The 204,319-nt window shown below is 33.1% G+C and overlaps 4 protein-coding genes across 17 annotated transcripts; 2 read left to right on the top strand and 2 right to left on the bottom strand.

The window, feature by feature from the left end:
- Nucleotides 1-8,741: 8,741 nt before the first annotated feature.
- On the bottom strand, nucleotides 8,742-65,406 carry LOC124360637 (parafibromin). Its single transcript, XM_046814421.1, has 10 exons — nucleotides 65,133-65,406; nucleotides 51,918-52,023; nucleotides 51,026-51,288; nucleotides 49,569-49,782; nucleotides 45,403-45,583; nucleotides 39,216-39,352; nucleotides 36,535-36,659; nucleotides 18,341-18,570; nucleotides 12,203-12,344; nucleotides 8,742-8,870 (listed from the first exon to the last, which is right to left on the bottom strand). Exons 1-10 carry the CDS (start codon nucleotides 65,261-65,263, stop codon nucleotides 8,834-8,836), a joined length of 1,566 nt encoding a protein of 521 aa, XP_046670377.1. The 5' UTR covers nucleotides 65,264-65,406; the 3' UTR covers nucleotides 8,742-8,833.
- A 1,384-nt stretch (nucleotides 65,407-66,790) lies between these two features.
- On the top strand, nucleotides 66,791-124,340 carry LOC124360635. 5 transcript variants are annotated; one of them, XM_046814416.1, is made up of 11 exons: nucleotides 66,791-66,807; nucleotides 81,609-81,706; nucleotides 90,076-90,220; nucleotides 96,476-96,598; nucleotides 100,668-100,784; nucleotides 101,825-102,107; nucleotides 108,641-109,063; nucleotides 115,231-115,419; nucleotides 118,797-118,912; nucleotides 122,595-122,790; nucleotides 124,083-124,340. In XM_046814416.1, exons 2-11 carry the CDS (start codon nucleotides 81,654-81,656, stop codon nucleotides 124,271-124,273), a joined length of 1,836 nt encoding a protein of 611 aa, XP_046670372.1. In that variant the 5' UTR covers nucleotides 66,791-66,807; nucleotides 81,609-81,653; the 3' UTR covers nucleotides 124,274-124,340. The 5 variants fall into 5 exon arrangements, with proteins under 5 accessions (XP_046670372.1, XP_046670374.1, XP_046670373.1 ...); XM_046814417.1 differs by lacking the exon at nucleotides 66,791-66,807 and adding an exon at nucleotides 69,489-69,632 and having other exon boundaries at nucleotides 118,800-118,912; XM_046814415.1 differs by lacking the exon at nucleotides 66,791-66,807 and adding an exon at nucleotides 69,489-69,632.
- Nucleotides 124,341-133,436: 9,096 nt separating this feature from the next.
- On the bottom strand, nucleotides 133,437-149,594 carry LOC124360634 (nuclear speckle splicing regulatory protein 1). The gene is made up of 5 exons (XM_046814414.1): nucleotides 149,382-149,594; nucleotides 143,762-143,891; nucleotides 140,771-140,926; nucleotides 137,500-137,707; nucleotides 133,437-134,164 (listed from the first exon to the last, which is right to left on the bottom strand). Exons 1-5 carry the CDS (start codon nucleotides 149,402-149,404, stop codon nucleotides 133,509-133,511), a joined length of 1,173 nt encoding a protein of 390 aa, XP_046670370.1. The 5' UTR covers nucleotides 149,405-149,594; the 3' UTR covers nucleotides 133,437-133,508.
- A 5,738-nt stretch (nucleotides 149,595-155,332) lies between these two features.
- LOC124360633 (protein CutA homolog) lies at nucleotides 155,333-188,601 on the top strand. Of its 10 annotated transcripts, none has more exons than XM_046814411.1 (8): nucleotides 155,342-155,467; nucleotides 156,438-156,496; nucleotides 164,832-164,986; nucleotides 168,022-168,081; nucleotides 169,582-169,627; nucleotides 178,650-178,699; nucleotides 180,156-180,198; nucleotides 183,701-183,921. In XM_046814411.1, exons 3-8 carry the CDS (start codon nucleotides 164,901-164,903, stop codon nucleotides 183,761-183,763), a joined length of 348 nt encoding a protein of 115 aa, XP_046670367.1. In that variant the 5' UTR covers nucleotides 155,342-155,467; nucleotides 156,438-156,496; nucleotides 164,832-164,900; the 3' UTR covers nucleotides 183,764-183,921. The 10 variants fall into 10 exon arrangements, 9 of the variants coding, with proteins under 9 accessions (XP_046670364.1, XP_046670367.1, XP_046670363.1 ...); XR_006922257.1 differs by lacking the exon at nucleotides 156,438-156,496 and adding an exon at nucleotides 188,473-188,601 and having other exon boundaries at nucleotides 155,343-155,561; nucleotides 183,701-183,816; XM_046814407.1 differs by lacking the exon at nucleotides 156,438-156,496 and adding an exon at nucleotides 188,473-188,601 and having other exon boundaries at nucleotides 155,343-155,561; nucleotides 183,701-183,812.
- Nucleotides 188,602-204,319: the final 15,718 nt, after the last annotated feature.

Below are 204,319 nucleotides of genomic sequence, written 5' to 3'. Positions count from 1 at the left end.
TTTTCTACACGCAAGTCTAAGGGCAGCTTGTTGAACAGATTAGCTCCAACCTCAGATGGTAGAGCTTCGTAAGCCTGGAGCCTGAGCTGCGCAAATCTAAACGCATTCCTCCCTCTGGTATTGTACTCATGAACCTGCCCCGCGTTACCTCACATTTGTAACGACAGTACAAGACGGTCTCGTATAGGTAGAGGGCTGGGAAGGTTAACAAATCAAGTTCTCTAAAAGAATCCCTACAGGATTCTCTAACTCTTATTTTTGCCATAATTCATACTGCTTTCTTCTGAAGAACGAAACACCTCTGGAAATGGACATTTGCACACCCTCTCCACAATGTTATGCCGTATGACATATGTGGGTACACTAGGCCATTTTCAGTAGGTTTATTCCACAAAATTCTGCCAATTTCCTCAAAGCATAGATGCCTGAAGGTATTCTAGTACAGACAACGTCCAAATATTTGTCCCAGAACAAACCTTTATCAATGTGAATTCATAGAAACTTGGTGCTTAAAACTTTATCAATGACCATCTGATGGCCGGGATCATGGGGCGCTCTGCGCCCTGAAAAATAGATGAAGTTTGATTTTCAATCATTTGTTGGTAGATTCATATTTGATAAAAATTGAAGACATGAATTAGAATTTACAAAGCAATCAATTTCCAAAGACTCTTCGCATTTGCCCTGGAAACAGAGGATAGTATCGTCTGAATACTGACCCATTTGACCAGTTGATATAGATGACCTAAGATCATTTATATAAACTAAAAAAAAGCACAAGGCCGAGAATAGATCCCTGTGGGACGCAATATTTTACGAGAGCGTGTTTTGATGAGACGCCATTTAAATAACCTTGTTGGTAACGGTTGCTGGGGTACGACTCAAGCCACATGAGTGGTATGCCTCATATGCTACATTTGTGTAATTTGGAAATAAGGATCTGGTGATCTAAGCAGTCAAATGCCTTAGATAGGTCAAGAAAGACGCATTCGCCTGTCAAGGCCCTCCACCACAATGTCAATCAATTGGGTGACTGCATCAATTGTTGATATTCCTTTTAGGAAACCAAACTGTTCCTTACAGAGAATACCATGCTCATCCAGGAAAGAAAACATCCGAGTGAGAAACAACGCCTCAAACACCTTGCTAAAATTGCAAACCTATGGTAAAATTGCAATGGGTAAAAGTTACCTGGAGAGCTAGAGTCACATTTTTTAGAGCATGGGATAATTTTAACGTTTTTCAGACCATTTAGAAATTGCCCAGTTTCAAATGAAAAGTTAATTATTCTGTCCAATGATTTGACAATCGTGAGAAAACACTGTTTAAGAAGCCACCCAGACATTCCATACACGTCTCTGGGACGTTTAGGCTTTAGGTCACGAATAGCCACCATCACCTCTCTTTCTGTAACAGCAGTTAACACCATTGACGCCACTGGGCTACTTGACCCTCCACAGCTAGAAGCTGACGGAGGCGCACCGCCACTCATAACTGCTACATCAACAAAGAAGTCATTCAATAAATTTGCAACTAAAATGGGATCCTTGATGGTATTTCCCTCTAGAGTCAGTTCTATAGGAAACACCGCCTTTGTATTTTTACTTTCTTTGTTATTAATACTCCAAGCAGTTTTGGATATATAATTAGACGATTTTAATTTGTTATTCACTTCATAAGCTATAGCCGCCTTAATAACGTTTTAGTAATTATTTTTGTTGTTTTTGTGTTTGGAAATTTTCATTGGTAGATGTTTTTGAAATCTGATAATAGGTTTTTAATTTAGACCTCGAAACTAATATTCCTGGTGTAATCCAACTATTCCGTTTGATATTTCCTTTTTGAGATATTTTTCTAAAAGGATATGCAATATCCAGGTAGTACAGTAATAATTTATTAATGTTCCAAACATTTCATTGGCTCCGAAACAATTGTTGAGATAGTCCCAAGTCTCGTCCTTCAATAATGTGCATAACGCGAAAATATTCTCGGGTCGGGTAACTCGGCTAATAACAGTTTGAACACACCTCATTCAGTCAGAGTAACCAGCTGTGTGTCATGGTCGGAGACAGCCGTGACCATCAATGATACATCCACGGATGGAATGTTAGTGACAACGTTGTCAATCGCGGTGGCAGTGGTAGCTGTTACTCTTGTTGGCAAGTTCAAGGACCAGTGCAGGTTGTAGGTTTTCAACAGATCCCCTGATCTCCTTGTTTTAATGTCTGTGACATTAAGTATATCTATGTTCAAATCACCCATGATAACGAAAGATATGTTGTTTTGAAAAATAATTTGCAAAAGAAGGTTCATTTGGTCCATAAAAGTATCAAAGTTTCCATTAGGAGATCTATAGAGGCCGATCAGAAATATTTTTTTGTTTTCTGTTGTTATTGATATGGAAGCAAATTCAAAATCTTTTTCATGAGATGGAATATTACACCTCCTTTCATATTTAATTCCCTCTTTCACAAACAAAGCAAAACCCCCACCCTTAAATTGGCTTCGTGCAAAATAGTTGCTCAAGAAATAATTTTCTAATCGAAATTGTTGAATGGTGTCGTTATTAAAGTGATGTTCAGTAATAACCATCACTTGTGGCGTTACTTCATCAGCTAACAAATTAAAATATCAGTTTTATTTTAAGCGGCCTGAGAGTTTTGGTGCAGAATTTTGAATGTTGTATTGTATAGAATGTATTGTGTTTTACGAATTTTTTTGGAAGGGGGTACCGGCATCTCACACTTGCGTCCTATTTTACATTTGTTGGAATTGTTTGTCCTACTTCTAAAAAATTTATTTGGTTGGTTGGAACTTCGTCATCACGCTCCCATGTTGACAATCGCCTGCCGCCGATCGTTTGGTGTGGTTCTCCGCTCTCCACGCCATCAGTAACTTGATGTGAAGGTTCTAACAACTGCTTCTCACCGCTCGACGACCGTCTCACTGCTACTTCTCACAACGTCCGCATAACTGTCAAACTGGAGCGTTACAGATGTCGGTTCCGGAGTGGCGTTCAGCAATGAATGATCTTCTCCGGCGTCGTTCAACACTCGGCTCAGATGCGTCTGCTGTTGGTCCGCAGCCACTGCGTCGTCTAAGGTTTCATCTTGCTCTCGACCCCAAGCTCTTGATCTTCAACAGGATCTTAGCACACAGAGCAGCTTTACCACACCCATTGAGGTGCTGTCCGTGTCTAGTGAACGATCTTCGGGCCAAACTGGAGACATCAACAATCCACACAACTTCTTTCTGAAGTCTTTGAAGCTGACTATTCGTTTGTTTGATTTCTTTATTGATAGGGCAGATCATGTCGATGAAACAGATTGACTACGACATAGGATTTGTTTTGTTGTGACTTAACATGTTTTTGAATCAGTTCTACGAGACCAACATGGTTTAAACTGTTATTTTCTTTAGCTCCCATATCATTGTTTCCACCTATGATAATGACAGGATCTTTTTTCCATAATGTTTGGTCATGTCCGTACTATTCTTTAGTACGTACTACAATCGTGCTCCTGAATTCGCACAAACAAACATTATTAATTAGTTATTTGATTTTGCATAAATACGCACAGGCCTTTGGCATGGTTGTCACCGAAAATACTAATGTTGAATCTTGTTTTGCTTAATGTGGTGGACGACGACAGACAATTGCCAAACTGTAGATTCTTTTTGTCAGTTTTCTTAGTACTATTTCTTCGTTTGCGCCTTCTTTTAACAGTTTTAAACTTCGCAGTGTCAATATTTCTTTCCCAGATCTCGTCCATCATTACACAGTCTTCTTTTTCAAGAGCAGAGAAACTATTTCTAACGTTGAGATGATCAGGATAAACGGAGTAATCATGACTTCTCTTTTGATCCTCTTCCATCATACGTATTGTGCCAATCAAATGTTTCATTTCATCTCGCAATATTTCACATTTTTACCATGTAGATTGTTGGAAATACACGCATTCTGTTTGTGTTGAAATTATTTCTGTTTCTTCCCTATTTGTTTGAGTTCCAACACATTCATTTTGTGTTGAAAACTTTTGTTCTTCTTTAGCTTCCTCCAGTTCTCTCGTAAGATCTTGTATCTTGTCCACTAAATTAGATTGAAGGAAAGTTAATTCCTTTACTCAAGCGACTAGCTCGTCCTTGCTTTTTAAATGGGCGAATTCGGTCTGACATGCCGTATCGTACGTTTTTTTAATTAAAAAGTCTCTGTGACAGAAGAGGCGAGACCCCGAGTGAGAATAGAGCGGGTGAGGCGCAGGTGACGGGGGTGTTGTAGTCGCAGGAGATGCGCGGCCGATCGTGGATGGTGAAGGCGAACTTGCTGCTTTACTCAGAGCACGCATTGTGACTGGGTGATCTCTGGTATGTTTCTCATTTGGAACCATAATAATTTTTGTTTTGCCAGCGTCAGTTCTAATTGACGCATTACATGAACGGCCTAGACAGTGTCAGTTAACATCTCCATTGGCATACGTTCTTTGCTCTCTGTATTTACAGAATCAGAAAGTCTTTATTTGTCAATCAATCACACATTACAATATGAATAAAGAACCACATGGGACGAATCCTGTGGCGTGGCTCTGAGTTCCATTAAAATACTGTGGCGCTTACTACATAATATATAAAAAGACAGAAAGGAAGATAAAAAAAGAAACACATTACACTAAAGAACAAAATAAATTTAGAAAATGTACAGTATACGTTAATAAAAATAAGTGCATACTAAGACTGCTACAGAATAGTTGTAACTACACTTAATACATCAACCACCGTATTTGACTAGCACTACAGAAATACTTTTCTTCCTCATGTAGGTTCAAAGATGTTTTTGACCATTTACTTTATGAAAAATATTTACGAAAAAAAGTAATAATTAAAAACAATTAATGAATTAAAACATAAAAACAAAGTATGAAATAATAATAAAACCCCAGATTTAAATTAATTTAAAATAGGATAAAAAGTTCAATTTAAAATAAATTTAATTAAAAATTGTGGGCTTTGCATGTATTTTAATACTTTAATATTTCAATACTCGCATGGACGAGGGAAAACCAGCTCAGACACAGTGCTTGTGTAGATGGTGTCAGTCAGCAATTTGACATATTCATGCATACTCAGGGCAGATTAGCAGCTCCGCGTAATCAGCCCTCACCTCCACCAGCCAGGCGGTGATCAGTTTTTTGTATAAACTAAGTGAAACCTACAGATCCCCTTACATGGGCAGGTATTGTTCTGTAGAGAAAATTTGCGAAATAGAAAGAATTTGTGCAATTAGCAGCTGTCACTACTCTGGGGACCTGCATACCAACATGTTGTGCATGTCTGGTGAAATGTTGGTGTGTAACCTCAGTTATCACTGAGTCACGATGCGTGAAGGTGTAGACCAAAAACCGATTTTATATATACAGTTGCCTTACTGTAAGTATTTTTGTCTCCTGAAAAAGCTGAATTGAGGGGTAGCGTTTCGGTTTTTTAAACCCGGCTTTTATTACTGATTTTTGTAAAATGTAAAGAGGGTAAATTAGGTTTTTACGAACGCCTCCCCAAGCAACTATTCCATACAACAGGATAGATTGCGCATAAGCAAAATATACACGCTGGATTTCATCACAATTTAGTATCCGACTCAGCTGATAAAAAAAACATATATTAATTTTCTAAGGTTGTTCTTAATTTTCTCGATGTGGTTGTCAAATTTCAATTTTCGAATCCAAAATTACTCCCAAATACTTATACTGGGTCTACCCTTTCAATGATGTTGAAGGAACAGCACCGATTTACTGCGTTACCACAAGAGTGGAGCATCAATCTGAGATCAGCGGGGCGGCCCACCCGCGGCACGAAGTGCAATTGGCAAACATTTAGTTTTTGCCTACGTTCATGGTTAGCACATTATCATTAAACCATTTATGAATTAATGTTATTTCTCTTGATGCAATTTGATACATTTCATTCCAGTTTCTACCTTTTAATTTTATTGCCATGTCATCTGCAAATAGAAAAAAGTCTTCCTGTTAAATTCAGTTTGTTTAATATTATTTATATATATTAAGAATAGTAAAGGTCCGAGTGTACTGCCTTGAACTACACCATACTCTACACTGAGGACATCACTAGTTTGATTATTAATTGATACTACTTGTTTCCTATCACTCAAATAACTCTTAAACCAGTTCAAGGCCACACCCCTCACTCCAACACATTCTAATTTTGAAAATAGGATTTGTCTATCAATTGAGTCAAATGCTTTCGCCAAGTCAATAAAAATAACTAACACTTTTTCATTAGCATTGATTGACTCCATGATCACTTTGTTTAGCAAGAAAAGAGCGTCTGTCGTATTTTTTCCATTTCTAAATCCAAATTGGTTTTCTGATAAAATATTATTAAGTTCCAAATACGATTGCAATTGATATTTAACACACTTCTCCAATACTTTAGATAGTAAACTAAGTAAAAAAAAAACCCATTTCTATATTTTTTATTTCTATATTTGAGGATTATTACAGCAATCCATAATAATGCAATCTTTGCCATTTTTGCTGTTTTCAAGCGTAAAGGACATTGTATTAATTAATTTAGAGTGTTAAAGCAAAATAGTATACACTTAAGTTTTGTTGGTATTTTAGTAACAAAATAATAATTATAAAAGATGAAATAGAGGTTGTTTCTAAATCTTGCGTAGGTAAAGCCATCGCCCGTATAATCAGAATGCAGTAACAAACACGAAGGGTTAATGTTGCATATGTGACATTGAAGGCGTATCACTATTTCAGATATCGGCAAGTTGAGTGTCACCGGTTATCAGTCTGCACAATCCTGTACTGTGGAACAGGTCAATCTTAGAGTGGTCTGTTGGTATAATTGGGGCAGAGTGGGCATGTGCCAACGAGTGAATCTGTGACGTAGTCTCCTTCTTCTTGGATATCGAAGTCTAATTCTACGAATTGATAACGTTATCCAAGTAAATTCCAAACTGATAACTCACAGTGTATCGAGTTGATCGATCCGTCTATTACTGATCACGATAGTCGTGCTCAGCCGTCTACCCCCATGCTGTGACACAACCTATTTAGTATTGTACATCTATTAAATTGTTATGAAACTAGCCAGCTGTCTTCTGCAGTGAATTTTTTCTCACTTACATTATTTGTAAATTTTATTTAAAATAAAATCTGAATTGTAACTGTAATAGATTACTTAGATGAAATACCCATACCTTAACAAACATATTGAAGAAGAAATAATGTTACATTGAAATTTGTTTTGTCTGTACATGATTTAAATAGTTAATGGAAACAAAATATGTACATAATTTACAAATTGTTCAATTGTTGTTTGCATATCTTTTCAAAAATACAGCAGATGTGCTATTACTTTTTCTAATGAGCTACACATGTTGAAGTGTACAAATATTAGTGTACTGTAATAATTTACAGCTGTTAAATAGTGTGGAGTGATGTTCAATAGTGGATGACTCATGCACTTCCTCCCCAGTCCTCATTATGATACCTATCTGTCCTGGTTTTACTTGCTGCTCACTTATCCTTAGTCTATTTCTTTGTTTGGGCTGTGATCCAACTACATTAGGTGTAACATTCTAATGTGAAATTATTATGACCGTATATATGCAACAAGCCAATATTCTATATTGTTTTTTCTACCCATGATCCCTATTACAACTACCAAGGACACTGATCCAAGGTTCCTGTTTACCTGATTGTAATAGGATGCATGGAGCCTCCAGTTGCAAATAAGGATGATTACAGTGATCTGCTAGCTTTGTGTTGATTGTCTATAAAAATTCACTTAAGAAGACAATCAAAGATATCAGAGAAGACAATACTGATGCAGAGTACAACATATGCATATTCGATGAAGATCAACGGCTATTAGCACTGAGGTCAAGCTAGAGCTATGTAATGTACGATGCAGTCATTTACATTACTATTTACTATATATGTAGTAGTGATAGTACAATGTAGACAATACTGATAAGAAGTGCTAGGCACACACACGATATGGCATACTGAAGAGCACTCTATTTTGCTCATTTAGCTAGTTATGATTTTGTAATTTAAGTTTTTAAATTGTTTCTAATCTTGAAAGTCTAGTTTTAGTGTGAAACCTTCAATTTAAAAATAATGGATAGGTGAAAATAAAAGTGAATGTTCAGCATTCATGTTAAATTCTTAGCTTGACCAATTGGTGTGACAGACTATATTGTCCCCTGAAGAGGCTATGATTATTTATTGTTATAAGAAATCACCTAAGTGTACAAAACGGTATTACAAATACTGGTATTGAGACTGACCTCTGATCTCTAATATATTGCACTATGGTAACAACAAGTTACCAGTGACCTACTGCTTTGAGTGCTACCTATAGTTGTATATTTTTTCACTCTGCACAATTATTCAATGGGAATTATTGTTTTAGTTTCTCAGTACTAGTTAAATTACGTTGTAAATACATTTATAATAAATTTAATTTTAATCTTCACTCAGTATGTTATGATTTATGAAACAATTTCATACTTCTTTTCAATTGAAAAACAATATAATAATTTTAAAATATGTAACTAAGGATTTTCATATTTTATAATTAAGTAATTGAATCACAGTGATTTTAAGGCACTGTTTAAATCTGATAACTGATACTGTGCGTGACAAACAATTAAAAATAAAATAACCAAGAGTTTCATGTGGTTGAAAAAGGCAAAGAAAACAAACAAGTTAGTGATTCTTTATAAACAAAGTTTATCTACAATAACTGGAATATGTCATAGAGAATTAAATATATACATGGGAGGCACATAACTAGACTTTCAGAATCGAAGATGAGGTTTGTTTTTCATCAAGTGCCTGAAACAGAATGCAACATAAAATTAATTTTACAGGTAAACTATTATCCATTAATACTTTTCAAGTTCTTAATGTTATTTTAAACATTGTTATTTCTAAATTGAACATGTTTGATCCTTCTTGCTTTCAATAACCTTAATTCTTAATACAAAATATTTACTATCAGGTATACACTAAATAAAGACTTAGAAGAATGCTAATATACCAAAGATAATAAGTTATTGAAACGTAAGTAACTGCATATTATATGTATATGTTATTACATGTATTATTTTGTTATTGTTTTACCAAACATATTCTGGCTTAAGATATGAGTTGCAGCGGAAATATGCTGCTTCTACACATGAAATCCTTGACTGAAGACACAAATCCAAACCGAAACATAGGATAGGATGTGGTTGGTACACAACCACAACCAAAGAAAATATATATATATATATATATATATATTACCTTATATATACCTTATATATATATTACCGGTTTATATTACCTTTGCCAAAGTACCGCATTTTGCCAATCTCAGACTTTGTAATGATTCACACAGAGATCAGTTAACCTTTCGGAATGGGATGTCCTGTATACCGTCGAGTCTGGCAGGATAACATATCCATCACCAATGACATTATCAATGTTGTGTCATACGATGAAGTATGTAATTGGATTGTGTACTATAGGTAATAAAATTAATAGTAGCAGTAAACTGCCATCTGGTCTTTACCATATAACTGTTCTAGACAAGTATATTAACTATCAGTTGGTATTATGTGTTTTATGTAATAAATAGAGAGAATTATCTGCAAGAGTCAGCACTTCATTGCTATTTTAATTTTCTTGCAGTATAAATGGTAGGTTGGCCTTGATTTCTTCAGGCAATGTACTACACAATCTCCTTCCAGAATATGATGGCGTTTTCAAAAGCATCTAGCTACTCTGTGGAGCGACAATAGTATTAACCATGTCTATAATTGTAATGGTCATGGATTTCTTTATTTCCCAATAGATTTTTGAGCAATACTTTAAAGTTTCGTACACTGTATTTTGGAAAAAAAGTTTGAAGGACCAACACATGTTATATTTTTAACTTATGACTGTCTTTTGGAGTATTTCTATATTAATCTCAAAAATTGTTTTGTATAGTCAGTTCCTACTCATTAATTAATTTGTATGACATCAGCAGCTGCTAGGTAAATAATTATTTGTTGTTGTGTTAATTTTTAATATAATTAATTAAATTTTCTTTCAGTGTTTAAGAACATATGGCCAGTGCTTGAACATCATCAAAATTATCTAGTTCACACGTTGAAACATTGCTAATGTGATTTAAATTTTAAATTAAGAATATTTTATTGTTGTCCCACAAATAATGTATTTAAACTTTTCATTACTAATAATCCTAACAATTGGTAACGTGTTGAACAATTTTATATTAATATACAGATACATATGTTGGGTTTTGGTTAGCAAATTGCAAATCGAAAAGATCCCGGTACCTTGTGTCATATTCATGAGCAGAGCTTCTCAAATGAAACTCATCTAAATTTTCCTTGACAAAAATTAAGTACTCTAAGATACAAGGAAGTGTAAGTATACCATTTTCTATAAAGAAAGGTTTACATGAATCCCCAAAACTAATATTAAAAACTGTACGTAAAGCTTTCTTTTGACATATGAAGACATCCTTAGCACCATTGGAATTTCTCCAGAGCAAGGTGCCATACAAAAAAATGGGAGTGAAACGAAGCAAAATAAGCCTTAACTACATTAGTGTTAGTACAGAATTTATGTTTTTTAACAGAAAAGTTACTCTTGATAAACAAGTACAAAGGACATCTGTATAAGTTTTCCACGTAAGTTTAACACCTAGTTTGATTCCTCTCATTCACACGTAAGCAGTTAGCAGCAAACCAGAGGTTAGATCTTTCCCTCATACAACTCATCATCGCAGAATTAATTTCAGGAAGTCTATGTGAACACATTAACATGGTATCGTCAACATAGAGAATACTCTTTTTAGGCATGAAATTTGGAAAATCATTAATAAAAACAATGAACAAGAAGGGACCCAGGACAGAGCCCTGAGGAACCCCGCTTGCCACCCATCTAAGATCAGGTTAGATCTGTTCACCGACTTTGACCAACTCACACCTATCTGATAGATAAGACTTTAACAGTGACAGCTCATTGCTTTCTATTCCATAATAATTTAACTTATCAATTAAACCATGATGAGCTACATTGCTAAGATCAAGAAGTAAAATACTGATTTCTTCTCTATTTACAAAACCCTTTGTAATAAAACACACAACAGTTTCAAGAGCCTTGACATTAGACAAATTATTTCTAAAACCAAATTGTGTAGACAATAATAGATGATTTTGTTCAAATTAATATTCAATTTGAGACTTTATTACACTCTCTATTATCTTAGAAGCAACAGGAACTAAAACTATAGGCTGATAATTATTAGCATTAGATGTATCCCCTTTTTTGTACACAGGCACAGTTACAGTGGTTTTTAAACATTGAGGGTAGACACCTACACTAAACATCTACAAAGGTTAAGGTACAAGTACAAAGTATTTATCTTATTACACTCTTAAAAACAAAGTTCGAAAGTTCAAATATATCCTCAGATTTGGAGTTGCTTAGTCTAAGAACAGTTTTGTATACGTCAGTGGGATTTACATTATATCATTTAAAAGGCAGTAGTTGAGGATTTGTTATGCTAGAAGATCTTAGCATATCCATGGCACTAGCTGAATTTGAATTGACATTAACATTATTTAAATTTTTAAATTACCAGCAATATTTACAAAATAATCATTTAAATCACCAGTAGATATTGGAAGCTCAGTCTGTAATCTTTCCTTAAGCATACGCCAAGTTTCAGAACTGATGACATTCCAGGCTGCTTTACATAGGTTATGTGGTTCTAGAATGTATTTATCATTGGCATTCCTCTTTGCTAAATTGATTTGTTCTCTATAGAATCTTTTAACCTTCCTATGAATCTCTAACAGATCAGGATTTGTCTTACATTTCTTATGGCTTACATCTAGAAATAGCCTAATTTTCTTTAAGAAAGGAGTGTACCAATATTTAGGTTTGTGATTCTTATAATTTCTATTGACATTTTTAACAGATCTAGTTTTTAAACTACAACAATCATAAAGTTATGAGAAAGAACCTTCATGAAAGAATTAAAAGCCGTATCTAGGTTATCAGCAACAATCTCTGTATATCCATCAGTGTTCGCTAACCTATGCTTAAATCTACTTATACTAGGATCATTCAGCACTCTATAACTAAACTTGAGATACGCTACTAACTTGTCTAGTCTTTCCCAGAAGACCATAAGTGCCGCTCGATCCAAATGGCGTTTAGTTCTAGATAACTGGATAACAGACACAGCCCAGCCCTCCACATTCTTGTCCAGTCTCATCTCATCATACTTTAGATGAAAGCCGCATACTATAACAAAATATATCAACAGCTTAAAAGGCATTATCGAATAGTCACACCAATACACAAACATTTAATTATTTTAGACTGAATTTATTCTACTTCTCTATTTATTAATACGTGACTATTTAATTTTCAATCTTCAAGAATCTATAGCAATTTACTATTATATTTAAAATGTGAAAATAACGTCTGACTGCCCTTGGCTAGCATTGCACGATGAACATTCTCGCCAAAACTTGTATAATCTTTTGTTTCATTTTTTTTTTTTTGTGAACTAAACTAAGTTTGAGTAAACAACTTCATTGTATGTAATATAGAGAAGTGAATGATGACCACATTCAAAGACTTTTGGAGTGTCCTATGTTAAATAAACCAGATCCTGAGCACGACATTGAAAGTGAGGGAAAACTAAGTGGTTTGTCTTAGTGGTTCAAGTGATGAAAACCTAGATGAAGATCCAGACTTTTTGCCAAAGTGATGATGATGATGGTGAGTCTCTCATGTAAATGGATACCAATAATTTGAACAGTGGCGGTTCAGGTGAAAATGACGGTGAAGTGATGCATGGACTTGAATTTAAGGGTAGGCAACAAAATTTTCCTTTCACTACTACTTCTGAGTACCAAATGAATATGGCTCATGATGCTGTTACATTATTAATCACCTTATTTTACTGACCTCATAATAAAAATGATAGTCATTGAGATTAACAGAAATACCAGTAAATTATTATATGAGAAACAACAATGAACCGAAGTAGTAGTCTTATTAAATGAACTCTTACAGATGTTGTAGAAACGAAATTTTGGTATCCCCATATAGATGGGTTTTCATTGAGATTAACAGAAATACCAGTAAATTATTATATGAGAAACAACATTGAACCGAAGTAGTAGTCTTAATAAATGGGCTCTTACAGATTTTGTAGAAACGGAAAAAGATTTTGATATCCCCATATAGATGGGTTTCACCAATCTTCACAGCATTTAACAAACTATTGGTCAGTCAAAACAATTTGTATAGAGTTCTGTTGCTAGTCAAGTTATGAGCAGAAACCGTTTCCAGATGATGCTGTACTTTTCGCATTTTAACGACCATGCTGCTGAACAACGTGAGGAGACTTTACTCCTAGTACTAAATTTGAACAAGATTTTTTTTTTAAACTAAAATTCTGCTACCAAGATCCTTCAATAGATGAGAGCACGATTCCCTTCAGATTAAGACTGTCATATCGACACTAAATACCAAATAAAGCCCACAAATGTGGCCTAAAGATTTTTTAAAACTTGTGACCAGCTGGAGTATACCAATTGCATAAAAGTTTAAATTGGTAAAGAAACCATTTGGATTGAAAATAATGCACTAATTCCAACCTCAGTGGTCACGGAGCACATACAAAATTACTTGGGTAAGAGACACATCTTATATGTTAACAACTACTACACATCAGTGCAACTTGTGAAAAATATTTTAGCAAGAAGAACCCACCTTGTTGGTAATTGAAAACACTTTAAAATAAAGATGGAATTGTAGTAATCAAATGGAAGGACAAGAAAGAAGTATGAAGTTGTCCACAAAACATGAAGTCATGTATGTTCTCACAGGAAAATAAGATAGGAAAAGCAATAAGATCTTCAAGCATTTAGATAGTTGAATAAAAAAAAAAGAAAAAATGGCTAACAATGTATCAGGCTAACTCTCATCGTACAGCGGTGTTGTACGAAAGTCAAGAAAATGGCACCACAAAACAGCCAAAGAACTAATCCTCGGAACCACTGTTCTAGAATTTTCACTGGCCTACACTGATGCTGTAAAGGCATGACCTACAGCTGGCAGACATCAGAATAAACACGTCAATCACAAATTTTAAAGAAAATCTTTCACGTTCTTTCACAAATTTTCTAGACAATAATTCGATTACTTCTGTAATAAGTATAGGTCACAATAATCTGACTGTACATCAAAACTTTACTGAATAAGGAAAGAGTAAACACAGGGTCAGAAGGTACTGCAGATTGTGCTACAAGCAAGCTGTACAACTAAGAGGATGTAATGCGGCTAAGAAATTGGGTTAAGTGAACACATTTTGTGAACAGTGTCCTGAGAAGCCATACTTGTGTAAACACTGTTTTCAGGCAATTCAAGTATTTCAGGACAAAAAATTGTGTAATTATTATCAATATTTACCAATTTCTTATGTACCTAATTTTAATTAGTTGTGTTTATTTTACAACAAATTGTTTTACAATGAAATGCAAACTTTGCTTTATGGTAAAATTAGGTTAGAGTTAGTTTACCAAGTCCAATTTGTGTAAAAATTAAACTAATTATGTATAGAACAATGATTGTACCTTTTTTAATTAACAACAATTACTGTAATACATACAATATAATTTAAATGAGAACATTAATTCATTCTGTAAGTAACAAATTATTTGTCCAAAATACTACTGGTCATAGCCAACACAATACCATGACAGTAAAATCAATCGATGTCAAAATGTTAATTTAGTGTCAAAGTAAGTGGACAGCAGCACATTTCAAACAAACATAGCATAAAATAAGATGTGAAAAGTACATAGCATTTTGAAAATAAGTTTACAGCATTAAACTTATATTGTTGTTTTTCCATGATACTATAGGATCATTTATTTTGTCATCACATGTACTTTAATGCATATAAAACATTAGACACCGCACTGTGCCGCCGATCGACAAACTGTCTGGTTAGAAGACGCTCGCCTACTCTTGGATGAAAAAGTATAGATACCAGAGTTTCAACGTTAACCACAAACTAACTAATAGAGCTAAAATTGCGGGAGTTACATTAGAATTTGGCTTGTTGAGTTCTGTGTCTAGACGTATAAACAAAATTATTTACAAACAAAAATCAAGTTTTGTGTCTGAAAGAATGAAAAAAAGGTATTGGGTTTTAAACTGCAATTTTGAACATTAATTATTCATTGCTAAACCTGTTGGAGGTCCAAAGCCCAAATGAAAAAAGCTGATGGGAAATGGCCAAATATATTAAAACAATATTTAATTTATTACAACTTCCTCTTTCAATTAAAGGTGAGAGTGGGGCGCACATGATAAACATAACAACAATCTTTGACAGTTCGTGCGTTCCAACGAGCAGGTGCTGGTCACGATGAATTTAAAAAATCTGTTTAAGTACAGTAATGTTAAAAACTAGTTTTAAATTGGGTTTTATAAAAATAAATGACCTTTAAAATTATAATAATGACTAAAAGCTCAATAACGTGACCATTGCGAGTTTCTAACCAGACCCAGTTAAAAATAAAAGTTAAAATGGTTATTTGACAACTTTTATCCATAAAATTCAAACATTCTAAAATTACATATTCTAATTTTACACACTTCTTGTATAAAAAAATTTGGTCTCAACAGGATTACAAGTTTTCCTGGTTACGTTGTTCAAAATTGCAATTTTGTTGAAATTGCCGAAAACCACTCAATTTTTTGTTCTTACTGACATAAAAATTTAAATTTAATGTATGTAACAATTTGCTCTATATGTCTAGACGCATAAATAAACAAGCTAAATTTTAATCTAACTCCCGTAATTTTTGCTCAACAGTTAGTTTGTGGTTAACATTTAAAACTAGTTACCTAGACTTTTTTACACGAAAGTAGTATCCAACGGCCATGCTTGTTGCTATGACAGCGCTGTTAGCTGATGCACCGTAGCTGATACACTAAAGAACAAAAACGAAACTGAGTACGCTTCTAAACATCTTGTCTTGGCGTCTGTTACAAGTACTGGAGATTTTTTTAGGTTATGTTAGATTTTATTTTGAAATTTAAAAACCTTTTAAAATAAAAACGTTTAACCAATAAGACATTTTTTAATGATCTCTATTGAAGGTACTAATAGAAAGGAATCCATTTCAATTAGGTTTAAACATTGGTATCTACAGAACAAAAAAGGCTACAAATTTAATAATTTTTAAGGGCCTAATTAGTTTTTTAAAGATAAACTGATGTTAACCCATTGCGGATCACTGACGAGCTCAGGTCGCAAAAGCGGTCTGCTTTTAAGTTTCCCTCCAAATAGGTCTATTAATGTCTGATAGATCGGGTGATCGTCTTCACTTGTCAACTAAGAGTATTTTACAACGGTCTACGTTTAGAGTTTTCAAAAGTTTTATAAATATCCTACAGATCGCAGTTGTATGTCGAAGTTGAAAAATCATTCATGTGACTTTACTCTCTGCTTTTTAGTGCTTCTGATTGGATGTTTTCCTCAATTGTTATTATAATAATTTGAGGTTAGTGACACAGAACTAAACGACGCAGACGTACATGTTAGCGGGTTTAGTCTAGACAATGGCCCGGATGTTGTAATCGCTTCGCCCGAGCCGCTTTATTCAGACATCATCCCTGCCACCCCCGGAAACTTGCTCGCGTGTTATCGTTCCTACATCACGAATACCCCAGCAGGCCCATGTTCAATCTGAACGAATACCTTCACAGCTGAATTTTCCAATATACAATAGCGAGCGATACAATGTGGCGCTCCATTGCTGTTCGTTTGGCCGCTGCCGTAAATTAATTCGTGCCCGCTGGTGTCCGCGCGCCAAAACTATACAGTCCACAATGGGTTAAAAAGTTTTATCTTGTTTTGTAAAAGGTAAAAAATTACCACACTAAAATATTTTGGGGAGAGTACGATAAGCGGACCCGGTTTTTTACATCGACATTAACAAATAATATTACGTAATTATAAATATTGATATAATGAACTGATACTGGCTAATAAACGTATTGTCTTTTATAGACAATAACACAATCAAAAGCTCGTGGAGGACTGACAAATGAAGTTTAAAAAGTGGCATATCAGCCGACCTGCTTGCAGATCATCTATGTGACTATATGTACAGAAAACAAGTATGGTTTAACAGACACGATGCTTTCAACAACATCTTACTACCCAGGAAAAAACATAAATAGTTACGTATATTTCGTATTTTCTGTTGTGTTGTTATTATTCTGTGATTATTTATGACTTTTTCTTATTTCCAGTTCTAATTGTTTGTTTGATTGTAATAGCAACATATCTCATATTATTTATGAGATTATCACTGTGTGTATTATATTACGTATTTTAATTTCAAATATGATTCTGACTATAGATATGTTGATATGATTGATAGGCTCCTATTCTACATATAAATATTAATTATCAATGTTTATACTAATCAATATAAAAACCGGGTTCGCTTACTGTACTCTACCCAAATTTTATTGAGAGAAAACTTAATTTTTAATTTTATTTTCTAATTAAACTGTTTTTAATCAAACCTCTTCACAATAATCTTTTAATTATTGAGGTCCTAAATATTTTAACAGCAGTATATTTATTAATATAAATATTGATTCTGGAATCTGAAGTATTAGAGAACTTCAGACTGTTTTTCAATAAGTATTATTGAAATCTCTGCTGAACATCAATGTTATTAATTAATTCTACAGGACATATATTTTTGCTAAATAGTCTGAAGAGCTTGTAACATTTTTGTTATGAAATTTTTCATCTCAGCTTAAATCCTGAAACGGCTACGTACTTAAGTTTGACTTATCCGATAATTCTGTGTTTAGAAATAAACTGTGTTAAAAACAGCTAGGTTAAAAAAAGGCATGAACAGTTAAGTATATTGAATTTCCAAATAAATAAGACTAACGTTACCAGTGGCTTCATATGCAATGGTCTGCTAAATAACAGGGATGTCATAGACATAACCATTTTTGAGGGCATATCACACATTATTATTAAGTGATTGTAACTGAAAAATACTAAAAATGTAGGCCCTATGACCATAAATGTCCTAAAGTTATATAAAATACACATTCCATATAACATAAAAACAACGATTGAGTTTAATTGATTGAGTTTATTTGTAATATACTTCAAAATGTATTTAAGTAAAATGTATATACTTTCATAAGTACAGTTTTAAAATATAATGCTGCTAACTTACTTTTAGAAAATATTTCCACAGGATTTCCATCCCAGGGCCACCCTTTAAACTGCCAAGCAGGGCCCATTACGAACACAGCCACTACTCGGTCCCAGTCTCCTAATGTGAGTTTCTGAGGGTTATCAATAACTCGGTATGGAACTGTCAAGCCTCCATCCTTCCGCCGTTGTAGCAAAATGTCATTGTCTCGTTTAGCACCTTGCATCTTCTTTTCTTCGGTAGTAACAAATCTGTAAGAGAAATCCTGTTAATAAAGATTGATTTAACATGTATTAGTTTATAATTTAACGTGGTTTAACTCGTTCACAATGACATGAACCCCATGAGGTACACGTGATCTTTCACAACTGCTGAGTGTACCCGATAAGGTACACACCGGTATATTGTAAAATGTAACGTGTCCACGATCGGGTACACGTTTTCTTATTGCTTTTCATTGTTTGCCTGTCCTGGTGGTTTGAAGGAATGCCTCAGACTATCGTGAACCCCGTAGGACACATGATTGCTTAACCCTTTGATGGCCACGGGCCGATATACTGGCTCTCGATTTTTTTTTCCGAAACGGCCGTGAGCCGAGATATCGGCATAGAAAAATCAGTTCGAAAAAGGCATCGCGCCGAGAAATCGGCACCCTTCATTTGATTAAATTATTTCCTTACCTCTTTATTTTTAGTTTGTAATACAATATCAAACGAAACGTAAAAATATATCCTTTCAAATTATTATAAAATGTTTTCACTTTTTTTTTGTTCAGTAGAAAGATGCAATTCAGAAGGCAGTGACGTATCAAACAAAATGTTCGGTTCTCTTTGGTAGCAGCTGTTTGTTTGTTGTGGCTTGGAATGGATAAGATTCCTGAAAAGAAAGAAAAGAATTGCTGTGTCTGCAGTACAAAAAAATCAAAGAAGGAGAACAAGACTGCATTGTTTAAAATGTACCAAAGGAGTACATGCAGAGTGTTTCCATAAACACAAATGTGCATAAAGAAGCACAAAAGACCGTGTAAATAGTGTATATAGATTTGTTAACTATAATTATTATTACTATACATTTTTAAATGTTCATGTATAAAGTGTTTGAAGACAATTGTGTAAACAAGAGAAAACTATAAGGTGACCATTGTACAGTAATACCAAACTTTCATGTTGATTCGCATGGTGTGCTGTGTTGTAGTTTTCTAGAAAAATATTTCCAAAAACTTTATTTCTGAAGATATTCATATGATTTTTTCTATATTTGTTTGAAAATATGTATACTTTCTTATAATAATAATGGTTTCCTTGAAATAATTTTTTTTATCATAGTTGTTACCAATCAATCATAAAAAATTTAAAAAAAAATCCTAATACTTTGAAACAAACAAACAAAAAAAAAAATAAAAAAAAAATAATTATTACAAAAATATATTTTGATGCTTTTATATATACTACTAAATAAAACAAAACAAACATCACTAAGATACTACTATTTATAGATGAGTTACACCAGTGTTTGTAGGAGTGTGTCAAAAGTGCCATTTTGAGGCTGGCCTTTTTGGCAAGTAATCTGGATATAATGGCTGGGGTGTTTAGAAGTACAAATGAATTTATGGATTGGCCTTCAAAGGGTTAATTATTTACATAAATTAATTTTTTAGCTACTCCTTAGGGTACATGGTAAAACATTGAAAGTACATATTGAAATAATATTTTGTGCTAAACTGCGAAGCCTACATACTTTTCTCGTTATACTTGAAAATTTAATTAAAGAAAATGTCCGGTTTATTGCCATTATTATTAAAAAAATAAGACGCATATAAAAAGTCTGGAAATTAGCCATTGTTGGGAGCATGTTAATATAATCATTACCCTCTCCAGTTCATAAGAAATACCTTTAAAATGTTCAATGTAGATAAAAGTACTAATCAATAATTAATAATAATTCTGTACTAAAAATGTTGTAAACTATAAAAAAAGTCTTAAAAAAGCAAATTCCCCAAATTAAAGGTGTCGTTTTTCCTAAACAAATCACTTATTTGCAGTAGTACCCATAACCCTCTGGCGTCTAATAACAATACTACTAACTCCAGTACTTACAGCAACACTGATGCTACATCTATAAGAACCGAGGAAATGCTCCTTGTATTTTTATTACTGCTCGTTATATTTTATTTTGCTATAGAAGTATAATTATTAAATATAACAACAAAATCCTTGAAGCACCTTAGCTACATTTGGATTTATTTTTCATTTGAATAGAATTGAAGACGCTACTAGGGGATGATCAAAAAGTTCCAGGACTGAATTTTTATACATTTATTCATACAATGTACAAGTTATTCGAATTTGTCTTCTTCAAAGTAATCTCCTTGGGAAGCTACACACTTTTCCCACCGGTGTTTCCACTAATCAAAAGATCCAGAAAACTCTTTTTTTATAATGGTGTTTAGCAGATCCATAGTTTTTTTCTTTAATTTTGGCAACTGTTTGAAGTCTTTCTCCTTCCAGGGGTCTCTTGATTCGGGAAAAGAACAAAGTTAGTCGGAGTCAGGTCAGGTGAGTAGGGGGTCTGAGGGTACACACCAGTATATTGTAAAGAGCATCATGCCTCCGATGGGGTACACGTTGCTATGCATTTCGGAAATAGATTCCGAAGTTCCTCAGAAATCTGAATTTGGTGTTGTTTGTGGTGTTGTGTTTTTTGCACTAAACTCACGTATGACTAATACAAAGTGAACAGGGGTGCTGCCATGATAAAGAACATAATCACCACTTTGCCTCAGGTCTCTTTCTTCTCACAGCATTATACAATTGTATTAGGGTGTCAAGATAAACAAAATAATTAATTGTCTAGCCTTGTGGAAGGAATTCATAGTATTCAACACCTTTACAGTAAAGAAAAAACCCATAAACATGACCTTCATATTTGATTTAATGAGCTTTCTTGGGTCTTGGAGAGCCTTTTGTTGTCCATTGTGATGATTTGATTCTTGTTTTCATGTCATAACTAAACACCCATGTGTTTGTGTGGTGTGGAGCAGGTCCAGCTGAGGGCGCGGGGTGGGGCGGTTGGTTGATCATGGGGATCAAGGTTCTTCAGATCAACCTGCAGCACAATAAGGCTGCCTCGGCTGTATTCTGCAGACGCTTCCTGTCGAAAGATTTCCACATGGCTCTGATACAGGAACCTTGGATCAGCAAGGGAAAAAATATCAGGGCTTTCAATGACAGGGGTGAAAATAGTTAGTGCCCAAGTTGAAAAATGCCAGGACATGTATTGTTGTAAGCAACAAGGTGGACAGCATTCCTGTTCTGGAATTTTGTTGCAGGGATCTCGCCACAGTCAGGCTGATGGTGGCTGGCACTGGACGAGCCTGCTAGTTGCATCATCATATCTACCGTATGATGATGCGGAGTCCACGCCCTCCAGGGAATGGCTGCCTTGGTGGACCATGTTGGGAGGAGTGGAGCGGAACTGGTGGTGGATGCGACGCCAAACTCGCACAACGAGGCGTGGGGGCAGCACCAACACCAATAACAGAGGTAAGTTACTTCTAGAATACATAATGTCCGTAGTCTAATGATTGCAAATGTTGGAAATGTGCCCACGTTTCGCACGAGGACAAGAAGGGAGGTGCTAGATGTGACCATGATGTCGGAGGGTATGGCTGGTCGGATGCATGGCTGGCATGTGTCTGACGAGCCTTCCCTCTCTGATCATGCTCACATCTGTTTCAAGATCGCGTGAACAGATGCTGGAAAAAGTTCAGTATAGGAATCCGAGAGGAACACAAAACTGGGTATCATACAAGGAAAACCTCAGGGCACGGCTGGATTCTGATTCCACTAATGGGAAACGGATTCACAGCGCGGCGCAGCTTGACGAATCTGCTGACGGTCTAACTTCTGCGATTGTCGGCTCCTTCGATCTCAGCTGCCCGATTTATTAATAAAAACAGATCAAAGGTAAGCCTGGTGGAGCTCTGAACTGGCCTCTTTGAGGAAGAGGGTCAGGGCTCTATTCAGGAGAGCCAAAAACTTGGGGCACTTGGGACACCTACCATGAGGCTCTTGCACTGTACAACCGCAAGGTTCGTACGGCTAAGAGGTTAGCCTGGAAGAAGCTCTGCACCGATATTGACAGTGTGCAGGGCCAGTGCAAGGCTGCAAAAGCTGTTGGCCAAAGAATCCCATCTCGCCGCTTGGTAGTCTCCAAGGACGATCAAGGTGTTTACATTACTGAGCCGGAAGGAGTTCTGAAAGTTATGATGGGAACACACTTCCCGGACTGTATTGTTCATGAGGGTGAACAACCACCCGAAAGTGAGGGGAGACATGCGGGTCGCGCCACCCATTCACAGTGGAGTCTGGCGCACCGTATTGTTACCTTCAGTAGGATTGAGTGGGCTATTAACTCATTCAGTCCTTATAGGCTCCTGGGGGCGACGGGGTGGTGAGATCGGTTTGCTTGCAGCGGGGACTGGACATTCTCCTTCCACAGCTGTGCAGACTGTTCAGAGCCTCCGTGGCTCTCAGGTACATCCCACTACCCTGGAGAGTGTCCCAGAGTGGTGTTTATACCGAAGCAGGGGAGGGCGGGCATGGATCGGCCGAAGTCTTTCAGGCCGATATGCCTGTCCTCCTTCCTTTCTCAAAACCATGGAGAAGATGGTTGCCAGGTTTGTATGGGAGGGAGCTCTTCTGGAGCGACCTTTGCATCCTAACCAGCATGCCTACACTCCAGGAAAATCTTGCGACTCGGCCCTGCATCAATTGGTATGCAGGATTGAGAAGACGCTAGCGGAAAAAAGAGGTAGCTATAGGAGTCTTTTTAGACATTGAAGGTGCCTTTGATAATACAGCCACTCAGGCGATTATCAATGCGGTCTCGGGACGTGGCGTTGATGGTCAGGTGTGTGACTGGATAGGGGCCTTGCTCACGGACAGGGTTGTTGTTTCAACCCTCATGGGAGCAAGTGTTAGTGCGAAGGCTACGAGGGGCTTGTCCGCAGGGCGGCGTCCTCTCTCCTCTTCTGGTGGAACCTGGTTGTGGACGACCTGCTGAATTCTTTGAATAGCAGCGGTGTCTTTGCACAAGGGTACGCAGATGATTATTGTGGATTCTTGTGAGTGCAAGTTCAACACAACAATCACGGAACTGACCAATGCTGCTCTGAACATGGTGTGGAAACTGGTGTGATAAGGTTGGCCTCACCGTCAACCCCACCAAGGCTGCTGTGGTTGCCTTTACCAGGAGGGACAGATGGAGGGCATTGGTCCCTTTCTATTTAAAGGCTCACCGTTGAGCTGAAGCCTGAGGTCAAGTACCTGGGCGTGATCCTAGATAGGGTTCTAAACTGGGGACCTCATCTAGAAAGGGTCATTGCCAGGGGTATTAAGTGGTCTCTAATGCAATGCAGACGTGTGATTAGGTGGGCCCTGGGGACTGAAGCCGAGGCTCTTGTACTGGCTTTATGTTTCCGTTTGTCAGACCTTGCACTAATGTACGGAGCTGTCGTATGGTGGCCAAAAACGGAAACCAAGACTGTGGTAGCACGTCTGGCAGGTATCCAAAGGATGGCCAGCCTTGCTATCACGGGGGCCTTTCCTAGTGCGCCAGGCGCGGCTCTGGACTGTTGTCTTAATCTTGCCCCCCTGGACATTGTCATTCGAGCTATGGCCAGGAAGAGTGCCTACTGTCTTCACAGCAGACGGGATTCTGGTCGGGCTGCAGAGGTGGGCACTGCAGAATTGGCATTCTGATACAGGAGGATGTTTTGCACATGATCTCTGATCAGATGCCACAAAAGTTTTCCTTTGACAAACCCTTTAGGAATAATTTTGCCCTCAAGGGATGATTGGTCAGAGGGGGAAGCAACCTCTTCCACCAGCGGAGCTCGAATGGTACACAGACGGCTCTAAAAAACAAAAAGCGGCACGGGGAGCGCTGGAATTCTGGGAGTGAGACCATGTAGGGAGCTGGTGGTTCCTATGGGTCCGTATCCGACAGTCTTTCAAAGCGAGGTCGCAGCAGCCATTATGGAATGTGCTCGTGAGAATCTTCGTGCGTCTGCGATATAGGGGCAAGACGATTAACATTTTCACAGACAGTCAGGCAGCACTGAAGGCGCTGGATTCCTGTGCAATCAAATCCAAACTGGTTTGGGATTGCTATCAGACCGTTTCCTCCCTTGCCAGAATCAACAATGTAAACCGTCTGTTGGGTTCCTGGTCATGAGGGGATTCTTGGGAACGAAAGAGCTGATGCCCTGGCCAACCAGGGCTCAGCAACAATTATGACGGGCCCTCAACCATTCTGCGGTGTTCCAAGGTGTGAATCCTCTAGGGTTGTCTCGAAATGGATTCGCGCGGAGCATGGTAGAAGGTGGAGGTTGCATCCGGGTTTGAGAGAGTGAGTAGAATGGTATTACAGTCACCTTCCTCCAAGGTGGCTCGGACCTTCTCTCATTAAACAGATCAATGTCTTCTAAGGTCAATTGGTCTCATTACGGGGCATGGTCACCTGAAGAAGCATCTACACAGAGTTGGCATCCTTCAGGAGGATCCGCTCTGTGGAAGAAGGTGTAATGAGCAGGAGGAGACTGCTGAGCACCTTCTCTTTGATTGCCCAGCAATAGCAAGAGAGCGGTTATGCCATCTTTGGTAGCTTGAACAGGGGGGTGGCGAGTTTTCCCAGGAGGACTTGATAGGTTGTTTTCGGCGGTTTGTTGAACTGCTGAAGTTGTAGACTGGAAGTCCTCATGGTGTTTCCGGGGTGCGCAAAAGGCCCTTGAGGCTTAAGTGCATGGCAGTAGGCCGCCCCAGGGAGAGAAAAAAAAAAAAAAAAAAAAAAAAAAAAAAAAAAAAAAAAAAAAAAACACCCATGTCTCGTTTCCTGTAATGACATGTTTAAAGAAGCTCTCATCGTTATTTGCCATTTCAAGAAGTACCTCGGAAATCTGAATTCGGTGTTGTTTGTGGTATTGGATCAACAGTTTTGACACAAATCTTGCCACAACACAACGCATTTGAAGTTTTTCAGTTAAAATGTCTTGACATGAATCAAACTAAATGGCACATTCTTTTGTCATTTCACGGATTGTTAGTAGATGGTCTGATCGTATGAGAGCGCTCATTTTAGCAACATTGTCATCGTTAATTGATGTTGAAGGACGTCTGGAACGAGACATCATCCTCTGTGGATGTTTGACCAGTTTTAAACCTCTTGTACAACTAATGACAACATGATCGGCTTCTTGACCACATTCTTCACCAAAAGCATCTTGTAACACAAAAAAGGTTTCAGAAAAATTTTTGTTAAGTTTCACACAAAAACGTTGCTCTTCTTTCACATTAATTTTTATTAAACAAAAAATAGCCAAAATCCATAAAACTAACCCCAAACAAACTTTGCTCATTTTTGTTTCAGTGACGTTATGACTAATCTGAAACAACATTTGTACTACTGTTGAGTCAGGGAATACACTGCTGCCAACCTCATCACTATGAGACATTTCATTCTATTGCTATATATCCTGGAACTTTTTGATCATACCTCGTAAAAAAATGTAAAACTGTTATTAAATCCATTGGTAGAATTGTACACAGGTAGGCTTAAATTTATTTAATTTGATTCCTCACAAAAGGGTATGGTTATAAACAATTAATTTACAGGAAGATTATAAATTAATTTACAGGAAGATTGTAACTTTTATGAAAGGGAAGAGTTGACTTCTGAATAATCAGGTATATTAGCTGATTACCCTGCACTGCTTTCCCTTAGCTTATCTACTTTGATAATATTATAGTCTATAATAAGATATGTCATCAAATGTTAAAATCTGCGATCACCTGAAAACATCATATGACTGGTAACTAAAGAAACAGGAATGACAATTATATTACAGAATGTATAGTGTCTCAACCACATATTTAAAATATTGTACTATTATTCATTTATGTTGGCTCAATGTAAACAAACAAACACGTTACAAAAAATATCAAAAACAATTATTATTAACTTTATCCATCACTGATAAACACAATAAATTCCAAGTTATGTAATGTTTTCCTAATAATTTTTAAACGAACCAGTTATGTAAAATGAACTTATCTCTTAAATTCAATACATACTCAAGTACACCACTAATGACAGAAAATATACAAATTTTATATATATATATATATATATATATATATATATATATATACATATATATAACTCTGATAATAATAAAAATACACAATACTTAAATGAATCGTTTATTTCAGAAACCCCCTAACTAACAAAAAGTAAATTTTAGGAAAACAATAAAAAACTCTCCTCTACAAACACATTTTTTTTTTCTTTATCTTAGGTTTTTTACGTTGGTTCCACCTACATTTAGAAATTGCTTAGTTGTGTTTTTATCTCTCTACATATTACATTTTTGTAGAAAAAAAATTATTAAAAAAATCAGTTGAAGGGTTTCTGCACCAAATGGTTGTTCCATATACACTTTTCATTGTCTTTATATTATTTATGGTATTTTTGGTGTAGTTAAAATAAATTACACACTGAACAAGTGTCAAAAATGATTATTTATTACAGAGAAAACATCTATTTGCAAATAAAAAGACAGAAGTGCAACTTATTCACACCCTTGATCCACTTCCTCAGGGTTTTCAGAGTCAGTTGTAGGCCACAGTAGGATTGCATTATAAAAATGTTCATAACCTCTCGTGTACTCAGTTAATTTTCTCAAATCCTGTATCTTTTTTCTTGTTTAATGGGTACCTGAAACCATTCCACTTTTTATAAAAAATGCAGTTTTACTGATGAGAAATAAAATAACAAAAACTTGTTTGCTAATTTTATCATTCCTTTACATTATTCTCATGGAGTTAGTCTAAATTTTAGTGGAACAAATTTTAAGAAATAAGTTTAGGCTTACCTTTCTTGGGGATAGGCCGGCTGATTTGGTAGTTTCTGGAGGCTTATCACATTTACAGGAAGGTGAATGTAGATGAAAATCATACCATCAATAAACGGTTTCACTACTACTTTTCCCTTTGTTCTTGAGCTGAAACAAAACTGCTTATATGTTGAAAGTTTGAAGGGCTCCTTGTCTTTTTTCGGAACATTTCCTTCCTGAAGTTTTCATCAGAAGCAGAAGTGGACTTTTTATAAGAAAGTGGCCACCAGTCCTTGAAAATTCAAGATTTCATCTGTTTTAACCATGTGAACTGAAAAGCGGCCCTGTATTACTAGCCCTCAAAATAAGTTCTCTATATTCTTCAGGGGTGTAGATCCTGTCTACCTTTCTTATGAGACGCTTTATACAACCAAAATCCCTATCACAAGGAGAGTACGAGTGCCCTCGTACTGGGAAGTTGTAAGTGATTGTCTCTAGGTTGCAGTTGTCACACAAATTCATTAAAAACCTAATTACAGTGTTGTTCTTGTTTTGGCCGAAAGGTCCATCACTGAATAAGATCAAATGTTTTACAGAATCTGGGATCTCCGTTTTTATATAGTCAAAAATAAAAGAACACACCTCATTGGAGATTTGTTTCCTTCCCCTTCGTGATAGACGTACATCTTGGCCTTATTTGATTTCAAATCATGAATACAAAAATTGTTTACCCATAATTGCCTCATGTAAAATACCTCCTGTACGGGTATGTGGGGCAGGGAGAGGTTCTGCATAAAATCAAAACATATAGCAACAGTGTCATAATTTGTATCTTCACTTGCTAACTGTAAGGAATGATAAAATTTTTTTGCTCTCCTTTTTGTGAAGAATTAGCTCAGCAGCAACATTACGTTTAGCATTGTTCACACATAAGGGGATCCTTTAATTTACTGGAAAAACTTTCGCACTGACAGCATACGTCAACTTGAGGACGACCAAATGAAAAATTAAAAATTTTCCTTAAAGTAGCCGTAATAAAAGTTGTATTTTACAAACTTTTTCTAGATCAGGATGTTTTATCTCTATAAAACATTTCATGCATTTTTCTTGACAGTAAGCCGAGCATCTAAGTATTTTCTTTGGCTTACCACCATAATGAGTTTCCTTTATTTCATATGACTTTATATGTTGATCAATAAGTTTACAGATATTTCCTGGTATGGCGTTTCCACTTCGGGTTTTGCCCCTCAAAGTCACGTGGACTTTTCTCCTGGAGCAAAAGCTGACAAATCCTTTTCATACGATCAGCTGAAATTCCATGGACTTTTAAAAACACACTTTTGCAAACAGGTATAAGACAACCGTTAATTTTTAAATGATAAACATAAGTATGATTTTCTCTTGAAACTTCTAGTGTCCTGTTCCATTAGCTCATTTGGTTCTTCACTCATTGATTCAATATTTTGTCCACATTTGGAACGCCTACCAATTTCTTTGGCCTCAACAAGTGTTTGAAGGTAGACATCTTGAGCATTTTTTGTTTCCAGGGAGTAAAAAAAGTTCCAAATGTTTTTCTTGGACTCATTGTTTATCTTACGATGACATTTGATTGGACACTTACAAACTATATCCTCGGTAAAACACTTTACTTGACACCTGCTTACCTTTGTAGGAAACATAACCTGCCCCCTTTACTCTGGCATCACGTATGATATAACGTTTATAACTTTCTGGTCGTGTTGTTCCTCTTTTCTTCCTTGGTGGTTGTTGCTCCTCATCAGAACTTTCACTCATTGTGACAAACACGTATAGTTAATAAACAAAACTGGTGATCACTATTCACTAACTCAGATTTTCTGACAAGTTTAGGTTTAGGTTAGTTAAATAAGCAGTATTAACAAACAAACAACAGCTGAACCAGAACTGAATGAGTGGGAAAAATGCTACTGGCTCAGTGTTACCAACTGTCATTTCTCATAAATTTAAATTATCCCCTATTTGTTTCAGAAACCCCTCAAGTGTTGTCACTTGAGGGGTTTCTGCACTAAACAGAATATTCACTTGCATTTTAGTGTTGGTTATAGAGGTTACAGATAAGGGGTTTCTACACCAAAACTGTGTGTTTATACTAATAACTATAGTTTTCTAACAAAAAGTCAAATAAAAAAAAAAATGTCGGTTAGGGGGTTTCTGAAATAAAACTATTCAAATGTAATTTATGAAATGAGATCATTACTAGACGATTCAAATAGATTACAACTTTCAGTAAAATAATATTTAATATGGTAGCACGATCTCCAAATCTACCTAGAGCTGATTACCTCACAAACTCTCTATCCCTTTATGCATGCATGGTCAACTTCTCTAAAGCTACATAAGATGTCATTGTGCCATTATACGTAAACAGTGCATTATTGCTGCCATTCATGTGATTTTATTCAAAAGAAATTTATTTCGGTAGTACCAAAATGTTATATGAAATAAGTCAATATTAAAATACGAATGATCAAATAAGGTTACTAAAGGTTGCTTAATGTAATTTATATATTGGTACAATCTGACAGGAACTTACTCTTGTACAAAATATATAGACATCTCTGTATCAAATTTTTTTTAGTTATTTTAGGAAATGTTTTGAGCAGGATAGGTTTTTTAGGAGCCGAGGAAGCTTGTTATGGAGTCGCAGAGTTAAATAGTGCATGCCCTTTTCAAGAAGTGTCAATCTATGGTTTGGGTAGACCATGTTACTCTAGTAGTAGGTATTGTAATAATGATTAAAGGTATTTTCTGAAAAAATATAAGGGTTATTTTTAAAGACAGTTAAAAACTTCAACTTGAATTTGTTATACTGGGTACTAATTGTATTGTTTTATTTGTTAATTGTTTTAACGAATGACTGTTATTAAATCATGGCGTTCTACACTTTTAACGTCGTGTGACTAAACAATCTTTTACCAATGTTTTACATACAGAATTTTAATACTGTTGCTTAGTTTATAGTTGATTTATTTAAATTTTAATATTGCTTTTAATTTTAGAGTTTATTTATTTGTTGACTAATCATTTTGGTTGAAATTTTGTTATTGTTGATTTGATAATAATATTTATTACTGCTAATGATAGGAGACCAAGGAAAAGGAATTGTTTGACGAATATGTTTTTATTTATTTGACTATATTATTAATGATACCAAGGTTTGACAACTTTCAGTGTCCGACATCTTTGTGCAGCTTTTATGTACATTTTAACCCTTTGAACCCCGGACAAAAATATTGATGGTGGAAAAAACGTACCCAAAATCATTTGACCTAAAGAACTACCGAGAATCCCCGGAGCAGAAACAGCTGTTTTGCATACTGTTTGTAAAAAATTAATACTTTTGCTATTTTTTATGCTATTGTCTTGTATTACACACCAAAATGTCCAGAATGAAATTGTATACACAGAAAAAGATTAGTCTGAAGTATAAAAAAAATGTTTAACAGCATTAAAATAATTTTAAAAATATATGTATATAGATTTTTAGGCAAAAAAAATTGATTTTAAGATTTTTTAATTAAAAAATAAGAAATATTTTTACCATGGGCACCCCACATTTTATTTTTCTAAATTTAGTTTTGTGTATGTACAAAAAAAATTATATTGATATCTCTAAAAATAAACTTTTTTTGAATTTTTATATAAAAAGTATGCAACTTGTAAAAACCTCTAGGCGTACAACACAAAAATCACTGATATTACCTAAATAAATAAATTAGTAAATAAATAAATAAAAAAATTAGTATTTTATAAAATACATATAAATATGTATCAATACTCATAAAATAAGTATTTTACGATTTCAAATAAATATGTATTAAACGCATATACCATGGCGACGATATCGTGACCAAATTGGTAAAGTAGCGAATGTGCAAAATTTTCGAATCTGGGCTAATTTTGCTAAACAGAAAGTGCTGAGAGAGATCTACACTCCAGTAAAACAACGAATGTGCAGACCCAATAATAACAACAGTAATCACAATGTTTATTTTAACGAATCTTGCCCTTGCCTCACTATTCACAACGCTAAACAGTCGTATATGAACTACTCACAGGTAAACAAACGAATATGCCACATTCGCCTTTTTACCAAAGTATATTATTTATATTGCAAAATGCTAAACAGGCGAAAGTGGCACATTCGCTGCTTTACCTAAGTGAATATTTCTAGTGCTGAAGTGATTTAATTAACGAATTATTTAATTGCATCTAAAGAAAATTAAATATCCCTTCTGTATTAAGTCTTCCATCAAAATCATCATACTGCATAAGATATTAGAATAACTAACTACCCCAGCTTTCCCTTATTTAACAGCTGTTACACTTACTTTGGCTTCTGTGGAATCAGCTGATTAAAAAAAACAACACACCAGTGAGTGAGTTTATAGTTTTGTTTTGTTGACATTCGTTGTCGTTGATGTTAAGGCTCATTTATCTTTTTTATCTTTTTGAGACCAACAGGCCAGCTGGGCACTCAAGAAAACTGTCATTTTCTGCAGCTGTCATATCAGATGTACACAACTCTATAGGCCTCCAAAGAGAGAAGGCATCTGAAAATAATAACGTCGGACCTGGAGAACTAGTTAGAAGTAGTGAGCTCAATGATACAAATATAATTCATAGTAACAACTCAGCACTTCAGAAGATACCCAACATCGTTTATCACCAAAAAAAGCGAAAAAATATCAAAAATTGGAGTTTATAAAAGACAAGAACAAAAGGCAAAAAGACTAAGAGGGCTTGAATATTGTACTGTAAAAGGAAAAATTAGTTAATTCAAGGCCTCTAAAAACAAGCAAGATGCTCGGCCGTGCCAAACACAAATGCTTAAATAATTGTACCAGAAGAGAACAACGAGGAAAAAATCTACAACGATTTTCATCAATTGCCTTCCTTATCGGAACAACGGCAGTTTCTTGTCAAACATGTCACTGTGCGACCAACTTCAAGGAAAGATACAAAAGCAGTGGAATCAAAGCAGAGCTTTCACCAAGAAATACACATTTTACACTGAAAATGGCACATTTGAAGTTTTGTCGAGAATTTTTTCTCGATACCCTGAATATTTCAGAGTCACTTATAAGAGGGGGCACGTGAAAAGGTTAACTCGTCGGGTGTTCTCCTCCCCGATCTAAGAGGAAAGAAAGATTCACCAAACAGTCCTGCCACTGACAAGTTTATCAGAGAACATATTTTGTCTTTCCCAAGAATGGAATCCCATTATGCAAGAAATAAATCTGAATATCAATATCTAGAGAGTGCACTAAGTGTAAAAAATTATGCACAAACCTTGTATAAAGAAAAATGCAATGAAGAAAACAAAAATCCAGTATCTTTTGAGAAGTATCGACGGATCTTTCATGAATACAAACTGAAATTTCACAGACCTAAAAAGGATCAGTGCAAGAAATGTATAGCTCACGAAGAACAAAAACACGATGCTGATTATGATGATAGTCTGTAATATTGAGCACTGTGAGCGGTAAAGAGGCAGCACGAAAAAATCAGAGACAAAAACAAGGAAGGTTGCAAAAGAGCAACAAAATGTTTTGGCAATCCAATCGGACCTTCAGGCTGTTCTCAAAACACCAAAGGGAGCCTGTGGACCATTCTTCTACGTAAGAAAGTTAGCTGTGTACAACCTAACCATCTACAATCTTAAGGACGTAAGTGTCACCTGCTGTGTCTGGGACGAGACAGAAGGAAAAACGGGGCAGTACAGAGGTTTCTACCTGCATCTATACATTTTTAATGAGCCAGACCAATGTTGAATTTGTTACAATGTTGTCGGATAGCTGTGGAGGACAAAAAAAAAAATGTTTTTAATTCATTTTAATGTGTATGAATGTTATCAAGGAGCATCCCTCAATTTCGCAAATCGATCACAGATTTTTTGAACCTGGTCATAGTCCAAAATGGAGTGTGAGTCCATACATGCAAAAATAGAACAACATAGAAAAAAATGTTCCAATTTTTACTCCAGAGGGGTGGTGCCAAGTAATACGACCAGCAAGGACCAAGCCAAAACCATTTGAAGTGATGCCTTTATGCCATGACGATTTCATAGATTTTTCTGTTGGCCAAAAACAAGATTGTTTTTGTAGACCAGAAAAATAATAAAAACCATCTGCCTTTCAAAAAAGCTATTTGGTTCCAATACAGAAAAAACTGACCCAGATGAATTATTTGTAAAAACAGATTACGCAGAAAATGCGCCTTTTTTAGGTACGTTATAAAGGTAAACAAAAACAAAAGGGGGCAGGCCTTCAAATAACTCTTTAGTTAAGCCGTACAAGACTAGATTCCCAGTAACGACAAAAAGCTGAAAGATCTTCAAAAACTCTGAAAAGATCTGCAGATACCATGTATCTATCACGGCTTTTACAACAATCTCCCCTCCGAAGATAGTGTACGAGATGGCCTCCCAGAACCAGATGAATCTGGTACTGGACTAATAAAAGTTTTTAACCACGTTTAACTTTTGAAAATAATATTAAAAAATTTCATTTGTTAATTTGATTGTAGTTGTTCAATTTTAAATTAATTATAATATAAATTGATTGTGCTGATTCATACTTGTGTTGTTTTTTTCTCAGTTCCCTCATCTCAGAAACCTATTTTAACAGGTGAAAATAGGGATTATGCTTAAACAATAATGCAGATTCGCTACTTCATCGTAGCCTAACAAAATTGGTACGTATATGATAGTCACTTTGGTAAACTAACGAATCTGATTTTTTTGGTAAATGTAACCATTTGGCAAATTTTAATAATACACATTTTTTACAGTGTTTTCCAAGGTTTAAGGATCAGTAGTTAGTTAATTATAAATAACAAGAATACCGGATTTTTTGTTGCACCTTAAACTGTTTTTCAGCTCTCCTGTAAAGTAGCCGATTTGCACATTCGCTACTTTACCAATTTGGTCACGATATTACGTCGCCCGGGGATTCTCGCAACTTCATTGGCGACGATACATCGTCGCCGCGGGGATCTTCGCATATCTTCTCGGCGACGATATTTCGTCGCCTGGGGTTCAAAGGGTTAATAATGTTTAATCTTTAATATCATATCTATTAAGTTATACTGTATTACGTAGCAGTAACATTATTTATTTAATATTTATTATTGTTCTATTTCTGAGACTATGTCATCTGTCTTATGAACACAGCTAAATCTTGTAATATGACAATAAACCTTCATTCATTCATTCAAGAATAAATTCATACAGGAAGAGTGAAGATATATAGTTGTTGAAAAAAAGGCTTACAGTGAGCACAATGACCAGATACTGACATTACTGAAAATAAATAATTTGTTATATCCCATTCATTTAAACCGACAGGTGACATAAACCATACACTATGAAATTATCATAGAGATTTTTGCATAAATTTATAAAAATTTCAAATTCGGTGTGGCTCAAATCCAATAGGATTTTTTCATATTATATAAAAATAGGATACCTACAACTAATAGTTTATTTATTTTTAGGGATGGTTGTAATTTTTGGGTAAAAACTTTATATTAATTAGAAAATACTAAATACATTGACAAAATATCTAACTCAAAATAAAATATGTTTTAACAGGATACTTATTCAAGAACTATTGAATTTCCACAGAAGAAAAATTGTCCTTGTGATATTTGCTTGAATGATACAATTAGTACTATATTGCAATAATAATAAAAATTGAAATAATATTTTATGAGAATATATATTTTATAATGAGACAGCACTAAAACAAAACCATAATGCAAATGGATACCAACAGATGACAAAAGCCCCCACAAACATCACACACCAATCTAAACTTAATTCTCACTACCACTGCAGAAGTAAAACATACCATACGCTCTGTCAAATCAAAGAGTTCCAATGGTAATGATGAACTCTACTCCAGGTAAAACACAGTTAATATGATTGAATCCTGGTCAGTATAATCAATAAATCATTCTGGGCTGGAAAATTTCCATCTGTGTTGAAGATCAGTAAAATTTACCTTAAATATAAAAAAAAACTCAATTACAGAAATAGAGAACTATAATAAACCAATCTCAACAATTTAAAAATAATAAAGAAAAGTAGCACTGACTAGACTGATAAGCCATCTTCACACTACACAATCTAATCAAACCAAGTCAACATGGTTTCTTGAAGGGAAAATCAATAACAACATCCATCACCAATCTAATTCAAATCATTATCAAACAAATAGAAAATTATCAATTTGTCTCTGCTGTTTTCTTTCACTTCAGAAAGGCGTTCTAATGCCTAGGTCATCAACTGCTGATCAAGAAGTTGGAACATCTTGGAATAAGAAGCCTTTCAAATTATTGGTTCTTAAGTTATCTAATTGGACAATGTCAAATAGTGAAACTTCAGTGAACAAAATACAACCAGCAGAAAATATATTGATCCACCCTACAGCCCATATCTCGGTAAGTACCTCAGGGTTCTGTCCTGGAAGGTCTGTTCTATTTATTTTGCTAACAAATGCTTTTCCCAAATACATCCAAGACTACAAAAAAAGCCACCAAAATAATGTTTACAGATGACATGACCTTGTTAATAAAAAACAGTTCAGCACTTGGAGGAATTTTATAAATAATTAATTCAAAATAAGATTGTTTTAATTTATTCCTTCCTGAGAAAACTTTACAAATACAAGAGTGTTGTGAGCTATTTGATGAATGATCATAAGAAGTTTTCGAGTTAAATAGTTTGATTGTAACTGGACCTGAACTAATCAATTAAAATAGATCTGTGTTTTAAAAATTGTTTAATAAACCACAAGTTCAAGTTCTATATGATTATCAAGTTGAATTATCTCCTGTGCCTTATTTGTGAATTTACACTTCATTGATAGAAGCTACAATTCTCATAGCTAAAAATACAAAATAAATTATGGAGTGACAGGGAAAGATTAAATTGCTTTGTATGAAATTATTATAGGCCTAATCAGTTTTACACAAACACTTGGTGAAAAAATTGTATAACCCAGTGATTTTGTAGTTCAACCAGGCAGGAAGATTACACATAATAACAATAATCAATCCTTGGCTGATTAAATTTATACTCCTAAATTAGGTGGATGTTAAATATTGCACAACTTTGTTTATTTGACATTATTTCATAGCATGTATTTATTTTATAAAGCAGATAAACATTTTTATTTACCTTATAAAGCAGATAAAATTTTAAGTCATAATTAGTTTTAAATTTATTCAACATTGTTTATACCATAACAATGGTATTCTATTAGTACAAGTTGCTTACTTGAGGTCCTGAAGAATGTCCTTGGCATTGTACATGGTGATGAGAGAAGTGTTTGCTGCAGGGATGATGATGATGGGAGTACGAGAGATTCTTTTATTAGCTTGGGAAGACAACCCGAGACGAGCCTGTAACAACAGTTATAGTTAAGTATAATGTTCCTCAAGGTTATGTTTTGGGTCCTTTTATTTTTTTAATACCTATTAATGACCTTTTTATTAATTTGCAATGCGATTCACTTTTGTATGCTGATAATACAACTTTTCTGTGTCATAGAAAAGACCTTAAGATTCTTGAAACTTTGTTCTAATTTAGATACCGCAGAAGAATGGTTTAGTACTTACTAAATATAGCAAAAACAACTAAGAATACTATTATCAGTCTAATAAATATATGTGGTGTAGATGATGAACATCTTTTTCACAATTTAAATTTTTAGGACTAATGCTGGATCACTTTCTTAGCCCTAGTAGTGGCAGTCGTTTTACGAGGATCATTTAGAAAGAAAGTTGCTTTAATATATACAAAATTACTTGTAACTTTTACAGTTTTTGAAGTGACTACTTCTTTTAGCGAGATATGGATGTATGTTTTGCAAGGGGGGAAAAACTCTCGTTTCACATCACGGAACGTAACGTCACGCTTGTTTGCTCTGTAGACGGTAGGGGAGGGACTATCGTAGCCATTTTGATGTCAGGGAGGACTTTTCTCCGTTCAGTGGCTATCCAGGTGTGTTATTGAAAGGTTAATGTCGCTTCTTGTTGAAGTGACTACTTCTTTTAGCAGGCTATATTTTGCACATAGAAAAACTTTAGTTTTGCATCATGCATGTTTATATTTTACATATGCTTTTAGAGTAAAATTACAGCTTTACCGAAACTTAAACAATCTGTTATATAAACATCTGATTTGAACTAACAAAAGTTGACATTAATGAAAAATCTGTTAGGAGAGATCAAAAGGGAAATATGAAACATAATAACATACAACATTATATGTGATAAGGAAAGTAATGAAATGCTTCTCTGATCTAGTTCTGTTTTACAATGATTTGTTTTCTAACTGTTCAATCAGTTTACTCATATTATTATTGACATAAATGTCCGAAGTATCAAATTATTAAGATCTATCTCTGCTTTTTCAGATTTTCCTTGGTTATGGAATTTTCAGGTAAGGTTACTTGCTACAACTTAAAAGCTGTCAAAATTTACAAAATCAATTCATACTCTGCTATTAGTAGTTATGTTAACTTTAACACACTAAAAACTTTCAACACCAAACAAATCGTTGTAAAGAGACTAAAATATATATATATAGTAAAATATTGGTTTGAATAAATCTACAAACTGCTCATTTATTTATTTATGAATACAACATCAAATTGATTAACTTACTGCATCATTTTAATAACAGTATTTAAAGCTCACCGGATTCTAAATTGAATTTCAGCAATATTCAGTTAATATTAATTCCTATTCCAGTTCACTACTAGTTTCGTCCTGACAAGATTTAAAAAAGGGTTAAAAATAAATTAATTAGATCTTTTCTAGCTAACACAGCCTTAGTGTAATTTAATCCTGGAAGAAACTTAAGTCTTTCTGTTGATTACAATTACAACTTGTACTCAATTACATTGGGCCTCAGCTTTTTTGGTCTCTTAGGACAAGATGCTTAGAAAACTGCACCTAGTCCTATAAGGACCTTTGTGCGGCTTCTCAACATTGTGCCCCAGAATCTCGAGATTTGTGTGTCTCTTTGAATTTTCTACTATAGGCTCATTTTACTTCCATATATTGGTATAAACTTATATATTTTCAAAAACTACATATAGTAATCAGTTACTTTTATTAAAATTTTATTAGATTTTCCCTTAACATATAAGAGCCTACAATAATATTATTTGTATCGTTACAAATACATGTTGCACACATACACCTGACACAGATTAAGTCACTTACAACACTAATTAACTATCAATTATTATGAAAAAGCATATATAAGTAGTGAACATTAAAGTGTAGCAGCAATATCAACTGTATTGGACTAGACATGCAACGTCCAAAATAAATGTGACTTTGTCATAAATAAGCTGATTATAGAGTAGATAATTATACATTTTGCATATTGCAAAAATGATGTCAGTATCCAACAACATTTGGAAACTGACATTTCCAACTGTGCCTGAGTCACGTTGTTAAAAGACAACTGTTTTTATTGTCTAACAGTTTGTTCAGTTTGTTAACATTGTGAGTAATGATAAAATATCAAAAACTCGATTATGAAGTTAATTTGGTTTTTTATAGAGATTTTAAAATATAATTCAAGTAATAGTGACGTGTTGGAAGCATTGAAGATACCTGCCTCTCCAATTTGAAGATTGTTTATCATCTTTAAAATAACAGGTTCGAACTAGCAATTAACAACTTCTTTATAATTTCATTCAACCTACCTCACTATACAACTGCTCACTATTCAAAATTAGTATTCATGCTGTTCATTCTCTTGCATACAACGACTTTCAAAACTTAATTTCTTACTGTACGTTTAACACGTTCAGTTTCCTACAATATAAACTTTAATCTGCTCCTAATTGGGTAGTAATTTCTTTGTTGTAATTAATATAACTCAACAAAATTGACTTACAATTAATACTTAGTCAATTTTGAAATACAACTAAACTTTACCTGTGCTGTTGGAATAGGCTGAGGAGGATGTGGTGTCTGAGGAGCAGGCATTTTTTTAGGTTGATTGCCTTCAGTTACTGACTTCAAAGTCATTCCGTGATATGTTCCCATTGTATCGATTTTAAATCCTTCCGTCTCTGTAACAATTTTAGTGAAATATAAAAGATAAATCTGCTCACATTGTTACCTGGTAAACAATAATTTATACAAAGGTAAGAAATAAGTTTCTGAGTTTTTTGTTATTTTTATTAATATTAAGGCTGATTCTTATCATAATATATATAGCAGATCTATCTGACATGTTAACTGTGTGGCTACTGCTAGCATATCATGTATATTAATAATACTGTCTTTCTCCTACAGAACCAAAACAAAGGACATTGAAGTTAGAACCTTACATAACATGGCTCAAGAGTATTGTAGTGCAGACTACATGTTTCTTAACAAGAGCATGACTCAACAGATATATAATTGTAAAATAATTAATAATCTCTTTTCAGGCGAAATTATAGTATACACCAACAAACATAAGAAGAAAACTGTGTACAAGTGGCTGATAAACCACCTTCCATTTATTAAAATAACAAAATATTATTGAACTTATAGTTAACCCTTTTAGTGCCAAGCACTTTTGAGGGGGTGGCACTGTCAGTGTCAAGCATTTATGATAGGTCACCTCTCTCAGTGCCAAGCACTCTTTTGGTCTTTGTGTAGTAATCATCCAAATAATTCATAACTTTGTAAACAAAAATTTTATTATTATTATTTTCAAGTTTGAAATGAAACAATTGCAGTTTTGTGATTTTCATTTATTTGTATGCATCTCTCCATTGTTCCTTATATACATAACATACCAAATTTCAAAAATGTAACTATCTGTAAAACTGAGTTATGATTTGTTTATAAATGAGTTTTGATTTTTGGTATTATGTGTAGTGTTTCACAAAATAATTCACAACTTTTTACAAAAATTAACATAGTGGGATAATTTTTATAAATTGTGTGGGGGGAGAAAGCATAATAATTTATAATATTTATTTGGATGATAAAATCTGTTGAAATCTTTAACCCTTTGAGTGCCACAGCGTCGCTAATTTTGACGGTACGAAAAGTGCATAAAGTGCCAGTCTCGCTAATTTTGATGTTTCGTATTTAGATAATATTTTACATAGTGCAAGATAATTTTGGCCAAATAATCAGACAGCTGTATTCAATAAATTCCTAACTATCGTAGTAGCTTCTCTACTATTTTATCTGTAAAATCTATGTTGTTTGGGTACTTATCAAGAGGCCACTATTTTTGGACGAGTTTCCCTTATCGAGGACAAAATAAATTACAATATTAAAAAGAACAGACTTTCTTTAACCTATTTTGGAATTTACAAGTTATTACGACAATCAATGAAAACAAAAACTAAAAGAACAACGTTATCGTAACAACATATTCTAAAATGTCAGGTCATTCGTGCGTCTATTTGGAGACGATTTGGCGATAGGAAGTATGCCTCATAGAGTATTTTTCGATTCATTATGGAAGAAGGAACGTATAATGAAGTTTTTTTATCCCTGAAAAGGAAAACTCGTCCAAAAATAGTGGGCTGCGATATTACCGAAGTACCTAGGCGATGATTTTGTCTTCCAGGAATGCGACGTAGCGGACGAGTACTGTGTTGCGTAACGGCCTTTCTTGTTGTTTATGTGCCGATAACCAAGCTTTTGAGTAAATAAAAACTAAAATAGTAACTTATACAGTATTTTACCGTATTTATTTACAAAAGTAATGTAGTGATTTGAGCTGTGTCCAAGCGATAAACGTGAATTTTCAGTGTAAATATATTAGCGTTATTATTTAGTAAATGTAAGCTTTTATGTAAATACGTTAGCAAGTAATTTGTCTCTACATTTACTAATCATATTTATTTGTGTTATCTTCATGTTTTATATTTTTTGTGAAAACTACACTCAGGGTGGCCACTCAAAATTTCTTTTCAAATTCCCGGTTTTTTCACGGTTTTCCCGGTCGAAAATTTGCGATTATCTAGTCTATTTATAAAACAAATAGACAACTGTAGTACTGTATTTAACCCTTCCGCCAAGTGCAACGATGATGTTTTATCATCACTAGCAGTATTTGCAAGAAATGCCAAAAAGCTGCAGTGCTCTAGTATTTTGTCGCTAGTGATATGCAAGAAATTCAGTAACGATTTATCGCTATCACCTAGTTTAAGCTCCTTAGTTATTATCTCTGCGTCTTTCGATGTGTCGACATAACATTGTGTATACCTAATAACTTTCCTTTCTGTGATGTAGAATATACATAATATTCAATTAAGAAAAACAAAGATAACAAATAAATACCAACACAGCGCTACCTCGGGCAGACTGCAGTTCAGTATTGCGGGTCAGAGGTCTAGCTGTGGACGAACTTTCGGTACGAGACAACGATTTCGCCGGTACACAGGGTCGGTTCAGTACAATCAACAAATAAACCAAATGCTTTCAAATGAACTCTAGTTAATTAATTTATCTTTTGTGGGTGAGGGGGAAGCCTAAGAATACCACGTTACTTCAAAGGAATTTGCAGAGATTCAGGAAAATGAATATATTTAAAATTCCAAGTCATTTTTCCTTTTTAAGTAATAGAAATGGTAGGTTATAAATTGAGCTTCCAGAATATATTACATTTACGTAAAAATGTATGGAAGTATATGTATAGAGAATATATTTATTTACAACTACGCAAAGTACGACATACGGATGAAATACGAATTAGCGACCGTCTGTTTACTATCGAGGAGCTAAAGTATGTGCAGAGAACCAGCAGACAAGCTAGCGTTCAAAAATATAGACACAGAAAAAACAAACTTCATTTATAATATTTATAAATTACGTTATTCTGTTGCTATATATTTCTAAATAGTTTTATACACAAAGAACTACAAAAACATGTTTTACTAATCGATAATTTGAGTACTGCCGGTCGTTTTTGTCCACGAATAGACAGTGCAGACTCAGTTAGTGAGTCAGTTAGATTACAGTCAAGAACTACGAAACAATAAGACATAAAGATCCTCATGCACGTTGGACTATTTGGGTTTGAACAGTTCGAATCGTCTGAACGATCGTCACGTGTGCGTAGAAGTCCTTCCGGTAAATAGTTGACCAGAGAACTGACGGAATTCTCTGGCCATATCGTTACAGGCGATGAAACGTGGGTAGCCTACGTTACACCAGAATCAAAACAACAGTCAATGGAATGGTGGCATTCAACATCCCCTAGGAAAGTCAAATTCAAGCAAACAATTTCTGCCCATAAAATCATGTGCACTGCCTTTTGGGACAGACAGGGTGTGTTGTTGGTCAATTTTCTGCCTCGCAGTGACACGATTAATGCAGCCGCGTTCTGTGAAACTTTAAAAAAACTGCGCCGCATAATTCAAACAAAAGGCGTGGCATGCTAAGTGCAGGCGTCGTTTTGCTCCACGATAATGCTCGTCCACATTCAGCAAATCGAACGCAAGAGCTCATCACTTCATGTGGCCGGGAACAATTGGACCATCCTCCATACAGTCCCGATCTAGCGCCTAGCGACTGCCATTTGTTTCTGCACTTGAAGACGCATTTGGCGCGGAAGCATCATTCCAAAGATGAAGAAGTAAATACGTCTGTGCAACAGTGGTTGTCCAGTCTGGTGGCAAGCTTCTTTGACGACGGCATACAAAATCTGATCCCAAGATACGACAAGTGCCTTAATAATAATGGAAATTATGTAGAGAAGTAGAGGAAAGAATGCTCTTTCAGGTAAATCAAGTTTTAATGTTGTAGATGGAGCTTATATTGGTACTGATAACTTACTTACATTAAAACATAAAACCAATATTTAATACTTTTATTATTTTGTGAGGCCTTTCGATATCAAGGATATCTTCTTCAGACACATCACAAAAGTAAATACAAAAAGTAAATTTTATTTTAATAATAGTTAAACATATGTGATTTAATATTAATTCGTCCTGTGTGGCGTGTAAATACAATTAAATTATTTCTGGTATTATACTATATAAATTTTGAATGTTATTTTTGTAATCTTCGTTTTAGTAATATTGAATTTTGTATTGGTCCATCTTCTTGATTTAATAAATTTTCTGTGTTTGTTTGATTAATGTAATATGACTCCCATGCATTTAAATCAAGAAGATGGACCAATACAAAATTCAATAATACTAAAACGAAGATTACAAAAATAACATTCAAAATTTATATTGTATAATACCAGTAATAATTTAATTGTATTTTCACACTACATCACACAGGACAAATTAATATTAAATCACATATGTTTAACTATTATTAAAATAAAATTTACTTTTTGTATTTACTTTTGTGATGTGTCTGAAGAAGATATCCTTGATATCGAAAGGCCTCACAAAATAATAAAAGTATTAAATATTGGTTTTATGTTTTAATTTAAGTAAAAAAAATAAAGTTTTGTTTGAAAAATGTACTTGTTGATTTTTTTATATCAAAACGGTACTTACTTTAAAAACATGCCTCGTACTTTGAAAATCCTAACTTAACCATCAAAATGTTCTTTGAAATTTTCCAAAAATAATACCCTAAAAGTACAGAAAAAGCCCTACATCTTTCTTACATGAAATGTTTACGAAAGCATTTCCATTACGGATTTACTAAACCAAAAACTGACATTTGCGACTTTTGCATAAAATGCAAAGAAAAACTTAAACAAAACCCAAATGATCTATGCAAAGTGCATCTTTAAGTACACAAAAGAAAATTTCAATGGCATAAACAGCTAAAAGATTAGTATATCTCAAAGGCAAAGTTAAGCTAGCATGAAAACCCTGATCGTCTTGTTTTGGAATTTGACTATGGACAGAACTATTTGATTTCTCGCCTTAATGCAAATTTTCAGTTTTATACAAATTTCAAATGAATATAGTACTCTGGCTGTATGTTTTTAACACCCATGTTTACAATGATGTCTCATCTTACTTTTACCGTCATATGGAAACTCATTCCAGTAAGAATGGAAATTCTGTAGTTTCTTTCTTGTATGATTGCTTGAAGAAAAACTAAAACAATCGCATTACTTAGTGATGCCACTGGTGGACAAAAACGAAACACAACAATGACTAAGTTCTGCGACTGGTTCGCCAAGATTCGTACATTTTTAATCCTAGCTATGTACCCAGTTCATGGTCACTCTTGAGTTCTACTCTTGAAAATGAAATCAAAAGAGTAGAAAGAATTGGCTAAGCTAAACCTTGGTTGGATGGGATATTAAAGCTTAAACACAGATCTTCAGCCAATCACCTTTGCAGGTGTCAGTGGAGCAAAGGAAAAGGACATCAGATCTCTGCATAAGTTTCCTACTACGGAAGATGCGGAGTGGATAGAATTCATTTTGGAAGAAGGTAGGCCTATACCCTAAATGTTAGTTAATGTAAACAGAGTCAGTAAAAATGTGTTTTACATTATTTTGAGTATTTATTACTTTCCTTTTGATAATATTTTCAAAAACAAAGAAACAACACATTTTCTTTATCACAAAAACATTAAATGAAAGACAAAATATTTTAAATTAAAAATAGTAAATAATAAAAGCTGAACTGTGACACAATTACATATAACTTTTAGGTATTTTTAAAAAGGAATGTTGAGTATTCAATAATATTGCAAAAACTTTAAGCCTTATGTTCGCAAAACTGAATTCTGACCCATGTGCGCTTTTTCTGGAATAGGCCTCAACTATTGTAATTTTTTGATCTTAATAGATTTGTGCAACTTTTGTCATTGTTCTCTATATAAGTAAGAATAAGTATAGGTTACCAAGTTTCAAAAAGTAAGTATCTGTAATACTGAGTATGATTTTTCTTATATATTAGTGCTAAATATTGAAAATCTGCACTTGCAAAATATTTGTCCCTCATATTTGGCAAATAGCTTTTACCAGCTGTAAAAAATCAAAATAACATAGATAATCTATGTTTACTTGACTTATTATGTATAAAATGAGAATAAATACAATGCTTATGTCAACACTTAGTAACAAAATAATAAACATTGAAAAACCCTGATCTAGTCGGCCCTCTACACATTTCGGAAATACCCATGGGCTGATCACATCGTCTCTTGGCACTCAAAGGGTTAATATGGTACTTTTTACCTTCTTTCTGTCTAATAAACCGTTCCTGATCGTAACGGTTGTAAACTGCAGGCTGAGGGATAACAGGCTTGATGGGAGTGGCTCTAGGTGTCATAATCGGTGTTGCAGCAGGAGGCCTGTGTCTGCCCTCCTCTCGTGCCTTTATTGACTGCAGAATGGCAAAAACATTTTTTGCAAACATCTGAAAAAATTATAAGCACTTTGAAATAAAATGTTAAACATATAGATGTGGATTTAGTAAAGTATTAGTCTGTTATTCTTAACTATTAATAGAATGTCTACTACCACTTCATGGACTGTTTTTGTTCTGAATAAGATATTTTCTTGTGTGTATATACATACATACATACATATATATATATATATATAAAATAAAAATTAATTATAAAATGTGTTGCTAAGCGCTAATCTCTATATTTTGGTGAACACCACAATTGCTTCTACAACAGAAGTAGTTAGTTCTTTTTCTGATGTCAGTTTTCAAACAAACTAAGCAAGTGCGGTTATTTTTTTCTAGAAGTGTTGAAAGTTCATCATTAGATCCCAAAACATATCCACCTGTTCCTAGCACAATTCTACTGGCTCCTCTTCCTTTGGGAACATTTGTTCAAAAGGTCAAATATAACTTTTTGGCCCAGTGGGTTATTTCCATCAGATAAGAAAGATTTTCCACTATACACGTCTTTGTGCATAATATAGCTTGTCTCACTATCACACAGTTAAAATTATTTTATTTCGCACCGGCAGTGTCTCTTGTTTGGTAGGTACTGTATGAATGAGCACCTAATTTTTCATATCAATAAGGCTTTCATCAATAAAATATTTTGCTGTAGGTAAAAGTGTCACTTGAAAGACGTGTACATTTAATCCAAAAAGGGCCTGACTTTATGCCAAGGTTTATGACCGGGCTAGCCTTTTCCTGGATTGGGTCCTGAATTTAAGTGGTGTAACATTGAACTAATCAAATGGAAACGCTTCATAGATATTGTTTCAATAAAACAGGGTTCCTCTGGGGCAGCTAGTGTCCCAATAAAACACTATATTTTTTCATTATCGGTCCCATATTGATAACAAACACAATTTGTTAAGTTTTGAAAATATAATAATTGTCTGTGCCTTGAGCCTACTCCTCCTTTACATCCCCTTGTTTGTGGCAGCTTTAATTTATTTATCTGCTAGATTCTCTCATAGTCATAAGCCAAATAGTTAGAGTAAAAATAAAAAGAGGTTCTCAATAGCTTTAGAATTTCTAGGTGGGCAATGTTTTATTCTAGTGCTGGTATCTTTTATCAGAAACTCCAGTGTCTTTTCCTGCTAAGGAGGATGTATACAACCATAATGGTCCTGAAGGAATAGTTGTATTCAAAATGGTGTTTAAAAAGGATGATTATACCCAGTAAGCAGGTTCACGAGTAAAGGGAATCAGGCAAATTAGGTGCAGCCTATTTGAAGGTCCCGCTACATTTATGTTTAGGTTTTGATCAATCATTGCTTCATCATGATGTTCATCCCTCCACTCATCTAATTCATCAGCATTTGGTTCATAATTGTTATCATTTCCTGAAAAAAATCAGCAAGTGATTCCTCATCACTTTCCAACCAGCAAAGTCACCAACATCATTAGTAAGTTCGTCTTCACTAGGCACTGGTTCTTGTTCCACTAACAGTTCTATCAAATCACTTCCTTTGTCCCTAAAATTTAATGTGTCTGCATTAGCCATATTACTAATAATCAAAAGAAAACATAAACTCAAAATAAATCAATTAGGCAGATATCAAAACACAATGTCAGCAAATGTAACTACTACAAAAGATTCAAGATTCAAACATTCTTTATTCATATTATGTACAAAGGTACAATAAATAGCGTCAAATTACAAATGGTCAAGACTTAATACTAGATAGGACTTTAATATAGATTTTATTATATTAAAATATATTATGTTATACCAAACATAGAATGGCCCCTCCTACATTCCTTACAACAGTTAGGTCAGAATTGCTTAGTTCTAGCTGAGAAAATATTCATCTAGCGAATAAAGAGATAAATTTATTAAATAATCTTTCGCTTTAGATTTGAATTTAGATAAATTATTTTCCAGTAAAATATGCCTTGGTAGCATATACAAAAACTTTGTTCCCATATATTTAGTTTTTTTTCTTAAAAAAATCGAAATGATGTGTTTCAACCTGTCTATTTAATCGAGTGTTGTGAATATGATTATTTACAGATAAAATTCGGGTCAAAGTTCTGTTTTATACGTAAGTCAATGAGTTTCTAAAATAATAGAGCCCATATACAGTTAATATTTTTAGATTAGCAAAAAGATGTTTAACTGAGTCTTCTCTTTTTAATTTGCACATAATTCTTAATGATTTCTTTTGTTGTATTAAAATTCTATCTAAATTTTCCCTTTTTTGTTGCTCCATATATGCTTATCCCATAAGCAAGATGTGAGTGAACTAAAGAAAAAATATATTATTTTTAATGTTTCCAAGCTACAGTACTTTGCCAATTGTCTCAGAGCAAATAAGCCTGTTGACATTTTGCCTACCACATGATCAGTGTGCTTATCCCAACTTAGGTTTTCGTTCAATTAAAAGGCCTAAAAATTTTGTTACTTCAACTTGTTCTATTATTTCGTTATTTATAGCTACTTGTGGGTTTATTTTATTCCTTGTTTGTTTTGTACAAAATTATATAAAATTAGATTTACTTGAGTTTAGTAGGAGATTTTTTATGATCCAAAAATTCTTTGACAATTGACAAAGTAATAAATGATGAAACTTCAACATTTTCTTTAGTGTCTCCTGATATTGTTATATTCGAATCGTCAGCAAACAAACAAATAGTACTACCAACAGGGATCGCTCCAGGTAAACCCTTCAAGTAGCAAAGAAAGAAGAGAGGTCCCAGGACAGACCCCTGCGGCACACCATGTTTAATTATTCGTCTCTGGGAATTGAACTTGCGGATGTAATTGTATTTTTCTCAAATTCTGATATTAAATGTTCAATCCCAACATACTGCTGTCTATTTTTGAGATAAGATTCAAACCATTCCAATTGTTTTCCACAGTAATCCCTAGTTTTTCTAATGACTTTAAAAGTTTTTTATGAGACACACTGTCAAAGGCTCTAGTCATATCTAAAAATACACCTAAAACTTTTTCCCCTTTATCAACTGATTCGATTATTGTTTGGATGAACTCACAATTCCTGCAGTAATTGTTGATCGACCTGACTGAAAAACCGTGTTGTTCTTTATCTAGGAGTTGGTGTTCTACTAAATAATCTACTAACTGAAAGTGAACAACTCTTTCAAGTATTTTTGAAAAGATGGGTAGCAATGACACAGGACGATAGTATGACACATCATTAGGATTTCCTTTTTTAAAAATGGGAACTACTCTAGCAATTTTTAATGATTCAGGGAATATTCCAGAGATAATAGAAGAGTTTATCACATGCAATAAGGGTTTCAATATAACAGGAGGACTTTTTTACAATACCAATGGAAATATCATCATTGCCAGCAGAAAATTTATTTTCAAAGGAGTTAACTATTTTTTTTAAGATTTTCTTCTGTTATGGTTTTTAAAACTTAAACCTAGATTGGGTTGAAAAATTGTCTTCTAACAGTAAGTTACTATTACCCTGAGGAATCTTTGGTTTTATAACAGATTTTTCAAACTACTGATACAAAGAAATCATTGAATAAATTTGCTATCTGAATAGGGTTCTTTACTAAAATTCCATCTTGTTCAATGTTAATATTATGCTTTGCAGTTGATTCTTTATTTATCTCAGTTTTAATCAGATTCCAAGTCATTTTAGATTTGTTTTTAGAATTACTTAATTTATTATAAAAAAAAATGTTTCTTATTCCTAGTCGCCTCAGTCGCCTCGGTCAGCTGGTGACTGTCAAAACAGTTGTTCGCACAAGACTTTTTTTACTTACTATACAAAAAGGAATAAAGTTTGATTTATTGAGTAATAATATACATCAATCTATAGGTTGATTATTATTTCATTGATTGATACTCAGCTTTGTACCAAAACATCAAAAATACGCATATAACAAACCAATTTCCCAAACACCTGTTTCCTGACATATATACAGCTGTTGCCAATTAGAGGGTTAAACCTAAAAATTAATAACTCACTTTTCCGGTACTTTGTAATATTGTAGTTCTAGTCCTCCATTGTCTTTCTCTGGAGATTATGTCTTTTGTAATATCAACATCAAAGTCCAACATAACTCTGAGATCTGAACCAATCCCAATATCATCATGTCCTTTGATCGTAGTCCTCTTCTTGGCCAAGCGCTTTGCCTTAATGGCAGCAATCTTTTCTACTGACATGGCTTCGGACAGAGATCTGAAAGGAGGATAATCATTACATCATTAATTAGTGCTAAGTGGAAAACTTTATTGTTTTCTGTTTCTACCGTTTGACAAAGATAATAATAAACCCAATATGAAAAATTATTTTATTGATAGTATTGTAGAATGTATCCTGGCCAGTTAAGGGGCTTGCGGAGAAATGTTGCCAGCCCAATGTATGCGACACTAACCCTTACACAATAAAATACAAGATAGAACACCACACCATGTGTCATGTAATAGGCTTTGTTGAAGTTGGAGACACATGACATCCAAAGAGCATGGGTTTAGAGATGCATCAGTCTTCTTGCTGATTGACAACAGAAGAACTTTTACTTCCTTTAGGTGGAAATTAGGTGAACACAGCTTTTTCTGACAATGAAATGAACCATATCTACCAGAATCCTATCAAAAAAATGTTCATGGTCTGAAAACTTAGCAAAGACTGACAATATAATACGTGGGCTGACATAACATTATATTATTGCCAAATTAATTACAACAAAAAGGGTAAAGAAACTTCGGTACAAGCAAATTATATTTAGACTTTAGTTATGAACTTTATCTTAATTTAAAGTTGTTTATATCTCTTATTTTAGCTATCAAGTTCTTATAATTATTTTTATAATTATTATTTAATAATAATATTATTAAAAAATTATAATTATAATTATAAAATCTTATAATTATAATTATTTTTATGGGTAGCTATAATTCTTCGAAGTATAAGTACTAATTTAATTAACAGATTTTTAAAACTTCAATTTAATTTGTTTTAAACATTTTACATTTATAAGTTGATGGATGATAATAACTATTAAACTGTTACGTTAAAAATTAAGAGTTTTGTAATGTTGAAAAATATTATTTGATACAAAAAAATCTCTTTGGAATAAATACAGTATGCAATAAAAAAGCAACATCTTATTTATAAAATTTATGTCTAGCACACTTAAACATAGTAGTAAATGTTACTAAAACAATACTTTTCCAATACAGTTTATTTTTTGGACGAGGCCTTTCGAAACCAAAGGATTCATCTTCAGGCGACTTCATAAATAAAATATACTATACAATTAAAAAGAATATATAAAAATAATAAATAAAAAATATATATCTATACTGGAAAAGTATTTTTTTAATAACATTTACTACTATTTAAAAATTTGTTCTAATTGCTCCAAGAGTCTTCAACACTTAAACATGTTTACAAAAGTTTAATGAATAAATTAACTTACTTAATATTGTCAACTGTTACCGATGCTTCTTTGGGTGCATCCAACCTTGCAGCAAGTTGTTGTTTTACCCTCTGCACTTGCATATCTTCTAGCCTGGGTTTCTTTGCCACACTCTCTATGGATTCGTCTGGTGCACGTTTTACTTGTGTTGGAATTTCTAAAGGTGCGCTTTTATCAATATTTGCAGAAGTAGCAGTTTCTCCATTTAAATAAGCCAAAAGGTCTTTGCGGTCAGGTCTACGCATAACTGGTATATTTTCAGCCTACAACAAAATCATGAGTTATAAATACTTATTTTAAATAAAAAAATCACACAAAATAGAGAAAACATAATAGTATAAAATCTAATAGGATAAAAAATCTGAGTTTGATTAAACAAATTGCAATTTCATATTTCTTACAATATTCTGTGAATAATTTATTTTGTTTACAAATATATTTAATTTGATTAAAATATATTATATTATTAATAATTAACTGATAAACGTTTTCATTAATTTAAATTAAGCTACAGCAGTTAAAGATCTCAAGAATCTTACTCGGGCATTATATCAAAGTAGGAGAGAGGTGATGTGTGTAATACAAGATGTCATTATAAAATGTGGTGGGGGAGATATGGATCGATAAATAGGTGAAGCAGCTGATGCTTCAGAGCATTTAGCAAGAAACTAAATTTTGCACAAGCCGAAATGCATTTCTAGCAAACCTGTTACGATGGAACCTTCTTATAGTTACAGAAGTCAATTCTATTATTACTACTTAACATTTTTCTGTGTATTTTAAAGAGTTTTAATCTAATTTTATACGTTAATTGTCTTAAAACTAAGGATTCATTTTTTGTATAGAATGTAGTTTGTAAAAAAACATTAAGTTAAATTACTAAGATACTTACAGCAGCTTGTCGGACATATACAGGATGTGACAGTGTAACATTCTTGAGTAGAAATAGCAAACACTCCAATGTATAATACTCCTTTGCTGCCCCATCTTTACCAGACCTGCAAAAACATTTTCACTGTAGAGACAATAAATAACGCAATGTGTACTTCAAACTGTTAAATTTTTTAGCCATGGTTTAATATTAAGTTATATTTAATCTTTATTGGCAGATTGACTAATTCTTATGAAAGGTAGTCAATCAATTTAACTTAAAAAAGGTCACAACTTTCTAGATGCGAGAGGTTGTGCGAAATCAATTTGCGCACACTTACTGTTTATTATTTTTTTATTTTCCATTCAATATGAATATTTGTGAAAAAAATTCTATGACTAGTTCAATGAACTGTCTCTCAGAGTACTTTAAATAATCTGCATATGAGGTCGCATGTAAGCAAATTGCTGCATGAACTTTTGCATATAAGTAGCCCTACAAATTTTGTTTGTTTTAAAAAATCTAATAAAATTAAAACATGCAAAATGGAACTTGAATTTATTATAAGAGAGTGACAGTATTCATAAATTTAAGTGTTTGTTTCAGCAATTGGTCTTGAATAGGGTGCTAGGAACTTTAAAATCTTACTTATTTTGAAAACAAAGTGGGCAAAAGACTAGTATATGTAATGACGTGTGAAGAAATGAACATCAGTTCCCAAGCTGCAAATTTTGTTAATAATAATAATACAAGGGTTATCCAGAAAGCAGATAACATTTTAATATAGACAAAAAAGTTATTTGAAAGTGACACTAAAATACTATTTTTCAACAGTCACCATACAAGTTTAGGCACTTATCGTAGTAGTAAACTAGTTTTGAAAATCTAACGTTAAAAAATTCTGCCACCTGAGACTTCGACCAGATAGTCACACCATCCCACAGTTCCATGTCATCAATAGCGCTGCATTGCAAGTCAGGTCTTCATTGCTGGAAACAGGTGGTAATCACTGGGTGCAAGGTCCGGACAGTGAGGCGGATGTGGAAACACCTCCCACTTAAAAAGTACCCAGGACTTCTCGAGTCTGATTTGCCATGTGTGGTCGAGCGTTGTCATGTAAAAACAACATTTTCAAACTTAACTTTCCTCTTCGCTTGTTTTGTATTGCTCTTCTTAACTTTTACGATGTTTCACAAAATCTCACAGAATTTATGGTTGTGGAAAGTTCAAAGAAATCAACAAGAATATCTCCTCTCCTGTCCCAAAAAACAGTTGGTATTATCTTCCATGCCGACAATGTTTACATGCATTTCCTTGGTTTTTCTTGGGGGGAATGTGTATGACTTCATTCCATAGACTGTAATTTGGTTTTGCAATTTGCGTGTTTTACCCAAGTCCCGTCTCCTGTAATGATTTGATTGAACAGCAAGACACCATCTTCTTCGTAAGTCTTGCACAAAATTTATAATAACCTAACTTCTGTGAAACAATTTCGTGTAACAAACTCCACGAAATTTGAGGGAAACTAAGTGAGAGTTCTATTATTATGAATCAGCAGTCTTCTTTAATCTTTTCATCGACTTTAAGAGACAATTTCATTGATAACAATGCTTGGCCGTCCACTTCATTCTCATCGTACACATTAGTTCGGCCATTTTTAAATCCAATACGTCACTGGCGCACTCCACCTTCAGAAATCACATAATTCTCATAAACTTCACAGAGTTGGCGATAAATCTCAATTGGTTTATTGTGCTTAGCCAACAAAAACCGTACTACCAACCGCACTTCACAACGCGCAGAATTTTCAATTGCATCGCACATTTTAAACTGCTCTTGTAAAACAACAAGGAGAAACAGTAACCTCTCACTAGCACGGATGGATAGGTAATGAACTGAGAAACGCCTTGACATCAAAATGGCTGCGATAGTCCCGCCCCTAGTGGCTACAGAGTGAAACTTAATCTACTTTATGGAGAGCACTTGTAAAACAGAATTTCGAAAAATGTGGCAAAGTGAGACGGGTGCAATCTCTAGCGTGTTGATACAATTTCCACATACGTATCTAAGCAATCAACAAAAATACAATTTAATAAAAAATATTCTTCAAAACATGCTTTTAAAACTGTTTTAAAAGATTAACCCTCGAAGTGGCATGGACTTTATATCAGGTATGTAAGGTTGTCATGTAAGTAGGTGCACCTGATATCACACCCAAATATACATGATTGCTTATGTGACTTGTGAAAGAGTAAATATTTTTAGATCACCATTTAGATCATTTCTAGATTGTGTGTGTGTGTGTGTGTGTGTGTGTGTGTGTGTGTGTGTGTGTGTGTGTGTGTGTGTGTGTGTTTGAGTGTGTCTGTGTGTATGTGGTTGATCATATTCCTGTCTGGATTAACATGTATTAGGGTTTACACTGTTTTATTTCTTTTTGTTGGTATAATAATATTTAATTATCAACGCTGATAGGAGAATGGGTTAAGTTAGGTGTATGGTCGCTTCACAGCCTTATCATCATGCATGAGTTACCATAGGGGTTAGCATAGTCCTGTAAGATATAACACATCACTCACTTTCCATGGAGTGTGTTTGGAACCAGATAACTCTTGCTTAGTAAGTAAAGGGATGCACACATTCACATTTCCATTACCTCCAGTCTCCTGCCAATTATCTTAAGAAACAAATGATTGAGGTTTGGCCTAGGTGGAGGCCGATAATCTAGACTGACAAGCATGTCTTTTTCTGACAAGGACAAATCATCAGTTGTTATATTAGGTGTTGTGTGTCTAGAGAGTAAATGATCTAAATTATTACTAGTAGAAGGCAATTCTGGGTCATAATCAGGGTCATAATTAGTATCATTAAGCACACCATTACTACTAGATGAATCCACTCTACATTAAAAAAAAAAAACTGTCACATACGTCCTCCTCTACTTACACTGTACGAACAGTGTTCCACTTATTGGTGATCTATTTTGCTTCATTATACTTTATTTATTCAAAAGAATTCAATGAACACTATTTGGTAAATAAAACAGTAACCGCTCAATAACCCCACAACACAGACAGGCAACAGATGACAGTAAAATGCCGAAGAGTGCCCCAAGCCTCTTGTATTTTCTTTTTGCCTATTGCTCGAGAACAACACTCGCAGAAATGGGTTGTCAACTAGATTTTTTTTTTAAGGATAAAAGCTCCATATTGTTTGTCCTTGCTATTGGTTGGAAATTTTTTGACAATTGCTTTTTACAAAAATCAGCTTTATTGTTTACAAAATTTTCAAACGTTATATATGCACATAGTACTATTAAATTACGCTAGATTGTACATTTACTGCCCTTGATGCTCTCCACACATTGCATATACTGCCCTAAATACTCTCCACACATTGCTCGAGAACAACACTCGCAGAAATAGGTTGTCATCTAGAGATTTTGTTAAGGATAAAAGCTGCATATTTTTTATCCTTGCTATTGGTTGGAAATTGGATGAGCTGCTGGTTCTTCTACTTGTTTCTTACTACACTTGGTGCAGTGAGTCAACTCCTACTTTGGTACAGTTGTAACGCTCAATTATTTCTGGCTTGTTGCTTCTCTGGCTGATGCTGGATTCTTAATTCATCGTGGATAAAAGTAGAACCAAAAACAAATAATACACAAGTAGAAACATGTAATTAAAAAAAAAAAAACTGTATCGTTTCATAACTTTTGACGACGTAATTGAAACATGCAAAGTATTTTGTCACTAAAACGTTGAATGAAACAAGTAAGGATTGGTCAATAGTACTACGCTATATAAATGTAAAACTTACGTACATGGTGAGGATACGTCGGAGCATACTGAACCGTAGAACGTTGTACTGCACCATAGAACGTACTAAACAATAGTGGTAGCGCCTATTCCCTCCACTCACGCATCCAGATCAGGGTCAACTAAGTTGGCACTGACAGACTTGTATATAAAAAGAACCGTTACCACGGTTCAAAAAAAATGCTGTTTTGTATCTCCATTAATACAATACTTTTTTTTCCTTCCTGAGGGAAAAAGACAGTTTGTCTCCGCGCTTAGTCCTAAAAGGACCTTTGCACCTCCCTTACTTTAATTTTGTGTCCTCAAAGTCCGAGGCTTTTGCAAAAACTAATTTGAACCAAAAAAGATTTGAGGGCTCCTGTTCTCTGATATCTTTGGGGCTGAGAAGATATGCCCCCAGGTATCTTTTCAGAGTTTCTAACATGGCAGGACAATCTAACCAAATGTGCTCTGCTGATTCCTCCTCTTCTCCACAGAGTCTACGTTCGTTAGTCTGGCTAAGGCCTACCTTCATAAGATGTTTCCTTAGGGAGCCATGTCCTGTCAACATTCTTAATATTAGTCTTATATCCTCCTTATTCTGATCAAAGAGAGCTGTCCACCCTTTAACGTAAGGAGAGAAACATTTTGGATAATCTTAATCCTGAGGCTCTACTCCAATTAATATTCCTTATCCTCTTTTCCCAATCTTTGACCAGAGCTTTAATGTTGGAGAAGGCTATTCCGCAACCTGGCTCAGGCCCCACCATTGTGATTTCCGCTCCCTTTTTGGCGTGGATGTCTGCTTTTTCATTTCCATGAATGCCTTCATGACCCGGTACCCAACCGAGTGTTACTCTGTTATTCATTGCCAGCTCTGCTAGAGCATTCTTACATTCTCAGACCGCTTTCGAATCAAACGAACAGGTATCAAGTGCCTTCAGTGCAGCCTGACTATCAGAAAGTATTAGGTATTTTAATCCTTTTGTCCTCATTTGTATGAGTCTTCTTACTTACTTATTTACTTGATACTTGTAGTTCCGCAGGAGTTGGCCCAGTAGTGGGCTTCTGTAGGTCAAACTGCCCCAGGGAAGAGTTAGGATTGGTTTAATTTGGTTGGGAGCTTGAACAATGCGTAAAAAAATTCTCCAAATTGTAAAAGCAGTTTAGAACCAAAAAGTTCTTGAGCTCAGTCTTGAATTTTTTTACACAGTTTGAATTTTTTAAACGAACAGGCAGAGCTTTGAAAAATTTTTCTGTCAGCAAAATTTGGTTTTACCTCAAAAAGAGTAAGCCTATGATATACAGCAAAAGTGTTTCTGTGCCTAGTATTGTATGAGTGTACATCATTACAATATTCAAGATTTTGTGATTTGATGTACACTGCACACTCATAAATGTACACACATGGAACAGTTAAAATGCTTAAAGCAATAAATAAATTTCTGCAGTGAGTTTGGGGCTGTACACCCAACATTGATTGCCTTTTTTTGCAAAGTGAAAATTTGTTTGATTTTTTTTTGTTTTCCCTCCCCAGAGGATGGTTGACCTAACAGTGAACAGGAAGGAGACCTTAGAACTACTTCTGGAGACACACTTCCCGGGGGGTCACCTAACTCAAAATGAGGATACATATTCTCTAATCAGGAGGGGATCTTGTCGGGAGGTTGCTAAAGCCAGACAGCAGTCTAACAGACTATTTACACATGAAAGAATTAAGACTACTATGTTATGCGGACGACCTAGTGCTTATGATCAAAGGAAAAAACAAAAGCACGCTGGAACGCCTAATTCAAAAAGAATTAAACCTCATAAGCAACTAGTGTCATGGGGAAGGTCTACGGATCAACCCATCTTGATTACCTTTACCAGGAAGAGAAAGTTCCAGCTTACAGAACCTGTTCAATCAGCATAAACCAAACAAAAGAAGTGAAATACCTGGGTTTAGTCCTGGATGAGAAGCTCACTTGGAACTCCCATATTGAAAACAGAATATCCAAAGTGACAATGGCCCTTGGGGTCTGTAAGAGACTTTTTGGATTTAAATGGGGACTTAAACCCAAAATGATATATTGGATTTACGAAACCATAATAAAACCAATAGTCACATATGCTGCCTTAGAGTGGTGGCCGAAAGTGGAACAAACAACAGCTGCTAAAAGACAATACCTTACCAATCAAGGATTAATATTTACTTTTGGCAATTGTGTTTCCATAACCAATAATGGTTCTAATTTACTTTGGCCACCCATGTAAACTATAATGATCTCAAGCTACTTTTATAAATTTTGTAATAGTATGTTTTCATTTACAGAAAGAATTTTATTAGAATACAATTTTTCAATTATGCACCTTTCATCCTTCACCAATATAGCCCACTTTAAACAGCGGAATTAGTTGTGTAATTGGGCGGTCTCCCAGTTAAATGCTAAAAACTGCATTATAAAATGCTTGTGACACCAAAAGGTGATTAAGGCGCATTTTAAATGCCTTGGGCGTTAGGGAATTTTTTTATTGAATTCAGCAGTCTGTTAATAAAATTAACACCTGCCTGCGAGGGCAGATGTTCAAAATCCACTGTTCTGTGTCTCGCAGTTCTTAGTAGTTCTCTATCTCGTGTCTCATGCATATGTATAGACACGGGAGAGTTAACAGCTGCGGTTCCTTAAAAGCTTGCCTGCACAACTCTCTGAATTTTAATTTTTCGATTATTCGAATAGCTTTTTTTTGGAGTTTGAATACTCTCTGAAACTGAGAGCTTGGGCACGCTTCCCACAGGACCACTCCATAGGACAAATGGGGTCATAAAACGCCGTTATCAGTACCTGACTTGGGCAGTATTTTGCCAAGGATCTCAAGACATAAATGCCTGAGGAAATTTTTGCGCAAACATGATTGATGTGCTCATTCCAAGTTAACCTTCGATCAAGGTGTATTCCTAGGAATTTTGTTAGCTGTCTTCCAGTGTGGAATCAGCTAACAAGACAGCAGGTCCACAATGGTTGACTACATTGCACAAAGCAAAATTTAAAACATTGGATTTTGAGGTGTTAGTTGTGAGATTAAGGCTTTGGAAGTATTGTACACAGTTATTGATGTCAACAAAGGCCTGTTGTACAAACACTTCACTTGATATTGCACTAAAACAGAGTGGTATCATCAGCATACTGCACTAGTCCTCCATGCAGAAGTGATGATCCTATGTCGTTGACATAAAGCAGGAAAAGCACAGGACTGAGAATGGATCCCTGGGGAACACTGTAACTCAGTTCTATTGGTTTTGACGATTGATTTGATATTTAGACAACTTGGGATCTATGACTTAGAAATGAGCTAAACCATTTAACACATTCAGTGCTAAGCGGGACCGTTCGGTCCCGCCCGAGCGGCTCGGCACCATTCACGGGTGCGCGCGGGACCTATCGGTCCCGCTGGGCATTGTTGTTTTGTTCTCGGCATTTTTAGGCAGCACTGCAAAGAGGCCCTTTCTGATAGCGTGAGCGTGTTTGGCCGGTTTCGTTCTTTGTTCTAGTGTGCATAGTTTCTTGGTTCAGCTAACTATAGTTGTTTTCATCTAGTGCTGTGTTTGCTATTATTTCGTGATTGTTGTTAGCGAAATAAACAATGGCTGGGACATCTAGAGACCCCGAGGTGGTTTGTAATACATTACCAATGATTCATGATGATATAACAAGTGCCATGACAATAAGATGCACAATAACAAAAAGTGTTTGGTATAATGTACATATTGTAAATAAGACGTGTTAAAAACTACTAAGAAGGGTGGGGATGGTTGTAAATAATAAAATGATGTACTATTAGTGCCTTTCAGTGAAAATTATCTTGTTTTTGAGTGTGAACTCATGTATAAATCAACGAAGACCTGCAGCCAGGACAACGGGACCCATCGGTCCCGCAACATATTACATAATTTTAGGAGTCTTGGGAACATAATGCCTAATTTCTTGTCTTAACTACCATCAACAGTTATAAGGTTACGTGTACACTTCCTAAATAATACAATACTTCTTGTAATAAATGTCATTTTCAGGTTCAATGGGCATTGGTCCATGCTGACGGGACCCATCGGTCCTGCAGTATATGATGTTAAAAAAAATTGTAATATAGGTCAAACATAATCTTTTATACTTTTATGTCACTTCTGCAAGTTATATCTTCTAATTAAACAAATTTAAAAAATTAGCACCGGGGTTTCGCTTATACTCAAATGCTTAGCAGTGAATGTGTTAAGGGGCACGCCTCTGATGCCATGGGACCCAAGTCTGTCGAGCAGTATGCTGTGGTCAACGCAGTCGAATGCTTTGGACAAGCCTAAGAACACACTCATTGTGTGGTTCCGACTTTCTATTCCCTCTACAATCATATCGGCAAGACTCACTACTGCGTCTGTCGTCGATTTGCCAATCCAAATTGTTCATTTGAGAGCTGACTGTATTTGTCCAAAAAGTGAATCATTCTTATGAGAAAAAGCTTTTAAAAATTTTGCTCAATACTGGCAAAATTGAGAAAGGCCGGTAGTTATTGATTGAAAATTGATCGCCTTTTTTTAAAATCAGAACATCTTTTGCAATTTTCATGAGGGAGAGGAAAACTCCTGTTTGGAATGAAGAATTTACCTATTTATTTAAGGTTCTTACCAAATGCTTGCAGCATTGTTTTATGAGCCATGTGGACATTAGATTAAGATCGTTTGACTTTTTGGCTGGGAGCTGCTGAATAATTCGGTGAAGCTTATCCTCAGTGACAGGCGTCAGCAACATTGAGGCTGCTGGCCTCTGTCTTCGCGAGGGACATATTTGCGATTAAGATGGCTGAGGACCTTGCCCAACAGCAATGGATACGAACAATTTGTTAAACTGATTAGAAACCTCAGTTCCATCCTCCACAAGTATGTTCCCATTTTTAATTTTGATTTGTTTTTTAGTTTTAGTTTTTTTTATTGTTAATGATGTCCCAAGTTGTTTTTGAAATATTTTTAGAAGAAAGAATAGATTTGGAGACATTGTATGCTTTCGCAGCTTGGATCACTTTCCTATAAATATTTTTTTATTTTTTGAAGAATGTTTTGAAATTTTTATTACAAGTACGTTTGTTCATTTCTGAGAAAAATTTCACTTTCTCTCTCGAAACCAAAATACCTTTTGTGATTCATTTGTTTTTTTCATGTTTTCTTGCAAATATTAATCGTTTTTGTAGGGCAGCATGTGTTAATTTTGAAATTTAGGACGTCGTTGAATGTTTTGAACTGTTGCACTACGGATTGAGAAGAGTGAAGGAAATTCCACTTTTCTGTTGACAGGGAAGTATTAAGGTGAGCGATGTTTTCTGGCCTTGTGTCTCTTACTGTTTGATTAATTTTGGGTTTCCATATTATTATTTAAACATATGAATATTTTTTTCTAGTTTCTATATGAGGTTAAATGTAATAAGAAAGGACCATGAGGCCTTGATTTCACCTCAAATAAAGAAATATTTCATTTCATTCATGCAACAGGTTCTACCTCTATGGTCTTCACCATAGCAGATTGATTACTGCTTTTTTATCAGATTCTACAGTTTACCATTTAATCAGAATTGTAACATTTTTAATTCGACATGAAGTTTTAAACACATTTTCCTTGTGTATAAAATGTGGGGACCATTATCTACTAGCTGAGGATACACTAATGATTTATTGTTTAAAACGGGTCTCTGAATCAAAGAATAAGAAACTAAATATTCTGTTTATTTCTATTACTTTATTTTTTTTTTTTTATTGTATTTCATGTTTTTGTTTTAATTCGGTATCCGTGAGGGTAAAGGCCGACCAAGCAAATCACGAATTTGACGTTATCAACGTATTCTGCTCATCCTCCTAAACAAAAATATATATGGTTTTAGGGGGTGCAAATGACAAATAAAATGGTTTTAGGGGGTATATTCATAAATAGTTAAGTTTTGTTAATGTGCTGTTTGTGTGTTGTGTCTGGATATCTGTTTACTTCAATGTTATCTGTGGCCAGGACTGATAGCGTATCTGTTATCTGAGTGATCCGGGGCTATAGTCAGTGCTTCACTGGATATCATGTATTGTACTTGGGATCGAGTGAAAGCGTGTCAATCATCGATCAACCAACCACTAGTTCGAAGAATCGTATGTGTTGCGAGTGTTTTGTCGGGAATGTGAGGAGCTTACATTTTGCCCAAAATGAGATTATTTCCTTTATAATAGAACAAGGTTATTTTTTTTAATGAGTGTATTTATTCGTCGTGCAGTCGCGTATTGTTTTTAAACCGGGAGACTTTGATGTTTCCCATTGGAAGGAGAAAATACAATCGCAGCAGAAGAATTCAAGGACAGTGGGTTTTTAGGGGAATCGAAAGGCAGAGCAGAGATTCCTTCCTTGTTCCTGTTGAACAACGTGACAGGGACACCCTCCTTGACAGAATTAAAGAATGGGTTCTGCCAGGTATGACAATTGTTAGCGACTGTTGGAAAGCCTACTGCCTTGGTAACGAGGGATTCCGGCACTTCTCCGTCAATCATTCCATTAATTTTGTTGAGCCCGATACCGGTACACATACAAACACCATTGAAAGGCACTGGTGAGAAGTCAAATCCCTTATGATGTCCGAGGTGACATTTTGTCGGCTACCTGACAGAATTCCTTTTCAAGGCCAAATACCCCTACCCACATACCAGGCTCCACCACTATTTTGTTGCTGCCACTCAGCTCTATCCGCCAACACACTAATGGTAAGTGTTCTCTATTAATGTCCATTTGTTATGGTTTTACATGATTTATTAAGTTTTTACGCTGTACATAATTTCATTTGCATTACATTTCAATTTATATTTCTGATCAGCCCCTCTAGAATTTGATATTTTACTGATAGGTTCTATCTCGAGGGATGTTTTTCTTTCGTTGACACCAGCACGTGTAGCACCGGAGCCGCAGCCTGTGGTGGTGGCCAAAGACAATCATCTCAACCCGATAATAACTTATTAATTTGTTGCTTGAAATTAAGAAAAACATAGTTTATTTTGGTCAAAATTTTGCTCATTTCAGTATTATTTTTCATTTACGTTTCCAAAGATGGTGCCCCATCCGACGTCGTCCTGTAGGACGATTCCAATAAGTTAAAAACGCGAAACTCATATTTTGCAGCTCCTACCGTTACTTTTACAATTAAAGGGTGATTTTTTGGTACTTTGGGATTATACCGACCACACCCGTATGAAGAACACAAAAATATAAATTTATAGAAACAAACATGATAGAACGAAAAAACAACTCTTTAATTACAAAATTACAAGCATTTCCAGGTATTGTGATCGGTATTGTTGTCGCTGTTATCTTATCTTTCTCGAGAATCCCGATTACGGCAGGCCGCGCGGCATCACATGATTATTTAACCTTTTTGCACGGTACATAATTGCCTTTCCATTACAATTTAATTTATATTTCTGATCAGCCCTTCTAGAATTTGATATTTTACTGATAGGTACTATCTCGAGGGATGTTTTTCTTTCATCGACATCAGCGCGGGGCAGCCGTGCCGAAGCCCGCGCTGATGGCCGGAGGCACTCGCATTTTGGGTGGCGGAGTGTGATCAAGAACGAAAACAAGCTTTGAGTGTTTTTTTTTTTTTTTTTCAATAAAGAGTTTAGTTTTTGTTTGGTAATGTTTGTTTTTGTTGAATTTTTGTATTTGGAGAAATGTAGGCCTACGGGTAAAACACGGAAGTACAAAGCGACGCACCAGCTGAACGGGCGGCGAGATTCTGCAATCACGTTATCTACTAGACCGCTCGACTTTGACCTCTGTCTGAGGATGGGGAGGGGTTTGCGATAAGACAATTCCTGTTTTATATTGACGAAATATTGTTCTACGCTAATCTAGTAATCAGTAGAAGCAAAATGTCAAATAACGATTCATGTCTGGGTGTGGTCTGTATAATCCCAAAGTACCGATTTTTTTATTGGTGCGGTTTTTAAAACTAAATAAAAAAATGAAAAACAACCTGCATTGACATAAAAATGCATTTATTTGAACTACAGTGTCATGACATTAACGTTTAAAAATGATTTCTGGCATATGGACTCCATTTCGTTCGCGTAGAAAGCCCAATCGAGAAGTCCAATTTTCGAATACTCTTTCCAGCAGCTGTGGTTGAATTCCGCCAATAACTCGACGAATGTTAGCTTCCAAGTCATTTAAAGTTTGTGGCTTGTCAGCGTATACTTGAGACTTAACATATCCCCACAGAAAGTAGTCTGTTGGCGTGATATCACACGACCGTGGGGGCCAGTTGACACTACCTCTAAATGAGATGATACGTTCACCAAATGTTTCTGCCAAGAGGCCAATTGTGTCGTTTGCCGTGTGGCACGTCGCGCCGTCTTGTTGGAACCAGACATTTTCTAAATCCACTTCAAGTTCGTTTAGCTGAGGAAAGAAAAAGTCCCGTAACATTGCCCGATAGCGTTGACCATTTACCATTTACTTGGATCCTCTTCAACACTATGAGCAACAGCATCAACAGCCTCTTCGGACCTTACTGTGCGGCGTCTCTGCCAATGCTTGTCAACAAGAGTGTGGGTATTACGAAAACGATTAACCAAAGCTCGAATACCTGACTCTGATGGCCGATTATGAGGTCCGTAAATCGGACGAAGAGCTCGGTAAGTTGCCCGAACTGAACTGCGGTTTTCAAAATAAATTTGCACTATTCGCAAACGCTCTTCTTTTGTAAGTCTGTTCATGGTTACTATACAATAATACGCACTAGACAATACAAATATCGAAATGACATAAGATAATAAACAAAGATCAGCTGTTTTATTCAAATTTAATTGTTATGTTTAATAGTGGTGCCAACTTAAAAACCACACCAATAAAAAAAAATCACCCTTTACCTTTAATTCTTGTTTTGGCTGGTTTGCCTCCGGGTAGGCCCATTTTCTAAGTTAGATCACTTTGAATGAACTATGGGTTGAGGGGAAACAAGTACTCATGTGATCTGATCTAGAATTTAGGTACTAAATACCTCAAGGATGTTCTTTTATTTATCCAGAAATGCAGAGTAGCACCCACCAAAGCCCGCACTAATGGCCAGAGACATTTCCAGCGAAATTTATTATTATTTAGAATTTCCTCCCTTTTATGTCTATTGTACAAATTCTCTTATGCATTTATTTTGTAATTTAAAATTTATATTTTGACAAACAATGTGAAGTAGCTAAAGTAAATATTTACCTCTTTTTAGTTTTAAAGGCCATGCAATTCTAGATTCAAAAACATCAAAGTTCAATGAGTAGGTTAGATTAGTAACTATAAATGTGGACCTTAGGGACAAAGCCAACAGTAGGTTAAAAAAAAACAAAGTAAATTAAAGTATAAAATGTATGTAAAATAAGATATGTATGTACACTTACCCCCACATAAGGTAGTTGGTCTTGACATTTTTTGGCCAAGAAAACTCCCCAAAAATGATCTGGTTATCCCTTTCAATAATTTCCTTTTTATTCACATTGTACTGACGAAGTAAACTTAGAGGATCTGCCATGATTCTGCCCAAAACCAAAACAAATTAGCACTTAAAGCTTTAATTTCACTTCACTCACGTTCACAACCACCTTCTTACTAAATACCAAACCACTGTACATACACAACGAAAGAACAGCCATAGACGACCAACTTACCAAGTGCCAGTGCCAATATTGTTTATAGAAATCGATGGTGCCAATGTTAATTGACGAGCGATTGCGAGAGATTACAATCGAAACATTTCAATTTTCAGAACCGTTCAAATGTAGTTCGAATGGTCAATCAATATTGACAATGTTAAAATGAATATACGATATTTTATTTAGTTCCTATCTACCTAGTTAGTAAAATGCCATGATTGAATTGGTGTATTTTATTTAGGTATACATTAAACGCATTAACACGATTATAAAAGAAATAAACATTTTATGAATACTTTTACACAATTTAAAGGCACAGTTGAGTGGTAGAGAGGGCTAAATAGCCCTAACTCCGCCTCTTGAATAAAGGCATATTTCATTTCATTTCATTTCATTCATTTCATTTCAGTTTAGTTCTTAAAGAATATCCATCAATGGTTAGTGCAGATAAAAAATTAAGAAATTTATAAAACGTTTAAACCTGAATTAAAATGTGTTAGTTTTAAAAACGTGCATTGTTCTTCTAAAATTATGAAACATATTTAATAAACTTTAAACTTGTATATTTTTAACTCAAATTATTATTGTTCAAAAAAAAACTATATTATCCACGTAATTCTTTATATTCTAATTTATTTTATCTGTCCTTTGTAGTAAGACAGGTCAATTTGCTTCACTGGAACGAAAGTATAATAGCTTGAATTGTGAGATTATTTATAACGCAATTATTACAAATCTATAATTATTTATATTATTGCCTGGGGAAAATTACCCTTACACACGCCAAATCTTGCATACACACGCATACATTCTCATGCATCACTCACTATAATATTAATGTATCTATTGTTATATTATTGAAGTGATTACTTCTTTTGGCGGGCTATGGATGTATGTTTTGCACGGATAAAAACAATCGCTCCCGTGAAGAAACGTCACACGTGTTTAAATTTTGCATTGAAGTGTGTACGTTAGTTCAGTCTCAATTGTGAACATTCCTTAGTTTGATATATTACGTTTAATTATTTAGGTCAAAGACTTGTTTATTTCTTTATCTTTTTTCCATTATGGACCAGAACGCTTATGAACATGATCATGATCACACTTCCTTATTTAGGAAGAACTCTAACGTATTGGACATAATCAGTAAAAATCTTTAGATGGTTACATTTCATATTAAGCCAATTACATGATTGGCAAACAGTTAAGTTAAGAAACACTGAAAGAAATATTACATCTTCACCAAACCATGGACTAAAGCGCCATTATTTAAGTAAAGTTACTGAACAAGGAAATGATGACTCTATTCAACTCAGTAATTAATTACTATTATCTAATAAAGGAAATTCGATGAACGAAGATATCGTCGCTAACAACCTAATTCAAAGCCACCCCCCCCATATTTTTATATCTAGATTCAATGGTAAGTAAAACAGAATACTCGTACAGGTGTCTTAATCAATACGGAATTAAACTTTTATTATCTTCTCTTGACGCATCACATAAGAGAGACAGCATCTAAATTTAAAAACAAATAAATTATTTGGCTATTTGGATCTAAATAAAAACTCAGTTTGAAGACAAGATACTTTTCTACAAAACTATCCTAAAACCTGTATGGACATATGGTGTGCAGTTAAGGGGCACAGAAAGCAACTCAAATATTGAGATACTTCAACTGTAACAATCAAAATTGTTTTTAAAAAATTGCAAAAGCGTTTTGGTATGTTTCCAATAAAACGTTATATCAAGAGTTGAACACCCCAACTTACAGTCAAGGAAGAAATAATCAAATTCATACTCCACCTGGATGGGGTGATCACACACCACGGTGAGAAAGAGTGGGGGCAGAGCTGAGCAGTACTTATGAATCCCGAAAATGCGACTGGTTAGAGTCAAGCAGTTCCGACAAACCCTGAACATGCAGCTGATAGCGACCTCAGTTAGGAACGGTTCTGATTTCTATTATCTATTACGAATTAATTAGTCGTTTTATATCCGAACATATCTGCACAACATAGAAATCATATAGAACGTATACTACATTAATGTTTATCAAATGAATTATATTAATATTGAACTTTCTTTATAACTCCAAAGACACTTAACAAAATGTGAGGTTGTGCACAACGAATAGTGTCATAATTTCATCATATTTTGCATATAGGCTTAAACGACGGTAAATATACTTTTTTGTTTTATTGAAAAGCTATTCAAATTAATAAGGCAAAAGCAACATATTATAATGCGGAGTCCTTAATTGGTAGTAAATAAATTAGTAATTACGCAACAAAAGCTGCAATAAAGAGTTATGACAGTAGATGTGTTAAGAACTAGAAACCAAGTTGATTAAAAAAGAAACTTGTGAGTAAATGTTCAACCAAAAACATAATTATAGAAATATGACAACATCAATGACAACTACCTGACTTAAATACCTAACACAGCACTTGATATCATTAATAAATACAAATTTTTCCTAATTATATTATAGTAATGTAATTAACAAATTCAGTTTAAGATCACATATGAGTATATGTTTGGTTTACAATTATTTTAAACACCACTTTTATGGTTGCGTAGAAATATTTATGTAGTACATAATTATGATGAAAATTATTTAGCTCTACTAATCTCTAATGCTAGGAATATACAGATTTATGATACAATTACATTTACACTAATTTATACAATTTATTGAAGTCTCCCATTGTCACCGGTTGAACCAAATATAATGTTACAAAACAATTTTATTGGTTTCCATTTTAATACAAAAGACTCGATTAAAAACTAAACTTAATGGTTGGTTTTGTATTGAATACTACCTACATTATTTAACTACTATGCTAAGAACACAAGACTTGAATATTTTTAAAAGTTTTAATGTTTGCATGCATGCAACACTGAAACAAGTGATTTTCTTTAAAACATGTTTAATGACTATAATATTTTTTTTTTTGGTTCCTCTGGTCCGAGAATAATGTTTGCCACTGTTATATTTTTTAATATTATATATTCACCTCCTTTTTGGAATTTTTAAGTTTTTTTTAGGAAAAATATATGGGATTTTGAATGTCATAACTTTGTAACTAATGAAAACAATATTACTGTTTATTATCTCATTTTTAAGAACATGATAAGTATTAAGTTTGTGTACATGCTCAAGTTTATTTCTCAAACTTGTTTCTCAGTTTTAAGTTATGGCTTTACAAAAACATTTTAATAAATATTATTTTTGTTTATTTTTTATATAAACTTTTGTTTAACATATAATAATATAAATGCATTAAAAGTTTTACAACATTATAAATAATATGTAGTAAAAGTTTCACTTCTTTAGCTTTAATAGTTAAAAAGTTATAACTTTTGTGCGAAAAATATAAAAATTTAAAATCTGCGGGAATCAGCGTTTGAAGTTTACACAAGCTATTTAGTAGCTATAGATTAAAGTAACTTATCGTACTGGTACTTGTAGTCGGTGAATGGCATTTATATATTGAAGACATATGTGGGCCTAATGCCTAATAAACCACTAACAGGAAAGAGAAAATGCTATATTTTCTATATTATCCCTAAAAAAATGTATAGTAAATGATCACGAAGACATAATTAGGTTGTAAAATCAGGGTGCATGCTCCTCTTCAAACATTTTTTCACATTGACGAAAAGTTATATTACAGTAAATGTTATGTTTTATGGTTTCTTATAAGCCATAGAATTTAAAAAAAATATAAAAGTTAATTTCAATTTTTTTGTCAAAATTCGTAATTTTTCAGTAGGGAATCCCCTTAATTGCCTGTTATTAATTACGTTGTAAAATCAAGGTTTAATGTAATCAATTTAATTGTGCTGCATCCTGCAACATCCAGCTTTGAAAATGTAATATAAATATATGTATGCTGTACCAAACTACTGAAAGGGGTTTAACTCAGAGTATAAGCTGAAAATACAGTGATACATTTTAATAAGGTTTAATAGGTTTGCCAGGTACTGAACTAAATTAAATCCAGAGAAGTACGGAGCGAGAACGCGCGGACTGCTCATTCCATTATTCCAATACACTGGCTATGTGTTATGTGTAGTTGGAAGGAGGGGCCCCTCCATCCCTAACTCTTTCTCTCCGCGGAGCATGATCCAGGTGGCCCATGAGGAGCTCGTCAACGACGTCAAGGTTTAGGAGGTCTGAGGGTCTGACGTCTGTCGTCTGTGTAGTGTTTGTTATGGTAGCGGAGGGATGTGGTTGAGTAGGTAATAAACATTTATGAATAATTAATTAAAAAAAATAAATTGTATTATGTTTGCATAGTATATTGATTACTCTGATAGAGATTTCTCTTTAACTGAGAAACCATGTTTAATATTAAGCAAAGATTATAGAGAGAGAAGAGATTGTTTATAGTCAATAAGTAAATTATATTGTATCAATGTGTAAGGCTAATCTTTTCTTAAGTACTAAACAATACTAAGCTTTCGGATCCCATAATTTTTGTTAACACATCTACCTAAAATTCTAGTGATGTACTGCATGGTATCTGCTTACAATGCAGAAGACTTTTAGCTTTGAGAATAGGCATGAAATAGAACATTTTAGTACACAGTTTGTTCAAATGTAGTCTAATATAAACTTTAAATTTTAGCTACAAATAACCTTTGTGTTTTTTAGTTCTATAGTTAATAGTTGAATGATTCCTCCACAAACTTTGTAAATAATAACATAATTTGCCAACAGTAAAATTTTGATATTTTATAGGAGACAGAAATATCTACATCTTTTGTCTAAAATACCTTCTCTTCTATTTAAGGCTGCAGTATAATAAGTGGCCATCATGACAATTGAATCATCTAAATTCATGATTATCAAATCAGCGAGACTTTAATAAGCAGCCTACACATTTGTTATTCAAACATCATTATCGAACGATTTGGTATATTACCCAACTTCGATATTATATAATAATAATCGCACATCAAGAATTATTATACGTTCGGAAAAAAAAAGTTAACAGTAAGCATTAAAAATAACAAAATCAACTTTAACCTGGACCACATTTTAGGGATAATTTACTATACGTACAGCTTGCCTGGATAGCTCTGAGCAACCGCTTTTGTGAAATGGAGGAAAGGATTCTTACCCAACAGGCGCACTTCTCTGCGGTACAAACAATTACAAAGATAGTCTGCTAGACAGTCTGCCGGTATTACAATTCTCAAACTCTATGACTGCTTGCCAATAATTTTAATCTCATATTCATCATCATTTTCAAAATCTCTAAAAATATTGATATTACTCGTTTACTGTTTACATTATAAATTATTTATCAATACGTTGAAGTCATTGTTGAAAAATTTAACATTTTGAATATAATCCACTGAACAGCTTCAATGTGTACATTGTTAGCAAACTGTAGCACAATGTAAGTAGATGGAAAATAATCATCCTGTTTCAATATGCTACTATTATTCAGTCTCTTTCTCAGTCCGTCAAATGCCATCCTTGAGCTGTTAAAACAAAGTTAACAAGAAATCTAATAGTGATAACAAAACTAAACCATTGAACAAGCCTGATAAGGATGCTGGTTCCAATTCAGCTAATAGTTCTTTCAAATCACTAGATTTGTTCCTAAAATTAAGTGTGAATTCATCAGCAATGTTGCTAATAACCAGAACGAAATATAAACTAACAAGAAATCAATTAGATAGACACCAAAAGTCAACGACAGCAGACATAACTAATAATACAGTCAGTCAGCTGGTCACAATCAAAACAGTTGCTTGCACAAGACGTGTCTTGTAACCATACAAAGAGGAATAACTTTTGATTTATTGATTAATAATATACCTCAATCAATAGCTTGATTATTCTGCCATTGATTGGTATTTGGTTTTAGACCAAATCGTCGGAAATACTCAAATAATAACCGATTTCTGACATGTCTGCTTACTGCTATATATACGGCAGTGCCAGTACAGGAGCGGCTTAACTGCCGTACTCATGGCAGTTGCCAGTTAGAGGGTTAAAGTAGTGAAAAATCCCATTTTGGTCTCTCAAGCTGTGAATTATTAATAAAATAACATGACTAATGTAATCAACTGTTTTGTGTAAACATTGTTTATTATTTTCAGTTTGTTTATTTTTACAGTCAGTAGCCTACATTCTAATATAAGTTATTTCTAATAATGGTAGGAATAACCATTATTTGTAAAGCTGTTTTAGATTTCAGCGATTAGGTAAGTACTCGTCTACCTTAGAAAATATTTTAAAACATAAGATACTCAGAATTTGACTCCAAAGACTCCCTTTGAAGCAGTTGGCAAGAGTTATGTTAGATGATAGTTCGCTGGATTGTGCTTTTGAATGAATGTACCATTGCCAGCTCTAATTTTACTAAAATATTAACAGTATTTTTCAGTTTATAAAGAAACAAAACACGTAGTGTCATCATTAATGTAGATTTAACTGTACATTTTTATCAAATTCTAAGTATTATGTCTAAAAGACAATGTTACTATCTAACTTTTGGTACTAAAGTAAAGTAATGATTTATTATTTTACCACTCAAAATTAGGGCTAAGAAACCCTCTCTAAAACTTAACCCGAGGACCAACGGCTTTTGACTTCCGAACCACCACCAACAGCCGGGCAGGCGGGCTGTTTGCAAGGACAGGATCGCTCAGTGGTCACACATCCAAGCAGCAGCCACGCTCGATGTTGCTTGATCTGGTTATCTTGTGATTACCGTTGTACACGTTACACTGCGTCATTGGTAATAGTGTAGCATATAATTAATAAACCCGCTATATTATACTTTGAATATTATCTAACTATAAATTTAAAGACTGATATAAAACCCATCTTAATTCACTTTTGACAGAAATTGGCTACTCTGATCTGTGATATATATTTTCTTGACCGGGAAATAAGTATGGAACAAATCATACTAAGAACAAATAAATTACAATGGCCACAACTATATACCTTTTGACGTATTTTCTTGATTGTGGCAACAATGCAAACTCAACATTGGCGCCAGAAATATAATTCACTCGAACCAGCAGTGGTCATATACTCGTGCAAACCTGTCAAATTGCGTGCGAAGCCGCGGGTAACTGCTTGTATATCATAAACATGTGCTATCTCAAACAACACAATGTCATCCTATCCAGGAGCAATTAACCTGGATTATTTATATTGTTAGTAGCAGTAAAAACATAGATTTGAAAAAAATATCAAATCCAACTTTCCCTGAGGCCTATGAGACACCACCTCACCAGTTAAATTATAAGGACCCAACAGCCTTTTTAAACCTGCCATTTTTGCAAAATATATCCTGACGATTTATTACAATGCATCTGCTTTAAATTCTAGCACTCTTTAGTCCGGTTTGCAGATCTCTATTAAAAAAAAATGTTATTACATTATTTTCAAACAATTTTCATGATAGATTTCTTATTATTTAGTATAAAATATACTAAATTATACAATAATAACCATAGGAAATATTTATTCTTACAGTTACCATACTGAAAATAAATTGCTAAATTATCTCTTCTGAGATGTCTTTGACTTAAGAGTACAGGGCTAGATTTATATGTGGGCTGAAAGGGTTGTAGCCCAAGTTTGCAGATATGGTTGGGAGACGACAAATTGTGGAGGAGAAAGGTTAGAAATATATGTAAACTAATTAAAAAGTATCAAAATCAAGAGATACTATATATATATATATATATATATATATATATATATATATATATATATATATATATATATATATATATAGTACAGAAGCACGATGACCAATGCCTACCCAACATCAACCCCAGGAGCCAGATAAACCTGCCGACAAAAACTGAACAATAGCACAATGTCTAGTTGGAAGACTTATGCCCATCTAAAATCAACCCCAGGAGCCAGACAAACCTGCCGTCAAAAACTGAGTGAGTTGAAAAAACCTTCTACTGACAATAAAAGAAACGTTTTCAGTGTTTCCTTACAGGTAGCAAGATTTACAGTTAATAAGGACAGGCAAGGGGGTGTGAACCCAAAAATAAAAGTGCTGGCAAAGAAACCGCCAATAACTGCAAAAGTCCGCAGTCACAATGAAGCTCCAGAAGAATTCTTCGTAAAGCACATAGAATTCTACAAAAAAATCAATGAGAGCTATAAAAGTAGTGCTATTGAATTAGAATTGTTGCCAGAGCACTCTGAACCTAACCTTTCAAATGAACCTTGCACACAGATGGCAACCTCCTCAACAGGTCCTTTTTTAGAGGACAGCCACCTGAAAAAGGCCAAAGAATAACAATTAACACTCAAGGGCCTGGTTCATATTGAGAAAACATTTTGTTGATTTTCCAATCAAAATGTCGACCGGATCAGTAACAAGGTGGAGAGATTAAGCCATTTATAATCCTCTCTCAAGCCAGATTTGGTAGTTGTTACAGAACATGGACAACATGCAAATAACATCATAAATACACAATTAAATGGTTATACTCTGGTCTCCGCGTTTGGAAGAGTGCATAACATTAAAGGAGGGGTAGCAATATACAAAAGTAACAATATAGAGAAATGAAACTACAAGTTTGGAAATGGAACACCTCAGTATACCCCTAGTCTGTGAAGCAACAGTTGCCTCTATAGCCTAAAACTTTCTGGAAAAGAACAACTTTATCTAAAGTTTCAACTGGAAGAGAAACTTGTCCTCAACCTTATTCAATTCAAAATAAAAGCTCACCTCAACGTTCACCAGCACGGCTTCACATCTGGCAGATCTCCTGTGACAAACCTTGTCCTCTTTCAGGATTACATAATTGACGCACTAATGCTCAGGCAACAAGTTGATACTATAGAACTGGATTTCACCAAGGTTGAGAAAAATCTACAAAGATCGAGTGTCCCACACCATTTTGATAAGGAAGTTGGAAGCATATGGGTTCAAAGGAACCTTTCTCCGTTGGCTTGAGAGTTACCTCCAACACAGAATCCTTCAAGTGCGATACAGATCATACATCTCAAAAGAATTTGTTGCTACGTCTGGTGTACCTCAGGGTTCTCACCTAGGCCCTTCATTATTTAACCTGTACATAAATAATGTCACATCTCGTCTTCGCTGCAAACATCTTCTCTTTGCAGACGATTTAAAGCTTTACATGAAGATTTGCACCGCTGAAGATGCTGCACTCCTTCAGAACGATCTCACACAAGTAGATGTATGGTCTCAAGCTAACTCAATGACTCACAACCTTGACAAGTCCAGCTGCATCACTTTCCACCGCAATAAGTCTCCAGTCTTCCACACCTACTCAATCAGAGGTCATGCACTTCATAGAAGCTTATCTGTCAAGGATCTTGGTATGACTTTATCATCTAATCTATCTTGGGAACTTCACATCAGGAATATATGCAATAAGGCTGCTCGCAACTTGGGCTTGGTACTGAGACTCACCAAGCCCTTTAACGACATTCACTCATTGAAGATTTTGTACTATGCACATGTCAGACCCCATCTCGAGTACTGCAGCGTCGTTTGGTCACCGCACCAGCACTACCTTGTGGATGATATTGAGAAGATACAGAGACGTTTCTTGCGACTTGTTAGGCTTCGTCTTGGTTATAGATACATAGGTCCCCATACAAGATATTGCTACTCTCCTGAACATACCATCACTCAGTTCTAGATGCTGTATTCAGGATGTGATATTTCTCTACCGTTTGATCAACACTGAGTTGGACTGCTCTGACCTTCAAGAAAAAATCAACTTCAAAGCATCGTTTGGAACCAGAGCCATGAATTCTTTCACTAAGGTCGCAGCTTCCTCCTCTTATGCAGCAAATAGCCCAATGCTGAGGATTCAGCGGCTAGGGAACAACATTCCATCCACCCTTGACATCTTTATCGCATCCACATCTGCAATCAAAAGTCGACTTGCATCACTGTAGCTGTTATTATTATTGGCTCGTCTCTACACCTACCCTGCCTGTGTTGTGTCTCAGTGTTTCATTGTGGCGCCTTTAAAGGGCCACAGAAAGTTTTTGAGTGGTGCTTCCTGTCACGTGATTTGATGGATCCTAAATTTTACCTAGTTGCTTGTTTTTCTTGTTGTCATTTAACTAATCTTGCCATGTAATATTAGTGTAATTTATCTCACATAAGGATGTTGATATAATTAGTTTTTTATAGCTTTTTTAGTTATTTATTTTACCAACAGTTTTTCCTTATTTTATGCATTGTTTTTTGTCTTGTTAAGCAGTATTAATTATTAGTTACTTTTTCACAGTTGCCCTTTATATTAGTTAAATTGATACTTCATAGTTTATCTCTTGTTATGCATTGATCTTGGTGTCATTATTTCTTGTTGAGTCTTTTATTTTATTATCACACTTAACTTGTTTGTCAAAACTGTTACCTACGTCATAGTTCATTTCTTGTTTTGCATTGTTCTTGTTAAGCATCTTTCTTTGTTATTGTTATATATTTATCTATTTATTGTTACACATGACTTGTTATCTATTTATACTTTCTTGTTATGCATCTTACAATAATTCATATCTATTTGTTTCATTATGTATCTATTGTTTTGTTTACTGGTTGCATATTCTATTTTTTTTGTTTTAGTCTACTAATTAGTTTCTTTAGTCACTTGTTATGCATGTAGATAAAATTGAAACTTACTTGTTGAAATGGTGATGCCGTTGAAATAATAAAAAATAAAAAATTTGTATGATAGGTATATATTGGCCTCCTAATAATCTGATTAACATCACAGCAGAAGCTATCGAGGTCCTTCATAAAGTTCTGGATAACATTCCGACTCACAGCAGAGTTATTTTGATTGGGGATATAAATATTGACATTTTAAGACCTACTAGGAAACTATTATGTTTGATGAATTTCTTTTGTCCCATAACATGACACGACTCCAACTTTCAGCGACCAGAGTATATCAAGGTCATCAGTCTTCCATAGACGCTATCTGCACAAATGCTAAAATTGATGAATCTCAAGTGAAAATTCTCCATACTGGTATAAGTGACCATTTCGGACAACTTTGTTATCTGCCTCTGTCTGTTGAATAAAAAAAAAACTACTACCTCCTTTCATCAACATGTAAGTCCAGAGAACTTAACAAATCTCAAACGATATTTGGCTGAGGAATCTTTGACTAATGTACTTCAACAAGATAGTGTGGAAGAGGCCTACAGACAATATTAGGAGACAATAACATACTTTTTAGATCTCACTTGTCCAATCAAAAAATTCAGAGTTGTGGCAAAACCAAAAGCTCGACCGTGCTATGACTAAGAAGCTCTCCGCTTAAAGAAAGATTTTCTTAAAGCAAATGAGAGATATTGTCTTTCTGGCAGCCAAGAGAGTAAACAAACTTCTACGCAGCTAAAGAAGGCTTACGACTTAAAACTAAGGACCTTAAGACAAGAGGCTAGTGCTGCTCATATTGACAATGCTGCTAACAAAAATAAGGCTGTTTGGGACATCATAAACAGCGAGAGAAATCATCAGCACAAGGACACAATTTCTGGATTTGACTTCATAGTTAAAAACGGAGACAAAATTGACGACCCTATAGATATAGCCAACCATTTTAACAACTATTTCTTAACTATTGCTGATGAAACTCTCAAACAGAACCTGTGCATCAACCCAACAATGCAATTTTTTCAGAACCCACCTGTTGAAATGCTACTGACCTCTATGGAACCTACGTCAATTGAAGAAATAAGTAAAGTAATAGACTCACTGAAAACAAAATCCTCTTTTGGCTTAAATGAAATATCCTCAAAAATTCAAAAATTTTGTAAAAATGAAGTAGGTACCGCTTTTTCATATCACACAACTGTCTCTTCTGCATGTTACTTTCCCCTCAAGCATGAAAATTTCCAAAGTTATCCCTCTTCACAAAAAATCCAGTAAACACCTCATAGAAAATTTTAGGCCAATATCTTTGATTCCAACTGAATCCAAAATCATTGAGAAAATTGTACTCTCTAGACTTTTCAAGCTTCTTCAACTAAACAACCTTTTGACAGAGAAACAGCATGGTTTTATTAAGGGACGATCCACCATGACTGCAATAGTTGTTCTGTTTGAGCACATTGTTGACAATATCGAGGCTGGAAATACTGTAGTGGGAGTGCAGCTTGACTTGAGTAAGGCATTTGATTGTCTAAGCCATGACTTGATTATAAGAAACATTTTTCATCTAGGAATCCAAGGAACAGCACTTTCATGGTTCTCAGCATACCTTGAAGGAAGACACCAGGTTGTAGAAGTGACTCAGACCATAAAAAGAGTTACTACAATTTCAAGATCTGAGGTCCTGTCAATGGACCGTGGTGTACCGCAAGGATCTGTTTTGGGGCCTGTACTTTTTATATTATTTACTAATGATTTTCCATAGGTTTTACATTCATATAGTAATTTAGTCATGTATACTGACGATTCTATGCTATTAACTGCCAATAGCTCAGTGGAAAATCTAGAAATAAATTCATACATTGCTGTTAACATTGCTATGGACTACTGTAGAAACAATGACTTGGTTTTCAATGAATCAAAGACAAAACAAATTTCATTTGGGAACAAGAAGGATGACATTTCAGATCTACCAAATTTTCAATCTGTCAGCTCAACCAATTATCTTGGAATCATTGTTGACGACAAACTCTCTTGGCTAAATCATATTCATAACTTATGCCTTAAGCTTAGCTCGGCAATTTATGCCATAAAAAAGACAAAAGCTAAAAGCACGACAAAAGCCACAATAACAGCCTATCATGCTCTGTTTGAAAGCCATATGAGATATGGCTTAGCGGTTTGGGGTGGTTCAACTGAAATAAATCTCCAACGAATCCTCATTCTTCAAAAAAAGGCTCTAAGAATCATGGTCGGCTTGGGATTTAGAGAGAGCTGTAGAGGGGTATTCAAAGAGTGGAGGTTATCAACAGTAGTCAGCCTTTATATTGTAGAGTGTATTGTGATAGCTACAACTCATAATGTCCAACAGCACCAAGACATTCACTCTTACAATACTAGGCATGCCAATAACTTTATTTCGCCGATCCACAAGTTAACTCTCTCTGAAACAAAACCAACCTATGCTGGAGCAAAATTCTTCAATAATCTCCCTGATGAGCTGAAGAAAACGGAAGGAAGGAAGTTGAAGAAAAGCCTGCACTCCTGGTTCCAAGAGAGATCCTTTTACTCAGTAAAAGAATTCTTGAATTGGAGAGCCGACTCGCAGAGAATGTGAAGACCTAGGCAGCTAATGATAACAAACCTGGGAAAAATTTTAAGATACTATGTATTTGATGCCATTTCCTTCTTGATGAATGTGAAAATAAAGACATTCTTGTTTTGTCTTGACTTATATTATGGACTTAAATAAGGCAAATTCAACTATTGTAAAAAAAAAAATACTAATACTGGAATAAATTACAATGGCCATAGACATTTTTTGACATATTTTTTTTGATTGTGACAAGGTAAACTCAACAATGGCCTTGGAAATATAATTAACTAGAACCAGATGTGCTCTTACACATGCAAGGGCTATGTAATTGTGTGCGAAGCCGCAGTTAACTACCAGTATTTATATAATTAACACAGAAGATACCAACATACTATGCCGTAGTAAAACTAATAAAACACACGATACACATTGTATTATTTATATTCATCTAAAGTTTCTTTTATCTTTAATATATACATATGAAAATAGATCTTTCAGATTATAAAAACACTTGTTTCCATAGTATGTTTTAAAAATTAGTTACTTATTACTTTTAAAACTAAATAATTTCATATTGTTGTGCAAGCTCTGAGGCAGCTTGTTATACAGGGATTACAAACATAGTAAGAGCCTTTCTCAAAACTTTTGGTGGAATGCTGATACACCGGCAACATGGCCCTTGGGCCTTTGATGTTGTCGAGTACTGATTGCAGTGAAAGTGTTAATTTACTTGATAAAGCCTTCTGGTTAATCAATGACTTCCACCTGAGAGATAAGCTAATGATAATGCAGTTGCATCAAAACATATTCTATGCACATTTTGAATTATTATAGTTTGAAAAAAGGTTTAATGAAAAATGAGCTAAATAACAAGCAGTTTTTATAAGTTTAAATGTTACATATTTCTATAATTTTCTTTACCTCTATTTTCTTTACCTCGGTTGGTGCTTACCAAGGATTCCAGTCCAAAGCAGCATCAGCCACATTCCACTTTGGTACAGAGACCAGCAGCTTCCATGGCTCTGGCTCTTACTACAGAAGAGGGAATTGCCAGAGTGATGAGAGATCTTCCTTCAAAAAAATCAAACGATTTGAATCATGTTTCGACGTGGCTTCTTACACAATATGCTCAGCACCTGTTGAGGCCTCTTGAACATTTGATAAATCTCTCTCTTCGCTCAGGAATATTTCCATCTTCTCTGAAAAAAGCCAAAATTACCCCGATATTCAAAAAAGGTGACCCCAAATTAGTTCAAAATTATCGTCACATCTGAATTTTACCAGTTTTCAGTAAAGTTTTTGAAAAGATCTTTCTCAGTCGACTCTTGAATTTTTTGGAAAAACACAACTTACTATCATCAAACCAGTTCGGTTTCCGAAGTGAGAAGTCGACAATAGACGCAGTCGTTGGGCTGGTCGAGATGATAGTAGAAGGAATTGAAAGTCACAGAGACACACTTAGTGTGTTTCTTGACTTATCTAAAGCATTTGACTGTGTTGATCACAACACCCTAATTCACAGACTGGAGTATTACGGGATACGAGGAGTGCCACTCTTGTGGCTTGAATCGTATCTCAGTAATAGAACACAATTCGTAAAAATTTCTGACATACGGTCGGAAGGTGGTGAGCTGGGTTGTGGGGTTCCTCAGGACTATATTCTCAGTCCGCTACTCTTTCTATTGTATGTCAACGATGCTGGCTCATCTTTGCACCAAGGACAAATAGTCCAGTATGCCGATGACACGACTCTCTGTTTCAAAGGAAAATCAAACACACAACTTGAAATGACAACATTCACTGAGCTCAACAACTTAATTCAATTTTAATGAGCTCAATCTTAAAACAAACCCGTCAAAATCGGTGTTTGTTCAATTTTGTTTGCGGCTGACCGTCTCTGATCAAAGTCCTATAGTGATGTTGGGGAAGACTGAGATCGAAGAAGTCTACTCAACTAAATTCCTTGGAATACACCTTGATCGAGGGTTGACATGGGATAGTCATGTAGACAACGTTTGTTCAAAATTGTCCTCAGGCATTTATGTTTTGAGGCAGCTATCCAAATACTGTCCAACTCAGGTACTGATGACGGTGTATTATGGATTGATATACCCCCACCTGTCATACGGAGTGGTCTTGTGGGGAGGCTGTGCAAATATACATTTCTCTAGAGTGTTTACACTCCAAAGAAAAGCTGTTCGAACAATTGCAAAACTACAATGGAGAGTGTCATGCAGACCAGCATTCAGAAATCTGAAACTGTTGACATTACCCTGCCTCTACATTTTAGAGACGTCTGTTTTTCAAGTCAAAATGCAATCACATCAGAGGTAGTGATATGTGTATATGAGTGTTCATATGAGACTAGAGGCAGGGACAACTACCGAACTGGGAGACACAGGACGGTAGTACATGAGCGTTTGCCTTCTCAGGCAGGAGCTCAGTTTGTCAACAAACTGCCGAATTTATAAAAAGTGCCGCAATGCCTAAGGCTTAAAGGTTATTTTTGACGATGGAAGGATTGTGAAGGAAACAGGATTTTTTCCGGACATTTGCCATCGTTCAGTGAAACAAGAAAACAGTAACACCCAGTGTTACTGTTTTCTTGTTTCACTGAACGATGGCAAATGTCCGGAAAAATCCTGTTTCCTTCACATGCCTAAGGCATTTAAAACTCGTCTGAAAACTGCATTGCTCTCAGAAGCTTTTTACAGTACAGACGAGTTCATGGCACATGTTTGGGTGACCACATAATTGGCTGACAGACGCTGGTGCTAGAGTGGGAAATTCGAATGAATGAGCATGTAGGATGGATGGAATAAATTGTATGTATGAAAGTAACCTAGATGTCATGTATGAATCCAAAATTTTAGCCTATTTTCTTCCTTGACAATTGCTATAACATGTACATGTTCTAAAGCAATAAAATTATTATTATTATTCATGCTGTATTAATTTTAATTTGTGGCATTACAGGGTGATTGAAGCAATTAATTTTTGTAAGTATTCAAAGGAAAAGAAATGATGCCATTTTTTGGAATTTACACTCCAAGAAAGCCAAATCCAAATATAAGGTGAGTTCCAATAGATGTTTTAAACTTCTATTAAAATCATTATCGGTTGATATCATGCAGAACATCATATAAAATTAGTCAGTTATAGGTATAAAATTATGAAGATACCATCTTGATAATTAAATTCTGAGGCCAAGTTGTATAATGAATGGAAGAAAAAAATCTTCCAGTAGAAGAAGTAGATGGCAGCACAATGTAAGCCTGGAGCAGTTATTGTAGATAATCAAGTGAAGCAAAAAAGTGTGCTATTCCTTGGATAGGTTATTTGCTGAGGGATTCTGCCATCACCACACACTATCACCTAATCTTATAGCATATACTCTTTATCCTGCCGAGCAGTAATTCAAAATAGGCCCCGAAAAGTCAGTTTAAAAATTTGTGAAATATATTTTTTTTATTTTTATATTGATACTTCATATTGTGTTGTTACAAAAACATTTTGTGACAAAATCGTCATTTAACCACTTTTTTATATATAAAAACAAATTTTTTACAAAAAAAACCCCAATTTTGGTTGTTACCAGTTGGAAGCTTCCTAAACACGTTCTTCCGATCATTATATAAGTCTTGTCCTAAAATATAAATTTATTATTCATGAAGGGCATAACACTAATCAAGGTACATTTTTGGTTGCCATAAAACAGTTGAACTGATATGAGCTTAGCGTTTGGTGGGAGCTAGCTGGCCCTTTCCATTAGCGCTACACATTATTCTCAAAATATGCTTTTGACACCTAGTGGGTGTGATTAGGACTAAATCAGTTTGCTTCTAAAAATTACCAAAAAATTGTTGGGTAGATTAAAAATAAGTAAATTAACATGTACGTTCATACTGCTTTAAGATAAAGACAAAAACTCAACATTGATCTTGTTAGGTGTGTCTGTTAGTGCAGTAACTGTTGCGATTACTGTTCAGAGGGTTAATACCCAAGATCACAACACTACACCAAGAAGTACACTTCGTTTTATGTTGTTGCCAGTAATGTTTTACGAGCATTTGAGGTGAGGTAGAACATGTATATTTTTTCCATGATGTTAGATACTGTAGTATAAACAAATATTCACATTCAGGTACCAGAAAAATGTTAAGGTATAAAATTAAAATTTGATTTTTGCGATAAAACAACAATTCATTTTAGGAACAAAAACTCAATTCTCAGTGAAACCCGAGGAATTTTGACACAAGGTTTGTATTTATTTATATATTTTTATTTATAGAGATGAAATATGTGTGTCATCAAAGAGACTTATTTATCAACTCATGAATCTCAACCCTCTGGTATACATGTACTTGGCAATAACTCAAGTGATTGGGTGCCCCCACCTTCATCACCTGATCATCCCGTTGAATAGTTAATCAATCTGTCCAAGTTTATGTTTTCAAAATTCATCAAAAATTAAAAATATAAAATAAAAGCTATTAAATTGCTCAGATAAGGGTAGTAAAAGTGTAAAACTAATACTAATAAATGACTACTGTTATGAATTAGAGAAACAATTACAATGAAACTTACCAATTACTACACACAGACTCAACCAAAGGATTTAACAAAAATCATAAAAACATTTTTGTCGATCATACAAAATAAATTTAGCAGGTAGAGAAAATCTAATGATAACAAATCATTTCCTCAAAAATAAACCATTTCCAAATTCTACCCTTAATATAACAAAATAAATCCTATAATAAAAATGATTTTCATGTTCTACAATGAACAGGCGGAAACCAAAGATATTTTTTCAAAACCACCTTGAGTCATAAAACAACATAATTTTCAATTTTGATTTTTTACTCTTTGGCATTTTGGATGAAACATCAGCTGTGAAGTATTTGTTTGTTATTTATTTTTCAGTGAGAGTGATGTTTTCTTGTTTATGTAAATAACTTGTATTTATACACTTTTATGTCTGAATAAGTAGCCTAGACTGAAAATGTACAAAAATGTACAGAAAGTTTAACTTCATTCTTTTCATTTTGGTTTTATATATTTGAAGGGGATTTATTTATATATATACAAGATGTTCTCAAAAGGGTTGTCACAAACTTCTGTGGCTATTAGTACTCATTATTCCAGAAAAATAATGTCCTATTATTAACATTGGTCAAAAAAATGTGTCATTTAGCCACTAGCCGCTATTTTGTATTTTTTCTAAAACAATTATTATATCTAGAACTAGTAAAGCTACAGATACCAAACTTTGCACATCAATTATGACAAAATAAGAGGAAAAATTCAAAAACATAATTGTGATTTGCTTTGTTTACAAAATGGCACCTCATGAAAAATTAAAAAATAAAATAAAAACACCAATATAGTTATGCAAAATTTTCAAGATGGCAACTATTTTGCTATTTTTATTACAATTCTAACAAACAGCTTATGCCTCTCATCTGTGAAATTTTTGTTGCTCCCAGCTTGTGAACATGTACCTTTAAGTAATCATGCGTACTTGTGTTTTGACGGATTTTGTTGAAAAGACACTGTTGAAATTATAAGCAAAATTCCAAAATGGTATCTTTCGACAGTTGAAATGAGGCAATCCTCAAATGTAAAATTCCAGCTCTAACACAGAAGTCCTTAAAGGTAAGTTATGTTCCATTATGTAGTTTTCATCATGGACATTGTACCAGCTTTTTATTTACATTGTAATAAGAGAAAACATATTATATAATTAATATTTGTGTATTATCATTGTCTGACACAAGCGTGTCTGGTGGACCTTCAAACAAGAATACTTGACAAAGGGAATTGATTGTTAATTCAGTTATAGTATTATTCATCTTAACAACAAAAGAAAATTTGAAAAACCATCAGTATCAAATCGACCACATACTATTCCAGAATAATCCAGCAAAATCTATATGAATTCTTTCCCCATGGATTTTTTTAGAGAAAGCCAATCCTTGAATTCTTGTTTTGGTCTTGGTTGGACTTACTGACACTGAGTAAAAGACTTTTTGAGGCTCATCTATGTCTTGATCCATTTGAAACCACCAACAATGCTGTCTTGCCATTTGCTTCATATGAACAATACCCTAGTCAGTGGTATGGAAGTAATTAAAGAACAGATGTTTTTAAGCTTTGATGAAACTACAATATGAGGATACTCACATTGAATTATGAGTACGTCATAATGTACAGTAAGACCATATCTACGGTTGAAATACAGTTTAACATCATTGTTTGGAAGAGAATATGGTCAACCATGTGCCATATAGAAAAGTACATTTTGAAAAATGTGATCCTTGTTTGTTTCTTCAGGTACATGCTTTAACCTATCAGAAAGTTAAAAACATTATCAATTAGTTCTTCTGTAATCCAATTACACCATTTCTAAGTTGTCAAATATAAAGTCAGGACCACAGGGTAAAGCATTACATTCTGATGTTTGTCACTTGATCTGTAATGAATGGAAAAATGTTAGCTCATTAGGTGATTGCCCTTCTTTCAAGTCTGGTTAGCATAAATGGGTAATTGCTTTATCAGGTTGAAAAAGTTACTAGTGGATTAGTAAATGGACTGTTTTTTTCTCTGATGAGTAGAGAAACAAGAGGGATGATGATTTGTAAAAATTAGGAACATCTATCTCTCTAAATCTGGCACTGTCTTTTACAAAATCATTAGGTGTGTGAAGGACTGTAATGTCTCTAATATAATCATTAACTAATGATTGGTGACAACCAGGTCTCATACATTTAAAATTTCAAGAACTAGCAATTCCTTGTAGATTTGTTATCCAATTCTATGATTGTTTCTGATTTCATTGGTAGTTCTGAGAAATTTGTATCGAGCAAATGTGTTTTGATACAAAGTACAGTTCTCTGAAGTTTGTTTGTAATGTTCTTGTAAAATTGATTTTGTATGTCAGTACAACCCTTGATTATGAAACTTTCTAAGAAAAATGAACTGTCTACCCAATGCTGAAAGCTGTTTCTGTTTGAAACCCTCGACGAATGTGCTATCTAGTGGCATGAACAACAAACGCGCAATCAGTGACTGGTGAGCAGTGTGCTAAGACAAGTGTCATGGAACTAGTGCAGCACACGCAACTTGAAGCTGTTGCAACAGTGAAGCGATTTAACACACCCACAGTGCACACTTTCCATAGCTGTCCGACAGCCCTGCTCGTACCCAGATTAAAAAAATTATAATCAGGATTATCCCTTATCTATATGGATATAAATACCAAAAAGAGCTATTTAATAAAGTGACCCATTATTATAAACACTTTGTTATTTATATTTAATGCAAATAAAAACAGCAGTAAGATCTCAAAATAAAACAAAATATTTCATAATCCATGTGTTTATTGATTTTTGTATTTTTTAAATTTATTCTTTGAAATAACAATTACAAATCATTTTATTCATAAATCCAAAAACCCTAGTGGGTTTTGTCTGCATTTTCACTAAATACACTAATTACTAATTCTATGCTTTGAATTAATTTGTGGTCAAGTCCAAGCAGTTTTATTACACCTCACCAATAATGCAGTTACAATATAAAAAATAATAAATACAAATTTCAAATTAACATACAAACATTTCTCGAAAAAAAACAATAGCAATAGCTAACAATTACAAAAAAAAAAACACTTAATCCCTAACAACAATAAATAAATACTCAAGGATAACAATAAACAACAAACAGAACAAAACAAATATAAAATATGCATAATTTAACTTAGTAAAAATATACCCAAAAACATGTTTAAATTACAGATAAAATTATTCAAAGAACGACAAAATAAATGTGTGTGTGTGTCACAAAAACTATCAAAAATTAATAACATCAATTAATATAAATATGTACAATGGATGGATACATTTAGTATAATATGATCCCTGGGGAAAAAAACTGATTAATACAGCTACAAAGAAACATAACAACAACCAGTAATATTTAATTTAATTTTTTCCATAACAACTCTTGTAATGCAATTTTTAAATAATTTACAACTCTTAGCATTTTTAACATTGTTTGGAAGCATGTTAAAAACTATAGGCACATAAACTTCCAGAGTTCTACTTCCATATGTGTTGCTGAATAAAAGGTATAAACAAGATAGTTTTTTTCTGACTGAGTAAATATGTGTTTTTTATTTTATAAGTGTCAACTCTTAAATAATCATTAATTATTAAAAATTTAAACAATTTTTCTATTTGTAATCGATTTAAGTTTTCAAAAACATCAGCATATTCTGGTAAAACTTTCAAATTATTTGGCATAATACATTTAAGTGTCCGTTTTTGTAGGTTTTCTATATTTTTTAAATGATAGTTGGGTGCATTTCCCCAAGCTCTGAGCCCATATATTTTAACAGATTCACACAGTGCATCATATATTGTTAACAGTGTTTTTCAGGGTAGATATTGCTTTAAGTAGTATAGTTTACAAGAGTAGACTCTGACCTTTTTACATACTTTCTATGTGCCTATCCCACTTGAAATTGTGATCAACCAGTACCCCTAAATATTTAAAAACTAACATTTTATAAAATACTATACTGACAATTAATTAATAAAATTACATGTTTTAGCATGTAAACAATTATAATCATGATGTTTAATATCAACAATTTTACATTTAAATGATGGTGAGTGTATATGCATTAATTTTGATTTAGCGGCATTTATAATTAACCCATTGTCATGGCACCAACCATATAAGACTGTTAAAATCGATTTGCATATTTTTCCTTAGCCTCTGTTAAAAATCTCCAATTGTCATACTTATACCTGTTTTACATGCTTACAATTGTATTACTCAATTCCTCTAAAAAACCCTTAATATTAGTTTTAGAGTGGTCTGTACATAGCTAAGATACATACAGACATGCTATGTATTATTCTTAAAATTTTTAGTCAATATAATTCCTTCAAAAGTAGTGTTTTTAAGATTTATGCTTTGGCTAACCATATGAATATTTCTTACGAAAAATACAAATCCCTCCCCCTTCCCTTTTTCTCTTATATTAAAAAAAAAGTTTTCAAAAACATTGAGGTTAAACAATTCTTTCAATTTTCCTTTAAATTTATCTTTGTAAAACACAATTACATCCAGAAATTTAATGTATTCTTGAAAAATTATTAAAAATTCATTCCAGTGCTTTTTCAGGAATGCGATATTTAAATGTAAAATAGATATACTCTCAGTAAAAATTATTTAATTTACTATATCTTATTAGTGTTTCTACATTCATTAAAACTACTACTAGCTATACTATCACCATTTAGTACAAAATCAACCATTCACAAACAATTTCCCTTTGCCCTAAGCTTTGCTACTTTAAGTTTTTACTTAATTAGTTCCAAGTCATCCTCTTTTACAATCAGTATAACTCTGCTATCCGGGCCTTCTTTACTCGCACAAATCCATTTCTATACCAGACAAACTGATAGTCAAGTCCTCTGGCTTTAAGTTTGGCTATCTTCAACAAATTCTGATAAAAGGAATGATTCTCACCAACAAAGATTCTTCCTCCCTTGATTCTTCCTCCCTTGAGTCCTGTAGTTTCAGCATTAGTCACAACAGTTTTTCTAGCTTCCAATAGTCTATCACGGATCTCCATCTGGGGGAACTGAACAATTATGGTTGCTGGTCGGTTTTTCTTTTCTTGTTTTGGCAAACGATGTGCAATTTCGATGTCATCCTCTTTCAAAGACGCACCCATTTTATAGGCTGTGCATCGTTACTACTCCTTCCACATCTTCACCTTGACCTTCAGTAACTTCATTAAACTGTAGATTTTTTATTACGACCGTACTGTTCCAGCTGGTTTACTCTAGAGGTCAACAATGTTATCTGACAGCCTTTAGCATCAACAATTGCTCCTAAGCTGCTTAATTTTTTTTCCATTTCTGGTAAGCATTTTAGACTGTCCTCAATTTGATCTGACAAAAATTGCTGACTAATCTTTATCGCCTCATTTACTTTTTTCAATGAAATTATGTCAGCTTTTATTCCCTGTATCAATTCAAGTTTTTTATCAATACTTGACATAATTTCTGAAAAATCAAATCCCTGAAAACCCATTGATTCATTAAGGTTGGGGGAACCTTTTGCTTCATCTGCTTTGTTAAGCTTATGAGAACCATATTATTTTGTGACTCTTACATTTTAAACAAAACCAACTCAATTTTGCCTCCTCTGTAATTTTGGAAAAAACTGTCCCTTATTCCTGCACAGTGGTAGTAATATTTTCTACTACAGTCATCCTTAGAGCATTTTATTAAATTTTAGGATTCCAATATAGGATCCTGACATTGCTCACAATTCCTGTTTGAACAAAATTAAAACTAACCTATTGTGGAGCTAACAAGAACAGGTTCACTGATAAGAGCACTGCACTGAAGACATCCACTCTCCACAACTGCTGGACTAAGACTGAAAATTAATGAAAATTGAAGTTTTCTCATTATAAAAATAAAGCGTTAGCTATTACAAATTTTCTTAGAATATGTCAGCATAAGTTTTATATATTACACGGTTCATAGGATCCATATGCTGAGGACACTAGGATAGTAATTTATTATGTGTGTGTTTAGTTTAGTATTAATCTTAAATGTTATGTTATTTTGTATAATATAAATCAAATGATACAAAAACTATGAAATTTTAGTTTTTGTTTGACATTTCTGTGTGATTCAAAAATATTCTAGATCACTAGCATCACTCAATACCAGACAAAAGTAAACTAAATTTGTATTGTTTTATAATCTTCAAGATCGCAAATATCTTAAAAGTGGCATCTCTAGATTCATCAAATAATTTTCCTTTTAGGGCAGATGGGGGAAGCGGTGGTTGCAACTTTGGTGGCAAGTACGTGACCACATATAATCGTATATAAACTGGCTGTTCACACTCGTCCTATAAGGATAAAGGTTTCATATTCAACTTACCAAACTTAACACAATCACATTGTGATTCTTCAGCATTTTCAACCAAGTTTGTATCAAAAGTATGCATGATTGGTTTCCAGGAAGCAAAAATCAAAGGGAATGCCTTCTTCCCATATCAAATAATTGGTATTAAATTCAAAATTGAAGTACAAATTGGTTTATAGTATGATTTTAGGAAGTAATTTTCTCAACATGTCCTACAGGTGGGCTCCCTACCCACTGTTTGACGGGGGATATTTTTAATACCAGACTTTCAGTACCTTAAGGTATCTTCCTTTTATTTTTACTGACAATGAAGCCAATTATTTATCAAGCAACATTGCTGCTCCAACTAATATATTACCTACCATGCCATTGTTAAACACTGTCTTGCTTTGGAATCAAAGTGTCTGATTCTTTTTTATAAAAATAGGTAGGATGTTTAATAATTCATTGTATGTTAATGTTTAAAAACATGGCTGTTTCAGTGAACGGATTACTATGGCTTGTGTAGAGTTGGAGAGCTTGTTGAATAAACTGGAGCCATTCATTGTCTTGAAACGACACTTAACTAATCTTAAACAAGCTTTGTTCCATTCTCACACCAAGGTGGTGCAGGTTGCGGTTAAACAGGTAAAATTATTGTTTACTATTTAGGTATACTGTTTTGCTGATAAGACTAAAAAAGCTCAAAAACTTAATTTAAAAACTATCAATAACTATTTTCCAAGTCTCACCTAAGATCCTTGTTATAGTAGACGTAAACTAAAGTATAAATGCCATAAAGATTACAGTTTATTATGAATAATTGAGTACAAAAATCCAGAATAGTACTGCTGGGGTGGAGCTTGTCTACCATGTAATTCTTCGATTGTAGCACAGCTCATGTCATTGCTAGTTCAGAGCAACCCTTGCCATAAATCTGACTTGTCCTGTTTGTCTGTTGTGTCTGAACTATTTTGTGTTTCCTCTTTGTTTGTTATGGTAGTGAGTTTAAGTTTACAACATGCAATTGTACAATTTTGCTTCCTGCTTAGTAAACGACCAACTGCCCAAACAAATGAAAATGTTGAGAAGTATCAAGAACTTGTGCCCAAAAACATCTGACAGACTATTGAACAATAATTGTCTGAGGTATATGGAATAACTGAGAGATAGATCAGCAAATTTTAGCTGAAGATTTTGGGGTGAAAATGGTTGCTGCAAAATGTTTAGTCTTGAGTTCTGATTTGACAGACTAAAAGAACATTGAGTTTAAACTTGTGCTTTGGAAGGACAGCTTGAAACTGATCCAGATTTCTTCTTAAGTATCGTTACTGGTGATGTGCTATGGTTAATACCCTGAAACAAAGCAACAGCCTAGTTAACAGGAGGCTGTCACTGGGTCGATCAGCGTAAAAGCTATTATCACTCGGCTTTTGGCTGAGGAACAAGACCAGCTGTAACCAGTCCGGACTAATTTTTACCAACATAAACAGATATGTAGAGGTCCTTTGCTCGTCATGCATACTCTCCCGACTCTTGTGATGAGATTGGTATCTGTGAGGCCTAATGATTGATGGTTAAAATATTATTGATCAATATTAACAAATTAATTATGATAGTTAACCCTCTTAGTGATAGAAGCCGCTCTAGCGACATTCATTCGTTTAATATGAATGATAGATGTCGATGCGTCGACGTTCAAACATGCCTTCGAACTCGTCATCGCTGCTCGGCTATCTTCGGTTAAATTCGACCGTTATTTACTGCATTGTGTACAGAAATGTCTTCTCTTTCCTCTAGATCTGTCTCCAGATGAATTGTTAAAAGAATAAACAAATAGCTGGTATTTGTTACGACGTTGTTTGTGTTTTACTCGCAGTCACTAACCTATGACTTGTGTCGGCGTGTTTACCGGTGTTATTTCATTTATTCTGATCGTAATACGTTCGAAATGGCGGATGATTTACGTTGAGAAGATATTAGAAATGTTTTAGAAGAACAAATGAGTGAAGTGAGTGACAGTGATATCAGTGCAGACAATTTTCCCGATGATTATAATTCAAATCCTGGTGCAGGCCATTCCCTCCAACGCTTACCAGGAAGACAAGAGCGGCTATGTATTGTATGTGGCCACACAAAAAAAGGGGAAGATCGCGATTCTAGTGTCCAGGAAGCAATTCTGGTATTCATAGAGAGTGTTTCCATAAATTGGATCATTTTTGGAGACCAAAGTATCAAGGGAGGAAGAGAAAGCATGATAGTAGTAGTGCCTCGGAGTGAATGCAACGGTTTCTTCCATGTACATAGTGTATAATATTTCCATCATACACAGTTTTTTCAAGTAAAATATTGTGCGAAAACTGTATATATTATTTATCTTCATGAAATTTAGAAAAAATTTGCTATCTTCAAATCTTTGTTTAGTGAGTTTTATACTATGTGGTTTTTGTGGTAAAAAAATGCAGTTTTTTTTATTTTTGAGCAAGTTTTAAGGGATATGTACAAAGGAAAGTAGTTTTATTTACTTTAAAATCGTTCTTTATGTTTTTTATGAATATTTTGGTATATATTATATTGTATTTCCAATAAAATTAATAATTTTTATTAATTTTTAAGAAACTCCCAGCGAAACACTCCAAATGCACCTATCATTCATAATAAACATATTCATCACTAGGAGGGTTAGGTGAATTAGATGTGGGAGGTTATGTGGTAACTGGGCAACGGGAATTCATTATTATTGGCTGCATACATTTTAAAAAGCACAATTATTTAAAAAGTGTGTAATATAAAGTTATAAATTTCTTCATCAAAGCACATTTGCAAAAAATGTTAAAATAAGTTTCACCAAGTGAAAGGTATCACTACATTTGAATAATATTTAGGCTTTGCATATAATCTTTCTAATAAAAATATTTTGTAGACTGGTTATTTATTGAGTTTATGGATTTTAATTGTATTTGTATCTATCTCTGTGTACAGAATACCAGGAATTTATGTAGATAAGATTTTCATTGATAACGTTTAAAATTGCTAGACAAATTGAAAAACCACTCATTAAAAGCTAATTTTTAAAGCATCTGATATTAATAATGATGTTTTAAATCCAAACCTGCCTCAACAAAACCAATTAAAGTGTGTAGTTGCCTTGGTTTATGGCAAATTTTAAAGAGCCCACTAGAGTTATATATTTATCTACTACTTGTATTGTTGTATTGATAATGTTTTTTCTGACTTTAAATCAACCGTCAGGTGCTAGAGGTGGTAGCCTCAGACCATAATGCGTTGTTGTTAGCATTAAAAAAATTTGAAGTGCTGTCCTCTGAATTATTTCTGAGTAAACAAATAAATTTATATATTAAAAAATTTAATGTTTTCTGTGTCAATAAAAATGACAATTGAATCTGAAAGATGCCAATCAAACAATATTTATAAAATTACAGGAAGGTATTTAGAAACGTAATTACATTAGCAAAATTAAAGTATAATGACAAATTTATTCAAAAGTCTGAGAATAAATCAAAAGCAGAATGGATTATTATGAAAAAAGAATTAGGAATGAATAAAGATAGTGAAATACGCGTTGAAATTACAGTAATAAAGAAAATGTAAGCCAGACTATGGGAAAATATTAGTGATATCAATGACTATTTTATTGGTGTTCAGGGATCTAATAAAACCTCAAACAAAAACAGTTACAATGAGTTACACTGTAATATCAAACAGTCCTTTCAACAATTTTCAAAAATAAATTCAAAATAAACATTAAGTGTGGACTCCTAAACCTTTTTTTTAATTATTAACAAATATTTAGAACTTAATGTACAAATAGATGTGCAATACGTTCAACAAGTATGCATTGTACTGACTTTGAATTACTATCTTCAATTTCTTAGAGTCTTCTTGACAGTCCCATGATTGCTGCAGAGCTGCCTTCAGGTTCTTTTATAGTTAAAAGAACATCATCATTTTGTAGTGCAGGTCGTATTTAATACAGAAAAACTAAAACTTTTTACATTTTAATCATTTACTCAGAGTAGACTTTTGGAAGTCTCTAAACAAATAAGTCACCTGTTAATTACTTTTTCATAATAATTTGGTTAAACTTGCTATTTTTTGCAATTAATTCAATATCAGGATATGTGTTTATACATATACATAAATTTAATGACTGTCAATAAAACGTATAAACTATCTACTTAAATTTCACATTCAGGAAAGAAGGTAATCTTGAATATATGCACAGTTACCTTCATTTACTCACAAAGTTTTGGTTCATTATCTTCTTCTGCCATGTCTAGAATTGGTATGTTTCAGGAGCTCTCACAGTTGAGACAGATGCTGGAGCAGCTGGGTCCTTCCTGCTTTTATATAGCAATGTCTAATCATCTGCCACGTTTACTTGTATTTGCAAGTAATATGTTTCAAGACTGCATCTGATGCTGGTGGCAAACGTGTTGGTATAGGGACCAAACCCTTTTTAGTTTTCTTCCAGCCCAATTGTTAAGGATCTTTTTGATTTCCAAGCCAATCTTGAACCTGAAAGTACAAGATATGTTGCTGTGCTTCAGCTTTTGTTGGAAGCAGAGATGCCAAATACAGATGATTTGTTAGCAGTCCTAAGATAGCACTTGTATCTTAAGTTATCTAACGATGCTGGTTCTTTGACTACAGTTCTTATAGTAAACTCAATTTGGACATTACATTACTACACAAACAATGACATTGCACTATAAAATTAATACGGTGACGGGAATGAGTGAGTACTGACTGCAGTAGCAGAGAGTCATGTGTATTTAAATTATATGTAATAATATAAAAGAACATTTGTTTAAACAATGTTTTAAATTTCATTGCTGTATCATAAACAAAAAGAGGTTATAATAGTATAATCAAACTTACATTTTTACCTAATTAAATTGCTGCCACCAGGACTGCAGAGGCTTATTTGACTATTACCTCAATGGGTTAATGATCATTTTATTTATTAATATTAAATTCTAGATATAGTAAATTGTAGAGAGATCTGCAAGTTTCACAAAAACCCTTTACATATTTTTTTAAATTATTTTAACTGCATTTAATTATCCAGTTTAAAATCTAATTAATTATATTTATTAGAGTAGATAGACAGGAGAATACTTTCTAAAATCAATTTAAAAATTGTTTATTAATTAGCAGTTCATTAAAGTGGACTTAAAAAAAATCCTTGTACTTGCTGAATAATTTAGATTTTATTCTCAAAAGCTTATACAACCACTTTTTTAACTTTTTTAAAACTCAAATAAAATAGAGTTTATAATTTAACTCAAAATAAAATATAATTTTCTCTATTATAAACAAGGCTAAATAAAACTGAAGTAAAAACTTCATAAAAATTTCTTTGTACCAGTTATGTTACAACCTGTTACTGTTATTACAGACCCGAAGTTCAAAATGTAATTTAACTATGTTTCACGCAAAAATATTTACTCAAAACCATATCTTGATGTATAAAAATTATTCTGACTGTTGAAAACTAAATGGTTATAACAAGAAACTTTTAAATGATGTTAAAATTGAAGACTATTATGAACAATACGTGCAACGACATTTACTTTCTTGAAAACTTGTGTTAATTATAAAGTGAATTAAAATCTCCTTGTTTCTCTTTTGTATCAAAATTATACAATATCCCTGTAAAGGAAAGCTAACATTAGTTGACAACAAAACTCCCATTTGAAAATCTTCATTCGACTATATAAAAGCTACTTATGCAATATCCTGCACAGAAGTTAGTTAAAAAACAGTTAATTATGTGTACGTATTGGAAATGACACGATCGCTGTAAAATTCAAACAAGAATTATAAGTTTTATCATTAATTACAATTACAAAATTTCAAGAATACTTTTTATATGAGATTTTATTTTTTAACTGCTAAAAACCAATAATTGTTATATTTGATATTTAGCAAAAAAATAAGAACATTTAAAAATAAAATATTATTTACACAAATTAATACAATTTAACAGATATAAATCAAAACAAAATTTATATGATTATCAAATAATAATAACATAATCTGTAATAGTCATATTGACCATGTGATCAGCAGAATTAATTCACACAGGGCTCTATCTCAGAAACAAATTTATTTTCTATGTAGTGATTCAGTTACAAAAATGATATTTTATGCATATGTAAAATGACAAATATGTTTATGGAGGTACACCTGTACCCAAAATCTAAACAGAATTCTTATTTTACAGAAAAAACAATAAGAATTATCTTTAATTGGAGCTAATGAGTCTGTTAATGATAATTTTATTTTTCTTCAAATATTACTTGTGTATCGGCTATCAGAATGCATCACACATTTTATAAACCATTGTTGCGACATCAGAATATAAAGTTCATAAGATACATGGAAGCTAAATTAATAAATTCTTGTCCAAAATACATAAAAAAGAAAGCAACAATTTTAAATTAAAAAAAAAAGCTCAGACTATCCAGTAAGCAAAGCTTTATATTCTTCAAACGATTTATACTGTGTTGTCATTAACAAAACTAAGGTATTTTTTATTAAGTTAGTTTAAAATTTGACACTATTAAATTTGTACTGTGTTTATATAAAGAGATTTGACTTGACTAAGAATGAATACTTTGTCGGAGTAAATATCAATACAATAGGGATGGCATTTATCATTTCCACTTACCGTGTTTGGTAGAGAGCAAGTGGGTTACTTTGGAAAAAGCAGAAAAATGTAACACTGTAAAACATTGAAAAGACTTTAATATAGTCATTACAATACAATCTGAATACAACAATATTGAGATAAAAATGAAATTACTAGTTAAATTAAATAGATACAAATCTGACTACTATAAAAACGAACTATTGATCTCTGTTTTATTCTTGCAGTTGATTCGAATTGCCAAAGATAAGCAATTAGCAGAACAGTTGAGTGAAGATTTGGAGTTAGTTTTGGGAATGATTGAAAACCTGGCCCACAAAGAACAGAGAGTAGCACGAGACTGCGTTATGGTATGTTGTTAATCTCTTACTAAATAATTAATATTTCTTAGCTCAAGAAGAGCAGTGAATAGTGCAATATTGTATTGTGGTATGTTGTTAATCTCTTACTAAATAATTAATATTTCTTAGCTCAAGAAGAGCAGTGAATAGTGCAATATTGTATTGTGGTATGTTGTTAATCTCTTACTAAATAATTAATATTTCTTAGCTCAAGAAGAGCAGTGAATAGTGCAATATTGTATTGTGGTATGTTGTTAATCTCTTACTAAATAATTAATATTTCTTAGCTCAAGAAGAGCAGTGAATAGTGCAATATTGTATTGTGGTATGTTGTTAATCTCTTACTAAATAATTAATATTTCTTAGCTCAAGAAGAGCAGTGAATAGTGCAATATTGTATTGTGGTATGTTGTTAATCTCTTACTAAATAATTAATATTTCTTAGCTCAAGAAGAGCAGTGAATAGTGCAATATTGTATTGTGGTATGTTGTTAATCTCTTACTAAATATAAATAATTAATATTTCTTAGCTCAAGAAGAGCAGTGAATAGTGCAATATTGTATTGTGGTATGTTGTTAATCTCTTACTAAATATAAATAATTAATATTTCTTAGCTCAAGAAGATCAGTGAATAGTGCAATATTGTATTGTGGTATGTTGTTAATCTCCTATTAAATAATATTTATTATTTAATATTTATTACTTGGTTTAAAAAAAGCAGAGAGTAGCACAAGGCTGTATTATGGTATGTTGTCAATCTCCTTCTGAACAATAATGTTACTTGGCTCAAAAAGTGCAGAGAGTAGCACAAGGCTGTATTATGGTATGTTGTCAATCTCCTTCTGAACAATAATGTTACTTGGCTCAAAAAGAGCAGAGAGTAGCACAAGGCTGTATTATGGTATGTTGTCAATCTCCTTCTGAACAATAATGTTACTTGGCTCAAAAAGAGCAGAGAGTAGCACAAGGCTGTATTATGGTATGTTGTCAATCTCCTTCTGAACAATAATGTTACTTGGCTCAAAAAGAGCAGAGAGTAGCACAAGGCTGTATTATGGTATGTTGTCAATCTCCTTCTGAACAATAATGTTACTTGGCTCAAAAAGAGCAGAGAGTAGCCAAGGCTGTATGATGTTCTTATTGTATAATTAAACTATTGCTAGGATCGTTCATAAAGCTATTCATAAGAGCTATTTTAATTTTACAAAAAAAATCTTTTTCCAAATCTGAAAAGTTTTTTATGGAGATCGCTTGGATAGTGACAAGAAGCTCATGAGAACAATCAGCAGGTAGTTAAGTGGCATTGTGTCAAAGTTTTGTGGCAATGCAGTTAACAAGTTTATTGAAAGCTACAAAGCATTAAAAAAACTATAACTGAGTAAATAATATATTAAATTTGTCATTATATAATAATTATTATATTTCTACAAAAATTATAATTTATGAGCTATTTTGCTATATAAGTTTTATACAAATAGGCTGTTTTGTACCTTTTAACAAACTTTGTTAACTGTAAGTTGTTATAACATTTTGCCATAATGCCTTTCAACTACATGCAGTCTGTTGTCATGAGCTCCTTGTCTTCATCCAAGTGATCTCCTTCTAAAATATTTTCACCTATGGAAAAAGGTGAAATCACTGAGCTGAAATCATCCCATCTCAAAGTATCAACCAGCTTTGTGATGAATGTTAGTCCTATCTAAATTAAACACGCTAATACTACTTCTATACTTTTCCTTTACTCATAATAGCCAGGGGTTGAGAGCCAATTTCCATTGTATAAGTACATAACCTGGATTTTATTGAAATCAATGGAGACATTTATCCTAAGAAAGAAATGGGTCATTGGTTGTGCTAGAGGTCAAAATGGGAGGGAATCAAAAGGGGTAAAAATATAAAACGATAATATTTTTCTTAACTTGACAAATTTAAAATCAATCATTAGATATATAAATAAATATTAAATCGACCTCAGCTAAATATACAGTCCTTAAAATGGTGATTTTCAATTTCTTTACCTGGTTGCATGACATTGATTATTTATGTGTCTGACAGTGTTTTTAATGTATCAAGCTAGAAAAAATAATCAGAGAAAAAAGTTTTTTTTCATTTTTTTGACCCTTTGATATCCTCATTATTTATTCTACCAAAACAAGCATGGCTGACAATAAATCTCGTTTTTAGGGAATTTCTCTATCGATTGCAATAAAAACCACAATGTATGCTTATACAATGGAAATAATGGTAGTTCAGGCTATTCAGCATACAATATTTTCTTCAAATTAATTAAGCTCCGATTCATATTTGTTTTATGCTTGTATTGTATTCTTTAAATTAAAAACAATATTGGAGTTTAATGTTAGACTATTTCGGTTTTAATACCTACTTAGTTCTTAATTTCTACTTACAGACAAAAAAAATACACAAACAATAAAACTATAGAAACAGTAATACTATGAGACGTGTTTAGAAAGTAAGTACCATTTCATTCTACTGCTGCTGAAGTGCTGTAATCAGTGTTCCGCGCACATGCACTAGAAATCCATGTTCACTGGCTATCGACTCGCGCCATTTTAGTTGTTCTACGTTGTGTTTTCAGTTTTCTCTGAACATTTAAGATATTTAAGACAATTAGTGATCCCGCTGATTGTGAGATTCGTTCTGTAATAAAATTTTTGAACGAAAAGAATGTGAAACCGGCTAAAATTTATCTCAAAATGTACGAGGTGTTACGGGGAAGACGTGATGAGTGAAGGAATGGTGAGAAAGTGGGTTAGAATGTTCAATGGCAGTTGAATAAATGTGCATGATGAGAATCAGAGCGAACGGCCTTCTCTCGTCACCGATGATCTGGTAAGAGAAGTTGATGAAAAAATCCAAGAGAACAGACGTTTTACTTTGACAACACTATCTGACGATTTCCAACAAATTTCACACACTCTTTTGTACGAAATGATTACGGACCGCTTACGTTATCGCAAGCTGTGTTCCCAATGTGTTTCAAAAATGCTCACTGACATGTACAAAATCAAGAGACTCGGAAGTGCTTTGACTTTTCTCACACGGTACAGTGATGATGGTGAGGATTTTTTAAACAAAATTGTGACAGGTGATGAAATTTGGGTCCGTCATGTCACACTAGAATCGAAACAGTAGTCAATGGAGTGGCGACACACGCATTCCCCGAAGAAACAAAAATTCAAGACGACAATGTCTGCACAAAAAATCATATGCACTGATCAGAAAGGTGTTTGCTGATTGATTTTATCCTAAGAGGTGAAACCATTAATGCGGCAAGGTATTGCGAAACCTTAAAAAACTAAGGTGGGCAATTAAAAACAAATGGAGAGGAATGTTTATTAACGGAATGGTGTTGCTCCATGACAATGCTCAGCTCCATACCACTGGTGACACTCAAATATTGGTTCGACAATTTAGTTGTGAGCAGTTCGATCATCCGCCCTACAGCCTGGACTTGGCACCGTCTGACTACCACTTGTTCCTTCACATGAAGCGTGAACTAGGCGGCCAACGCTTTGAAACCGACGATGAAGTGAAAACTGCCGTCAAGTCGTGGCTCAATTCGTTGGCGGGAACCTTCTATGAAGAGGGTATAGACAAATTGATCACTCGCTATGACAAGTGTTTGAACATCAGTGGAAACTATGTCGAAAAATAGTTTTAAGGTTAGGTTACCTTTCATGCAGAAATAAAATTGTGTTAAAAAAATTGTATTACTTGTTTTTTTTATTGGTACTTCTGAACTCGCGTTGTATATATATATTATCAAAGTGATTTTCCAGTAAAGAGGCAATTTCATGTAACTTATTTTCCTTTAACATTTGAATAAAGTAAGTTTCATTTTTAATTGGTCTTACAAAGTATCCTATTTGATTATCTGAATACTATGTATTTTTACATATAATTACAGGTGATAGTGAAAGAAAAACTTATGACCTTTAAAGTTAGTGTTGTGTCATACTTATGTTATGCTCAATTTTATTCCTATCCTGTCAGAAAACCATTTTAACTTCCTGTATAATATCTTATAACAGTGTGTCTTTCTTTTATTTACAGATGTTGTTGTTGTTATCAAGCAGCCCTAAAGCTCTCCAAAATTTGCTTTGTCCAGATATTACAGATGTTCTCAAGACTATCATGACTTATGTTGCTGTTAGAATCCTTGTTTATGAGGTAATTGCCTTCAGTTTATTTACAAACCGTTTATTGTTACACTATTCAAAAAAGTTGCTGTGCACTTTTTCAAGTGTTAATTGTAAATTAATTGTTTCTTTATACTAATTATACATTTAGTAATGTTACCATAATTGAAAAAAAATCAGTTTCTCCATTAACAAATCTCAAATAAACTATTGAAAAGATGTATTTAAAATTATTGAAATGTATTTGTATTAATTGCTTCCACGACTTGGCTTAAAATTCAGCTTTATGTCTAGTTAGTACACACCCTACTTTTTAAAGCCAATTTTCAAATTGGCTACTGTATCCTTTGGTTGTTACAAACACTTGTGTTTTTCTAATATAATATACTTTAGAACAAAAGATTGTTGTCAAGAAAGAATTCTGTACATTATGTGAGATACAGTCAAGCTCTCTATAACTCATACCTCCATAACTTAAAAACTCATTAACTCAAATAATATTCTGTTTCCTTTAGAAAACCTTAAAATAAAATTAGAGAACAACTCAAATATAAGGTTATGTTAATGCGAAGAACTTCGGGTTAGTAAATATATGGACACTAAAATTATAACATTACTGCATTATGTTATAGCATGTATAGAACAAGAAATATTTTATAGAACTTTTACAATCAAGTTAAAATTAACGTATTTGTACTGGACAAAATCAGAAATCTTTCAGATTTCTTCGAAAGCTGAAATTGATAATAAGATTCATAAATATTATGATCCATGTCAAAATTTAATGGCTGGATTCTTTCAACAAATGTAAAATCCCACTTCAGAGGTGCATTGTTGCTGGAGGGGATTACTTTAATCACACCTAACTTTTGGTAAGTCTAGTACAAAAACTCTTTATAAATCTTAAAATGTTTGTAGTGACACTCGTACCAACATATCAAGTTTTACTTTTATAACAATTGATTTTCTATGAATTAGAAATTGAATAATATACACATAGTTTTGTCTAATAGTGCCTTATAAAAATGTAGTTGCGAATAACTGACAAAAATATCAAATAATCTGTTCCAGCTGATCTTGCAGTTAAGCATAAATTCACTGTTAGGGTTGGAGAAAAGCCATTCCTGTGGCATACTGGAAGATGTAATTAATGACTTTAAGAAAAAGGAAAGTTACCTAACATCAGTGCACTATAACCAACTGCATAGTCTTGCAGCAACTAGTCATGGCCGCAACTACCTAGTCAAGTATGATGCTTTGGAGAGTGTTTCAAAGAAATGTCCAGATATTTCTAGAGAATGTACAAACCACCTTATCACAGTAGTTCCTCAAGATTTAGTTTCTACACACTCAGGTTTGTAACTTTCATTTATCAGCATAATTTGATTGAATACTTTTCTTATGCTTGTATACGTTTCTCCAAATGCACACTATTTAGAAATTTTATAATCAACTCTAAATTTTAAGTAATAATATGATATTTGAGAGATAGAGTGAACAATTGGGTTTATTGAAAAATGTTAACTGTTCACTTGATGTAGCTATGGTGGGAAAGATTGATTCAATGTGAATATTAAGTTTAGCTCCAGTTCACCTTCGTCTTAGTGCAGCACTTGGAATCTGACGGTCACTAACTTGACTACTGGAATTTGAAGTCATGTTCATTTAAAGAGACAAAAAGAAATTATGCACCTCATTAGATAATGGTATCTATTCACCTAGAGTACCCTATATTTTGTACTCTAAGGTGTCTCAGATGTCAAAACGATGTAGAGTTAGTTTTCAACTTCTTTGTCACCGTCTTTTTTTGGACCTCTACAGACGAACATGACTTCAGATCCCAGGTGTTAAGTTTGTGACAACAATAGACAATATTCTTTATTAACAATATCATTAAGATATGTTACAGTGTTGTTAACAAAATTCTTTAGTCAGTCAGGTTCATCATTCCATGAGAAGAACTCGCCCAGCGTGTAGAAAGCCTTGTCTTGTAGCCAACTCTGAAGGGTCTTCTTCATAGCTCTTGGGATTGTGGTCCTTCAGATATTCTTTCATATGTTGTGGTAGTTTGTTGAAGAGTTTCAATCCGGCATATGATGGTCTTTTTTCAAATAAGACTGTTCTGTGGACTGGTAGTGAATAATCTTCTGCTTGCCTGGTGTAATGGTTGTGCAGATGGCTTTGTTTCGGAGGGTCTTTTGTTATGGAGTACAGGATGGTTTCCAGTATGTAAATTGAAGCTACTGTAAGTAGTTTCCAGTCTTTGTAAATGTTTCTGCAGCTCTCTCTAGGTCCTAGTCCTGCCATTATTCTAACTGCTTTTTTCTGCAAAATAAGAGCTCTGTGAAGATTACCTTCAGAAGAACTTCCCCAAACAGTTATTCCGTAGCGTAGGTGGCTTTCAAATAATGTATGGTATGCAATTCTAGTGGCCTCATGAGTACTGATAGCCTTTATTCTCTTTATTGCAAACAGTGCTGAGCTAAGGTTTAGGCAAAGACTGTTTATGTTATTTGCTCTAAGTGTTTCTTCTGCTATGTCTGAGAAGTGTTTATTGAAACAATTAGCTATTTTTTCAGTATCTGTAAGCAATCCTGTGTCATGGTGTATTTCTAATTTAGTGGTTTCAGGCTCAGTTTTCCTTTGTCTTTCATTGTTTATGGTGTTCCATATTGCTTTTGATTTATTGTCTGCTTGGTGAACATATCTTGCGTTGGCTTCTTGTCTTGACTACTTAAGTTTTTGGTCATATGTTTTCTTCAGTGCTGATGCAGTCTGTTTGTCAATTTCACTCCCAGTTAAAAGGTATTTGTCTTGTGCTTTTAAAAATTCTTTTTTAAGAGTTGCAGTTTCCCTGCTGTAGCTTATTAGTTTGCCCTTTTTTCGTTTCTCTTGTGTTTTTGTCTTAGGGCATGTCCAGTCAAGTGCAAATTGGAGTGACGTGTCAAAGTGAGAGTAGGCCTCATCCATCCCTGTTGAGTTGATGACAGGGTCCCAATTTTCTTTAGACAGTAGATGTTTTAAGCTCAGAAGATTGTTATGGGTAATATGTCTTTTCACAGTGTATGTATTTCCCCCTGTCTGTTTTGGCACATCCAGTGTGCAAAATTGTCCTGTATGATCTGATAATCCTGTATTAATTACTTCAACTGTTATTCTATCTTGGTCTAGGTTTGTGCATACCATGTCTATTGAGGATACAGATGTTAATGTTATTCTGGTGGGTGGAAGGTCTAATCTGTGGATGTTATATTGCTTTAGTAATTCATTTAGTGCTGTCCTTTCTTTTGAAGTCTCGTCTAGATTGTCAATGTTTATGTCTCCCATAATGAGTTTGTCAGCAGCTGGAGTAAGTACTTTGTCAAAAGTTTCAGACAATACTTGAAGTAAAGAGTCAAGATTTGAACCTGGTGATTGGTACACCCCATCAGGCATATGCACTTTTTATTTGCAACTTTTAATTTAATAGCTGTTACTTCACATGTCATCTCAATGCTGTGTTCTTCTACTCCCAAGCTTACAGTTTTGCACATAGTTTGGTTGTGCTTATATATGGCAACTCCTCCTTTAGTATGATCTTCTCTGCCATATGAGCTGATTAGGGCGTAGTTGGCCAGTCTAGCGTGCTCTATTATACCTTTTTTAAGTCCATGTTCTGTGAGTACTACTAGATCTGGATTTGTAGTGTGTAACAGGTGTTCTAGTCAGTCAATTTTGTTTGCCATTCTATCCATGTTTTGGTGGAAGAAAATTAGCTTTCCAGATCTAGTGTTGAGTTGTGTTATAGACAATGATTTACTGTGTTCACATGGTCTAAAAAAGAGTTGGGCTGAATGAGTTGGTTGTCTGGGAGTGTAAGGGAAGCTACTGGAGTTTCCTGTGAAGTAGAGGAGGGATTCAGGGTAATCAGTCCCTTGTAAAAGTTTATATTTTTTATAAAAAAGGCTTCAAGACATTGTTGTCTCTTATTCTTGCGTTCATGGATGGTCTTCTCATTGCTCTTAGGCTTGACAATGTTGACTGATTTAACTGCAATGGTGGAATGTCAGACAAGGGGTTAAGATTGTGAATTTAGGAGTTTTGGAATTCGGTGATTACCATGGTTGTGTTAACTGGTTCAAGAATTGTATGGTGTTCTCTTTTAGCTTTACGGACTTGTAGGGAAACACTCAATTTATTGTTTTGCTTGTGTCTGTGAAGTGTCTTATTTGCACAGGTGAGATGGGGAAGAGAGGATCGGTTACCTTCTTTGTAGTTTACCTTTGCTTGAGTTTCTCTTGTCAGAATTATTGGTGTAGTCTCGTTTTGTTGGTTATGGTCATGTTTAGGCTCAGATTCTGGACAACGTCAGATTCTGGAGCTAAACTCAAAATTCACATTGTTCACTTGCGTATGTATGTAACAAGCACCATGTAACATTTAATGTTTGATACTTTTATAGTTATTAAAAACTGTTCAACACTGTTACACTGTACAAAACCATTAAACTCAAACAAAGTAGGAGATAAAGAATAGTTATGTCTCAGTTATAGCTTTGATAGAAACCATTATAGGTAAGAGCTTAATACCTTCACTGCAGCTCTCTACTGAGTGCTTTTACTATAATCCTGCACCATACGGTATCTTCCATAGCCAGTATGTTAATATCTTTAAAATAATTGTTGTATATTTTTTGCTTTGTGTTAATAATAATGTTTATTATAATGCAAGACATTTTTAATTCAATGGGAATAAAATCATAAGTATGTAGTTCAAATATGTAAGAGGTCGGAAAGATTTAAGTAACATTTCACTCAAAAGTTTATGAATTAATAAGTAATTTTATTCAGTTAAATGTATTGCACACTTACATGTTTGTACATAAACATGGATTTTAAAATTATTAATTTTGATTTTAATTGAAATAAAGATTTACTAGCCTATATCAATTTTATGGAACCTTCCCAGAAACAAATAAAAAGTTACAAAGTGGCCACTTAAATCGTTTGTCAAATTCCCAGTTTCTTCTTTAGTTTTCAGATTTCAAATTTACAATTGCCTAGTCTATTTTAAAACAAATTATAGGTTACTGTAATACTGTATATAAATGTATTATGGCAACAGCAACACAATTTTGAGTGTCATGGTGATGAAATTCCGTCACCAGCTGGTGGGAGAAGTGCCATAGTGACCAAATTTATGACAATACACAACATGCCAAACTCCATTGTGAGTGATCTGCCTCACAGGTCTCCCTCTACAGCTGAGTAGTTGATCCTTATCATAAATGATGCAGTCCAGAAAGTATGTTCCCATGTTGACTTTTAACCCTTTAAGCGTCATGAAAAATCAGACCTGATCTTTGATAAAGTTACAATTTTTTTAAATTTCCAATGTTTAAAGTTAAATTTATTTTCGTTTCTGTATGTCAAAATAGAGTTATTTAACGGTAAATAAATTTTTTTTAGCCCTTTTTGGATTTCCTAGGCTAATTTTTAACTTTTGAGAATATTGTAGAATAGCAGTGTAATTGTCACTAATATTTTTATCATTTATTCAGTAAGTATAGGAATGAAACACAGTTTTATAGATAAACATATACTATATTACAAACCAATAAAATTATAAAAATACAAAAGTAGACAAAGAGTGTTTATTTAGTGGCGGGCTGTCACAACTGACATTCCGCGCGGCTCCCGCAAGCCACTGTTATCGCGTGGACTTTGAACCTTCTTATCGCTCGGCAACCTGTAGGACAGCCTTGCGGGGCTTGAATTATTTTCTTGCTTTCTAATAACATCCTTATGACCGTAGTAAAATATGAAAAAGTTTGGGTTTGACCAAGTAATTGCTTAGAATTACCAAATCTTCAAATTCCGAATCGTCTGGATTCGCCATTCACACGAATAATGGTAAAAAACACTAAATAAATACTGGAAACTGCTGTATATAATATGAATAATTTACTTTAAAAAGAATAGGCCACAACAGAAAATTAGCGATAACCGAAATACAAATGCGTGTACCGGACGTTTCTCACTAACTAACTGGCTAGATGCCTTGACGGGAGCTCCCGTCAATGACTTTGTGAAAGGCGCGGGGCCACGCCCGCTAGACAGTGTTTGGCCAATTAGAAGCAACTGCAACTCCCATTGTAACAGAATTCAAGGCAGGGCAAGCCGTCTGTATGTCGCATGACTACTAGAACCATCTAGCAGCAAAACACTCAACTAACATAGCAGTAAGAAAATAAAGAATGCAAAAACGTGGATCCACGGCAATAACGTTTTGAGCTTGTAGTGGCCCTCCGCGGATCCGCGTCAATAACGCTGGAAAGGTTAAAACTCCTTCCGGTTCAGTAATATGTATACTTTGGTTTTCCCTGGGACCACCAAGCGGCGAGATGGGATTTTTTGCTAATAGTTTCTGAAGCCTTGCACAACATTCAGTGCAGAGTTTCTTCCAGGCTAATCTCTTAGCCATATGGACCTTGCAGTTGTACAGTGCAAGAGCCTCATGGTCTCCCCAGTACCCCATGTTTTTGCTCTCTAGAGCCCTGACTCTCTTCTTCAAAGAATCCACATCATCATACGGGAGATATGATGATGTAATCAACAGGGTTCTTCCAGTACCAGCCCCAATCAGCCTGACTGTGAAAAGATCCCTGGAACAAAATTCCAGAACAGGAATGCTGTTCACCTTGTTACTTACAATAATAAAAGCTCTGGCATTATTAACATGGGCACTAACAATTTTGACCCGTGCCATGGAAAGCCCTGTTATTTTACCCTTACAAATTCAGGGTTCCTGTATCAGAGCTATATGAAATTCTTCTGCCAAAAAGCGTCTACAGAACACAGCTTTACTGTGCTGCAGATTGACCTGAAGGACCTTGATTCCCATGATCAGTTGTAACACCTGGCGTTCGTTCTCAGCTGGTCTGCTTGACCTCTACATCAAGACCACCAACTGCTGAATCTTCGTTGGTGGTAGTTCAGCGTGATGAACAGGCAGAGACACCCAAAGCCAAACCAACTGCCGCGCAGAGTGCACAATCAGGGCACTAACCTAGATCCTGAGGTTCAGTCAAAAGCAGGGCCACCTCTTGCCGAATGCTTAACTAGTATTTATTTGAGCTCAACCATTGGTTGGATTTGGATATTGTCTTGTGTGACAACTGAGTGTCACCCCTGGAGAGGTACTTTCCCAGTTCATTGGGGATCACCAAGTGTCAGTCCATTCCCTAGACCCCCGTGCTACTTACGGTTTTAGCTGGGAATAGCTGGTTCGGAATTTTTTCATGACTTGAACATTAAGGGATCAGGCAAGATATTTTACACTATGACAAAGCCTCTTCTCACACTACTGCGAAAAGTTTGGAATTGAAAAATTGGGTTGCTTGAAAACGCTATTGAAAATAACCTGAAAATTCTATATAACACTTTTTGGTTTTGCTCTATGATTCATAGTAACTGAGGTGTAACTATTCTTTTTTCAAAAATTGGTCAACTACCATATAGAAACCTTAAGAGGTATTTATAATTTTCAAGAAGACAAATTGTTTAAAATTAAGTAGTATTTAAAAAATATTTGTCATTTTGATTCTATATTTAAAAATAGCCTAGTTACAAATTTTTCAAAAATTGTAAACATGACTTGTGTATTTAGTAATCCCACTTATAACATCAACGTAATACTCAACCATATGTTTGATCAACAATCAGTAACAGCTGTTTTATAATGCAACAAAGAGTTCATAGAGAATACTTATCAAATAAATTTAGTGAATTAAATTAGTATAGGAAATCATCTAATGCTTGTTAACTTGTTACTGTATATTATTACTGTAATCATTCCTTAGCAATGTTTGCAGGGAATAATCTGTTCCTACTGTTTTGATTTTTACAGGTATTCTCAGTAATGAGGAAATTCAGACATATAAAGAAGATTGTAAGGAAAAGAGTGTTCTCCAAGTAAAGTCTGCCCCTCCTTCTATTAGATTACAACATATGTTTACCTTACCACAACAACCACAGGGGATGTCTCCATTATACTTAGATCAGCTGCAACAAACCCTCAATTCTCCTAACTCCATAAATGATTCATGTTATACACATGTGGAAAAATATTCCTCTCTGAGAGAATTAACATCTTCTTCATCTTCTCTTTCATCTCCATGTGATTCTTTGGATTCTTCTTCAATTGGCAGAAAGCAGGATGACATCAGAGATTTAGTATCTGACAGTAGCAGCCAGCCAGACCGTTCCTTCACTCCTCCCTTACACAGTCCAAAAGCAGTCTCAGAGACTGAACACCAACTCTTTGTTTTAGGTAAGTAATCAGCTAATTGTAATAAAATACAATGTACAAACCTAGAAAACTAAATTGTTTTAGCGTTGAGCTTAAGAGTCACCAGCTTATCTCACATAAAATTACCTGTTTCGTAGTTGAGGAAATATATCTTGGTTATGATACTTTTAAAATTAATATAGAAAGATAATGTTAAACAGGGTGGCTACCCGACCGGGAAAACTCTGAAACCAGGAATAAGCTGAGAATTTTCCTGATAACTGGGAAAATTTCTAAAACAATTTTTCCGTCTCCAAGAACTTATAAAATCAAGACATAACTTGACAGCTTTTTAAATCAAGAACTGATTAATCTCAAAACATCGTATTTATGCGACGTAGTTCGTGAAATTGTGAATGAAGATCGACATATGCTCGTGAACTCCATCTGACGCCAGTTGATCTAAGGTTACCTCCACTAGTGTAGTGGATTTTATCTTGGTTAGTTCTACTCCTGTGCCGCGGCAAGGCTCCTTCCCCCCCTCCTCCCAAAAAAAATCGTAACAATGCATTGGACAATTAAAATTGACCGACTGATCGTTTTGGACTTTGGCACTAGATGGGTATACGCTTTAAGCTGTAAAGCGGCAGAGCAGTAGTGACCGCAATACAATAAGGGTTTTTGTATGTAAGTATTACTCGGTTGGTCTATGAACAATTGCTCCTCACACACACGTTCCGTTCAGATTGTCATCAAATTACATAGGTTAAAACAAAAAAGTGATGTTATGTTTTGATATCATGGTCACATCATTTAAGAACCAGTAATTGATAACATTAATTGTGGTCGTTATCTGAGTGCAAATATAGAAGGTATTGTTCTGTACTGGTGTCTAGATACTTATTCTACAGATCACGAACTAAACACACCTCGGTAACTTCCGTAGCAGATAACATTCTGATGCATTCTTCATGTATTTGCTGTCAGTGGGATATATATTGAAAGCCACAATACTTTCATGGGACTCTAACCAGGGCTACCACCAACGATGACAATCTGGAAAAGCGTGAATTATGCATGAATTTCTGACTCCGGGAAACATACGTGGATATGCTTGAAGTTTTATAATGTCCCTGGAAATTTTACTAGGGATGGATTGTTTTCAATACTTGATACTGCGGCTCTTATCACTCGATTCCGATATCAACAAAAGTTTTAAATACTCTTGAAAAATCACGATTTCACAACATTACTGATACGGAGAATCTAAATCTCGAATCCAAAAATAAGTCTTGTTATAACATTTTTGTACTTTTCATATCAAAAAATATAGAAAGATAACAAAAGTAACAAACTACTGTAAGTTAACAAATAATATTAGCTATAATAATAAGTTAGCTATAATTAGTATTTTTTATATTTATTTTGGCGCATTGTTGATAGAGTCTGCACTGTCTATTCGTGCATAAAAACAATCGGCAGTACACAAATTACCGATTGGTGAAATATGTTTTTTAGTGTTTATCAAAAGTATTTAGAAATATATGTAACAGAATAACGTGATGATAAATAATATTTGAATTGAAGTTCGTTTTTATGTGTCTATATTTTTCAACGCTAGCGTGTCTGCTGGTTCTATGTGCGGACTTTAGCTCCTCGATATTAAACAGATGATCGCTAATTTATCCGTACGTCGTACTTTGTGTCGTTGTAAATAAATATATTCTCTGTAAATAAACATCCATACATTTTTACTTAAATGTAATATATTCTGGAACCTACTATTTCTATTACTTAAAAGTAGAAATGATTTGTAATTTTAAATATATTCATTTTCCTGCATTTCTGCAAATTCCTTTGAAGTATCGTGATATCCTTGGGCTTCCCCCTCCCCACCAAAAAAAATTAATTAATTAAGTAGAGTTGAGATGAAAGTATTGGTTTATTTGTTGATTGTACTGAACCGACCTTGTGTACCAGCGATATCATTGTCTTGTACTGAAAGTTCATCTCTACCGCTAGACCTCAGACCTGATATACTGGACTGCAGTCTGCCCCACAATAGCTGTGTTGGTACTTATTTGTTATCTTTGTATTTCCCAATTGGATACATGTATTTTATAAACATCACAGGAAGGAGATTTATTAGGTATACACGATGTTATATCGACACATCGAAGACACAGAGATAAAAACTAAGGAGCTTAAAATAGGTGTTAGCGATAAATCATCACCGAATTTCTCGCATATCGCTAGCGACGAAATGCTAGAGTACCACAGCTTTGTGCCATTTCTTGCAAATACTGCTAGTGATAAACTGTTATCGCTGCACTTGGCGTAAGGGTTAAATACAGTATTACAGTTATCTATTTGGTTTGATAAACCTGAGAATTTGAAATTTTCTACTAGAAAAACGGAAAAAACCGGGAATATGAAAAGAGGTTTTGAGTGGCCACCCTGTTAAAACAATTGTTACAATTTTTAAAAGATGATTCTTTTTTATTAAGATTTCTTTTAGTTATTTAGGATCATTTCAGAGATTATTGTTGGTATTAATACAAGAATACAAAGAAAATTTAATTTTTGGTTTAAAAGCTGTACATTTTTGTCTTTTATTTTTTTATATTTTGTTTTGCATTCATTATTTATGTTTTTGTGCATGTTTCTGATTTTAGTGAGATCATGTGGCTTGTTGCTCATCCATGGAATTTGTTTTGGTGTGAGTACCTATTAATTTTATTTTTATGAATAAAAATATGTGTACCTATTTCTTTATTTGTTAAATTTAAAAAATGTATTTATAATCATTTTCAAAGTTAAACTTTAACACATTAAGTGCAGCTCCCATAGTTTTACGTAATCCACATTTTCAACTGGATTAATGTGTAATCCTTATTTTTATGAGTCCTGCTTACTCTGTGTTATCTATCGGGATGTTAATAATAAATTCAACATAGCATGAATCTGATGTATTGAATCAGGTTGTCTTAGTAGAAGCTGTTGCCTTTTTTACATAATTCCAATACGAAAAATAAACTGTAACACTTGTACATAATCATTAATGGACAGTTGCTATGTTCAAATGACACATAAAATAAAATATCTGTAAACTAATACTTTTCCTTAAAAAAACATGCTATAATTTTTATAATAGTTTTATTTTTAACAGAATTTTAAAGTTCTTTAAAAAAAGAAGAAAACAAGGGACATGCAGGTAATAAATTAATATTATTTATATTTTTATAGCTTTTGACTTATGATTTTATAAAAATCACAAAAAAAAAACTGCTAGCATTCTATAAAGAAATACGAGGGCTATTCAGAAAGTAACAGACGTTTTGAAATAAAAAATTAACCAACAGAAATAGGAATATTTCATTATATACATTTAAAAGCTACACTCTTAGGCTATTTTTCAACGCAACCCCGTTCAAATTGAGACATTTATCATAATTTGACACAAGTTTTTCGATTCCAGCTTTGTAGAAATCTGCCACCTGAGATCTTAACCACAACGTGAAGTTCAGCATCACTATTGAAGTGCTGCGTTGCAAGCCAGGGCTTAATTGCTGGAAAGAGGTGGTAGTCGCTTGGAGCCAGATCTGGACTATAAGACGGATAATCAAACACTTTTCAAGAACTTGTCGTGTGCAAATGGCTGTATGGGGACATGTATTGTCGTGGAAAAACAAATTTTTTAGCTCAATTTTCCCCTACACTTGTTTTGTATTGCTAGCCATAGCTTCTACAAAACAGTACCTCTCTACGTTGATTATTGATCCTCATTCAAGAAAATCAATCAGAATCACACCTTTAGCATCCCAAAAAATGGTTACCATAATCTTTCTCACTGACAGAGTTTGGAGACTTTTTTTTTTTTTGGAGAATATGTGTGCCCCCATTCCATAGACTGCATTTTTGTTTCACAATTGACATGCTTCACCCATGTTTCATCACCAGTAATGATACAATCGAGAAGTTTGTTACCATGTTTGTCTAATTCATCAAGGAATGTTAACGATGCAGCAAGTCTTTGTTATCTTCCATTTACTTCAAATTTCGTGAAGTAAACTTCATGAAATTTGTAGGAAATATTCTGAGAGTTAAGTTATTGTAAAACAGCGATTTTCATGAACTTTGTCATTGGATTTTGAAAGCGGGATAGGCCGACGGATACAACTATCGTCATGAACATTGATGTGACCATTTTTGAAATCAATACACCACTGCCTTACTCAGCTTTCACTCATTATTCCATTTCCATAATCTACACACAGTTGGCAATAGATTTCAATTGGTTTATAGAGTTTTGCCAATAAAACGCTTATCACTGAACGCACTTCACAAGTGGCAGGATTTTCAATTGCAGCACGCATTTGAATTAATCACAGTGAGAAAAGCAAAAGAGAAAAGACTGCGTTTGATTAAAGCTCGATGCATACCAGAGCCAGAGTGCCAGAGTGTTTTTACAAAAGATGGCAGCTGTAACCCCACCCACTACCGCACCATACAAAAATGTCTGTTACTTTCTGGGTAGTCTTTGTATGTACAAGGGTCGTTTTTTTTTTTCATCCTCCAATCTCACACCATGAGGGCCAGACACTTGTCAGTGGCAGGTCCGTGGTGTGCATAGTAGTCGATCGCGCGTCTTCCCCGCTATAACATTTGTCACTGTCAAGTTCAAGTAGTCAGTTTGTGCTGAGCTGCAGTCACATAAACATAGCAACCTCTATTGTTACTCCTGTTAAAAGTAAATTGAGGAGTGTTATTCATTTCCAGCAAAACAAGGGAATAGTGCTGCAGAAATCCATTGGAGAGTGTGCCGTGTTTACGGAGAAAACATTATAAGTTGTGGTGTTGTGCGTGAATCGCATCAACAACAAACAATGCAAATTTGGCAATTTTTGTGGGTGTCAGATAACATCTTTGGCTTCCTACACCACTCACGTAGAACACCATTACTCATAATGTATCTCCTTAAACACGGCACATTCTAAAATGGATTTCTGCTTTACTACTCCCTTCCGCTTGCAGGAACCGAATAAAACTTATTAATTCACATTTAAAGGATGAATTAATAGAGAATGCCCTGTTTATATGACTGCAGCTCATTGCAAACTAGCTACTTGAACTTGGCAGTGACGAATGTAGAAGGGAAGATAGCGATCAACCACTGCAGACTTACCATGTGTCTTGCTATCATGGCATGAGATCAGAGGTTGAAAAATAAACGACCCTCGTAATTCAGGGCAAGTGTTCAAAGTGTTTAATGCACTGATTTGTTCAAAATCAGTTGTAAACACTTAACTAACACTTTGAATGACAAAGATTTGATAGTTTTCTATTCTTTAACCCTCAGAGTGCCACATACCACTTCCCTAGTGCCACAGCTCTTTTGGCATTTTTACAGTTCTATTTTAAAAAAACCGTATAAAATACAATTTTGTAATTAAATTGTTCATGTTATATATAAATGTATTCAAAAAAACAATAAGGAATAAACGAAGTATAACAGTATTGTACTTACCCTCTGCCTGTTCAGGTTTGTAGCCCTCCGAAGTAAAAAAAGTTTCAAAATTTTGTCATATCCTAACATCCACTACTCAAGGTTTCACTATGTACACAAAAACACAGTTTTAAATAGTCATATTATTCCAAATGCAATAAGCTTCACAAATATATACACTTTGCTTATATTTAAACTAAAAACCAAACTATAAAATTGAAAAAATCACAACTACTGTATATACACAATTTTTTCCCCGTGTTTACTCGAAGTCACTGCTTTGAGATGCTTTTCTTTTTCTCCCAGGCCTAAGGGGTCTCCAGAAATGTTTTAATAAGTGAGAAAACATTCCTTTACCACACCTGTATTACAGCCAGGGCACTGAAATCTGCTTCGGCCTTTTGTTTTTGCTTTCGCAAACTGTGCACTGGCATAATTTGCCCCTAGCTTGAAAGTTCATTTTGGTCCGGTTCGTACTCTTCACCACTGCCACTTGAAAAATCATGAAGTGAAATGTCTGAAGGTATATCAGGAGTTTCAATGTCACTTGAATCATTTTCACTAGATACATATTCATCTAAAACCGTCATAATAGGCATTAATTAGTCATAGTCGCTATGAAAAGCGCTCAGAGGGTTAAGTTTTTAACTATATTTTAAACAAAATAATTTAGGGTATTAATGTGTAATTTGTGTTTGTTTAGCACTGGAAAAGTTAGAAAGCAGTGTTAAAAGTGTTGCTCCACACGAGGTGTTCTCTCAACAACCAGACACTCTTGGCATAGTATTGAGAGGGATTGAGTCGTCAGACAGGCACTCAGTCATGTTGGCTCTGCAGATACTTGGGTTTATCAGTTCTACAATGGAAGGAAAACGCCAATTATACAAGCAGAGTGAGTCAACAACCTGTAACAATTGTTCAGAAAATACTGTATTTCTTGTTTTTTTTTTTTTCTAAAATACTGTCCATCTGTAATTTGGTCATCATTGGACATGCTGTCTTGTTTTAAATATACAGGGTGTTTCACGAGAGGTTGGCACAATTTCAGGATATGATAGTAGACACAAAAACAAGCAAAAATATTCATGTCCTATCTCACTTTGTTTAGTGTCTTCTGTCCATATGTGTTTTTATTTTTAAAATTGTATCTCAGAAGCCGCAGGAGCAAATAACATGAAACTTGGCAGTTATGTTAATTTAATTAAAGGGAAAATTAAAAAAAATTAAGTACTTATTATCACTTTCCAATTCAAAAAGGCAGCATAAAAAACTTTCAAAACTTTGATATCCCAAAAACTGTTAACCAATCCCAAATAAAAATTGCAAGAACAATTATATATCGCTAATTTAAGGACAAAACTATCAATAACAAATTTGCTAAAATCGGTTTAGAAATAAAATAATTACATCAATTTTATTTGGTAGTTTATGCTTTCTTAGATGTAGAACATGTATTCTTAAGTACAACTCCTAATTGTTTGTTATTTATTGGTCTTTGCATGACAACAGTTGTTTTTAAATCAAATGAAAGATGTATATGGATAAGAAATTGTATTTTTACATAAGATTTAAAGTTAAAATGCTGCTCAATGTGATACCCTCTCCCAACAATGCATGCTTCAGTTCGGCGGTTTAAGAAATCTCTTGCTCTTAAAGATCCCAGGAGTAGCCCTGATGCTGTTACACCCTCCTTGCACCCTAATTAAATTTGTTATAGTTTTATTCAATTATGTGTACCTAATTTTAAAATATTAAGATATGTATTTAAATATATTTTAAAGCAATAACATTCAATATTTTTATACATTTTTGATTAATTTTGAACATCAAAGTTGCAGTAAGATAATAGATATACAAATTATGATTTTATTGACACTATTTATTTCATGTGGTTTGAAAAAAATATTAAATACATAAATTTGCATGAAAATATTTTTTAAATAATATCAAATAATGAAGAGTATACTTCAAAGAGCAATGACTCATGTATTTGTCAAATATCCCCAAGATTTGAATGCTACGTAAGTAACTAGAAATACAATCGGGAATTTCTGTTCGATTGAGGGTCTAAAACAATCAACAATCCAGAGTGTGAGTAGTTAAGAATAAAAATTAATGGATGTCCCAAAATTGACATCAGTGACTATTATACTCCAGGTGAGAATAGAATACAAAATTTCAATCCTAAGCAACATTGTAGCCTATTTTTGTAATATCTTGAAAATTATGGAAAAGGGAAAGAACTAGACTGTGGTGTTTTGAAACTACATTTTGAGTAGTAACATTAATTTCTTACTGTGACATTTACATGTTTGCAATGTTTGTATTATGTTCCATGAAATAAAGTAATAAATGAATAATTTTTATATTTAAGCATATATTTGGAAGATCTTAAAGGATTATAATGGTGTATTTTGTAAGAACCCTACACTATTAGCACAACCAGCGAGAAGGGAAATTCTTGCTTCAAAACTAATAGCCAAAAGTTTTAGAAAACAAAATTAGCCTTCTGGTGGTTTCTAGCAAAGTTTGCTTTCTTGACTTAAATTCAGAGGTAATAAACCAATAGAGTCTAGAAGGACAAATAAGTAGCTTGTGTACATCATAGTGCTGGAAGGCTGTTGAATTCACTATTATTTTATTACTTCTTGTATACCACATATATGGAACTGTATAATAAAATGTTTTACAGCATTCGTGAAGAGGACCATGAAGGTACCCATCGAGGGGGAGGAGGGGGCAGCTGTCCCCCTCTACAAGCAAAAAATAAATAATTATAATAGTTAAATATAATGAGAGTGCCGATGGCTGAGCGGTCTAAGGTCTAAGACGTTGGACTTGGAATCTGAGTTAGAGATAACGCAGGTTCGAATCCTGTCTGTGACCCTTACACTTTTTATCAGTACTTGTACTGTATTGGCTCTCCCCATTATTCTGTTTGATAAGATCCTCGCACAGGCCCTATGAGGACGGGCAGAATAAGGCTTAAAAGGGGATCTGCTTCCCCTCTAAAAAAAAATTTATACAACAGAGTATCGAAGGATCTGACAACATACAAAAAGAGTTACTGCACATACATTCAGACTGACTGGACTTTGACTTTTTAATCTCAAAATCAATAAGGTTCTTACTTGGATCAAGAGGAACTTATGTATTAAGTTTTAAGTATATAGAACTGTCTATCAAGAGTTATTGCACATACACTCAGACTAACTGGACTTTGACTTTTTAATCACAAATTCAATAAGGTTCTTACTTGGATCAAGGGGAACTTATGTACTAAGTTTTAAAATATAGAACTGTCTATCAAGAGTTATTGCACATACAGGCAGACTAACTGGACTTTGACTTTTTAATCACAAATTCAATAAGGTTCTTACTTGGATCAAGGGGAACTTATGTACTAAGTTTTAAGTATATAGAACTGTCTATCAAGAGTTATTGCACATACCTGTACAGGCAGACTAACTGGACTTTGACTTTTTAATCACAAATTCAATAAGGTTCTTACTTGGATCAAGGGGAACTTATGTACTAAGTTTTAAGTATATAGAACTGTCTATCAAGAGTTATTGCACATACCTGTACAGGCAGACTAACTGGACTTTGACTTTTTAATCACAAATTCAATAAGGTTCTTACTTGGATCAAGGGGAACTTATGTACTAAGTTTGAAGTATATAGAACTGTCTATCAAGAGTTATTGCACATACCTGTACAGGCAGACTGACTGGACTTTGACTTTTTAATCACAAATTCAATAAGGTTCTTACTTGGATCAAGGGGAACTTATGTACCAAGTTTGAAGTATGTAGAACTTTCTATCAAGAGTGATCGAACAGAGAGACAGATGGACTAAACTGAGACCTTAAAATCAATTAGGTTCTTCTGTGGACCATAAAGAACCTATTTATCAAGTTTCAATTCTATTGAGGTATTGCACAGACAGACAGAAGACACAATTTCAAGAAGGCCCTTAATAACATGTAAGAGGTAACAAGATATTAATTCTGTTGGTTGTTATCAGAATTATTTGTAATATGATAATGATTAATAAAATAATCTTCAATAACCTCTAAGAACCTTCCTCGTATCATCTACAATGTCAAATTTTCACTTTTTCTACTAAGATGTGTGAAGAAGTAATCTGTTTGTAAGGGAATTATTTTGTAATGGTAAAAACAAAATGTGATAAAAGACTTAGTTTAAATTAAAAAAAATAATTGTATTTTATCCTATTGATTTTTGACTTTAACAAAGTTGCTTCAGCAGGTAAAAGGGAAAAATTTATGAGATTGGTGATGAAGAAATTGATGGATGCTGTCACACAATATTCAGCAGAACACAGAGCCAATGCTGTTAATATCTGGTATAATTTTATTAATGTAAGTAATTCTTTAATTACAGATTTAACTTTCAGAATATTAACTCTATTGTTACTTACTGTCTAATCTTTTATGTTAGAGATAGCTAAAATGTAAGATTAAAATGTGAATTCACTACTTTTTTAAAAATTGGAAGATAGAGTAAAAGTTAATAAATAAGGCATTGCCCCATGAGCATCGTAGTGGTCAAAAATTGTCTAAATAAAGTTCACCTGACCCATGTTGTAAGTCACATGTAAGAAATGCCAGGCAATCATAAAAGTGGCTATGCTACAGGTAAGTAAAGAGTCAGAGTAAAGATTTAAACTTTATTATTGACAATACAACAAGAAAATAACATAACATAGGGAGTCCAGTTTGCGTGAAGTGTAATTAAATGTACTATGTATGGAAATAATGCGGGATATGTACAGTAATTTGAAGCAAAGAACGTAACATGATAAAAAACTAAGCAAGTCTAATGTTGATTTTTGTGATCAAGTTCAAGGATATTGGACAGTGCCATCTTTGTGAGTGATGGTGTATGGCAGTCAGTGGTTATTATAGACAATAGACAATAATAAATCTTTATGTGTACATTCTTTGAGAATTACAATGGCGTCAAAATGTTATGGAAAAAAAGTACAGGTCAAATTCATCAAGATGTTCAAGCCTCCAATCCCATTGAGTTCTCCAGTTTGTGAATTCATCAATGGAGTAAAATGGGTGCTTCACCGACCACCTCTTCAGCTCCCTCTTGAAAGCGATTTTCTCTTCCAGTAGTTTGATTTCTTCAGGCAGGATGTCGAATAGCTTAGCTCCCATGTAAGATGGCTTTTTCGAGTTCAGTACCATTCTGTGTGCTGGTAAATTGAAGTTTGCAACCCGGTGTGTGTTATTTGTATGCAGGACTCTGCCTCTTGTCAAGTTGTTACAATGTGCATATTATCACTTCTAGTATTTATAAAGAGACACTACAGTGATGATGTTGAGCTCAATAAAGGCTCTTCGACAAGTATCTTTGGGCTGTAAGTCTGCCAGAATTTGAATACTCTTTTTCTGAAGAATACGAGTGGTCTCTGTATATTTGCCATGCTTGAACTGCCACATACTGAAAGACAGTAGCTAAGAAGAGAGTCAAAAACAGCATAGTAAGCAGTTGTTGCTTTATTTTAATCAGTTATCGCCTTAATTCTTTTGACAACAGAATCCTGTGGCAAGCTTCTTACAGAGGCTGTCAACATGAGATTTGTCATCCATTTGAGGTTTTTGTCAATTGTAACACTCGGTTACTTAGCTTCATCCACAGTTTCAAGGTATGGTAGCAATCCCATCTCTTCTATTTTGCACATGACAAGCTGCTTGGATTTGGCCTCGCTTACCACGAGATAGTTGCTGTGGCATTACTGAACAGCCATCTCTGTTGCAATGTGACCTAAAACTTGCAAGGATTAGGTGTGCTGTCACTGAGAATTAGAGCTGTATTGTCTGCATACATGATGGTCATTGTATATTCAATAATAACACAATAATAAGACATTTTATTTATCCTTCAGCATGTTACATACATTGCAAGATATTATCATTTTGTTTAAACAGTCATTCTCAGTTTTTATCCTTAGATATATTCAAGTATTAGAAATACAAGTACCAACTACTCAGATTAAATGTTGTACAACTTCTTAGGCTACAACTTCATATCACATCTTCGATAACTGTATAATATTGCCAATTGACATGCCAGCAACTTCTTTATTCGTAATACAGTGATTGTTCATAACCATTTCTTCCACTTTTGAGCTTGAAATATAAACCTTATTGATGAACAATTTACGTACATCTAAGTAAAACAAAAAGAAGTTACATACATATTGGCATAACGTTTTTTTTAATTACCTCTAAATGTAAAGTCTTTGTAAATAGTTTTAAATTAGTTCTTAAGAAATGGTTTAAAAAAAGCTTTTTATAATTTAGACAAATTCTACAATGTTTCATTAGATGACATATTTTAGGTGTAATATTTATATTTCATAAATTATTCTAATATTTTGTTATTTTTTATTATTTGCAATATTTGTTGATTGTTAATTTTATTAATTGTTATATTTAGATTAAACCACATTTGATAAACAACCAAGTGATTATAATAATTTTTTCAGTATAAATTATCTTACAACATCAAATTTAGACTGAATTAAATGTCTACTATTTTATTTATGTCATTGTGCTACCATTTAATTGACTTATGTGACAAAACCTTTTGTATCTTATATGTTATTTAATGGTAATAAACTAATTTAATTGAATTGAATATGCACACTATATTGTACTCTCTATAGCATTTACTTAATATCTTTACTTCAGTTTTAATGCATAGGGTTTCATTTTTATTATGTACGTTGAGTATGTTTTGTGTGATATCAGATTGCAGGTCTTGAAACGTAGTGTTACTGATTTCTTGTACTCCTAAACAATAGCAAATATCCGTAAAAATCCTATTTCCTTCACAATCCCTCCAATATCAGAAACAAAGTTTAAAAAAAGAATTACATAATTTCAATACACTCTTTCTTGTATAAAAATGGATAAATAATTTTTGACTTTGACTTTATGTTCCAGTCTCTTCCAACAAAAATCTTGCCAATCACTTTGTGATTGCTTAACTGACAGCAAATTTCTAGCCACTATTCATACAAATGTTGGTTGTCCTTAAATTTCACTTCTTAGTATGCTTTTTTTTCTTCTATTACCTTAACTCATGAACAAGTTGTGTTTGTATTGGGGACATTCTTGTTACGTGAAAGGTCAACCTTCAGTGTAAAATGTAATGCACCATAATCACAGAGTGAATGTTTATTAAATTTACTCATATAGGGAAGCATAGTTTCTTTCTGGTCCAAACCTTAATGGTCACAAGTGGTCAACAAAGGAACACATGGATCTACGGATTATAGTTTATATGTCATCAGTTAGATTTTGAAGTAGATAACATCATAATATTTTGCCACACTGTCATATCCTACCACAGCTTGATTAATCCTCCTTCCCTTTATATTGCCTTTTTTACCTGCTCGCAGGGGGTTGGAAAATCCTCAGAACCACTTTAAGTATTACTTCAGCCTAGAAGTGTCTAGCCTCTGTAAGCTTACTTAGACAGGCATCTTGTCACACCTTTCACAGGCCTCCCGTCAGCCTCTCATCCTGTATCTTTTTCTGGAGAATGTCATGTACAAATCTCCTGGTTGCATTCCATATGCCTTCATTTTTCAACATATGGAGCACAATACTGTCTGGGGCTAGTTGATGATTTTAAATAAAGTTTTTCAAGAGCTCCCTTTCTTCCTCTCATCATTGGCATAGAACGAAGGTGTGGTATGTTGAATCCACCTCTCCACAGTACCAGCAACCATCCTCATCCGTCAGGTAAAATCTCTTCAGATAGCTGCCAAAGCTACCATGGCCAGTTAAAAACTGAGTCATGTAGAAGTCGATATTGCTTAATCATTTTAATTGCTCTCAATCTAAATAGCAGTGAAGATTTAGTCACTATTTTAGTTATATATTATGCATAAATTAACTGTAATAAAGTATACATTTACCACATCTGTAGTTAAAAATGCTACAATAATGTATAGCTAGAACATTAGAATATTGTTTTGAATGAATTTATGACAGAAAGTACTACAACTCCTTAATCTCACAGGTTCATGAATCAAACACAAAATATGAAAAGATTACTCGTAAATGGTTTCGTTTAATGGGGAAACCACAGGAAATAATGAAAATCATTGTAATGCTCTGCCAGAAGCCCCCAGAACAGACTCAGATCACAGCATATCGCATAATACAGTGCCTTGCTCTTCAGGAATGGGGTCTACATTATATTCGAGGGAGGAAAGGTAAGTATTTTAATTCTGCAATTTTAATTTATTACTGTCTCATAGTTTATATAGTAATCTCATAGCAATTTTATTTACATTACCACATATTGTCAACTTAGACAATATTCACATATTGTATTGTTGTGTATTGTATTGTGTATTGTATTCACATATTGTCATATTGTACTTATGTTCATTAGCATCAATCATTACAAAAATGCCCAGAGCAGTATTAGATACCTTTCATATCAAATAATACAAATAACACGTACCTCAAATATGCATAGCCTACTTTATTTAAAATTATCAGAGGACTCCAAATTAATCTAAATGATTATAACCAACCCATTGTCAACAGAATCATAACTGCACGGTAAATCCAATTAATTTGGTAAAATCCAAATAATAGGAGGCATGCGCTTGAAATTCTATTACTTTTGAGATTTTAATGAAACAAGTTTTAATTATACCATCATAACATATCGTTAGGACAGAGTGGAACTATGTAAACTATTATAACAAGATAATGTAAATGAATCGCCTCATGACAGATTAAGATTGTTTATCAGCACACAAACGACCCAGCAGCCAACTAAAGAGGCACATATTGGCTTATTTCGTGCTATATGAGACCATCTGTTGAGACAGAGAGGGAGGGAGCATCATCTTTATTCCATCAATATGCAATACATTAAGTTTATATAAATGGCATCAATACTGCTACTAAAATACGAGTTCCTAAATTAACCTAAAAGTAATATTTACATTTTCAATACTTTGTTAGCATTTAAAACTATTGCCTCAATTATTTTCTGACTTCATCAACCAATTCAGTAATAGAGTAAAGTGCTTAGTTTGTAACATACTCCTTAATTTTTATTTCAAATTTGTTATAATTAGTTTAACTTTTTATTTCCTCAAGTAAATAGTTTAAAAATCGTTTCCCCATATAATCAGATTTCTTTTCATAAAATGACAAATTGTGGTTGTCCGTGATAATTTTGTTATATGTATTATAGTCATGCCGGGCTGTTGGAGATTGAGCAATAAATAACACAGCTATTTCATTACTAGTAAGTTCTATGGTTATTGCATTTAATGCGTTGTCGATTCTGCGTATTAAAAGTTTGTATTGCAGACACTGAGCTACTTGGTAACCAAGGTGTTAAGATGTGTCATTGGGAAAACAAGTAGTCAGTAGTCATTTGCTAGACAACAAGTTAAATATTATAAAATTACATGTATGTAAAAACAATAATTGAACATTTATGTATATTTGTAATTTAATTTTAAGACTGTTTTTTTTCCAGGTTTGCTCGACATGTTACTAAGTGTATCTCAAGCTGAATCTCGAGTTATTCGAGAATCAAAAAACTCTGTTCTGGAAGTATTATTGGAGTCACCAACTGCTAGTAAAATATTAAAACCACAAAATCTTGAAAGTATACAAAGTTATATTTCTAAGTGTAGAGAGATTTCCCAAAAAGATGTCAACGTCTAATGTATATAAAAATGATACTTTAAGTCTTTTATACATAATAAATAAATAAATAAAAAATGGAATTGTATGTTGTGATTTTGCATTATTTTATTTAGTATCATTAAGGATAATAGAATTAGACTATATATATAAACCAAGGGGTCCAAGAAAGAGAATATTTTTAGGCTGGAAAAAATCTAAATTTGAACTAGCAAAAAAATTGTAGTGAAAGGTTTTCTGTATTATACTTGAAATTAAATGTATTTATTAACCCTTTGCGCTCGAAAGGCCAGCAGCACTGGCCACACCAAGGTTGCAGACAGCTCGCATTTGTTTTGCCGCAGTTTGTCCTCGCAACTCATATGGCCAGTACAGATAGCCTAAGCTACTTTCATTGCCAGCTTGGCGGCCATATTTGTTGTTTGCCTCCCCAGATCCTAATTAGTTTTTAATATCCTCAGTGTTGTTTACATAGTAATTTAAATGTTTAAAGAAGAAATGAAAAATAATTTAACATTTATTTTTAACGAATCTTTCTAATGCAAAGATAAACATACATTAGGAAATGTAACTCTTATACGTACTATATTGTCAACAAAGATATGTAATAAAATTATATAAAATAGACGTACAGTATTTTATACCGAGACGTAAACTATTTAACATTTTCTCAGTCTTTACATTTTTTACTAAATAAAACTTGAAAATACATAATTGTGTAGTCAAGAGTAGTTAGCACACGTCTTTTAGTAAAATGTTCTAGGTATCTATCACTTCAGTGTATAGGCCCACTATGCCATTCGTCTTATTAGCACAGTCAATGTTTATAGAAGAATAATAATAGGCTAATTTAAAATTTACTGCTTTACTTAAAAATAAAACTGCTCGATAGATTTCAGAACTCACCATTCATTATGAAACAAAGAGAATATTAGAAAATAACTGCTATGTTTAATGGACTGTGGTGCTGGCCTTACCAGCTATAGACTTTATATCTTGGCCAGTACAGCTGAACATCAAGCTGAGATAACATTACGGCTAAAATTAATCCGCGCTTCCGACAAAATGGCAGCGGACAGTAGAGCTTGCCATATGAGCTCCAAGGTCAAATAAATACTGCCTTCAATTGCACAGGCTTAAACTAAGCAACTTTTACATTTAAAGTTTTATTATATCTCTTACCATTTAAAATGATGACTAAAAACTTTTCTCTTAGAAATTAAAGTACAGATTAAATTGAAAGGGATTGTAATTTGGAAATAACTACCAAATAATATAAAAAAGTCAACATTGATTTTTATTGTAGATTGACAAATTTACCATTATAGCCGACCTTGTAATTATTCAGAAATTTCGCTAAATAATGTATAAAGTACTTATATACATTTGAGTTTAGCCTTTAAACTCTCCTCTGACTCAAACTAAACCATACTGAACAGAGAAAATCTAAAAGTATTACCCAAATATACATACATCCTTGTTTATCTGGACTTCAATTATTATCCAGTGCGGTTACGATCAATTATACCATTACAGAGTGGAAAAATTCTAATTTTTAAAGAACAAACAATTTTTATTGAATTTCCAGCATAATTTTGTTGTTTTACTGTTGTTGTTTCAACACATTTTTGAAGTGATTACTTCTTTTAGCGGAATATATGGATGTATGTTTTGCACGGGGAACAACTTACGTTTCGCGTCATGTCACGATTGTTTGATTTCAGTGGCTATGCAGACGTGCTAGAGAGAGGTTATTTAGACAAAACTCACTGTTTCAAACACAAGTTGTTCTTTAGTGTTTTTGGAAAAATTTATATTTATTGAGATACAGGGTTGCGGAATACTATATTCATCTGATAACCTCAAATATTCTAAATCGTGTAATAATAAAAATGTTATGGTGGTATGTGTGAAGAACTATTGTTTTATAGTTTGGTTAATCTAATTATATACCATGAAGATGTAGAAATTTGTTATAAAATAATTTTGAAATATTTTAATTTCTCTAGGTCAAACTTCTGAGGTATGTAAAAGGTTGAAAATGTAGGACTAGAATATTTTTCTAGATAATACATATAATTTTAACCAGAAATTGTTCTTGGGATTTTTTTGAAAACATTGAGATACAAAGATTCTTTAGAAATGAAAATGAGGATATATACTGTCTATAGCCTACATGTCTTTGCCAAAGAAAAGTGCAATTAATCTTACTTCATAATGAAAAAACAACTAAAATAAAGTTGTTTTGCTTATTTGGTTTTACAAAATTAATAATATTGTTAAATTTATGACATTTGATTGATTTCAGTAGTTTATAAAATTACATTTAGTAAAAATGTTGAGAGTTATAGGACAACAGTATTTATTTAGACAAACCTCACTATTTTAAACACAAATTCTTCTTTAGTGTTTTTGGAAAAATGCATATTTATTGAGATACAGGGTTGTGGAATACTATATTATTCGGAAAACCTCCAGTATACTAAATCGCGTACTATAGAAGGTCAAAAGGTTATGGTGGTATGTGTGAATAACTTTATAGTTAATAGTTTAGGTACTCAAAATTTATATCATAAATATTTTTAAATGGGTGGTTACACCTAGCTCAAACTTCTGAGGTGTAAAATGTTGCAAGTTATAGAGTTGTAACATTTATATTCCCAAGATTTATATTCACAGCCCATTTAAGAAGTAGTCATTTCTGTCAGTCAGTCCAATGATTGCCTTCCATTTTTTTGTGTTTAGAAAATTGCGTATAATATAACAAATTAACAATGTTGTCGTAGGCCTAATAGAGCTTGATAATCAATTGTAAATTTGGAAGATTTAAATCAGGGGTCACCAATTACAGTAGTTCCTCTAAAGTCCAGCCGGCCCTGCACCAGTCCAGTCTCCCCAATAAACCAGCCAGTAGACAAAGGCAGAGTGTCATCATAGCCGTCAGTTTGCAATTTTTTTCTGTTTTTGAATAGTTTAGACATAATAGAGGAAGTTATTTATAGTGTGAGATATTTTTGTGATTTTATTTTTTTCCTATTGTGTCGTTCATAATTTTTTGGTGGTTAGTATTTGTAGTGTGCTAAGTTGAGGTTGTACTGTACTATGACTTTATTTGTGGATTGAAATATTATCTGATACTGGAATCAGCATTTTATTACTTTTTTGTTGCTATTTTTTATGAATCAGCAGTTAAACCTTACCAACAAAAATTTCTAAAAGTTGTCAGTGATTTGAAGCTTGGTCCGGACCAGGTGTATAATGCTGACGAAAGTGGACTTTTTGCAGGCTTTTACCTAAAAAAAAACTTGTGCATATGACTGAGATTTAGCTACTTGTACAGTAATCAGCTTTTTATATTAAATTATAACTTAAATACTAAACAGTAGCCAAAGAAACATATTTATTGCACGTGATGTTGGCATCCATCACTCAACATAAAAAGAAAACACTGACTGACTGAAGGCGTGGGAGCGTCCTCTTCCCCTCCCCGCCAATGATTGGTTTCAGATCAACAATAGCGATAACTAACTAGAAATTGTACGGGCAGTTTGCTGTTTAGTGGTTATTACTGTGAAAACGATTCTGATAATGAAGAAATTGGTAGATGTTGACTCGTTCTGATGTCAAAGCGCAGCTACACTGACTGGTGGTTTACTTTGCAGTCCGACACTTAGCAAAAGTTATGACCTTAACACGTTCGCTGCTAAAAATCCCTATATAGAGTTCCCTATATGCTGAAATTTTTAAAATATATTTTTACTTACTTTTGGATGAAATATGATAAAAATATATAAAAATTACTCATAAGTTACAAAAATTATCACTCTCTTACCATTTTGGGAAAGTGGTAACTGTGGTTACCGCTAGCTCCTGAGGACAGTCTTCCTTACCAGCTGGTAACTCTAGTTACCGCTCGCACTAGGAAACGCCCTTTTATGGCAGTGGGAATATTCCAAATGAATAAAATCATTCATCAACTATTCTGTTTGTTGAGCTAAATGCGCCAACAACGTACTGTTGAAAAGGGTATCCTTTAAAGTTTTACATGGTTCCCGCTAGGTAGCAGCAGCGCGCTTGAGTGAACGCTTACTTCATTTCTAGTGAAAATGGCGTCTGCACCACAAAGAGCGTTTTGTGTTCTACGTTTTTCGCAGTGTGAGTCTGTAATAACTGTTCAGCGTGACTTTCTTAATAAGTATGGTGTTGATCTTCCTACATCACAGAGCATTAGACGATGGTATGCACAATTTCAAGAAACAGGTTGTCTGTGTAAAGGCAAGTCACCGGGCCGTCCCAGAGTGTCCGATGAAAACGTGGAGCGCGTCCGCTTTTGTTTCACTCGCAGCCCTCAGAAATCTGTATGCCGCGCTGCTCAACAGCTCAATGTGCCTCCTATGTCCGTCTGGCGTGTGTTGCATTAACGATTACGCATGAAAGAATACAGACTTTAGATACTGCAAGCTCTTCGTGAGTGTAATAAAGAACTACACGTGGAGTTTTGTAACTTCGTTCTTGATAAGATGATGGACGATGAACATTTTGTATCGCGCATAGTGTTAGAAATGTAAACCACCATAACGTTAGAATATGGGACACAAAAAAACCACTTGAAATTGTGCAACATGAGAGAGACTCTCCAAAATTTAATGTTGGGTTCCAGGTCATGAGGGGATTCTTGGGAACGAAAGAGCTGATGCCCTGGCCAACCAGGGCTCAGCAACAATTATGACGGACCCTCAACCGTTCTGCGGTGTTCCAAGGTGTGAATCCTCTAGGGTTGTCTCGAAATGGATTCGCGCGGAGCATGGGAGAAGGTGGAGGTTGCATCCGGGTTTGAGAGTGGGTAGAATGGTATTACAGTCACCTTCCTCCAAGGTGGCTTCGGACCTTCTCTCATTAAACAGATCAATGTCTTCTAAGGTCATTGGTCTCATTACGGGGCATGGTCACCTGAGGAAGCATCTACACAGAGTTGGCATCCTTCAGGAGGATCCGCTCTGTGGAAGGTGTAATGAGCAGGAGGAGATTGCTGAGCACCTGCTTTTTGATTGCCCTGCAATAGCAAGAGAGCGGTATGCCATCTTTGGTAGCTTGGACAGGGGTGGTGAATTTTCCCAGGAGGACTTGATAGGTTGTTTTCGGCGGTTTGTTGAACTGCTGAAGTTGTAGACTGGTAGACCTCATGGTGTTTCCAGGGTGCGCAAAAAGCCCTTGAGGCTTAAGTGCATGGCAGTAGGCCGCCCCAAGGGAAAAGAAAAGAAAAAGAAAAAAAAATAATGTGTTTTGTGTGGTTTCACGGGAAAAGGTGTAGTCCATTTTTCTTTGCTGAGAACACTGTTACAGGAATAACATATCTCGATATGCTTGAGAATGACCTTTTCCCCCAATTGGAGACTGATTCGAACTACTTCATTTACCAACAGGACGGGGCACCGCCACATTGGCATCTGGCAGTCCGGCTATTTTTAAATCAAAGAATTCGTGACCGGTGGATCGGCCGCACTGGACAAAATGACGCATCCTTACATTTCTGGCCTCCAAGGTCACCAGACCTTACTGTATGTGATTTTTTCTTGTGGGGTTTCATCAAAGACTCTGTGCCTCCGCTACCAACAACAATGGATGAGCTGAGGAATCACATTACAACAGCAGTGGAATCAGTAACTCAGGACATGCTCGCTGCAGTGTGGGATGAATTTGAATACCGCATAGGCATATGCCGTGTATCTAAAGGTGGACATATTGAACACCTTTGAAAAGGTATGAAAAAAAAAATTTTGAGTTTCCCTTTCACCCAAAAATATTAGTAATTGTATATGTTTACTACTGTTCGAAATATAAACATGCCAAATCGGATGATTCTTTTTGATACACCCTGTACTTCTGAACATACAGTAGTTGTAGTCAATTTAAGGCACATTTATTGTATTGAAAAAATATAACATTGTTATAGAAGTTTGCCACCTGATTTAACAGCGACTGCACCATAACTATTTTGACGCCAGTGTCATTTTGGAAAAACACAGTTACTGGACTTAAGAAGTTGTGAAACATCTGTTCATTTTCACTTCCTGCACCAAATTGTCAGTGATTACTGAAGGTCACTACGGTGTTTCTCATCATGAACTTTCGTTCGGCCCCTATTACCTTTTGCGTGCCATTTTATAACTCATAATGTATTGTACATATACTTCACAATTGTAATGTTGAATTTCAAATGCTTTCATGCCTTGAGCATAATGAAAAGAAATAACATCAAGTATTTAACAGTTTGCAGGGTTCCTAATTGATTGAGACATAAATACACATAAACTGATGGAAACACAATTAATTTTTGCTGTAATGACGCCTGTGGCTTGCTATCAGATAAAAGTAGAAAGTATACAAGCACAGGACACTGAACACAGCGCTGCAGTGGTGGAATTTCCAAATGTTACTTAGAAACCACACCTCATACTACTACTAGACATACATTTCAGTTTATTAGCACTGGCTGACAAGTGTGCATGACCTGTGTCACACTTAAACATAGGATATTCTGGCTGGCTGGTCTCTCCTCTGTATAACAAGCACAATGACTTATCAGTTGCTGGGGACCCTTGGCCCCTATCACTGTTTAGCAGCTGTTGGATGAGCTGCAGATAGTGATCTCATTGAAGAGCTGGGTGAGGGTGTTCAGCTGCACCGTGATCTCCACCACCATGACCGAGACGCTTCCGTGGGCGGGGATGGCGGCCGATCTAGGATTTTCTATGCCTGATTAATGTATCAGGTGTCCCACGAAGAGGTTTAAACGTTTTATTTTATATTACTTGCCCATTTATGCACCTAACATTTTCAAACTCTACACAATTCATAAAATAGCTTTTAAAAACATTCTGTGAAAATCTCAGCTTTCTAGTAATTGTTGAAACAAAATGGTGGAATTTTGAAAAACTATACTTTTAAAACAGTATTTTCGGTTTTGTAAAATGATAAAATTAGAACATAGCCTATTAAAAAACCTACAATTACAGTTTACAATTATTCGAACTGTAATCCCATCCACAGCAAAACACTGATATCAGCGCTTAACAAATTAATCATAAGCTCTTACAAAGAAATTATGCAGTATCCAAAGAAGTTCCTCTTCAATTGATTGTTTTAATTCCTCATCATTATTGAAGCTACAAGTATAAACTTGTTCCTTTAAGTAACCACATAGAAAGAAATCACACACAGTTAAATCTGGGGATCGGGGTGGCCTATCTAAAAATCACTTCCACGACCAATCCAAAGCCATGAAGGTTGTCACTGTAATCGCTTGACAGGATTTGTGAAATGAGGAGGAGCACCATCTTGTTGGAAGATTGCTTGATCCATTTCTGGAACCGTGAAATGAGGCAAGACTTGTTCATTTAAAACCTGCTCATACCTATTCCATCATTGTACTGTCTGAAATGTCACATTACATGAACAACATTACACCACAAACTCTATAAAATGGTGAAGTGTGATCAAAGTGAAAGAACAGAGCCAACTGGCAATCAATTTGATTCAGTTAATAGAGAAACTCTTCCTCTCTCATCACATGTGACTTGTCGTAAAATAACAGGTTAGCCTATTCTTTTATAATTTTATTTTTTTATAGTAACCTGGTTATTCTAAGGCCCTGATAAAGCAAAGATATTCTAATGGAGGTAAAATTTAAAAAAGAAAACATAATTAAAAAATTGTTTATTCTAGCAAAAAACTGACATGGGTTGAGTTTAAGTGTGTGATTTAAGCTTTCCAGTGGTGCTACTTTAGCGGCTTTAGTCTGCCTACTCGAGAGGATATATAATTTCTAAAAAGACAAACTTTTCAGCTGTCTGTGAGAGTTGTCAACTCACAGATTCAAGACATAATAAACAATACCTGAATCTAACATGTGTATTATACATTAAATAGCAAGAATAGTTCATTGTCTTTCTAGTGATAAGCCTATATTTGATTTTTGAGCAATATTTCATAGTGAAGTTTTTATTTATAACAAAACGCTTGAAGAATGACCTGGTTATTATATAGTTGTTTAACATATAGAAACAAATGGTTCTTCGAATAACCTGGTTATTCTATGGCCCATTGATTGTTAAATAACCTTCCAAGTAACCTTAAATTTTTTAAAACTATAAGATCAAATAAATTGTAACCAGTAATGGTGGCAAGCCTCGATTCATAAACTATTTTTTATCTTCAATATGATGTATAAATCTGTACTGACTGTAAACCCCACTCTTACCCCTCCTACCTTTCTTTTATACTTTGAGGTTTTTGTTGTTTTATTTAATTTTAGTGATCAGTATGTAGATAATACTTGTCTATCATGTTGCTTGACTTTGACGTTTTGTGATATGTTTCTTGATTTGTTACCTTTTCTGTACTATTTCTGTTTGATCTTTGTTTTAGGTTCTGTTAAAAACAAAATAATAGATGCAAAGTTTTGAAATGTTATATATTTCTTACATTTTATGATGACAAGTTTCTCTAACACTGTTTTAATCCTTTCAAACCATTTACCTTATACTTAAATTACACATTTTTAAATTTGCAAACTTCTGAAGGTTTACTATTTAATTTGTGACATCATATTAATTTGCAAAACATTTCTGAATTATCTTAAAAATATAGTAATAAGGCATAGCAGCTTCCTCATTAAGGAACTGTTTTAAGATATGAAATTTGGGTCCAGAATGGATATCACAGAACTATTCATTAAAATTCAAGGTACTTTTTTCATTAATCACAAACTGCAAATCTGGAATTTGGTTTTAATAAATTGGCTATTCCTACTCATTGTTTTTGTGAAACTTAAAACCCAGCTTAGCTTTAAACTAATTATTTTCTTATGAAATGTAATAAGTTTATGAGGATAATTCTAAATCACAAATTGGTATAACAAGATGAAAACTATATCTTAATACCGTTGTTTACTTTAAAATCTTTAAACCTGTTCAGAACTCTCAAGGTACTGGTAGTTCTGGATATTTTGAACAGGGATTTTTTTTGTTTTTGAGCCGTTTAGTGTAAGTAATCTATTTGTGTATAAAAGTAAATGTTATCCTCAAATCATTTAGATTCTTATCAAAAATCTACAAAATTATGTTAATACATTGAATAACATAACTTGATCAGTTTGTAGAAGTGGTAACTAAAAAATTCCTTATAATTTTATTCCTTACAATTTTATTCACTCCACTACATTTTTCATTTACATAAAAACAACTATGTAAACAATTTACCGTTTAGATTTCCTTTCTAAATATCTTTGAAGTGCATCATCAAAAAGTGCACCGACAGTTCTCTTTAACCAGATATTTACAGTAGGTTTGGTCTCTTCATAAGTTCTGTTTATACTATCAGTTTCTATCTCATTAACAGTTACATCTTTCAATGTGCTTGAATTTGTTAAAGAAGAACTTGGTTTCCTATTTTCCTTCATTTCATTTGAAGACTTTTGTGAAACTTCAATATTTTCCCTATTTTGTGAAGTTGATATTTTCTTTTTATCTGGTGTTTTTTCTTTACTTTGACTATTTTCCTCTTTCCTCTTTTTATGTGATTTTGATCTTCTTTCACTGTCAGAATCACTTGAACTCGTTGATGATGAGGAAGATGAGGATGAAGTAGTTTTTTCACCTTCTTCTCTAGAACTGCCAGATTTTGTCCGTTTCCTATATTGACGTTTTTGTTTTTTATGGGATGATAACGGGTTAAACTGATCCTCATTTATTTCTTTTGTGGGGCTCTTCTTGACTATTTCCACTTTTTCTTCTAATTCCATTTTATTATCTTGATCTTTTTTGTTTTGGTGCTGATCTACATCAACTGTTGTTTTATATAAATGTCTATAAAATCCTGAGATGTCTTTTTGTTTAGAAACATCACCAATTTCTGAAACCATTACAATAAATTAGGATAAAGTGTTACAAAACAAATGGAGTAAATTTGAACAATAGAGATAGTAAACTGTATAGCTAATTAAAAATGTATAGTAATTAACTCAAGGCTGGTGTGAGAATTAGGTAAGAAATCTTGAAAATGATCCCATTCTTAGCTTAAGAAATCAATCACTGAATACATTTTTTCAAAGTTTCTTTATATTTTGTTGTAATATTTAATATTTGTCTTAACATTTAACACATTTGCTCCCGCAATTTAACAAATTTTCTTTCAATAGAGACCAGCTGGCACATATTTGTGCCATTGGTTTGTAGTCATAGACTGATAGCACAAATACGTGCAGCTGACTTCGCCTAACTCTTCAGTTAACTTGTTTTGTAACAGTGTATATTAAAGCTCTGAAACTACGTATGCAATCTATAGAGATATGAAGTACACCTATGTGCCATTGGTTTGTAGTCATAGACTGATAGCACAAATACGTGCAGCTGACTTCGCCTAACTCTTCAGTTAACTTGTTTTGTAACAGTGTATATTAAAGCTCTGAAACTACGTATGCAATCTATAGAGATATGAAGTACACCTATGAGCCACTTGGTTCTGGAGTTGATACATTTATTCCTCTAGCTTTCAATGTAGTTGACTCATTCTGATTATTATTTTAGAAATAAAGCTACCCTAAATATAGAAGATATTTCTTTTGGTAGTTTATTTATCTATAGTGTGTTGAAACATAAAAAAAGCTATGGAATTATGGCCTAAATGACAGCGTGTGACATCAGAACGCAGTTTGTAACACTTTGTCAAAATGTTTTTCTATAATAAATAAAACATAACTTGTGTGTTTGATTTTTATTAATACAATGTACCTACTTATTTGCAAGAAAACATTATAATTATATACAGCACATATATCTGCTACAAAAACGCTAAAATTAAAATAATTTCATTTTTTGTAAATTTTAACTTTGGTTTATAGTTTAAGACTTACTCGGGTGGTTAGTACACTGATTAAGTCTTTTGCATTGTATTCATTTCACCCAGCACATAATGTGCTACTCGGGATTGAACATGTTATAAGGTGCACGGTTATCAGGGTTCTGATTTTTAATCAAAATACTTTACTGAATTCTCCTAATATTGAAAATTTATTTTTAAATTTTAACAGGTGAAATACAGAAACGAAATTATTACATCCCTCCAGCAGAAAAACAGAAATTGTTTCAGCCTACAAAGTGATACTAAAACAAACTCCAAAGCCAAACTCCATGGTTGACCATCCACCATCACAAAATACATTATTGTTATGCAAAAATTAAATATCTTGTCTATGTAACATAGTCATAAAAATGACTAATTTTCAAGAAAACCAAGACCAAACAATTACACCGGGAAGAACGAAAGACAAGCTATTACCATTGCCAAAACTTACAGCAAGACTATACAACAAAACATCTGATGGTAATTGCTTATCGTGGACCACCCACGTGGAGTACTTATGTACCAAACTGAGCTCAGCTTTGAATGCAATTCAAAGGACTAGAACAATTTCCACTGAAGAAGCAGTTTTAAGTTGCATACTGTGCACTTTTTGAAAGTCGTGTAAGATATACGAGAAACAATTTTGGTTTGGAGAGGCACATCAGTAGAGAATCTCCAGAAAATGTTAGTCCTACAAAAGCGTGCTGTAAGGATACTACCTGGGCTGAATCCAAGAGTCATGTAAGGATGCATTCAGAAAATAGTGAATATTCACAGTACCTTCCATCTATATATTTGAAGTAATTATGTATGCTGTACAAGAGAATATTCAGAGATTTATCCACATCCATGAACATAATACTAGACACTCCGACTGATTCATTGACAAATCTTTACTACATTGATGAATTTTTTGTTAAAAAAATTATGAAACACTGTAAATACTTAACATTTTATGCGTTTGCTAAAATATTGTTTTAAGTTTATATAACACACACACACTTTATAAGATACTTGATGTTTAAGAAATAAAGAAATTCTTATAGAAATCAAGTTTCATACAATATTTAAAGTTTAAAAATGAAATCATTCTGGTTATATCTTGCCACATGATATAAATTTTTGTTCGTTAAGTTAGGTTTCATAACAGTGTTTAAATAATATAAGTTATGAATATGTTGAAGATGGAACTTCTATTGGCTTTTCTTAATTCAAGCACTGAATTGAAAACTTACAGTAACTTTTTACGAAAGTTATTTTCACAACTTTTCATTTTGGAAGGTCTTTAAGATAGCAAGACCATCTTCTTCAGATACATCACTAAAGTAAATACAAAGAGTAAATTTGTTTATTTTTAATAACAGTCATATGTAATTTTAATATTAACTTGTTCTGTGTGGCACAGTGTGTAAATTAAAGATAAATCATTATTTCTAATTATACTATGTAAATTTTAAAGTTATTTTTGTAATCTTCGTGAAGTTCATAACATTTTGTATTGGCCTATCTATATAAAGATTTAAGATATTAAAGAATCTTTAGGTTTTCTTTTGATATGTTGTGTTCAATATTAATACAATAGTGTGCTACTAAAGATTTTTCTTCTCTGTTGAATTTAATGTGGGAACAATGTTCTTTGAATCTTATATGAATTTTTCTTGTTGTCTGTGCAATGCATTTCTTATTTCAGTTGTCATAACTCATTTCATATGTAGCTGATTTATTGTTATTTCTTCAGCTTTTGGATTTTAAAATTTATTCTTAAGTTACTTTCTATTTTATATGTGATGGTAGTGTTTGTATGTTCTTTGAATGATTTGTTAACATCTTTTGATTAACATTTCAATGTAGTGCTAATCCAATTTGTGTTTTTTATTGGTAAAAGTATTTGGGGTATTAAAAAGGAGACTGTGTGTGCTTAAACCGCAAAATCTTGACGAACTCAGAAACCTAATTAGAAAACGCATTTAAACTTGTTAATAATGATAAACCTTTATTCCTAAACATTTGTAATTCTGTTCTCATACATTGTATGAAGTGTTTACAAAATAAAGGTGGACATTTCAAACAAATGCTATATAACATTGTATGGTAATAAGAAAGTAATTTCATATAATAAATTTGTTTTCTTGTCTAAAAGCGTTTTTGTTCATCCTATAACGCCTTTAAATTTCTCTTCTGGGAAAACTGATATATGGGTCCCCTGAATTATTTTCTCTAAATTAAATAAGGGGAGTTTGTGATATTTTTGAATGCCACTTTTACATGAAACGTTATAATATTTTTCAACTATGTGGCATCATATACTTACTATTGGAATATAAATATAATTTGTCATATTTTACCTTCTAATCGATCCATTCGTTTCTCTTCTTCATCCATTTTTTGGAACTCTTCCAATTTCTTCTTATAAGAAGAAGTTACAAAAGTTTCTTTATCTTTAAATTCATCTCCTTCTTTTAATCTTTCTTTTTGGACTTGCCTCTCTAATCTTCTTTCATTTTCTAACTTCCTCCTTTCAGCATTTCTCTTTAAGGATTGTATATAACGAGACTGAAATCAACAAAGTAAAATAATATAGCATTAAAATAAATGTAAAGGTGATAATTGCATAGTATTTTACTCAAAACACTTACACTATTTTTTAAACATGTTAAGTTGTTAATTTCAATAATTAACTAGGAATCTCTTATTTGTTTAACAAACCAAATATATGATTGTGTGATAGGCTATTTTTTAAAAGTTAATTCCTGAGGAGTGATTAATTTTTAGTCCCATAAAACATACTAAGGTACATTTTTCTCATCAACTACAGCATTCGTTCTTTAACCCTGCAACTGGCTTTAAGCGATTATCGACGCATTAACTACAGTTTCAAAATGGCACTAAGCTATTTTCGACGCATTAACTATGTCGTAATATGATCTCTCACAGCAAGCCTATTTTTACTTTGTTTGAAGTAAAACATACGTAAATCTAAAGATAAAGATTCAAGGTTTCATATTATACCATAAAACGCTCTATAGTTAAGTTAAATCTTTCATTATAAAATTCTAAACTTGGATGTTCACATTTCCGATTGCCATTTGTTTGCGTAATTTCTGAACACGCTAAAATTACCGTATGTTTGTAAAAATTCCGTATCGTGAGTTTACGTTCTACACGATCGTAAGTGTCGTCATTGATAACAGTGTATTCTTGGCTTTCAGAAACATCTTTTCAATAGCCAGTAGGAAAATTAATGTTTATAAAATAAGCGTTTGAAAAGCTCGTGTTTTGTAAAATCCCAAAATGCCTAATGCGTCGAAAATAGCTTCATTAAATTTTGTTATTTTTGTTACTTTATCGTTGTCTGGAAATAGTGAAAATCATATCAAAACAAAGAAGGAGAATTGCTCTAAGCAACAGTATAATAGACAACGAAGACTATGAACTAGTATTTTATTTTTGTTCTGTTGCGCAATCACAGACTCAGCCAGTAGAGAAGAACAACGCATCGCATGGTTGCCATGTTGATTTCTTTGTTGTTATTACGCCATTGCCGGTATTAGTGTATTGCTTGCTATTTATTAGGATATTTTAGACATTTCGTTATTTAGTGTGTATAAATAAAAGTTTGTTTATTGTTTTTTTTTTAATTAGTGAAGTGAAAAATGTAGAGGTTAGGTTAAGTTTTAGGGAATAGGTTGGATTTTTGTGAAACTGAAAATAAGCCTATGTTCACGTAGGTTCAGTGTTTTATAATTTTGTAGAGAATTTAATTTTAATTAAAATTAAATTTTGATTTAAATTTATGCAAAGGTATTTATTATAAAAGTGAAAAAGTTTTTTTTACTTTTTCTGAAGGTATTAGCGTTTTATTTTTATGACCATCGCTTGTTTTATTTTTTTAACAAAAAAATAATATAAATAAAAATACATTGTTGTACATTTTTGTAAACTTCAATAAACGTACTATCTTTATAAATAATATTTGGATGAAAAGAAAATTGTTAGCTAAAAAAGTTAGTCATTTATTTCACAATTTTGACTTTTGTAAAAATTAAAAAAAAAGTTTGTTTCCATATAAAAATATCTTATACAATGTAAACTTCTATAAATGTCATATTTTTCTCTTCTAAATATATTTATCTCTTAGAAAAAAATATTTGTTCATCCAATAGATTCCAAAATGTCAAAATGGTATACATAATAGTGCTATACAAACTTTTTTCAGATTTTGTAGTTTTTATAGATATATTGTTCAAAAGTACCAATAAACTTCTTTTACCTAAATATTTTTTTGTAATTTGTAATTGAGGTATATAAGCAAACTTTTGTACTTTCATATTACCTGCGAGGGTGCTATACATTTTGAGAAAAATTTATTCTTTACTAATATTTTTACGTTAATTTGTAAAAAAATAAAAATACATTAAATGATTCAACCTTTAATATTTTTTTGGGAAACTGCATTTATTTCTAAAGACATTGATGTTTTTAAAATGTGTTTATCTTAAAAAATAGATGAGCAGTGATTAAAATACAAAACCCTTACAAAATCACCAAAAAGTGCCTGCCATTTTGGGAAAAATGATGGCCAGTTTCAGGGTTAAAGTTTGTTATTGATCATAGAAGGTTTGAAAGGATAACAGGATTTCAGACATTTTTCATCGTTATATGTCACAAAATGTAAAACACAACGTTTCAAGTTGCTAACTACTTTGTAAAATAAAACTCTGTACAGCTGATATCTTGCAATCTTTCAAGATATCAAAAACATATGATATTCAAGATATCAAAACATTATTGTAAATGACTAGAATTCTAAAGATTTATTTGATTTTGCTCTAAGAAGCCTGACTGAGATAAAACCATTCTTTTTCCAAATTCCAGACTGCCAGCTTGAAACCTTTAAGAGATAATGAAAATGTGCGAGAAAAAAGTGTCATATTGAAACATTTTAGTAATTGAGAATGAGCTAACGTTTCTTTATTTTTAGAAGACCATTTATCATTTGAGCATACAATTTTTATGCATACAAACTATCGCTCAGTTCATTGTCTTCAAAAATAGCACCTTCAGCACTAACAATATTCTTTATCAATATTCTCACTCACTGGTGACTCTATGCTTACTCATTTTTTACTAATAACACAGTAAATTACATGATAAACAACTGCTTCCAATCAAGCAAACTAATCAAGGTTATAACTGACAGCATACAACTACAAATCCAGTTGATGTTGTCTAATGGCTGACATCGAGAAATAAACTGCATTCAATGATGACGAAATACAATGCCAATTGGAAGGTTTATTGTTTTAGGATGTTGCCAGTTTCTTCACTGATTGCTATACCAAATTATGGCATTTGGACATATTACAAGCTAGCTTCACTAAATTCTCGTGCTGTCCAATATTCCGGAAGTTGGGCATTTAACTAGATAACCTCTGTCTGATATATCGGGCGCTGGGGTTAAAAGGATTGAACACTGGTAGAACTGAGTGTATCAAGGCCATAAATCAAATAAAACACAAAATGGCTATTTAAAAAATCCAGGAGCTCAAAATATCTAGGAAACCAAAATAAATTAAATACCAAAAGAATGCAATTCTAATATATTATAATAACTACCTGTTTTTTCTCTTCTTTTTTCACTGGCGTTTTATTAATTTTATCTTTTATCTCATCATAAACTTCATCATACTGATATATACTTGGATCTTGACTGAGAGCTTTTTGAACTTGAATTTTTGTTTGTCTTTTCTCTAAGGATTTGTTGGCTTCACGCTGAAAAAAAAAAAAAAACATTTCATACAATATTATTTAACAAAAAGCAAATTGTTTAATAACTTAATTTTTAATGTTGTAATCAATCAAAAATACTGATTGCTAACATAGCACTCCATTAATTCAAAACTATAACACTTATAGTTTTAATAAAGTTTGAAGTAGATAGTTAAGTTCCTACAACACAAAACAATTGAAAGTAACAAATAAAATGTGCAACAAATTACATCATTCTTATTAATAACATTTCTTTAAGTGTGGCTTATTTCGACTCTTTCACAGAAACAGCTAAAGTATTCTCAGCTGTTTTCCTTTACAGTAGTATTGTGCTTACAATAGGTTGAATATATTATTTGTTTTAAATACATAAATAGTCTAAATACATAGTTTATATATTACACCAACAATTGGGTTTAGCAAATTTAGAAAATGAGAAATTCCTGGCTTAAACATTTAAATTTAAAATTCTTTATAAGCTGTATTGACTTATGTAAATTATAATATTAAAATGAAAAGAAACATAATGCAAAATTAAAAAGATGCAGAGCAGGACTAGCAAGAGCCGTGGGCCAAAGATGCGCAGTAGCCTAGTGGTCAGATGTAAGAGTGGGGGTAGCAGCCGGCTCAGTTCACTGCTGTCAGGCATTGGAGTCATGTTGTTCTGTTGTGCTGACATCTAGCGTTCACGTGGCCGTGCTGTCGTTGTTGTTGTAGGTGTTATATAGTGGTTGTTTTATTGTTGATTGTACTCATATTAATATGGAAGCTCAACAGCATCGTAAACTAATTGGTGGACGAAAAGTATTGCATAGCCAAAGTCGAGAAATCATTGCAAATGTGTACAAATTTATGAAACGTGAAGCTGAAACTGGAGCTGCAATACATTTAAAACAAATTCAATGCCGTGTAGCGGAAGCCACGGGTGTATCACTGACGTCTGTAACGAGTATTATTGCAGAAAGCAAAACCGTTGTTCAGACTGAAACCCAGTTTTATACGCCAAATAAAAAAAGACAGAGTATAAAACAAAACAGAGTTAGATGAGTTTGATTTATGCGTTGTCAGGCGAACTGTAAATAAGTTCCACAAAACCAATGGCGAACGACCAACAGTAAAAACTCTATTACCAGCTCTCAGAGAAAAAATTAATTTTACAGGGAGTAAATGGTCGTTAGGTAAGGTTTTACACAAGCTAAACTTTCGCTGGAGGAAATCAGTTAATAACAGGAAAGTATTGGTTGAAAAAAGTGATATAAGGGAACTACGTTTAAAATATTTGAGAAATATCCAGAATTATCGATTGGAAGGTAGGCCAGTAATCTATATGGACGAGACCTACGTTCATTCTACACACACACAAAACCCTTGAGTTGGAGTGATGGAAGCGAGGCAGGTTTAAAAACCCCTATTAGTAAGGGCGGGAGAATAATAATTGTTCATGCCGGTAACGAAGATGGCTTTGTAAATAATGCACTATTGACGTTCATTTCTGGGAAAAAAAAAAACAGGGGATTATCATGGTGACATAAATTTCAGCAACTATGAAAAATGGATACGGACACAATTAATTCCTAACATACCCCAAAACTCTGTTATTGTTACTGATTGAACACTACCACAATGTGCAGTTGAACCCAGCTCCCACGTCGTCAAAAGGCAGACATGATACAGTGGCTATCAGAACGAAACATACACTTTTCTAAAGAAATGTTAAAACCAAAATTGTACTCAGTTATTAAAGAAAATAAACCAAAGTACAAAATGTTTAAAGTAGACTCTATTCTGGCAGAAGCTGGCCATTCTGTTTTAAGGTTACCACCAATATCATCCAGATTTAAATCCTATTGAAATGGTTGGAGTTTACTTAAGGAAAGTGTAGCCAAACGAAACGTTTCGTTTAAAGTAGCTGAAGTTCAACAACTGGTAGTAGAGATATGTAGCCAGATAACACGAGAACAGTGGAGTTCTCGTGTGAACCATGTAAAAAAAGTGGAATTGGATTACTTAGCATTAGAACCGGAAATCGACGAAATTAGTGAACAAATAATCATCAATTTGGGAGAAGATTCCGACACCGAAGATGACAATGATGACAGCCATCCAGAAAGTGATGATGAAATGGGTGACGTGGACTTGAGTGGAATAGAACCCCTGATTTAAATAACTGTAAGTTTTTTATTTTATTTAAATAGTTCTAGGATTTTATATCTAGGCTAGATAATATTATTTCGTCATATATAGTTTAAAGCTCATAGATGATGTAATTACTAATATTAATATTAAAGTAAAAGTAGTTATGACTGCGTTTAGAATGTCGTATTTGTGAATAGTGGTTGCTTGTGAGCACGTCGGCGCTCGGTGGCTTGGCGGCTCAGTGCTTCACCCCACTACGCCCTACTCCACTTCTCCTCTCGCGCCGGTCACGGCTCTTGCTAGACCTGCTCAGTTGTACTTTTTGATCTTATGACATTGATAATGATAAGATCTCTAGTTTGTTAAGATTGTCTTTTTGTTATAAATGTTTGATTGTGATCTTTTTTTACTGAATGATTTTTTTATAATATATTAAAATAAATAATCAATTAATAAAAAGTTCAAAAAATAATTATTACAGTATGTGAAAAAATAATAAAGTTTAATGCTATGCTTGTGAAGGGTCCTCAACATGTTGTTTTTTTTCACTTGCTCTCCACTCTAGAGTAAGTAAATCTGAGGAACGGGTGTTTCATAAGTAACAAAATTTAGGAATGTTCCTCAATTATCACAGATAAAAACACTTTTTCTATTTTACATGTGGAATGAATAGAAATATGTGTCAAGCCATCAAAAACAAACCTGATATGCTTTTTTTATCCAATCTCCTTTGCCAGTACCAGAATCTTCTGAATCAGAACCTTCATCAAACACTGAAGGTCTTTGTATGATATCCTTATTAGATCCTTTCTTTGGTAGTAGTAAACCATACCTAAGGACATACATAAAATACAGGAGTACTGACTGATATATTATAAAGTACAATAAAAAATTAACTCATGTATTGCAAATAAAAAATAAGGTGTTACTCGTACAAATTCAAATGTCTCCTTATTTTAAACATAATAAAACGATTACAACTTTTCAATAATTCTATCAACAAAGACTGTGCTTGGTCGTGAGTTCCTTTTTCAAGACCGTTTTAATAAATGACAATTTACAAAATATATCCATATAATAAATAAGACAGTTAAAGCAAGCTGTAAAAAAACCAAAGAAAAAAAAGAACAGGCCCCTTATCATTGAGAAACACCTCTTTGTGTTCATGAGTGTATATCATTACACTTCTGATTTTTCTGATGTATCCCATTTCATAACTGAGAGTAAAAATGCAAACTGTTATAGGTATGTGAATTTATTCATATATATTTAGAGAATATTATAATAGCAATAACTTTTTGTTAGTTTTCAAGAAATAATCTTTTTTTTAACAAAATTGTTTAAACCCTTTCATGCCCAAATTATGAAAAAGTAAGAAAAAAAATTATTTTCTGTAAAAATGCTTTTATTTATACTTTGAATAAACACTTTTCATTAATTATTTTGAAAATCCATTACAATTAAACATTTAGGAAACTGTGTCCATATGGATTCTATAGGAACACAAGTATCCAATATCAATTACTTTGTCACTACACTATTATTTGCCCATAGGTGCCATATGGCACTAATTTACAACAACAACAACAAAACTGGGTAGATACATAGGAGAATAATAACAATAACATTTTGTATTTTCATGAACAATGTATTATTAAAATACTAGTCAAAATTATTACAGATTGCAATATACACACTAGTCACAGTTATGAAAACTGTAAAAACAGTTGCTTACATTGGTCAAACACAGGTGGACTGCACACTTTTGACACCTAATCCTACTTTGTCCTTTGTTGCAATGTGCGCAACGCAACTTATTCCCAACAGGCGTTGGCCAATGTGCTACGGTTGACATACCTTGATTCACTAACAGGTAGCAGCCTCTTCGGTCCTCTTTTAGGAGTAATTGGAGGAGTATCAGTCCGAGGTCTTCCAGGTCCTTTTTTCTCCGTTATGACTCCTTTAGAGCACAGAGCTCTTGCCACATACAACTGAAATTGTACAAGCGTGTATTTACATTCTTGCCCAGTTTTGCTTCATAAAGCGCCGGTACAAAAGCCACCCATTTACAACTGAAACATTAAAACACCAGTGAACTATTCGCATATATCCACGTTTGCTCCTTATATCAATTCGATACAGTGAAATCAACATCCCAAACAAGTCAACCCCTCCCATTGACTCATTGTAGGATTGAAACAATGGCTGGTCGGGGAACATCTACCTGCTGGCGATCTTTTTTTGACCATCTCCTACATATTTCTATGGTTCAATGTTGTCAATAGCAGTGAGCATAGTGATTGGTTTTGTTATCATACCACCTAACTGCCAAAAGGACTGCTTTTTGTATCCACAGCACTGTCATGTGACCCCCTTCCGAGCCGTTTTAGATCTTTCTCTTCCAACAGTGGGCAATGATTGGTTCGATCTGGACGAACTACTCCGGTACCCCATACCCCCTTCTCCTTTAAGTAATTGAATAACTTTATTGAGGTGAACCAGTTTATCTGTAAAAATTTTAAAGCCGCTTATAATTTGGCAAATCCAAGCAAAGTTCAACTACAATGTCACCGCTGAACCCGACGAGACCGTATAGTCACCCACAAGTCTTTTCACTCCCAATGTATATTGAGAAATCGTGCATCAAACCTGATGCTCCGCATCTCATAAATACTTTGTAGCCCCATTTTTTTGGGCTTTTTCTTCACATATTGCTTCATGTGTGAAGTCCCTTTGAATGGTATCATGTGCTCATCGATGGATTGATTCTGTTCTGGTGGAATCGTTCTGCAAGCCTCAGCAATAGTAATTTATCAAAGGGCGAACTTTGAAAAGGCTGTCTCCAGGAATTCGTGTGGTATTATCAACAAGATGAAAATGGTTTAATATATCATCAAACCTGTTCCTAGGCAAAACTTCAGCAATTGCTGGGGTAGCGAGTCTCCGCTGCCCAATACATACGATATTGGGGAACATTGACTACTCCACTGTGCAACAATATGCCAATGTATTGTTGTATTTCAATATTTTGTAACACTCAAGTCCTTTCCCTTCTGCTGAGAATAAAGATTTGTTTGCTCTGTTATTAGTTGAATTATTTCTTCATCAATAAACATTGAGAAGAAATCAAATGGGGTTTTTGAAGCTGCTTCTGTGGGGGGGTTAGGAATAGTTACCTTCCCACTGAACATTAGGAGAGATTGAACTTTTCCTTATTCCAAATGGATACTGGGGATCTATCCCTTTGTACAGCACGTCTTACTCTGGGGGCATTTTTCTTGTCGTCTTCCCCTCCCTCTTCTATGTATAGGCCTACCTGTAGAAGGTCCTGGACGCATATAGTCTGGATCTGCCATACTCACGTCCTCTTCTTCTGGTAAAGCAGTCACAATCTCAGATGCAGATTGGATGTCTTCGGCTTCCTGTTCTTCAACGTCTCCAAATTCATTATCACCCTCAGACACTGCAACCCGAATCTGCAAAATAAATTAAAAGTAAGTTATGTAAAGTTTTTAGTTAGAAACAAAAAAACAGGTTCAAAGTAGGGAACCCATGCATTATTAAATTATTTTCCCAAATAAAAAAAAAAATATTTTGTTAAAATTTATTCTAGGCTATATTAATTTGAATAACTACTCCATCTTTTACGAAATAAAAAAAATACAGCGTTTAATTTATGGAACGTAACTAAGCTATTAAAAAACTTCACTCAGATACCTCTTCCAAATTTATTCCATCAGCTTCTAGCTGCTCTTCTAAGCCCCGATTGAAAATTATATCAAATACGAGGTCTTCTTCATTCTCTTCATTTCCAATCTCCTCTTCTTCCGATATATCACTACTTGGCAAAAGTAGCCACTCTTGTATAACCCCCACCGTCGTCACGATCATCCATCTGGAAATAAATTAGTTTACTATAACGTTCATAAAAAAATAGGCTATGAAGAATACAGATGTATATCACAAAATGGCTTTTATACAAAAAGGCAATCTTAGCATATTTATAAATAAATAAAGGAGTATTTTGAAAATTTTGTAATAAAATATTTTTATTGCCTCCTCCCATATTTATGGAGTGGGCAATAGACTATACACAGATTAAAATGCACTATTTACTGGTCTAAATCAATCAAATTGAATCCATATGGCACCTACAGGTACAGCAGGAACCATGACGTTTGAACAAAATAACTGAATCCATATGGCACTTATAGGCATAGGAAGAACTTCACTACCATAAAACAATGAACTTGTCATGCCTATAGAATCCATACGGATTCAATTATACTTTGGTTGTTTTACAATAGATTATACCACTTATCTTAATTTTATGTAAGTAAATACATTTGTGAAAACCTAGGCAACATCATTATAATTTTTTCCCAGTTTCCATAACAATAGTAAATAACACTAACTTACCTCTGAAAATGACGAAATTCAGCAGTTGATGTAGTAGCTGTGAGTTCAGCTGAACAAAACTATTTCTTTTGAGAATTTACAGGTCTGCCAACATGAAAAAAATCATTTTCCCACCCAAACATCAAATTTACCCGTCCCCAGAGTTTAAAATCTGTAAGATTTCAGATGTTGGCTCTAGAAAATCAGAAAGAAACTGAATCCATATGGAGCCTATGGGCAGGAAAGGGTTAAAAACTATTTTTTTGACATTATTTTTGCAGATATTCCGTTGTGTAACTCCTTAGCAAACAAAACCTTTTAAATCAAAACTGTAAATGTATAACTTATTAAAAATTTTGTACCAATTCCAAAAAGAATATAGTTATCCTAACTTTTACCTCAAAACTTATTTGTTACGTAACTTTGTACGAAAAAGATGGGCATTGCTGTTTTTTTTTTCGTCTTCCAAACCAATGTCGTGTAGTTTTCTAAAATTGACTGCCATTTTTAATAATCAAATGTTACTTATATGTAAAATTGAAATATTACCTTGTTTACGTGTATTATTTGAAAGTGTTTACAGCTGTTGATATAGATTATTTAAGTTATTTGTTCAAAATAATTAATCAGTATCAATTGATTATATCGGTGGTTATGATTAAGTAATATAGTTTGCCAATTTCGATATAAAAAACCGGGTCCGCTTATCGTACCCTACCCGTATGATAGTTAAAATAAATTACTAAATTTGATTCCTACCTTATTTACATATGTAAAATATATAGAGTTTCATCTTTCACTAAGAGTCACTGGATTCCACCCTGTGTTTGCGGCTTCTCAGTGAAAGTGGTCTGGCATATAGTGTTTGAGTAAATGTTAGGACTGAGGAGGTAAATGTAAATGTAAACTGAGCCACAATTACATCCAGGGCTAAAGAAATTTGTTTTCTTTTTTGAATTTTACTAACATACAGCACACAAACGTCAGTTCGAGTTAGGGAGTTTCGTGAGTACATGAGCAGGGCCAAAGACATCACCAATTGGAAGAACTTCTCTGACTCACACAATTGTGAGAGAACCATTACTAGGATATCAATCTGCTACACAGTCTGTCAGGTTTGCCTCAATGTCATAAGGTAAATCTAGCCTAAAATTAAAACCTAAGAAAGCTAAACCATAGTAATAACAACACTAAGATACTATAAAAAAACATTCCCCACAAATACTATTGGATTCGTAACTTCAAACAGAAACACCAGCACTTCTTTACAGTTTCACTAAAACAAGGATGGCGCAACAACGTGGCTGACATGTATTATGTTCACGTCAGCTGTCCGATAATCTAAATAAGAATAATACATTGCTACTATAATTAGTAGCAATGTATTATTCCCCATATGTATATCCCCATACGATATATATATATATATATATATATATATATATATATATATATATATATATATATATATACTATAATTAGTGCTTTTTCAGAATATATAAAATAAAAATCATTTGACCTTTAATAGGCCTACCTAAAATTTGGATATTTATCATTGCCAATTCATGCGGACCTGCAACAAAAATTTGATTTAGGCTATGCCAGCTGTGGTGTTAAAGCATTTTCTTTTGAATAAAACAACAAATAATATTAAGTAGCTAAAGTAAATATTTACCCTTATATTCTCTATGCCTAGTTATTCATAACTTATTACCAAATTAAACAGTAAAGATGGGCTAACCTGAAACTTGTAGAATCCTTAATAATAAAATAGCTTACACTTTCGAGTATATCAAATACATAAATGGCTAACAATAGGGGAGGTTGATTACATTTGAGTTTAAGCACACTATAATATTGATAGTTTTTATAACTAACCTGCGTAATATTAACTTAAACTATAGTATAATTCAATGTAACCTACTGTTTTCCAGATTCTGTTGTCATGCTGACTACTACACACGAAATAGTTTTCACTGTTAAATGTTGAAGATACTAAAGATGGCTAACCATAGTGACAATGCACTGTTTTTGTAAAACAATTTAATACTTCAAGCTAACGTTGCTATCAGCTCTTGATAATTGTGTTGTGATGTTTCTCAATAGCAAAACATACATAAACGTAAACTAAAGAATAAGGTAAAAAAATTCCGAGTTCAATTTTTTTTATTCCAATTTACAGGTCTAGCAATCTACGCATGCAGTTTAATTATTCTCTACCTTGTGGTTACTTTATGTGACAACATTTAAGTAGGTTGCACAAAAATGTTAGTTAACTTTGGCATAGTAATGGAATTTTAAACTTTTTAAATCACATTTAACTGTTAGTAAAGAGAGAAAGATATGAAGAAATTATACAATACAATAGCTACAAAAGTCACATAATCGCTACATATATCTTTGCCAATTAAGCATTTATATTAGTTTTAACATAGCAAACGTATAAATCTTGTACATGCAGATTTAATTAGAAGGCTGCTTAAAGTTAGAGAAATTAAAACTTTTTACGGATAGCCATGAAATTAACATTATTGAAACACACAAATCCTTAACGCTGTAGTGACAAACCTGCAGTGCCAACAACTGTCTCTTAACTATCAAGCAAGACTCAAACACACGTTGACTACCTTTAATATTTGGCAAATCCATCACAGAGTTGGAATCCCTAGAACAACACACTAAGTGTCGCTCATAGAAAGTGGTATTGTAATTTTGAATTATCTGTTCACGTTATCCAGTATTATTGAGAGCATTTCCAGTCCTTCCTATAAGTTTTCTCGGGGTTATCTGTAAACACGATTAATGTTGAGGCTTTGTTTACCTAATGCAGTTGCTATTGCTACTGCCTCATTAGTGAGTTCTTTACAATACTGTGTAATGTTACGAGGTTCTGTTGTGCCAGTCACCGTGTCATCAACAAATACTGCCACCCCCCCCTTTTCTATGGTCAACTCGTGTTTTATTTCATGTTTAAAAAAAGGTATTTTGAATTCTACATTTTTCTTGTAATAATTAACCAGGCTGAATTTGAGTTTAATATAAATTAACTAGCACATTTTATATTTTATCCAGGTTATTAATTTGCTCTTCTTTCATCTCACCTATCACTGTCTTACTGCTAGCTAACTTGCTCTCTACAATGGCAATCTGGCTTTTAAAAATTTGTTTTATTCTAACAAGATACCTACGGTGGCAGCTATTTGTAGTTTGTTTTCCTCATCAGTAAGCTCATTATCTATAAGAATATTTTCTAAGTCTGTTGTTGTTGTACTTGTGTTGAGATTATTAGATGGTCCAACAATTGCATCTAGCACTAAAACACCTGGATTAGGATCACATAAACGTTGATTCCGTGCTTAAAACTGTCTTGTTGTACAATCATTGTAGACCCAGGCCTCATTTTCAGAGAAAGAAATGTTTGAGAGTGGTTTTCAATTTACTTTCCATATTTAGCATGGAAGCATTTCTCACAGAGTCCAGTACACTTTATGACTGAGTACTTGACACCAATAGTGCGAAGACCAAAGAGATATTTTGTTGCCTTTTAGTAGTATTTTGGGCGTAATTTTTATCGACAGTTGGTACATTGCAGAATGATAGAGAGTCTGTGTATAAAACTAGTCTGGTTTCATTGGTCCGATTTCAAGGTAGAACATACTTAATTGCCAAATAAATAGCATATGTTTCTGCTAAGTAACTTTGCATATACTGATTTTATTTTTAATTGTATTCTATTTCGACTGCTGGAATACAAAAAGCCGCACCTTAATTTTCATTACATTCTTAATCATATATGGAAACTCCTGAAGCGTTTCTATAACTTGATTGAAACATTTTATAATAAAATGTTATGCTACTATTACTGTTGAATAATAGTAGCATAACAGATCTTTTAATTTACATTATCATTGTCATTTGATGTGTTGAATACTATCTTGGGAATAATAAACAAAATTGGACAGTCCAAATCCCAGTGATTGGGTGGTGTATGTATCTTGTGTTAAAAATAAAGAGGATCAAAATCAAGTGATTGATTTTTAATGTGCTGGATGCTTTTGATTATATAGTATTTTGTAAATGACTCTTTCTGTAATAACATTACACCTTTTATTTAATGGCAATGTCGAAGTTTTCTAAATCCGAATTATAGCTTGTTTACCAGCTATTCAAATCTATATTTGATGATTGTATTCATAATCATCATTAAACACGAAATTAATGAAATAGTATGACTGTCCATTGGACTGCAGAGGACCCTTCACCTACCGTACATGCGTGTTAATCATATTGAAAAGCAGGTATTCTCTATCTTATCTAGAGTTCGTGTCTTGTGTTTTGGGGAAGCAGAAAAGCTTTAACGGTTTATTTCTGAGCGAGTATATTCTTTTATACCTTTTGACGGTAGAAGAAGAAATATGATACAAGATTTATGTTTATACTACTTGATTTTTAGCTATGTCAAGAATATTCCTGCTTTTTAAGGTTGATCATAAGAATATCACGAACATTGAAAAATTAGAGGATACTTAAAAGTTGCAACTTGTGAAACCGTCAAGAAAGTTAAAAGTGGTCCAAACTCTACACTGCGGTCTCTTGAAATATTTTTCAAATCATGTTTGCAATCTATATTGAGTTGGTTAGCCAAATAAAACAGAGGTTTGATTTTTAAGGATTCAATTTTAGAGATAATTGTAATTGTTCATCAAAAATTAGCTCTGGACTTAGTAATTAACGTATTTTCTGTGGTACAAGATTGTGTCGATCTTTAAAGTCTAGACTCAGAATGGAAATGCTATGCACTACTTGATTATAAAAACTAGAACTTTATTAATCAAAACCAGCCTAGGAATATCGGGAAAAGTGTGTTCAATGAAGAATACATGAGGACAGTCGATGTTTGAAAACATTTGACATTAGTTATAAAACTGTCATTAGTGCTACCATTTTCTAATGTAAATATTGAAAGAGTTCTTAATGAACTCAAAAACTTTAAAACGGCAGATAGGAACAAACTTAAAACAACAGTTGTTCTAATGGTAACTAGGGAAACTATTCGAAAAAACAAGAATGTTTGTGTTGGTTTTGAGCCTTCTAACAAAATGCAGAGAAAAATAAAGTGCAGTGAACGCAATGTCATGTTTTAAAATGTACACAGGTTATACAGTTGATTTTAATATTAATTAACTTTGTTTCTCCCGTACATATGAATTTTTCTTTTTTTATTATATGGGGTGCTGAGAAACATAGTGGTGTATGTCAGTCTAATGATATTTTTTCAGGACACGTAGTTCTGCGTTTTGAAGCTATTAAAAATTCAGTAATTTAAGTATAATTTTTCTAGTAAATTTTTAGCATCAGAAATACTTTATATATTTATTATAGATAAGAAGGTTTGCAAGTATAGTCTAGAAAAATCACCGTCTTATGAGGTTTTTATTTTTAACTAACTGACTTACACCACTATGTTTCAAAATGTATTCACTGTTTGTAATAAAACAATTATTATATTAATAGTAATATACTTTTATTTCCAAAAAAACACATAACAGATTAAAATAAAACTTTCAGAAAATTCTTTTCATGTCAGTCTACTGTTTTTATCCACTCAGTATTATACTTTTCAACTCTCTTCTTCCTCCACTCCATCAGCATCCACTTCATCTTCTTCGCTAGGGTTGTGAGGGCCCACGTCTTCAACATCCTGGGAGCCTGTAATACCTCTGAAGAAGTTGTGGTGTACAGGTGGAATTGTATTAAAGGAGAAACAACAAACATATCCCTTTTCTTTAAATAATTTATAACACGTGGCCCATTGTACAGTTTTTCTTGGATTAATAGCTCCCAAGTCAAGAGGGCTTCCTGTTCTTATTGGCTTAACATTTATCACATTAAATGGAATGTTCTCATTCAAAGTGTACTTGTGTAAGATAGAATAGGGTTTACCCTTTTCGTATCTAAACCATTGTACTTTCAACCAGTTTACTGGTTCACCGTCCACATCCATTTTTGCGTTTAATGGTTGCCTTTTCAAGACCATGAACACTGAAGAAATCTTATTCATGCATCTTAACTACCATAAATTTGTTTTGCTTTCTTGATGACTTAATCACATGATACCAATCACCAGGATGTGTAAATAATTTTGTTACGAGCTGCTTGTTCTATTAAACCAAAGTCAGAGTCATTGGGAGGTAGGAATGACCTGAAAATCATAAACTTTTGGTCTATGATCTCTACACTCGTTCTTTGAGTTAGTTTTCAACAATGACAAAGACATCTTCATATTTCTATTCTGTCCTGTACATGTGTCGCTATATACAATCACATGTTTGTGGAGGTTCTGCTTAATGTGCTTTACTAGACAGGAAGAAATTTCTTGCGAACCTCTAGACACAATGGTCTCATCCCATACATACATATACCCCACATTTTTTTGCTACATCATGTACACTTAAATAATAGCAGTACATGTTTCTCCTGTAATATGCTTCACTGACGGTTAGTACTGGAAATGGAAGTGCTTTCTGTAAATCTTCCGTTATTAGTGTATACATTATCATTTTGGTTTTGCCAATTCACCATCAGCCTTCAAAGAATCACGAGCTTTTATCTGCTTTTTTGCCAGATGCAATATGTGGTCTCTTTCCAATTGGAGCCTTTTTATCAGAATCACTTTCCTCGTTGATTAACTGTTTGTATTTATCACAATTTTTGCAAGTGACCTTGCGAGGAGGATGGAATTGCAAATTGAAGTTATTATTAAAAATATAGCGGTAAACGTGTTCTTTTACAGGGTCCAGTTGTTTTTCACTACAAAATTCTTTATAAAGATTATAATTGACAAAGATAAGATTAACTTTTATTTATTTACCAAACATTTAAGTTTTTATTACTAATATCAGTATCCAAATAAAACCTAACCTAACTTTTTGTTACAATATCACTACTGCTAATATTATTATTTTATTGTTATATTAATTAACTCACCTGATGAGCTATCTTCCTCTTCGGAAGGAACATAATCCTTATCGTTATCACTATCATCGCTAACATTCAGCAAATCTAATAATTCTTTTGTTATTATTCATCTTATTTGACTAAACAATCTTTACTCACAACAACAAAATTAATCAGCTGTTAAAAACATAGTGGTGTAAGTCAAACTTACTTCACTATATTTCTAAACAGTTTCCAATATTTGTTAAATACTACCAGTAGGTGCTGTCACCTAGTAGCAATTATAGGAGTTATGACTTGATTCACTATGATCCTAAATAAATAGTACATTTTTGAAACAGAATATGTCATGAACTCAAATGGGACAAAAATCTTGACTTACACCACTATGTTTCTCAGCACCCCATATATATATGAATACATATATATATATATATATATATATATATATATATATATATATATATATATATATATATATATAATTCACGTACTGTTTAAATGAATCACAGTGACTGGCTGAAACAGAGTAAGACTAAAACATCAGGTTTAGTTAAGTACTGGACCTCCAAAGTCCAAGCAATATTTTTTGAGTCTAAACAATCTATTATTATCTGAGAGGTACGTTACCAGATTCTAAAAATGGGTAATAATTACTTGGAAAATAATTATTCAAAAGTAATTTAATAAAAAAAATATTTTATTCACTGTTTTTATTACGTTTTCAAGTTTTTTCTTATAAAAAAAAAAAAAAATATATATATATATATATATATATTGAGGGTAAAGAGGGTATTTTTGTAACATTTAAGGGGAAAAGAGGGTACTTTATTTTATGCCAGTGTAATTGCTAGGAACCTGATTGGCAACACCGGCTAGTGCGTTTCAATTTTCAAAGCTAATACAAACACAAACAAATACAACTCATATTTGAAAGTAATTGAAAGCAGATGTTTACTAGCTGGCTTTAGATTTGTAATATGCCAACTCCAAAAACTGACTAACCCATAAAAACTAAAGTGAAGTGCAAATGCATGTTTAGAGATAGGCTAAGTGAGTGAATTTGAATATTGTCAGTTAATTTATAACGACTATTATGATATTAACTGAATAATATTAGGTACTCTACAAACAAGTTACTTTAATGGTAAACATTGGGCACTGTTTTATAAATATCTAGTAAGGCCTATTACGAATCTAGCACATACAGTAGCCTAATTATAGGGACTATTTTACTCAATTGAAAAAAGTGTTGTCCAACACAGAATTTAAATGTTTATAAAAACCAGTAAGAAGGCACCCAAATTTCATACCATTCCAGCTATTAACCATAGTGGTGTGGTTTTGCAAACTTCCTTAACCCTTTGGCTGCTAAGAATTGTTTGACATGTTATCCCAAAAGTGCTCAGGTTTTTATCGGATTTTATCCCAAAAGTGCTAAGCCTAAATTGGTGAATTTGTAGTTTTACTAAAAAAAATCATAAGTTCCTCAAATTTTAACCTATTTCATTGATTTATGTTTTGCCTATAATATATGTAAGAAAATAAAATATAATACATTTTGAAAAATACAAAACTATGTAAACAAATAAATAAATATTTTTTTGTTTTTTATTCAACTTTGACACAGAAAAAACATAATTAAATTTAACTTAAGTGATGGTTAGAATTTCCCTGGGTGGCAGACCGAATTTTGTCTTTGTGCACAGGTTCATGAAATTGTTTATAGATTGCACATAATAAGCTAAAACCCTAGAGTTTCATGTTTTTTGCAATTTGTATATTCCATAAATGTTATGGAACCTGCTACAAATTGAATTTTATACTAACAGTCACTGTTAAAACCGAAGAAAAATATCTGTGTTTCAAAAGTAAAAATTGGCTGCAGTATAATAAGCGGCTACCAACACAATCAGCTGTTTTGTTGTTATTTAAAAAAAGTAATTTTGTTTGTTGTTGTATTGATTGCGTTCCGCTGTTATTTGTACTGGAGTAATATTGGGATTGGATAATGTGTGTTCAGGTTGTTGAGCCCAGACCGGTATCCAGCCCTATTGTCTGCTGGAATTTCCTGAATTTTAAGTCATTTTTTTCTTGTTATTTCTATTTATATTTTATTGTTAAATATATTTATATTTTCTTGTTATTTATATATACACACACACACACACACACACACATATATATATATATATTTATACTTAGCCTATTTATTTGTTTGATAATTTGTATATTTACATATTTTCTTATTAGTTGGTCACGGTTATTTTATTTTATATTATATTTAAATTTAATATTGAATAACATTGGTAATATTGGCTGGTTCATAGTTGTACTATGCTATTTGTAATTGCTCATGATAATTCTAAGAAGATAAAATTAAGAACATTTGTGAATTGTGTTAGTTGTAGAGAAGAATAGCTTAGTTACATAGCATAAATCGCATGCCAACTGATTATTTCTTAACTTATGTTTTATTATAAAAATTATTCCGCGCAAGTTCAACAGAATTCATGGATTATGTGTTACTTTCTGTATTTCAAGAAAATAAATGTTTTTGAACTTAGAACAATAGGATGATGGTTATTGAATGATCCACAGGACTGAAAGCAAAATGTCTGACCAAATAATGTAATAGATATTTGAAAAAACAATATGTTTCGGCTAGTTTTCAATCTTAGAATTAATTTTATACATATTGATGTTGTTTTACAAATTAAAATATTAATATTATTACAAAAAAACAATAAAATTTACTTATCTTATGTATTTTCAGAGGATAAACGTGACTGCTTGTGAAACATAGAAGACATGCATGTAACCGTTCTTGCCCCCATTAGTCAATAAGAAAACACATGATTATAATTTTGAATTTATTTCCAAACACGTTTTTATGTTGAATAAATTTTGTGCAATGATGTCGAGCCGAATTATGTTTTAGGCTTTAAAAATGTTAATATAGAGCAGCTATACTTTTATATGTAAAAGAAATGTAATTGTTTCAGATTATATAAAATAACTAAACTTTATTTAAAGTCTGTTTGAGCAGCGTAGTATTTACGGTTACTTTAGCCAATCTGAAATTGAATTTTCTGCAGGTACTGATGCCGTCAAAACTAAATTTATTAATTACAATGTCATAGCGTGTTTGATTTCATCTAAAATAGTACAAGATTTTTTGTATATTCATAATATCAAATTTAGAATGTTAAAAAAAGTCTTTTCAAGTGTGTGTTTTTTGCAACGTTGTGTTTGTTTTGATTTTCTTGCAGGGAATCGCTATTTGATTTCCACTTTCAATTCTAATTTTCATCTCCTCGCTACAAACAGGATACTTCGGATTTAAGAAGCTAGCTCCTTTTCTTGCAGCTATTTAAAAACATTGCTAGTGTTTATAAAGACATTTTGAGCCACTATTTGCATATTCATTGCCATTGTTCTTGTCGTCACTAACCTTCTCCTACATAAATGAAATAACAACAGCTGGTAACGTCACTAGTCTAAATAAAGATAGCTGGCAATATATATATATTCATAATTAATATATGTCAAATGTTGTATTTGATAGTAAAGATATTTTAAATCAATACTCATTTGATTTTGTTGGTGGCCGCTTATTATACTGCAGCCTCAAAATCAGATGGCCATAAATAACAGTAAAACATTTATAATTAACCCTTTTAGTGCTGGAGATTAAAACAAATCCATTTTGAAAAATTCAGTTATTTTTTGTGAGATTGAGAAAAGTGCTAGAGGGTTTTGGATGAAAACGCAAGGTTTTAGAAAAGAATTTACCTAAAATTTATTTTTTATCATAAAAAGCTCCTTTTAAATTCTTTTTAAAGATATATGAATTATGTATCAAAAAGTATCTAACATTCAAATAAAAAAAAAATTAAAATATCACTTTAGAGAGCAACATTTCCACGGAAACAAAATAAAAATCAAGTTTGAGATGAAATAACTATTATAACAAAAAAATATTTAGAAATTTCAATGCTTTCATGATAAAGAGCATTTAAAAACAATCTAAATTATGTCTAATAACTTAATATTGTATCATCAAGAACCAAATTGTAAAATATATTTAATTGCTAGAGATTATTTTTACTAAAACGCAGGGTTTCAGAAAAAAAATCACCTAAAATTTATTGTGATTCATTAAAAGCTTCTTTTTAATTTGTCTGTAAGGTAAATGAATTTTGCATCATAAAATATATAATATTAAGATGTTTATATAATTAACAAAATTAAAAATCATGTTAGACAGTGACTTTTCTATGGAAACAAAATAAAAATCCAGTTTAAGGTAAAATAACTACTATAAGGATTATTAATTTTTTTAATTTTAATACTTTTATGATAAAGAGCATTCAAAAATACCTAAAATCATGTGTAATAACCTAATCTTGTACAATAAACATAATTTTGAAAATTATTTAAGCCCTAGAAGTTTGTTTTGCTAAATAAGTTGAGGGGTTTGAAAAACATTCAGTTAAAGTTTATTTTTCACAATAAAAAGCACTTTTTAATTCTTTTCAAAATTTCAATACTCGTACTTTAATGATTAAAAACCATTAAAAACAATGCAAAGTCATGTGTACTAAAACATAAACATAATATTACTCAGGCAATTTTCAAACAAATTCAATACTGTCTTTATGGACGTCAGTTCTCTGACATATAACCGTCAAAAACATCTAAAAGATTTTCCAATTGCTCCAAGAGTCTTTTAAATAAAGAATTACCAATTATGTTTTATGTATGGAAATGAAAGTTCAGAATATCGTCTTTTTATTGATATATATTTGAATTAAATGTATTTACAAACATAAATCATGTATTAAATGACAATAGTCCATGATCGTCGGAAAACCAATGTCTGCCACCTCAACAAACAACAAATACAATAGATGCCATTTATAGAATTATTTGGTGTGCCCATTGTAGGCATTTTTCGTGCTTTAACGTTAAAAATCTAAAAAAAATACTAAAATTAAAATAACGATAATTGTTTACTTTAACCACTTCACAGTATTTGTTGATTTTTCAAACTGTAAATGCTTAAACATTAAATTTTAAAACAACAGATAATTTAATTTTTGAAAGATTTTTTAATCTTGTAAAAGGCACTATTAGTTGAATGATACAATAGTAATGCCTCTGGCCATCAGTGCGATCTTCGGCTTCACCATTGCCGGAGCCCGTGTTGGTGGTGAATGAATAACTAGGCAACTTAACCTTGGAATGGTTGAAATTTTAAAACCTTTTAAAATATTTAATACCATTGCTGGAGGATATTTTTGAAGGACTAAAGTTTTCCACATTTCCCCAAAGTGGGTGTAGGTGGGAGGAACTCAATAATTTTAAATGGAATGACTCAACAAGCTATACCTAAAAATAGGTCTTGATGAGATAAAGTCAAATAAAAAACCTGATCACTCTGTACAAAATGATACAATTTAAATAAAAGGTGAAATTATAACAAATTGGCCATAATGTTGGATTGAGTTTACATAGCATATAATTGACCCCTTTTTACATTAAGATTTTCAAAATGAGGTGTCACAAAAGTCTATAAAATTTGTAGATGGTATATTTCAATTGAAGTTTTGGTAATTCTAAGCAATATATGGGTCAACCTCGATTTTTCTCATATTACAATATAATGTTCCAATAGTCAATTAGAAAAGGAAATTACTAGAATTTCTTGCCGGAAAGCAGTTATAGGGAGCAGGCTACCGCCAGACGGTCATATATTGCTTAGAATTACCTATTAGTGATCAGGGCTTCAAATTTGGAACTACTCGAGTTAATTTTTTTTCTAAAAGAGCAAGCAGCGCGAAGCGCTGCGCAGCGGGCAGGCATCGTGCGTGATCTGGGTATATACTGAATTAATTTCAGTCCGCGCGGCGTTATCTCGGCGTTATCAGTCACTGGCGGCCGGTCCTAATCAGTTGCTATCGTGATGTGCAGCCGTTCGGATGTTATGACCGTCTGGCGGTTGCCTGCTCCCTATAACTGCTTTCCGGCAAGAAATTCTAGTCATTTCCTTTTCTAATTGACTATTGGAACATTATATTGTAATATGAGAAAAATCGAGGTTGACCCATATATTGCTTAGAATTACCGAAGTTTTAGAATAGGAAGTTCAAAAAGTTTAGAGAGAGAGAGAGAGAGAGAGAGAGAGAATCATCTTTATTCCATAAATATACAATATCTATGTATAGTGTCAATATTAATACTAAAATATGAGTTTCTAAACCTAACCTAAAACTAATATTTACATTTCCAATACTTCGCCTCAATTATTTTCTGGCCTCATCAACCAAATTCATTAATAGAGTAAATTGCTTTGTTTGTAAGATACTCGAGTAATTTTCAGGAGAGAGGAACACTCCTGTGGAATGAATAGTTTACTAATTGAGTTAAAGGTCTCCGTAAATGCTTGCAGCATTTATTTATGAGCCACAAGGACATTAGATTGAGGTCATTTGATTTTTTGGCTAGGAGCTGCGGAATAATTCAGTGAAGCTCATCCTCACCGCCATTGACAATATGGGGCTCTATCTTCGCGAGGCCCTACTTCTCTATCTACTTGAAGTTCAGATGGCCAAGAAGCTTGCCCACCAGCAACAGATGCGAAAAAAAACCGTTGAACTGATTGACAATCTCTGTTTCATCCTCCACAAGCTTATCCTCAATTTTAATGGTGATTTGTTTGTGAGCTTTTGTTTTATTGTTAATGACGCCTCAAGTTGTTTTTGGAAGAGAGAATGGATTTTGAAATATCATATGCTTTTGCAGCTTGGATCATTTCTCTATATTTTTTTATAAATCTTGAAAAAAATTTGAACTGTTCGTTTGAAGTGTTTTAGTAAATTTTGGAGAAAAATGTTAGTTTCTCTCTTGAAAATTTTGAGGTGAGCAATGTTTTCTGGCCTTATGTCTCTTACTGTTTGCTTAATTTTGGAATACTTTTTGAATTGTACCCCACTAATGATGGCTTCTTAGCCATAATGGTCTGAAAAAGCTGTATTCACTACAGATACTGCGACACTTGGGTGGTTGGTTATGATGTTGTCGATAGTCGATTGTGTTGTAGCAGTCAATCTCGATGGAGTTTTGACTAGTAACTCCAGGTCAATTGATCTAAGTAAATTGACTAATCGAATTGTGAAATGGTGAGTGTTCCGAAACGTCAATGTTGAGATTCCCATCACGAGAAATTTCTGACTTTAGTTGTCAGGCATGTCAATAATTTTTCGAATTTAGAAAAAACATGTCTTTCTTTCCACTAGGAGACCTGTAAAGTGTAATTTATCATATCAAATTTATTGTATACTTGTAAACTTTTGAACTGCTGCCATTTAAAACTTTTAGGAGTTTTCAACACATTTGAAAAAAATAAAGTTTCTTAAAAATTGCTTTACACCAAAAAAAATAGTGAAAAACCTCAAGATATAAATGTAAGAAGAGACATAATTGCAAATAACCTGAGTGTTCTAAAACACTATTTCGTTTTGCTTTATGCTCGTAATAAATAAAGGCTATAATCATCCCTTTCCTAAGTTTGAATGGCTGTCATCGTAAAAACCTTATGAAATATAAAAAAAATTAAGAAAAAAAGTTGTTTCTAATGATATAATACTCTTTGAAAAGGTGTGAGTGTAGGTATACAGTGAGAAATAGCCAAGTTAAAATGACTGTACACAAATGTACATAACACTGCCATCTTGAAATAATGGTCTCTTCCAAACTATGTGGAAATACTGGCTCCGTGCCAAATTTAGTTTGATCTATTAAACATTACAGCAGTTATCATGTTCACACTGATTGAAACAATTTGTATTCTACTCAAAACTTCATACAGCCACTATCTAAAAAAATTTAAGATATAAAAAAACATATCAGAACAAACCATATTAATTTGTTGTAAATGGCTTGGGAATTCTAAAGCATTGCTTTTAAAACATGTTGCATAGTAACTGAGATTTAATTATTCCTTTTCAAAAATTAAATGAGCACCATCTTCAAACTTTAAGTGATTTAAAAACAACAAGAATAAAAGTTGTTTATATTTACCTAGTATTTTTATAAAACATCACTTTGGGTCTACATTGGGAAATAGCTGGAATAAAAATCTCTGCACAAATACAAATGACTAACATAATTTAAAAAAAACATTTTATTTGTTACGAATGATTAATAAACTTATCCAAGATATGTGCAACTTCTATCTAATACAAGTTTTGATCTGAATCTGTTATCGTATTCACAAGCTTGCATTATATTGCATAAGCCTGTAAATACACACATATATTTAAATTTTATATATATATATTATATATATACAAACACAATTTTAGATTATGGTGGTTTTGGGTTCTTGAGGCTATGATCGAAGCAAGTGTACTAAATATCTTGGATATATTCTCATGAGGGTGATTGCAATTGGTAGATTTCTACAAAATCTACCTAAAATTGAAAGTAATAATAAAAATTGCATTTGTTAAAAAATTAAATTCTTTTTCTCTCCTTTGAATAGGAATAACATTTTTTACAAATATTCTAGATATAAAATGCTCTATTTCACTAATCATTTTATATAAAACAATACACAAACATACATTTTTATTGATTTTACAATTTTTTAATTTTTTTTTGCAAATTGTGTATTTCTTATTTTACACAATTTTTTTTATGTTGATAATTTAGTTTATTTATGTCAGTTGAAACTCATATTTAAAGTAAAAACAATTTAATTGAATATTAAAAAGTTCCAAAATAAAATGCTGGACATCTTTTAATAAGATGTTAATATTTTTGAACAGCTTGATCATACAACAGAATGTTAGATTTTTCAACATTTCTTTGTGTGTCGGAATGTTCGGACATTATGACCAAAGGTTTAAATATCCTTGGGAAAGGAATTTTCAAGTTGTACACACTAATTTACTTAATACTGTATATGTTGAATGGCCTACCACTATTGTCTGGAACAGGGATTGTGGATATCACACACATACAGTATAAATATATATACAGGGTGTACATAAAGTCCTGTACGGGTATAATATTTTCTGAACGATACCAGATAAATAAACAAGATTCGGTACATCAAGATTTCTAATTGTTACTGTTATCAGGTTTTCCCCGTTATCAATATATTAGGACCAAATTTGTAACCCTTGAGGATAACTAATGTCATAATTCACTTCTGTACAACTGACAAGCATAATGTAGTAGTTAGCTGCAGTATTCGTTTGGTTGCAGTTTTTGCTTTACTGAGGTTATGGCTACTAATAAAATGTAACCAAGTAAAATCTTTGAACAGCCGCCATTTTGTACTGGATCAATCTTTTTGAGTGCGGTTTGCGACATTAAACTCTGCTAGATAAGCCCTTTAAAATGATGTCCATATTGACCTATGCTCCTATTTAAGATTTCCTTCTGACTCCTTGCGGGACGTGCCCATGATATTACAGAAAACTGATAGTTCCTTCAAAAAGTAGATTTTTAGGTGTAGTATTAATGTACCAAATCTTGTTTATTTATCTGTTATCGTTCAGAAAATATTATACCCGTGCAGGACTTTATCTATACCCTGTATATAGCGAATAAGGTTGTGCTTAGAACATTTTTTCATTAATGGTCCAACTGAAGGGTAATTATTGCAACAGACCAAGAAACACAAGTATAAAGGATGGCATGGCTGGATACTGATATCCTCTATCTTGCTAGTTAGTACTCAGAGTTTCATCTTTCGAGTTCACTCATTCCACTATTAGTGCTAGTTAAAAGTGATTTTTAATGAACTGTTGGAAAAAATTCTGTATCTTCAGAGAAATTGCATACTATTTTTTCATATTATGAATGTAAATTGATGGTTACAAATTTAAAAAATGTACATTTTTGATAGTGTAACATTTTTATGGTAAGGGTTGTTTATTGTATACACTTGCTCTTGAGTAATTTAAAAAGTTCACAAATTTTCAAGAAGAATTTGATGGCGACAAACTTCTGAAAAAATAGATGCTATAGTTGAAACATTTTAAAAATTATCCAGGAAGATGACTGTTTGGCCATCTAAGAAATATCTTGAGTGCTGTGACAAACCTGCATGCGTGTTTTTATAGAAAAATAAGCTTTCTTATCAAAAATGACTTCCAGCACTTTTTTGCACAGAGTAAAATTTTCATATAACATTTTAGGAATTAATAAGTAGTGTATTTTGAAGATGGGAAATATAAAGTTTTATAAATAATTTGTAAACAATATTTGTGTTTCAATGCAATACATAGAATGACAGTTTCATTAATTAATAGAATGTTGAAAGAGCAATAACTGTAATTATTGTATTGCTGTAAAATATGCTGTATGTTATTAAATCTTAATAGTGGGTTATTTGTTTCAGAAATTGGCAGTGTTTACCTTAGTAGCTGGGATTCTAACAGCTTATCTTTGGGTTCATATATTTGCTACAATGGCAGCTACTGTTTTTAAACCAGGATTATTTTCTGTGGTTTATATCACAGCACCCACTCAAGAAGTAGCTAAAAAAATTGCACGGTTAGAAAACCTTTATTGCATTTTAGTATAATTTAACAAAATAAAAGTGAATGCAAGCTTATTGGAATATAAGTGACAAAACAGAAAGTTTTGTGTAGCTTTAATTATGAATTACAGTAAGGATTATTGTATAAATATATACAAGATGTTTCAGACAGATTTTTCAAGATAGTACACGATACCTCAAGCATTAATGTGTTACCGATAAAAAATCTGTATATCTATAAAGTATTAAAATCATTTTATAATCAAAGCAGCAGTTTTTACAATGCAAATTCACATTATAGTCAGAGAAGAATAAACGTTCAAGTTCCGAGACCCCATCTAACCTTTAAGAAATTCTATCTTTTTTTAGGACCAAAGTTTTTTAATTGTTTACCAGAATATTTAAGAAAATGTAAAATCAAAAATAAGTTTGTTAAAATGCTTCGGCATGGTTTGTTATTGGAAGAAGATGTAGACAGGTTTTACAACACTATAGTATGATCATTACACTTTTAAATTGTAACTTTATATTATAATTTACTTGAACATCTGATCAACATTTCACATATATTTCTGTTTTATGTTACTTTTTTTAGAAGTTAATCTAGTTATAGTTGTTTCAGAGTGTATCATTACGAGGATCTGGTAGGGCAGTCCTTTTTTTCGAGTTGCTGTTTCTTATGTGTACTAGTGTAATTCCCGAACAGGTATTTTGTTACCTCGGGCTTTATTGTTGATTTTAGTTTAAGATCTACTGTATGTAAAATGTACAACTGACAACAATAAAGAAATTTTTCATTCATTCATTCATTCATTATTTCTGAGATAGCAACTACAGATTCTATATGCATTGTAACATCAAAAGAGAGAAAAACTTTGAGATAGCCCATTCATCTATATATATAAAAATGAATGTTTGTATGTTTGTCCTTTATGGAATCGTGAACTATTGGACCGATCATGATGAAAATTTGTACGTATATGTATTTTTCCACGGAGAAGGTTTATAAGCTATGCCCATCCCTTTCCCGATTCAGGATTCCGCCCCACTGGTTACAGAAATACCCATAAGAAATGCATTGCAGCAAACATATGTTAACGTCTTTTCAAATTTTTAATCAGCTGTTCTTTGTAAACATATATTACACTTATAGTTTTAAAGCATAGAGTAAGCTTAAGAGAAACGACAAATTTTGTTTAAACTGTTTTTGCAATCACTGTTAAACATAGACTTTACTATCCAGATAATACAATTCAAATTTGACGTAAAAATTCACCTTTAACTGCAATATTTATTTAATATAAACCATGCTCATGCTTGATCAGAAGAGTAATGCAGATATCATAATTACTATCTTACGTTGGCTACAAATATAAAGAATGTTATAAAATCAACCTTAGTTGTTTTTTTTGACAGAAGTATGGTTCTCAAAACTCCGTGTGTACATATTCTCTCGATCGAGACAACAAAGCAAGCTCAATCGTGGCATCGGAGATATAACTAATTTAATCTAAAATTTATTATAGTAAAAAAAAAAAATTTACTAAGTAATATAAGGACTTCGGTTTTTAAGATTTGCGTGCGAAGCCGTGGGTAACAGCTAGATAGAGGCAGGAATATGGTACATACCTTCATAATACGCCCAAGAGGCTCACGATGGAACGACTATCAATTATCTCAGCAATGTTTAGAATGTGATAGAAAAAGAATAAGTGAATATAGTGTACTGTTTTCAACGGGAAATTGCGTGCGAAGCCGCGGGCAACTTTTGCAAAAAATTATTGAAATGCGCAGCAAAGCGCGCCGGGCCCGCTAGTTTTATACATTAATAAAAATGAGTAATATTTGTAGTAATTTCTTTTTAAAGGATAAGCGATGAACATTCAACGTGAAATAAAACTTTTAATACTTCTTATATTTAAGTGACCAATTTGTTGATAGAATTATTTATTTAGTTTGGCAATACATCAGTTCGTGTTGTAAGGAACACTTTTTATTTCTAGATGAAAATTAAAAGTTGAGATGTAGAGAAAGACATCAGAAGGCTGATATATCATTTGAAACATTATACTCATTATAAGTATTAAAGTAAAGAAGTTTTAAATTCTGTGAGAATTTAAGGATTAGAATGCTCTATGTGCTGTTATGTTATGTGCTTGGGAAAACATGCAGGTTAGCGGCCAATCACGTATCAGCTGTATATTGTTAACTATGCCATTGTCTTTTAATACTAGTTTTGAATACAAAAATTTGTATTAAATATTTATTTAAAATCTTTTAATGTATAAATATAGGCCCACTTAAAACTTAAAATAAGAAATTAAAATAGAGAAAATAAAATGATCAAGTTTGGGTTCCAATATTTTACCCGCCTGTACATATTTTAAGACATGCTATTTTGGGAGTTGTTACAATATTGTTTTCATTATTATAGCCCATGAAGTCATTACTATCCCATTGAGTTAAGTCAAATAGTTATAGACTATGATCTAATTTGGTAAAAATTCCAAATATCCCAGTGTTAATGCTGGTGTCAGTGACATTGACATGTAAATGGCTTGGTGGAGTATGGAGTGCTGGTGATTGTGGATATGAATAAATGTGCATAAACTATAACATTTTAAACATTAGTATTATTATAATAATTAATTACGTATTATTAATACGTTTATTTCATTTATAACATTTTCAGTTAACAAACAATACTCTTCATTGAAGTAAGGTTTTTATTAATTTGTTTTTACTCTTATGTTGTAATTTATTTTATTTTTTTTATTATTGTTATTATATTTATTTTTACTATTGATTTAATTGTAACAATGGGCCTTACAGCTGTATAAATTATTTATCCTCTTTTTAGTATTCCCTACTTTTAAAATAATGTTGTTTCCCTATATTATTAAACCAATTAATTTCTCTTGCCCCGTTTCACTTGTACTTTGATTAAAACTTTCTGAAGCCAACAGTTTCCACTGTAAAATATTGGATTTATCTTAGATATGTAAAAATGATATGGTACAAACATAACGTTAAAATTTTTTCCTCTCAGGGGATTGGTGGAAAACCAGTTAGCAGCATGTGTAAACATCGTTCCGGGCATCACATCCATGTGAGTAGAATTTATGGGGATTACATTAATTTTTCATTAAAAATGTAAGACAAAACAATTTTTATTTATTTCAGTAAGAGTTGATAGAATATAGAGTAAAATAAAAACAGTTAAATCCGGCTCGGAGGCCAATGAATGAACTGTGATGTTACCAATAAACAATAAAAAGAGTTACAGAGCCAAAAATACAGATGGAAGGGAATGGTTAATAATAACAATAAGAAAGGTTTTTAGAATGAGTGATGCCAACTCATCAATGTTGTTCTCTCTTCATGCTTGGCATACAGGACGGCACATCCAGCTCGGACCCTCCGTGCTTCCAGAGGGTTGACCGATGTCCTGTGGGGGTCAAGTATTGAGTGACTGCTATCTGACTAGGTCACATTAAAAAGACTTCAAATGCGACACCGTTAACGGAGTTCAAAGGGGCAATGAAACCCCCACTTTTTTGTTGAGCGATTGCTTACGTTACGTCATAATGACACAAGTTTTAAAGCGGCACTGCTAACAGGTTACAACATCTAAAAAGGGGTACAAGGGGGGTTACGGGATACTTCTTACCTTGATAAAAGAGAAAATGAGACTGCTTAAGGTCATTTTATTAGTAATACTAGCGGCACACTGCTAACGGGAGACAGGGGCGATTGAGACAATACTCACACTTTGATGAGCGACTACTGGACTAGGTTATATCAAGAAGACTCATAATGCGACATTGTTAACGGGGTCCAAAGGAGCAACCAACCCACACTTTGTTAAGCGACCGCTTGCGTAAGGGTCATAACGAGACGAGTTTCAAAGTGGCACTGCTGGGTACAACATCTAGCAGATGCTCTTTCAGACAGACAGACTTCACGCAATAGCAACTGGCCAATAGGGTTCACTCGCCTCATGTGACATCAGGATTCGAGGTATGACTCGGACCAGTTTATTGATTTTTTTCACTGGGGGTTTAAATGCCAAAAGAAACTATATATAAGTAATGAAAATAAAACTTACTCGAAACAAAAATAATTGTAAATATGATGATGAAATACTAATTAGAGTTCGTTACTCAATATTGAGGTGTGAACTGGCAAACACGATATACACTAATATTGTATAAACCACACAATAACCATTTCATTTTCTCAATGAGGTACGTATCTTGCTTGTAATGGTTTGATAAATTGACTGATTAAAGAGAAATATAAATCGCTTTAGTAACAAATGACACAAATGCAAAACATTTAATTTTGTTTTGAAATTAGTACTAAGCATTTTGTTAGTAATATTGTATAATTACATTCATGAGTATAATTTAAGACTTATTGGAATGTTCATAACAGACTGAAATATTTGAAAAATAATAAATATAACAACCATTCTTTTTAATTTGAATTTCACTGTTCTTTAATTAGCCGTCATTAATTTATTATTTTAATTTATCCATTAAGGTTAAAATTAAACCCGTTTTGTAATTTTTGTGGCCCATATTAATTAATTTGAAATATTTTCCAGATACAAGTGGGAAGGAAAAATTGAAGAGGACTCAGAATTACTTCTGGTAACATAATAATTTATAATATCATCAGTTTATGATTTATAAAAGTGTTCAAGACCATCTGTCCACTATTTATGTAAGAGAAATGTATGAGCTAGAACCACCAAATAAATTGTAGACCCACCAAATAGCCTATCAACTGTATCAATTTATAAAGTGTTCCTATAATAGAAGGTCATGGGCTCAAATTTTACAAAAGAAACATAGGCCTTGTAATACATAATTTTAAACCAACAAATTTAAAATTTGTTTTAAGTTTTTATATTTACCCATTACAAAATAGCGACCAAACATATTGAAAATTAGGATATTTTCTATTTTCCCTATCCCAAAATTAGGATTTGTTGTTATCATTTGGTTGGATTTTTATATATTATTCTACATAAAAATACGTTTCAAGTGATACCCCACAAGGTATTGAAGTATTTTGTTACAATCCCTACTCGAAATTTGATAATCCAATATTTTGGATCGACTACAAAATTGTAAATGCAAAGGTAAGCTATATTATACCATACATTAAAGGTATTTTCAATGTGAACAACTTATACATTCAACATTTTGCCACATCTCAAACTATTTTAAAATGGTGAACAATAAACAGTTTTTTTGCATTCTCCAAAAAATGTTATCACAGTGTAAACTGAAAGGAACTAGTAAACAATTTGGAAATTACTTGTAAACAGTGCCAAAGAGTTACAGTAACAATAATTGATAAAATAACCATTACTCGTTTACATAAATAATTCTCTTATTTTTGTTTCTAACGTATGAATGTGTGTTTACTTATAAAAGATCTGTTATTCGGCAGCCTGTTTGAAGGTCATTGTTACGGCTACATATTTTATCAATCTTATTATAAACTAGCAGTTACCCGCGGCCTTTCACACAATTTCATTTTCAAAAACAGGGACAACATGATATTCTTTTTAAATGGCGTTCCAAACAATCCTGAGATAAGTGATAGTCACTGAAAGATATTCTAACCTCCCTGATCCATTTTAGATTTAAATGTGAAGAGCAGTTTATGGGACTTTGAAGTTGAAGAGTAAAAAGTTTTAAAAGTACCTGTAAAATAACTTAAATATCTCTTCAATATTCTATGACTTTTTAGCTCCAACAATTTCAGTAAAAATTAAACTATTTTAACCCAATGTGGGGAAATTCTTTAGTCAAAAGTCCTTAGCTTTTCAGTTAACACATTTTTTTGTAATAAATGGTAGGGTTCTATATAATTTTGAAACATAAGTAGGTATATATTAGATCAGGGGTGCACCCAGACTTTTGGTTTTTGGGGGGCTTCCCCATTAAATGTATTAATTATGTCTTGTATGAGTAGTGTAACTGTTGCAGGACTGTATTACGTAATTGTTACATTAAAGAGTAAGGTCAGTTGTCTAGAATTATTGATAAGTGGTTTTGGTTTTATACCATTATAATTATAATATTAATATTTGGGAAAGAAAAAAATATACTATTTTTATTTTTAAAATCTAAATTTAATAGGAACAAAAGTATAAGCACAAATTATGAATTTACAACACAAAATTCAGATGTCTATTTGATTTATTTAGTACAGAAACTACCTCTGAACTGGGTACATCAATTTCTCAACCTCTCTAGCCGACGTAAAGTAGAGAATGACCTCTCAGCACTACTTGTAGTCACCGGGATGGTAAACAACATTCTCAAGAATGTGTGGATATTGGAAAATTAGTCCTTGTCACATAAATTCAATACATCAATTGCATTTTTTGGTTGTTAGAGCGGGTCTTGAAGTTGTTGTGCCACAATTAAAACTCAGCCTTGAAAAGGCCCTCATTGCAGCCCCAACTTTCAAATATATAATATTAATAAAAAATTACACAGGTTTAGAAAATTGAGTTGTGTTTAGTCTTAAATGGCTTCTTTCTCTGCATTTGATACATTTGCTGATGGCATTAAGCACTCAAAATCCTTTAATATATCTTTATACTTGATGAATCGAGATTCCAATGAAACAATTAAATAGTCAACCCAAGGGATAAAAACGGATAGTTTGTTGTATACTTCTGGTATTTCTGCTGGTGTATTATTCCTGTTCAGTTGTCTGAGTCTGCCAGCTGTACGAGGCATCGGAATCAAGTAACACGATTTTGGTAGCCTCTTCATAAATTGAATTAAATTCTTTATCTGCATTTTCTCTTACGGATTTAAAGCTTCCAAGTACAGTTTCAGCTTGTGTAATTGCAAATGATAAATCCAAATGAATTCCTTGCAGTTTTTTGCTTAGGTTTACAGTGTAACCAAGTTTTTCTGGTGCCATGAGAGAAATTATAAACTCACCTTTATACAAGGAGTTTACTAGCGTTAAAGGTCCCGAAGAAGAGTCCCTATCGTTCCAGTTTGAAATTTATTCGAATGCTACTTCATTGGGTTTTAGAAGTTTTTTCATAACAAAAACAGCATCATGCCTCTGTACCCATCTCGTTGGGCAATGCTGCAGAACCTTTTTCTTGTTTGTTTCAAGATTTATCTCTGATTCAATACCCAGTTAGTTGTAGTTAAGGCGTATTGACAAAATTTTACAACTTCTTTACTATTCTGAAGCAGTTTCTGTTTGACGGATCTTCAGATGCATTTAACATTGCCAGGTTAAGGCTATGAGAAGCGCAATGCACGAGTAAGCTTCTTGGATGCCTGAGTGACATTAAACCTCCCACTTATGGCAGCAGCCCCATCGTACCCCTGGCCACGTAAGTTATTGATATCTATATCACTATCTTCAAGACCTTTAATTAAGGTTTTCGCCAACTCACTACCTGTAGTACATGCAAGAACTTCAGAAATTGCTCACAAATCTGATAGTCTTTTTTAGAACTAAATGTCGCATAACGTAGACACAATAAAAACTGTTCAACTTTTGAAACGTCAATAGGTTTCATCAGTGAGGACACTAAAAAAACTTAAGTTCTTTAACTTTTCTTGCTATTGTTTCAGTTATAACGTGGTTGCAAGCATTGATAAGTTGATTTTGAAAATTCCAACTTAAATATGTTGCATTTTGCCACATGACTCAAAATGAGTTCTTAAATGTGGCCCTTTCAACTGTGTTTCTGAGCAAAGCTCTAAAGTTTCCCTCATTTTCAATTGGTTTACAATTGATTTGAAATTCACTATAATCTCTATGGCCCTTAAGGGCAAAATGTTTCCTACCACACAAAATAATAGCATCTATTATTGAAGTTATTCTTTTCATATTATTTTTGGCTTGATTGTCTTTTCCTCTATCTATAGATTTGTCCATTGGTTTTATTTGGTTTTTTTTTTTTTTTTTTACCATTACTCTTTTAAAGTTAGCCACACTTACACGAATCTGTAGGATACTGCGAGTTTGCATGTTTTTCAAACTTTTCTAACACTTTCTTTCAGTTACAAAAACCTTCATCAGCAAGTTGGCCAGTATGTTGAGCTTTACTATACACACTTCTTTTTTCAAGAAGAGCATAAAATAAACACAGTATGCAGAGTCTTCAATTCCAGAATACAAAATCCAAGAATTGGAAATGAAAATAAAAATTTCCATTGTTGATTCCCGTATGATCTGTAATGGAAGTTGAAATAACTCTGAGGAACACATTTGGCATTTAACCCTTATAACGTCAGTATATCTTTTCATGACTTCCAGCAAACGGCACAATATTAAAAAAAAAAAAAAAAAAAAATTATATGTGTAAAGTTCATTTTTATTTTTACTTTCTATAATTATGGTAAGTATAAAAAAGTAAAAATTTTAAAATTATAAAGTTACTGTACTTAGGATCGTCAATGTTACGAGACATGTTATTTATCACTAATATTGAACACGGTACTTTGGAATTATACCGACCACACCCAGACATGAATCATTATTTGACATTTTGCTTCTACTGATTACTAGATTAGCGTAGAACAATATTTTGTCAATATAAAACAGGAATTGTCTTATCGCAAACCCCTCCCCATCCTCAGACAGAGGTCAAAGTCGAGCGATCTAGTAGATAACGTGATTGCAGAGTCTCGTCGCCCGTTCAGCTGGTGCGTCGCTTTCTTGTACTTCCGTGTTTTACCTCTACATTTCTCCAAACACAAAAATTCAATAAAAACAAACATGATCAAACTAAAACTAAACTCTATATTGAAAAAAACACTCCAAACTTGTTTTTATTCTTGATCATACTCCGCCACCCAAAATGCGAGTGCCATGCCTTCTCGCTGATGTCAACGAAAGAAAAACATCCCTCGAGATAGTACCTATCAGTAAAATATCAAATTCTAGAGGATCTGATCAGAAATATAAATTGAATTGTAATGGAAAGGCAATTATGTACCGCGCAAATCATGTGATGCCGCGTGGTCTGTCGTAATCGGGATTCTCGAGAAAGATAAGATAACAGCGACAACAATACCGATCACAGTGCCTGGAAATGCTTGTAAGTTTGTAATTTTGTAATTAAAGAGTTGTTTTTTTCGTTCTATCATGTTTGTTTAGCTATAAATTTATATTTTTGTGTTCTTCATACTGGTGTAGTCGGTATAATCTCAAAGTACCTGAACACTAAATAGGTAACACTAAACACTAAAATGACACTAAAAACACTAAATGAATACTAAAACTAAGATATCAATACTTTTAACAAATAAATAAAAACCATATAAACAGAAAACACGACTAAGGAAACCGACTCAGCGATGGTTAGACACGCACTACCTGAAGCCAAACTGCAAACAAAAGCGCGCGCGCGCTGTACGGCGTCTGTGCCGTGTGGCGGGGAGAGTGTCTAGACACCGCGTCTATTGTTTCAAACAATGTAACGCGAAAGCTATATTTTGACGCTTGACATAGGTCAATAACCCACACACATGATTGACGCATACCGTTAGTGACATTGATGGGATTTAAAAGGAACTTAAATTTGCTATAGACGCAGTTTTGTGTCGATGCGCGTTTGGAGATAGTTTGTATATGCGCCATACGGCGTCTGTGACGTTATAAGGGTTAAAACAAATATCCAGAACCTTTTATTTTTATATAAAGAAATGTCCATATCTTGTTTACGTAAATTAACCTCATACCTGCTTACATTTGCTTCTGAGCCCTCTTCCAATGTAACATGGCTTTTCTTCAATGGTTTTATTTAAAGGCAGCTCCTTACTTGCCGAAATATCGCCACACCTACCAACCACATCACTTGCTTCATATTTATGGTATTTCAACGGTTCAAAATAGTTTTGTATATTCGCTTTTCTATTATTACATATCACTATCAGAATAAACACAACTTGACAACACTATAACCTTCGCTATACTAAACAAACAGTAAAAGTGCTAGGGGCCAATCACAAACTCAAATGCAACAAGTGAGCGTTCTATTATTACATATCATTATCAGAATAAACACAACTTGACAACACTATAACCTTCGCTATACTAAACAAACAGTAAAAGTGCTAGGGGCCAATCACAAACTCAAATGCAACAAGTGAGCGTTCTATTATTACATATCACTATCAGAATAAACACAACTTGACAACACTATAACCTTCGCTATACTAAACAAACAGTAAAAGTGCTAGGGGCCAATCACAAACTCAAATGCAACAAGTGAGCGTTCTATTATTACATATCACTATCAGAATAAACACAACTTGACAACACTATAACCTTCGCTATACTAAACAAACAGTAAAAGTGCTAGGGGCCAATCACAAACTCAAATGCAACAAGTGAGCGTTCTATTATTACATATCACTATCAGAATAAACACAACTTGACAACACTATAACCTTCGCTATACTAAACAAACAGTAAAAGTGCTAGGGGCCAATCACAAACTCAAATGCAACAAGTGAGCGTTCTATTATTACATATCACTATCAGAATAAACACAACTTGACAACACTATAACCTTCGCTATACTAAACAAACAGTAAAGTGCTAGGGGCCAATCACAAACTCAAATGCAACAAGTGAGCATTGCAGCAGTTAGGCTTGTTTCGCGTGGCAACAGCCTGTAGGCACGGTGAAAACACGACACACTACACAGACACAGTAGTGCTGGCAAGGTGCTGGGTATGTTCTCTCATCCAATGAGAGTTAACATCAGCATTGTGTCTGTTAACGTTACCGTTTAACATGAAAGTTGTTTCATCCGAGAAAAGCAATGTTTTTTAAATAGTATTATTAGCAATGTTCCATATCATTATTTCACAGAATTCTTCTTGACAATCAAAATCATCCACACTTAGCTCATGAACTAAACAAATTTGTACGCTTTATAACCACTGTCATTTAAAACTTTACAAACTGATGTTTGAGATACACCTAATATTTGAGAAATATTTCTTGTTGAAGTATGAAGATCTATAACAAATTGTAAAACGTCAAGTGACAATGATTGTTTGTAGCCGATTTCGGTCGTCCAGGTTTGGGGCGGTCTTTAACGCTGCCTGTTTCCTGGAAACGTTGGTTTGTTTTTTTAACTCCTCCTGATTTAGATGCAGGGTTTCGATTGGGACAAGTGTCATTAAATACATTCCTTACTTCATTATAAGATCTCACCTGGTATCCGAAGCCTTGTATCATCAGGATCATAATACGTTCTTGTTCACTTATACTCTCCGTTTCAACGTAAGTAGGCCTATCACAGAAACACGTCTTAACTTTGTTAATTCCAAACATAAACTGAAAATGATACTGGACTTCCTCAAAACTGATTTTATATATATATATAGTATTTATTTCTTGTGTGCGTGTGTATGTCACTGAACTCAAACGACGACCGATTTTGTGTGTGTAGAAGAGGATTTGAGAACGGTTTTGATTCACAATTTGATCCAATTTAAGCTGTAAATTTAATTAATTTTACATTTATAAACTGTTGTTGATTTTGGAATATTTTACATTGGATCCGGCAGACTGCACTACGACGTGTAATAAAAAGTGAACTGATACTTAACAGCTATTAACACTTTCAGCTGAAAAGTTCATCAAGAGACAGGAACATTTGTTTACATTTAAATGTTAGAAAATATTAAATTATTGTAAAGTTGTTGATCAGCAGTGAATGAAGATTTCAAAGACGAAGTTATAATCACCAACATTATAGTATTACAACACTATCATATGTTTAATTAATTTAAGTAGCATTTTAAATGTATTGATATGTATAGTCTTGAAAGCATAGAGTAAGCATAAACATATAAAAATAACATCACTTCTTACTTCAATATTTTCTGTAATCACTTTAGAGCACAGAGGTTAGCCAGATATAAAATTGGAAGTTTTCGTCAAATACGTTTTTAACTGAAACTTTTAGTAAATATTAAGTATGCAGCTTAATTAGTAGGCCTAGTGTAATTCAGGAACTAAAGATAATGTTACTACCTATATTTTTCTACAGATATAAAGACTTTTATAAAACCCAACTTAGATGTTTTTTGTAAGAAGTACGCTTCTCAGACCTTTATAGGCTATGTGTATATTTTCTTGCCAACAAACTCAACTGTGTCACCACAAAATTTCTCAGAAGTGTTCAGTATGTTGTAGAAAAAGAATATGTGAATACAATGACCTGTTTTTCAACAAGAAATTGGATACGGAAGCTGCGGGTAACTACTAGAATTTATATATTTTTTTCATATACACACGCGTGAAAAATACTATTAATGTGATCAAAAATAATAATTTCGTTTAGTGTTTCTATAATAAAAAAATAACAAAGGTAACATCCAAGTATCTCCACCAAATCTTCTTTTTGTTCTTCGGTTAGTTTAAGCCAAAGCCTTTTCTTTAATTTTCTCCTTAAATATATCAACAAAAATAAGCAAATGTGCCGATCCCATTGCCATTCCATCATCTAGACGGTCAATTTTGCGCTATAACTCAAAGAAATTACATTGAATGGGTATTTATGCAGTTCTATAATTACTGGTATTGTCCTTTCATTTAATGATTAGTGTATATTCGTGTTTTAATACTTCCAAAGATTTCTGAAATTGATATATTTGTGAATTTATTTTCAACATAGTCTAGTTTATCGGTTTCATTCAACTTCAGTGATTTTAAATTTTCTACAAAGTTCTTAGAAATGTTAATGAGGTTCATATTTTCCTACCATTAAAATGTCCATAGAGAATTTAGACTGTTTCCTCAAATGTGAATCGTGAAACTAATTATTAGCCGTAGAGGAAGTAATAACTTGGACAAATCTTCTATTTTCTTTGGGTTATTGAATTTTAAAAAGGCTGTCTATATGGGACATTTTTTATTTTGAAGAGTTACTTTGAATTTACATTTATTTTTAAAATGTTTGAATCGAATTATTATTATTTCTAACATAATATTTCCTAAATTCTTATAAATACAGAATATGTATTTGTTTCCTAATACTAGCATTCTGAAAAGTCTTGAATTAAAATTAAACTGCAAAAGAATCATTTTTAAAACCAGTTTTAGAAATATTAAATATATGACATTCTGAACATATATTTTCAAGGATATTATAAAATGACCATTCTGGAAAATCAATACTATTTAGTAGTAAACGCATGTACTCAAAAGGTCAACAAAATACGACATTCCATACAATCTATTTTGTTTAACAGGAGTAAAACATTAAATTTTTATTTTTGCATACATTGCAATTGTTGCATTGAACCTGGTGAATAGTTCGGTTCTGGTGACACTTATTGAAATTTAAAATATTTATAAACGTTTCATTGTCAAGGTGTTAAATTTTAATAAACAATTGTTTTCATCCTAGAAGGCCCAAATCATGTCCCATTATAGACTTTTGAAAGGGTGTCTGGTAGTTTGGAAACAACAAAATATAGTGTCTAATGTGTTAAGGGAGAAAATGCTTAATATATGTAATATACAAGAGTAAATTTGTGCTATTATTTGGCACTACAATATTTATTGTAATAGTTACAACAGCAATATGTTTTAAAATAATTATAAAATTTAAGAAGTAAAAGCAAATTTTTGTATGAATGTTTTGTCTAGATGGTAAAAACGAGAACACAGAAGATTGTTGAACTGACAACATATGTGAAGTAAGTATAAACATCTTATCGTAATTCATTTGGCTCAATAATGAAGCCAAATAAGTCATAAATTAATAAAAGGTAAAGTACTAGTTTTCTTTGTTAAATTTACCAGAACTTTTTACAAACACAAACTTCTGTTTTCAGTTTAAAAATTTTTCAATTTGATGTATAATAGAGACCATTAATAGAAGCAGATTGATAATCATATATTATAATTCAAGGCCGGTGAGAACAGTGTAACTATAGTACACTCTAGTGAGTGTATTCTATAAACAAGCTAGTACAGTCAGGCAAAGAATAACATTTTTCCCCTTTCTACCCTTCAGCATGTACTGTACTTGCCGGATAACAGCCTTCTTTATTCCCCACCTACCCCAAACCAACAATGCCAAGACGTCTTCGTGCACTGCTTACTTACTTCTTCGGCCCTGGGTTAGCAGCTGCTGCTACTAGTACGCTGGCAATTGCAACTTGCAAAGTGTTCGTTTACTTCCATGAACGTTGATATTTAAAGTGATCCATATATAAATTTAAGTGTACTGTTGTATACTTACTTTTATATATGGAGCACCTAAACTATTAATGTTCATGGAAATGGACGATTCAAATACATGCTTGGGCGATTATACTCATCTACATAGTATATGTACACCTTTATTTTCCAACCTTTTTAGGTTTAACATTTTATTATAAGGTAAATCATCTTGTTTGCTAATTTAATACTTAATTTCATTCCAAAAAGTGAAATTGTTTAAAATAATTTAATTGCAATCTAGATAATCGTGTGAAATAATTTAATTTCAATCTAGATTATCAGTACCATTGTTATTTTTAACCACATTTTGTAATCTGATTTTCTCTTCTTTGTTTGAAATGTTCCATTAAATGAATTATGATTTTCCAAATCTTAACCCGGAATTGGTATCTGTTAGATTTTTGTTTTTCCATGTTTGTGGCAGCCATCAGATTTCCGATGATCCTGTATTATTTTATTTTAACTCATTGCATCCTAAAATCAATGAAAAGACTAGATTCTGAACTTGTTTTCGTTTATGAAACTTAACTGCTGTTCTCTATTTCGCTATGACAGTAAAAGAATAATTACATTAATTATAATTTTTAAGTCAAGATTTATGGCAGTTGACCAGTTACATCGAAAAAATCCTGTAACTTTGAAAAACATTCCTTAAGGGTTATTATTTATTGTGGAAACTTCAAAGTAGCACCACTGAAAAGTTTCATTTTTGAAGTAACTACTGGTTAATTGAGTGTTTTTATGTATAAGTTATAGTAAAAGATTTTTGAAATTGTCTTTATTTTCAAAATTACAACAAACAAAAGTTTACAAAATGGAAAAAAGACTGATCTTGGTTTATTTGTACTTATGATGTAAAACAGGTTTTAGTAATGTTATACCACATGAAAGCCAGGATTTGTAAACCATCTGTATATTTATTTTTAGGGCCAATCATCCTTATTCAGTGCCTGAAGTCATATCTACTCCTGTAAGTATATAAATGCTCATTAAAATTATGCTGAGGTAAAGACTAGTCGAAATTTACAATTATATGTTAGACAAACAATAAATAAACATGGTTGATCCTATATCCTGTATATATAGTTATATTTTGTTTTCAAGACCGAAGAAAGTATTGTGAATGGAAAAATTAAATTAGGCTTTTAGTGGAATCAGCTACTTGTTTTGGGATTTCCTTTCCAGCTAAAAAAGTGGGCTTCACAAATATGGCCTTAATAATTACAGTGCCAGATTTACAGATTTTGAGGCCCTAGGCCAAGTGTTTTGTGCTGCCTCTCTCTCCATTGTGGTATCTGAACTTTAAATTAAGTATATAATTTACTTGTGGTGACAGATTGTCAGATTAACTTAAAATAAATCTTGTAGAATCTAAAGAGTGATTTTCTTTCAAATATGATTTTGGCTATAAATATATATTCCCTCCCTCCACACACATAAAACACACACACACACGCACGCGTGCGCGCGCGCGCGCACACACACACACACACACACAGTCCCAAAAATTGGTGTTAAGAAAAAGCCCAGAGATAGACCATCCCTCAAGTGTTATCCAATTTTCTTTAGTTTTTGAGTTGCTACTTTTTAAAATCTTTTTTTTACTGAACTCTTGACTGTTATAACATTCTTGGCTATAGCCATGTAAATAGTTAAGACTAGCTGTTATCCGCGGCTTCGCTCGCAGTTTTTAAACTCGAAGTCCTTATACGATTTATTAAAAACTTATGAAGTATTACATCCCATTACATTTTTCAAGCGTAAGTAAGCATACATCAGGTAGATTATTATTTAAGTGTTCATGATCAAGTGTATATTAGTTTTGCGTGACTCTTATATCTTATTATTTAGGAGTGTGCCTTCAAGAAAATGTATCAAAGAAACCCAATTTCGATCATAAAGTGTCTTCTTTCGGCTCTTTTCATTTACCTTCCATGTAACCAAATTCGATTACCTTATGTGCAAAAATTCACGGATTTTTACAATGAGGTTGTTTTCATAATAGCGTTTAATAGTATTTTCATTGCATTAGATAGTTTATTGATCATTGGTGCAATCTGAATTTAAAATTAGGCAATGACGTCTTCTATGCAACCTGCATTACACTACTGATCAAGCACTTTACAATAAAAATTTTCTAAATTTTAAATGTAAACAAATGTTTCTGCCTCTTTGATGAACTTCAGCTGAAAGTAGTAACAGCTGTTAAGTATCAGTTCGCTTTGTATTATGTGTTGTAGCGCAGTCTGTCGGATCCAATATAAAACACTCTAACATCAACAACGATTTATAATTAAAAAATTAATTAAATAAACTATTTAAATTGGACCAAATTTACTCTAGTATGTATGCCTATGTTACTTCCAGGAACGTGTAGAATCACTGTACAAAATTTCACGATGTTTCGTGCATTGGTTCCAGAGTTATAACGGAACATACAAACAAACATTCGCATTTATATATATAGATAATGTCTTGAATTTCTTTTTCTCCATAACTACCTGACTGGCAAATGTATCTAACGGATATAAATTTGTCACCATACATCTGTCCATGGTGTTTAAAAAAATCATTTAATGTTAGAAATCGTTGATGAACGATTTAAAAATCTTAGAAGGCAAATAAAAATCTAATTATTTTTTCTCAGGCATAATTTAAAAAACAAGTACTTTTTGTCAGCTATTTACTCTAAAAATAAGCGTGTGCTATGTTAATTACATTATCACATTATATTTAAAGGGTAAATAGCTGACAAAATGTATATGTTTTGAAAATAAGGATTTCATGTTTGTATGGTGACAAATTTATTCCCGTTAGATACATGTGCCAGTCAGGTAGTTTTGAAAAAAAAATTCAAGATATTAGCTTAACTATTTACGTAGCTATAGCCAAGAACGTTATAACAGTCACGAGTTTAGTAAAATAACACACAAAAATTAATAACTTGAAAACTAAAAAATCTGATAACATTTTTTTAGGTTATTTGTGAGTACCTTTAGGGGTGTTTGATCTCTTGGCGTTTGATTGACACTAATTTTTGGGACACCCTGTATATATAAACTTTAAAAATTTGTGCTTTCTAATTGGCATCAAGAAGTTTCGAAATGATGAAAATAAAGATTACAAAAAATTACTTTTAAGAGGATACGAAAAGGGCAACATATTGTTCTTCAAACAAAATCACCAGTTGGATTAAATCTTAAGCATAGTTAATTTAGATTTTTCTAACTTTTTTATCTTTTACTGTGTTTAGGGAAAGTTATAAGTTTTATTTATTTGTTTAGATTGATTTGTTATTGTTGTTTGTAATGTGTTTCTAACCTTATTTATACCTTGTTAATATTTTTTTTATACATACTTTTATATGTTTTGAAAAAAACATGTAAAAATATTCTATAATAAATAAAAACGGACTTACAATTATAGAGTTATGTTTTTCATTGATTTCTACAGATTAACGTTTCTTGCTTTTTGTGATGCTCTTATTTAACTGAATCATCAAAGTTGTCTTTAAACTGCTCAGAATTAGAAACAAAATTATTTAAACTGAACAACCTAGAGTCTGAACTAGAATTCCCCAAGTAGTTTTTTATTCTTTTTAAAATGCTGAATGTTCTTTCTCATTAGTGGAATTTGATGTCAGTCATATACAGAACAATTACCAGAGCTATAATTACATTTAGAAATTATGTCATTATCTATTTGTTACGGATGAGTTAACAAAATTCTAAATTAATATTTCTAATTTTCGTCTACTTTTCAACGTTGGTTCCCTCTTTTTTGAAGATACCACTGTCTTTAATATGCTTGTTATAATGAACACACTCCTCTCTGATGTCATCATTGATGTTTGGCATTTTGCCAAAGCAGTGTTTTGTTATTTATTTCAGCATTTGAAACTGATAAAAAGTTGCTATATTATACTTCAGACTGTTCACAGTTCATTTTACCATTTTTATTGTGTACAACATTTGTTTATTCATAGCAGTAAATATCTATTTACTTATTTATCATATTAAACATTAGTATTAGGACATAAGTAATCTGTTTATATTATAAATGTAGCCTCAAAAAGTATTTAATATAAGTATGAAGAATACACCTTTGTACACTTTTGTAGTTTTTTATTTATACAATTTCCTGTTAAGGCACCTTAATCTATAAGTACCTGAAGATGGATTCTACATTGTATAAATACCTAACAACTACAAAAGTGTTAAAAGGTGTATTCTTTATACTTAATCTGCTTAAATCTGAAAAACGTACTTTTTTGCACAATATACACAAATTCTTTTGTAAATAATGATAACTTTCTGAATAATAATTGTCATCACCATTATTGTAAACTGGTTACTGAAATAAATTTAAAAAATTAGACATGTAACTAGTATTAGTATAAAAGCAACATTTTAAAAATTCTGTGATAAGAGAATAGCTCAAATAAAAAATTAAACTATGTATATATTTTTCAGATTGAATCAGGACATGACTTGTACTTGAAATTTCTGAACGACTCTATTCCAGAAAATAGTTGAAGACCCACTGAAAAATTCTTCTCATGCAATAACCAACATGGTGTATTGTGTAGGTAATTAATGCTCATTTATTACTTATACATGCTAGAGAGAGTTAATGTATTTATGTAATTAATTATGGTTCTCACTACCATATAAATAAATATGATTAAATTTGATCTGGCAGTATATTTCTTTCTCAAAAACTAGCTTATAAGGCCCTCTTGAAAACATGAACCCATCGCAGATCGCTGACGAGATATCTCAACACAGTGGCCAGGCTTTGTGCCATGGTGACAAGCCACAAAGGGTTAAATGTCCACTATGGAATCAACAGAATCATTCATTCAGTTTTGATTGTTATTTATCAGTGTATGCGACAGTAACTTATCACTGTTATGGATATCACAAGATTTTGTAACACGTTGTTTTAAAGAGTCTGTGAAATTTCATATTGTAGTCTCGGGAATAGTGGAACCCATGGAAATGGCCTATCTGCAGCCTCTGAAGTACTGCTTGGTCTAAACTCTTTAAGTAGGTGAGTCAGAAGTGGCTGCCCATAATAGCAAGCCAAGTTTTTGGGTAAAAGAAAAACTTACATAATCAAAATTAAACGATTTTGTCTTGAAAGGATAGTAGGATTTAGTACAATTGCCATTGTTATATAATACAAAAAAGTATAACACTGCATTTCAGGGATTGAGATCTTCCTTCTTCTTCAGATGTCAAAAATATACAGAAAACATTTAAATCTATAATGTGTGACAACAGACTGCCACTCAAAGAATTCAGTGATACCTGACTTGTACACAAATGGCATAAAGTCCATAAAAGTCTTGCCCGCAATGTCATGGTGTGTGTATACATTTTTTATGGTTCCACAAGTGCAAGTTAAAATAATTATGCACTCAATGTAACTATTTTGAATTAGAGGGTAAAATGTATCTTCAAGATGTGAGAATGGTAATAGGATCTCCTCTATCACCTATATCTTCATGAAAGAATTTGAGCAAAAATATTTCACACTGAGAATATGATGGAGATACATAAATGACACCTTCGTTGTTTTCCCTCTTGGAGACACTAAAGTTAAATTATTTTGTCCCACATAAATAACATTTCTCCCTCGATTCACCTAACCATGGAAGTAGAAGCCCAAAACGAACTCCCCTCCCTTTCTGGACATGTATGTAGGTAAGAGATGTCCTTATGACAACAAGTTTATTGTAAGAAAACACAACCAGATCAATATCTACATTTTCAATTGAACCATAAAAAATCTGTCATAGAATGAGTCACTTACTCTTTGTTTAACATAGCAAAGAACTTGTGTTCACACAAAGATGGATTAAAAGAAGAAATCTAAAATGTTAAATCAGATCTTATATAAACTGGATACCCTTAGTATATCATAAATTAGTGCAAAAGAAATAATAGAAAACTCTATGAATACGGAAACAGAAAAATATTAAAATTCATGTCAATGTTTTGAACAGGAATTACCAAAAATAATTAGAATCTTATATATATATATATATATATATATATATATATATATATAATAGAATATTTAGAATATATATATATATATATATATATATATGAGAGCAGGTCAAAAAAACACACCAACTCTGAGGCTTGTCTCTGCCTATCTGCCTACATAAACAACCTAAATTCAAATTCATTTCTTTATTCTTTATTGCCAGAACATCCTTACAATGTATAGCAGTGGCAGAAACAAATTCAGCATGAACTATCATCTATTATATGCATTGCCTAGGCCTAGTAACAAGTGTTTATTATGCCTATCCAATTGAATAAATGAATAAATGATTTATTCCACCAAAAAATATCTACAAATATTACAAGGTACAATACTTGGGAATTAACCGACCACTGTTTCAAGTAGTGTGGCCGGTGATAACATAATGAAAACATTATTATCATCCACAGTCCAGAGTTCAAAATTATAAAAAACACCTGAGCCGGCTCTCTGTGACGTCTGTCAGACACAGCTGACCAACTTACACTGCATAATACATATTATACAAATGAAATGAAAAAACTAAAGCAATTTACTGTTTATTTTTTACACATTTACTAATACTAAACAATTTAAGAAAAGGAAAAAAGATCTCACTTACCAAATATACACATAGACCAGGGAGACTACAATTTAAAAATAAATTAAATTCTGCTGAGTAAACAACCATATCTTTAATCTGTTACAAAATTTACTAATATTGCTTAAACTTTTTATTTATTTCCAAAGGCAACTTATTAAATAAATGTGGTCCGAGGTAACAAAAAGAGTGTTTAAAAAATGATTTGTTAACTTTAGGCATTCTGAAAATTCTACGGTAAATATTTCTTGTAGCATATATCAAAACCAATTGTTCCGTGGTTTACCACATCTTGAATAAAAGAGTCTTAAAAACTTTGAACACAAAAAGATGCTGAAGGGGCAAAATTCCTAACTCATAAAATATAGGGAAAGAGCTATCCCTTCTAGTTTTTTTTGAAAATTATTCTTAAAAAGTAGTTTTGAATAACTCTTATCTTTTGAATTAGGTACCTAAATGTCCCGCCCCAGCAAACTAATCCGTATTGTAATCTGGAGTCAATTAAAGCAAAATATAAACTTCTCAACAAATATTTAGAACAAAAATTTCGTAAAAAATAAAATTTCCTAATTGAAGATTTAAGTTTAGTCTGTAAAGTTGTTATGTGTTTATTCCAAGTAAGTTTGCTGTCCAAAATTACGCCAAGATATTTGAATTGTGGAGACTTTACTGATCGTTTCACAGTTGCAGTTAAATTTCATTACAATTTAGAATGTGATATTTAATTTCTTTTTCAAAGTTAAAATTTTTGAAATCAAAATTGACCATATTGCGTTTTTTTTTTTTACATTCAATTGCATTTTATTTAAATGACACCACTTTCTTAGAGTTCGCAAATCTTCTAGTATGTAATTTAACAAGGTCATTATATTTTTGTGTGAATAAAAAAATGCTACGTCATCAGCAAACGCATTTGGCATGCCCTTTAGGTTCATTTCCAGGAGATCGTTTATGAATATCAAAAACAGGGTTTGCAGATATGACGGAGCCCTGAGGCACACCAGCCCTGACTAGGAGCGGTCCGCTCAGGAACTCGCCAATCCGCACCCGCTGTTTCGCGGCCCCAAGAGGAAACCGCGAAAACCAGCTGAGAGCAGGTCCTCTCACTCCTAACAATTCCATCTTGTGTAGCAAAATCTCATGGTTTACTAAATCGAAGGCGGATTTAAAATCAATAAACAGTCCTGTTGATTTATTCCCTGAGTTTAAACTTTCGTAAATCATATTAGAAATGTTTAGAAGCGCATCTTCGGTAGATTTTCCCTTTCTGAAACCGTACTGATTGCCATTGAAAAACCCTATGTTATTCAAATATGCAGTAAGTCGTACATTCATTAACCTTTCAAATATTTTAGAAAAAACTGTTAACAAGCTGATAGGTCTTAGATTTTCTAATTTAATCGAAGACAACCCCTTTTTAAGTATAGGAACTACCACACTGATTTTTAAACTTATCGGAAAAACGCCTGAAATAAAACTTTAAATTAATGATGTGTGACAATATGGGTGATATTACTTCTGCAATGTGTTTTATAAGAGCTGTACTTAAAACCATCGATACCAAAAGATTTCTTGTTTTTTAAACTTTTTATTGTTTTTAAAACTTCTACATTGTCTGTGGGTAATATGAAAAATGACGTGTTTTTTCTGTTGCGCAAAATTGAGTGGATCTAAGTTCGGAACACCCGCTGTCCTGACCCGACTGTACTGCGATAAGATGTTTTTTATTTACTTCTTCCGCAACAATATGAGGTTCCGTAATGACTGTACCATTGTTTAGCTCAACCCGTTCAACTCTTTTCTCTGCGGATTTTTCGGTTAAATTATTTATAATTTTCCACTGAAGTTTCGTATCACCTTGGCAATTTGAAATTTGATTTGAGTAGTATGAATGTTTTACTTTACTGATTTCATCTTTAAGTTTTTGACAATAACTATGATAAAAATTTACAAAATGTCTGTCATACAGTCTCCTTTCTAAGAATATTATACAACCGTTTTCCTTCGGTCTATTTTTGATAAAAGGCTTGAATTTATCCAAGGGCTTATCGATTTAGCTTTAGATAGCTTACTATTGTTAAATTCTACAGACTTTTTACAACTATTAACAACATTACATAACATCTCATGGAAATTATTAAAACATAAATTAGCATCTTCCATTAAATAAAAATGATCCATATTTGATTTTTGAAGACTCTCTTTATTACAGCACAATAATCACTGATGTTATATGGGCTGATATTAATCAATAGCTTTTTTACACTTTTCTTGAAACAATTAATTTCAAGAGATTTAAGATGAGAAGGAAGAGAGTTGTAGAGTTTAATGCATATTTCAGCAAAACAATTTAAAATGGTTTTAAGACTACATTGAGATATTCTAAGAGAATTTGAGTTTCTAGTCATATGGTTATGTACAGATCTATTTGCAGGTATGGCATGTAAATTTCTTTTTATATACAATAGGCAATCTAAAATATAAAGTGCAGGTACTGTAAGAATACCATACTTTTTAAATAAAGGTTTACAGTGAGTCCTTATGTTTACATTAGCTATAATCTTAATAGCACGTTTTTGTAAAATTAATAATTTTTTTGTGTTACAGTCATTGCCCTATACAATAATTCCATAAGACAAGAAACTATGAAGGTATGCATAGTAGACAGTAATGAGGATGTTTGTATTTACAATATATCTTAGCCTAATTAATAAAAAAATACCCTTAGACACCTTATTGCATAACATTTCAATGTGCCTATCCCATTTGATGTTACTTTGAAGAATAACTCCTAAGAATTTCACATAGTCACAACGTTCTGTTGTCTAGACGGTTTTAAACAAAATTCTAGAGTCTGGGTTTTATCTGTATTAACACGTTAGCTGCCACGTCGGGCCAAATGGACCGACGCTCTACATCTTTAAGAGATTGCACGTCGGGTAAAGTGGCCCGACAGCATAACAATGACGGTACCCGCCATTTTGATTACCTTCGTGCCTGTGCTGCACCCTGACGACTCAAACTGAAACTGATTGAACTATGAAGAGTTCTGCTACTAACAGAACGTTGTTTGTTGTGTTTGTTTTTGTTATTAGTGATATGAATGAGATTGCTACATTGGACATTTTTGTCGGGCCACATTGCCCGACGGGTATTTTTATCGGTGTTAGAATATAAAATAATAAGGTTTTAGCCTTATTATTGCTACCAGGAAGAATAAAATATATGATTTGTTATTTTACAGTAAAAAGAGATTTATATTTAAGTTTCACAAAAAGTAAATGTAGTAAATAAAAAGTTGTATCTTATTTATTTTCATATTTTTTGCTTTCCTTACTATTCAAATAATTCAATCTTATAAGTAAAGAAAAATAAGTAAATACAAAATTACCCTATACAAAAGATGAATGAAGATATATACTATTTGTGTATAATTTTGAAGCATGTTTCACACAAAAATGGTTTTTCTGGACATTCACTGCAAAACGTAGTTACTTGTGTCAAATTTCTTGCTACCTTACGTCCTTTTGCCTCTGATACATTTTTGTAGCACAACTTGCACACCTTTCTTTGTCGGCGTTTTTGTACTCCTCCACCAACAAAAGCAGATGACGTCAGGTAGTGGTGCCCTGTGGTGGTCACATTTGGAATGCGTGGCTCTTCCTGCATGATCATCAAGGAACAGGCCAATTCCTCTCTAAACTTAGTGATAGAGACTAAGTTTTGTTTTTTTTATTATGAGATGTAGTGTGGTTAAGAAAATTATTGTAGGCCAACCAACTATTTACCACTGCAGTTCCAAGAAGAAGTTCTTCAGCTAGTTTGTGGAACCAACGCATTGTCTTCCGTACTGCAGTGTTATATGATGACATTTGATCGGATACGTCTATCCCAACCTTCGCCTTATTGTAGTCAACGATGTCTAATGGCTTCATTACATTTGGCCCTCCAACTTTTTTTTGGTCAAGGACGACTTACTCCGGCCTATGGAATGTGGAAAGCATGTGTACCTCCCTTTTGTCTTTCCACTTGGTAACAACTACACCATCTTTATTTTCGGAGCAAACCATTTCACCTTTACTAAGTTTTTTGTTTTAAAAGGTTTTTTGGTAGGCCTTTACGACTTTTTCTCACGGTACCAGCAAGATGTGTTTTATTTGACAACAAAGCATTAGCCAATTCTACTGATGTATAGTAGTTGTCCGTATATAAATTGTGGCCTTTATTTAAAAAGTTTGTCATGAGTTCCAGTACCACTTTAGTCGCAACAGATCTGTCTTTTGTCACTTCTACAGTACCTTTCCCCATGTATACTTTTACTGCATAAGTATAACCCGTTTTATCACACAGCTTGAATATTTTTATCCCATACTTGTGGGCCTTTCCGGGAATATACTGCCGGAAACCTAGTCTACCACGAAACGGCACCATAGTTTCATCAATAGCTAAATCTTGCTCTGCTACTTTCAAAGTGAAGAATAAATTGTTTAGTGCTAGAAGCAGAGGTTTTATTTTACCAATTCGCCCATCTCTTTTGAGGTTTTCATTACCGTTAAAATGCCAGAAACGTAAGAGTAACTGAAACCTGTTTCTACTCATTATTTTTCGGGCAACTGAGAATTTATACAAAGGGTTTTTTGACCAATAATCACTGATTCTTGGAAGTCCTACTAAACCCATATATAAAAGAAGGCCAATAAATTGTTTCATTTCCCCATGATTGGTATTTTCCCAGTCTTTTAGCCTACTCTTAAGACTTAGTCGCAGCTTTGAAATTACTTCATTTGCATTATGATTAGTTTCTACAACCATAAGTTCAACTACTTCATCTGTCAAGTAATGACGAAAAAAATCTATTGGTTTTCTGTTGTTCGGTAAACAAAAATTAAATTTTGTTGTCTGAGTGAACTGAAACGTTTTCTGCTTACCCTCAAACATTTCCCAGCCCAAATCATTGTCCTTGGCGTTTGTAGAAATCAAAGAAGTACCTGTGATATCTGTAACTGTTCCATTAGCATCAGTAGAATTAAGTTCCACGTTTGATTCTTGATTGTCATCAGAGTAATATTCTGAATCAGTACCAGGAATAAAGTCTAGGTCGCTATCAGTGTCATCCGGTATATCACTAACCACCATTGACTTCACACTGTCATCATCACTTATTTCGGCCAACAAATCACCCGGGGAAGACGGATTCTCAATCATACGTTCGATTTCATCCGTAAGAAGATTATCGCCACTCATTTTTACCGATCAATAGTATACACGCACACAACTATCGAAACATTACTTATAAAAAACACAATGTAGGATTCCAGTAACAAAACGCGTCAATTGGCACTCAGCTATGTGGAAAGCACAGGAATTATTCAGGCTGCACATAAACAAAACGGAATATCCCTGAATCAGGCGTCGGGCGTATAGGCCCGACGGCAAATGATTTATGTAATATATCGCCTTGTAAAAAGATCTGTCGGGCCAATGTGCACGACGCTTTATAAACGTAATAAATATACATAAATCATAAAATCATGTTTATTAGTAACCAAAGAAGAGAAAAATAACAAAAGGTTACAATAATTTATCTTTTGAAAATTTGGCGCTTTAGCGCTAAAACGTATTTTTCAGGGTTGGCAGCTAACGTGTTAAGACAGAGTGAATTGGCAGCTGACCAGTTTTCGATAGTGTCACTAATATTAGAAAGAACATCTTTAGCAAATAAAATATTATTACATTTAACTTGTACAGCCAGGTCATCAGCAAAAATATAAGAGCTCGCATGGTTAGTAGTAGTAATACAACCAGGTAAATCATTTATGTAAGTAATAAAAAATACTGGGCCCAGGATTGAGCCCTGTGGGACACCAGTTCTTACATTTAAGTATTGTGAGAAATGGCCTTCATAATAAACTGCTTGTAGCCTTTCAGACAAGTAAGACCCTACAAACTTAACTGCCAAACTATCAAAACCATAAAATTTAGGTTTATATAGCAGTTTGTCATGTGAGATTGTGTCAAATGCTTTTGACATGTCATAAAAGGCACCAATTACTTTATTTTTGCTGTCCAGACCATAAATACAGCTCTTCAAATATTCAGAAATGGCTAGACTAGTACCTTTCTTAGATCTAAAACCAAACTGACAGTCAGTAAAAATTAAAATTTTTTCAAAATATTCAACAATTTGATTGTTTAAAATAATTTCAAATACCTTAGATATTATCAGTATTATCGATACAGATCAATAATTGTTGTAGTCAGAAACCGAGCCCTTCTTTTAAATTGGTATGACCTTAACTAATTTCAAACATTGAGGGAAAATACCACTTTCAATACAACAGTTAAATAAATAGGCTAAAATCAGGTTTCAAACAAAAACAATAAAAAGAGTATTTAAAAAAAAGAAAAACATGTTTTAATATTGATTTATTTTCGAACAGAATGTTTTAAAGAAAAATAATATTTACTTGTTTTTGGCGATTTTAACTACTAAGCCTAACTGGAAAGATTCTGAAACCGATTAGCTTTTACTTTTCACTAAGTCGTAATAAACATTATTTTACGAACAAAATGTTATTCATTATTGGGAAAAAAAAACACATTACAGTCTAAAACTTGTTTTTATTTTTTTAATCCTTATGAAACCTTTTTTTAAACATAATTTTGTTTACTAAAAAAACATAATATAAGATAACAAAACATAAAAACAAGTAACAGGGACACTACTGAAATAAGGGTACTAGGTAAGTCTACCTTCATTACAAAACAAAACTATCAGGGAAGTGTAAGCTCATTACAAAACTACTACATGTAATAGGGAGGCTACTAGGATATACAACTTATTAATTTTATTAAAACATAAACCTCAGGAAAGTGTTCTTACTTAAGAGCTCATTACAAAAACGCTTTAAGCTAATTTTACGTCCGGAATAGCTTTGCTTTTCACTTGTCTCCCACTTTGTTTCTGTCATTTTTACCTATCTTTCTATATATTATCTTTGAAGCTACCTTCAACTTCAAAGGATTCTGGTGATACAATACTGGTGGCAGCTTTTATTTTTTGTATGTGAGGGCTAGGTGTAATCTGGTTTGTTATAGGATTAAAAACATTTCCTATGACATTGTTCTTTTCTGTCTTGTGGTCATTGTCACGTTTACTGTTATCGAGGTGATTGAAACAAAGAAAACGGAAACATTTAGGGCAAGCCGCATAAACTGCACCCTTAAAAAATCCCAATTTTACATGTAGGATTTTTTCCTCTTGGGTTTGTAATCTCTAGGAGTTATTTCAAATAAAACTATATTGTGACCAGAGTCACAATTTCTTTTTTCACCATGCTCTTGGCATATCAAAATGTTGCAGGTGTCACAAAGCGTATACACATAATTATTGCAAGATGCATCACAGTTTGGAAATTCATCATCTAAAAGGCTATCATTGTCAACAATGCAAGTTTTCTTGGAATATTGATAAAGATAGATCATCCTCACTGCTACTAAAACCATTTTCAAATTAAAAGTTTTACTCACTTATAATCAAACGGTTTATTAATAAAATAGGCATATTTTTTGAGAAAAGAAAACTAAAAAACTTGCGACACAAACAACAATCATGAAAGCAAAGAAGCATGTCAAAGTCAAAGTTTGGTTATGTTGTTTGTTTTGTTTAAAATCTCCAAAACGGTTATAGATACAGATACAACAGTTTGTTTATTGAAAATCGTGTGCAAAAATCATTGGGAATAAGAGTCCTAACTCTCAATTGACAATTTTTCAGTTACGACACTGTCTCTTGCACAACGATATATTTATTTATTTGATTCCAGTGATGTCCTAACAGTATTTAAACATGTTTTGTGGAGTCTTTTTGAAAGATTTGGTAAGATACCGTGATTCTTTACTTTACTAGCTAGCTACATACCCAAAAGGGTCAGGAAGAAATTTAGGATCATTTTCAACATTATTTGTCTCATCTTGTGGCAGATTTTTCTACAGATATTTTTTTTGCGCAAGTTGGACATAAAGCCTGTCCAGGAGTTTGTTTAATATCCACATTTTAACTCTTGGAAAGGTATTTAATTAGTATTTTACACAACCATTTCTTATTGGCCTTTATGACAACCAAATGAGTCACTATATATTTTCCCTAAAATTTGGTTGTACTTGTCTAAAATATTTATCTCTGTAATAATAGCAAGTTTTTGTAATATCATTTTAAATCCTTAATTACAGCAAACATTGTTCATCAGTTGCACTAACCACATCATCAGGCACTTATCTCTTTTAGTATTGTTTATGACACTGTTTACTCATTAGTTCATCCACAAAACAAGTCATACTGAATACTTAAACAATAAAGTATTCTTGAAAACTATTACTAGTAAAGGTCCACTGTGTTTTAATGGAAAAATACAATTTCAAAACTATACTAACAGGACATTTTCACTAGTCAAATAACTATCACCAACTGAGCCTCATATGGATAAGACCTTGTGGGTATAGACCAAAGCAAAGAATATTGAGGGGGGGGGGTTCATGTCACCACTTGCAGATGCATGTAGGTACAGGAGGGACGTAGACTATACACAAGCAGTTGCAGATGGAAGAGTTCAAGCTCAGACTTGTAGAACTCGTATTAGTTTGAATGCAACATTTGACAAAGGTTTTAATTTAAACACACAAGTATAATACACTTAAATATTTTTTTAATAAATTAAAATTCTTAACTCAGGTATTGCATTTATATAAAGACTCAGTTAATTATTTTAAAATTCTAAATAATAATTATAGGTTTAAGCATTGTTTATTTAACTTTGTCAGTTAAGATCATTTAAACCAGTAGGTGCTAATTCAGTCACACTATGCTGAACACACTAGTGTTAAAATTATTGTGATATCTTAAAAGATGACTGTAATTAAAATTCTGCAAACTGCATTTTTTCATTAAATTTGCCAAATCACTATTTTAAAATGGCTGCCAGGTAAAAATATGGCGTCTAATTTTTTTCAATTGGAGTTTGGTTAATTTCTACTCATAGAGAATCCACCATAAAAGGATCAGGATAATTATATAGTGTTGAGCAACAAATTATATTTATATTGCGTGTTATGAAATTGATTGAGCCTCTCTTTATTTTATAATAGCTCATAAAATTCTAATAATTTTTTATTGTTTTTAATTACATTAAAACTTTAACTAACCACAGTTAATTTGAATATATACACACATATATGTCCACAAATATAACTTTAGTCCTAATAACTAGAATAAATTATATTGACCACATAGACTGTTATTATTTTAATAATTATTATAAACATGCATACAAAATTTCAAGAACTTTGGATGTTATGTATTCTTTTAATGTTAAAAATTCAAAGCTTACATTCTAAGCTCAAGAGGCAGTGCCTACTACTTTATATTACTAAGTGAGTTTGTGTCATCAGTCAAACCATCCAGTTTAATAGCATATTAACATCTTATTAATTAGCTGTAGTATACGAAGAAGAAGATTTGAAAATCTACAATCTGTGGGCTATTGTTAAAGCACCCCTTCCCTCTCCTGCCCAACTAATGATTACTCCAGTATCACTCCCTGTCAGCTTATCAACTTTTTAATAATGCAACAATCAATTGAAAAAGATAAATCAAACCGTACAACCTGTTGCTCCCCACATTAAACTTTCAGGTTTTGCACTAAATAATGGTAAATGACAAATATATTACAGAAAAGTATAAAATAAGTCATGTTTATTAAATGTTGACAATATTAAAATATACCCAATATCATACATACAAATAATCAAAATGAGATGGATTTCAACATAGCAAAAAATTTAGCAAGGTAGTGCTATAAACAACGCTTAAAAGAACTGTTACTACTTCCCAAACTTTGTGCCTCATATAGATTTGTGGTTTATTCACATAAATTAAAAGCTACTGCTATTGTCTCTGAGGCAGCATCATACCATTGCATGTGACCTCACATACAATGGTATAATTTACACAACTATCAACAATGTGTATAAAGTAATTATTAAATATTTCACATACTTTAAAGGGATCGGAGCTAACTTGGCCATCCACAACCAATCTAATATCATGTTTACTTTCTTTATTAATTATTTGCTAAGTTGATTTGTACACATATTAGAATTAATGATTTTGTTGTTTATATATTCTTTGGATTTTTCACACTGGTTTTTTTCAAGAGGAAAGAATCAATTCTCTAAGTTTAATATAAAAATATTAGAGAATGTGTCAAATTTTGATTGACTGGTGCATTGTAAAGGTCTATCCATGTTTTAATAGATAATGTTTTAATAAATAAATAATTATTTCTCCTAGCAAATTTTCGTTTTAGATGTGAAATTTGCTGACTCTTATTTTTATTAGGATGGGCCATTTCCATTAGTTGAGCATAAAGATCAGATAGTTCTACAACTAATTAGTCCAGATATATTAACTTGTGACTTATCAATATTAGTAAAAATATTATCAATAGAGCTATGAATATCAATAGTAAACCTAGGAAAATTAACAAGATAGTGTAGATTATGTTGAATTAGAATATTTTGTAACCTGTCATGAGCTCCAGACCCCTTTAAAAAGATCTATATTCATATCTCCTGCCAAAATTACATTATCATATTTGTTACATAGTTTATCTTAAATTATATATCAAGCTTATTCAAAAAAATATTAGCATACATTGAGCCAGGTGTTCTATCCAAATGTAGTAAGTGATACATTATTTAACTCACCATATATTGAACAGCATTCAAATTCTTTTTTACTTACTAAATCTGGTATTACAGAAATATTCACATTTTTTAATTGTACAAAATCATTTTCTCTAGTAAAAATCATAACTCCTCCACCTCTAGCAATTTTTCTACAAAGCAATGATTTTATTAAATATTTATTTAGTGCTGTATTACTTATTTCAAAGTCCTGCAGTTTTATGTTCAGAGAAAATTAGAATGTCTGGTTTCATCAACGATTATTTCTAAAGCAAGTTTATGGGAGCTAAATAGAATATTTTTGTGGAAATTGGATAGTTTAGATTCAATTAGAAAATTGATTTTATATGTTAGGGAGAGCAGAGTAGATATTTACATCAAGATGTTTATTTAAGTTGGAGGTATAAGATGAAATGGATTGTCCAAAAAATCAGATTGGTAATGATGGTGGGTTGTGGTCTCTGGAGAGGAGGTTGCTGCTATTGGTGTTACTGGGGGTGAGTTGCCATCTTTGGGGATGGCCATCAGCTCTGCAACAGTACTGGACTGCAGTTGGAGAACAGGGGATGATTCTTGAAGGGGATCAATGACTTGGCTGAGATGCTTCTCACAATAATTGATTGGTAAGCCATTGTGTAAGAGCCGGCTAGATTGTTGGTAGTAGCAAACTATGTTGACAGTTTCACCTGTTCATCTTTGAAATTCAGTTAGTTTTCTGATAAAGTGAAATCTGATCTCATACATAACCCATCACAGAACATATGAATTTTTCAGCTTTCTTTTCTTGAACGCCTCTGTTAATTGTAGGAAGGCAGCATCATAGTCAAATATAATCGACTTTTGATATTCTGGTTTAGTGATTAAGCTAAAAATATTACACTCATCCTTGATCTTCTGATAAGCCAAATGGCTATTAATACAATCAGAGGGTAATATAGTTTCCCAAATGCACCTTTGAAAACTACTGTGACATCCGCGCTGAAGCCTCTCTTATTTTCAAGATCGGCAGATATAGTATGGGCAAATCCCACATCTTCATTATTCTTAAATTTTTGTATCATCTCTTTCATGTTTGTCTGATTTATTTGACCATACAAATGATTTTACATGGTTTGAATTAATTCTAAACAAATATTGTTATAATGCATTAAAAACGGCTAACATTAAATTGATTTTAAATACCCATAATAAAAATGGTTTTGTATTCAATAGTTTAGCTATTTCTAATTGATAATTTGGTTTGCTGATTCGACTGTTGTGGTGGCTTATTATACTCCAACCATTTAAAATAAGAAATTGATTTAAATGTGGTTTAAATATTAATAATGTTTACATTTAAATGGCCACACCATTTTATCTGTTTTAAAGCTGTGTGAAAATAACTATTAAGAGAGAGAGAAAGAGAATAACTTTATTACTTGAGCGTGGAGCTCAGAAATGGTGTCAATATAAATTCAGTACATATCAAATCAAATTCGGTGTCTGTGGTCAATTTAGGTGAAAGTTTCTGTCACAGCGGGCGATAAATTCACCTTCACATTGTGATGGTGTCCTTTAGCAATCAGGTAAGAAGTCTTCTCTTAAGGAAATTTGGATTGCCATTTTTTATCCCAGCTGGAAGATTAAAGATCTTAGCCCAAGCATATGAAGGCTTCTTTGCAAATCTTTATGTTTTATGCACGGGCAAATTGAAGTTGGCAGCATTCTGAAGTTGTATTGATGCAAATTATTCCACCTATTTTCTTCATGCATCCTATACATTAATTTACAAGACAAGGAAAGAATTAGCCTTGAGGACACGTTTTTGACTGCCATTTTAAAAGTTCATACTATAATATATTTTTTTCTTATTAAAATCTTGGGTTTTTGTAAGTTTTGACATGCACAACAAAACCCAGATAGTAGCCTACAGATATTGGTTGGGTAGATTTTAAATATAGTTTTCTACCTGTGCAGAACCGCTTTGGTTAAGCAAGTTAATGAACAATGAACTGTCAGTGTAATAAACAGGTACCATTTCTGCATTTTGGAGACCGAGCACAATTTTCTTTCTCCAAACAGATAAATTGCAGCCTACTTGGTCGAAAAACGTGTACAGAGATTTCCGTTGGCTTTATCAGCATAAAATTTTAATTAAATGACAAAAGCATGCTTTTTTTTTAGTTATAGAATGTTTTTTCTTATCTACATATTAAAGTATACATAAATATACTGATTAGATTCTTCATAATCCATTTAAACTTGTGTTATCATGATATTAGAATATAATGCTGCATTATAATAAGTGTCCAACACTAAAATGATAGATTGAATCATCAATATTCATGAGTAAAGAATCCTCACTACAACTACTTACTTAAACCAAGTTATGTTGTATTTCAAGTTACAGTATAAAAAGTAATATAACGTTATGTTGCATAAAACAACTACTTAAACCAAGTTATGATGTATTTCAAGTTACAGTATAAAAAGTAATATAATGTTATGTTGCATAAAACAACTACTTAAACCAAGTTATGTTGTATTTCAAGTTACAGTATAAAAAGTAATATAACGTTATGTTGCATAAAACAACTACTTAAACCAAGTTATGTTGTATTTCAAGTTACAGTATAAAAAGTAATATAACGTTATGTTGAATTAAAAATATCTAGGAATATGTGCATTTATAAAATACTAGCATTTATCCTCCGCGGCTTCACATGCAATTCCATAGGTTTTGCACATGTATAAGGATTTCTGGTTCGAGGGAATTATATTTCCCACACCAATGTTCAATTTGCCTTGTCATGATCAAGAGAATATGTTAAAAAGTGTATATTTATGGTAATTTTAATTTACTCCAGTCTTACCAGGATACTGTTGTTCCAGTAACAGCTGGGTTGAATGATTTGTTCTCATAATGATTTTTTTTGTTTTGGGGTTACTCAGTACCCAGTAACAGACAAAGCCATTTCATCTAAGCAATGAGGCTATGAATGGAAATATTACACTATGCAATGTTGTTATGTGAAATAAGTAGGTTTAGACTAGGCTATCATAAATATGTTACTAGTAGTACCAGTTAAACATAACCTTTACAATTGCTTATATTATCTGAGCTTGAATTTGGGTATTATCTCGAGGAATGTATTTCCTTTTTCGCCAGTAGTGTGGGGTGGTGCCACCAAAGCCTGCAATGACGGCCAGAAGCATTTTCGATCGGTACTTTCCCGATCTTAGATCACGAATTAAATCTTACAACGTGCTCTGGCATCGGAGAAGTTGGATGATCTGGAAAGTGATTTGAGGTCGGGAAAATACCGATCAAAATTGCCCCTGGACATCACTGCTGGTGGTAGCCACTCCAGCACTTCTGTCGAAATAAGAAAAACATCCCTCAAGATAGTACCCAAATTCAAGCTCAGATCACATGAGCACTTGTTAAAGTTATCTTGATCTTTGTATATTTAGAAAAGTACTTTTGTATGTCAGCCATTCCATTGTGACGGACGGGACAAGCAGAGAGATAAATTTCCTTATAGTATCTATAAAAAAAAAGTTATCATGCATTAAAACCTTCTGCAGTTTTTTCAGCATATCTTAAGCATTTTTTAAACTCACTTAAAAAAAAATACTTTGAAATATAAATGAGTTACAGCATTTTTAAAGCGTGTGACGGACGGGAACGTAATTTGGACACTACAGAAACTACACTAACTTTTACTACATTTTTCTGTGAATTGTACAATAATTATTTTTTTTAAATAATAGTATACGTTTTGTAAAAGTTTGTTTTTCTGGTAATCATGTGCTTTATATTCCATTTTAAAACTCTGTGTTACAACAAAAAAATTCAAATTTAGCAGTTGACGTGTGACGGACGGGACGTGACGGACGGGACGTGACGGACGGGGACAAAAGGTTACTTGTGTATAAAAAAACAACAAACAGTTACTTAATACACTTTTTTATTCATGAACACTTTTTAACTCAACTATTTAACTTAAATTTACTTACAACTAGAACCTGTTATAATTTGAAATTAAATATTTACAAGGGTTTTTCATCTTACAGCTCGATTGACTTTGCAAACTTATAATAAATACTATTTCTCAATTCCTTTTACTTCTGGCCCCTCAAAAAACTCCTTGTATTTCTGAAACAGACACTATGTATGTTTTAGAAGAGTCTATTTCAAATAGTTGGTCCTTGGTTTTAGTCTTCTGCACTAATCTCATGAACAAGACCTCCACGTTTGTTGTCTTCTTCTACGCACCCCCTGGGTTATAGCCAAATACTTATGAGCTCTCTTCTGTTTACCTTCACTTACAAGTTCTACTAATATGTACTGTCCAGCTTCTATTTCATCTTTTTTTAAAGGTTTAGGTCTTAAATATGAGTCCTCATCTTCAGAACTATATACATCTAAATATTGGACCTTTTTTATTTTCAGTGAGAAAGTCAGAATCTAAGGAATCTTCATCAGAAAGTTTTTCATTAAATTGACTCATCATGACTGTTCCAAGACCTCTGAGAGTTGAAGCTCTGATTTCACAGTATTTCCGGCTACAATACTTCCTGGGTAAAGTGTTGATGCCCGTAAATAATGCATTGATTGGACTTTAGGAATAGGTCTGACAGCTGCCCATCGAGACTCCAATAACTCTTGACACTCTTCAATATCTTTAACATCAACATACATCACTTTTGATTTTGTTTGCCTCACACTGTTTTTTGACAACACTCAAAAAAACTCTTCAGCAGAAGTAACTGTTGTGCGCCTGGATTTGACTTGTTCCCACACCATCCTTTTCACAGTGCCACCTACACCGTCCACTGCCCCCCTTCCCATGAGAAGTGGCAAAGAAACACCATTCTCCAGTTTACTTGGTAGTCCTTGTCCAGAAATGTCAGATTGGATAATGTATAACGATTTTTAAACTGGCCAGCACAGCCGTCTGAGAAAATCGCTACTTCCTCAATTTTGAACTGTTTGTTTTTAGATCACTTATTATTTTTTTAAGAAAATACCAAATTGAAAACTTGTCATGTGTAAGGTTATTGCTAATCAAAGCATAACATTGTTTTCCATTGGGAACCCATGCTACACCTGTAAAAATGGTTACAAGAGTGTTACTCCAGTGTGCACTCTGTATTTCGTCTTGTGCAATACAACTGTAGTTTTCAGCAAAGTCTATCTGTAAGACAGCTTCACCTTGTGTTGCATTTTTCTTTTTGTACTCAAAATACTCACTCTGTACGTTTTTTATGTAGCAATGCACTTTGAACTTTCCTAAACATATTTTGTACCATTTCCATTGCTTCTCCAATAGTAGTCTCTACATATGTTATAACTGGTCGTTTATTTACCTCTCCCCACTGCTTCCAAGAAATTTGAGCCTCTAAATCTATATTCAAACTAAACTTAGTCAAGAAATTTGTATCTTTGCATTTGTTGCAAGACTCGGTCATACAGGCTTCACTTGTTATGTTACAACATATGGCGCGGCCAACAGTTCTTTACCTGTAGTGGAAAACCTACAACAGCTTTAGACAATGATTCAGTAAGGAAATTAAAATTTGCATGTAGTTTGCAAACACATACATTATGTGGCATTTCTGAGCTCAAGCGTATATGAATTGGTCTTAGAGAATAAAAATTTACTTTTTTTGATACCAATACCAGGATTTTCCTCAACAAACAAAGCGTACGCTTCTTTTACTGTCATAACCATATGTCGAATTTGCAATTTTTCTTTTTCACCTGAAACTTTGCTTTTGACTGTTTTGTAGTCTCTCTTTCCAGGAGCTTGTCTGCTGACTGTATCACTGCTGTAGAAAGCTATAACTTTTTCTTCAGTTTCCTTAGACAAAACCGTCTTTTTCTCTACATGTTCTTTAATAAAAAAGCGATCACTTTTTGGCAGCTGGAAGTTTTCATAAACTAGTTTTCTTACAACAGCAAGTTTTTTTGAAGGACTTTTTGGTAAAAATTTCTTTGCACGAACTACAGCCTTTCCTAGGCTTTGCCTGTTTGAAAAAAGTTCCAAGTTCAATTATTTTTATCACATACATGTTCTAGCTTTTCTTTTTGTTTTAACCTGTATTTTCTTTTTTCTTTCAGTTTCCTTGCATCTTTTAAGTTTGAGTTCTTTCTTACCTGCACTTGTAGAACTAATTGTAACTAACTTTTCCTTTTCCTTAGCTCTCGATATTCGCTTTCTCTCTGCATCTTTTTCTTCAAACTCTTCCTCCCAGCTGCTTCTTTATTCGTCTTCTTTTTTCTCTGCTTCGTTGTTGTTTCGTAGTCTCTCGCCTTCTCTCTAGATTTTAAAAGCTCATTTGTCTCCATTTCCATAGATATCTGAAATCAACAAAAACTCGTGTAGTTTTTTAGAGTAAATAAATATTACAAGAATCACAATGTTTAGTTGACTGCAATATCGCAACAAGATGTCGCAAATATTCCATGACATTTTTTTGTAAGCCCATGTGCAAGGGCATTATCTGACTCTAAAACCCTTTATTAACATTAATGTTTAATATTTTGACATTTGGTGTGGGATCTTGTAGTTAATCAGCTCTTTTAGAAAATTTTTTTAAATCAGTCAAATTAATCAGCACAATGTTAATTAAATGCTACAAATTAATATTTCACTGCATAAACAGTCTCAAAAGCCTAATCATACTACAACTACAGTTTCTAATTAAAACTAGGTGTAGGTATAACTTACAATCTACAAATAGTAGGGTGTCATAATATTTTGAAATTGGGAGAAATAAACTATTTTACATAAAATTAAAAAATAAGATTAGCCTAGATTCATCTCACAATGGCCTAGATAGGCCTAGTAACTTGTACATTCAAAAAGTAACATTAGTTAATAAATTTAAGTATTAACAACAAATTTAGGGCATGGGGTATAGAGATATTGCTTAAAAAGTGTGACGGACGGGACAATTTTCAAAATTCAATAAAAACTAGAAACAGAACTAGAAAAAATCTAAAAACTTTGAGGTTAGGCCGGGGTGCTTCAGTGAATAGAAGATTTGTTATTGAATCACACATTTTATTTTTAATAACTTGTAAAAATAAACTTACTTACCTTTATTGTGACGGACGGGACACTCAATCTCTTCTTCAAAACAAGTAAAAATCCATTACTATAAACGATAAAATGAGAATGAAAACTATATTTCTGAAATGTGCAGAAGAGCTGGTTTCCCTCCAAATAGTCAGCAGACTGAAATTGTGTCATATGGTTAGTGATTTTTTTGACTTTATTTCACCAATATCATCACCCTGTAGCAACCACAGAGTAACACCAAGTTTAACCACGGTAAAAAACATGTTTAATTTTATTTGATAAATGAAAAAAATGATTAGGTGTTGTTCAAATACTATTTTTATTTATTGTTAACCTTAATTTAAATGTTGAAAAAAATTATTTTAGTTTTTACACTTATGTCTCTGTATTTGTGGAATGGCTGATAACCTAATAACAAATAGTAGATAAGGACTTTGTAATACCCAATAATGTTGTTGTATATTAATATTTGAATCAACCCATTTATAAATTTACTTGTTTATCGGTACATGATACATTGTGTAGTGAGTTAGTAAAATTTTTGTATACTAACATGCTACAACGTTAACAGATTACAGCAACGCAATAACTCAATAAGTTATTTTGTAATAGGTATTGGCAACCAACAATATTTCCCGTCT

Source organism: Homalodisca vitripennis, chromosome 4 (assembly GCF_021130785.1).
Source record: "Homalodisca vitripennis isolate AUS2020 chromosome 4, UT_GWSS_2.1, whole genome shotgun sequence".
Classification (NCBI taxonomy): domain Eukaryota; kingdom Metazoa; phylum Arthropoda; class Insecta; order Hemiptera; family Cicadellidae; genus Homalodisca; species Homalodisca vitripennis.
This window is presented reverse-complemented; position numbering and strand designations above follow the sequence as displayed.

What these genes read in the sequence shown, in the direction of transcription:
- LOC124360637 (XM_046814421.1), bottom strand. Translation starts at nt 65,263, where the DNA reads ATGGCAGATCCTCTAAGTTTACTTCGTCAGTACAATGTGAATAAAAAG. An exon ending in ACCAACTACCTTATGTGGGG is followed by an intron (nt 52,024 to 65,132) that starts GTAAGTGTACAT and finishes ATGTTTTTGCAG; the next exon opens with GTCTGGTAAAGATGGGGCAG. An exon ending in TTCTGGGAAAGACTAGACAA is followed by an intron (nt 8,871 to 12,202) that starts GTTAGTAGCGTA and finishes ATTCTGTTTCAG; the next exon opens with GCACTTGATGAAAAACAAAC.
- LOC124360635 (XM_046814416.1), top strand. Translation starts at nt 81,654, where the DNA reads ATGATGCCATTTTTTGGAATTTACACTCCAAGAAAGCCAAATCCAAAT. An exon ending in AAGCCAAATCCAAATATAAG is followed by an intron (nt 81,707 to 90,075) that starts GTGAGTTCCAAT and finishes TGGCTGTTTCAG; the next exon opens with TGAACGGATTACTATGGCTT. An exon ending in TTAGAATCCTTGTTTATGAG is followed by an intron (nt 100,785 to 101,824) that starts GTAATTGCCTTC and finishes AATCTGTTCCAG; the next exon opens with CTGATCTTGCAGTTAAGCAT.
- LOC124360634 (XM_046814414.1), bottom strand. Translation starts at nt 149,404, where the DNA reads ATGACAACAGAATCTGGAAAACA. An exon ending in ACAACAGAATCTGGAAAACA is followed by an intron (nt 143,892 to 149,381) that starts GTAGGTTACATT and finishes GTATGTCCTTAG; the next exon opens with GTATGGTTTACTACTACCAA. An exon ending in ACGAATGGATCGATTAGAAG is followed by an intron (nt 134,165 to 137,499) that starts GTAAAATATGAC and finishes TAATGGTTTCAG; the next exon opens with AAATTGGTGATGTTTCTAAA.
- LOC124360633 (XM_046814407.1), top strand. An exon ending in GTAGCTAAAAAAATTGCACG is followed by an intron (nt 164,987 to 168,021) that starts GTTAGAAAACCT and finishes TTTTCCTCTCAG; the next exon opens with GGGATTGGTGGAAAACCAGT. An exon ending in GAACTGACAACATATGTGAA is followed by an intron (nt 178,700 to 180,155) that starts GTAAGTATAAAC and finishes ATTTATTTTTAG; the next exon opens with GGCCAATCATCCTTATTCAG.